Below are 240,680 nucleotides of genomic sequence, written 5' to 3' on the forward strand. Positions count from 1 at the left end.
AAATCCTTTAAATCGCTACTTGTCCTAGAGTTCTGCATGGATTGTAACCAAATTTGGCCACAAACATCCTTGGGGGAAGGGGAACAGAACTTGTATAAATTTTGGCTCTGGTCCCCCAGGGGCAGGAGGGGCGGGCCCAATAGGGGAAATAGAGGTAAATCCTTTAAATCGCTACTTGTCCTAGAGTTCTGCATGGATTGTAACCAAATTTGGCCACAAACATCCTTGGGGGAAGGGGAACAGAACTTGTATAAATTTTGGCTCTGACCCCCCGGGGGCAGGAGGGGCGGGGCCCAATAGGGGAAATAGAGGTAAATCCTTTAAATCGCTACTTGTCATAGAGTTCTGAATGGAATGTAACTAAATTTGGCCACAAACATCCTTGGGGGAAGGGGAACAGAACTTGTATAAATTTTGGCTCTGATCCCCCGGGGGCAGGAGGGGCGGGGCCCAATAGGGGAAATAGAGGTAAATCCTTTAAATCGCTACTAGTCATAGAGTTCTGCATGGAATGTAACCAAAATTTGGCCACAAACATCCTTGGGGGGAAGGGGAACAGACCTTGTATAAATTTTGGCTCTGACCCCCCCGGGGGCAGGCAGCGGCGCGGGCCCCAATATGGGAAATAGAGGTAAATCCTTTAAATCGCTACTAGTCATAGAGTTCTGCATGGATTGTAACCAAATTTGGCCACAAACATCCTTGGGGGAAGGGGAACAGAACTTGTATAAATTTGGCTCTGACCCCCCGGGGGCAGGAGGGGCGGGGCCCAATAGGGGAAATAGAGGTAAATCCTTTAAATCGCTACTAGTCATAGAGTTCTGAATGGAATGTAACCAAATTTGGCCACAAACATCCTTGGGGGAAGGGGAACAGAACTTGTATAAATTTTGGCTCTGGTCCCCCGGGGGCAGGAGGGGCGGGGCCCAATAGGGGAAATAGAGGTAAATCCTTTAAATCGCTACTTGTCATAGAGTTCTGCATGGATTGTAACCAAATTTGGCCACAAACATCCTTGGGGGAAGGGGAACAGAACTTGTATAAATTTTGGCTCTGACCCCCCGGGGGCAGGAGGGGCGGGGCCCAATAGGGGAAATAGAGGTAAATCCTTTAAATCGCTACTAGTCATAGAGTTCTGCATGGATTGTAACCAAATTTGGCCACAAACATCCTTGGGGGAAGGGGAACAGAACTTGTATAAATTTTGGCTCTGATCCCCCGGGGGCAGGAGGGGCGGGGCCCAATAGGGGAAATAGAGGTAAATCCTTTAAATCGCTACTAGTCATAGAGTTCTGAATGGAATGTAACCAAATTTGGCCACAAACATCCTTGGGGGAAGGGGAACAGAACTTGTATAAATTTTGGCTCTGACCCCCCGGGGGGCAGGAGGGGCGGGGCCCAATAGGGGAAATAGAGGTAAATCCTTTAAATCGCTACTAGTCATAGAGTTCTGAATGGAATGTAACCAAATTTGGCCACAAACATCCTTGGGGGAGGGGGAACAGAACTTGTATAAATTTTGGCTCTGGTCCCCCGGGGGCAGGAGGGGCGGGGCCCAATAGGGGAAATAGAGGTAAATCCTTTAAATCGCTACTTGTCATAGAGTTCTGCATGGAATGTAACCAAATTTGGCCACAAACATCCTTGGGGGAAGGGGAACAGAACTTGTATAAATTTTGGCTCTGACCCCCCGGGGCAGGAGGGGCGGGGCCCAATAGGGGAAATAGAGGTAAATCCTTTAAATCGCTACTTGTCATAGAGTTCTGAATGGAATGTAACCAAATTTGGCCACAAACATCCTTGGGGGAAGGGGAACAGAACTTGTATAAATTTTGGCTCTGGTCCCCCCGGGGGCAGGAGGGGCGGGGCCCAATAGGGGAAATAGAGGTAAATCCTTTAAATCGCTACTTGTCATAGAGTTCTGCATGGATTGTAACCAAATTTGGCCACAAACATCCTTGGGGGAAGGGGAACAGAACTTGTATAAATTTTGGCTCTGACCCCCCGGGGGCAGGAGGGGCGGGGCCCAATAGGGGAAATAGAGGTAAATCCTTTAAATCGCTACTAGTCATAGAGTTCTGCATGAATTGTAACCAAATTTGGCCACAAACATCCTTGGGGGAAGGGGAACAGAACTTGTATAAATTTTGGCTCTGACCCCCGGGGGGCAGGAGGGGCGGGGCCCAATAGGGGAAATAGAGGTAAATCCTTTAAATCGCTACTTGTCATAGAGTTCTGAATGGATTGTAACCAAATTTGGCCACAAACATCCTTGGGGGAAGGGGAACAGAACTTGTATAAATTTTGGCTCTGGTCCCCCGGGGGCAGGAGGGGCGGGGCCCAATAGGGGAAATAGAGGTAAATCCTTTAAATCGCTACTAGTCATAGAGTTCTACATGGATTGTAACCAAATTTGGCCACAAACATCCTTGGGGGAAGGGGAACAGAACTTGTATAAATTTTGGCTCTGACCCCCCCGGGGGCAGGAGGGGCGGGGCCCAATAGGGGAAATAGAGGTAAATCCTTTAAATCGCTACTTGTCATAGAGTTCTGAATGGAATGTAACCAAATTTGGCCACAAACATCCTTGGGGGAAGGGGAACAGAACTTGTATAAATTTTGGCTCTGACCCCCCGGGGGCAGGAGGGGCGGGCCCAATAGGGGAAATAGAGGTAAATCCTTTAAATCGCTACTTGTCATAGAGTTCTGAATGGAATGTAACCAAATTTGGCCACAAACATCCTTTGGGGAAGGGGAACAGAACTTGTATAAATTTTGGCTCTGGTCCCCCGGGGGCAGGAGGGGCGGGGCCCAATAGGGGAAATAGAGGTAAATCCTTTAAATCGCTACTAGTCATAGAGTTCTGAATGGAATGTAACCAAATTTGGCCACAAACATCCTTGGGGGAAGGGGAACAGAACTTGTATAAATTTTGGCTCTGACCCCCCCCGGGGGCAGGAGGGGCGGGGCCCAATAGGGGAAATAGAGGTAAATCCTTTAAATCGCTACTAGTCATAGAGTTCTGAATGGATTGTAACCAAATTTGGCCACAAACATCCTTGGGGGAAGGGGAACAGAACTTGTATAAATTTTGGCTCTGGTCCCCCGGGGGCAGGAGGGGCGGGGCCCAATAGGGGAAATAGAGGTAAATCCTTTAAATCGCTACTTGTCATAGAGTTCTGCATGGATTGTAACCAAATTTGGCCACAAACATCCTTGGGGGAAGGGGAACAGAACTTGTATAAATTTTGGCTCTGACCCCCCGGGGGCAGGAGGGGCGGGCCCAATAGGGGAAATAGAGGTAAATCCTTTAAATCGCTACTAGTCATAGAGTTCTGAATGGAATGTAACCAAATTTGGCCACAAACATCCTTGGGGGAAGGGGAACAGAACTTGTATAAATTTTGGCTCTGTCCCCCTGGGGGCAGGAGGGGCGGGGCCCAATAGGGGAAATAGAGGTAAATCCTTTAAATCGCTACTAGTCATAGAGTTCTGCATGGATTGTAACCAAATTTGGCCACAAACATCCTTGGGGGAAGGGGAACAGAACTTGTATAAATTTTGGCTCTGACCCCCCCGGGGCAGGAGGGGCGGGGCCCAATAGGGGAAATAGAGGTAAATCCTTTAAATCGCTACTTGTCATAGAGTTCTGAATGGATTGTAACCAAATTTGGCCACAAACATCCTTGGGGGAAGGGGAACAGAACTTGTATAAATTTTGGCTCTGTCCCCCCGGGGGCAGGAGGGGCGGGGCCCAATAGGGGAAATAGAGGTAAATCCTTTAAATCGCTACTTGTCATAGAGTTCTGCATGGATTGTAACCAAATTTGGCCACAAACATCCTTGGGGGAAGGGGAACAGAACTTGTATAAATTTTGGCTCTGACCCCCCGGGGGCAGGAGGGGCGGGGCCCAATAGGGGAAATAGAGGTAAATCCTTTAAATCGCTACTTGTCATAGAGTTCTGAATGGAATGTAACCAAAATTGGCCACAAACATCCTTGGGGGAAGGGGAACAGAACTTGTATAAATTTTGGCTCTGGTCCCCCGGGGGCAGGAGGGGCGGGGCCCAATAGGGGAAATAGAGGTAAATCCTTTAAATCGCTACTAGTCATAGAGTTCTGAATGGAATGTAACCAAATTTGGCCACAAACATCCTTGGGGGAAGGGGAACAGAACTTGTATAAATTTTGGCTCTGACCCCCCGGGGGCAGGAGGGGCGGGCCCAATAGGGGAAATAGAGGTAAATCCTTTAAATCGCTACTAGTCATAGAGTTCTGCATGGATTGTAACCAAATTTGGCCACAAACATCCTTGGGGGAGGGGGAACAGAACTTGTATAAATTTTGGCTCTGACCCCCCCGGGGGCAGGAGGGGCGGGGCCCAATAGGGGAAATAGAGGTAAATCCTTTAAAATCGCTACTAGTCATAGAGTTCTGAATGGAATGTAACCAAATTTGGCCACAAACATCCTTGGGGGAAGGGGAACAGAACTTGTATAAATTTTGGCTCTGTCCCCCCGGGGGCAGGAGGGGCGGGGCCCAATAGGGGAAATAGAGGTAAATCCTTTAAATCGCTACTTGTCATAGAGTTCTGCATGGATTGTAACCAAATTTGGCCACAAACATCCTTGGGGGAAGGGGAACAGAACTTGTATAAATTTTGGCTCTGATCCCCCGGGGGCAGGAGGGGCGGGGCCCAATAGGGGAATAGAGGTAAATCCTTTAAATCGCTACTTGTCATAGAGTTCTGAATGGAATGTAACCAAATTTGGCCACAAACATCCTTTGGGGAAGGGGAACAGAACTTGTATAAATTTTGGCTCTGGTCCCCTGGGGGCAGGAGGGGCGGGGCCCAATAGGGGAAATAGAGGTAAATCCTTTAAATCGCTACTAGTCATAGAGTTCTGCATGGATTGTAACCAAATTTGGCCACAAACATCCTTGGGGGAAGGGGAACAGAACTTGTATAAATTTTGGCTCTGACCCCCCCGGGGGCAGGAGGGGCGGGGCCCAATAGGGGAAATAGAGGTAAATCCTTTAAATCGCTACTAGTCATAGAGTTCTGCATGGAATGTAACCAAATTTGGCCACAAACATCCTTGGGGGAAGGGGAACAGAACTTGTATAAATTTTGGCTCTGTCCCCCCAGGGGCAGGAGGGGCGGGGCCCAATAGGGGAAATAGAGGTAAATCCTTTAAATCGCTACTTGTCATAGAGTTCTGAATGGAATGTAACCAAATTTGGCCACAAACATCCTTGGGGGAAGGGGAACAGAACTTGTATAAATTTTGGCTCTGACCCCCCGGGGGCAGGAGGGGCGGGGCCCAATAGGGGAAATAGAGGTAAATCCTTTAAATCGCTACTTGTCATAGAGTTCTGAATGGAATGTAACCAAATTTGGCCACAAACATCCTTGGGGGAAGGGGAACAGAACTTGTATAAATTTTGGCTCTGATCCCCCCGGGGGCAGGAGGGGCGGGGCCCAATAGGGGAAATAGAGGTAAATCCTTTAAATCGCTACTAGTCATAGAGTTCTGAATGGAATGTAACCAAATTTGGCCACAAACATCCTTGGGGGAAGGGGAACAGAACTTGTATAAATTTTGGCTCTGGTCCCCCGGGGGCAGGAGGGGCGGGGCCCAATAGGGGAAATAGAGGTAAATCCTTTAAATCGCTACTAGTCATAGAGTTCTGAATGGAATGTAACCAAATTTGGCCACAAACATCCTTGGGGGAAGGGGAACAGAACTTGTATAAATTTTGGCTCTGTCCCCCGGGGGCAGGAGGGGCGGGGCCCAATAGGGGAAATAGAGGTAAATCCTTTAAATCGCTACTAGTCATAGAGTTCTGAATGGAATGTAACCAAATTTGGCCACAAACATCCTTTGGGGAAGGGGAACAGAACTTGTATAAATTTTGGCTCTGACCCCCCGGGGGCAGGAGGGGCGGGGCCCAATAGGGGAAATAGAGGTAAATCCTTTAAATCGCTACTTGTCATAGAGTTCTGCATGGATTGTAACCAAATTTGGCCACAAACATCCTTGGGGGAAGGGGAACAGAACTTGTATAAATTTTGGCTCTGACCCCCCGGGGGCAGGAGGGGCGGGGCCCAATAGGGGAAATAGAGGTAAATCCTTTAAATCGCTACTAGTCATAGAGTTCTGAATGGAATGTAACCAAATTTGGCCACAAACATCCTTGGGGGAAGGGGAACAGAACTTGTATAAATTTTGGCTCTGTCCCCCCCGGGGGCAGGAGGGGCGGGGCCCAATAGGGGAAATAGAGGTAAATCCTTTAAATCGCTACTTGTCATAGAGTTCTGCATGGATTGTAACCAAATTTGGCCACAAACATCCTTGGGGGAGGGGAACAGAACTTGTATAAATTTTGGCTCTGACCCCCCGGGGGCAGGAGGGGCGGGGCCCAATAGGGGAAATAGAGGTAAATCCTTTAAATCGCTACTAGTCATAGAGTTCTGAATGGAATGTAACCAAATTTGGCCACAAACATCCTTGGGGGAAGGGGAACAGAACTTGTATAAATTTTGGCTCTGGTCCCCCGGGGGCAGGAGGGGCGGGGCCCAATAGGGGAAATAGAGGTAAATCCTTTAAATCGCTACTTGTCATAGAGTTCTGAATGGAATGTAACCAAATTTGGCCACAAACATCCTTGGGGGAAGGGGAACAGAACTTGTATAAATTTTGGCTCTGGTCCCCCGGGGGCAGGAGGGGCGGGGCCCAATAGGGGAAATAGAGGTAAATCCTTTAAATCGCTACTAGTCATAGAGTTCTGAATGAATGTAACCAAATTTGGCCACAAACATCCTTGGGGGAAGGGGAACAGAACTTGTATAAATTTTGGCTCTGACCCCCGGGGGCAGGAGGGGCGGGGCCCAATAGGGGAAATAGAGGTAAATCCTTTAAATCGCTACTTGTCATAGAGTTCTGCATGGATTGTAACCAAAATTAGCCACAAACATCCTTGGGGAAGGGGAACAGAACTTGTATCAATTTTGGCTTTGACCCCCGGGGGCAGGAGGGGCGGGGCCGAATAGGGGAAATAGAGGTAAATCCTATAAATCGCTACTTGTCATAGAGTTCTGAATGGAATGTAACCAAATTTGGCCACAAACATCCTTTGGGAAGGGGAACAGAACTTGTATAAATTTTGGCTCTGACCCCCGGGGGCAGGAGGGGCGGGGCCCAATAGGGGAAATAGAGGTAAATCCTTTAAATCGCTACTAGTCATAGAGTTCTGCATGGATTGTAACCAAATTTGGCCACAAACATCCTTGGGGGAAGGGGAACAGAACTTGTATAAATTTTGGCTCTGACCCCCCCGGGGGCAGGAGGGGCGGGGCCCAATAGGGGAAATAGAGGTAAATCCTTTAAATCGCTACTAGTCATAGAGTTCTGAATGGAATGTAACCAAATTTGGCCACAAACATCCTTGGGGGAAGGGGAACAGAACTTGTATAAATTTTGGCTCTGACCCCCCCGGGGGCAGGAGGGGCGGGGCCCAATAGGGGAAATAGAGGTAAATCCTTTAAATCGCTACTTGTCCTAGAGTTCTGAATGGAATGTAACCAAATTTGGCCACAAACATCCTTGGGGGAAGGGGAACAGAACTTGTATAAATTTTGGCTCTGACCCCCCCGGGGCAGGAGGGGCGGGGCCCAATAGGGGAAATAGAGGTAAATCCTTTAAATCGCTACTAGTCATAGAGTTCTGAATGGAATGTAACCAAATTTGGCCACAAACATCCTTTGGGGAAGGGGAACAGAACTTGTATAAATTTTGGCTCTGGTCCCCCGGGGGCAGGAGGGGCGGGGCCCAATAGGGGAAATAGAGGTAAATCCTTTAAATCGCTACTAGTCATAGAGTTCTGAATGGAATGTAACCAAATTTGGCCATTTGGCCACAAAAATCCTTGGGGGAGGGGGAACAGACCTTGTATAAATTTTGGCTCTGACCCCACCGGGGGCAGGAGGGGCGGGGCCCAATAGGGGAAATAGAGGTAAATCCTTTAAATCGCTACTAGTCATAGAGTTCTGAATGGAATGTAACCAAATTTGGCCACAAACATCCTTGGGGGAAGGGGAACAGAACTTGTATAAATTTTGGCTCTGGTCCCCTGGGGGCAGGAGGGGCGGGGCCCAATAGGGGAAATAGAGGTAAATCCTTTAAATCGCTACTAGTCATAGAGTTCTGAATGGAATGTAACCAAATTTGGCCACAAACATCCTTGGGGGAAGGGGAACAGAACTTGTATAAATTTTGGCTCTGGTCCCCCGGGGGCAGGAGGGGCGGGGCCCAATAGGGGAAATAGAGGTAAATCCTTTAAATCGCTACTAGTCATAGAGTTCTGAATGGAATGTAACTAAATTTGGCCACAAACATCCTTTGGGGAAGGGGAACAGAACTTGCATAAATTTTGGCTCTGATCCCCCGGGTCAGGATGGGCGGGGCCCAATAGGGGAAATAGAGGTAAATCCTTTAAATCGCTACTAGTCATAGAGTTCTGCATGGATTGTAACCAAATTTGGCCACAAACATCCTTGGGGGAAGGGGAACAGAACTTGTATAAATTTTGGCTCTGACCCCCCGGGGGCAGGAGGGGCGGGGCCCAATAGGGGAAATAGAGGTAAATCCTTTAAATCGCTACTAGTCATAGAGTTCTGCATGGATTGTAACCAAATTTGGCCACAAACATCCTTGGGGGAAGGGGAACAGAACTTGTATAAATTTTGGCTCTGGTCCCCCGGGGGCAGGAGGGGCGGGGCCCAATAGGGGAAATAGAGGTAAATCCTTTAAATCGCTACTAGTCATAGAGTTCTACATGAATTGTAACCAAATTTGGCCACAAACATCCTTGGGGGAAGGGGAACAGAACTTGTATAAATTTTGGCTCTGGTCCCCTGGGGGCAGGAGGGGCGGGGCCCAATAGGGGAAATAGAGGTAAATCCTTTAAATCGCTACTAGTCATAGAGTTCTACATGAATTGTAACCAAATTTGGCCACAAACATCCTTGGGGGAAGGGGAACAGAACTTGTATAAATTTTGACTCTGGTCCCCTGGGGGCAGGAGGGGCGGGGCCCAATAGGGGAAATAGAGGTAAATCCTTTAAATCGCTACTAGTCATAGAGTTCTGAATGGAATGTAACCAAATTTGGCCACAAACATCCTTGGGGTAAGGGGAACAGAACTTGTATAAATTTTGGCTCTGGTCCCCCGGGGGCAGGATGGGCGGGGCCCAATAGGGGAAATAGAGGTAAATCCTTTAAATCGCTACTAGTCATAGAGTTCTGAATGGAATGTAACTAAATTTGGCCACAAACATCCTTTGGGGAAGGGGAACAGAACTTGTATAAATTTTGGCTCTGGGCCCTTGAGGACAGGACGGGTGGGGCCCAATAGGGGAAATAGAGGTAAATACTATAAATCACTTCTTGTCCTAGAGTTTTGCTTGGATTGTGACCAAATTTTGCCATAAACATCCTTGGGGGAAGGGGAACAGAACTTGTATAAATTTGGCTCTGACCCCTGGGAGAGGGAGGGGTGGGGCCAAATAGGGGATTTAGAGGTTAATATTAAAATTCCTTCAGAAAAGAAACAATGAGCCTGTATTCAGAACATTACTTGGCATTACAAACCAGGTGAGCGATACAGGCCCTCTGGGCCTCTTGTATCGCTATGCTCTCGCGCAAATTTTTCTTTAGATTATAGTAGTTTTATCGCTGTGCTATCATGCTATTTTCTTTATATAATAGTAGTTTTATCGCTATGCTCTCACGCTACTGTATTTAGATAAAAGTAGTTTTATTGCTATGCTCTCACGCTAATTTTTCTTTATATAATAGCAGTTTTATCGCTATGCTATCATGCTATTTCCTTTATATAATAGTAGTTTTATCGCTATGCTCTCGTGCTACTTTTCTTTAGATAATAGTAGTTTTATCGCTATGCTCTCATGCTATTTTTCTTTACATAATAGCAGTTTTATCGCTATGCTCTCACGCAAATTTTTCTTTAGATTATAGTAGTTTTATCGCTGTGCTATCATGCTATTTTCTTTATATAATAGTAGTTTTATCGCTATGCTCTCACGCTACTGTATTTAGTAAAAGCAGTTTTATCGCTATGCTCTCATACTACTTTTCTTTAGATAATAGTTGTTTAATCGTTATGCTCTCACGCTACTTTTCTTCAATTCCTTTTAAATTATGTCTTACAAGAAAAAAAACCCACAATAGTTCTGGGTTTCATCATCTTGTATGAAGGACACGTGAACCATCATGATATTTTTTATAAAGGATCTTCCCATCACCCCATTTTTACATTTCATGTCAACATACTTTCAATACACCTACCTGACAGAATGAACACACGCTAATCACTGCATACCTCCATCACGATGCATAGCTCCAGGCGTGATGCATATGTCAGCATGGTATGTGAAAGTGACAGTTGACCGAGTTCTGACAACGCCGCGGAAAGAAAGTCTAAACAACTTGTCTCTAATAAATTTCACGAATTAGGATATTATGTAAATTACTTTTAATATTCAACATTATACTAATAATGACCTAGCTTTTTTATCAAGTGATGCACGAATAAACAATTGTCTCTAACAAATTTCAACAATTAATATATTATGTAAATAATTTTTAAAATCTAACAAACTAATAATGACCTAGCTTTTGTATGAAGTAATGCATGTAAAATCAACTTGTCTTTAGTAAATATCATAAATCATAACAGTATGTAAATAATTTTTAATATCTAACACACTAATTGCACGTAGCAGTAAAACACCCTTTGAGGTTAGACACATCATGTTGTGTATATTCCTCGTCATAAGTGACTTCCCATTCTACTTGTATGTGTATCATTATTGAAGTGTCAATGTCATACTAGTATACACTCAAATAGATGATACTTATCGTACAAGTTCTAATTCATTGGTAATAATACATGATCACAAATAACGAAAACTATCATGGTCAAAATAGGACAAACAAATGACAATTTGATATTTGTTATAAAAGCACGTCCCATCATTACCAATGTTTACTAATTTAGGAATATTTCTTACCTTTGTAAATTTTTCACAATTTTGCAAAAGACATTTTTTAATTTAAGGAATTGTTTTAAGAAATTTCCTAAGTTAAAGAACACTGCCGAAACCGGACTCGTGTCTCTTAAACAGCTTTTTCACTCAATATATATATGCATATTGCATTTTGATGATTTTAATTTATTTTGTTTCTGTCAATATACATTCATGTATATACTGTTTTAATGTGCGAAAAGAACCAATGTTGTAAAAGGCGGATCAAAGTCGATCATTGTGTTCTGAGCTTTATAAATAACCAAACATAGATACAATAATATACAATTAGTTACTAATCCATAAGAGGCAAACCAGCGCTATCGTTGAATACACTAACTGTAAAATTAAAAAAAAACAAAAAAACACACACACAAAATTGCCTCTTCATTATAACCTCATATCGCACACTCGAACAACTTGACAAAGATTTGTCAGACAAATTGACATAAACTAAAATGCATGAACTCAATTTTTAACAGAGTATAACATTAAACAGATATAGGCAAATTAACATCCAATAACTGATAGTATTCAACCGATAATAAGGGTTTATTGCTACCAACTTAATTATGAACTACTGATGCAAAGCTTAAACTCATACAAATCTAATATAATGGAATACTGATATATAGTACAAATTTGATACCTACACAAAACTAATATATAATGACATTACTACATATAAAAACTTTTAGTACCGATACACAACGGATAAGGGAATGCTGACATAAAGTACACACTTGATACTTATACAAAACTAATATGTAATGGCATGAAATACTTACATAAAAACAAATTATTTAGCACCGATACTGTAAATACTTATGATGGAACACTGACAAAAAAGTACATCTATGCAAAACTAATAATTTAGTACTGATGCAAAACTTATGAAATACTGATATAAAATACAAATCACTGTGGTACTGTTACAAAAACCCGAAGACGAAATGCCGATTTAAATTTAAAATCACATCGTAGTTCCACCTGACGACGGGATCACGATGTATCAACAATATCGAAATGTGAGGTACATTGAATAATGAAATTAAATTGCACAGTACTTTTATTAAATCACTCATTCTATAACCAAAGCCCCCAGTTAGTGCACGAATATGTGGAAGGGTCAACTTTTTCTTTTCACCCGACATCCCCGAAATTCCAAACGAGCGATAGGTGTTGAAAATGGAATTGCTAGACAAAAGATTGTACAGACATTCTGCCGAATCCTACATTCTCATGCAGTTGCAGATATCTGTTAGAGTAAAAGATTATATACTATAATGGAGAAAGCACTAGAATATTGGATCAATTTCGACATACCTGTACGTAGTTAATATATATATAGTTTCCCGTAGATTAGAAGAATACTAAACCATACCGAATATTTAATCATGTAAGCCAAACCACTCTTCTTCAAGGTATAAAAGTTGATATCATTTCAGGACATTATATTAAGGGAAGAAGACTAGTGAAATGTATCAAAAGCATCCATGTAAAGTATACAGGGTATATTGATCGTTATGATCAATAAATTGCTTGATAATTAAGAGCGAAACGTCGCCAATATTGAGTTATGATTGAAGGACTTTACCAGGTCTAACTTGTAAAGCTCTAGCACAACCAGGTTGGCCAATAGAGGGAAACGTTGTTCACACGGGAATTCAACTTCATAAGCATTCGAGTCAAGTTTTAATGGAAAAAATATAGTCTTTCTTGGGACAGATTTTTTCCTCAACGAATGAACGCCTTATTTGAGTATGGAATGGACACGCGGTGACTGTATCTAAAGGATGAAAAATATGATGTCTTGAAGGAAGCTTTTGAATTTCCTCCAAACCCATCGGCCATTTGTGGCCAAGTCAACAGTATCTTTGTTTTGATGTTGCAAATATTGTAACATATATTTTCCACTTTTTACATAGGCACCAACATCCCTTGTTCGTGCTGAAAGCAACAGCAAGATCTGTTCAACGCAACAAGGATATGGCAAAATGGGCGATAAGTTTTATTACTAATTATTATAATTCAATTCAAAGTTTCCAATGAAATAAGGTATTTTCAATAACTATGAGATTTGCGTAAAACTAATGAAGATAATATATGCAATATGAACAAAAATCTGAAAATTAAAACAGTGCCACATTAAATTGAATGATGTCCTTGGGGTGTTCTTCAAAGGTATGACATCTAACGTTCCAGAAATACGTTGCAGACGATTGCACATGTTCTGAAAGTCTAAATGAACAAAATCCAAAATGAATCGGAAACATCGATGCACACAAAGTTCAAACCGTTTTCCCATCACTTTCCTGCTAATACATTATTTCTGTTATAAGAGCCGGTACATAAACGTGTAAATACGCTGATTGATGTCAGTAGAAGTCCCTTACAATACTGACTTTCCCGCAGCGATATAAAACACAATGTTACGTTGACGCCAAGGGATTATCTGAATAACATTCTTCTTTACCGTCGGCCGCAGCACTGTTTTCATGTGTGGTAACAAACAAATGAAGAGCAGGAGGCTAGGGGGCGTTTTGGGAGAATCTTTAAAAAATTGAAACTCCACACACATTTGATTTCACATATGACGACAGATGGTCCCATGTCATCACTCATCTCTCTCCTCAGTATTGCGGTAGAAAATTACATCCCGCTATTTGTGCTATCCATTATGTTTGGTTATCGATTACCCCGTATGGGCCTCTCGTTGTCGGATTGAAGCGCGGCTATATGTCTAACGAGCATGCGTGTGTATGTGTGTGGGTGAGCTACATTGTGCCCGTTTCACCTTGACACAAGACTCTAGAGAAAAATACTCCGGACGCCGTACTGTTTTTATACTGAAACCATCCACGATGCAGAACATTCTTTTGACAACTGTGATTTTAGCCAGTTTGGCTGCTGTAGGTAGGTGAAATTTGCTGTATATGAACGTATTTATTTTTTCTGGGGACCCTCCCCATCATCATAAATACGAGTAAGATGTTGTGCACACATCTCTAAGAAACCTCGTGTTCGTAATTTTTTCTGATTGGTGTAAATCGTTTCATTTCGTTTCCATGGTTTTCGGAACAATATTCTAAACCGGCAAAAACTGCGAAATATTTTTATAAGCGTAATAAATGTTGATCAATCTTTAATTGTTAATTTTAGAGAGATGTCCTATCATTTGAATCATAGTACATAAAGGTGTACATGAATTACTCATGTTTAGCCAAATGGGGTTTTATATGCATTAAAATTAACTGAACAACATTTCCGATCGCATAAGAAATTAATCAATGATACCAGTGATGATACAACCATGGACATATATTATACGATTTGACCTCTAAAACTCCACTCCTACTATATGTATCGTATGTGTGTTTACCTGGAAGCACGGTTCATGTAAAACAAAGGTGTGTCGTTTGCTCTTGAAGGACATTCCAAGAGCAAAATTTTGGCAAGGGCTATTTCGAAACTGATGGGATATTTTCATCGTTAAACCGATCTCTGGATAAAGCATCCTCTTTCTCCAGTCCACAGCGTTGCGAGAGGTCAATATGCTATAGCTATCTATCACTGGAGTTAGTACAGAATGATCATGACTAATCGTTTCGTTCAGCGAATTTTCTTTCAAATTCAATAAGGCTATGAATGCTCTAGGATGGGTGTTGTCGTCCATGTTCCAACTACAGCATCCCTGTGTTCATCATTCCGTGCAACCAATCAATAATGATTTATTAATACCAGTCGGATTCTGTATGTACAACCAGTCGACCCTTCAGTTTACGAATGAACTGATCTTGCTTTTAACACGGACTGATCGATATGAAGAAAAAGGGACGACGTTGTGTTAAAGCTATCACGCACACATTGATTCAGATCGGATAGTGGTTATATAATTTCTTCATCCGATCACAGCTAGGTACGCGATATTTTAAGACGTTATCTGGCCTTGTCTCCTGAAACACTTTAAACGATAAAGACTGCCTGAAACCGCCATTACCGTATATTATAAGACTCTTTCATATGTGGATATGAAGGATAGGGATATTCTATCCGAGGGTCACAAAATGTAGTAAAACCCGAGGCTTGCCGAGGGTTTTGCAACATTTTGTGATCCCGAGGGTAGAATATCCCTATCCTTCATATCCACATATGAAAGAGTATTTTTCTTTCATACTTCGACGTTTTATTCCAATTTTACAACTAATATATCCCGCCATTTTGAAATAAATTCGAAGAAATCCACGACTGGAAATCAATTTTCCATACATGAAATTTTATGTGATATTTTCAACACAAATTTCATCGTGTGCATCTTTTATAGTAAAACCAGTCATATTTTTGAAAAAATGTTTAAATTTTACCGAAGAAATAGAGATTTTGTTGACGCCGTGACGTCACGAGGCTTTATTGCATGGGTAGACATGCAATACAGCCGCAGGCGACACGAGTGTATTGCCCTGGACCAGCCAGTATTACACCTGTAGGTATGAAAGAAATATATATAACTATTATGGTCCCGACTGTTACAGATCATCGGATTGTTAAATCCTGTCAGGTAGTAACAATTCAGAACATGTCCTATAAATCTAGGAAAGAGACGTTGTACTGTGTACGCTGAAATTATATAGAGTTTCTTTCGTCAACAGTTTGTTTGTGGCGAACAGCTTTCAACGCGGAAAAAAAACTGAGACGCCGTGTAGGCTCTCCCGTATTTATCAGTTAGGTTATTAATTTCCTATCCACTGAGACTTAAAAGTAGGTCATAGTTAGCCTGTTAGCCATGGCAAATGTTAATTGAAGACGGGAAGAAATACTTCGTAAGGGCCTTATACGATTAACATATATATTGCATAGGTTTAAAAATTGTCACAACCTGACATCTATACACAACAGGAAACAGGGAATTTTAGATACAGTTACATGCACTTGGACGTATACACGTGTCTACTGAATAATTATCAAGACATATCGATGTTATTTCGAGGGATTGTATTTTCGCGATTTCGCGGGACATTGATATGATTGCAAAAACTTGATCCGTGAAATATTGACAAATGATTTAAAATCATATATATCTTGAAAGCTAGATCGTTAAAATATGGGCTGTGACTGAAGAGGATACAAACGGGGACAAATTTGGAGTAAATGATTGAAAGATATACTAGTTTTGTATTCTTGACACTTTATTTTTTAAGTGAAAGTTGCAAAGCATTGTTCCGACCCTATGTCTATCTTTTAATTGAAATAGAATTAGCCGGTAAGTGTCAGTACTTGGTGACCCTGGCTGTTAATAGGATGTTGTAAACCAAACCAAACTTAAAGATTTAGCCCTGATGGTACCACTTGGGCTTTTTATGTCCAAACTCCATGTAAGTAGAATGGTCTAGAGTTCTACTTATTGCAAGAAGATACAACACGAAGATACCACAGCCTTCCAAAACACGCATACATCCATTCACACACGCAACGCATTGCATAAAGTGGAGCGCTATCCATGTATAACCTGTTTATTCATGGAACATGCTTTGTAGTCTTTTAGACTTGGCCGTCACGATGCCAATAAGAGATAGGAGCCATTTGCATAGGGATCTGAGAATTAGTTAGTGTACATCAATATGTACCCATCAGAGTGTCCATAGACATTATTAAACGTTTTAGGGGTCAAGGTCAAGTAAAAAATCGGTTAAGTATTCTACATACCTGTATAGTACTATGTAGAGTACAAAAGTTTTGATCAAGAGCCCTAAACGTCTACAAATTGTCTGTGGACACTCTGATGGGCTCATATTGATATAAACTGTAACTAATTCTCGGATCCCTGTGGCCATTTGGACCTTTTGCCAGTTGGTAAATGTGCTGTGCTTATGTCCACAATGCTATGTGGAGTATACATTATAGAGGTGGTGAGTTCTATATAAAATAAATCTTGCCTACATAAACATTAATTTACCTGGCTAGATGTATATCAATCTAATTAAGTGGTAAACAGCATTGTCTGTCGACTGATGATGAAGGATAGCCTGAGGCATCAACTTGTGGAGGTAAATGTCTTTTTCTCGTTCCGTTCGTGACACGTGGGAAGTGGATTTTGTATAACTTAAGCTTTATGTATATGTTTTTAATGGCTGACTTGACACTCCGAATAAATTAACATGGGAAATACTGGACCGATTCGTTAAAGATGAAGAACATATCTATTTAAAAAGTGTTGAATACGCAGAGTTTCCAATACTTGGTTTGGCATGTTTAGAAGGTAGATGGAAATCGAGAATACATGAAGAAGAACTACCTTTTAAAAGTCCCACGCAAGTTTCAAATTCGCAAACTGCAGGAGGAAGGCTAGCTAGTGTTAGAATATCGAAACGCCTCAATAACTCGGTCACAACCCCTTTCTATTATATAATCCTTAGGTTACTATACAAGGCATAAATAAAAAATTGTTCGATCTCCTGAAAAATGAATTAATACTTCATTACCTAAACCAAGAACAATTTGATTTGTCACTTCACCGGGGCCTATGTACATGTGATAGTTGCAATTCCTTCCTGGCGGGGTTAAACGTTGCCCTTACAAATGGCACGTTACCGAGGACCGAAGTATAAATTCCTCTTTCACAACTATGTATATCACGTCAGCTTTCTCGGTTTGCCTGATACAATTGCTGGATGAAAGGAATAGCGTTATTGCTAAACATCCAAGGTTGCATCTTACTACGAAGATTTGCTCAATATATATACTTACCCTTGTGCCGTTCAGCCAGTTCGAGTTGTCTTGCTGTTTTAATTAACTTTTCAATATTCAAACGGGATATAATTAAGAAAAGCTAAACTATACCATTGGCGTATTGGAGTGAAGCTATATAGGACCAAGCTTGAGAGATATTATGGAGTAAGAAGAAGCAACAGAGTATGGTAAACTGGTGATCATCAAATGTTTGGAATTAGTAGCTTTGTAAGCATGATGTATAGGTCCCTGAAGGCTTTAAGAGCAATGCATTAGTTGCTAGTGATAGTGTTTTTAATTTTTTTAAGAACAACAAATTGGTTATGTTTGATATCAATAAAGGAAATTGCGTTCTAGTAAGTTTGCAAGTGTCGCTATGGTAAATTGTTCCTATTTTGTTGAAAAAAGTTTGGCATGAGTTTGTCACAAAGATCCTATCTGTAACGAGAATAGGTTGTAACCAATCGTATCAAAATTAGACTTAATTCCACTCGACTACGATGCTTAACGTAGAGCATCGTACGTAGTGGAGCGGAATTACAACGTACAAGACTAATTTTATAAGACTGGGTCTGTGACCTTGTGTAGTCAGACTGTCACTTGTGTAAATATCTTGTCCTAATATTCATATATGTATCTGTTTATGTGTGTTTATCTGTCACACACAACACCAACGATACCATAAACCCAACAGTCTGATGGTATCACAGCCGAGTAGCAGGTGTAAACATACCTAAACGCTTTGACAATGACTCCAGGGCACCTCTGTACATCTGATAATATTTCTGACCGGTGGCCGGAGGTGAACCGATAGATGCTTACCTTTGTCGGTCAACTTGTATTATACTCGGTAGAAAGAATCTTACAAAATGTAGGTTATTATTTTCCACAGTTATCGAGTTGTTTGAGCTTTAAATCATTATCTTGTCAATGACAAAGTAAAGGACATGCTTCGCACTTCAATTATAGACTAAACCACAAAAGATTAAAGCAATGGCTGAATTGCAGATGCGGAAGCAACTGGAAATCGCTAAGACTATCACCACAACTATGAAGTCGAACTAGAACTTGGTTAAAGAATGGTCATGTAGGTTTCTGTTATTTCTGTTCTTTTAACTTTAAGTAAACTATCTAGCTTTGAAGATAATTCTAAAGAATGTAATCTTGTTTGTGGCAAGGATTTTCATTGGCTTAGAAATTATGTTATCAGCCCCGTTTATAACGTCGTATTTGATTGGTTGATACGACAGAGTAATGATTTCTAAGAAAAAAAGAGAGTCCATAATAATATCAGTTAAATATAGTCTTATCAAAATATGGCCATTTATCCCTATTAACACCAAGGCTTGCTTTATAAATAGGAATAACATAATATTTGCCTAGTTGACTTTTCAATAGGATAACAATAAGGAATAAAAACAGAAAAGATACGTCGACTACACTCTTTATTTATTTGACAGGTAATGCATTTTCCGCAGACATTTTGACTATTTGGGTCTCCTTTGTAAGGGCAAACCGCTCATTTGATGCAAAGTAAATAAGTTTACATAAACAAGGAAATGCGGGATATCTTACCTGTTCTAAACGTCGCTCGTTTTAGAATACCAAAGCAGACGACACTAATGTTTCAAGGTTTTATCTTAACAACCATCAATCAAAACGCACGTTGCACTTGCGTAACCACGTGACTTTTGTGGAGGCAGTCATTGGAACAAAAAGTGAGTTTTTATTTCTCATTACTACTAACCACGTATTATACTTGATTGAGACTAAAACTTTCAAAATGTTCGTTATAACCAGGCTTTTGAACATACGTTTTACTTATCAACTGGGTGTTTCGTATTGACCTAAATGTTTTGTCTCATGAAAGATAATTACAATATTAAATTTATTAATGAAGGCTTGTTAATATTTTTTTAAGTTTTATGTATATGACCTGACGCTTTACCAGTTTTGCTGTAGAGTAAGGCTATCACTCATATTAAAGAATATGTTTCCTAACTTCTTAATATGAATTTGATCAATGATCGGCGAGTGTTGTAACAATATTATTATTCATCCAAAAGTAGAATAATCTCACTTCAATGCATTAATTGTGATTGTTTCATATGAAAATAAATATAACTATTTAGTATATGTACGCTAGTCTAGCGCTTTGTGTGTGGTATCATTAATCTCGCCGAGTAACTGCATGTCATCCCCCCAAAAAATAGTGCGACCAATTTCATCAAAATAACTTGCGCATGTTTGCTGTATATCAATATGGTGGCAGTATATCCCTGTAATGTATTACTGCTGTGTATAGTGGTGGAATGATATCGTGTTTTGTTTCGTATTATGATAGCATACAAGTATCATAATATGTAACCATATACTACCGAGACATACATCCAAGTATATCAAACCCGTCTGAAAATCAATGTCTATAATAATATAAATATCCCTACCACTACTAACAATGACATTCATTAATCAAAATTTACTCTGACTTCAGAACACTTCCCTCAAACTATTTTTAAGATAACTAGCTTTTTATATGAGAAAATGGTTTGAATTTTATGAAGTATTCATGTGAACGAATCCCAAAATACTATGTACTAGTGTCTTCATAAATCCACCTAACAATCCTGTTAAAGTTGGCAGTTTGGCCAACACTACTTAATATCTAATGGGAGGTTTGTCATAATTTGCAACATACTCAACAATACCCATAAAATACTTACGAATACTATTACCAACATTGGCATTATGTTCAACGTACGTCATATTTCACGAACGTTCTTGTCAGCTTTTTCAATGTGTGCCGTATTTACTTATTTGACGAGCAATCTTCTCATCTTTGGAAAAAGTTGGCAATACTCAATAATTCATTGGCAATCTGGTCCACATTGAAAAGATGTTAAACCTCTTCAATAATATATATATTTGAAAATGCATGTACGATGCTTGTCAGCACTGGCAATTCTACCAAACGTAGTTTAATACGGACATATTCGTCAACATGGGAATATTTTCAACAATGAATTCGAGGAATATGATATTCCAAATGCATCTGTCGGCCAATCGAAAAATCATTGGCGTTTGTCGGAATACATAGGGATATATCCCAATGTTTCCGTCGTTCGGGGGTCTTTCATGGTGTGGGGTTATTCTCTCATGTCATAAAAGTAACAGTCTTCCATAATGTACTGACCATACGCAATACCTGCGATAGTAAAGATCACTTAATGGGCTTTATGTCTTTTTGTGCAATCACTAATATAACAAGCATGCAATATGACTGACCACTGAGTGACCAGTATATAACTACCTTTCCAGCGGAACTGGTACTTGATAAAAATATTTGTGCAATCACTAATATAACAAGCATGCAATATGACTGATCACTGAGTGACCAGTATATAACTACCTTTCCAGCGGAACTGGTACTTGATAAAAATATTGTTTGCTCCTGTTATTTTACTGCCAGGTTGTTTATTTGCATGTTGTTTGTGTTTTGTTCCTTGTTTTCTCTTGTTTCGTTTGCTTGTGCTTTTTCCATGTGAAATGCTTAACAGTGCAATAGCTTAATCAAAATACGTATATTGTTAAAATATCATATTTATATGAAACACTTACGATTATTTTCTGTTTCTGTTTTATCTAACTCTATTGACCGATTTCTATGGTCATTGTTATCTGAATTTTTAATTTTCGTTTCAATTTTAATCACGCTTTGGAAGTAAAAAATCAATATCACTTTTTAAGTTACGCGGATTCACACAGTTTGCAAACAAAATTTCTTTCATACCTCGTTGAAATTAAAAGTTAGTGACATCTATGCTTAAATGTGATGGTGATTGCTTCCAGGTGATTCGCTGTCATGCTACATTTGTCGGTCCGATCGGAAGCCGGAGTGTGCTAAAACGCTTGATGTGGAGGAGAGAAGCAAGGCGGACTACATATCGGAGTGTGATGAGTCACAAGCCCCGGTGGGATGTAAAAAGATAATCACCAACGAATATAACTATGGTAAAAATAAATTATTGTACGTTCAAGGTGTATTCATCCAAAACAATTATCGAAAACTGAATTCATATTACACGATACCCTTGACATTCAAGTGTTACATGAGACTAAAGCCATGCAATATTGTGTTCCAAGATTTTAACCTTGACCTTTTATGTTCCAAACATAAACTTGACATGAGAAAATGTATTAACTTCGCTTGTTATAAAGCTATTTCGAAAAGGCGAACTAACCTTGATATTGTCTATTGTCCAAGACAACAGCGTGGACCTTTCTTGTAGTACAGCAGATTGTACATACGAGACTAACGTATGGACCTTGTGTTTAAGTCCAAATATGTGACATATAAGTTACAGTATTGACCTTATCTGTTGTCCGATATAATTCTATTGATATTTCTAGCTATCAAGATGCTGCAACTGTAATCTTATCATATGTATAGTTCGTTATTTTAGACTCAACCGTGCCTGTTTGTTTTCCGAAAAATGACATTGACCGTGTTTGTTTTCTATGACCTTGACCTTTATCTTTTGCAGAACTTATTATCCGAGACTGCAGTTACAACCATTCCGCCGCTGAACATTTGCCAGTTGGATGTGAAGAATACATGCACACTAGCGTGTGTCGCTGTATAGGAGACGGATGTAATGGTCAAGCTGGACTGGTCAGCAACACCATGTTGATGCTGGTGACCGTGATTGCTGCCCGTCTTCTCTTGTGCTCATCAAACGGCCATTGACCACACGTCATCATGAACTCTAGTCTCACTGTTTCTTTCTTTATGTTTGCAAAAAATGTTGCGTTTTGTCTGGAGACGAGAAGGAAGGATGGTTTCAATGCGAAATACTCATGTCTCTGAATTTAGGATCTCAATCACAGCTCTGGGGTGTCCAACGTATTGTTACAACAGTGATGTCCAATTCACGACAGGGGTGTCCAACTTATTGCTACGGCAGGGATGTCCAACACACGACAGGGGTGTCTAACATTTTGTTACGACAGGGGTGTCTAACTTATTATTTCGATCAACATTAACCATGATTCGTTATCGCTGATGTCTCGGTATATCGAAGTATTATGAAACATGATAATTCTTCTCCTAAATTACACCCATGCAAATAGGCAATACGTTTTCGCAGGTAAGAGTGTTAAATTGACGCCATCAAAATATAAAATAAATCAGATCTGATGAATTTATAGTCTGTTGTAAAGAACGAATTGTCGGGTATATTTATTTACGGAATCGAAATCCTCTTTTACATCGAAGAAAATACATAAGTACATGCGCCATATTTATAACTCGACTTAAGACCTTTAACTCAACCTGAGCGGAAATGAGTGCTATTGGAACTGTACCCTGGGGACTGAAACCTTAATAGTTCTTCACCTGATTGCACTAGTATTGAACGCACATTTCTAAAGCCATCTAATATTGATGAAACGTTGAACCCACAAGTGCCAGTCACATTGATTAACCGATATTTAGGCAATTTGCCTAATTCCTACACAATGATATTCGGACCAGGGACTCGGACTCTGCTTTTTACCTCACTGTGTAACTTATTATACCAGGAAGATTGTTTGTGTTTCTTAATGATGCTTTGTTTTTAATTTCAATTGTTGTTGAAGTGGTTTTTGTTTAGACAAACAAACATAGGCCTACATGTACGGTTTCTGGTGGTGTTTTTCAATAGTCAATCACATATCTCCAGAATAAAGAGTTGTTTGAGTCAGGTTCAGGTGTGGATCTTAGTTTTATGAATTTGGTTTGGTTGTACCCAGATAAGAAGTAAAGATAGGGAAGGAATGATTGCATACTTTTAAGTCGGATATACAACTTATGTTTCAAATCACTGTATGGTCTTACATTGTTAGTAGTATCATAGGTTAGAAGAAGGTTCCTGTTGCAGGTATGAAAAGGCTATAAATAAGTCTCTTTTTACGAAAAAAGTTTACGTTTTTAGAGTGATGATCAGACCTTGGCTTTTGGTTTCTTAGGTGTTCTTATAAATTATCACATGTCATTTAAAATCTTGTGATCGTGAATCCGTGTGAGATCTTCGGAGTTAATTTCTTGGGCTTAGGTCAGGTTATTGCCTGAGATGAAGGTAATTTCGTAACTTGAGGACAGAGGATGGATCAGGCGTTATTTTAGAATTATTACCCAAAAATATGCGTGGTCTCTATAGTTGGTGTAGGTACTTTTTGTCTTCACAAAACCTGGTTGTTACAAAAGAATCTCGAGGAATGACGTTGTATTCTTCTAGATACTGGATAGATGATGCGAAACTCAATATTGTTATCTTGATTATCTTGAATTCGACATTTCGGGTAAGTGCGATTTTCACAAGTCTTGGAACCTTGTGAATATGTCTTCGATAATAGTCAACTGTAATTTAACTTAGCGACTGAGAAAATTGTGGAATGTATAGTATGTCTTTTAGAGGATTCTACTGAACCTGCAAACGAAACACAAAGGATGTGGGAGATATGTACACTTAACAGAGACAGGAAGGCCCATAGTGAAAGTAAAGTCAGATTTTTTTTTTGGGTGTCGTTAGTCCGTCAGACCAGCACCTCATCTACACCGTACTGAATTATTGCGTTACCGGATAAGATATATGTTGTGATTTATAAATTCGTTACATTAATTCATTAACCCATAAAGACACATTTGAATTCTTCTGATTCAAAAAGCTAGAACAGTTCATTATGACTTGTCAGGGGGAATGAGTTATTTTTTATAGAACCAACATGTTGTGTTGTCACTGAACTTTATGTGGTACGATGTAAACATGAACACAGTCTAAGGAGGATAACTCTATACAGTTTGAACAAGAATGCGGAAAATGTGCAATAATGCTATGCAACATCGATATTTAAAGATGCTCCACCGCTGACAAACGGTATTTTTTCACTATCAAAAACAGGAGGAGACGATTTAGATTTTTTCTTCAGTTATAAAAGATACTTACTTTACTCCAATACCACCATTGAAAAGTTTGAGTATCTTATTTTACTTCAAGTTAAAAATATGAAAAATAATTAATTGCATCCCGAAAAAAAAAATCCATGAAATGAAGTAATGATTGCGCATGCACCAAAGGCGAAATAAAGTAATTTTTGTTGCGCATGATTGTTTATATACACGATTTAACACCAATTATTGTTCAAATGATGAATATTATTTATGCTCTGTCGACGGTGGAGCATCTTTAACAGAATATTTATTATTTCTCACACGACAACGTATGTCTTAATGTTGTAATATATATACACGTGCGTTAGATTATTTATTTGTGTACATTGATTAATTGCAAGTTATTTCTTCGCTTTGTAAACATTTAAGAAAATTTATTAATTAATTTTGATGTTAAATTCGTTTTCCAAAATAAATTTTCTGGTGGATCCATGACATCTTTAAGACGTCTGTCTAAGATCAATACTATTCAAGAAATTTTGAGTCAAGAAATAAAATCGTCCTGATAATTTTAACAGGATATTTGGGGGAAAAATACGAAAGAAGAGGAAACAATACAAATGATATAATATGTGTTATTAATATTTTCATTATGGTCTAGTTTTATTACAATATTATGAATTGTTCCCCTTTTAATGATTGGTGTCTACCAATAACTTTATGGTTGTAAGTACTTTTATACGTCAGCGTCGAGTGAAGAAAGAATTTCAATGCCAACTTTTCTGGCGTAGGAAACGTTTACTGGTTGAGATGCTTTTTCTGTAGCTCTGTGCTTTGTGTGATCTCTCAAGAAATTTTGTTTGTTGTAAAATTTTGTTGTGCAAGAAATAAAAGGGATTTTCGACGTTTTCATTGTTTCTTTGTTTCTATACAGTACCTGTTCACTATGGCGAGACTTATTTGTCATTGTCCCTGAAAGACGTTGACACCGCAGAATGTTTATTAACACTTGCTAATTTGTAACATGTAAAACTTAATACGAAATCTTTCTCAGTCAGATCCTACATAACCTGTGAAGACATATTGAAGAGCTTTCTCAGTCAGATCTCAGTCAGATCCTACATAACCTGTGAAGACATATTGAAGAGCTTGTATAATATGGTTTATTATTACATTGATATTGCGAAAAAATAATACAAAAATGTTCTTGTTATACTGAACACATGATTAATCAACTGATGGAGAATCTATAGATGTAATAAAAAACAAAGATCATTTCCAGGCATAACTGTTTGATATGTTAGAGTAGTAGAGACAAAGAGTATTGCACGGTATAACATAACACACAGGTAATTGTCACAGTCTGAACTTTATCCTTTAATTTTTTTACTTTTCCTTTTCTTTTCCTTAACCATGCAAAAATAATTAGTTTTTCTTTGCTTGACCGGTTCTTTATTTCATATCTCTATGAAAAAAATCAGATATTGACGCAAAAACCCTCCGATACGTATTGAATTGGAAAAACAATACATTGCAAAACCAATGTAATCGCATGTTTAAATCTTTTTATCAAGTTGTCTGAAAAATTATTTATCAGCAATGATGTAACTATTTTAAAATTCCATCAGGGTAAGCGTAGCGTAGCGGATTCTCACAGTTTAGCAAACATCTTTGTACCCTTATGAACCAAAAGTGACATCAATGCACAAGTAAAAGATATTTACAAAAGTATACGTTTTCATATTCATTATAATACGCCCTGTCGTATCCATATCATATATAAATCCATATAATAATGAAGCTATTGGGAAGAAATGTTTTAACAAATCGTAGGTTGCTGGTTCTTATTATAACCCTGCCATGGAAATTGATCGTCATACAGTTACAAGTTTACAAGTTTTTATTTCATTCAAATGCATAAGAAGCATATAGAGAACAGAACAGTAATCTTCATTTTTGATATGACATGAACAAGCATAAGATGACTGTGGACAAAATACTAATGAGCTACATATGTATGTATTACAGACGTGTGATCACAGCTGAAGCCACATTATTACTGATGACAAATAACAATGTTGAAAAGAACTAAAACAATTTTATCATTTACTTACTACTAGTATTTCTCATGCAGGTACATATGTACATGCATGTTTTGCAGACAGTTCTTGCCCTTTGGATGCGATTACCCTCGCGTTCGTCCACTATCAAAACATATCACTCATAAGATGTCCATGACTGTATCATCCAAACTAACCACCACGATTGGTCAGCCAATCAATAAACGTTTTGACCACCAAGCTGCGTAGGACATCAAGGGGATCGAAACTATTTACCATTTCAAGTTTTGCTTATTAATATACGGTATTGCGGTAATAATTGATATTCCCCAATACACATTCACGTTGTCAAGGAAAGGTAGAATCTTACTTATTTCATAATGTAATTCACTGATGATCTCGTTAATTAGGGCAAAATTGAATACAGTTGAAGCTACACAGAGGATTAAGACACCCTTGAATACTACCTAAATTCACTGGAGCATGAATAATATTTCCACCCAGCATAGTATCATAGATCATATAATAAGTAGTCCATGATTAGCAATCCCTTTCGCTGGTATCACTTTGCGTTTTTTATTACTTGAATGACAAATGTTGACCGAAAGAAAGGACGTCAAATGGATTTTGTTTAAAAGAATATTTTCTTCTACTTCAGCCATGGCCGGAATGTGTGTAGTCTGCCGATCGGACAGGGTATCTGGTTGTGGGGAGACCATCGACCCTAAAATTATCAACGATTACGGACAGGAGTGCGCTAATACAACTGTGTGTGATAAAAGGATTAACATGGAGTTCGAAAGTAAGTTGCGTGTGATTTTTGAAAGATTATGGTTGGTTAACGCCCACCTAATAGAAATCTATTTCGTCCTTCACATTAAATAATTAATATTATACAATAAATCACTGTTAATTGTTATTGTCGAGAGACCAACAACCATAGTGATACTTTTGTTAAAACTTTGTTTTCTACGACCTAGATCCTTACATTCTCGACGTATGACGACTACATTTAGCTGGTTCGCCTGTGGTCGGTATGGATATTACTATGTATTTTGAAGTTTATTCAGGGAGCAGAATAGTAGTGTCAGCAGAGTAAACCGGTCGCACGTTTTTACGTTGTCTGTGTGATAAAGATGAACCACCATTTTGATATGACCGTATTTATGTTTTCAGCTCTTGTAATCCGACAGTGCGGATCAGAAGCTGCCAATGATGAGGAGTACTTCTCCAGCAAATGTAAAGAGGCAGTCAACCACAAGGTGTGTAAGTGTAGGGGTAATATGTGTAACAGCCAGTCCAACGTCGTGTCCAGCCTCAGCGTGCTGACCAGTGCCGTATTAGTCGTCTTGGCCCTTGTACGATAAACTCCTTAGAACCAATCCACACCACCAGTCTACATAATCTTCGACATGTGCTTCATAAATCAAGAACTGTACCTGTGTAGACTTACAAAACAGTATGTTTTTTCTCTTAAGAATACTGAACAACTTATTGTAACGACCGAAGAAAAAGTTGTGTTAACAAGAAATTCCTATAAAGCCAAAATGAATGTATGATATTAACAGCGAAGAGCCAAATACGAAAAAGGTGTAGTGGCAGACAATTAGAATAGTAGTTGATGTTCCTCGCTTCAGAGTGAACTGTTTTCGTCTAAGGTTTGAATTTTAAGCGAAATATGTAAATAGTTCTTTATAATTGGAGATAGATATAGATGTATGATATATATAACTGTACGTGCTATTTGGTTATTGGTGTGTCAGGAGAGTGTACATCACTACAAGTCGGAGAGGCGTGGTTTTAATTGTGACGTCATGTTTGTGTGTAAGTGCTTTCCTAAACGTTAAATATCTGATGGTTGTGTCCGAGACATCCTTATTTTTACACGTGTCCTCATCACTGTACAATCACCATGATGTCATCATTTAAACCCAAAATTAAAAGATGATTTAAGCTGTTGGTTCAACAAAGGACGAAGTCTTTACGTTTATGCCCATCATCCTCCAACCTCACTGAAAAACTGTTTTTAACAGAATTTTTTATGCTTTTTATTATTCTTAAAATATATTTTTATAGAAATCAGAATTCGTTCCTTTGTACAGCGTTTTGATTTGACAGTAGGACGATTGATTTTCTATGGTAGAAGTACGTGTAATGACTACGTACGGTGTATTAATTTTCCAATTAGAAAAAAAAATGTCATCTGACCCTTTGGGATATTTTACTCAGGTCATTTTCCGTTGATTTCGTGTTCAATTGTATGATATTTGCCAAGATTGAAAGTTTTGTTTTACTTTTGAATGCATGTTATCAGCCGTTTGTAAGTTTTAGTGAATGTTATACATGCACGATAATATATGTGTAAACGTGGAATAACTTGTACAAGCTTCTGTGTTTAATATCTATAGTGAAAAGCCAGGATATAGTCATTATTTGAAGAGTTGAAAACCGGAAACGTTGGAGCAAAATAACTATTGGCAATCTATTGCTACAATGAAATGAATTGCTGTCCATGCCAGCTGATGCCATATATAATATAGATCTTTGTGTATATTCAGGAATTTATTCGTACTGTATGCATTGTATAAAGTAGTGCTTTTTCTGTGGCATAAAAACATCGATTGATTTAGCTGTGTAGTACACCACCATTCCTTTTGATTATATTGGTGTTTAGTGAATTTTGTTTCCTAACATAAATAAAATTTATTCCACAAAAATTATTGAGTTTTGTTTCTTAATAAAAGAAACAGCACAGCTTGTTGACTTTTCTGACAATATTCTATTATCAATACAGTAAAACTTTATTTTAAGGCGAATCTGCTTGATGCGAATTTCTGCTTTCTACGAAGTTAATTCAAATTCTCGGTTTTGGTTCCTCTTTTTGTTTTGAAAGATTGGATGTAGCCTTGTTTAGAGGTGAAACTTGTGTACAAAAACAAGGAATTGATTGAAATCAAATCAAATACGATGAAACAAGTGTACACTTAATTGTTGATAAAGGAAAATCTTCCAAAGAAGACATTGTTGCCGACTTAAGAATTTGATAGTTAGCTTAGTAACTACGTTGATTCGGGGTACATTCAGTCTAAGTTTTTAATTTACTTACAGTTACATAAACCATAGCGAATTACTTCTTCTGGACCCATGGGATTCATTGTAGCAAAGTTTTATTGGATTATTGTTACCGACAATTTTAAAATTCTTTCAAAAGTTGTGTATATCTTATGATTTGATGTCAGATGAGTCCAATGCCATGTGCTGTAGAAGAAGCAGAGTTAAATGCAATAATCAAGAATTATTATCAGTTCTTGTCTCAAGCTTGGATCTATAAAGAGCTTTCAGATTGTTTATCCAAGTGTGAAATGAAATAAAGAACCACATAAAGTAGCACATGAATTGACTGAAATTAATGATACTGTGCATTAAAACTAAATATTACGATTTCTTCCCTAACCTAATGTACCAAGATAATACTAGGTATTATAACGGCACCAGCATTTAGTTCACTAGTAAAACCTTACATGTACTATACCCCCAGTAAGACTTCCACCACCCTCGGAAACCCATGGCTAGTGTCTAACGTAGTGTAGCTAGGCTGATTACATATGTACGTGGGTAAACGACGATAGTTTTCCCTATCCACAAACCCGTCATAATCTTGATATTTAAACTGGTTGATCAATCCATAAAATTATTAATCAGATGAATATCGAAATATCCCCATGCTTGATTTCAATCAAATTTCAGTTCACTAACATATATTATCATATTTGAATTCGAAACACATTTCCTTAGTATTGTATTTCACTTCTTCCTTTACTTTTACAAAGGACCTCTTTCACGAACAATGGAATTTTGCCCACAAACCAATTTTATTGAAATTAAATGTAATATGTAGCAATATAAATGCAAACCCTTGAAATACGTTAAAAAATTCAAAAGGTCCCAGGGGCCTGTGCTATGGCCAAATTAATGTTGCCCAGTAGAGGTGTATGACAGGGTTCCCTTTTTTATCCAAAATGGTATAAAAATAATGTTTTATGTCATAAAACTGTATTATTTTCTGAAGAGTATAAATAATTACATATAATGATCACAAATATGTAGGCAAAATGGGACAAATAAAATTTTGGCTACATTTTAAAGACAGAAAATATCGAAATTTTGGGTGTTATTTTCGGCCATGTCAATTATTAACAATGGTGATTCACCCACTTCCAGTTTGAGTGCACCAAAAATATTTTCTAAAAAGTTGGCTCATTACCTGAAGTAAATATTGTGAAAATTTCAGAAAAATTGTGGACCGGTAAATTTGTCGTTTAAAGGTTATAATATAGCATGGTCTATTTTTAGTAACGTTACATAATGTTAAGAATATGCTTATTTTGGATCATTTATCACGAATCTAACGGTGTCAACATTAATGTATAATCCAATACTCATCTGTAACGCTTGATATGATTTCAAATTGATTTATTTAGTGATACTTTGTAGAAAAATTAAGTTTTACATAATCAAAATTACAAAACATTTGGGTGTTTTATGACCACAATAAGCTGTTTTGCATTTGAAGTAGCTTCACTAATATGTCCTGTTCTAATGATTTATTTTGTAATTATAGAGCATATTTACAGTGAAGAGAGTGATTAAAATGGGATTCTGTAGCTGTGTCGTTTGTGAGGGAAGAGTTACCAGGTTACACGGGTCATGTTACAAACCTACAGTAGTTCAATTATTTGCAGGGCTAACACTTCTGATTAACATTTATGTTGATTCATGCTAAAAAATGTAAATCTCATCACTTTAGCATATCGTTTTAGATTTTAAGTTTATTTTTTCGGGAAACTCATTGATGTATCATTTCAGATTTAGATACATTAATGGCAAATACTTCTTTAATGTTGCAAAATAACTAACTGAATGTAGCAGTTTTAATAATGAAAATAGACATTACCTGTAAGTAGATCATCAAAACTTGATTTATCTTTATTGTCAATAATCATATTTGAATTCCATGTTAGTATTATTATATAATTAGAAAATTAAACAGCTTTACTGAGTAATAGACACAAAAGAAAGGCTTCGATCACAGTACATGAACATGGTGTATATCCCCGTGGTAAAGAGTGTGTGGCGATGAAACCGTTTTATTCAATACTATATAAACTGACTTTGAGTTTAGAATTATATGAGTTTTATAAGTAATTGTAAAGTAATCCGTATGGACAAAAACATCTCTAAACATCTTAATTGGCGGATATGGTATTAATCATACAGAGATAATGGAGAAACAGTCAAACAGGAATTGAGAGTGTCTGATCAAACTGGAAATCATTTAAATGCAGTGTATTGCATATACTTTATGTTACTTAGCTTTGTGTCACGTATAAATTTATTTATTTGGATCCCCCTGACATGTATAATTCATGTTGTGATAACCAAATTTCTTATAAAATCATTTTTTTTACCTGAAATGATAAACCTTATGCCATTTTGATTGATAGTATGATGTGTTTACGATACACAAAGCTAATTATGAAAAATAAAACTGTGGACCTCAAAAACTTTTGACTGTTTCATTAACCATAAAAGATGCTGTTATTTTTTTAACTGAAAAAAAAAAATTCTTAGTTAACTTTTATGGAATTCATGAAAATTAAAAAAAAAAAAAAACTCGAAATCAAACTTCAGTTGATTGAACACAAATGTTCTGAACAATCTAAATATTAAACTGCTAAGAAATACTTATATAGTAAAATTAATACATTTTTGAACGAAAAAAAAATCATATATCAATTTGTCTTTGTTTTTTTTAAACAAAAACTTGTAATGGTGTGATTTGATGCCATTGCCAACACTTTGAAAGCACAATATTTTGAAAAACAACAACATTATACATATATGCACTAATATACGGGATGTGTGAAAATTGGTAAAAACTTAATTCTCTTACATAATAATCTACTCCCACCCATCTTTTTCTAGATTTTGTTATTATTTTACTTTATATGCCTTTCAGCTGTAAATAAAAATAATATTTCTGAGAATGCAGTTGCAATCATCATCTAGCTTGAAAAGTGTATGATAATGCCCTAAATATTCCGAAATACTTTGTTATTGTGATTCAATATTTTGATTATTCTACAATATATAGGTTATAAAATCATATATTAATTTAAATTTAATGTAACTAATGTGTATTAAATAAGATTAAGAAATTAGTTTCTTTGTTTTCTCAATTTTATGATTGAAAAGGGCCGTGGTGCAACCACGGTGTAATACTGCTAAAAATAGACCTTGCCTCATTAAGACCTTTAAACGACAAATTTACCGGTCCACAATTTTTCTGAAATTTTCACAATATTTACTTCAGGTAATGAGCCAACTTTTTAGAAAATATTTTTGGTGCACTCAAACTGGAAGTTGGTGAATCACCATTGTTAATAATTGACATGGCCGAAAATAATACCCAAAATTTCGATATTTTCGATCTTTAAAATTTAGCCAAAATTTTATTTGTCCCATTTTGTCTACATATTTGTGATCATAATATGTAATTATTTATACTCTTCAGAAAATAATACAGTTTTATGACATAAAACATTATTTTGATAACTTTTTGGATCAAAAAGGGAACCCTGTTATACACCTATACTGGACAACATTAATTTGGCCACAGCACAGGCCCCTGGGACCTTTTGAATTTTTCAAGCGTATTTCAAGGGTTTGCTTCAATGTTGCTACATGTAACATTTAGTTTTAATAAAATTGGTTCGTGGGCAAATTTCCATTGTTCGTGAAAGAGGTCCTTTCATGTTGATTTCAGTTGGGTCCAAAACATTGACACTAAGATATTCCTCTGAAATGTTTATGATTTTGAATCATAGTTTACCTCTTAAAGCATGGTCAGGGTCTTGTTTTCATCCATTCAATCTACTCTGTAGTTAAAATATGAAAACATTGTTGTACATTCCTTGGTGCACTTTCCACGTCTTTCAGCTGATTACCACTCACGCGTTGAACTACCCCTCCGCAGGCGTTTCTCAAGTCTGGAGCTCCTTCCATGGCCAAGCACTCCATTCTCTGGTGATGACATGTATTCTGAATTTAGCAGCTAGATCCCCCCCCCCCCCCCCCAAGAAAAAACAACTCTGATAAAATCTATCTTATATCCCATTACCAGCCTTCAAAGACCAAAGCTTCTGTCGAGCAGGATGAATCCTTAAAGTAAAATACTGTAATTTTAAAGCTATCCTGACACAATACGGAGCACTATGAGAAATGCAATGAAGAGAACAAATGTCACAGATCTGGCCTGGCTATAACGTCCTTTTTACCGCAGCTACAAATCGCAACAACATTAATCTGTAGTATCAATATCAAGGCTTTCAAATGAGCTCCATTAATAGGCAGTGTCTTTTGAAGGCGTAGTTCTACCAATTCTAACGGAAAACAACATTGTGAAAGTCCCTATATTACTCAAATTAAACTCTCCGAAATTGGACATGTTTCTTCATTCTTGTCCGTCATCAAGTGCAAGTCTATGGCAAACACAATGACCTGCGCCTAATCTGGCTGCAGCTCCTTTTGTCTTTCCGGCTATTTTTCATTTATTCCATCACTGGTCATGTTGATGATCTTGAGGTGTACTTCGGTTGATTGATTACATTAACGTCCATTTAAAAGTCATTGTCATATAAGGACGGTTTACCCTGTATGTGGTTTGTTGCATGTGTAGAGTGCGTGTTTTGGAAAACTGCGGTATGTTCGTCTTGTGTCTCTTTGCTATAGTGCCCATTTCAGAGTGTTATATCACTGAATCACGACGCCAAAGACATCGAACAAGTACCGTCATACTGGTACACATACTGACAACGTGCAAACCAGTTGCCTCGTCCCCTATGTTGAACGACAAACAGGGACAGAATTTACAAGTTTGTTTAGACTAAGGTCGGGGTAGTATTCAAACCAATGTTTCCTAACCTAAAATTGTCCAGAACTTCATCGCACATCAATTTTTCAACAATTTTCAGTCCAAGATTTTTAGTTTAGGAATTGTATGTCTACGAAGCCAATTAATTATATTTCACTGCATTTTAGTTATACATTTACACTTTATCATTTAGTTGGCCAAAGTTAAATTTGATTTGCATATGAAGTTTACTAAATATGTAAGTTCACAAAATCAACCAAAAATGATATGTATTGTAAAATAGCAATGCCGTGAAATCCAAGTTAATTGATAAGGACACTGTTTTAATAAGATCGTATAAGACACCATTGCAAGTGGCATTTTCAAATCAGCTAGTGTTCTGTTTCAGAACCTTTTCCAACATCATCAAATTGACTACAACTTCAAAATCATGGTACGAAATCTCGAATCTTTCTATATGCACAAGACGTGTCAAGTGTCATCATCCTTAGGAACCGTCGGTCAACTATTTTATTTCTCATAATTCAATATTTGAAAAGCGTAGTAAGATTTAGACAATAGCCCCTAACATGGAAGACAGATAATAACCACATTGCTTTGTATTTTAGTATCAAATTAGCATCTGTCAAACAAACACAGTCAATTCAGGACTGTTTTCTTACTCATTTGGATTTGACCTCATATTAAGAAAAATGTGAATTTTGAAATGTACTTGCAAATTGCAACAGGTCTGCTGAGTAAAAACTAATTTCAAAAATAAGAATTTTAAAAGATGAAATCAATTGAGTGATGATTTATTGATAACAAGAGGCCCAAGAGGCCTTGACGGTCACTTGTGTGCTGCTACAGAAAAGCTTTGCAAAGTTGGTTCAAATCTGTAAAAAGTATTTACGAATTAGAATAAACTTTAAAAGTTGAACCTTTTAGATTTTTTTATTTTTTTGTTTTTCATTTTGATAGTGTATTATGTTACCAAACCTTATGATTTAAATTCCAATTTGCTTTGCCAATGTTAAACAACAAAACCAAATAAGAAGTCAGTCAATGTCAGTCATTTCATAAATTTCACTTTTTAATCTATGAAGATTATTTGGTTCCATCAAATCTGTGAATTCAGAATAAGATTTTTGAAGTTTTAGCCTATTTGACCCCTTTTGGCCCCGCCCCTCTGGCCCTTGGGGGTTGGCCTGAGGCCTGGACAAATATGGATATGGTGTTAAATTCTATTTCAGGCTAATAATTCTAACCCAGTTTGATTAATTTCCAATGAAAACAAAGCAAATAATGTTCATAAATGTGTTTTCCTATATAAACTATAGTAAATTTGACGCCCTACCCAGGGGAAAATCTTAGGATCCCAGGGCGATGAGATTCACAATTTTTGTAAAGGGCCTTAAGACCTTCCAATCTATGAAGAGTATCATGTTCCATCAAATCTGTAAATTCAGAAGATTTTTGAAGTTTTAGCCTATTTGACCTTTTTTTGGCCCCGACCCTAAGGCCCCTGGAGGTCAGCTAGGACCAATATGGTTATGATGATAAAATGCTATCTCAGGCTAAACATTCTAACCCAGTTTTACTAATTCCCTATGAAAAATAAGCAAAAAACATTCATATATGTGTTTTTTCCTATATAAACTATAGTTAACTTGACCCCCTCCCCAGGGGGAAACATGAGACCCCAGGGTCATATAATTCACAATTTTTGTAAATGACCTTAAGACCTTTCCATCTATGAAGAGTATTTGATTCTACCAGTTCCAGAATTTTAGAAGAAGATTTTTGAAGTTTTAGCCTATTTGACCCCTTTTGGCCCCGCCCCTAAGGCCCCTGGGAGTCAGTCATGGAAAATTTGTTAATAGAATCCAATGGCCATTTCATAGGGATAATTCTGACAACATTTGACTAATTTTCTATCATTAATGATCAAGAAATGCTCCAAAATGTGTTTTCACTATATAAACTATAGTAAACTTAACCCCCTCCCCAGGGGGAAACCTGAGACCCCAGGGTCATATAATTCACAATTTTTGTAGAGGGCCTTGAGACCTTTCTATCTATGAAGAGTATTTGATTCTACCACATCTGTGAGTGGAGGAGAAGATTTTTGAAATTTTAGTCAATTTTACCCCTTTTGGCCCCTCCCACAGCCCCCTGGGGGGTGGGGGTCATATAATTCACAATTTTGATTGGCCTTATGCCTTAGAAGGTTTGTGCAAAATTTCATTGAAATTGCTTCAGCGGTTTTTGAGAAGAAGTCGAAAATGTAAATTGTTTACGAACACACGACGCACGACGACGGACAAAAGGCGATTAGAAAAGGTCACTTGAGACTTCGTCTCAGGTGACCTAAAAAAACTCAACGAACGACATAGACTACATGTAGTTTATCAATTTTTATTGAAATATGCATTTTTCACAAGAATAAATTATGCAAGACATTTTGGTGTTTCTCTCAAACAACATTCATCACCGTAACTCGTGCACAAACACTCTCAAACAATGATTATCATGATTGTCAGAATAAAAAAAAATCCCACAATGTCAGATCAAGAGTTCATCAGGTGCAATGGTGGTCATACAAGATGTCACAAATAGGTATAATACTGTCCCACAAGGAGTCACATCAGGTGTCACAACCAGCTTGAATTGTCCCGCTATCAGTATTATTAAATCATAAGTTGATATTATATTGACAGTACCAAATATTGGCCCATCACATGTCGTCACCTATTTTTTTTATCACAGTTCCACTTCGTGTTGCTACTAGTTGATATCATAGTTACACTCAGGTGTCACCACTAGTTGATATATATATAGAGGTCAGCTCACCAACAAGTGGTCATCCTAGTTCATATTATGGTAATCCACTAGGTGTCACCAATACTCAAATTAATGGTCCACCATATGTTGCCATTGGTTGATATTTTTGGCCTACAAATGATGCCACTAATTTTTATTACACTAGTTCCACCAGGTGTCAACACTGACTAACATAAGTGTTATTCTGTTTTATTTAACTCGTCTAATTTACGTAATCTCTCTTTTTCCTCCTCTGCTTTTTCCTTTCTTAGTTTCCTCTGGAACTTCCTATTATCACGACATTTTTCCATTCTCTGCAAAGCAAGGACATTGAAAATTCAACATGAAACAAGTAAATGGAAATGTTAAATATCAAGTTTTGTAGAGTTAATTCATAACAGCATTATTCAATCAGATACGAATTTATTGATTGAAAGACATTGATTAACTCAAGAAAAACTCAAGAAAGGTCCGTTATAAAATTCCCAACAGTGTTATGTACTAAGGGGAATAACTCCAACATTCATACTGTATCAGTACTGATATCTACCAGCAGAATCAATTTTAGGATTGAAAATGTCCATATGGAAGCTAAGATAATCAGTTTTTACAATATATTCAGTGTGCTTAAATGCACTGATTAGTTAGCACTGTGAAGACAGTGGCTATATATATATGTCCTGAAATGAACTTCTACTAAGGCCAAACAAAATTAATTAGTTGGTTCTCAAGCCACTTTTTCTGAAAATAGATAAGGGAGGGAGGGCTTTTTTTTTTCTTTTTTTTTATTGTAGAAAAAAGAAATGAGGGATTTTTTTTTAATTTCCCAACACAATAGGAGGTAAAATTCACCAAAGTTTCAATTCAAAAGGATTTCGTAACAGCAATTTTTTTTTTGACTTTTACAATAAAATCGGCAATGCGGGGCTTAAAAATGATATGCGCGCGGGCCTTAGAACCAACTAATAATTTTTTTTGGCCTAAAGACAAGTTCACTCTCAGATAGATACAATATTGCTTCTGTATTGTGGTGACTGTAGGTGTGTGAACCCCTGAGAATACATTACCAATATATATCATGGTAAGTAATCCTCCAATATGTGTTCTCATGTGTGTATATTGGGTAAAATATGGACCTTCAAAATAAAAGGAAAAATGTTCTGACATGCCATAGCATCCATCAAACATATAATTTGTAAATGTATAGTATGAAAGACTCACCTCCTCATCAAAGCATCTCAGCATCTTTGCTTTTATAAAATCACATGGTCCATGAATAAGTCGTGTCATAAAGGAATTCTGAAAACCATATTTAATTATCGATGATAAACATAGTGAAAAAATAAAAAGTATTCAGTTTCCCAGAAAATGAAAGTCAATTTATCAATAAATGCAACATGGCAAGACCAGGGTATAATCAAGTTCATGAATATTTTACTCATACCTTGGACAAGTGCGTAAGCATGTATAATTCACTCGTCTGACATCTAAATCTACTGGTCAGGACAAGTGAACGAGTGTCATTTCCAAAGCCCTGTAACTTGTAATTTATTAATTCTACTTTCTATATCAATCATCATAACAATCTTATTTAATATAATATAGTGGTATGGGAATATTCAATACATTCTTGTATAGTAAAGTCAAAGTATTCTCTTTTTTTTTTGTTGTTGTTGCTTTTAATATTTCAATTAGGCTAACAAATAATTTTCTGTGAGAAAAAAAAGTTCTGTGAGCACTTTATCAACCAGTAACATGGATGTTAATGAAGGTATTTAATGTTTACCTCCGCTATACATTTCTCATAATGTTTGATGTAAATGTTACAGAGTCCTGTATGTAGATTTGGGTCAACAGCTCTGTCCGACATGGTCACAGTTAATCATCAAATATGTCAACAGTAAAGGTTCTCACAGAATCATCACCTGTTTTACAAATATAAAACATGAATAAATATTATAATATACAGTGTATTTAACAGTTATGTACAAGCCACACCGACCTGCTCCTTTTACACTGTACACGCATCCAGATGTTTCTGACATACAATAAGCTTAAAGTAATTTACAGTTAAACTTTGATTAACATCAGCAGCTATCACACTGTTTTGCTGTGAGGCGTATACATAATGATCATAGTCAATATTGTGTATTTTTATGTGTAAATATGTACAGTAAATCTAAATAACTGCAGCATGTTTAGATTAGATGAATTATTGAATTGTTGTAAATCTATATATCCTCTCTTTGACTAAGCACACATCTGCTCATACAGCAAACTGGTTATATACAATGTGCATACACATATATCTATAGGTATGTGTACTAACCAGCTACACTGTGCAGTATAGTTCAGCTGAGTGGACAGGTCAGCTGCGAGTTACTAACAGCTTTAACAACAGTTTACAGAAGTTGACCAATTAATTTGAATAAAACAATTGAGTTTTTTACCATTGTCACATAAACTTATGACACAAATTAATCCATAAAATACCTTCAATTCAGCAACAATAAGTCACAACAACAATTAACTTACGCAATCCTCGAGGTCGCAGACAGGCGAATGTGTGATACGTCATCAAAACTTGCGTACGTAAAAACTAATAATAAAAGACGCGAGCGCTTGGGATCCGGATTCAACTCCTCTTTAAAAAATATACAAAAAAATCTCTTCCGTTAATAATTATTTAAATTTGATATCAAAATATTATATTTATTGTATCTGTTGGCGACGACATATTGCCGTGAAAAATGAGTATTTTTACACGATTTTTTTTCTAGACCGCCGTTGCATCATGCAGAAACAAACCTATTAGATCTATCTAGTTCACCTAAATATCGATTTGGCCAATTTTTAAAATATTTTACATTAAAGAAACGTTTGAGAAAAGGCAGTTAATTTTTTGAAAGTGGTCACGAATAGTGTAAATTCTATATGAATGTGTATATAGAATCTACATGTAATATCGTGATAGTACATGCATGTATAATTTATTTGATACTGTTTGAATTAATTAAATCATATATTTATATTGTATACTATCTAAGTCTCTGATTAAGGTAGGTCCATACTTTTGAAAACCGCGTCATTTCATATGACGCTAAACAGGAAGCTGCAGAGGTTGTATTTTAGTTTTTTGTTTTTTTTTTGTAATTTGGGTGGAAAAATGCTTTTAGCAATATTAATATGCTGCGATGAATATGTTGCCTTGTCGCAAATAAGTAAACGATAATTCCACAGGCAATATGGACAAAGACACCCTAATGGAAGCTGTGCCCTTTATGGAGAATTTAAGAAAATCGATAATGATTTAAATATGCTATTTTTATGTATTAAAACAAGAACAGGTGAATAGGTATTTTTCTTCAGTAACTTTTGTTACTTCAAGATGAAAATATTAAAAATAACTAATTGCGTCCCGGAAAAAATTCCATGCTACTATGTCCTATATATGGAATGAAGTACCGATGGCGCAGCCAACAAAATCAAAATAAATCATTTTTATATAAGTATTTTTGTTTTAATTAGACATGCTGATACACGATTAAACATCAATTATTGCCCAAATGATAAATTGTTATTAAAGGGTCAATTCAGTGAGGCTAATTCTATTACATAACCAAGAAGCAAATATGACATAAATTTATTGTTCTACATTCCTTATGAAACATATAACAAGAAATTCCACGACATTGTTAATTATTTTGATTGATACCGTTGAAATTCCAAATACGATTAAGAATTCGAAGGTATACCATGTAGGCTGTACCCATACTCGAACCAAAGTCACTACGTTAAACAAATGCAATGCATAACCAGTGAGGAGTTGGTGAAATTATATTTAGACAGAAACATGAACCTAATAACGTAAACACACTACTTCAAGAGCGATTTGAGTAGTTATAGACAAAAATTTCTTTAATACACTGGCAAGGGCGAGGGTGCGGCATACAAGACGTTCGACCACAATGTGTAATGGCGGACAGCAAGCGAGATTGAACATTTCACATACATTTCACTACAGTGGGCTTTTCTGGCATATCACAGTAAAACCAACTAATCTAATTTCCATTAGAACTGGTTTGCTTCTTCTTAGATCAAAATGTCCCTTTAAGGAATACCTTAAAAATAAGGAATGTTCGTGACAATAGACCTTTTTTGCTCAGGTATAACTGACACGAGTTAAATTGCACCAACCAGGGCATAAGTAACAGTATAGAATGCTGTCCCCATGCTGTCCATCATCTGTCCGACAGTTTTGAAGTAATGGAGTTCATCAGAGATGCCTGCTGTCGCCATTTCTCGTCCTCTTGACCATTTACTATATAATGAAAGTTACCACTTCATGAAGAAACAACGGGATGGAAGAAATTATATTGACATAGCTGGATGGCCTTGCCTTTGCGGACGACATTGTACTCCAGTCACACATACACTATGGCCAGATATAGGTCAAAACAACTCTGACACTGGGGTTGGAAAGAATAAAATAAAACTGAACTGATCAAGATCAACACCACTGCCAACATAGCAGGCACAGTGAACGAGGTATAAAGGGTCAATCAAGGTCATAAGGTACACTGATTCATTTTGCTACTTGAGAAGTATGATTGACAGACAGAGAGGGACTGGAGGTGATGCTGCAGCTAGGTAAGACCAGGACAGCTTTCACTATGCTGAAGAGTATTTGTGTCTGGAGCATCATATAAAGCAGTCATATTCATGTACACATTGTATATTTTACAACATTTTAGAGTAAAATTTACATGAAATGTAACTTTAAAGAAGTGCTACACAAAAACCAAGATTTGAAACAACTTATAGGATCCAGCAGAATATCCAGGCATTCTTTAACATGCTCGAGGAGCCTCTACAACACCTGAAGGCCATAGAAGATTAGAAAATAAAGGATGAAGATCTGTGGAAGCGTGCGGGACAGGAACAAGTGGCCATGTAGATTATACGGAGGGAATGGGGCTTGGTTGGGCATACCATCAGAAAGCTGGCATCCATCACCACACGCCAAGCCCGCTATTGAAGAGGATAGGTCGGCCCGAAAACAGCTGAAGACGAGACATAGACAAGGGGATGAGGAGACAGGGAACAAACTGATTAGTAACAAGAAAAGTCCAAATCAGAGTGCATGGAGGCTTGTCGTCGATAGTTCATGCTATAACAGAGAGCAATTGGCTTAAGTACATGTATGTAGTCGGTGAAACAGAGAACGTATAATCTTTCAGAGTATATGCTTATATTGTTCATGTATGCTTATTCAAGAGTTTAATCTATACTTGCCATAGTTTAATCGATTATGGATTTGGTATGATGTCGATATTTTATATGATTTAATTAACATCTTCATTAGCTTCAATACAGCTGAAACTGTACAAAACATGTGACCGTAAGTCGTTCATGACACTGGTGGTAACTGTGCTATTGATGTAGTACATTAAATATCACTTACACTGTGTTCATTTCATTAAGGTCAATTAATATTTCCATTCTACATATACACGGGTGAATGCTAAATATGAATTGATATTTCAATATGTATGGCTCCGATGCTGGACGCGGTCACCTGAGGTGTAGGTTATGATGTTGGATCGTAAAGAGTATTATTAGTATGGCAAGCTTGGTGTTTATGTATACAGCTATACACATACTCAAAAGACGACACATTTATCATATTATTTTAATGAATTTTATTACATACCTATTGCGATTCTTAATCACAGACGATTACCTATATATACACCTTTCGAGTTGTGGGTTATATACAGTTATGGTTTTATATCTAATTCATACGCTGTCAACTTCGCATTTAGAAATACAACGCAAAACCTAACTTTCATTTGACACAGTCATTTAAAGCAATTAGTGCTTTGAAATCATGAATATCTACAGTAGAGTTCGTATTCCAGACTCGAATGTCTACACCACATAAAGTGTTGGACTTCGCTCTACTATAGTTACTCGCTGATACCCGCGAAAATGTTGCCTTGGTTTCGCAGGGACAATGCGGCGTTGACCACTGCGTCAAACGACCTGAGTGGTTTACTTATCTTCTTGGCTTTGCCGCTTGACTGTTTGTTAAGTTCCTCTACTAAAAGACTCAGCTTCTTAGCCCTTTCCTGCTGAGGAGTGAGCACCTTCACGGGAATTTTAAAGGCCGATGGTCGGTGTGTTTTGGGGGACGTCGGGTGATGTTCGGCATTGCTCTCCTTTCGGACTCTAGTCCTACTTTCACCAGCACTTTTCTTCAGGTTGCTGACACTCAGGTGGCTTTGCTTGACAGTACGTTTCGATATCTGTGATGTGCTATGCTTATCCAGACCAGTCTTGTGTCCCCGGGGCAGAGGATAGACGAGTTTCATACCATGGACCATGGAAAATGATATCTTGAAACGGTCATCGTCAGGTACTGGTAAATAAAAAAAAAGTTATGTTAACCCAGTAACATCGTCAGATAGATATCGCGTAGTACAAAAGGACGATATGTGCTTCAGTCAGATTAATAAATAGATGATATAGATAATTTACACCAACAATTGTCTGTGTTACTTACTATATACATTTTGCTGGGTTACATCCACAGTGGAGTACCGTATGTTAAAAAAGGTTGGCAGTTCCTTGTCCTTGTGCGGTGTCAATACACGTTTAGATCTCATCTGAGATTCGATCCTATGCAGTACATCTTCTGGGTTGGTGTTAGTCAGCCAGGACTCGTGGAATCTATAACAACACGGATACAACAAATATAACTCCGGAGCGCAAATGCACGGTGTTCTTAATTTTAGAACAAAATGGGTTGTTGATCGTTATTGATTAAATGCATATACATGTACAATGATATTATAATTTACCTTTTCCAGAAATAGTACAGAATCGGGAACAGAAGGATGGTTGCGTCATGAAAAAGTCCCCGAATCGGTCCAGAGGAATTCAGGCTGTTTCCAATACTATGTCCCAACTCATTAGGAATATTTATCTGAAAATTGAATAACATTGTTCTTAATATCAACAGTTTTTATACAGCATAAATGGAATGGCACGACTTGTTTTTGTTCTTGTTTGGTGCCTTCGGCGGCAATGCTTCATTGAGATAGCACTGTAAAAATGGGAGGCCATCCTTAAATGATTCTGACTTTAATAGGGCGTTAAACCAAATGAAGCATCCAACAAACCATTATACAAATCTACAGCAATGGAGTTTTAGGGAAAGTGAGACTTGTGGCATAGTCATATCGGACGTTATTTTGCGTCGAAAAATTGAAGTAACCAAGCACGTTATTTTGGGCTTTCACATTTGAATGACGTCATCGGTATAGGCAATAATTTAAGTTGATACATATGAAACGAGCCTGTATGTATGCTCGAAGATACTAGATATGTTACGCGTTTTGGGAATAGTGATTATGTTTATACTCGAATGTGTCACCTGTACTCGGGGTAAGATGTCTGACGTTAGATAACTCTCGATAATCGCCCTAGCCTTCACTACCAAAAGGTCGGAATCGCTCTTGGAGATGTTCTCTAGTGTCTTCAGCGTCTCAACCTGCTTCCGATACCTACACCACCACAACAACACTAGTATTTGTTGGAAATTAAAACTTTTTAATCATAAGATAATAGTCCTTATAATTATATTGTTACCTTTGTTGATAATACCTTTTTCACTTCCGACGAGAAATCTGAACTCTTCATACACTGAGATTAATTATCGCGAATGTCAAAGCCAACTAACCTAACTTCAACATTTTAATGATATATTCACACTTTTGAAGCAACGTGTTAGTAAATTAAATTTTAATCATTTATATCTTCATTAAAGATGAAAAGTTGAACGATATGAAGGATGACAATACAGTATTCAACCTACTTGTCGACTTCTATCCAGAATAAGAGATCGTTGCTCAGTTTGTTGATGATGACAAGACGGTTCCGCATTACAACCCTGGTCTGGACATCCATGGTGCTGGAGGTCATCAGGGACTTCTCAAGATTACCTACAATGATTCAGGGTATGAGATGAGTAATATCGTCAGGGAGAAAGGGGTAAAGAAGTGTCCATCTGAACCATTGTTAACATCATGGCATTTGTGAAGTCATCGTGGAATCATTGTTATAAGTATACACCGAGTAAATAGGAATATATGATACGAATGTACAATGTCAAAGAATAGGGATTAAGTATTGAGAACACAGAAAAAACCCGTGTAAATGTATCACTATTTCGTATCCTAGAACGACTAAACTAAGATTAGTTTGATAAAAGGAAGACGACTTCTCCAACTACTAAAATAAGCATATGGGTCTATTCTAATTTTCAGTTTCCTTATAATTACGGTTTTGATATTTTGTCTGTCTTTGTTACTTCTGTACTTACTAGAAGGAGCCTCTTGATCGCGATCTGTTTCATATTTCAGGTAGATCTCAAACAACCGAACCTCCTTTGGATCTTTCATCGCTCTCAGGAAATCCAGTATTGCGTTCGAAAAGCCATGCCATAAGTTCATCTGCGAAGAAAAAAAGGTATACATGAAATGTATCCGAATAAACGGGGACATGTAGTCATATTTAATTTACATAGCATGTGTGTCAATCTTGTCAGTTGTCACGCGGGAAATTAGCTGGAAACTTTAGTTGGCTTCACATTCTATCTTCCAAAAGATAAAAGTAAAGTTAAAAATTCCCCACATATGAATGATGCGCTATTCACATGATCTTTTGAAGCATTACCGTTTTCTTCCGTCGCATGCGCCTTGGCTTCCCAACTTTTGATTCAAGTTCCTTGAGTTGGTACATGTTGGGACGTGGTGGATAGCTCTCGTTCATAGACTCTCTGTATTCAGCATCTGTCGGATACGTCTCTAGGTAACGAGGATACCTACCGGTGAAACGAAAATAAATACAGTAAATCACGTTGATTTTGGAATGAACACAGATGAGATTTGTTTTCGTAAAGATAATCACACAGGAGCTGAAGTTGCGACGGATTCTCTTCGCATATATAATTGTCACACAAAAAGTGCTTTGCATTATGTAAAAAAAAAAAAAAAAAAAAAACAGTACGTCACAATAAGTATTAATTCTACGTATAGTTCAAAAAATTGAATGACTTAAGTCATGGGCTGCCAAAGTATACGAGGGATGTTCTGTGTCCATGGGAATTTTAATACCGGGACAGTAAAGAATAAAATAAACACAAACATGAATGTTGTCACAAACAAAAGACAGTTATCCTGGCACTGCCTCCCTTGTGTGCGAGCAGCGAACTGAATAATATGGTTTTGTGCAATATCCATGCGGAATAGTGGAAGTTATTTAAATTCAATGCCATTTTACTGAAGTTTAAGATTTGCTAAAGGCTTCACTTACTAAAATGGCTACAGTTTATCGCCAATGACATTCTATCGATTGCTCAGAATCAAATTTCTACACTATTTTTAATGGGATATGTGGCGTACCATTTTCGTTCCATTGACCTGAAGACACTTGCCTGGGCACACACCATCACACTAGCTGGCACCTTCTCCATCGTGGGGATTTGTCTGATAATATCATCACTGCAGTCCAGCAGGTAACCTGACATTAGATTCAGAAACATTATTTTGTCTTCGAATGTAATTATGGTTCATAATTTTCAACTCTTGATACTACTATTGCCTATGAAAACATTATATTACTGTTCGAAGTATGGTACATGCAGTAACTACAAACACATGTTGATATCTTAAGACACGCAACTACGAGATGTCTGTAAGCTAATGAATCATGGTCTTATCCTTCAAAGTTGGTAAAATATATATTCCGGTTAAATGGAACGGGTCATCATATTTTCCAAACAATGAGCTAAAGGTTGTCCAATTTCTATTTATGCCAGATTCTGATTTTATATTGAGATGAGGTACAGTCAAACTTTAATCTGATGGATCAACTACATCAGTGGATCAATTTTATTGAGCCTACCTTGTTTAGCGCCCCTGCTGAAGAAGCGTTTGAATATCTGTAGGACCATGTTTTGGCGTCCACGTGCAGTTTGTGTTTCCTTCAGCTCCTCTACGGCTGACCAGAACGCAAGAGGGGTTGGCATTTTGTTGGACACCATGTAACGTTTGAAGAAGTCGTAATGAACAGGATTGTTGAGTACTTCCATGAATGTCCTACAAACAATACAGCCGACCAAGGGTATACCATCGATAATTAGAGTATAGTCATAACTAAGTCGTATGCACATCTCCATGATGTACTGGCCCCACTGTCGAGTTGAGGAATGATATTCTAAATTACTTCCATCCTCGGTAACCCAGACGATATATACACTACATGTAAAGTTTTTGTAAATAGTTACTAGTTGTGCCAAGAATGAATCACTTCATCCAATATTTAGAATTTTAATGTTACGTTCCAAGCATGGAAATTCACAATAATTTGTTTTGTTTATTAATGTGTAACAATAACTGTATAAATTTTAATTCTGCTATGACAATGGCATAGTCATCTATCCTTATCAAGCAATGATTTACGTTACTTTCATCTCATACAAATGAATAAACGATTACAATTTCAATCAATACAATCAAAAACACAAATGAATTTTTTTCCACTACCGCCTATCAAACGTCGATGTTAAAGCAAAAGAAACAATTGCGGGAAACGTTGGCTCATGGCCTGTTCGCAGTACATACTTGGGCCGCACAGGTCTCTCTATGAGGATGCCGTTCCTTCTGAGGACAAGCCGATTGTACCGTGGATGGTCTTCTTTTTCTTTATTGTTATCAGAATTATCCAGTAACACCTTACGAGACACTCTGACGTTCTCGATGTCGATTTTTGGTGGGAAAACCAGTTCTCGTAAGGCTTCTGTAAACAAAACGATACCTAACAGTAAAATACAACTTACATTACATGTTTATAAGGTTGCAACCAATTGTGCGTGAAGACCAATTCCAACATCGTTTGACTTGTGTGTAACGACCGCTTGGATATAAAACATATTTTTTCTTCCCTACGGCGGTCTTTAGATCGAGAGGTTTGATTTACACGCACAACTTGCTAAAGACCATGTAAGGAGATACCGGGAGATTCTGAGATGTACAGTGTATACGTACCTTGCCTGACTGTGGCCTCCTGTCGAATGTTGAGACTTCCATAGTCACTGTAGAGAACGTCCACGAGATCGTGAATCCGAGGCTGTGTCTGCGGGACCATGCCACTCCTTCCTAAAGGACAGAAAACCTCTGCTGGTCACTAGTCATATATGCTGTTTTATCTCTATTATGAAAACTTATTGAATTATATATTAGCATACATGTCAACCGTTAAATAACTGATAATGGTATCGCCTTCATTCCGCGTTTTCGAAGTCCGGAAGACAAGGCAACATTTTGTTTTCGTCCATGCAGGAGGATCTCCAGCAAGATAATCAATGATAAGTCTAAAGAGAATACGATCAATGACTGTGATGTGTTAGGACGTACCGTACCCGTTACACAGGACTGTGATTTGTTGGGAAGTACCGTACTCGTTTCACTGGACTGTAATTTGTTAGGATGAGCCGTACTCGTTATACAGGACTGTGATGTGTTAGGAAGTACCGTACTCGTTACACAGGACAGTGATGTGTTAGGACGAACCGTGCTCTTTATACAGGACTGTGATGTGTTAGGAAGTACCGTACTCGTTACACAGGACTGTGGTGTGTTAGGACGTACCGTACTCGTTACACAGGACTGTGATTTCGAACGCTTTCCACACTTGTTCTTCCGTCAGACAGACATGATCCATGTTAGTAGTCGCACTCCAAGGCCGGGAATCCTGGCTATCTCCTGTAGCACCACTGCATGGCCGGGATCCAGTGTCGTCTGGGGACAAATGGCAAGAGTTGAAGAAAAACAGAGGATCACTCCCATCCTTACATGGCGGTCCCGTATAGCTGGAAGGAACCTCTACGACGTGGCTATCATACTTCTTTTTTCCACACTAAAACGTGAAGATACATTTCAAGAGAATTATTTACTATCTCAAGAGGGAGAGTTTAGCGTACATGCTATTATCTTTATATTTGATTTGATTTAAAGGCTGTAATAGCTGTGTTAAACTTACCACTCTTTTCCGGAAAGCCTTACGTTCTTCCTTCATGTATAATCCCCACGGCTCTTTTAGCATCTAAACAGAAAAAGTATTGACTTCATATTGGCAAACATGATACTCTAAGGAGAGTACTTCGATTTCATTTTATCAAGGTAATAATCTACATGTCCTAAGCGCTACATCGACAACTTATCAGAATCATACATAGAAGAGAAAAACTGAAGAAAGTTTTACGACTCGTGCCCGGGCAAGGCATAATACGTCTCATTTTGCATATCACATGGCTATGATTATAATCTTTTCTGAACAATTATATAATGCTAAGGAATAAAAACCCCTGTTACCTCTTTCGGATAAAATATATAATCGTTCACACATAGAATAACCACGGTTCTCACACGCATACCCCCGACACTATGTCTTGTGCGGAACAAAGTAGAGATACATCTTGTTGATGGGTAAGACTCGCAAACAATGTCATCTTCAACTCCTCTGAGAATATTTCTGTATCACTGGAAATGCTGGACAGATACCGCTCGGTAATGGTCTTGGCCAGACTTTGCTTTAATGGTATCCCAAAACAATCGGTGCTTCCGTCTTCTGTGTCTAGGTAGTGCCTCACGTCGGACCAGAAACTCAGGTATCGCATATCCAGTCCGAGGCCCTTTTTCTTCAAGAATGCTCGAAAGGGGGCACCAGACAGATGGTCGGATGCAAGGGCACATAGCATGCGGTTGTTGATATTTGGAGACCTTCCGGTAGCTATGCGCCTGCGCCCGCTGAGATAGGATGTGATGGATATCGGGACATTCACGACTTTGTTCGTCTGGGTGAACGAGTAGTTAGACTCTGCCGATGCCGATTTTTGCCAGTTATCCAGTTCTTTGAGGCCATGTGTATCGGAGGAGTCGCTTAACTTTTCCTCATGCGGTGACGCCGTCGAGACCGACTGTTTGTCGGAAAGGACTTTTTCAAGAGTGCCACATGTCTTGCCTGCAAAAGTAAAACATTCTTATATTGGAACTTAGACTTAAATCTTCTTCTATAAATGTGTACTTTATACTTTCCATTCAAACATTGTCACATTGTCTCATGTCGTATGCATTTATTTTATTTATCTATTTGTCCTTTTATACCCTACCTCCCCATAGCGCCAGCAAATCATCAGGTTGTATGTTGCTCTCTTCCTCGAAATCATCGTCAACTTCACCTTCATCTGACTCTTCATTTCCCTTCAAATCCACCTTGTCGTTGTTTTCTTCGTTCTCTTGTTTTTCTTGTTCTGATTCATTCGATTCTTGATCTCTGTATGATTCCAGAATTTCTGGAAACCTCACACGTGATTCTCGTCCTGTACCTAGCGTTGGTTCGGACACCGGTAACGATGCCTCCGATTCCGTAAAGACGACTGATTTCGGTCGAGGAGTCGCGGGGTTGCTGGAAGCGCGTGGCGTATAAGCACGTGGTGTAGGCGCTTCAGAAGATGTTCCTTCGGACGGCGCTGTCGACAACGCACGTGGGGTTGGCGCTGCAGAAGAGACATAACTGGTAGCTGCAGAATATATCTGATGAATAGTCATACGGTGACGCTGTCTTTTAGCCATCGTCAACAGCCCAACATCTCCCGGGGACTCCCGTTTTAAAAGCACAAGAATATCCTTCGATGTGTCTTTGATGACATGTATGAGGAAGCGAGGGACCCAGTATTGCCGTAGGGCTGTCAACAGTAATTTCTGCAGCTGGTGGAACGCTACGTCTGTGTCTACATTGTACACTTTCAAACCATGTAGGGTGTGCTGTACAACGTCATCGAACACGTCCTTGTCTGGCATGAGTGTAAAGTTGATTGCGCCTAAAACAAAGAAACCTTTGAATATAGAATGGTATCTAGTGGATTCGTTTTGATTTATCCGTCATTAATTTAATTTACTCGTTAATTTAACTCACTCGATTAAGAAGAAGAAGAAGAAGAAGAAGAAGAAGAAGAAGAAGAATGTAACTTTAAGGTCGCGTTTGGTTTAATATAAAAGGATAATATAATTAAGCGGACATTGGTGCTAAACACTGTTTGATTGTCTGCCTGCGGGCAGGTCACTTTGATACCAACTACTGCAACTTTCATTAGAACCGGTTATACCCGATATTAACCCTCAATTTCAATGCACTTTTAGCCCGGTTCAATCAAACAACAGAACTTATCACAACATTGCGTATCACCACGTACCCTGGTAAATGAGGTATTTCCCTTTAGACATCAGGTCGTCTTTTCCACCTTCCCCAATGTAGTTCCGCTTGATATAGTGCTTTAAGTGTTCTTTGCGAATATCCTCGTCCGGAAGCTGTCGCCATTTCTCTACGTCCATCCAACACCTGTATACATTCTCCCCCATGGTGTCACGTAAAAACTCGCGGAATATCTGCATACCCATACAACTGCCTATTATGTTCCGGCCGAAGATGTACCGCGACATCACTTCCTCGCCGACCGAGTCTGCAATTGAAGATGTACTTAGAACGATTCTAGCGGAAATGACATATTCAATTACTACAAAATGGTGGCGCTTAATCAATCAGTTTTACTAAGTATATTACATTGAGAAGTTTTAACCTCATTCAGAACTTGCTGTTAGAAGAAGAGACCTGTAAAACTCCAAAACCAGAACCCGACAAGGGCAGACTTACCCCTGAGTTTTGACGTTTCCGGGTTGAAATCTATGTCTCGTAGCTTGGTGTTTAGACGAAACTCCACATATAGACTCGTCTGCTCGAATAGGCGGTACCGTTCCTGAATCAGCCATTTTACTACCTCTCGTTTGTCTGTGAACTGAACACAGTCGGACATGAAGACATCTACATATGTATTTACGACGTATGGAGTCCTACGGACTATTATGATCTTACTTGAGATTATGAGTCCTGAACCCTAGGGTCGTCTAAACAATACGTCATGTTATATAGTTTTTTATTGACACATTGTTTCTGTATTAATTTAAATCTGCATTGGTGATTATTTTGCCACTTATGTTCATAAGTAACTACCATAAACGTTTGTTCCGGAAACAGTAATTATGGTTACTCTCATTTTAACTCACTCGTTTCCGCTTCCGGATAGGGGGTTCGAACTCAAAATCTTTCTCTATATAGTTATATAGAACATGTTGTCCGAAGATCTGAAAATAAACAATACATATTTATCATTTATACAGACCTTATTTTTTTCAGGTATATATAGGGATTGGATTTCGTTTTTATGTTAACCATGCTTGTATGGAGCAATTCCTCTAAGAATATATTCTATGGGGCGCGTTAGCGCCCCATATTGAATATATTCTTAGAGGAATTGCTCCATACAAGCATGGTTAACATAAAAACGAAATCCAATCCCTATATTTACACTCACACGACTTTATATTTATATTTTATGCAACAAAATCGTCATTTGAAAGTGACGTAATTATTCAATAAAAGTCGGTCAAAAGTGGGAGGAGCTTACTCAATTGAACAGCGAATGATGACGCTTCACGTAAGGTAGAATTATTCATCCGCGAAGACAAAAAAGTTCAATATTTTAGTGTAAAATAAACATGACAAACAAAGTAAATTTCAGAGATAATTTTATTTAATCAGATCAGAACTTTAAATATATATTCAATTTTGCTAAAAGTTAATATATAGCGTAATAACATAAAGAATTTGTACACGGCCACATGTGTGAACTCGGTGACCGTTATTGTGCAGCGAGGCGAAGCTGACGCACGCTTACACACTTGAGTTTGCCGAAGTTGGCAAAACACCGATTTTCAAGTAGCTCAATGTGTTTGAGATGTCGTCTGACTTGACGATATTACATCCTTGGGAGCCATGTGATTATATAATCTACGCTTAGATCCATATCGCCATCGATAGATGAAACAAATTCACTTGTGTTCAATGTATTTGTGGTGACGCGTAACTGTCAACACGTGGATTATTAGCGGTGCATGTTTTATAATACAAATGATTAAATTCTCAAAGAACAAAGACAAGAGGATATGTTTATAACTGACCTCTATCAGAGGGTCTCACGCCCGTCCATCCCAAAGACTCGATCGTAGGACGAACATAGGCACAGAGGTAATGTTTACATTTGACAACCATCATTTTTAACAAAAATGAAAGCACGTCGCCCCGGTCGGGATATTTTTCCGTTTCTTTATACAATTGTTAATTTAAAAATTGTTTGAATCATATATAAATATAAAACATGTATATATCGTTTACATTTTCCCAAAATTCTATGAAAAACAACAATATACACGTAATGTTGCGTCAAAATGTAAACAAAGCCATGTGTTTCTTTTAAAAAAAGTAGTCCTTTTACGTTGCACAGAACATTTTCATACGCAAGTTCAAAGTTCAATGTTACCATGCAGTTATGGTAAACAAAATCGGCTAGTATTAGCGTATAGTGACCAAGCCTAGCAAGTGTAAATATACATGTATGATGTGATACCGCCTTGTTAGAATTGAATTATTGCAGAGGACATATGCTGAGGTCATTATTTAAAATTTTACCAGCAAAGCGATATAACACCATATGAACCGAATCAAAGATTATTTTTATATTAGATATGTAGTTCTCTTGACAAAAATGTCAAAATAATTATCTGATATAAATATCAATCACAAGAAGAACGATGACCATAGGACTTCATCCCGTAGAACTCTTTTTTTCCTCAAAAATTTAAATATGGAAATTGGTGTGAGTACTTCTGTGAAAAAAAAACCTAGGCAGAACTCAGTGTTTGGGTAATACTCTCACAGAAGAATCATCAATTCGATGTTTCTAGAAATGAAACATATCTAATATGTTTACATAAGAGTCATAACGACCCCAATTTTACGCCGAATACAACTTTCAGTCAGTTTAGTCATGTGACTTTCTTCACCACGTGACTTTATTTGGCGGCATTTATAATAATTGTACGTCATGGGTGGAAAATTACATATTGTGACAGAACATTTAACATTAATTATCAAAATATATTGTATTAAAAATAATACAAATATGCACGAAAATTGAATTTAGACACTTCACAAGGAAATGACATGTTAGTTACGGCATCAAATGGAGCTGTCCCCTAACAGTAGGAAATTAACGGTATCTGACGTCTCACTCACAAATATTTCATAACCTACCTGGGTACTGTTTTCCAAAACTCAATAACAAATAAGAAACACAAAACACAACGGTTTGTCTTAGTTCCGTTATCGGGCAAGTATTAACGACAATGGCCTTTACTCGGACATTGATATTCTCTGCCTAAAAGTGTCACCACCAAGAAGGAAAATATGCCCTAAATTTTTCGCGGTCACATGACCAAATCAACGTTTTCTACCTTCTTCCCAGAAGAGTTCCTTGTATCCCGGATCCGATCGGCGTAAAACTATGTATGAACTAGTCTCATTATGGATACATCCACATCATAAGGAAGAGAAAATTAGTAGTTTAAAGAGACGATAAGTCGTCTGAAGTCTATAATTTGTTTAGTTAAAATGTTTTGCGTGAAAAGCCATTATGACATTACAGTATACAAACATGTCTTTGAAAACATGTTTTCTATTTGGGTAGTGCATAGGCTACGCGTATTGACGATCTGATTTAATTAAAAATACAATTGTAAACAGTATGTATGAAATACAACTTCATTTAATAATCTTAGATTATGGTCAACAGATAATGGCGTTATATCTACATGATCTTATCTAAAGGTCGTAAGACGATATAACGTACAGCTAAAGGATTTTTCGCTTCAGAAATTCCCGACTGTTGAATTTTCGTTATTCTGAGTGTTAATCCCTATGGCCAATGAGTTTAATCAAGATAAAAATGTATGGATCTGCAGCATTGCTAATACTAACCGGAAGACTGTTGAAGACATTGAAGTAATCCACAAATGTTCTATCCTCCAGTAGCAGCGCGAAGTCCAAATCACTCAGCGAGTCTGCCTCTGAAATTTAATAGAAATTAAGTCTTATTTACTCTAACAATGTAAGAGGTATATAACGACGAAACACATTTAAATCATTACTTCGTGTCTAACTTGCCTATGAGAAATGTCGAGATGTCGAGAATCTAGTATCATTGAATTGTTAAAAGTCACACTATACACAACTATCAACAAAATGTCAAGTTAGATCCTTCCCCGATATTGTAAGTATTTGTAGATGTAGTCGAAATTTAGTTATACCAACGAATATGTATATTGCTTTCTTAATAACTTGCATTTAGCAGTTGTTGAAAGTCGATACTTGTAAACATGCCTTCAGCTGAAACTGGTCGCCATAGAAGTTACGATTATTTGCGAACGGAAGTCGAAAAGTTCATGACTCGTTCTCGGAAATCTTCGGACAGATGTCACGTAGTTACGATGGACACATGACATTCTCGACAACGACGTAACAATGGCGGTTAACTTCGGCTTGTTTGATTATAGGGGACCCCCCACCTAGCGATGCTCAATACTTATTTGATTTTTATCAAAAGTTTCCGAATAATTTTCGCTCATCTTGACTTCGATTTAGTCCTGTCTCTGCATGATTCACAACAGGATTTTTTCTTCAAAATTCTTCTAAATCATGAAAAAAACACAGATACGGATCATATTTGGACTTTGAAATACAATGTATTTATTCAAATATACTTTGCATGAGGTCAACGTTTAGATCTTAAAGCTTATAAGAAATCATTTCTGTAAACCAATTCCCTTTTGTGGCTTTTAAAGTTCCATTTCAAAACAGGTTCGTGAGGATTAATGTAACCATTGAGTGATTATTCCAATCAATATAAATGACGTAGATATTCATTGGTTGTACAGTCGGTACCATTGGGTATACAGTCCGTACCATTGGTTATACAGTCGGTACCATTGGGTATACAGTCGGTACCATTGGTTATACAGTCCGTACGATTGGGTATACAGTCGGAACCATTGGTTATACACTCGGTACCATTGGGTATACAGTCGGTACCATTGGTTATACAGTCCGTACCATTGGGTATACATACAGTCGGTACCATTGGGTATACAGTCGGTACCATTGGGTATACAGTCGGTACCATTGGTTATACAGTCCGTTTCATTGGGTATACAGTCGGTACCATTGGTTATACAGTCCGTACCATTGGGTATACAGTCGGTACCATTGGGTATACAGTCGGTACCATTGGGTATACAGTCGGTACCATTGCGTATACAGTCTGTTCCATTGGTTATACATACATTCGGTACCATTAGGTATACAATTGGTACCATTGAATATACAGTCCGTACCATTGGGTATACAGTCCGTACCATTGGGTATACATACAGTCGGTACCATTAGGTATACAGTCGGTTCCATTGAGCATACAGTAGGTACCATTGAGTATACAGTCGGTACCATTGAATATTCAGTCGGTACCATTGGGCATACAGTCGGTACCATTAGCTATACAGTCGGCACCATTGGGTATACTGTCGGTACAATTTGGTATACAGTCGGTACTATTGAGTATACAGTCGGTACCATTGGATGTACAGTCGGAACCTTTTATATACAGTCGATACAATTGGATATACAATCAGTACCATTGGGTATACAGCTGGTGCCACTGGGTATACAGCCGGTATCATTAAGTATACAGTCGACACCATTGGGTATACAGTCGGAACCATTAATATGCAGTCGGTATACAGCTGGTACGATTTGGTATACAATCGATACCATTGAGATATAGTCGGTATCTAGGGTATACAGTCAGTATCATTTGTATACAGTCGGTATTATTGGTGTATAGTTAGCACCATTGGTAGCTGTCAGTACCATTGATATACAGTCGGTATCATATCTGTATATAGTCTGTATCATTGGTACACAGTCGGTATCATACTGGTATAGAGTCGGTATCTTATTGGTATACGGTGGTACCATATTGATATACTTTCGGTACCATATTGGTAAACAGTCGGTACCATTTTGATATACAGTCGGTACCATTGTTATACAGTACCATCAGTTAGGATATCCGGACTCGCTATCGATTCCTGATTGTTGTAATCGACAGTCTCATTGTATTGTACATTTTCCCTTTTCTTCTACAATATAGTATTAACACTTACATACTTATATGTTTCTTATAGTCCATAGGACTAGTTTACTAGTCCATAGTTTTATATAGTTATGCTATATGTTATTGACATAACATCAAACTGCTGGTATGCAATGTGACATAACCTGCTGGTATGCAATGTGACATAACATCAAACTACTGGTATATGTATGTAACCTCGTGTGAAAAGAGTCACGTCGGTCAAAACTTGGAACGAGTCTATATAACTCGAAGTTAAGGCAAACTTTTGCAATTCTAAACTTTGCTTATTCTTACACGCACTTACTCTTTGAGATCATATTTAGTTTCCATAATAAATCCTCCTCCAGTTAAATACAAACGGTTTGCTGCTTTTTCTCTTCCGTCCAAAAAATTGTTGACGGACCGACATATTTACAATCGTGACGTTTATGCGCAAAACGTCTAGTTGATTGTGACGTCATAATAAACGAAGGGATAACAAGGGACGTAATATTTAACGTAAAACTGGCGCCATTTTAGCTTTCTGTGAAAAAAAAAGTTCATCACTTCTTTTCGAGTACATGTATTTAGTTAGTTTTGCGAACTCACTGCCAGTAATGTAAAAAGCATGTAAACTGCGCAGAGTTGCATTTTCATAGTTTATATGAAGCCATACATACTGAATTAGCGAATTGAATCGATGTAATACCAGAATATATCAATGTAATCAGGTCATTCTCAAACTGCGTACACAGTCGCTCGTGCTCATTGACGTGACGAAAGTGAAAATAACTGGAAAAATCGGAAATAGCTCCCAGCATGGCGAACGACCAAAACAAATCCGGTGTGATAAAGTCACAATACATTTAAATGCAAATGTGTACTTCATAGCCTATGTGTCCTTGTTAGGAGAACGTTATACGACATTGAAATGCGCGCTACTTGATTTAAATATTTTGAAATAGATAAGTCGCTGATGATAAAATAACTACTGTTTTATAGTCTAGAGTTCCACAATTAAACTAATTTACAGTGTACATTTACTTTCATCGCCAAGTTAAGTAAGACATGCGCATACAACATTGATGTTATACGCAGCTAAAACATGTATTGTTTGGTATTTTATCTATTACGAATTGAAGGAACTGTCTGTAATCGATTATTGGTTATTCATCATGTGCAGCTTAAAACGTGCTTTTCCTGAGAAGCGTCTTTTGTCAAGATTCAATAAATTCTGAGAGCGGTTAACCGCAAGTGCAAATAAACGACAAGGCTTGTTTGTTTGCTTGTTTTTTTAAGCGTGTGTTTTTGGTATTTTTACGTACACTTGAAATTTAAAACCGCTAAAATTTCATATTTCTTATTACAGTCCAAATCGCGAAAATTTTGGCACGCAAAATTAATTCGCAATACGGCTTTTTCGAGATTTTGTTCCTTAAAGTTCCATGTCGGCTGACGTCGAAATATTGATGCTTCTGTTGGTTTTGATTGCGTTTTGATGTAGTGACAAAATTACTCTCTGTATACCATGGATACCCATTCAAAATCATGTATCTATTTTTCGGTTCGTTGAAGGGAGAAGAATCCCTATTCTAGTAACCCGTGACACCTCCCGGGAAATGACCGACAAAGGTTGTACGTTCGCACGCGCTACCTCAAAATCGATCTCTTCGTTTAATTTGATAATTTACTTGACTATTTAACGGAGCTGGCGCGCAACATATTAGCAGGGAAATACATGTTGAGCAGGGCGCTGGAATATCAATCATTGTTAAGAGTGAGAATTTGTAAACTTTTTATCTGGAAAGTGGACTTATGATTCTGGAAAATTGAAATACTTTCACTCTTGTGTAGTACCGGTAAGTATCCTATGCAGAAATTAGAGTTATATAATGTTTTCTAATGTTGCTTTAAACCATATCGAATTGTAATATAACGCGCTTATATATATACATGTAGATTTATTTAAACATATTATATTGCCAAATGTGCAATTGGGATTGGGTACAAGTTGTATGAAGCCCATTCCCACAAAAATAAATCATTTAATTTACATATACGAGATGGCATTTACAATATAAGCAGTACATGGCATATAAAATTGTGTTTCAGACACACAGATAGAGTGGAGAGAAAGGAGGGGGGATAAGAAGGAGAGGGAGAGCTGTTAAATAACCAGTATATGCTCATCAAAGTGTTAATATCATCTCCTGATAAGCTATAATTTTAAAATCTTTCCCTCCGATAAAAACCGCAGAAGTTCTTAACCCCTTTTCAGAACGTTTAACTTTTCAATGTTCATATTTCATCCTTTCCTCTTTGAATTTAAGAGATTTATTTATTTGGGTAAACTCTACACAGCGCGATGCCATATAACAACCTTCTAAATGTGAACATATTTTTCAGGACAATGAAAATATTTCATTTGGTGAACGCTATATAATTATATGGCGGTCGCCACTTTGATATATGACGGTCGCCACATACAATGTAATTTATCTAGCGGACATCAAATCAAACATTTTCTTTACCTTGAAACATATTTTCCTTTGTACACCTAATACGCTTCCGTAGACTCCAATTAATACTGATCAAACTACCATCACTTAACTTATTATGAAAGACCAATATAGAGTATGAAAAAAACGTACCTAAAAATATATTCATGTCTTTCATATACTGTATAGATTTATGCGAGATTTCAGATGATTTGTCGGGTATACTGCAATGAAATAGAATAATGAAATATATATAACCGTACAAAAGATGTAAATGTAATATCATAATGTATAATATCAGGATACCTTTCTTTGAATATTTCCTAGTTACTGTAAACGTCCAAACTTTAGAGGTAGTCATATTTTAGCGCTAGACAATTTTTAGCTAAAATACATGTATTGTTGCGCTTATCATATTTTCTACATAAGTTTAAAATAGATATTATTACGAATAATGTCCTGATCAATCACTGCGCTAACCTATTTAATAATCTGTTCTGAACTAAAGTTTGATTACGCCAAAAGGATTATGCTCATACAGTACTTCTTACAAATCGAATAATTTTAACTACATATGTATATCAAATCTTTTTTGTTTTGAAATGATGCGCACACCAAGACGATTTTTCACATATTGTGTATCTGCGTCACTCCCATATTAAACTAATGGACTTCATTTACCTTCCCACCAATGTGTTTTAATGCTTTTGTTGTTTTGTAAGTATCATGTTCTATTACCGTTGCGTGATAAAACTGATATCGTGGTTTTTTTCAATCATAGAAATGTGGTGGTTTTTTCTCGCGATGTCTGAACACAACGAATTTCCGGTTACAAATCGCGTGCTTTGGTCCAAATACAACACTGTTTATGGATATTTCCGTATCGTTTTGCAGGTATTCAGTTTATTTAGAGAGTCATTATACAGATATGCAAGACTGGATATTTGTTTATTATGCAGATTTTGTCATTTCAATTCACGCGTTGTATTTGTTTCAACATTACCAGAATCAGTTAGTGATGAGCTGACACCACATTGACTGTGCAAAACCCGGATAGATGTTGAAAATGTCACGAAATGAATTTATTCTGTAGTAAACAGGCATCCTAAAATCCCGGCATGGAATATCTGATATATAGTATACATGTAAACAATTGTTTTCTGTTTTTAGCTTTTACTATGTTAACTATTTGAATCAACGGCAGTTGTTCAGACCAGTTTCGGGGTTTCCCTTATCCGTCAACGTCTGTCACTCCTTGTCAATATTCAAGATGTCGTATGATCTATAAGATATCTGTGTCCAATGATAAAGTGTTGAATAACATGATACAAAAGTCAACGTGTCAAACATTGTCCATGTCACTTCAACCATTTTACGCCTTGTTTGACCTTCGCAGCCATACATCCTTCTTGTGAATTGTCAGCCATGCCCATACTTTTTGTGACATTTCAGCCATACCTACTTTTTTTGTGACCTTGCAGCCATGCATTCTTTTGACTTTTGCAACCATGCTCCATTCTGTTGCCATCCGCCGCTATGTCCAACGTTAATGTTAACGCCTTTCCTTTCATTTGCCGCTACTTCCAACCCTTCTATCGACGTACTCCCTTCCATCCAACCCTTCTATCGACGTACTCCCTTCCATCCAACCTTTCTATCGACGTACTCCCTTCCATCCAACCCTTCTATCGACGTACTCCCTTCCATCCAACCCTTCTATCGACGTACTCCCTTCCATCCAACCCTCCTATCGACGTACTCCCTTCCATCCAACCCTTCTATCGACGTACTCCCTTCCATCCAACCCTCCTATCGACGTACTCCCTTCCATCCAACCCTCCTATCGACGTACTCCCTTCCATCCAACCCTCCTATCGACGTACTCCCTTCCATCCAACCCTCCTATCGACGTACTCCCTTCCATCCAACCCTCCTATCGACGTATACTCCCTTCCATCCAACCCTCCTATCGACGTACTCCCTTCCATCCAACCCTCCTATCGACGTACTCCCTTCCATCCAACCCTCCTATCGACGTACTCCCTTCCATCCAACCCTCCTATCGACGTACTCCCTTCCATCCAACCCTTCTATCGACGTACTCCCTTCCATCCAACCTTTCTACTGACCCCCTTTTCCCACAATACCGTTCTTCTTCAACATGCCTCTTTACCGAAACACGGTCCATTTTATTCCATTGCGTGATCAAACTGTTAAAATTCTTCGGATTGTGTTTATGAGCAAAAATAAGTTTGGATTATATTGTTTCATTTCTGCTTTCACATCTAATGTACATGCGTTTTTTATTAACCATTTTTTGTACGACAAAAGAAAGATCTGGTAATTCTGAGGGTCTATATAAAACTGTATGATATTCTGGTTATTCTGACGGTCTATATAGAGTTGTATAATATTCTGGCAATTCTGACGGTCTATAGAGTTGTAAATTATTCTGGTAATTCTGACGGTCTATAGAGTTGTATAATATTCTGGTAACTCTGACGGTCTATATAAACTGTATAATATTCTGGTAATTCTGATGGTCAATAGAGCTGTATAATATTCTGGTAAATCTGACGGTCTATAAAGCTATATAATATTCTGTTAATTCTGACGGTCTATAGAGCTATATAATATTCTGGTAATTCTGACGGTCTATAGAGCTATATAATATTCTGGTAATTCTGACGGTCTACAGAGCTGGTATAATATTCTGGTAATTCTGACGGTCTATAGAGCTATATAATATTCTGGTAATTCTGACGGTCTATAGAGCTATATAATATTCTGGTAATTCTGACGGTCTATAGCGCTATACAAATGTATAATATTCTGGTAATTTTGACGATCTATAGAGCTGTATAATATTCTGGTAATTCTGACGGTCTACAGAGCTGGTATAATATTCTGGTAATTCTGACGGTCTATAGAGCTATATAATATTCTGGTAATTCTGACGGTCTATAGCGCTATACAAATGTATAATATTCTGGTAATTTTGACGATCTATAGAGCTGTATAATATTCTGGTAATTCTGACGGTCTATAGAGCTGTATAATATTCTGGTAATTCTGACGGTCTATAGAGCTGTATAATATTCTGGTAATTCTGACGGTCTATAGAGCTATATAATATTCTGGTAATTCCGACGGTCTATAAAGCTATATAATATTCTGGTAATTCCGACGGTCTATAAAGCTATATAATATTCTGGTAATTCTGACGGTCTATAAAGCTATATAATATTCTGGTAATTCTGACGGTCTATAGAGCTATATTATATTCTGGTAATTCTGACGGTCTATAGAGCTGTATAATATTCTGGTAATTCTGACGGTCTATATAAATTGTATAATATTCTGGTAATTCTGACGGTCTATAGAGCTGTATAAAATCTGGTAACTCTGACGGTCTATATAAACTGTATGATATTCTGGTAATTCTGACGGTCTATAGAGCTATATAATATTCTGGCAATTCTAATGGTCAATAGAGCTGTATGATATTCTGGTAATTCTGACAGTCTATAAAGCTATATAATATTCTGGTAATTCTGACGGTCTACAGAGCTGGTATAATATTCTGGTAATTCTGACGGTCTATAGAGCTGTATAATATTCTGGTAATTCTGACGGTCTATAGCGCTATATTATATTCTGGTAATTTTGACGATCTATAGAGCTGTATAATATTCTGGTAATTCTGACGGCCTATAATCAGAGATGTATAATATTCTGGTAATTCCGACGTTCTACAGAGCTGTGTAATATTCTGGTAATTCTGGCGGTCTATAGAGCTATATAATATTCTGTTAATTCTGACGGTCTATAGAGCTGTATAATATTCTGGTAATTCTGACGGTCTATAGATCTGTATAATATTCTGGTAATTCTGACGGCCTGTAATTATAAACTGTATAATATCCTGGTAACTCTGACGGTCTGTAGAGCTGTATAATATTCTGGTAATTCCGACGGTCTACAGAGCTGTGTAATATTCTGGTAATTTTGACGGTCTATAGATACTCTGGCAATGGACATGCCAGAAAGTTCATGAATTTAATGATAAATGTATGTTTCGACTCATGCATGTTTTGACATACAATTTGAGTAATGGAAAAATGTTTACGCGAAAATCATTCATTATACACAACTTTAAAAAAAAAAAAAAAAAACAGAGTTTGAATTTTTTTTTCCATACCGAATAAGCTAACTGTATGGCGTGCAGTGCTAATGGAACATTCATCATCAGTCTGCTAGCCTGTCAGCTATACCATCTATTTTATCTTGTTTACTTTTTGTTTGGTAAACAAGAGTGCTTATCGTCAATGGTTTGAGTGGTGATGATGTCGGTAATGAAATAAGTTAGCATCTGTAGGCATTAATATCCGGTGTAAAAGGGTCCACTAATTAATTTCTCAATCAATATTCAGTCACTTCAGTACCTAACTTTCCAGCTCATTAGCTGTGGTGTTGTAGCACGAGCGATTACATGTGTTGAGAGGCTATTTAACGAACGTGATTTTTTTTATCTATTTCACTAAGGATAAATTGATGGATTACAATAAAATTTCTTCTAATTATACTGCATGTATATATGTAGCTAAGGGGTAAACCTAAATTCAGTCATGGAGGGCGGGACCGCGATTGTGTTAATTGTGATTCAAGACTCCATTATCTCATCCTCGATTCTCCTATAAATCACAACGACAGTGATAGTAACCCTGGAATATCGAGGATGTCAATGTATTTACCATAACAAGATTTTTCATAGCCTCTCCCCCTTCCACCCCGACCCAACTCCCTGATTCCTAACTCTTACCTCTTCCCTGCCTCTGGGTATTATAATAAACGGTAAAGGGGCTGTGATATGCAAATACTCATTTTAAATCTACATGTAGTTCATTCAGGCGCTTTACGTCACTGACACGTGACTTGTATTCCGATGAATTTGCTTACATGTATGTATAAACACACACACAAATGAAGTTTTTTTATAAGTTTTTTCTGGATGATCATACTCACTAAAATCAATTTATCAATTTACTTTCAGAGCGAAGATACACGGGACAACCATGAAGGTTTACTTTGTCACCATGGTGATGTGGGCGTTTTTGGATCCAAGTGAATCGAAGGTAAACTGGGCTTAATCAGAGCTACTTTCTTTGTCCAAGGTCCGTCACTGACGGAGTAAATGTTACATAATGAAACGAAGGGAAGTAATTATGGTATATCAGAGCGATGGTTGTACATAAATAGGTAAACTAGACCATATCATTCACGCTTTATAATCAGTAATTTAAGGATAGAACGAATATACGTACCCGGCGGCGGCCTACAATACCTTTCGGCCGGGTACGAAATGGTGCCTATGTGTCGTAATGGAGCACTGCCTTTTTGTACTTATCTGTAGGTTTCCAATTATTTTATGCGTATACATACATTTATATATCATTTTTGTCCAAAACAAACATAACGACCCTTCTTTATATCAACTGTACCGTTCACAAGACATAAAGTTCATAATTTGTATACCCGATATGTCATTTTCCTTCGGAAAGACCTTCATATTTATATGTGAAAAAGTCTCGCTTTGAATTTGATATTGCATACGGTTCAGTTTTTTGCCTAGTATGTATGCGATATAAAACAAGTAAGATGCAATGCATACAAACGTTTTAATGGTGGTTTACATAATGTAAAAAGTCTTTTGAGCTACAATATTGCAACTAATTTAAGAAATGAATGAAGAAGCGATATACCAGCAAAAATAACATCACCAGTACATGACTACATGTACGTGTATCCAATTTTATTCTAAACTCAGTTACATTTGAATGTATAACAATAAACACTCGTGTATTCTGCGCATGCATTATCCCGTAACTGACAATAGAATCTCTTTTTTCTTCCACCTCCTGAACAGAACTTTAAGAAGTTCGTTGCATTTTTCACTCTCGTCAAGTGATTTGCATTTAAAAACTGGCAGTTTATTTACTATAGCTAATCTTACTAACGATTCAACGGGATCTGACATAGATCCTATTATGATATGGGAAAGGAAACTGGCTGATATCAATAAAGATATTGACAAAAAGATGATTTTTTTTTCAGATGTGCCATGACCACGCCGGTAAAGAATTCATCATAATTCCCTTTACAATCTCCACTGTGGACGAGATATTCCAGATCCATGTTGGTGCAAATCCAACGATGACTTCATCAACGTCTGCTACCATCACAACACCTCTACTTGGAACAGGGTCGGTTTATAACATTAACTCTGCTTTTTCAATACCTCCGTCAAATCGTGCGAGCATCAATATTCAAAATTTCGATGCGGTTCTTGAAAATGTTGTCACAAATACTGCTATTGTTATAAGCACAGATCATGACGTCATTGTTACTGTGTCTTATGGGAAAACCGGGAGTTTGGGTAGCCTTCTCGTATTCCCTTCAGAAACACTTGGAACAGAATACATTATAGTGACATACAGCCCATTGCCAGCGACAACAGACAAGGCAATTCTTGTTATAGTGGCGGCATACCCAGACACAACTATTAATTTACACCCTGGAAGTGAAAATGTCGAATTAACAATCAATGGCATTTACTACAATGGAACAGATATTGCAACCCTGAATTTAGCCAAATACGAAAGTATTTTAATAACTTCATCGGAGGATCTTACTGGAATCCGGGTAAATGCCACAAAGCCTGTGGCTGTGTATAGTGGGAATTTGGACCTGTCTATGAAAGACGACGGCGAAACAGATGCCGCTCTGGAACAAATACCACCCATATCGGAATTAGGACAGTCCTTCATAGTAGTTGACAACCCAGGAGTTACAAAAGACTTTATAAAAATCGTCGGCACCGTAGATAATACTGAAATCTATGTCAACAGTGTCAACCATAAGATTTCTCTGGCTGGAAGTTTTATAATCGTAGAACTGAATCCAAGTTTTATGGCCGCTAGCTCTGCCATTGTGACTTCGTCATATCCCGTTCTTGTTGCTTTGATCAGTGATAAAGACGTAGATTTAGATAATGAAGTGCATGATGTAACTCTGACGATAGTTCCACCGGTTACCAATTACGGAAACAGCTTTGTCATTGTTACACCAACTAAAACACTTCCATATGAACACTACCTAGTGCTGATTTCCCCACAAGGTCATTCAGGTGACCTCCGTTTGGACGGAAGTAGTACGAGTCAGTCCTGGACTGCTGTTACGGACTTATCGGAGGGTATAAACCATGAGTTTGTATCCTCCATGGTGATATCTGAAGGATTACATGTTCTTACGTCCGTAAACGAAACACACGAGTTTGGAGGGTATTTGTACGGAACAATGGATGGACAGTCTTACGGGACAGCTCTCGCCGCTTTCTCTGTGAGTTATTTGTCTCGGTAGCTTTCTACTCCGACTTTCCGAAAAGAAACGAAAGTGGAGGCCACATGTCTGTTAATACAATGTATGTACGATTTCGATCATTACACGACTGTCGTATTCCCAACCACAAATGTTTGCCATTTGCTATTGAACTTTTCGATTAATGCCTCACTTGTCTGATTTTTTTTTCTTTTTAGGAATACACATGGACTGTTCAAGGTAAGCAAAGAATTACACCACTGCACAAAATGATATTATGGATTTACGTAATAGTATCTGTATGATAAAGACCAAAGTTGATTCCTTTGATTATTGAAAAGTGTTTCCAGTTCTGTTCTTTTATTTTTGTAGCACGAGATACTCTGGTCCTTACACCAGACTTAGACATTATGACAGAAAGATGTCAGGTTTAGGACTAGACATCTATCTGTCATAATGTCTAACTCTGGTGTTAGGGCCAGAGTATCTCGGGCTACTCTTTTTAATGAAAAAAATGGGCCTAGCAAATGTGCAATGATTTTCAAGCTTCTGAAGTAGACATTTTTAAAATTGCATTGTATGATACAAGTAAAATGATTAATGAATGATTCTGGAATTTTGATCCGTCCTAAATTGATTGCTCTCTTTTCTTTCTTTCATAGATCCATGTTTCATCTCTAAATTTGCAAAGATAGTTCAAGACAAATTGCCTTTTCCCGCCGAGTTGAGCAAGCAGACGACACGCACCTTCTTCCGTTGTTATCAGCTGTGTTCTATGAGCACCACGTGCGGGGTAGTGGCAGTTTTCCGCCAATCAGCTACTGCTATTGAGTGTCGCTTTTATGAATTTGAAACGCAATGTGGACCATTTCAGGATGCTTATGGATTCAAACTATACGCGAGGCAAACGTAGCTAAGGATGGTAGATTTGAAACCTTCAAACGCGAACCTCCTATAAGCTTGCAATCATTAGGAATATACATGTAACATGCTAGCTAGAGCAATACGAGTCATAATAAGGTAGCAATTTCAGAGCAATGGGAACCTGTGAGTGTGACCATGACTTAGAGTATGGGCACCATTCGGATTATGGACTTCATATGCCAGGAAGGGAAGATTTAATGGTACAATCCAGTCTAAGCATGCACTAACATTTGTGTTTCCATCAGAAATAAGTTGGTTCCATTGGAAGTTGAAGTCGATCTCTGTTACCTTCATGCATATGTCCAATTTGATGCGGTCAGTTTGCACAATGCTAAAAATAGCTTGCTCTCAGTTAAGTCTAGTAGCCTAACCCCGAATTCGCATCAGTAAAGTAAAACAATTTTGTGTACAATTGCTGATTTACCTTTTGGATGGATGGACATTTCTAAAAGGTTACTAACTCTTATAAAAAGACAAAGATCAAACTCTACGTGGGCCGTCCATTTGTTGCATTTGTGTAATTTACTAGAATCCAACTTCGCTCTCCAAGGGTACGGTAGTCTATAGATGATATTGAATCATTGGTAGATGTCACGTCAAAAAAATGGCAGCGCCCTTTGAGATGCACATGTTGCTTGAGACAGATTCAAAATAACAAAGATAAACTCTTCCTTTGAAGAGCAATGGAAAACTATCAACGTCATCTTAAACCATCAAAGTTGGCCAAAAACGGAAACTCACCGATTTCGCCAGCATCCATCTTTGATGACCGTAATATATGGTCAACAGTGGTGCGCAGTGGTTCTTGTAATATTATATTGTTTAGTATTATAATTTATATCTACATTTCCTTGTCACTTCTCCTATATAAACTAACCAATGTAAAGTGAAGTATATGACGGTATAACTGACACCCAAAACGTGACCATTATGACGTCACTAATGTTGACGTGGTGACGTCAACTGATCACCGTCAAAATGGCTGTTCCATCTTGAGGATTAAGGCGTCGTTGATAAACGTTTTTCCTGGTCTAGCTTAAACATTGGTAATGCAGAGACCTTAAAATGAGTTGATCATGTAAATATAAGCATTAAACTATCTTCCTATGGCATCTATGGTCTATATAGATGCCAGAGCTTTGCAGACAATCATCTCATAATGCGCTAAAGCGCTATAAATAACGCACTAATGAGCATTTAAGAATAAAAATGTACATGAATTTAAAAATACTTATAGTTTTTAACATACATTTAGTGTGGTAAATGTGAACGGATCACGTTTCCTGGTTTCTTAATATCTACTGATGCACAACGTCTTTTAAAAGTTTAAGTATATATATATATATTTACAAAGACGAAGTCTCAAGTGACCTATTCCAATCGCCTTTTGTCCGTCGTCGTGCGTCGTATGTCGTCCGTCGTGCGTCGTATGTCCGTAAACAATTTACATTTTCGACTTCTTCTCTAAAATCACTGAAGCATTTTCAAAAAATTTGTACAGACCTTCTAAGGCATAAGGCCAATCAAAACTGTGAATTATATGCCCCTCTCTCCTGGGGCTGTAAATTATATGACCCTGGGGTCTCACGTTTTCCCTTGAGGAGGGGTTCAAGTTTACTAAAGTTTATATAGCCTAGGGAAAAACATATTTTTTGCATAATTTGGTAATCTGTAATAGGAAATGAGTCAAATGTTGTCAAAATTATAAGTATGAGTTGGCCATTGAGTCTTATTAACAAATTTTCCATGACTGACCACCAGGGGCCATAGGGGTGGGGCCCAAAGGGCTAAAATAGGCTAAAACTTCAAAAATCTTTTGAAATTCTGGAAATGGTAGATTAAGTTTCTTTATAAAAATTGTGAATTATACAACCCTGGGGTCTCGCGTGTCCCGCTGGGGAGGGGTAAATTAAAGTTTACTATAGTTTATATAGGGAAAACACATTTTTGAGCATAATATTGTCATTTGTAATAGGAAATGAGTCAAATGTTGTTAGAATTATCAGTATGAGATGGCCAATACCCATTAAATCCTATTAACAAATTTTCCATGACTGACCACCAGGGGCCTTAATTAGGGGCGAGGCAAAAAGGGGTCAAATAGGCTAAAATTTTCAAAAATCTTATTATGAAATTCAAATACTCTTCATAGATGGGAAGTTCTTAAAGTCCTTTACAAACATTGTAAATTATATGATCGGCTCAGTGGGGTCTCACATTTTCCCTGGGGAGGGGGTAAAGGTTTTGCACAGTTTTCGAAGGAAGTTAAATACAACTCAGTCATCGCAGGGACCATGGCAGAGGAGCGGGGCCAAACAGGGTCAAGATGACTAAAATACAAAAAAATCTTCTTCTGAATTCACAGGTTTTATAGAACCAAATACTCGTAATAAATTAAAAAGTCAAATTTACTATCAAATTAAAGATGCTCCACCGCCGACAGAGCATAAATGATATTCATAATTTGAATAATAGTTGGTGTTTAATCATGTATATATATGTCTTATTAACACACAACAAAAATATAAAATAATCAATTTTGCCTTTCGTGCATGGGCAATCAGTACTTCATTCCATATATGAGATATAGCTATAGTGCCTCGGAATATTTACGATATTTACATGTAGGTACTAAGATATACATGTACTAATAGAAGGCCCATATCTATATACCATCAAAATCTTCGATATCGTATAGTAATTACATCAGAAAATATTACATGTACAAAACTTTGAACAAATGAACCAAATTGTTAAAAAATGTAGGTTCATGCAACTGTGTACGGTGACTGATTTATGCCATTTCGTCTTTTCGCCCCGAAAAGACGAAAATTAAATATCTTAATTCTCGTCTTTTCGTCTTTTCGCCCCGAAAAGAAAACAAACCTAAAATTTCGTCTTAATTAACAAACCTTAATTTTCGTCTTTTCGTCTTTTCGCCTTGAAAAAATACAAATTACAGATATACTTTGTCATCTATCATATACGACGGAGATTATAATGTAATTTCTAATGTAAAATTATGATGAAGACCATTTCATGTATGTAGTCAAAATGTCTTTTCAAATAATACACAGTACCTTGTACCTACTGATTGACTGTTATAATTAACTGTATTTGAGCAATTTCTTGGTATAAGTCCTTCCTTTAAACTCAAAGTCTTCACGAGTTGTCTTTCATAAATTATTTTGTAAACAAGTTTATCCGTGGTTCAAACGCTTTCAAATAATACCCGCCGACAACTTTTTTTTTCCAAGTTGTGTAGGGGAGGCAACTCCTGTAAGTGCTATGTTTAGCATCTTAAGTTCAGTATGGTCCTTACATATACACGGCAATGTTTTGATAAGCGTAATTGCTAAAGAGGGCGATTAGAACACAAAAAATAAGATATTAATGAATTTAAAAAAAAATGTATCAATCACGCTAAAGGATTTGCGGAATGATGAATCTGTTAGTGGCACGTGGCATATGCCACGTGTGAGAAATCTACGTAACTGCTGTAAACAAACATGTTGACTTCTGTTTTAAAACTTCTAATCTTAGTTATTGATGAAGATACTTGTAATACTATCAATTTAATAAATCGATTGTTATCATAAACTACTTTGATGCTTCTATATTGAACAATTAAGTCAATATTAAGATAAAAAGATTTCAAAATGACTTCCACACCAGACCGGAAGGCGAAAAGACGAAAAGACGAAATTTAAGGTTTGTTAAGTTTCGTCTTTTCGGGGCGAAAAGACGAAAAGACGAAATTTAAGGTTTGTTAAATTTCGTCTTTTCGGGGCGAAAAGACGAAAAGACGAAAATTAAGGTTTGTTAATTTTCGTCTTTTCGGGGCGAAAAGACGAAAAGACGAAAAGACGAGAATTTTGAAGGCGAAAAGACGAGAATCAAAGTCGCTAATTAGCGTGTATCACTTTCGTCTTTTCGTGTTTGACTTTTCGTCTTTTCGCGGCGAAAAGACGAAATTTAAAGTTGTTAAATTTCGTCTTTTCGGGGCGAAAAGACGAAAAGACGAAAATTAAGGTTTCTTAATTCTCGTCTTTTCGGGGCGAAAAGACGAAAAGACGAAATGGCACAAATCAGCCACCGTAACTGTGGATCCCAAGTCGTCTTTAATTTATTTACAGTAATGTAAGCTAATAATAACTTTTGAAACTCTACCAAAGTATCGATCTAGTTTGCAAGATTATGTTACATTTAAAACCTGTAGGTGAAAAGCCGTTCGAACATTACATTATTTGAAAATTATATACAGTGAATTAAACAACTAGTTGTTTTTGATGATGCAACTAGCTGCCAAGATTGTCATCTTCGAAATGCAAAGAATATAATTGAACATATAACAGTTCATTTAATTGATACATGCACCTCACATCCGTAAAATGTAAATCATAAATTATTTTGTTTTGGTGCCGAGAGGTTTCCAATTATGAAAGATTGAGTGTTTATTAGGTTATATAACTTTGATTCGATCCCGGGAGATTAAGCTAACCAGTCATAATATTGCACACGATGTCAACAAATATTGCACTCATCGGAATTAGGCCTAGGATACGTTCGCGTTACGAAAATAAAGTCCGTGACAAAAATGGCATCAGTTTCAAATCTGTCAGAGTTAGCTAATAAGCTAAACCATGTCACGGGTCACTTATAAGAAATGTTTGTATCGGCTGAGGATATCCCGTAGCCGTATATCTTTGGAACATAACAATTACGATAGGCACTCTTCATCATCAAATTACTACGCGAGGTCAAGCATTCGAGCAGAAGCCATAACTATCAGTGTGTTGATCAACAAAAATTACGAAATCGACTACTTTTCCAAATTAGATTCTAAAGTCGTACACGACAAAAGAAGCTATGGAAAGCAACAGCGGTACTTACAACGATAAGTAAGTATACGATGAATGATTGTAAAAGAAAATACTTAAAACATGATGTTTATTTTCCACCGCCACCGGATGCTGAACATTGCAGTCTTCAGGTCAACCGAAGGAAGGCAAACGTGCTATGTATCGGCTACTGGTCTGTATGGATAACTTAGATGTAAATAATACATAGGTGTTATTTTGTTTAGATGAATAAACAAAATTATTGTCATACAATATTTGGATTTCATTCTAATTAGTGTAGACAGTACAGTAATCCATTTGATGAACAAATGTAAGGGAGGGGAGGTAACTCTTACCAAAATAACAAATATTTTTTGTACCTAACCTAGGCCAATTAGTTTTTGCAACAAAAGAGGACAGGCCTACATCATTATATCAAATGAATCATGCACGGCATGGAAGAGCGAAGCTCTACTTGTTTATTTTATTTTCTAGGCTATTTCATGTACTGGCTGGCGACCCATTATCGTGAAAAATGGAGGTTTTTCTCATTTTTTTTTTCTAAACGTTTTATTTAATGTATGATTTTTAGGCATTTAAATAATCTTGAATTACCTCTCAACAGTTCAGTTAATAACAGTTCCATCAACTTATAACCAATTTTATAACAAAAGCAGTCGTTTGGAAAAGGCCGTAACATATCGTGATCACTTCAAGTTACTTGTACCCATTATCGTGATTTTTTCATAAAAATATTAAAAATAGTTAGGTGTGATGAAATAAATAAAATTTAATATCAATATATTCACAAATATTTTGATGTGAAAACCTTCATGCAAAAGAGAGAAAACATGTCTTGTTTGTCACTACTCCAACAATGTTAGAGGTTAACACGACGAGACACTTTTTAACATTGCGTCGTGTGACCTCTAACGAGCACGACCATTGATTCACGTTGCTAGGCCACAGCTGATCAAAATGATGTAAAATGTATCAAAAGTCACATTTTATATGTTTTCACCTACCTTTTTGGATTTATATATCATTAATACACATAGTTGCAAGACATTTCCGACAAATTAGTCCAAGAAGCTATGAAAAATGCGTTTCTTATAACTTTCATAATATTTTCACTTGAATTGGCCGCCATTCTTAATTTGAAAAGGAATATTGAGGTTTTATGAAATTTAGGAGTTGTCTAAATGTGTACGCAAAACAAGCGGTGGTCAGTCTGAATCGGAGAGTACCTGGCCCGATACCAAACGGTGTCGGCTTATTCCAGGTTTTCGAGTACTACTGCGCTCTGGCCCTAAACCAGACATCTATCTGTCATAATGTCTAAGTCTGGTGTCAGGGCCAGAGTATCTCGGGCTAAGTTCTGCATAGATTGAAACCATGCCAGAAATATCTTTGGGGAAAGGAGAACAGAGATTGTATAAATTTTGGCTCTTGATCTGAGTCCTCTAAAGCTAGCAGGGGACAATAGGGTAAATAGAGGTAATTAATATATGAAATCCTTTAAAATCGCTACTCTAGTCAATATAGTCATAGAGTTTTGCATGGATTGTTTAAACTGTTAATAAATTGATCAGAAACATAATTTGTATAAATCTTGCAATATGACTTTTACCTTTTAGAATAGAAACAATGGGGGCTAATTATAATAGATAATTAGAAAATTTAGAGGTAAATCTTTAAATCTTCCAGAAAAGATATATTGATTTTGTATTCAGAACATAACTTGGCATAACAAACCTGATGAGTGTATACATACATATATATAAGGGTCAATTTGCAATTGGGATATTATATCTTTTGTATGACATAGAGGAATAATGCAAGTAATTCGGGTTAATTAAGTTATTTATATATATTTACAGTTGACCTAGATTAAAATCTGTGATAGTTGCTGGTGCATATCACATAAATGTGTTGCAGTTTTAATGTATAAGTTTTCTTATAAAATGAATTTGCACCATGGCCATGCATATGATGATTAAGCTTAGGAGATTAATTGCTTAAGTTTCTTCCTTGCTATATGGGCATCTACCTAGTATACAATATCTTCATGACATTGAATAAACATGTAGATACGTACGTGTGTAACAGCTGCAGTATTGCCAACCTCTAATGAGGTCAATTCGGGTGATTGCCCTTGAAAAAACGAGTGAAAGGGTCAAAACAAGGGTCGAGTGCGAAACAACATTTTAGTGTTATTTTTAACACTTTTTCAAAACCTAAAATAGTTATTATTTATTATTTTCATGTTGTTATTCAACAATATATGATATTTTTTGCAATAATATAATTAATACCTGATAATTGATAAAAAAAACTGCATTAAAAAATCTTTAAAATGATTATTACATAAAATCCGGATTTTTGATCTACATGTGTCTGGTTTCACTATTACCTCAAGCTTCGACTAAACAAAATGGCGGCCATTATGATTTGCTTGCCTGCCTACTGCAACATGATGCTGTTCACATTGACTATGTTTTATTCATGTGATTAAAATTTTTGTCTGAAATTACAAGTGTTTGTGCTTTTGAACAGTTTTGAAGATATTATTGCTGATTTTGAACAGTTTTAATTTGCCATGTTTGATTTTACTAAATGGCTTTGGCTAAAAAACGATCATGGACATTGTGATGCACGACTGAATACATATTGTAGATTAATTGCTACAATTTCACACTTTATTAAAATTTGTGTAAACACAATCATATAGCTACCTGCATTATACAAGGGCCTGGTATGAATCTTAAGCTCTGAGATGTAATTAAAATTGAGCTTATTGCTTGATCTGACATAATTTTAGTGAGCTTTTTGACACTTTGGTCCAAGTGCTGAAAATCGGATTATTTGATAACCAGACAGGTCAATCGCGTATTATAAAATATCTAAAAACCGGTCACCCCGGCAGAATCAGGTGAGTTGGCAATACTGGTGTGAACACTAAAAGTTTAGTGCAGCAATCAAGCTGTATAGAAACAATTTGGAATGTATTGTGATTAAATCATCCAGAAAGTTGGGTATGATGTTGATTTCAACTTTTAAATTCTCATCCTTACCTTGATTTGTAACTGGTGAAATTTGACATATGTATTCAGGTTAATAAATGAAGTGAAAGTGTACATAAATGCATTGGGATGATTTCATTCTTTTGATCGTCTTGTTGATGTAATTTGCCAGTAAAAACAGATGATCTAAGCTGTTCACATTGACAGATTGATGCATGATTGAATATCCAGACAACATCCGGTAATTATTTCACAACCATTTTTTTAACCTCGAGCTCCTTATGGTAACAACGACAAAGTGGGAAAGTCCGGATTTAAACAGAGGTAATTAGATTATTTCTTTTATCTGCATTTTGAGATGTTTTTGGGGACTAACGTTTGGTACGTGTGTTTCAGAATATATCGGCCCGAAATGATAAAAGAATGATTTTCAAGAAAATTGCAAAAACACTTGATCTTAATATACTTAATATATTCTTTGTTTGGGATTAACCGATCCATAATTTTGAAAGTAGGTCGGTAGGTAGGTAAAAAAATTGTTTTATTTGAAAAAATGCATGAAATCAAATGTCAAAAGATAGGTTCTAAAACCATTGACAGATATTAAACAATGTAATAGAAAAATGATACTAATTTAGTGACGTTTTGGCTGTTCATCTGGAGACTGAAAGCATTTTTCCCTGACGTTGTGTCATTGTTGTTTTCATCATCGCTTAACAATGCTTTTATATTGAATGTTTTGTACTTCAAGAAGGGGTCAAAGTTTGTGGTAACATCTATGGCCTCATCAATATGAGGATGGAATACCTCTTTCTCCGATACAGAGATCGTCACTGTATCGCTTTTCCTTGTGAATTCAGTATTATTTTCAATGATATATTGGACTATCATTGCCCACCTTTCCTTAGTTTTATATTCATATATTCTATTTGGTATTTGTTTTCTATTGTTGCAAATTTTAAAGTTCACGGACATGCAGAAAGATACTTGGTCAATTTTTCTTTTCACCATTGTGCTTTCAACCCCGGTGTCACAGTGGCGCTTGTAACTTATGCCTTGCCATCAAACATTTTGACCACTAAGAGAAGATGGTAATACTTAGAACAAAAACTGAAAATTCAAGATTTTTCAAACACTATTTTAATTTTGGCCTGAAAGGTGTAAATATGCCACTTGACCAAGGAAGGTACCGACATAAATTGGCATCACTTGTTGTTACGCTGGAAAAGCAATTTTCATCACCCATAAATACATAATTTAGTTCTGTATGACACTATTATGATATATAAGGGTGGATTTACAAGAAAAATCCTTATAAGTCCATCTATTTATGTTATATGGAAGCCATATAAAATCTCTGTGGTGTACGGCTCATAGCTGATATTTTGATATATTTGCTATGGGGCATACACTTCTATCGCTATGTGCTGTACACCATATGGAATTAAAGGTAAACCATTAATTGGATCCGAGAATTTTTTGCAAACTTGACCCAAAAGGTTGTCACAAATGGAGCCAGTTTGACAACAAAAAAAGTTAAGAGTGGAGTACCAGTGCAAGGAAGTGTCTTAGACCTATCTTGGTTTTTTTCATTCATGTGAACGATATCCAAGAAGTTGTAAACTGTGTAACTAAAATATTGGCTGATGACACAACAATATATTTCAAGATAATACAATACCTCAATGCAATATATCGGTGTCGCTCAGGTAAGGCCGGTTTTCAGAAGTGTATTTTAGTTACATTTGACTATTCCGATCTCAAAATCGGTCCGGTATTCGGAATTGGGAGGGATCAGTTTTGGGAAGTTTTATATATTATTAATAAAGAGGAATTCATTCCGTACATGACATCCATGTTCGGTTTCTAGAGGTGATCGGTTTTGAGAAGGTTCGGTTTCGGGAGGTTCCACTGTATCTCCAGAAGACTGTCAAGAGCTCCAAAATAAAATCGACAATATATCAGATTGGACAGATGTATGGTATGAAATTAAACAAGGACAAATGTCAACACATGTAAATTGGAAGCTTATTACCAGTAAACAGTTTAGTAAGTAAACAGCCAATACAACATCAAAGACGGAAACAACAGAATTCCATTCCATTGGAAAAGATTAAAAGTGAGAAAGACCTAGGAGTCACTGGGGACAACACCCTCAAGTTTACAGAACATATTCAAAAGACAGTGAGTCAGCAACAAAGGGGAACAATATTATAAATGGGCATCATCTTTCTAACATTTACTTAACTTGATACATTTACAACATTGCACAAGACCTTAGAGCACATCTTGAATACTGCTCGGTAGTTTAATATTTCGACGTACACCCTGGATTACTTATAAGAAAGATGTAAAGGCAATAGAAAACATCTTAAGAAGAGGAACAAAGGGATTAATCAGTCTTAGAAACTTTTTATATCCGGAACGACTCCAGTCTTAAGGCTTTCCTACTCTCGAATACAGAAGATTAAGGGCAGACATGGTTGAGACCTACAAAATCATTAGTAAGATAGACATTGTCTACAGTGATGCACTCCAATGGCTCATACAAGAACCAGAGGACATGGGAAAAAACTATCAAAAATCTGTTCTGTCTAGATATAGCCAAAAATGTATTCAGTAACAGGATTATAGAGGTTATAAAGAATGCCTTCCCGGACCATGTGGTCAACTCTGGAAATATGATCATTTTAAACATAGACGAAATTTTATAACGACTGGAAGAACCATGTATGGAAATTTCTACCATCAACCTAGACTAGGACAGCTACACACAGTGTATGTTTATACAATCAATACAATATATGCCACAGTCCTAGGAAGTACCATTAACTATTTTATATGCAATCACACATTGTATTTTTTCAACCATATATATATATTACTATACATCTTAACAAGCCAATAGGCTTTCTATTGAGGATGGACTGGTGAGATACCAAGAAATCAAGAACTATTGGAGATGCATGATCAAAATTAGGTAAGGTCTGATGAGATCAGCAGTAACAATAACAGTGTAAAGATCTACACTATCATAACAAAAAAAGCTACAACAATAGTTCAACATTTCTTCATTATACATGATCGGATTCTTTTTAAAAGTATGGCGTGACCGTCTGGATGTTTCATGGTAAATTAAATTTTTTCTGAATCTGAGGCATTTACTATATAGCTAGCAGTATTTACTACGAAAGTCTTGCTATACAGTATGAAAAGCTGCACATTGAACCTTGACGCTGCATTATCATATACTGAAAGGAAAGTATTTTTACACAAAGGACCAATATATATATAGGTCTCGCACAGATCATGTGTTTACATATCTAAGGAATATGCATATATGTATATATGAAAGTTTGTGACCTGACATAAAATGTTGTTCTACTAGTTTGTATTGCCACGAGTGAGTATAAAAGGTACCGTGAACAGGTACAGACCTTACAATATTGTGCTAGTCAGGTGAAGATCAACAGGTCCACCACCACTTGATTGCATCAGCCTATAGTGAATTTTAACCAAAAGTTTCTGAACTTTTCTACCATAGGACTTCACAATGAGCAGAAACTTTGGCCTGGGGTAGGTTCTTACTGTAGATATTTAGTAAAAAGTAAAAATATATATTATGTGATGTGTTGACTTGCATTTTCAGTGTGCTTAGTCAAGCACAGCAATGTCATATTTTTGCCTTAATTTATGTCAGGTCCATGAAAGGCAGAGACTACATTATATCATGGTAATTGAGTCAAGTTTTAAATTTTTCATTTTAATCAAAATGGCGTTTATAGATTTGACTTAATTTTGGATTTAAATGGTAAATGACAGTACTGCTTAAGTTGGGGACATTAGGCACTGGAGCTCTTATATACAGGTAGTATATATACCGATACATGTACAATGATAAAGTAAACATTGTTTAATTGAAAATTGCTTGTCTTAATCATAATTATATAGTATTTAAGCATTTACATTTGAAATTATTGGAACAGAAAATAAGATATTTTTATTTAAGGTGTCAGCAAATCAATAGTTTATGGACAGATAACCTTGTATAAATATCATTACATTTTTAGCTTTAAATATGACTCCTTGGAATGAATAGAAACATTTCCCATATTGTACTATGTATTTTTGCCTAGCCAATCACAGATGGCATTACTCTAATAATATTACAAAAGTTTCAACCATATGCATGCATGTTGGCTGAATTGGTTATTTTTTAAAAGGCAAAACTTAAATCATTGAAAGTTTTTTTCATAACTCCCAAAGTGAAACACTGAAGATTTTGTGAAACTTAATTATATACATTTGTACATGTATTGTTGCATGTAAATACTGGGTTTCTGGCTTGTTAAATGAATCCGGTACCTGTGATTGTACCATGCACTATATATATGATGTTTTTACTGTTTTTCCAGTGGAAATTTTTCATTCATTCAAAAGTATGAATTTAACTTAAGTTTGTATATATATACCTGCAGCTGAAGAGTGTGCAGTGTGTCATGCTTACTGATGTTCTATGTGTTCAGTATTATTGTTGCCTTGTATACTACTTCAGAGTAAAGTTATTAGTTCCACATCATAAAATTGTTATAGTAAAATTTATTCTCAAAAGCCATTCCTTTGGAAAATGATATAAATTATTTTCTCAGCCAATTATCAAGCCAGATTTTAATACATAAGACCTATCATGATCAATCAGTATTTATAACTCTGAGCTAGGAAAATATTCTCTAGCCACGACTGAGACAATTAATTGTGCCTAGAGTATGTATGTACCAAACAGTACATATATATTTTACCAAGGTTATACATTTACTGTAAAATAGACATACATATAGCTATAGCCCAACCTTCAGACTGCCGATCTTTCCACCCGCAGATCTAGATATTATGAAAAAACGAAACTGTACGTATGTATGCATATAAAAAATTATCACTGAAAAATGAAAATGTATACATGTACATATAAAAATTAAGTTATCGCCAACAACCTAGCTCTCCATTGAAAATGGACACTATAGTGCATGTATACCCCAACCAGGCCCTTATTTCTATTATCGCATATACATGTATATATATATATATATACCGTAATTACTACATGATCAAATGTATGTGTCATAGGGTGGGGTGGATGGGAACGAGTTTAGGGTCATTGGTTTATTGTTTATTTGTAAGAGTTTATAAAGATTTAATAATACAATTACAGTCCAAATTTTATTACCCAGTGAGATTTATCATGATGGAAGTTTAAAATGGATGAGTCGACATGTCATGAACACAATCTGAAAATCTCAATACAATTTATTATTTTATCTTAATTTCTCTTTATACAATGATTTATCAACATTAAAATTTTTATCAGTCTTACATTATGTTATTTAGGTATTGTACACTAGATATATATTTAAGATTTTGCTGTCAACCATTGCATATATATTAATTTTATAAACCTATTCAGTTTATTAATTGATCCAGCGTAAGATTGACTGGTAATTCCCAATCGTTCAACAGAATGTGTTCATTTTGAGCTGCATGTATTAATAGCTGAGGGTGTTTCTGTGGATCCATCTGATTGGTCGATACTGGAGGTGTGTTTGTATAGAAAAGTGAATATTTCTTGGCTGCATTCCAATACCTGGGACGTATAGGGGTCAATATCTACATAGTCCTGGACACAACATGCTGATCTAGAACATCAGTATGTTCTACTCAATTTTAATTCTTAAGTGGCAGCAGGTGGCCTGGACATTTCAAAGGGACATTAATTATTTTCAACCAATATGTACTAACAGTTTGGAAGACATTGGTATTCAAGATAAAAATACACGTTTCCTGTGAAATTCACTGCATATATTACAAGTGTCTGTGTACACTACTTATAGGAGTGACTTAAGTTTCTGGAAAGTGTAGATCAATATTGCATCAGCAGTTTTAGCAGTACAATGCTTTGTCACTTATCATAAATGTTAGTGATACAGATTACTGATCAGTGTTTGTAATTTTTAAGTCATCGATAAATATAAATCTGTACCACAACTGAAGCTAGTGACATGGACAACATTAATGGGTAAGGTCTTGATCTAATTTCATTTCTAATTTTTGCACATTAATGATTTATTTTAACAAGCTTTTAAAATAATATCAACTGATACATTATTTCAGTTTACTCGGTAATCATTGATGGAGAGTTATCTGCTTATTCAAAGTTTCCATGTACATATATGCCACATATTGTTGTATAGCGATATTAAGATGTCATAATCCATGTTGTAACAGATGTTTGTAATATTGTGCATTCAAATTTATATTTGAAATTGAAATATTATTTGATGAATTTGGAATCATTAGTGTAATACACATATGTATATGTACTTTATTATTAATCATTTAACAATTACTTTATAATCATTATTTATTATTTTCAAATTAATTGGATACAATGCTATGTAATACCAACATATTGGTTGGGTGACAGATGTGATGAGAGAAATGCATTAATTATATTCAGTAAAGTCAATGGTACCATGCACATGCATGGTAATTAATTAAAACTCTAAATATTGAGAGTATATATATTGAATTCAAAGTTTAAAATTGAATTTAAAAGTGTCAATGAACATGAATATACAGTGAAAAGTTTTGACTATACCGTAGATCTAGACCAATAAAAACAATTCAAATTAGAAATGGTCATTGATCAATAAGTTGAGGAACAAGTTTCCACTGTGTCCTAATTATATCGTATTATCATCATTTTAGTTTTTATGTTATTTCCATGCTGTGCCATTGTCCTTTATAGTGCTGCGGCTAGCTATGAGGAAGCTAAGAAACTGGCCGATGATATCATGGTAAAGATAAAGTGTCGACCAGTGGTAGGAGTTATCTGTGGATCAGGACTTGGGGAGCTAGCCAATATGGTCAAGGATACAGAGATCATGGGGTACGAGGAAATACCAGGATTCCCAGTCAGCACAGGTATGTTTCTAGGGTAATAAATGATATATGTCAGTAAACTGGGACAATACATGGAAATAGGTCAGCAAACTAGGGCAGTACAGATAACTAGGTCAGTTAGCTAGGAGATTACAAGTAGGTCAGGTAAGTAGGACAATGATGTAACATATGTCAGTAAATTAGGATAATACAATTAAATAGGTCAGTTAAATTAGTTAGCTATATAGGGCAATACAGGTAACTAGGTCAGTAAAGTAGAACAATGATGTAACATATGTCAGTAAATTAGGATAATACAGTTAGCTGGCTATATAGGGCAATACAGGTAACTAGGTCAGTAAAGTAGGACAATGATGTAACACATGTCAGTAAATTAGGATAATACAGTTAACTAGGTCAGTTAGCTAGCTATATAAGGCAATACAGGTAACTAGGTCAGTAAAGAAGGACAATAATGTAACACATGTCAGTAAATTAGGTTATTACAGGTAACTAGGTCAGTTAGCTATATGGTAATACAGGAAACTAGATAAGTAAAGTAGGACAATAATGTAACATATGTCAATAAATTAGGATAATACTGATAACTAGGTCAGTTAGCTATATGGTAATACAGGAAACTAGATAAGTAAAGTAGGACAATTATGTAACATATGTCAATAAATTGGGATAATACTGATAACTAGGTCAGTTAACTATATGGTAATACAGGAAACTAGATAAGTAAAGTAGGACAATTATGTAACATATGTCAATAAATTGGGATAATACTGATAACTAGGTCAGTTAGCTTTATGGTAATACAGGAAACTAGGACAGTAAAGTAGGACAATAATGTAACATATGTCAATAAATTAGGATAATACTGATAACTAGGTCAGTTAGCTTTATGGTAATACAGGAAACTAGGACAATAAAGTAGGACAATAATGTAACATATGTCAATAAATTAGGATAATACTGATAACTAGGTCAGTTAGCTTTATGGTAATACAGGAAACTTGGACAGTAAAGTAGGACAATTATGTAACATATGTCAATAAATTGGGATAATACTGATAACTAGGTCAGTTAACTATATGGTAATATAGGTAACTAGGACAGTAAAGTAGGACAATAACAAAACATATGTCAGTAAATTAGGATAATACAGATAACTAGGTAAAAGAAGTAGGACAATTAAATAAGGCAACTAATATATAAGGCAATAGGAAAAATAGATCAATTAGCTATGACCATATACAGGTACCAAACGTAGGTCAGTAGACAAGGTCAGTAACCTATATAGCTATATTAGCTAGGCCAATATTAGCAATTAGGGCAGTATATATGGACAATACACAGCTTACTAGCAATATATAGGTTGGTAAACAAGATCACTAACCTATAGTCAGATCAATATTGGTAATTAGGTCACTAAGGCATGTTATTACAGGTAACAGTTCAGTAAACTAGATCTTTTTATATCACTAAGGCAATACAGGTAACTTGTATGTCAGTAAAGTAGGTCATTACTGCTGATAACTAGGTCAATACAGATTACTAGGTCAGTACTCAACGCCAGTTCTAGCATAATTACAAAAATGTTTATATGCTTAAAGATGCTCCAGCGCCGATCGCAACAGAGCATAAATGTTAGTCCAGTGTTTTTCCTGGGTATTTTGGGAAATTGCCACCTGGTGAAAATTGGGAATTTTTGTGCGATAAAAGTAGGAAATTGGGAAAATTTTTAACTGTGTTTATGGAAATTTTGGAAAAGGTAGAAATAAACAATTATCCTTCTCTAAGAAACAAGTATAAGAATGTATGCTAAAATACAATGTTCAGACTTGGGATTTCCAGATTTTTTTGGTTTCGTCACACAAAATACGCTTCAACTCACTGATTTGGGAAATTTAGACATAGATTTGGGAAAAAATAACAAGAAATACAATTGGGAATGGGGCCGAATTCCGGCCCCAAATATATAGGCAGGAAAAACACTGTAGTCATCATTTGAACAATATTGGTGTTCAATCGTGTGTAGCTGTGTATATATATATTTTTAAAAAATCATATAAGATAATTCATTTTGCTTTTGGTGCATGTGCAATCAGTACTTCATTCAATATAGGACATAAAATAATAAGTGCCACAGAAATTTTTCGGGATTCAATAAATTATTTTTAATATTTCTATCTTGAAGTAAAATTAGAAGCTCAAACTTTTCAATAGTGGTAAGGCATATGGTGTAAAGTAAGTTTTGTAAGTGAAGAAAAATACTAATTCGTCTGCTCCTGTTTTTTACTGAGAAAAAATACTATTTGTCAGCGCTGGAGCATCTCTTGATCGTGAATTTAAGTATTCGCAAAATATGTATTTTAATGAAGACACAAAATATAATAGTACCAAGGTATATATTAAAATAAAATGGTTTTACAGTAAATAAGTTTGTAACTTATAGGTTCATACAGATACTGTAACTACGAGAGTCATTAAAATTGGTTAGAACAGTTTACATAATCAGTTAGATATAAATATGTACCCTATTCGACTCAAAAAGTGCCTAGGTTGGTTAGAAAATTGAAAAAAAATGAAAAGGTGCTTAATAAGACAAAATTATTGCAAACCTATACAGTCTTGGCAATTGAAATTGAAGCCTCATAAGGGGGAGGGGCGTTTATAGGGACAGTACGGTCGCTTTTTGGGTTGAATACAGTACCGGTTTGTATAGAAGTCAGTACAGATCATGAGTAATCTAAGTTGATACAGATAAGTTTATATTTGTAAGTAAACTAGGATATATATAGCAGTTAATCATTGCAGTTATCTATATATTCCTTAAAACAAAATTATGTCAAAAACTGACTTCAGTCAAAAATTTTCACAAAAGTTACTGTACATAAGAAGAAAATCTGAAGTTTTGACTTAAATCTGCACTCTTGTTTTGAAATATTAGGCCCTGTACTGGTAATTATATATCTAGGTTACAAGGTTAGCTCAGGTGAAAATTCTATAGCTTTCCTACAGCAGTAAGACTTGTTGTTTACTATGTATGTAGCATTTATGATTTTATACAACTATACTTCTTCATGTGGTAATATGTTAATGTTCTAGCCAGTTCTCATGAGCTAGTAAAATGGATGTCATTCATAAAGTTGTTTTTGTCAAGGTCATGAATCATTTCTACCATAAGAAGCACATGATGCCAGCATTGAGCACATGTATAATTATATCATTCTTTGTGAATGCATAACAGAGTTTAGAGATGTAGTGTCCAGACATGTGTATACATTGTATAATATCTTTTAAAAGCTTATACCTGTGATCCATTATAAAATATGTAATGGAAATTAGTTGTTTTTGTAATGTTTTAATACAGAGAATGCCTCGTTATATAGTGGAGATAATATATAGTAATTAACTTATTATGTATCCTCATTGAAAAAAAAAAGACATTTTGCATTAAAAGGGCTTCTTTAATATATACAATTCATCCTGTGGCAATATATACAGTAGTAAAAAAATCAATGCATCTTGCAAAGGTATAAATATAAAAAGAAAAAAACCTTCACACTTCCTTTCTTCCACAGGCATCTTCGATGACCAGGCGTCTCACAAATTCACCTATCTAAAGCCTTCAAATAATTGAGGATATTTCGAAGTAACCAATGAGTGAATGACCTTGACCTCCAGATTTAAGATGATATCACTGGTTACTTTCAAAACTATTTTTGTTCACATGGACAAATTGCTATTATAACCTTGCTACTAGATCCACTGTAATAGAATGTGTAGGATATGTATTAAGTTGAGTTTGTAATGCTTTGATTGTAGTACCAGGACATGCTGGAAAGTTGGTATTTGGACACTTAGGTGGCAAACCTGTGGTACTGATGAAGGGACGAGTGCATTTCTACGAAGGAATTACTATACAAAAGGTAAGTCTAATACAAAACCTGTCAATACCACATGATGAACTTACAACTACACCAAACTGCAAACTCCTACCAAGCAATATTAATGTACCGCACTGTAAATAATTGATGAATCTGCCGAACACTGTATATCCTTTAAAGCCATAAAGATCAAGCCTTTGATATCTTTTTAGCCATTCTATTTGTTGATATTTTCCGTTATATTTTATGAGATTTTTTTTAAGTGTTGATCCTAGCATGTTATGAATAAATCAGCCAAGTATATGTTATTGATTTTACACTTTGACAGACGGCCCTTCCCATCAGGATAATGAAACTGATGGGTGTGAAGATTCTGTTTGTAACTAACGCAGCTGGTGGGATTAATCAGACATACGAGATCGGCGACCTCATGATCATTAAAGATCACATCAACATGCCTGGATTTGCTGGAATGAACCCGCTACATGGGCAGAACGACGAAAGGTGAGAAATCAAAGTACAGAGGCTAGGTGGCCATAAGGGAGGAGAGGTTTTAATAATTTTTAATTCCTTAAATACTACAGCTCTATATATTCTGTATTTGCATATTACAGATTTATCTGTCCTTGTGAGTAAGTATTGATTATAACGCCATATGTTTGTAAGCGGTATATATTTCTTTTTAGAATAATGACATCATAGTGAATACCTACGTGCAAGGGAGGTAACTCTGTGATATGCAAAGACAAAATAAGACAGCCCTCTGATCCACCTTGTTTATTAGAGACACTGGGGAGACTGTAGTTTTCTTATTAATTTTCCTCTTCATCATTCCTCACATGACATTGTTTGGGTTCTATCTCATACAAAACTTGACAAGTTGTTGTGTGAACATCATGTGAGGATATGTGTCATGTACCAAAAGTAGGTGACTGTACATGTTATCTTCATTTATTTGACCTTTGACCTAGTTCAAACTTCAGGTTCAAATATATGAAGTTTACTAATTCTCAAAAGTATTGGTGGACTATCTGAAATTTTGTCGTCACTATATAGCACATGTAGTCACAAAATAGGCATTTTGTGAATGATCAGAAAATAACATAAGCAGCTATCTTGAATTTTGACACTTTCTCAAAAAGTACTGAGGAGGACTTCTGTAGAGTCTGCTTGTATTTTAGTTCCAAATAGTTCATATTCATTTTAGAACAAATCCAAGGACTACATGGCTGACAGTGTCCATATATATATATTGAATTTGACCATTGCAGTTTGTTGCTGCTAAGTAGAATAGAATTCATGTGAAGTGCCTCTATATGTTGTTGATATTTCAAAGAATTAGGAAAAAGCAGTGAAAAGATCCTTCTTTCTAATAACAGAGATTATTCTGTTGTGAGTGCCAACATCCGTCTTGGATCGCTTGTTTCATGTTGTTATTTTATTTGAAGGTTTGGACCCCGATTCCCTGCCATTTCTAAAGCCTACACCAAGCGCCTGCGAGATCATGCCAAGGTTACCGCCAAGAAGCTGGGATTTGAAGGCTTTACAATCCACGAGGGAGTTTACTGCATGCTTGCTGGTCCCTCGTTTGAGACTGTGACAGAATGCAAATTTCTGAACATGATTGGAGTAGATTGTACAGGTAAAGTATTTTGTAGGATTTACCTTCCGCAGAAAATCCACCTGCTTCTTTCATTAAGTAACAGATTATCACATTCACTCTTGATGACACATTTAGACTCCTCTAAATCAAAGACTAGACCAATCCACTATGAAATTTTAGGGATGAATGAGTTAAAGATGCTCCACCGCTGACAAATGGTGTAATTTCTCTATCAAAAACAGGAGCAGACGATTTCGTATTTTTCTCCAGTTACAAAAGTTACTTACCTACTTCTAAATACACCATTACCACCATTTAAAAGTTCGAGCTTCTCACTTTACTTCAAGTTAAAAATTTGAAAAATAATTAGCATCCCGAAAAAATTCCGTGGCACTAGATCCTATATATATGGAATGAACTACTGATTGCGCATGCATCAAAGGCAAAATAAATTATTTCATATTATATTTTGTGTAACTAGGCATATATATACACGATTAAACACAAATTATTGTTCAAATGATGAATATCATTTAAGCTCTGTCGGCGATGGAGCATCTTTAAAAAGCATCATTGAAATACATAACTATGGGCTTTATTAGCCCATCATCATCAGATGGTGGGTTATTCAAATTGCCTTTGTCCATGGTCCATCCAGCAGGCAGCCATTTTGGATTTTGATAGTTAAAGTTTGTTACCGCTGTTTTACAGAAAGTGCTGAAGGGGTCTTTATCAAATTTTATATGTAGGTTCCCCGAGAGCCCTAGTTGTGCATATTGCATTTTTGGACCGATCGGTCAACAAGATGGCGGCAGGCAGCCATCTTGGATTTTGATAGTTAAAGTTTATTACCACTATTTCTTAGAAAGCAATGAAGAGATCTTTCTCAAATTTCATAAGTAGGTTTTCTTTGGACCCTATTTGTGCATATTACATTTTGGGACTGATCAGTCAACAAGATGGCTAACCAGCCACCATCTTGGATTTGATAGTAAAAGTTTATTACGGCTATTTCCCAGAAAGTACTGAAGAGGTCTATGTAAGTTCCCCTAGATCCCTAGTTGTGCATATTGCATTTTTGGACTGATCAGTCAACAAGATGGCGGCCAGGCAGTCATATTGCATTTTGATAGTCGCAATTTCTCAAAAAGCAATGCAGAGGTCTTTCTCAAATTTTATATGTAGTTTCCCCTTAGACCCTAGTTGTGCATATTACATTTTGTGACTGATTGGTCAACAAGATGGCTGACCGGCTACCATCTTGGATTTTGATAGTTAAAAATTATTACGTTCGTTTTTCAGAAAGTACTTAAGGGATCAATCTCAAATTTTATATGTAGGTTCCCCTAGGGCTTGAGTTGTGCATATTGTATTTTGAGACTGATCGGTCATCAAGATGGCCGACAAGCAGCCATCTTAGATTTTGATACTTGAGGTTTGTTTTCGCTATTTATAAAAAAGTTCTGACCGATAGGTCAACAAGATGGCCGAGTGGCCACCATCTTGAATTTTGATAGTTAAATTTTGAAAAGCAGAGAATAGATCCCTCTGTCATATGTGGGATCTCTTGTTACATGAATCATCTGTTTTGAGAAGGAAATTTAAAGGCAGCATCTGCGAATTCATAGAAAAGTGTGTAAATCTCTTGTTCAATAGTTAACCATGATAGGGAAATTCAATGTTACTACAGCAATAGAGATATAAACACACGCTTCTGGTTTTCATTTACCGCGGTACAATGAAACCATTTGCATTAAGATAGTTGGTGAATGCATGATAGACTAAATGTGGTGTGTTCCGAGGTAAAAATATCAAAGAAAGTGTAATTATAGTCTGTTTCATACAAGTTTATTTTACTACATGTACTTGCATGTACCTGGAGTTTACCTATGCATACATGTAGAATTATAGTAATTTACTAGCAATTGTTCATTTAAATTATAGACAGTGAAACTCATTTGTGTCAAACACAGTTGAGTCAAATACATCGGATGAGTCGAATGTTTCTTTATATCAGTAAATAAACCACAGATGAATCGAACATGGTTGAATCGAATACTGTGGTTAAATCAAATACATTTTGCGGTCCCTTCCTTCTAAATTATACTGAAATTTCTTTCTTTTTTTTTGTGTCAAACATTCCGGCATCACACTGTCTCAGGTAAAAGTCAAGTCTCTGTCCAATCGACCAAACATGACTGATCCACCGTAACAGTGCTAACGAATGTTATTGTTTGATCAAAAAATGTTAATGTTATTTTTAATTGCCATCTTAAACCAATATGTCTGTAAAACGCCAACCTGGAAACAGTCTGTACAGTCAGTACAATGTCTTTGTGGACGGTAAAACATGGTTGAGTCGAACCATCGATTTAGTCAAATATTTTGCCAGATCTCGCTGACTTAGTGTCCATAAAGGACTATATGTATGGTTTGTGTCCTTTTTTGAAAAAAAAACATTTGTTCATGAAACACACAAATGAATGATAGATCAGTGGAGACAAGACTGTATATAAGTTTTCTTTTGTGTTAGGTATGAAAACATGTCCAGTAGTGTACATGTGGAGACTGTATATAAGTTTTCTTTTGTGTTAGGTATGAGTACATGTCCAGTAGTGTACATATGGAGACTGTGTATAAGTTTTCTTTTGTGTTAGGTATGAGTACATGTCCAGTAGTGTACATATGGAGACTGTATATAAGTTTTCTTTTGTGTTAGGTATGAGTACATGTCCAGTAGTGTACATGTGGAGACTGTATATAAGTTTTCTTTTGTGTTAGGTATGAGTACATGTCCAGTAGTGTACATGTGGAGACTGTATATAAGTTTTCTTTTGTGTTAGGTATGAGTACATGTCCAGTAGTGTACATGTGGAGACTGTATATAAGTTTTCTTTTGTGTTAGGTATGAGTACTTGTCCAGAAGTCATCGTGGCTGCCCACTGTGGAATGGAGGTGTTTGGCTTGTCCCTAGTCACAAACAAAGTAGTAATGGAATATGACTCGGATCAGATCGCTAACCATGAGGAGGTTTTAGAAACAGGAGCACTACGCAGCAAGGACTTACAGAAGCTTGTGGCAGCCATGCTAGAAACTCTTGATGTATAATCTACACATTACTCAACATATCCGGAAGTGTTCAGCGCACCTAACATCCAGCCAATGTTCAAGTTAGGATGTGTGAATGTTTATATGTATATGTCCTGAAACAGTGCTAGTTCTGTATTTATTTGATTCATTTTGATTTAAAAATCATTCATCAAATATCATTTGTTTAGATTATGGCCGAGTTTTATTACAGTTGTAATAGCATATAGCATTTAGTGCTAATGGATAGAAAAGTGCTGTATGTACAAGTAATAAGCATTACTACTTTATAAGAAGTTTTTCTTAACATTTGATTCTGGTTATAGACAGTATGTCCAGAATTCTACTTAATTCATACCCGTTACTGGCAGTGCTCTGTGTTAATATATTTTGGTCAATATAGTTTGTATTGATTATTAACTCATTCACCCCTTAGACAGATTGAGGTTCTTCTAAAACAAATACCAGACAAGTCCATTATGAAATTTCAGGGGTGAATAAGTGAACAGTATTTGGTGTATTTCCCTTCCCTACTTATAAATAATCAATTTACTCGTCCAAAAATGTTAAACCGGTTTGATATTTATTGTGCTCTCCTCGTTTATTGATGCAGATTGATGGTTTAAAGAAAAACATCATATATGTACTGGTACAGTTGGGCATGTTTTTGATATAATGATGTAATAATATGTTTTTGTTCTTTGGTTTGGTTAAATTATGATAATTACAATTGCAGTTTAAATATATTTTCTAAATTGGGTATTGTTGATAAACAAAATAAATTTTGTCAAGTCAATGTAAAAGATGGGTGGATAAGTACTTAAATATTATAGACAGAATGTTGCAAATTTACTGTTTCACAATGATCATTATGATAATGACTTCTGATATGTAAAAGTTTTGTTTATTTGTGTTGTTGTTTTTGTGTGACATTTTAGAGTATTTTTACATCATTTTATTTTTCTTTACTGAAGATACTGAGATAGTTGCTTTTGATTCCATTTTTAATTTATTTTTAAGTTCTTATTTACCCATACTCTCTCTCTTATGTTTTTAGATACTTTGATACTCATAGGCTGTGATTATTGGTACAGATAAAGCCAGGGAAGGTTTTCCGCCGTGCGCCGTGCGTTAACTTTTCACATTTTGAACTTCTTCTCAAGTTCTACCAGTGCGATTTGGCTGAAACTTGCATGAAATGATCCTGACATGGTCCCGACAAAGTGTTGTTATTTTTCGGGTCGATCCGAAATCCAAGATGGCCGCCAAAGCCGCCATCTTGAAAACACATTTTGAACTTCTTCTCAAGTTCTACCGGTGCGATAAGGCTGAAACTTGCATGAAATGATCTTGACATGGTCCCGACAAAGTGTTGTTATTTTTCGGGTCGATCCGAAATCCAAGATGGCCGCCACAGCCGCCATCTTGAAAATACATTTTGAACTTCTTCTCAAGTTCTACAGGTGCAATTAGGCTGAAACTGACATGAAATGATCCTGACATGGTCCCGACAAAGTGTTGTTACTTTTCGGGTCGATCCGAAATCCAAGATGGCCGCCACAGCCGCCATCTTGAAAACACATTTTGAACTTCTTCTCAAGTTCTACCAGTGCGATTTGGCTGAAACTTGCATGAAATGATCCTGACATGGTCCCGACAAAGTGTTGTTATTTTTTGGGTCGATTTGAAATCCAAGATGGCCGCCAAAGCCGCCATCTTGAAAACACATTTTGAACTTCTTCTCAAGTTCTACCGGTGCGATTAGGCTGAAACTTGCATGAAATGATCCTGACATGGTCCCGACAAAGTGTTGTTATTTTTCGGGTCGATCCGAAATCCAAGATGGCCGCCAAAGCCGCCATCTTGAAAACACATTTTGAACTTCTTCTCAAGTTCTACCAGTGCGATTAGGCTGAAACTTGCATGAAATGATCTTGACATGGTCCCGACAAAGTGTTGTTATTTTTCGGGTCGATCCGAAATCCAAGATGGCCGCCACAGCCGCCATCTTGAAAATACATTTTGAACTTCTTCTCAAGTTCTACAGGTGCAATTAGGCTGAAACTGGCATGAAATGATCCTGACATGGTCCCGACAATGTGTTGTTACTTTTTGGGTCGATCCGAAATCCAAGATGGCCGCCACAGCCGACATCTTGAAAACACATTTTGAACTTCTTCTCAAGTTCTACCAGTGCGATTTGGCTGAAACTTGCATGAAATGATACTGACATGGTCCCGACAAAGTGTTGTTATTTTTCGGGTCGATCCGTAATCCAAGATGGCCGCCAAAGCCGCCATCTTGAAAACACATTTTGAACTTCTTCTGAAGTTCTACCAGTGTGATTTGGCTGAAACTTGCATGAAATGATCCTGACATGGTCCCGGCAAAGTGTTGTTACATATCTGGTTGATCCCAAATCGAAGATGGCTACCATGACACTATATCTAATTAATTTCCTACATGTTAAGGCCCTTTGGCCTCTTGTTTGAAATAAAATTTGTTGAAAGAAATTGAAAATGATCCTGACATGGTCCTGACAAATGACACCATATGAAATTAGATTTACTATTGCCAAGGTAGTCAGATGACCGTTAAGGCCCTTTGGGCCTCTTGTTTCTTGGTGTATCTTCAATTTTACATCACAAGAAATTCTACGCCCATTTTTCACACTGCTTCAATCTTTTTCTCTACATTTTGACAATTTGATTTGTGAAATTTTGCAATGTTTTTTTCTCTTAATTTTGATCAATAACAAATCGTTAGTAAAAGTTGTACACTATGGCACTAATTGTTTAGAAATTTTGCTACTAATTGAAATGATTTAAAAAAAAAAATAACAAGAGTTGTATATAACTTTTACATTTTATCTACATCATACTGATAAAAATTATGATAAGCTTGTTATAATAGCATGTTTGCTGTATGAATATTTAACCTTTGACTAAGCCAGTGGTAACATTCTTTAATTTAAAAACAAAACAAGGTAACCTGATTTGGGTATTGTGTTGAAGTAAATTTTAACATTCCATGTATTAGTGAATATATGCTGTATGATAGAAAGATTTTATGATATTTGTAAAGTTTATTCTACTTTGTATACTATTAAAAGCAAACTTCAGATTGTAATCAATTTCATATCAGGTTTTAACTTTAAAGGCCTACTACCTTTATGGAACAAACATGAATGTTTCTTAAAAACATCAGAAAATGTGTATTGGTGGCCTATGATGAGGTTACAAAACCAAATGTAAGCAAGATCCTCTCCGTAATCTATGTTAACATTGAAGATTCATTACGCTGTTTTGCCGTCTGGCGCAGTGATTGTCAAGTAGCGCGTGGTAATTAGGACGACGGTGGGAAACATAAGAGGACCCATGTTATGAAAATTAACATTTAATTCATTTTGATTAAATATGAAAGGTTACGATGAGTGTACCAGTAGTATTAATGGTAAACAAAAAACTTTTTCGACCCTACAAAATTATCATTCTTGCTTTAAATTCCTGTTTTAAAAACCAAAAGCTGTTTTGGAAAGGAAGCGGGCCTTTAATGAGTACTATGTACTTAAGAAATACTTTAAGATTCAAGTAATTTTATTAAGAGATTTTGATAAGATTTGTGATATTATCTTACATTGTATACATAATACATACTTTAGATCCTAATTTTATGATATTTTGTTAGTTTATTATTCACTGAATACTTTACTTTTTTATTAGAATTTCATGCAGAGAGGAAGTTGTATAAATGTGTTTAGTCCTTTTGTCATATTGTATTACATATATAGGAAAAGCATAATCTCAACTCGTGTTTTGTTACTTTTTACATAGAATGTGTTATTATTTATCTTTTTTAAAACATATCAAGATTTAGGCCTACTTCTCTCTAAATGGTGTGCAAAGATATCAATATCTATATGATCATGCAAACTTGTTTTGAAATGATTTAAATTTTATATTCCCTTTTCCTAACTTTAAAGATTCATCTGTTTATTTATTAAACTTGGCAGCTAAGCCATTTATTGAATTTCTGAAGTATATGTACTTTGTAGATATTGACTTTGAATTTTTTCTGTTATCAGGTATACAGGTGCTTGCATACTAAAAGCTTAAAGATATTTTTCATATGATATGCAACTGTTTAAGTTAATGTTAACTGAAAACCCTTTTATCAAAGCAATCAATACATATGTACAGAAATACAAATATTTATTTGACTTGGTATCTTGGTTTAATACTAACATGATATTGTTATGAAAATGGAATCAAAATGAAGAAAAAAAGCAGGAAGCAATATTATTTTTAAAGGGGTTTGTCTGTTGAATTAATGCAATCGCAGTTAATAGGAGAGAATATAGCATGCTAAGCTGACTCCATATTTTTAAAAGGATGGTACTTATAAATCTGTAATATTATGCTAAATTTGTCGATTGTTACGTATAGAATTGTGAGATATACTTAAGTGTGGGACATTATGGTCCAGGAGACCTTTGCATGCTGCATTATCAGGTGTGTTTTGCTGTTCCCCCGACATTACGTGTAAATGTGTTAACTCAATTTGTGAAAGAGATTATATTAAAGCAGTCTGTTGTTAATATGTTATCTTTAATTTTTTTTAATTTTCAAAATTGACCATCGTTATCAAGAAACACTAGTACTCGTCCTTGTTGTGCAGAAGAAAATGGGAATAACTGTAATGCGCAAGACAAATTATGATGCTTTTTAAACAAAACCAGGGACCATTTTTTAAGAAGACATAATTTAATTACCAACAGATCGGAAAAGGTCGATCAAGACTTTATTTGGGAGTCCATCAGTTAAACAAATTACAGAATTCAATATACTCTAGAAAATTAAGTTGTCAATATCGATATCAAAGGATTGTACCTTCCTGTTGAAAATTAATGAGAAAGGGTGTTGATATGCATTAAAAATGTAATTTGAATCTGTTTTGCCTTTCCAGGACTCAATGGTGATCCTGAAAGTTAACCAATAGAAATGAATCCTGCATTGCTTAAATATTCTGATATTCATTGATATTAACCTAGTGAAATCACTGAAAGGATACAATTATTTTATGATAATCCAAGTGATTTCACCAATCGGACATCCACATATGCAATCTGACAGAGCAATAGGGGAAAGCAACAAAAAGAAGGGATGGTCATGATCTGTATCGACGTACATGGATCGACTATATGTAACTACCAATTAAGTCACAATGCCTAGAAAATAGTATAAGCAGCTCCAACCAAAAGACATGCTAATTATATAAGAAGTGGTAAATTCAAAACGAAACCTGAAAAGGGGTAAATAAGTCTAAAAATAAATATTTACCTTACATACATGTACGAGGGAAACAATGAAGTCTTATTTAAAACATTACAAAGAAAAAGATAACGTTTTACCTCACATTACAAAGAAAGAGAAGAAGTCTTCCCTGACATTAAAAAGAGAGAAGAAATCTTATCTTTCATTGAAAAGAAAGAGAACAATCTTACCTCACGTTACAAAGAAAGAGAAGAATTCTTTAAAATACCTCACATAACAAATGAAAAGATGAAGTCTTACCTCACATAACAAATGAAAAGATGAAGTCTTACCTCACATAACAAATGAAAACATGAAGTCTTACCTCGCATAACAAATGAAAACATGAAGTCTTACCTCACATAACAAATGAAAAGATGAAGTCTTACCTCACATTACAAATGAAAAGATGAAGTCTTACCTCACATAACAAATGAAAAGATGAAGTCTTACCTCGCATAACAAATGAAAAGATGAAGTCTTACCTCACATAACAAATGAAAAGATGAAGTCTTACCTCACATAACAAATGAAAAGATGAAGTCTTACCTCACATACAAATGAAAAGATGAATAACTCACATAACAAATGAAAAGATGAAGTCTTACCTCACATTACAAATGAAAAGATGAAGTCTTACCTCACATAACAAATGAAAAATGAAAAATGAAGTCTTACCTCACATAACAAATGAAAAATGAAGTTTACCTCAATAACAAATGAAAACATGAAGTTTACCTCAATAACAAATGAAAAATGAAGTCTTACCTCACATAACAAATGAAAAGATGAAGTCTTACCTCATATAACAAATGAAAAGATGAAGTTTACCTCAATAACAAATGAAAAGATGAAGTTTTACCTCATATAACAAATGAAAAGATGAAGTCTTACCTCATATAAACAAATGAAAAGATGAAGTTTTACCTCATATAACAAATGAAAAGATGAAGTTTTACCTCATATAACAAATGAAAAGATGAAGTCTTACCTCATATAACAAATGAAAAGATGAAGTTTTACCTCATATAACAAATGAAAAGATGAAGTTTTACCTCATATAACAAATGAAAAGATGAAGTTTTACCTCATATAACAATGAAAGATGAAGTTTACCTCAATAACAAATGAAAAATGAAGTTTTACCTCATATAACAAATGAAAAGAAGTTTACCTCAATAACAAATGAAAGAATCTTACCTCACAAACAAATGAAAAGATGAAATCTTACCTCACATAACAAATGAAAAGATGAAGTCTTACCTCACATAACAAATGAAAAGATGAAGTCTTACCTCACATAACAAATGAAAAGATGAAGTCTTACCTCACATAACAAATGAAAACATGAAGTCTTACCTCACATAACAAATGAAAAGATGAAGTCTTACCTCATATAACAAATGAAAAGATGAAGTCTTACCTCATATAACAAATGAAAAGATGAAGTCTTACCTCATATAACAAATGAAAAGATGAATCATCTTACCTCAATAACAATGAAAAATGAATACTAATAAAAATAAAAATGAAGTTTTACCTCATATAACAAATGAAAAGATGAAGTTTTACCTCATATAACAAATGAAAAAATGAAGTTTTACCTCATATAACAAATGAAAAGATGAAGTTTTACCCATATAACAAATGAAAAGATGAAGTCTTACCTCACATAACAAATGAAAAGATGAAGTTTTACCTCATATAACAAATGAAAAGATGAAGTTTTACCTCACATAACAAATGAAAAGATGAAGTTTTACCTCACATAACAAATGAAAAGATGAAATCTTACCTCATATAACAAATGAAAAGATGAAGTTTTACCTCATATAACAAATGAAAAGATGAAGTTTTACCTCACATAACAAATGAAAAGATGAAATCTTACCTCATATAACAAATGAAAAGATGAAGTCTTACCTCATATAACAAATGAAAAGATGAAGTCTTACCTCACATTACAAATGAAAAGATGAAGTTTTACCTCACATAACAAATGAAAAGATGAAGTCTGACATCACATTGCAAACGAAAAGATGAAGTCTGACCTCGCATTACAAAGTCTTACCTCACATTTCAAAGAAAAAGATGAACTCATATTGCAACGAAAATGAAAAAATACAAAGAATTATGTCATCCCACATTGCCAAGAAAAGAAGTCTTTTCCTAATTATCAATAGAAAAATATAATGAATAGTTCAACCATCTGTTATAATTAGGAACGGAAATCAATATTAACGAGCATGATGTCACCCTTGTATTTCGAGGCTTAGACTTGTTTTTTTTTTTTTGGGGGGGGGGAGCAGAGTTTTCTAAGTATAGAAATGAAAGAAATGTATTTCATAGAAATCACAGCGTGTTATCCGCCTAGATGTACAATGAACCTGAAGTTTTTAAATCTTAGGACGACAAGAAAACAAATGTTTCTGACAGAGAAATCCTGACAAATTCTAATCTGGTTAAGTTACACATTTGGGGATTTCCCATACTTCACTGATCAAAAGTGCTTAAACATCTGCATTTTGAACTAGATGTATTATATATAATGATCTGTCCAAGTGAGTGTGGAGATCACATTCTGGAGTACAGCGTGTGTATATTCCTAATGTTATTATTCTAGTCGTAAGTTTATTCAGATTTACAAGTTATAATCAAAGGGAAACAAATCTGTCAAGCTTACTGTAGTTTGAACATTTACTCCAGGCAGAGACTTAGATATAATATTATATCTAAGTCTCTGCTCCAGGTAGTGTAGCTAAAGGTGTTTTATAAAATAATTTCACAAAATTCAGATTTCATGCAGGTTACATACCTGTGAGTGTCTTTATACATGATTTGTACATGTGCCTCGATCAGCATTGTGTAAGGACAATAGGATTGCAACTTGATTTTTATTTTCCTAATTCCTTTAATTTTATTTATTGGAACATTCCAATTCTTTCAATTTTCCACCTTGATGACTTACAATTTTCATAAAATCAAAATGATGCAAAAAGGAAAAAAAAAACATATCTATGACCTTATAATGCAAGAAACTAAGAAAACTGACAGGAATGCATTGAAAATCTTACCGTTGTAGAATACCTTCTCAAAATTTAAATTAAATTCCCTATATCAAGATTATTATATAAATGTGGCAATTAAATGTCTACATGGTTTAGCACGTGGATATTTGTTCCCAGTTGAGTACATGTAGGCTCAGTCATGGTTGAATGAACAATAACAAGTTAATTTGAATTGTTGGAAAGATTTAATTCAATAACACCTAAGTGTAAAATTTTGCTGAGTAATAGTAATAGAATAGTGTATATTGTGCTGATAAAACATAGTAATCATACACTTTGGCTTCACAATAATAATACTGATCATGGACAAAGTCATTCACACGGATACACACAGAAAATAACAGCATACCACTACATTAAATACTGGTCTAACATAGCTATCCAGCCTGAATAACCGACTCATGTTTAGTTATGTTGTATGAAACAATATCAAATAAATATTTAACTTATTAAATCTTTCGTTGTGAATATTGTATGTCATTCCAAAATGATATGACTACTTCAAAAATACTTTGTTTAAATATTACATTTCTTCCTTTTAATTGCAGATTTTTTCATTTGATACAAAGGGTAGAACAGTAATACCTCTGAATACCTGTTAAAAGTACAATGTGCAATTCATATTTATATGTATACAAATGTACTTATATGTGTTTCCAACGTAACCAATAACAACCGTCTATATCAGCCCAACTCGGTCCCGCCTCAAAAGAGACTTTATACATATTTTTAAGGAATTTGCTAACTAAAACAAGCAAAAAGAAAACAAAAACATGTGAATGACATATATTAACAAAGAGTTTCTGCATATAAACGCTATGAAAAGTTTTGTTACAACAGGCATACATTAAGGTCAAGGTCATTGTTAATTATAGTTTCATTGAGCAAAAAAGGAATAAAATAATAAAACAATCTGGGATATCTTAGTAAGTCGGGATATAATCTCAAAATAATCTAAATACATAAAAGTTCCATTTGACCAGACCAAGTCCCCAATTCTCGAAACAAAGCTTCAGACCTATGTCAAAATTTATGCTTTTCTCCTTAAATAACTTATATAAAAATGTTTGACTTAAGTCAGTTTTTTTTACTTAAGTTTGTTTCGAGAAATTGAAGCCAGTGTGCCTTATGTAACCATGGTAACGTAAGTTATGTACAAAAGCACCAAAATGAACAAAAACAATGCTATTGTGAACTATGTGTAAATTTACTACGAGGAAACAAATCACAACAAAAAATCACAAATACAAACTTTAAACTCCTATGGTAATATATTACATAATATTTATTGGAATGTCTTGAAGTTTTACTAACGGGAATTTTAAACTCCCAGTCTAATCAGATGTAATAATTTTCATTCTGTTATGTCGTACGTGACTCTGAAGTTGATTTCTAAATCTTGTGCTAAATGATTTGTGACAATGTTGAGGTCATATTTGTTGTTTTGTACAATATTTTACCTAGTGCTAGTTAATAAATAAAGAGAGCCGTCACCGGTGTGTGAATCTAAGGCAGTGCTGAAATATCAATGGTTGAAATCCATATTAACATATTGTTTTAAATAAATGAATGACGGCAAGATTACTACCAACAGTTTACAATAATTATGACTATTATATATGGCGACAAATCTAATGATTTGCTTACATATTCAACACTTTGTGCCTTCTAATTTTTAAATTAGTGTATAGAAATAGGACCATCACATTTTACTAATAGTAACTACGCCGTCTATACTATCCATTGCCATAACAACACATGTGATATATTAATAGTGGCATCATGGATTTGCCACCAGTTAGTATGAAATGACATCAATAATGCCCAAACTGATCCTTCACATTCAATCGTAATTTAATATCTTAAGCAGAATATATCAGTTAATGTAGATATTTTGTATGTAGTAATTTGCGACTGAATGATGAAGATACTTTTGGACTTCTTGTTATTTTATAGTTTCGATGGAATTAAAAAACCAGATCGCTGTAATATTCATTGATAAATATCGACATTTCAAATGTTTAACTCTCACATACCGTTATATATCGCGGTAGACTAGATTCCGAATACACTAGTTTCGGGGTTTGAAAAGAAAACAACAACGTCATATTATCATCATATCCCGTTGCTACATAAACACGTTCCCTGGTAACAGTCTATAATATCGGTACCATTACGGATATAATCGATGAGAAATGCTTAAGATATTCCCTCAAACGTTTAGCTGGTCCATTTGCCACTGCCCTTCACAGATTGGCCTACACTAGTTGATGGCCTCTGTGGGCCAGTTGAGTTGTCGGATAAGTCCTCCTTTAGGCTTTGCGTACTTGCCATATTTCTCTAATTTGTTGGCGGGATTTGTAGACCGCCAGCCAATGTCACGCGCAGTGGTCTTGGGGAAGGGTTTCGGTGAAGCTTCAACATGAATGTATTCCTCAATAGGCGTAACTGGTTTCATCTGGAACGCTGGCTCGGTCTTCTTGTTTTTGTCCCAATCTGGGAAGTCGTCCTTTACGAGCTGCAATAGGAACAGGATGGATGTGACCATTAGCGCAATGTTGTTTACTGTGTAATGTATATACATGTACATCACATGTGTAAAAAGAAAATTATCAGAGTGCAACCAACAGTACAATAGTAATAAAATTTGTTTTACCAAAACAATGGATTCTGGCTAAAACATTAGATTCAAAACTTTCCACCACTCAATGCTTTCTATTAACAAATTCCAAAAGTACATGACCCCTGTCGCACATAGATTCAAGGTGTGCAGGTAACCAACTGAACATACCTATCAATCAACGTCCATGTAATATTAGAGCGTTTCTGCTTTTGGATTTAATTTCTTCTATAACTTACATACGTGTTCTGTAATTAATATCTATTTTATGGATATCCGATATGTTACTTTCTTCATTTTTCAACAGAGAAAATGCGTCGTGAGTCCAATACATGTATTTTTTAAGCATAGTATTCTTTGTATTGCAGTAAAATGTCATATTCATGTATAAAAACCAACACTTTTACAAAAATACAAGCTCAAACAATTTTTCTATGTCACATAACTTTCTTATGTCGACGTCTTCCACCAACAGCGTTAAACGTATGGTTATATATTAGTATGATGCTTGTTCATTTCCCTTTATGGTTAAACAAACCCGTCCCGTGCCGTTGAAAATGGTTAGAATAAAAAAATCACAGTTTCAAAAATACCACTGTTTTCTTCCTTTTTCAGTTCGCAAGGTCAGTAACTATTGAGTCTTTTCCTGATAGTAACATTGAATTTTCAATTAGTGAATAGCATATGGTATATGAAGTGAAATGTTATGAGATGACATGACTTGGCACGTAGTAACAAAACTTCAATTTAAGATTCAAAACTCACCTAAACATAAAAAAAACATTTCGTTTTTCTAGTATAATCTGGAACAACCTGCGCTACCTCCCTATCATTGAGTTTTGAGTCTTGTACTGATTCTACGTGTAAATTGACTACATAAAATGACAAAGCATGACAAACACTCCTTAGAAGACTATTCCAGACTCATCAAACCGTCTTAGGATACTCACCTCTACCGGACAAAAAAACCCAGAAACATTGATCACGGGTATTGAAAATCTTGATATCAAGAGTCATTAATTTATATTGTGCCCGTACATGTATTTTGCTTTTGTTTTTCTTAAATCGAACTTTTCATTACTTCATTTTAATTTTGAATTCATTTGTTGGCATTTGTCATTGTATTCTTTTTAGAGACGTTTTTTTGAGCTTGGAATACAGTATTCTAAAATAAACGAAACGTATGAGTATGAAATGACTGACTAGATGAGATGACGAGACATGACATGAGGTAAACAAAATCATTCTGTGGTTTTCTTTTACTTAGTTTTCTATGTTCTTGATATCTTCCATATAAATGAGCAGAGCTCTAGAAGGAAATAACAAAAACTTAAAAAACCTAAAAAAGAAACGTCACATTGACAATTTGCAAGTCACATGGAACTGAATGAATTGGTTTCTCTGACCAATTTTAAATATCGGCTTTGTCTTTGTTTCATAATCCAGGTCCAAACAAATGCGACTTGTAAGATAAATTTACCCTGTGCAAAAATAGAACTGGTGAAGTATTCAGCTAAAACAATATAACCATAAAGCTTTGATAATCTTTAACTTCTAGTTACAGGAGTATATTCACCAAATTTGATTTTCGCATATTTGACCATTGTCTGCATTAGGCTCATTAGAAATTAAGAGAATGTGTATGTTTACCGCTATTAGTAAATTATCATCCTTAATTTGTTAAATACTGGTATGTAATTTGATGGTTGTTAGTGGTTATAATTAAATCAGTCCCAAATGAATGTCAGTGATGATGAAAGGTATGTACATGTTTGATATGGTTTCCATGATTTTTGTATTTTTAGTAAAATGGTCAATAGACATACAAGTATATGATAGAATCAAATAATAGACTTAGAACACTAATATCGATCCTTTAACAAAGCGTTTATCCGATTACATTGTATACTGTTATATTTTTTGTCAATATGAATATTGCCATGATATTGATTTCATTATCATCAGAGTGGAATGAGAAAATGTTTTTCATGAGTTAAACTTAATGTTTGATAATTGTTATCGTTATTTTTTATGTTTATGTGAAGGCATGACCGTAAGTGTTCATGAATAATTACATATGGTGAAAAAGCATATGGCCGACAGGAAAGACATGAAGAAGTTGTGATGGTGACCGACACAACAAAATTTGGATGACATTAACCCTTCACCATGGGAAGTGAATGAATGATGGCATACGATGTCATGACACAATAGGACACGATGGCAGTCAGTAAGATATGACATTTTGTTGAGATGCACTAAATCCTGGACTGATGGAACTGCATGGAAGATGACATACGATGTTTTGAAAAAGATATTCAATAGTAGCAAATGCTTCAAATGGAGTATCGTACGAAAGACTGTGTGATCGCATGAAACCAGAGATGGTGATGAAATATGAAATACGATGTTATGCATCTTATCCAATGTACTATGGCTGGCACTGATAACTACTATCTACTCATTTTACTGTAATGCTCTTATATAAGTCCAGGACTGAGGAAATATTTTGATACATCCCATCCACCTCACATAAACATCCAAACCTCCCTTCCAGTTCAAACCTTTGATATTAACATACATTGTATATGTACTTTGACATGTTCCTTTGTTTGGTTTGAAGCGTAACTAACAACCTAATTGCCTAATTATTGTTCACACGATCATTCCCAGCTCATTTGATATACCAATAAAGGTAGATAAATTAACCTTCTGACAGGAACGCCTTTGGTAAATACATACGTAGTTTTTCCCTCAGTATGATTTTATTACCAGGGTTCCTATTCGTCTATGATTATACAAACCATTTCATATAATTTGTTTCAAGGTTGTTTCCCATGTCAATGTTTTGGCCAGAATGAATATGTAAAAAGATACATATACTTTTCTTTATACTTAATGAAAAAAATGTGTTAGTATCACTATACCTTTCATGTGTATATACCATGAGCTGGGGAAGTTTTTAATATAACATTTACGACCAGACGACATGTATACACTCGCCGTTACCCGTACTTACCTGCCAGTAAATATCACCATTCTGTCACATGGGTAGAAACTATTATGCACAAATCCATAAAACATCAACATATAAATATTAATGATTTTCAAAACATATTGTTTATTGAATTCTAATGTTGTCTGCAGTAGGTTTAAAATATCAGTATCAATGTTTCTTTAGTTTGTGCATACTTGACTATATTGCAGATTATGAGTAATTGCAATGAGGTGGTATAATGGAAGGTAACTCACATCCTCGTATTTCGTCTGGAGGAAACCCCAACTTCCCGGCCACGTCTTGGACGCCGTCTCCTCATGGTGAACATGGTCCTTCCTACAAAAATTCCAATAGGACACCAAATTAGACTTTTTTTTAATTTTCCTTTAAGATAAGATAAACTATCTCCTTTTAAGCGTTTATTGTATTTGGTATGTAACACTATTTATATTTCAAATAATCTTCAAAAAGTGTCATCTTAAATACCCCTTTCTTCGAATATGCAAGTTACGAAATAATAAATACGAACAATAATGTATGAAAAGTTTGAAAAACAAAATGAATTAACTTATGAATTTTAAGGAAATAAAATTGCATCAATCTAATAGTTCGTCATTCTAGGAAACGCCAATGTGGCCTCAAGTACTAATGATTGAAAAAGCGTAAATATAGCTGAGAGGACGAGAAATGAGTATGTCCATCAGAAGGAAGGCCAATGGTGAAAGCAAATGACATTCATTATGCTACATTTTTTTTTATAATTATGTACTTTTATTTGCAAGTGTATGCTTATGATAACCGTGGGAGATGATGATATTTTCTTTCCATGTTACAGGAAATCACCAATGGAAATCTAATCTTAAGCTATTGAACGGAGTGGATTGAAGGAAAGTTATAGAATGTGTGATCAGGTAAATTTTCGTAGACAAGTTTTGATTTGTTTTACATCCTAGTAGCATTCATGCTCACAATTCTACATAAAGATTTGTTTCCTTTTTCTGCATAGGGATGAAATATAGTATTATTGTAAGGCCAATGAATGACGTGGAGGGAGCTGGATTTTCCACACAAAAAAGCATCGATCTACTTTAATGTGCAACCCAGATATGAAGGAATGGTGATATAATGTCAGCACCTTAACCACTACGGACCATGATCAGGTAGGTATAGACTAGTGTACTAGTATTAGGAGGGTTGGATTAAGTATATTGTGAATCATGATTATTAAAATCGACATTCTTTTGATAATCTGCCATAAATATCGACCACCTTACACAGACTGTTTGCTCATCTCTACATGCAGTAGATCCCACTCCCGCCCGACACGTGAGAAAAACAATAATGTATTGTACATAATGTGCCATAAAGCCTAGTTTAGAGAGTCTAGCATTAAGCTGGGAAAGACCTGTTATGTACATTAATGCATTAATATTGATAATATGTGGTATGGCTGACATATTGATAAAAATTATGGGTACTCTATTTAACAAAGGCTTATTCTTTCGAATAATTTGATTTTTATTATTTTTTAATAAATTATTGACCTATGGGCTGACGCGTTTTTTTTTAAATACTAATATTTACAGCATATTAAGAGAAGAAATGTACCACACGTATGATATATGGGATGGGTAGGTTTTATAATAACTTTACTATGATATAATATATTTACAACGCATTAAAACTGAACAATTTATATTTTACTTACTTGTAAAGTACGTATATGTATAGCATTCCTAACCTATTGGTTGATGCATTTATTTTGATAGGGTATTAAATTTACATCATATTACGTTCTTGTGTGTGTTGGACGAAAAACACTAGGCTATATTTACATACTGGATCAAGAGAGACTGTCAAACATGTTCGATAGATCAATCATTAATTGACTTTATAGCCGACAAATGTTTTCAGAACAGATTAACCTTAAACACTTATGTTAAAGACATTATATATTCGTCCTGTATCTAAGATGTTCTATTTAGTGAGTGGAATTCGTTATTTCTGGTATTTGAATTTTGATATTCTAATGAAGGAATTGCGAATTTATGTATTTCTCTGTGAATCGTCTTTCTATCGTTGTGAGGAAAGTTGATTCAACATTGTGTCATTTATTATTTACAACATACATTTTGATACAAGCTAAATATCTTTAACTCTGTCTTTTGTTCATTATTTTTTCGTTTTATTTTGACGTTTTCGTTGTAAATATTTTGGCATTTCTACTGGGGTCTTTCCTGCTTTCGATGTGCGCTGTCTTTCATTATCATTTTCCCTATTATTCTGCATCTGAGATTTTTTATATTTGTTGATAATGCAAAAATCGTAATTTAAAAAAATGTAGCTTTGTTGCCGTCGTAAACCCTCCCAATGTCAGATTTTGTGATTTCTGCCAATAATTGAACATACGTGTAGCATCTGTTCGAGTGGTCAGTCCTAGTGACCAGTGACCCCTATGTATTTACCTTACACAGTATAGATATACTTTATTGGAGTGATAATAAACTTATCGTGTATACACTGCTCACTGTAATACTACTTATAAACACCCCACACAATGTTTGTCTACTGTCGAGGTGATATATCGATCTGAGTTGGGGCATGATTGAGTCCAGCAGGGACCTGATACAGACTACACTATCATATCACTGTTTGTCTAGACTGAAACAATAACTATTCAATCCAGATATAGATTATTGTTCATTCATATTTTATAATTCAGGATACGAAAAAAACATTTATAATCCTTATTTCTTTCATCCGAAGATAGCAGTATCAAGTATTGATTTTTAGGTATACTTGATATTTCAAAGGTTACGATCAAAGTCGTTCTAAATATCCACAGTGATAGTAACACCTGGGGTATATAGGATGATTTTCGGTAATCCATCTGATTTTCACTTTTAAAGACAATATGTTAGGCAGTTCAGATTAGTGTACATTTTAAAAGGAAGACAGGCACATGTTGGGTCTGAATGGAAATAAATCGTAGGAAATGATTATTTTATGAAAAAAATAATAATTACCACCCCAATGATTTTAATATCGTTTAAACATACATGTATGGTTGAAAACCACAGACTTGTATCCATTGATTTTATTTCGGGATAGTTTTTTCCTGAATAGACCTCCATCTATTTAATAGTATTTCATAAAAGGGCAGGCTCAGTGCATTAATATAAAAAATAACGTATTCATCTCCGCAGTCCTTTAATGAAAAGCTCTAGTGTCAGAACAAGAACGGTTAAAACGTGTTTTCAGAGGGCGAGAAATCTAAATAAACAGTGGTATATTACCGATAGTTGCCCGGCAGAGATCGAATAAATATTGATATCTTCTACCTTTATGTCTATCAAGCACAATATAGACAATTAAATTTCTAGATAACACTGCATACATACCTACATATGTTTAGAAAATCTTTTAACTGTGATTGGGTCGCTGGAGAATAATTCCCTCGGGATTTAGACTTTTGTTAAATACACCACATGATACCCAATGTACTAGTGCTTTAGCAATCAGAAAGTGTCAGCTATAATCTTGGATCAACTTTTTTACATTCATTTTCTTTGCGGGAGGGGACGGGTACTCATCATGACTACTGTATACGTAGTTCGGGTACAATACTTGGTGCTTGTATTGTTTGGTGGAATGCATCGTAACATAATACACTAAGCATTCCAGATCCAGTAAACCCCAGTACTTCACACGTAATAAAACTAACCTACTATTATTGTATACAATGTTACACAGTTAATATTTATAAGGATTGGTAAGAATATCAAATTATCTATCACAAAATCTGACAAAATATCACAAGTTCATCTCAAAAATGTAAATGTATTGCATGTAATTTCATTTGAAAATATGTTGCAACTGAACTAATTCATATAGAAGCCTTTAATTTAAATTTAGACACTAACAAAGAAAACATATTTCTACACACCAATATGCAGAATTATCTTTGATTAATCGGATAAATCTATGTAACTCTTATTAAAAGAATCTCCGTGTTTTAAAGTAGATCTAGTGATATCTTGTCTTTCGTGGTTTATTGTTGTGATCTCTTTTGCAAATCCTATATTTGGTAAATTACACTAATATATATTTCATTTACCCAATAAGCTATGGATTTTCAGAAGCATACTGTACAGTTGTAGATTACGGTATCTACTTTCTTCTTCAAACTTTCCATTGTATAAGGGCACCACTAAATAAGTCGAAAGATAATATAATTCCCCCTCAATAATATCTTATCTAAGTACACAATAGAGAGCTGTGACCACGAGCTTATACAAATCATTTAATCTACCCCATTAATTCTCGTCAAATCTGACAACTAGTTTTATTAAATATTATGAAGACACTTATTGTATCTGTATAAATTGAAACGTGACATTTGTAATTAAACATTGATGTTATCGTATGCCAGTGTAATACACGTGTGATATGTCGTTTTATAACGGTTAGGTGGAACTTAGAAAGAAGGCTAGGGCAAAGAAATATTGTGACCAAATGTTTATAATATAACAGAGACCCGTGGCCATGACACAAGTTTTACGGTATTTGTTATGTAATTGTTGAAGAGTGATATTTGTGTGTAGTTTTCCCTGAGAAATGTCTATGTCTAGAATTATATGTATATTTATAAATGTAAAATCCAAGATGGCTTTGCTAATGGTATATACATATTATACATGGACTTGTAATTTAATTATATTGAAATGGTACTCGGGATTTATTTAGACTTTAGACAAGTCTCGTTAATTAAAGTGTTATACCAAACCAACCATTTAAAGGTAAACTGTAACTTATTTGATCTGTTGTGAGATAACATTAGATTCATTATTTAAATTCTACATTATACATTCTTAAATGTTCTTTGAATGGCCAGATTAAAGGCTAATGTTAACATACGACTGGGTAGGAGTTGAGTTAGGTAGATTAATTGTGTATAGGTAAACATACTTGTGTACTAGCCTATATACCACAGCACACGATAATTACAGTACATAGTATAATTATATATATTTCTTCTATCTACATACCAGATTTGGTCCTGGGCCACAAAGTTACAGCCTGCCGCTACTTTCCCTGCCTTATCTGCTGGTGCCGCAGCCATTTTGATATTTCCTCACGTTTATGTCAGATCACTGTATCTGTTCGAACTCCGAAGAGATCCTCAGAAATACAAATCTGGTGTCGTTACTTCCGCTCGTACTTAAGATTCACGGTTGGTTGACTCGTTCCTTAGTTACCGGACGCTATCTTACTAACACAACCTCTCGTGTATTGTGTTTCCAATAAACCATGCATTTATTATAAGGGCGAGCCATTCACTCTCTCCGTCAGCCCTCTTTATTTGCTTAGGCAAATGACACTTGAGCGTTATAAATAAAGCCAATTTACATACTGCGAGCCTTCCAATCTAAAATCGATTTCCTGAACATATAACTCGATTATATGTACACACCTGATTGGCATAATGCGCTACCTTGCCCTGAAGATTATACATTTGAATATTTCCAGAGACAAATCACAGAAGAAAGAAAATCATTATTTTAATTATGCGTTTTACTGTCCATGAAGCGTAAGGTTGATGGAGAAAGTTTTTTTTTTCTTTTTAAATTGTTATATATATAATATATATACAAGAAATAAAAGTCTGAAGAGCTCCCTTGAATGTGGCGAAAGCGCCCACTAGTCAGTCGTTATAGTTTTTATTTCTTATAGATTTCGTCCGTAAGGATTTTTCTTTAAAATTTATCATATATAATATAAAAAAAGAACCAATGGCCGAAGTGAACACGAGTTTGAATGCAATTTTTGCATACACCCCAAAAAAAAAAAAAAAAAAAGAAAACAACACCCCGATTGGTCTTCTCCCAATGTAAAGTAAAATTATTAATTTTGGTTCGAGAAGTTAATATTTCAGCATATATTCAAATCATTTAGTCAATAATATTAGGTATTTGCATGGAAAAGATTGATTGTATTCAAAGTCACATTGATATTCACCGTTATTTAAGAAATTGTCTGGTTTCAGAGGCGGAAGGAAGTACGTGGAGAAAACCCGCCGACCTGCGATCAGTGCCTGGTCCTTGATCCAGAGGTTGAGGGCTTGTGGAAAATTGGAAAAGAATGCTTTGACCTTCTAAATCTATATACTAATAATTCTACATAAAAACAATTTCTATATTTGATGCTTAAAGATGCTCCACCGCTGACACATCATAATCAGTATTTATCAATTAAACATTAAGTGGTGTTTAATTGTGCATATGTATAAGTCTTACTTAAAACAAAAATACATGTAACATAATTTGTTTTGCTCTTGTTGTCTGAGCAATAAGTAAGTGCATCATTCCATATAAGCCATAGTGCCGTGGATTTTTTTTCGGGACGCAATTAGTTATTTTAAATATTTCTATTTTTAAGTAAACTTTATCTTTAAATAGTAATCGGGGATTTGTATTGTTCCACTTCCTAACCTGACACTTTACTAAATGATCATGGCTGGTCGTATACGAATAAAATAAAAACAAAAAACAAAAAACATTCATAACAGTCGTACATGAATCGTGTGCAGCACAAGGTAGATCACTCGTGTTTCGTACTAAAACTTTATAGTCACTATGACCTATAACACATATTTGTATCATACGGGTACACTGGCTATACCAGGATGGCATGCTTGACAAAACTAAAAATGAAAAAAGATAAAACTAAAACACAAAATCATATTTCTTCTTGTTTTATTAATAATAATAAAATTGTCATTTCACATTTAATAAATTAAATTAACAGGCTAACATAACCAAAATCACCATGCATTAGATGCATGTTTTATATCACATTAATAAATAACATTGAATTAATACAAATAATATCTTTTCGGTAATGTAAAATTAGTTCAGTTATTGTACAAGATATTTCAACGTAGATTACATCAGTTAAATATCATTATTTTCATAAACATAAATTTATCATAAAAAATGTTCATTTTTTTTCAGTATACTTCCTCCACTGTTGGGCCTGTACTGGTTCCATTTTGTGCCTCTTTGCCACAGTTCTCCTGGGGCGTCCCTCTAGAATCCTGTGACGAGCCCCCGTGAAGTTTGGTCATAATAGGAGAACACATGTTTTGAAATTCCTTAAGTTTATATTCGTATTCCTCAACGTCAGCCATTGTGTTACTGTCCAACCACTTCAGATTTTCCTCACATCCTTGGGTGACAGTTGATTTTTCCTCGGGCGAAAGTTTGTCTCCGACATTTTCCATAGCCTGTTTGACACTAAAAATATAGTTCTCTAGCTGGTTCCTGGCAGAAACTCTTTTTCTCTGTTTTGCGTCCTCGTCTTTGTACTTCTCTGCGTCAGCCACCATTTTGTCAATGTCCTCTTTACTCAGGCGTCCCTTGTCGTTAGTGATGGTGATTTTGTTAGACTTCCCTGTACTTTTGTCCTCGGCTGACACATTTAAGATTCCATTAGCATCAATGTCAAATTGAACCTCGATCTGTGGAACACCTCGAGGTGCGGGAGGGATGCCGTTAAGTTCGAACCTCCCGAGTTGGTTGTTGTCTTTGGTCATAACGCGTTCTCCCTCGAATACTTGGATACTGACTCCAGGCTGGTTATCAGAATACGTCGTAAAAGTCTGAGATGTTTTGGTTGGGATTCTCGTATTTCTTTCAATGAGCTTGCTTCATCACACCTCCAGCTGTTTCTATTCCGAGGGAAAGAGGGGCCACATCTACGAGAAGAACGTCCTTTATGACGTCACTACTGTCGCCATTGAGGACAGCAGCCTGAACTGCAGCACCGTATGCTACAGCTTCGTCAGGGTTGATGGACTTGTTCAGTTGTTTTTCCGTTCATGAAATCTTCCAACATCTTTTGGATCTTTGGTATACGTGTAGATCCGCCAACCAGCACGATCTCGTGAATTTTCGATTTGTCCATTTTAGCATCACGGAGAGCTTTTTCCACAGGTTCTAATGTAGAACGGAATAGGTCGGCACACAAATCTTCAAATCTGGCTCTGGTTAGCTTACTGTAAAAGTCTATTCCCTCAAACAGAGAATCAATTTCCACACTTGCTTCACTGCTGCTGGAAAGGGTCCTCTTTGCACGTTCACATGCAGTCCTCAGTCTTCTAAGTGCCCGATTATTCTGACTCAAGTCTTTACCATATTTACGTTTGAACTCCTGAACGAAATGATTGACAATTCTGTTATCAAAATCTTCACCACCTAAGTGAGTGTCACCGGCTGTAGATCTCACCTCGAAAATGGACCCCTCATCAATAGTCAGAATGGATACATCAAACGTTCCTCCGCCAAGATCGAAGATTAGGACATTTTTCTCACCTTTCATATTCTTGTCTAAACCGTACGCCAGGGCAGCAGCGGTGGGTTCGTTGACAATTCTGAGAACGTTCAGGCCAGCAATCATCCCGGCATCCTTTGTCGCCTGTCTCTGAGAGTCGTTGAAATAAGCTGGCACAGTGATCACAGCATCCTTGACCTTTTGACCCAGGAAGGATTCAGCGGTCTCCTTCATTTTAGTAAGTACCATTGAACTGATTTCCTCTGGAGTGAACTGTTTGGTGGTTCCATTGCAGTCTGCCTGAATCTTTGGTTTACCTGTGTTGTTGACGACCTTAAATGGCCAATGTTTCATGTCTGATTGTACATTCTGGTCGTCATATTTACGTCCGATCAGCCGCTTTGCATCAAAAATGGTATTTTGTGGGTTCATGGCCACCTGACCCTTAGCAGCGTCACCGATCAGTCTCTCTGTATCAGTAAAGGCCACATAACTAGGCGTGGTCCTGTTACCCTGGTCGTTGGCAATTATCTCCACTTTTCCGTGTTGGAATACTCCGACACAGGAATATGTCGTACCCAGATCGATTCCAATAGCTGGAGCTTTACGTGAGCTGGCCATGTCTGTCTTCAAGTGTCAAAACGAAAGTAGACTTGTAAAGTGTTTACAATGTTCCTCGCTGTTGAGCGCTGTGTATGTGTAGTACACACAGATGTAGAATATCCTTTCTCTGCTACTTCAGTACAAGACTGTTTACCTTTCTGGTTCTGGCCACCATTCGTACACTCCATGCTTATATACTGATCGTAGATGTTTTCCTGAATCGTCTATGGTGTCTAGAATGTACTCGTAAATCGGGAATGATCTAGTACATCTAGAACGTTCTGTTGAAGGTAGAGTCTAGAGAATTCCGAAAAAATATAGGTCAACAATTTGTGAGGTACCTATGGGGTTCTTCTATGAAAATCAATAATGTATCAGTTTAGTTTACTGTCCGCGTTATACATGTATAACTGATATAATTATATCCGTGATATAATAAATCAAAATAACACAACATTTAGTTTGAATCAAATTTCATTGAAAATCAAATACAGTCAAACCTCGATGTATCGAAGTTCAAGGGACCGTCAGAAAAACTTCGATACATCGAGACTTCGAATTATTCGTGGTTGAAATTAGACCGATGTTTTTTTTACCATGACCAACTGTGGTAGTTGTGTACATGTCCTCTCCGTTCCGTAAACTTTATAATCATTGCACCACAAGCAAAACAAAATAAAAACGAAGTATGCAATTAATCACGTGTATTGCTATCGTTAGCAATACATATGTATATTATAAACAAGACCTACGTGTACTAGGCCTAACCCATGTACAAGTGTTCGTTTGGTGACTATTTAAGCGATAGTTAATATTACGGAATGAATATAAAAACAAAACCACGTTGTAAAAACGAAACTAAAAAGGAGGAACCGAAAGCGCTACAACACCTACAAAATACTTCGATTTAGAATGATCGATTTCCTCAAGTATTTATGCCAAAGTTGTGCAATGTAACAGTTTTGAGTATGAGTTACTAATAATGTGGTTCGTTATTTACCGTTCCGTAAATTCTACAAACCGCTACCAATGGCGGCGGCGAACATCAAAAACGACTAACTGTACTGTATCTTTGCCGTACTAATGATTTAATAACGCAGCTTGTAAAAACAAAGCACCGGGTATCGGCCTGATTAGTGATATTAATTATCTTGATGATATCAAGCTAGCAACACAAGCTGTCATAATCCCTATTGTCCGGCGAAGGGCCGTCGCGAGACAGCTAGGTGTGACAGCATGCCGAGGGGTATCGGCGAATACCTGATCTGTACAGGTAAATTTTTATTCGATTCATCGAGTGTCAGTTACCTATGATTCTATAACAAATGGTCCATGAAAAAAGTTCGATACATCGAGAACTTCGATTCATAAAACTTCGATTCATACATGGGTTAGTTAGTAATGTTATATAGTGAAGAAATTCGGGACCAGACAAAAAGTTCGATACAGCGAGAAATTCGATTCATCGAAGTTCGAATCATCGAGGTTTGACTGTAGTATAACAGAATCTTTCAATAGATAAAATGAAATTTGGTTCTAAATGACGTACGTTGTAGAATCAAGTTAAAATTGTACATGTATTCTTGGTTACATTAATAAGGTTGATAATGTAATTATTATTTTTATTAAACAGTATATTTACAAAATGCGATGTTTTCACAATTCATTACATGTTAATTCCTTAATTAAAACAATACAAGATCATTATCAAGTTAAAAATATATTGCTACAAGTAAAGGTGTTTCAATGAAAGAAAAGTTTGTTTTAAAATGGGAGTAAATGGAAAAAACTCATTGAATTTTCTTAATTTCATTTATTTATATATTTATCTCTCTTGCTAACATTTCTATCCTACTTATGGTGAATCATACAAAGTAGACCTTGACAATGCCCCCCCCCCCCCAAAAAAAAAAAATAAAATAATAATAATAAAAAAATAATAACAATGGCTAGCCAACCATTCTCCCCCTTTTTTTTTATCTCTTTCTTGTTATCTCTTTTCTTCTTATCTCCTTTTTTTCCTTCTTTGGTTTCTTTTCGTTTCTATCAAAAAGTGTAATACACATGTATTTATTTTTATATCAATTTTTCAACCATAAGTTAGGTATAAGTAATATGAATTAAATCTCCGCAATAAAATAAAATAATAATAAAAATTGTTTGGAAATGAAAGATGTGTGTAAGGTAAATGGAAATGATGATTGAATGTGAAGATCATAGCTAGTGCAGTGTTAATAAATGGATAAAGCTATTAATTGAGTACTGAATGAATGAATGTGGTTTGAAGATGTGATAATGACTTGAGGATGTATGGAATAATGATGACTGAGATAGTATTTTGTATGTATGGTTGATAATCAAAAGGTAAGGATGGTAACAGTGAGAATTGATAATAAGGAAATAATTATTTAATTTGTATTTCATATGATAACCTGAATAAAAAATAAGTTATAAAAAAGGTTATTCTTGGCTACAATTCCATATTACGTGTACATTATGATAAACCTTTTTTTGTCTAATATTTATATGAAGATTCACTTGTCGGATTTACATGCAGTCTATAATTAAAATATGTTCCTCATGGTAAACTACTTTATTTTTGCCGGATACTAATTTTCGCGTCGAGATGGAACGCGAATCCAACCAAAGATAACGCGAATAAATTATAAATATGTGAATGCACGGTTGATAGTACGTTAGGTAGGCGTGTAGAGTATAATGAAGTAGTTGAGTATTGTATGGGAGAAAATGAAGTAGTAATATGAGCGTACACAACACACCAAAGGGTTAGATGATACTACATAGACATTCCTTACTATATCAAACCTATATCACTATATCCAAACACCCTCCTCACAATGTTATCATCAAAATACATATAAAAATATTAATAATTTTTTTTATTGAGAACAACAAAATTGATTAATTAAAGGGACAATTCATTCTACGAGAACATTAAAATTTGTATATATATAGGAAAACCCCCAGTTCCAATGGAAATTAGATCAGTCGGTTTTACTGTGATATGTCAGAAAATCCCATGGTGGTGAAATGCGTGTGAAATGTTCAAACTCACTCGCTGTCCGCCATTACACATTGTGGTCGAATATCTTGTATGCCGAACCCAGTCCCTTGCTCGTAGAGTAATGCTACTTTTGTCTAGAACTGCTCAAATCGCTCTGACAGAAGTGTGTTTACCTTATTAGGTGAATTGTTTTGCTTAAAAAATCATTATATCGCCTCCACAGTGGTTATGTAGTTCATTTGTTTAACGTGCGTGACTTTGGCTCGGGTATGGGTACAGCGTACATATTGTACCTGCTTAATCGTATTGATCAACGATTTGTAATTACAACGGTATCAATTAAAATACTAAATAATGACGTGGAATTTGTCAATATCTTATGTTATTTGTTTCATAAGAAATGTAGAACAATACATTTATGCCATATTTTGCTTCTTGGTTATGTAAAAGAATTAGCCTGAGTGAATTGTCCCTTTAAAGCCGCATAATCCGTATCTTTCAGGGTCCGTAAAACAAACAATGACAAGATATGGTGTAATAGCCCTAAAAAGTTACGAACTTTCCCCAAATTACAAGTCTAGAAAGTTAAGAGGTGCAAAGATATAAATATGCAAAATTTTATTTTAGACTTATGAGCGGTCCGACAGAAAGTCAAAAGTTACCGCCCCCAAAGCCTAGAAATGCTACTTTGCGCATGTCCGGAAATAAAAGTTGTTTACCGCGAGCTTTGGCAGTGAAGATTCGAAGTGAATAAGGAGTTTATTTAAACTAAAAAATGTCGTGAATTGCTGAGAATATTATATGGAAACGAATTCGAGCTATGACAACAACTATGATTTGTGAATGATCTACCAAAACCGCATAAACTGATTATAAAGTGAGTGGGGCCCCGAAGGGGTAACAGTTATAGGCATAATCTATAAGTGTTTGGTCGCTTTTTGGAATTGGTACCATAGTAAAATAGAGATTAGAAATCAGGAAAAGTGATTATAAATTGGGGAATATATAAAAGATTTAATCTTGGATTACAACAGAAGCATACATAGAGTCGTATTATACGCGTTTCCCTAAATGTACGATATACATGTTGGCTACTGTTACAGCGTCAGGAGTGTGATATCTTTTCCGATATCTATTTGTGTATTTATTTATATGCAGTGATATATATCTCTGTATATTATGGATACTCCTGTATTAAAGAAGCCACTTTCAAATTTACTTCATCATTGCCCGTGTGTGTAAGATTGTATTTTTTTATACTTACAGTCACTTAGTCACGTACTCGTTATCCTATCTGTTGGTCTTAATTATATAAAATTCACACCAATACATCACAAGTGGTGTAAGTAAGGAATAGTAATTGACTTTTAACAATATGTTATATATATTATGTCCAGTACATTTAGGCTACATAAATTCTGGCACTAGTACTTTTAGTACCATTATTCTTCACATGAAAATGCCTAGACCTCTGTAATATAAGAAATGACTCAGTAGTATCTAGTGAGGTTTGATTTTGATAAACCTGTGTTCAAAAGATGTGTAATTGTTATAAATTTGTGTTTGACAGAAAAAAAAATTGGAACTAGTTTTTGTTTTACATGTAGGCTTACACTGGAAGATTATTTTCATACATGATATACAGTATTTATCTCTGTACATTAACTGACATTTACTCCGTATTTTCTTTATAGAATGTATGGGACCTTCCACCAGATGACAGAAGTGCAATATGTGATGGCAGCTCGCCCAAAAATAAAAGGGAAAAACAACTACTGTACATGTATCTCCGAGATCAAAACTGACAGTAAAAGATAAAGTCTGTTTGTAATGTACCCATTATGAACCAGAAAGATTTATATATATGATTTTCAATAAGGAAGGACAGATTCAAACTTAAGTACAAACCTAGCATAATTCTTTACTATTATTTCAAGGATATTTTTTAATAAGTTATTTCTTCTTCACACAATAAGGATTATTGCATGTTTACATACCTTGTAAGTATAACTTTTGAATAATTTATGAACAATAAACCAATTAAAATAATATATGTCATTTGTCTGAGTTGTTTAATTATGTAGTGTTCATTTTAGAAATGTTCAAATACAGAAAATAAATAGCAAACAAGACTGTGGCTAGATCAAAGGCTATTTGGGTCAAAAGTCAATGTCAAATCTCAAGATTTTGGCTCTATAGATACAATGTATACAGATATCCCTATGTGTAATAAAAAGATTGTTGTGTAATACACAGATTGTACATATATAAGAATATCCATATATCTGTAGAGACAATAGCCTGTGGTGCCTGTTGTTTAATTGCATTATTCATTATTAACTATTTTTAAGTTGCAAAGTTTTGATTAACTTTAATTAGTCCAGGTCAATCAAGGTCTACAGGTAAAAGCTCTTGGCAACTCCACTTAGTGTTTGAAGCAATATCACATTAAAGGAATTATGATTGCTTGAATATATAAAAATAAACTAACAAAATAATCTAATAAAGTTAGATTTTCCGTCAGGTTAGACTATATACATACTAAAAAATTAATTTTACTGCAATTAATCTGAAGACATGAGAATCGCATGCTATGGTCAGCTTATTTACTACTATATGCTATTTTGAACTCCAGTCATTTTTATTGACTTCAAATTCAATGCATAATAAGTGTACGTGTACACTATACAATGTATATGAATGTGCTATTTGTGTATGAATATTATTGTATAAGAAACACTGCGGTCTTTCATCATATACATGTTTCTGATTCATTTGATTCAGAGGCAAATTCTGGACATCAGATAATATGATAGCTATATGGTTCATTGGCAAACTATATGTACATGTACATCACAAATTAAACCGATAGAGCTGTCTTCATTATCTACACAGAAATTGTATACATAATTGCATCAGGGGCGTAGGAAGCGGGGGGGGGGGGGGGGGCAACTGCAACTGCCCCCCCCCCGTTCCCCAGGACGGGGGGGCAAACATGTCTTTTTGCCCCCCCCCCCATTAAAGCTTATTTGAAAGAAAAAAGGGTCCTCCTGCACATTTTTCGTACTTCGTTCTAGAAAATTTTTCCGCTGCGCGGCGCATTTCCTAAAAGGTTCAAGCACATAATGTCAAACCTTAAATTGTAAAAATTCAATACACACAAACTAGACTAAAAATGTCCATCAAGGGATTCTATGTACTATTTAAAAAATGTCTCTTAAAAGATCAATTTGTTTATATGTCTTAGCGAGACAATTAATTCATTTTTTTTCTGTTACACAACAATGTACCGATGGTGTGAAGCCGGTATATTCAGATCGAGTAGGGTTCCATAATGTTATGACGACACAATTATCATTTCTAAATGCAGGTAGCTTTAAATCGAAAAAATACCATGTTAAGAACGCTTTATAATCATTAAACTTTATCGTAAAACTCATCTCAGCCATTCTAAATTGTAATTTTTTTCTCGGGGGAGACCCCCCCGACCCTCCAAACACCAAATTTCTCGTGCTTTCGGGCGATCGCAAAATCATCAAAATACATAAAACTCATCCCGGGGGTCACCCTCAGACCCCTAATAAAACACCCAAATCTTGCGCCTTCGACGCTCACACGCTAATTTGGCCAATTTGCGTATTCGTTAATTTCCTTTTAGCGACCCCACTGTCTATAAATGTGTACAAGGATTAAATTTAGTGATATATGAAAAATGTACATAAAGCATATATTATATGGTTTGGGAGTTGAATTAATCTCCTCCTTTAGGTGTGGCGGGGGGGGGGGGGGGGTTTACAAAATATTGAGGACCTTTGCCCCCCATGACGTTTCATCTTCCTACGCCACTGTGCATATTAGACATTCAGAACTTATAACACACACTAAACAGGTCTTATTTCAACCTCAACCCCTTTCTTTCTTTTTTGTTTTTGTTTTTCTTAATTTTCTGTAACCCTTGAAATCATATAACCAAATGTTTATAAATTCACCAGAAATTTATCATCATGTTTTCAACGAACATAGAGCTTTTTTTATCACACATTGATATGTATACATGTATACACATATGACTTTGAACAAAAATGCATATACACTGTAATGTCAAGTTTGCTCTCCGTGCTTATTTTACTTGATTTATTATTGTATTTCATTTGGTCCTTTATAAAATAAATGGTTATCCAAGGCAAGTTAAATATCGTCTGAGATATTTATTTAAAAAGTATCATCAGAGATTTACATGTAGATAACCATTTTTGTCTCTGTCTAGTACGATGTATCTTGTCTATTTCATTATTTATCGATACCATTATTTTTATATCTGGTACATTTTTGTACAATTTATTATCTAGTCTAGTACGATGTATTGTATCAATACCGTTCCAACAAAAATCCCTCCGGTGGCCCCCTGAAATTAGGCAAAGCATTGTCAACCGATCGCCGTATTGTAAACACTCAAAATGACCGAATGGAAGTATGTTTACACGACGATAATGTATATATATATTGTTCTGGGGGACTCTTAAATTCAGCGCACAACAAAACATTCACATATTCATGATAAGTAACAAGTTCTTCCGTAGAAGTTCCTGCTAACATGAACTACACACTTTTGACTGGGCACGCCATTTCGTTTGGTCTGGAAAGTCACGTGATCGTCTAAGCATTGAAAATGGCGCGGTATGCATATTCAAACACTCTGGATATCGAATTTTTAATCATTAATTTCTTTTGAACTCGGGACTTTTTAGGTGTGTAATTAGGGGAAAGTTGATAACTTTTTATAATATATGTACACTAATTTTCTTTTGTTGATTTACGGACCCTGAAAGATACGGATCATGCGGCTTTAAGAACTACAAGTGTTATACATAGAATACATGTGATTACAACTTGATATGAATCTGTGCGTCATCAGTTTTGTTACTAGAATTTGATGTGAAATCTTATTTTCTCTCTAATTTGATATTTTTTCTTGTGAAACTCTTTTAGGATCAAGGTATACTTTTTTCTGATGAGATAACGGTAACCTACTTAAAATCAATCAATCAATCAATCTTTTATTTTAGTATCACGTATCGTAAAAATATACAGCCATTGATGAAATATATATGTACAAGTAATTTTTGAAGATGCCCAGCCGATATCTGCTTATGAGACACTTAAGGTATCTGAAAAGGTATATAGATCTAGAGTTTAAAAAATTACGGTATATAAGTACGTTAAATGTTATTTTTGTGAAGCGCGAATGATAACTGACAACACATTCTTTCATATACTGTGTACTGGCTAAAATTTAACCAAATTAATATAATATATGATTCATCCTATCCGGTACCTCTAGATTGCACATTGATATATACATATTAAAGTGAATAGTCGGGCAAAGGAAACCAGTCTAAATGCGTTCTTTGGCCTTCCAAAAGTCATTGTATACCATAATGATGGTCAAGTTCTGCTTACGGTGTCCAGTTTTGACCATTGAAATTTTGGGGAAGCCCCGTGTAAATTTAGCACAGTTCTAAATATAAATTCTCCAAACTCTTTGAAAACGAGGCTGCGTGGAAATGTCAACATGGACATGTGTTTCTCAGTCGTGTCGGTTTCGTTTCGTGTGATAAACCACTAATGCGGTATGCAAATTGTTGTTTTGAGATGATAGATTTAATGCAAATGAAGTATTCTTACATTAATGACAATGCTTTGTAATCATTTTTCGATAAAAGCATCTTGTACATGGAAATCGACACAAATATTCGGCCGATGCAGAGATGGGGCCCGGCAAGGGGCAATTATTGCAGCATAGCATTCGTCGTATTTTACATCAACCGAATCATGAAGGTTAAATACAAATAATCGTAACATAATTTCCCATTTAAAACCACACGAAAACGTTCCATAGAACGTCCATGCATGTAGCTGTCAAAGATGTGAAAATAAATTAGCTCATACATAGATATTTTACAAGTACAATATATGTGTTCAATTATTCGTGTAGTTTTTTGCAGAGATTTAATTAAATTATCTATGTCTCTGGGTTGTTGTTTTTTTTGTAAACAATATTTGAGTTCTGGAGAGAGATGACATGAATGTCCAGCTGGAAGGAAAGAAACTTTTATGATGTATATGTATCGTACAATGTATATATGTAAACGTACATTCCATGTAGCTGCTATAGAATTACAACTAGGAAATTCTCTCAAACATTGATAATAATTTAATTCTTCACATTCATGTAGGCCTATGCTGTGAGAATTAACACATCATATATATATTTCCAGAAAACATATAGGCCTACATGTATGTTACTTTCCTTTTCTGTTGTTTCCTGTTCTTTTTTGTGCTCTGGAGAAAAAGATGATTGAGTTGAAGAAAAGTAATTAATTAAGAGAAATGTGTACCACAGTACTTTGTCTGTAGCCGAGGGGTTCTATACTGTTTTAATAGTCCAGTAATTAATAATTAAATTGAAAATTTCAAAATTAAGATGAAATTGTAAATTCCATTTTTGAATGAAGTGGTTCCCCTCCTTTGAGAGTACACTGTGTGTATACCCTTTTAGGTTTTTAGGAATAATACCTGAATAGGAACCTGAAATAACATGACAATCAATCAGGTATGTGTGTGTTGGGGGGTGGGGGTGGGGGGGCTAAAAGACAGAAGAATCATGAGGTTGGGAAGTTGTAACTTGAGTGGGGGGGGGGGGGGGTTGAAATATAGAAGAAATAGCTACAGATAACTGAGAGTGGAAGGGTGCTTTATCATTGATCTGGTCATTGCATATTTGGGGTTTACATGGCTTTTTTTTTGGTTATTTAGTCTCATTGATTTTGGAGCAACTTTGAATCCATATGGTACTGTATATCTTTCTTTTTTCCATGTGTAGCTATTTCTTCTGTATTTCACCCTCCGCCCAAGTCACAACTTCCCAATAGGTACCACTTTTTTGTTTAGAACTCAAATCAAAGACAGATGTACATAGTACTACATACTACATTTTAGTCTATGTGTTTGTCATCACTGTTACTACAGTATTAATACATAAATGGTCTATGTACAAGTTACACATAGACAATAAATGTGAAATTTGGTTCAGACAAAAAGATTTTTAACATTTCAGATAACTTGCTAGTTTTATGGTTTTATTTATATGTTGAGTCTACTCTCTTGTAAAGTAGAATTTAGAAATCCTAAGACAATGTTATCTATATTGCTATATGTAAAAAAAATCCTTATATTTTAAAAGTAATTGAAAAGCTATCTCACAAGCCCTGACAAACAAATGGGCAGGCATATGGATGCAAGAATTATAATCACTGGATCTAGAGGACTAATATAAACAAATATTTCTACAAAGTTAAACAATGAAAAAGTATTGCATCATAATTTTATTTAATGATTACAGTTGAAAGGAACATTCAATAAATTAATACTGTTTAAATGTTCTGTTCATGATCTTCTAGGTCCATATTGGAAAAGTTTACTTTCAAGAGCACTCAAATCAACATTCTTCAGTCTTCATATGATGCTAATTGTATGTATATGTATATATACATACACTTGTATACAGGTCCAAGGGATGAACTTTCTGTATTCATGTCACTATGCATGCATGGTGCCTGAAAAAAAGAACCAGCAATTTTTTATATCTGTTGAATATGACAAAAATTGAAATGATCAATTTCAAATATATATAAATGAATAAATGTAGGTTCATTCTACAGGTTTTTTTTTTATTTTAGAGAAAACATTTTATAAGTTGTGAATGTGTCACTGATGCATTTGATAGAATCAAATATTGTTTCAAAAAAGATACAAAATTCATTATCTATTGTTCCAACAAAAATTCAGAATAATTATAAATGATACATGGCTGCAGTACATTTCAACTCTGTAAAGTTTGTCATATACACATGAACCAGGTACAGTTGTAATAAATATACAAACACTATTTATTATTATGACCAGAAATAATATTGTATGTGTCCTCCAAATATATCTAAAGAACAAGCTAAAAACCTACATGTACATATGTATATGTGTATATCAGAACATATACAATACAATTTTACCAATTAACCTACAATGTAAATCCTATATACAATGTATGTGTATAACACTACCAGAACATGTACAGAACAAAAATTTACAAATTAAAAATCTATAAATATATACATCAGAACTGTATGAATTGACCGGTAGCATACAGGGCATTCATTACCCCTAAAGAGGCCCCACTAAAGAACCGCTATTTACCCCAGGGTTACGTTTTACGCGATTGGGGAACAGGTATGAAACATGTGACTATATGTGACCACTCATTTATGAAAAAATACTGCTAGGGACTATTTACATAATGATCAAAATACGAAGACTCACTCACAATCAGCTGAGCAGGGAGTACCGGGTACGTAGTAGGCCTAACGTAACTGTTACAGTAGCGGTCCGGAGCCGCGTGCTCGTTTGAACTGTTCTCTTCACTATAACAAGTTGTATTAACACTCTCCATGCGTCGTAATGTTTACCGAGTCAGTTGTTGGGATTGTCGCTGCTCCATTGCCTTTCCTTTCGCATTTTAGGTGAGTTAGTTGGTTGTTTTGGCGGAAACATTTTGGTTCAAAACTACGGTAGCCATGTTTTGTTTACTACGGAGAGTGGTGGGTGTTGCGCATGCGTTAAGATTGAACTGCACTCTTAGCCGTCCGGGAGGACTTTTAGGATTCCCATAGATATTATTATTTTCTTCGCATGTACAGCGATTTTGACGGAAAGTTTTTATTTTTCTAATTCATAAGAAATTATACCGGATATATTAATACCATTTTTACCGATTTTACAGTCACTTGCCCGACTAGTCCGCTAAACCTGCCTATATTATTAGGCTTTTTTAATTTTTTTTTTTTTTTTTTTTTTTTGCCTTAATAAATATAGCAGTCAGCTCGCGGTACCTCTTAAAAATGTGAAAAACCACGTGTAGTTGAAAGATAAACGAAAATTCAACTGTGTATATGCTACACATGTATATGCAACGTGAATATCGCGAAAGTGATGCGGTACCAGCAATAGTCGTGTTCAATTTGAATATTTGACAACATGTCGTGTATATCGACCATAATTTCACTATAAAAACTCTAACTGGCTAGCATTTTGTTTATCTTTCAACTACACGTGGTTTTTTAAAAATAAAACCGGAAGCGAAGTTGATTGGCTGCCGTTTGCTCTACTAAATGTGTATACGGCGGCCATTACAAATGTGTGAAATAGAAGGGTCTCGGAAGTATTTCATTGTGCAGAGTTGTTTAATTTCATAAATGGGATGTAACATGGGGGCAGTGGAGTACATAAGATCCCAATATATAGGTATGTGTATGTTTTCTCGGCATTGCATGGACGATATGTTAGAAATATACCGCTGACGTAGCGTAGGCCAAATCTGGCCTACGATTTCACATTTTTAAGAGGTACCGCGAGCTGACTATATATTAGGCAAAAAAAAAAAAAAAAAAAAAAAGCCTAATAATATAGGCAGGTTTAGCGGACTACCTCTAGATTGCACATTGATATATACATATTAATATCTTCTTATTTGTATTTATGTTATGTGAACGTTTTGTGATCGTCCAGATGAAATTTTGTTTATTCTTTTTATGTCTTGATAAAGGAGCAGATTATATTTGAAATATTATTTAAACATATCTTGTAAAAATTCACATTTCATATCCATGTATACAGATTAGTTAAAGTTACATAGAAGTTATAATTACTCTATTACATATTTATTTCGATGGCCATTTATCGAAAATACAAAACAATTCTTTGAACAACTACACTGCTGAAAATGAATGTAGTTTAAAATTACTCTATTAATTGATTCACAAACACCTTACAGCTGTTATCCTATATGCGCCTCATTGATGGACTGTTTACTGGCCTTCATTCGTTCGAGTTCTCTCTAGAATCATCATATCAACAGAACGTTCTAGATGTACTAGATCATTCTTGATTCACGAGTACATTCTAGACACCATAGACGATTCAGGAAAACATCTACGATCAGTATATAAGCATGGAGTGTACGAATGGTGGTCAGAACCAGAAAGGTAAACAGTCTTGTACTGAAGTAGCAGAGAAAGGATATTCTACATCTGTGTGTACTACACATACACAGCGCTCAACAGCGAGGAACATTGTAAACACTTTACAAGCCTACTTTCGTTTTGACACTTGAAGACAGACATGGCCAGCTCACGTAAAGCTCCAGCTATTGGAATCGATCTGGGTACGACATATTCCTGTGTCGGAGTATTCCAACACGGAAAAGTGGAGATAATTGCCAACGACCAGGGTAACAGGACCACGCCTAGTTATGTAGCCTTTACTGATACAGAGAGACTGATCGGTGACGCTGCTAAGGGTCAGGTGGCCATGAACCCACAAAATACCATTTTTGATGCAAAGCGGCTGATCGGACGTAAATATGACGACCAGAATGTACAATCAGACATGAAACATTGGCCATTTAAGGTCGTCAACAACACAGGTAAACCAAAGATTCAGGCAGACTGCAATGGAACCACCAAACAGTTCACTCCAGAGGAAATCAGTTCAATGGTACTTACTAAAATGAAGGAGACCGCTGAATCCTTCCTGGGTCAAAAGGTCAAGGATGCTGTGATCACTGTGCCAGCTTATTTCAACGACTCTCAGAGACAGGCGACAAAGGATGCCGGGATGATTGCTGGCCTGAACGTTCTCAGAATTGTCAACGAACCCACCGCTGCTGCCCTGGCGTACGGTTTAGACAAGAATATGAAAGGTGAGAAAAATGTCCTAATCTTCGATCTTGGCGGAGGAACGTTTGATGTATCCATTCTGACTATTGATGAAGGGTCCATTTTCGAGGTGAGATCTACAGCCGGTGACACTCACTTAGGTGGTGAAGATTTTGATAACAGAATTGTCAATCATTTCGTTCAGGAGTTCAAACGTAAATATGGTAAAGACTTGAGTCAGAATAATCGGGCACTTAGAAGACTGAGGACTGCATGTGAACGTGCAAAGAGGACCCTTTCCAGCAGCAGTGAAGCAAGTGTGGAAATTGATTCTCTGTTTGAGGGAATAGACTTTTACAGTAAGCTAACCAGAGCCAGATTTGAAGATTTGTGTGCCGACCTATTCCGTTCTACATTAGAACCTGTAGAAAAAGCTCTCCGTGATGCTAAAATGGACAAATCGAAAATTCACGAGATCGTGCTGGTTGGCGGATCTACACGTATACCAAAGATCCAAAAGATGTTGGAAGATTTCATGAACGGAAAACAACTGAACAAGTCCATCAACCCTGACGAAGCTGTAGCATACGGTGCTGCAGTTCAGGCTGCTGTCCTCAATGGCGACAGTAGTGACGTCATAAAGGACGTTCTTCTCGTAGATGTGGCCCCTCTTTCCCTCGGAATAGAAACAGCTGGAGGTGTGATGACCAAGCTCATTGAAAGAAATACGAGAATCCCAACCAAAACATCTCAGACTTTTACGACGTATTCTGATAACCAGCCTGGAGTCAGTATCCAAGTATTCGAGGGAGAACGCGTTATGACCAAAGACAACAACCAACTCGGGAGGTTCGAACTTAACGGCATCCCTCCCGCACCTCGAGGTGTTCCACAGATCGAGGTTCAATTTGACATTGATGCTAATGGAATCTTAAATGTGTCAGCCGAGGACAAAAGTACAGGGAAGTCTAACAAAATCACCATCACTAACGACAAGGGACGCCTGAGTAAAGAGGACATTGACAAAATGGTGGCTGACGCAGAGAAGTACAAAGACGAGGACGAAAAACAGAGAAAAAGAGTTTCTGCCAGGAACCAGCTAGAGAACTATATTTTTAGTGTCAAACAGGCTATGGAAAATGCCGGAGACAAACTTTCGCCCGAGGAAAAATCAACTGTCACCCAAGGATGTGAGGAAAATCTGAAATGGTTGGACAGTAACACAATGGCTGACGTGGAGGAATACGAATATAAACTAAAGGAATTTCAAACAATTTGTTCTCCTATAATGACCAAACTTCACGGGGGCGCATCACAGGGTTCTAGAGGGGCGCCCCAGGAGAACTGTGGTCAAGATGCACAAAATGGAACCAGTACAGGCCCAACAGTGGAGGAAGTATACTGAAAAAAATGAACATTTTTGTTGAATAGTTTATTAATGAAAACATGGACATTGATTATTTAAAGATATGAAATCCATTAATATATTTCGTATTATTATGTACATTGCATTATCATTTGAAAGATAAGTTTAAAAGTATAGTGCGTTTCAAGTGACAATCATTCTGTATAGTTAAATGTTTTATTCTAATCCCACAAACATTACATGATACTCATCGATCGAGTGGCATTTTCAAAAACAATTGAAATTGAACTATTTAGTATTTTAGATATATTGGTATCTAATGGTTGACTTTTTACATATCTTTATGATAAAGTTAGTGCGTTGTTTTATGAATAAATTGTTGCAATTTAACTAATTTGTTGTGTTTGATGTTGCATTTCTTTTCATACATTTCATACAATCATGAACAAAATCAAGTTTAATGTTTTTGTTATTTGGATTGGTGTAGTTCGTTTAACGTCCTATCAACACTTAGTGTCATTTAAGGACATGTCATGTTTAAAAGGCGGGGAATTAGCCCGAGTATCAGGAGAAAAACCACCTATCTGTTCCATATGGGACTCAACGTCCCGACACAATATACATTGTATGTCGGAACTTTTTATGAATTTGACCAAGGCGGACCTTTTAATTGTGGATTGACGTTTCGATAATTCCAGTTGTGTCATTGAGAATTGATAAGTTCACGGGGATTAAGTTTCGAAAAACAGAAACACTTCTGCATCTAGATGTGTCTGTGAAAAAGATCAATAATCGCGGAGAACCTTTAGAAAATTTTCCTTGATCTTGAAATTCGTAAGAAGGAAATCACAAGCGAAGGAAGTTGGTTTCGAGTACTATAATTCTGTTAAAGTACATGGTTGCTATATTATCGTCTTGTTCTTTTGATGAAACAAAAAAGGTAAACTGATAAAAAAACTGCTTTAAAACTAAAAAGGGATAACTTCATCGGGATATCGAAATGACACAGAAAAATATAAAGAAGGAAAAACCTACATTTCTATCATATTAATGTACGTAAAGACGGAAATCACAATGCACCACGTAAATATAACTTCGCGAGCCAAGGGCATTCAGTTTCTGGGAGAGAATCATGCTGAATAAACTTGGATAGGCGAAGTTGATTATTCACGTACAGGCTAAATGCACATGTTTGGCGTCAAAAACTTAAAATTTCACAATATTTTGTTATCAAGAATTACGTTTAACTGTACAGACATACATTACTAAGTAATGACAATGTGGATTGACAACCGGCCAAGTCAATACAAGTCATTTCTAGAACAAAAATAAAAATGTATCAATCGTGTTGAATAGAAAAATCGCAATTAGTTCTCTGCACCTGCTTGCCGTGTAATGAACTTTCATTGTTAGAACAAGTTAAGGGGGACTACTCCTGAGGACTACGAGAAATTTGAAAGTTTTAATCGATGTTTTTTTTTTATATATATATATATATAATAAGGGAACAATATTAATTGACACTCAATAAAGATAAACAAAACGGGCAGTTTTGTTGAAATATACTGATCGAATCTAATTCAAAATCAAAATGATTTTATTCGATTCAGCAATGGTTTTAGAATGCTTCAAAATGTGAAAATTTTACAAACCTGAAATCAGAACTGCAGCAATATACATATTACGCTAGCATTACATATATATATTCTAAAGAGAAATGATTTTCAAGATCAATATTCAATAACTACATTTGTAATTAATGCCGTACATCAAATCAATTGTAATCATCCTTCATGGAAACTGCGTTGTAAAAGTTATGAAAATAACTGGTTGAGTAATCATCTTCAAGTTTAGCTCAGAAAATAAAGCCGTACCGAAATGGAATTTAGTCTACTAAAAACATCTGATTTATTTGAATTATTTCGAATCGAAGCACGTGTCACCAATTAAAATATCAATTAGGCAGCACGCGCCAATACAATTAGCGGTGAGTGACCTAAAAGGTTTACGTCAATGCAATTAATGTAAATATTTATCATGAATGTTTACTCGTGACATAAAGTTAGTGTTGGATTAACAATGTAGCTAAAGCTGTGAATACTATCAACATTCTTTGTGCATATGTATAACGTGCTTTAATGTTTTCATGTCTATGTTAATCATCAATGCGGTTTCCGGCGAATCACGGACACCTGCAAAATATAGTTCTGCGTGTTTTTACTAACAACAATATTTTCTCAGCAATTTTGTCTGCATCAAATAAAATTGGATATAAACATATATATATACTGTTCAACTTAGTATGATATAAATCACAATATTATATATATTTGATGTGATGGAAATTAGAGAAATTATCTCTGATGCACTACTTTTTCATGTGTATTAGCGGAAAGAATAATACGCCAACCGCCATTGTACAGAGTGAGAAGTCGTGTTATGGTTGGGATTTAAGTTATGCAGTTCATTCGTGTTTCGATTGGATCTACATGAAAATTTACCAATGTTTGGATTTATGGTGAAATGGAGAACTTTTCTCACCAGCTTAAAAATGGTGTTACTGGATCCAATGCGGATTTAACATACTTGAGAGAGGTGATTGGAAACCGGGTTTCGTCTGCCGTCACCGACAATCAGAAAACTAAACAAAGTGTTTGTATGGATCGCAGGCAAGTTGTAAACAACCAGGGTCAACTTCACTTGTCAGAAAACAAGACCGTCATTCGATCTGGATTTCAGAGTCAGGGTTTTCAGGGATCAGACAACATACAAAAGTTACCCAGGTCATTAGAAAACCCATTAGGGGGGTTGATACATAACGGCGGAATGAAAGTAAATCCTCAAAGTCAGTTACCCACAACCGTTATAGGTAACGGGGTTATGGAAACGGAGCGGAGTATCGTGATCGGGGGGACCTCATACCCTGCTCCTTCCAAGGAACAGCTTCTCCATAATGCAATGCATCATATTTCAGGGTCAAGCCACTATGTGTTGAGACAACAAGGATCTAATTATTCCAGTCCCAGGTCTAGTATGGGTAGTGGTGGTGATTCCAAAAATTCAAGTCCAAGAACAAGTCTCATCAATCCCCCACCCCCTCCCCCCTATGAACAGAGGTTCATGGGAGGCAGTCCACGTTCGAGCCTAGCGAGTCCAAGATCGAGTTTAAGCACAACATCGTTGGAATCAAAACCTTCAAGTCCACGGACAAGCCTTGCAGGAATGTCAGGAGTGTTGTATGATAAATTTCCAAGTCCAAGAACTAGTTTAGCAATATCACAAGAGAGTCTTCAAAATTTTCAAATGGGCATGCATCACATGTCTATGCCTAGAAGCAATATACAGTTACTAAATGACAGTCGCTTTAATGAAGGGGCTCCCCCTGCTTATATTTATACTGACCCTCGTAGCAGAACACTGACTTCTCAAAACCATGCTAGTGTTAATATATCACATTCACAGACAAACAATATCAACAGCAATAATAATGTGAATAATACAAATCTACTTAATAATCAAATGAACCGGGTTGGGAGCTCGGATAAAGGCTCTCCGTCCCACTCAGTCCCTCCAGCTTTACCTGCCAGAAAACCTATAAACCAACAGACACAACCAAAGCATATAGACTTTGAGAAAACCTTAACAGCTCTCACTCAACAGTTAGAGGAAAATATCCGTGTTTCAGCTTCCAGGAAAAACTCTTTGGATTCTCAGTCTTCTATTCCCAAGGAGCCTCCTCCGCCATATCATGGTCCCCACAATACTGAACTACCTGTGCTACCCCCTAGAAATCCCCGTTATACTAGTCCCAAACCCTCGTCCCAGCCCCAGGTGTTTGGTCAACCCTCGTCCCTGGGGTCCCTACCTACATCCCCGGCCCACATGGTGCGGACACCGCCTTCAGCTGCTGTCAAGCCACAGGCCCAGCTGCAGTACCAGGTACCACAGTCACCAAGGGGACTGACGGAGGCCGAAAAAAAGGTGGCAGCATTGACACAACAGTTAGAAGATGAGATGGAGAAAACCCCACAAGGGGAATACTTTGGTAAGCTTTTATTCTGTCTTTATTTATATGGTTGGATCCCCGGGGCCATTTCATAACTCATGAATTAAACCTACATTTGCAATTTTGAATTTTGACTGTCATTATTTGTTTTAAATCTTGAACTTACTGGTAAGTATATAACTCTATGTAAGTGATGAGTGAAGTGAAGGTTACCAAGTCGAATACAGTATTATATCATTATAGTCTTGTATACTAGTAAATTATTTTTTCAGTTATAATTATACAAATAATTTACATTTACAGATGTTTCTCCTGTATAACCTACATAATTTATGTAAATCTCGCTTAGCTTCTAAATATAGTTCAACAGTTTTGTTCATATGTGTTTAAATCAGAATGTGGTTGTAAGTTTAAATTGCTATGACAGGATGTTTGGTAAATTATAAATGTTTGAAGATGTGATTGTATTTAAACTCCTGATATTGGTATTTTCGCTTTCCAAGTTTCATTGTATATGAACAGTTAACACCCCAAGGTGATATTTGTCACCCTAGGATTGTAATGACCTTTTGTTTACTGTACTCAGTCACCTTGTACTAAAACATTTTGGTGGCCTTTTTAGGTGCTGGTTCCTGTACTGGCCCTTTGTGTGACCATGAAGTGACATGTGGATTATATTGTTGTAAATCTAAAGCACAAAACATTGAACTTGTACACCCTTGGGTCATTTAATCGAGGTTACATGTTAAAAATAATTACTTTGTGTCACATCAGGACTCTATGGAATTTAGGTTATGTTTCACTAGGAAAATACCTTCACCTTTCAGTTTTGCCAATCAAAGTTGTGACATTTGATTTTCACAGCACAGGGCATTCATTGCAAAATTTTCAGTGAAATTACAGCATTCAACCAAATTGCTAGTGATCAACCCCCAAAAAAGCAAAAAATGAAAGTTTTTGATAATTGGTTTTGATATTGGAACTTTTATTTTCTCTGAAGTCTTAGTACAGTTGCTTGAATATTTGGCTCTTTTGTATGTAAATCATAAGTGTCTACCCCTTAGTGTGTAGCAAGCACAAACTTTTATTGCATGGAGGTATATATTAAAATGAAAAGGTTTCTTACATCTATCTGATAGCATTGTCATTTCTCTCATAATTGAGAGGGGGTTGTTGATTTTGGATTTAGGAATATATGGGCCATCACTTGTTGAAACCAATGGAACTACAGTATATATATACGGTAGACCATAAACAGGTGATTAATTAATGGTATTTACATATATCTTCCATTCTTGGAACTTTTGGTCTTAGTGGAGGTAAATAAAATCTTTATTGATTAAGGACATGGATGTTAAAATAAAAACCATCAGAATCAACTTTGTTAGTCCACTGCTTAGTTTATTTGTTTCTGAATATGATTCAAACATATCCAAAGTTTGCACTGGTTGTTCCATACACCTAATGTAATTGGAATAGAGTTCCAGAAAAATAATGGAGTCCTTTTGATTTTCTATGCTTGAATTTAGGATAAGGGGACAGTGTAATGCAAACCCTAAATCCCTGATATGGTATATTTTAACTATAAGTATGATAATGTAGAAGATTGTGAAATTGTGATATGTAAATATCTTGATTGATATGCACTAATTAATACAGAAGCATTGTGTGAGTGATATTCCAGGCACATGCTGCTCTGGTAGTACATCGGTATGCCAGGAATGCTAAAGATGTGGAATCTGACAGCTTGCTATTGATTTTATAGTAGCTGTAGTAAATTGGTACATGTACACAGGCCCTTCTCTAAACAAAACCAACTGTCTTCCATAGCTGACTTGTTTGTACCTTAAGTTATAAAGGAAAAATTGAAAGAACAACAAATTAATTTCATTTACTAGAGGTATAATCAATAACTGTGCTTTTGAATGATTGATTTCATTGAAAACCAAAGTTAAGGATGAGATTCCATGGTCATGCAGCGTAACTGTTTATAAATTCATATTGCTGAAGTCTTTCTGAGGGTGTCTGTCTGAAAAAAAGATCTCACAAGTAATAAACTGTAATACCTTCCATATAATATCACCTTTTATTTTGAAGACTTTGCAATAGTCTAATAATAACACTGTCAGAAAGATATAAAATCTAACAATAGTTTTGAAGTTTTATTGTAACAATTACAGCAACAACTGTCTCTTAAAAATAATTAAATCTCTTTCATAAATAGACATTTCAAAGGTAATATTTTTGGACCATGTACTGAACAGGTACATGTAGGTTTTAGAGTGCAATGTACGTTGAACAGTAAAAATGACCCCACTAGATGGTTAAAGTACATTTTAAAGTTAACATAGGAAACCTTTCCAAGATTTGATTCCACCAACAATATATTATGACATTCCAAGGCTTTTAATCATTGTTTGATTATAGGTATGGGGTATGTGTGTGCCTGTCTTTAATCCATTTCGTACTTGAGAAACAGATTATTGGCCAGGTGTATCGTGCCAGATCTAAGGAGTTCAAGAGTTTTATTTTTTATTAGTTTTTTATATAATAAGCATAACTAGGAAATGCACTTTTTAGCCATAACATTATTAATTGTATGAAAATTTGGCTTATTTTTATATTTCTCAACTATTGATTGAAAATCTCTTTGGGAATAATAATGAAAGCATATATTTCAGAAAACGTCAACGACACATAAACCAAAGTTCCACTTAGGTATTTGTATATGTTTTATAAAAATGTGGACACAACTGCTTAATCCCTAATATATATCTTAAATGATTTAGACAAACAGAGAAGGTAAGACCATTCATTAGTACGCTACAGCACATTGAATGTCAGTCCACAAAACCTTTCATCAACTTAAAGATAAACAGAGAAAATATGGACTGAGGACATGAATCACAGTGTTTTTATATCCCTGCTTTATTTCGGGGTGACTATTCAAGCAAACAAATTAAATGTACCAGAAGGAATAGCATACATTACATTTAAAAAGTTCTTGTGGAAAAAAGTCTTATGGTGGCATTTAATTTAGTTTCAAGAGACTTGATTTTATTATGCTTTTAATGACAAATTATGACGCTTTCTTGATGAATAGTCAAACCGATGTCAGGTGATCGGATGCGCCAAGCATGAGTCATCGTTCTTTGTGTCACTACGGGTAGACCAAGCAAATGTCGCCTAAATCGTGGATGTCGTCTAGAGATACATACTTTTTAAACAGACAGTTTTTCCCTCACATGAACCACACATAGAAAACTTTCTGTATTAAGAATGCCTTTAATTTGTTATTTATTATACTGATGTGGGGAATGTTCCTCCATGGCAATGACACACACATGAATGAAGCTTTTAAATGTTTTGAATCTTTTCAAAATATAGGAATTGTTTGCTCTATGAAATTGTTTCTGTAGATCAGTGTAGTTTTAAGAGTTTCACTTTTATCTAAAGCACTATCCTTTGTGTTTCCATGTTTGCTTGTATGTGAAGTATTTTGATACCCAAATGAACAGGTAATTTTGAGCAAGCTACAGTTACTTTTGAGAATTAAATCCAACACAGGTAAATGTTGAACATACCAGGTTTGCTGTGGAGGAGATGTCTCTGTTGACTGTTTCAGTCGGCAGGAATTATTACACCCTTTTACCTCTAAAGGTCTGTCCACCTTCAAGGGGCGCTTGTTTTCATTGGCCTCGACCACCTGTCCCCTTGGAATGTGGCTCCGGTTTGGGGTAGAAAGTTTGACTTTCCACTCTACTGTTTATCAGAGCTATACATACTAGTTCTTATAGAACAGCTGTCTTAAACTATAAGTCACATAAATTATATCTGATCCTGTTGTCAACAAACATTACCAGAAAATTTGATAAAACTTTTAATAACATACTTCAGAATTTGTAATTCAGCAATACAAAGATATATATGAAATTGTTCACCATAGCAACATAGCTGATGGCCATGGTGTGACATTCTAAGGTCAGAGGAATACCTTGGTGAAGAGGTACCAAGTTTGTTCACTGACCTTACCCTGCATGGATCCAACAGCAGCCTGCTGCAAATTTCTCATTTAATTGTTAGTCTTAGAAGAGCTTGTTAGCAATCAAGATGCATGCATTGGACCTAAGTTTTAAAGATGTTGTCTGACCTTGTATGATAATTATCATTAAGTTTCTATAACCTTGACATTAAGGTCAAAGGTAAAATATGTATGAATTGTTCTAATTGGATTCCATGATTGTCGAGATGATTATAACATGTTATGTTTTTCATTTTGGATAACTTTGGCTTCGGTCCATCATGTCTTTTTAGAGTTTTAAAACTATCATTGATTTATCACTTTTTAATCATTGTTTGTGGAGGTTTCTCTGATTTTTAACACAAAAAAACTAATCTCTTGTTAATCTATGTTGCAGGCCAGTGCTTTGCGTGTGGAGAGCGTGTGGCCGGATCCAGTGAAGCATGTCAGGCCATGGGCAACCTGTATCATACCAAGTGCTTTGTTTGCTGTTCATGTGGTAAGTAAAGGCGATGTGCCTTTTAGACTATCCCCAGCTTGTCCTGTGACTATCGTGGTGTACAATACTCGTGACCTATGGACAGATCCTTAATGGTCATCGCTGGTGTTGTACCGGTAGCCTGCTGGGTGGGTAGGCCTTGTATGCCAATCTACCAAGATATTTCTACCCGGTCACCATAGCTTAGTCTTTGAAGGGAAATGGGAGCGGAATTACCAGTGTGTACATTACATATACGTGATGGTCAACAGTCAACAATGTCCTACTGAGGTCCAGTCAAGTCCCTGTCAACTCATTCTTTACCTTGAATAGACTGGACACGAAAACCTATCCATACACTAACAGACACACAGCAAGACATCTCCACAACCATTTATCTAGCTAGGCCAGATAACATTTGGACACAACCAGATTTGTGCTGGCGTCCTATTTATGTAGATAACTGCTTTTTAATTTTCTATTTGTATAGATCTATCTTTTTCTTATATACATGAATCTTCATTCAATCTTGTAGTAGTCATTCAGTCCAAACTAGTCTAGTGAGTCTTCACAACTATAGTCAACAACATTTTACCTTAATTTCTCGAGCTCATTGACATTATCTACAAAAGTAGTCAGTCTGAGAAGAAATCGAACTGTATGTTGAACTGTATTTAAATTAAAGTTGTTGTAATTCATTGATTTTGGTCTTTTTGGCAAATTTTGGTTTAAGCGATAATTTTCAGGAGTGAATTGAAAAAAAAGTCTTTTAATTGCGTACTTGTAGAACACATCTTTTTTGGTCTCTATCCCCTTGACAATTCCCTGAACTGACTTTACAAGGTGGATTCTCTGCTGGTGATTAGACAATTATGGGTTTTGAAATAGCCTTGCTAGCCAGTTTAAAGATATTTTTGTCTATCTGTTCATGTTTGGTGTTTCAACAATACCTTTCTTTTTTAATATCAAGAGGTCAAATTTATTCTTAACAATATCTGGTAGTATTAATATTCGAAGTGAATGTTGAAGCTTATCTCACTGTAACAATAGTACTTCCTCTCATTATTGTACGATATGGGAATTCTTCAGCTTATACACAATTCAAATGTTTACCTGTCAGAGCCTGTCTGACCGACTTAAAGACTGAAAGAAATATTTACTCAGAATGTCCCGACAGACTTACATTGCCAAATCTGTTTAAGTTTTATCTGGTGTGTTTTGATCCCTTCTCTTTAAAGTTTAAACCAAAGTTTAAGGTCGGCATTCTGATATGGAGTTTTCTTTACAAGAAGACATATGTATGAGCACTTGATTTTTTCCCCTTTGTCTGAAATGTTTAGTTGGAAACAAAAAAATGTACCCTCAGGTAGTAACAAATCATACAATATATATGACTGCTGCTTTTCCTTCATATCTTGCAAAAGGTTGGTGAACTATGTAACAAAGTAGCTGAAAAGGACTACATGTTTATGGTTTTGGCACTTTTTAGCTCCTAAATCTGTCAAATTTTCACACCTATTATTTAGTGATTAGATTATTGAATATCAAACATGGAGTAGTCCTGATACAAATAAGCATAATAGTTGTAATTATTTATGTATTATTGTTGATGTACTTGCCATGGTGACCTAAATATCTATAAAGATCATTTTTGGCCTATTTTTGATGTGTTTTTCTAGAAATCATAGAGGACATCCTGGAACATACAGTTAGTAGATTGATTTTGATGTACAGTGGCTTTGACACTCAGACACCGATTTGTTTTCAGTATTCTGGACATGTCATACTTCTGTAACCAAGTGGTTGAAGATTCAGTGTTTTTGGTGAATAATCATCATTGGAAGGCTGTTGCCTGAGTGGTTAAGGTGTTGGATCTTCCACCGCTATCCCTTCGGCTTTTGTAATTGTGGCCCAGTTAACATTTTAACAGTTGTGTGGTACAGGTTGTAGGTGGATGATTTATCTCAGGGTACTCTTTCTTTTCCCACCACAACCAGGCACTTCCATTAAATGACATTGGCTGCAGTAAATTTTAATAAAACCAATAAACTTGTTGAACTGTACATGATCTGTATCAACTTCTGTGACATTATCTTAGGACATGTCAACCTTAGTCTTCTGTTCATATTTAACAGTACAAAAATTAGTTTGGTGTAACATTGTACCACTCCCCCGAAAACATGAGTGAATCTCCTTACAAGTTGTGGCAAATCCTGTAATCTGTGTTGAGTAAAACAAAGCGTTGATTACTGTAGGACCGGGTTGGGTAACAGTTAAAGGGATTACTAGTCCATTATAGTGGTTTGTTTTATCACGTGGTCACCAGACCATGGCTAGGATTTACAATGTGACAGCGCCGAAGCATTCATTGAAATTTTTTTATCGTAAGTCCAATCGACAGATCTGTCAAAATAGAGAATAAAACTGTTTAGTGACACTGCAAGCATTTAAACACACCTATATTATAGACTCATGCAGAAAAAACTTATCGTCTCTATCGAGGTTATGGCAGAAAATGACTGAAAAATAATTCACACAAAGAGGCTAGTTATTTTTCATCATGCCTACTACCTGATGAAAAATATCGTAAAATTTTGTAATAATAGAATTGTAGAAATCTAAATGTATTCCATTAATTCAAGCTTTTGATTTATTTTAATTGATTTACTGGCTGTTTAATTTGGACGATGGTTCATCTCTGGGTAGCTTTCTCCCACCACCAAAACCTAGCTTTTAAGAAAAAAAAATTATCTAGATTTATTCAACAAGGATTCCTTTATCCTAAAAAATATCTTCTTCTTTTTAGTATGATGACTTTTGATTGAAAATAGACTAGTAATGTATGAAAATTGAAAAATGTTTCATATGTAATGAGGTTCAAGTTGGAACCTTGTGTGTGTAAGGGATATATCTGTTTCAATAATATAATGGGGTACAGTATTCATCAGGAAATTACTCTGCATATTTGGTCAGGATAACAGGACAGGAAGGAAGGATTCACCGGTCAGTGGTGGATACAGGCTACAGTATAAAGGAAGTACGTACATGTGGTCGGGAAATACCAGTGTCATCATAGATTGTTCTTGATCCCGATCTGGCCGAGTGTCATATCCTCATGTCTGTTTTAATGTCGTCGCTGTCATTGCAGTGAGAAACTGTCTATCACACTTTTCCAAAATTGAGTCATTGATTACTAGGCACGGCTAAGTCAAAGGGAGAAAAAAATGTAATTAAAAAAGCTATGTATTTGTTTTAACGATCAAAGGCACATGTTCAAATTGTAGATTTATAAAATTTAATTGAATTTCATACAATTACAATTTGAAACACGACTGAGGTATTTGACAGGATCAGACGTGAAGGTTATGAATATTTTAAAACTTTGGGGAAACTAAACTGGTTTAAAATTGAGGTTTTGATTGTTCTGTTTCTTTGAATAACAATTGGAGGCAACACTCCAGATATTCTGAGTATAGATGAGTCTGCTCCAGATTATATCAACATTATCCATTGGGAGCTGAATCTGTCAGAGGGATAAAACTTGTGTGTCCTGTTAATAACAAAGCCAGTCTTTTACGAGATGGAAAATGTGCACCAGTAAATAAAAGGTTTGTGTGTTATTTTGTTGATCTGACAGATGAAAGGCTACAGGAGTCCCCCAGGTCAGACCAAGCTATGCACAGTCTATCAGTAGGAATTTTGTTACTGTGTATAATACACACTTTCTACAATAATATCAAGAATAAGTAGGTACCTAGGTCTAAGGAAACCCTTGATCTATAAATAACTAGCTGATTTCTGATTTGTGTACAGGTTTATGTGTGAGAATTGCCTCCTTTTGAACATGTCCTGTATTTTATATGTGGATATATATACATTCCTTTTTCTGAGTAAATCAGTGCAGTAGATCCCAAGCCGGGTATATATAATTCTAATGAAGCAAATAACATTACCAAAACCATTTGCAACTAATAAAAAAGTACCAAAGCGAACACAAGTTATTATGTTTCATAAGTCTACTTCATAAGAATGATAACGGAAGTTGCTGCTGTCTTTTGGCCAAATACATGTATACTTATCACTATGACTACTTGTAGCTTCATCCCCTCAGCCTCTGTAATCAGGATCTTATCACTGAGTACTTACCTACATATATACCTGTCTGTAGCACCATCTGTGGTGGAGCGAGGGTTATACCTCAGGTGATACAGTAGGCCTGTACTTAGTCCCTGGTGGGATGTGGGATGGGCCTTGTTGCCTAGTAAAGATTCTGATGCTGCGTGTAAACAAGAGTACATACTCCATGTGTTCTACCTGTAGATCTAAGGAAATCAACAGGGGTTACGGTGGCTCAGCGGTTAAGGTATCTCGTATTCTACCACTCAAGGTTGCCATGTGTAGGTTGCAGCTTTGAGGCCAATGCGGTACATAGATCAGTTTGTCATTTACTGACAAACGGTAGGTTGGTGGATTTTCTCTGGGTACTTTCACTAATGTAACCTAGAACATCCTTAGTAACGTTGGCTGTTGGTGATAGCGACCATCCAAAACAATGAAACTTTGCCAATTGGAATTCTATTTATAAAAAATTGTTTTATGTAGGTTGATAATCTGAATCTAAGTGAATCTTGTTGGCAAGGTGGTATGCCATGCATGAAAGATAATGCGGTGATGCTATTTTTGTCTTGAAGTCTTATCAGTCAGAATCCTTGATCATAACTCTATTGTTTGGTTTACTGATCACGATCTACTGATTATGATTGGGGTATGAATTATGCATCAAATATGTGTGATGTTGTCGACTGATTTTAGTGATGAAGTGGCTGATGACAATGCTGGTTTACCTTCAGTCGACCTTATTGATTGTCTACATCTGTCCTGTTTATCTCATCCTGAATAATTAAACATCACAAGCAACTGTACAGATACTATACACCTTTTTGGGAGCTGTGTATTATCCTTATGCATATTTAATACAAGTGATGAGTCGATGCTTTAGTCAGTCTGTCTGCCGATAATGTAACATAATTGTGGTGTGTTGTGAAAAATGTGTGATAGATTAGCACAGTAGTACTCGGTTAGCATGACTAACATCGTCTGCCCCGGGCATTCCACCATGATAAGGGCCAGGTGTAAATGTAATAGGTAAACACACTACACGTGGCCGCCAACCATATTGACTGTCACATTTTTCGCTGCACATTCCTCTGCTCTCACATTATTTACAAAGCAAACAGATTTAACATTTTTTTTATACAAAGTATTTTCTAAATATACTGTTAAATATTAAAATAATATCCAGGAAGTATTTGCAGTAATAGTTGAAATTGTCAACACTGTGGTTGAATTTTTAGCTATAAGGAAGTTAACAGCCAGGAAACGGTGGAATGCATGTTTATATGCAAACGGAATGTAATCGTGATTCATACGTGTATCATCTGCACCTTCGTTGCTTGTTATCGCCCTTGTTTTTATGTCACAATAGATCACAATGATCAAACTATATTTGACAGATTAATCATAACCGTGAAATGAGTTAATTGTCATAGTCATTAACAAAAAGTTTTAGGATGTTGATAGCATAAAGACACATTGCTTTCATATCAAGCATTATACATATATATCTATATGCACATAGCAATTTAATGTATTTCATACTTAAATGAAACTTAGCTAAACTTAAAAATCTGATTTTTTTCAACTTTATTTTCTTATGTCCATTTTCCTATGGTAAGATAAAGAAAGTTTCTATAAAAATTCTGATCATTGTTTCTACCACCACTCCACCAGCATTTGCTAGCACCTTTTGAGGTACATTTATAGCTGAGTCTAGGATTGTGTGACGAAGCATCATCTGTATACCTGTTGGAGGGGGATAATTATAGGGAATTCAGACAAACCTATATATCACTGTGACACACAAAGCGGGAGGGACCAACAGGGTCAAGCACCAGTGGGTTTGTAAGGGTGCTGCCTACATAATGAGTTAAGATTTCTCCTGTCGACTAGAAGTCAGTGTTGCAATTTCTCCTGTCGACACTAAAGCCAGCACATGTTGCTGGGTATCATTATCCCATAAAAATGTTGGGTATCTACCCAAGCTTCATTCCTCTAGAGAAGACATTATTGAATAGCTGCAATAGCCTTGTATTTTTGCTTGTATCGAAATTCGAAGATATCGAAATATCGGAATATTAAAGGCGTATCTTCCATGTAACACATAATGAAGATACTGCATACATTTATGATTTTACTATGTAACTGAATTTGGGATATTATCTTAATTTTCTGTTCTTCCTAAAAGACTTTTATATTTCAAAATGTCTCCCTTGATATATATTGCTTCATTGCTTATTTTGGCCTTGATTTGAGCATTTAGCCCTGTATGGAAGGTTCATTTATGTCATCTTGTCAAGACAAACCATAGTCTTTAAAAGTGTTCATTACTCTCCTGTATACATAGTGTTCTTTCATTTGGTAGGTGGAAAACTGGTTTCTAATACTTTACATGTTGTCAGCATGACAGGAATGTTGGATGTGCTGCTCTTTGTCTTTGATAATTAATGTATGCTTCAGAGAGATAGTACCACAAAGTAGATACAAGTTTCTCTATCACAAGATTATACCACAGTCTGCCAACAAACACTAGCCATCACTGCATGTATTCAAATTTAGCTGTTGACTAATGGCACAAATAATGGTACTGTACAAAACGTATGGACAATATATGGCAGCATCATGCCATGTGCAAACATCCTAATGCCAAAAATGAATATCACAAATACGTGTTAGCATTGAACAATTTAAAATTCTTTTTATATTATTGTTGAAGCTTACATATATCTTGATACCTGTGACTTAAAGGATTTCAATACTTATATCTAATAAATAGAATATATATGTTTCAGCCTTTACGGAATCACCCATGTAAACTTAAACCTGCACAATACAGCTATTCTTTGATAATTTGATGAAATACATGTAGTATCACAGAGGCATCTGTTCACTGTAAATACCATATTACTGTCTCCTGTTTTATTTATGTTCGTTTAAACTGGAGCAACACAGACATTTCTTTGTTGTATTCTACTCAGTGGTAGCTAACATGTAACATTCATTACACAACTAAAAGTGTAGACTTTCTCACTCGATGTTAACCCAGGTAATGGCCTAGGACAGGTGAAAACCAGAGTACCAGCTGACAACATTTATACCACGAGGCTGTGTGACAATTTCAGAAAATCTTTTGCTGAATGCATGCTTCATCGTGTCCTTTATTTGGCTGTCGTCTCTAATGCTAATTTCCAACAGAGCCCAATGCATACTCTCCAAGTTCTAACTGGTGTCATTTGGGGCCAATCTATACAAGGGATCAGTTCTCGATCAGTCTGGTCCGCTTCAGCATTGTGGGAAAATGAAAATTCTTATGTCGACTAGTGGACATTTTATTGTCATATATATAAATTTCTTTTAAATTTTCAGGTCATATATCTTGCATCTAGTTTTAGGTTGGTGGTTAAAACTTGATGAAACATATGTAAACTCTCAGTAAATATAAATCGTTCTTGGAATGTAAAGCTGACTCTTACTGTCCTTGGTGTATAGTCCAGACTGACTGTGGGCACACACTCCAGCTTTTGTATTCTCACAGAACATTCATCCTCAATTTTTCAAAATCAACAAAAAGCTGACTTCCTTTACATGAATAAAGACAGGTGAATTTCACAGCTGAGTAAAACTTTGTGTGGGGAACAGCCCCTACTTGTGTCTGTATAGTAACCCAGCTTCATTATTCCAAGTTCATTCCAGCTTTTTTAGCCAAGCCGTGGGCTTATTTTGACACTGGAGCAGGTGTTAGTGGGTGAGGGGTTCATGCATGTAATTGTTTACACATGGGGACATTCCACAAACGGATGCCACAGAGTCCCTGCTTCAGTCAGTTCATAAACACTATACAATATGTTTGTTGTTGAGAAGAATTTGTTGTTGGGAAGAATTCTATTCTTTCTATCAAACAAGTATAGACAAATATTTTCATTAATTCCTGAAACATACAAACATATAGCTTGTGTCATGAGCTTTGATACCATTCAAATTTTGTATGCTTCAATGGAGTCTTCGATAAAATTTGGTTAATGGGTTAACTTGTAAATAGTCTTGTTTCATTGCACTGCCTGTTGCTACAGGATTCCAACATGTTGCCTTTGAATTATTTTATTGGTTATTTATCAAAGTCCTCGTGACACATCACGGATCACTGAGAATTTTCATTACGGTCAATTAGTGAATTGATCAGATCATGCACATTCCATACACCACAGTACAGGAATGCCTTTCCCATGGGCACGCTGGAATTCTCGTTAGTTCATGATGAAAATGAATTTGCGTGTGCTATTGAAATATATACAATTTCAACTGAAACATTACCTATCACATTGAACAGCAGTTGAGATCATCTGGTCACATTAATGATATGAAAACTGCCATGCTAAAATCCATATGGCACGCATTGGCAGGCCACTGTATTCAACCAACCATTCTTTCTGTCACCATATTCAGATAATTTTATTTTGAAGCTAAATTGAATTCTTTGCACTATTCCATATTGATTCTCTCTCACTTGTCACATTCCACACATTCCGAGGCCCTTTCCATCCTCGATTATTGGAAATTGTTCAATAGAATAATGGATACCGTTACTAAATACATGCCAAGTACACCGTTATTGAGCACTTGATCTGTGTGCAGGCTCACACACATTCTCATAGCTTTATGTAAATACAATTCATTTTATTATTGGAAAAATGACCCCTGAACTTCCATGTATATCACAATGTCAGGTATTTAATGCTCTTATTTCATAACACAAGGTCATACACTGTTCAAATTCACTTGACACAACAAAAGGCAGGTATTTGATATTCAGTAACTAGACCTTTTCCTTGGCCTGTAGATGACAAGGATAACATTTTTGGTGAATTTGAATAATTCGAGCTCATTCACACTTGTAGATTTAATAGAGAAGATTTGAAAGAATTTAAAGCTTTGAAATACCATTTAATATCTGAAAGTATTGTTAATGTTGGACATTCACCAAACTTGTTCTTTTTGTTATAAAATCTAATTAGTTTTGTGTCATGCTATATCTCACTGTCAGTAGATCAACTGTCTGTGTTTAAAATAGACCAACAAAAAACTTATAAATTTTGAAATTTCATAAAAACTGAAGAATATTAATCCTTCATTATGTATGAGACTCCAGCATAAAGAGTTATATAATTGGCAATAATGGTACTGAAAATTAAATCACTACTTTTTATCTCCTTGATGATTATAGTCATTATAAACAGACAGTTAGTCTCACTCTCCTTGTGCATGGAAGTATTTATTACTCAAAGGGAATTAAATTAAATAGCCTGTAATGATAATCTTACAGCTGACAAAATAGTTTCTATTCTTCATAAATTTTAATTTAACCAATTTACGGTTTTGAAAGTATAAAATAATTTAGGTTTTAGTCATTATTTTATTTATTATATAGAAGCACAGTAATTTATCATGTTATGTTTAGTCAAAATTCAGATAATTACAAAATTGTCATTTTTAATTTCCAGGTCGGACTCTCCGGGGAAAAGCTTTCTACAATGTCCATGGAAAGGTTTACTGTGAAGAGGATTACTTGGTCAGTTAAACTTCCACATTGTATTTATGACTAGTTACAGTATACAACCTAATAAGTGCCCAGGGTGCGTACAAAAAACAAATAAGAGGGTGCTTAATAGAACCAAATTTTTACTACACTTTCATAAAATTATTGCCCAAAGTTAGCAAGCTATCAATCATTTTTTCAAAAGAAATCAATAAAGAAACCTACAAAGTCATATTTTCTGTCTGCATTTAATTCAAATTAAGTTGAGGTCTTAAAAGGGGAGTAGCGCTTATACTTAAGGGATGGAGGCGCTTATCGGGTTGAATACAGTAATTAGGGAAGGAAAGGATTGAATGACGATAATTTCAAAAAGTGATTGTGCTGTTTATTCTATATAAGAAAAGTATTGAACAGGTGTCCCTGTGTAATGATGTCTTCTTTTATGTTAACTACTTGATTGACGTTCATTAGCAACTGCAGCACTGGTTAATCCACATCTGGGTATTGCTAGCTTAACAGAAAATTATAACATTAAAAATACCAACACATGTAATTATTGCTTTGAAAACATTTCTTCTTGAAAGCATGTTCATATTAACACATTTCTTTATATATAGTTATTTAGTACTTGGTTTTAATACTTGTGCTATGCACATTTAGCCATTAGTGTGATTAATATTTCAGGTGTTAAACAGATGTAAATTATTAACAGAAACCAATTTTCACCTTTGTGTGAACAAATTACCATGTGCTTAGTCTCACAAAGTTACGTGTGAATGACATTTCTGTAGTTGTCGGTATTCTTCAGTTGTTTCTTAAAAAATTCTACTAGGTAATTAAATAAGTGTTCATAAAAATCCTGATTCTATAATTAGAAAGCAATTACCGGTATTATGTTTCGAACAAAATACCACAAAAAGATGGAGCTCAGAAATATTTACAAAGCATTTCACATTACAGAGACCCTTTTCAAATTCTTGAGAATTTAGTCTACTTTTATCATTGTTTGAATCTTTCCAGCTTGTTTACAATGAATATGGCAGTATTGTTTTCCTCTAAGGAAGAAATAGAAAACAATTAAAGTGTTAGTGAATAAAACATGTTATTAAATGGAGACAATAGATTTTGATGTTTCTGCTGGACTGTAGGACTCCTCCTCCCTGGCGTCCCCCTTCCTCCAATTTTACCTCAGCCATAACGTGTCTCCTACAAGTGTCAGAGGGATGAATGCCAGGCTACTATACTCAGTCACCAAGCCACAGACAAAACAATATTTGTCAAGTTCATTGAACACTAATAACTTAAATGTTCCACTTTCCACACCTGACTTACGGGCCAGAAGATTGTATTGTGATTCCCTGGGTGATTTGGTGTACACTATTCAAAGTTAACAAACCAGCAACATAATGGACTTTTTATCGCAAAAACTCTGGACTTTTGACATAATTTAGTAAAACTTGTTTAAAATGAAATAGATGAAATCAGTGTTGAGATAATTTCATGCATACCATGATGGGTTTTTATTTATTTTATTTTTTGGAAAAATCACAAAGTTATCAAATTGTTGTCTCTTTGATTATATGATGTAGTTTTATAAAGATGTGATACTGAAGTTGTTACCACATAAAATGCCCTGTAATTTTTTCTATGCAGCTTGAAATTGCCTTTTTGTTGAGAAGTAATAACATAGTATGATATACTTTTGATTATATGGTATTCCAGGATTACATAAAAAAAACTTGGATAACATGAATACTTGGCTCTTTTACAGATATATATATAGTTTTGGATGTAATTTTTCTGAAGTTTTTAGTCATAATGTTGTCTAAATTAGAATTATAATATACAAAAGAATACATTTCAAAGCTATAGATAGAATTGTGTAGGATATTGAGACTTCATGTATCTGGTGATTTTCATCTTGACAATTGACATATATATATGTAGAATGAAAAAGATGATGTCTAGGAGTTCACTTTAACATAAAATCATCATAACTTTAAGGATTTAAATGGTAAGAGATGGCATCAAGGGAGGTAATACATGAATCAAGGGAGGTAATACACTAGGAGTCAAAGAATTAGCACATAAGGAATCAAGGGAGGAAATATATAAAGAATCAATGGATGTAATAGATACAAGAATCGGGGAAATAACACATAATGAGTCAAGGGAGTCAATAGATAAGGAATCAAGGGAACTAATGGATCAGGAATCAAGGGAGGTAATACACTAGGAGTCAAAGAATTAACACATAAGGAATGAAGGGAGGAAATATATAAAGAATCAATGGATGTAATAGATACAAGAATGAGGGAGATAATACATAATGAGTGAAGAGAGGCAATGGATAAGGAATCAAGGGAGGTAATACATAAGGAGTCAAAATTAGGTAATAGATAAGGATTTTCATTAGGTGAGGAGATGGGAGGAATCTGAACTGGTAGTAGCACTGGGAGATCCTCTTCCTAAACAGCTGTAGTGTAATATGGTGCTGTTTGTATTTTTCAGTATTCTGGATTCCAACAGACGGCAGAGAAATGTTGTGTTTGTGGACACCTGATAATGGAGATGGTGAGTACACAATGTGAGGCATCCCTGGAACATCATCAAATCTACTGCCAGGAGGTTTTCTACGTTATAAACCATTGTAGGATTTACAGTTGGGGTCAAAACAGCTTATATCAATGATGTAATGAAACATTCTAGAACATTCTTTCATTACATATATCAAAAACAACCTGCCAGTAGATCTAGATCTATCCCTATGCTTCACTTAGACCAATATATCTTCTCCTACTATGAACATGACCTGACAAAGATCTTTCCTCACAAGACCAGTCAGACAAAATTATCACTCTCTATTTCATAATTTTGAGTAGTTCAACAAGTAGTGGTAGTCGTATGTGTGGAATCTTATGATATGTCTACACCCACACTGTGATGTGCCAGGTAATAAAGCTGTGTATGTGGAGGAGGTAGGGGTGAGGAGGCAGATGTACTGCCAGATATCAGTAGTACTACAGAGTTATACACTGTCCCACATGAATCATGGCCCTAGGAGTACACCACAGAATAAGTCCAGCCTGGTTGGGCAGGCTCCCCAGTGATACAGCACAGGAGAATCTCAAAATGTGCCAACACTGTTTTGTAGATTTGTTTATGTAAACTGGCCAGAATCACATATGGCAAGCTGCCATGGTTACCAGCATGATCCCAATTGTGTTTTATAAGATAGAAACAGAAACCAAAAAAGTTTTGTTTACAATTTCTGATTCTTGAATATTTGGAAGAAAAGAGATACATTTATGTTGGCTAAACTTAATTCTATGAGATTATAGCCTGTGTAGATTACACCAGACATTTGCATTCTTTATAATTGTGTAGAAACATTAGTTTCAGTAATGTTTTGTAATTTTGAGTAAATTGAGGAACAAAAGCATTTACCTATTCACTGGGGCTGTACAGTAGTCAAATCTTCTTTTGGTTAACCGGTTGAAAATAAAATCTATGGCCGGTTTTCTTCCAGTCAGATAAGAAAAGCATGAGATGGACTTTTTTAACCACTGCTGCAGTCTAGTGGTAATGTATTGTTGCTGGTCTAGATATACATGTAGGGTCAGTCATGCATGTGTGAACACACAGATAAGTTATATGTCTGTAGGTATAGAGGGGTTGGACATTAACCCTTACACTGTCATATAGTCACCATTTACTGGGCATTTCAATGATTAGTCACTCTAATTATAGATAATACAGACTGGTTTTGTTTTAGACTGAATTACATTCAGTAAAGATAGTAAATATAGGTGTGTAGATCTGTTTATTTTTACTGCTCTGAATTCCAATAAGCTGTTTCTATAGGTACTATGGACCTAAATTCATTATTGTCTTTTAATCAAGGTAATAATTACTTGGTCTTTAACATCTTTAAGAACTGATAAGGGACCACAGCAGCTTTATGGTCAAACTGCTTGGCATTCAATCACTAGCCCACGATCCACCCCTTCATCTATAGGCAACAAGTTCAAGCCCCTGATATGGCAATTGCAAGGTGTTGAGGAAAGGTTTTTGTCTATCTTGCCCACTTAAATGACACTTACTAAATAGAAAGGTGTAAAATAAGAATGATCAAATTGAACTCTTGTGATTTGCAGATCCTTCAAGCAATGGGTAAATCCTACCACCCTGGCTGTTTCCGATGCTGTGTTTGTAATGACTGTCTAGATGGTGTTCCTTTTACAATAGACGTAGACAACAAAATCTACTGTATTACAGACTATCACAGGTAAACATACTCTATTTTAACACTACAGCCCCATAACCATCTACTATGCTCAGTGATGCTATGCTCAGGTTTATGATCATAACTGCCAACATCTTGGTATTATGATATAAAATGATGGACATTGAAATTTATGTTCCATTTTTACCAATAATTGTGTGACTTTTAAAAGGAGCATGATTGCTTGATGTTATTTTTATAAAAAGTGCAAGCTGAACATAGGCGAATTTGAGATATATATGCATCATCAAGCTCACATTCATCAGCCAATAATTGCCAACTGAAAGCAGTTCAGAGTTTGACAACTATTTGCTTTCGATTTCCTCATAAAAATTATATTTTATACAGTTTCAATGTTTTCCTGCTGTTTTGTTCAACTCTATATCTGTTGCTGAAACGTCTCTACTGTGTTGTTGGTATGCGCCCGGCAGTCGTGATAAATATAGTTGGTTCATGACCTGTTAAAAAAGAAAGTGATTTAAGGGTGGCAGTATTGCTAATCTTTTGATTGTACGGTTGGATTTTAGGCGAATGACTCATTGTTTAACTTCCTCTTGTGTTTGATAAAAAGCATGCCGTTTTGTTGTGACCCTTTGTGGTTGTACTATATTGAATGAACAGTTTTATCAGCACAGTGATATCTTTGGTAATAGGATGGTGTTCTTAAATTAGAAATATATCATTTGATTCTCTATGGAATAATCTGGTTAGTCTACAAATGTAATGAGTAGTGATTTGTTTGCTGACTTGACTGTGTCGATTTTATCCAAGGTTTTTGTGAGACATGTTGAGAGATCGCTTTTGGAAAAGGCCCCTGGTGTCTGTATGCTAGTATCAAACTGTTGTGTACCTGGATACCGATCCTCGAGGGGTTGCACCACTGCTCGATTCATTTATACCCATATTCAAAATGATGACAGGTTTTATGTGTAAAGTTATTAAATGTATGCTAGGTATAGTTATATTGTATCATAGATCTAAAGAGAAACTCTTACATTTCTTTATACCATTGACTTTTAAAAAATAATGTTTACTCTTGTGATATTTTAAGCCTTAAAAAAAGTTAAAAAATTTAAAAAGTAAATTTTAAAGCTAACAACCCTGGGAATGGTGACAGTGTCGAGATGATGACAAAAAGGGACATTCCAGCGGTAGCTATTGATAGATGGTGTCACTTATCAGACTCGGGGATAATTATAGAGGTGTAGGCATTCTGTACCGGTCAGATAAAGGTGTACTGTGTTGGCCCCCGCCACTGTGTACAGACATTCCGCCATGATTTAATAGATCTGTGACGTTACTTCTCTACAATTAGTTAGATTAAAATGCTTTTTGCCTTTGAAACAAGTCACCTAGCATTGAATTCCGGAGTATAAAGCGGGTTGATAAGATCGTAGCTTTTCCAGATTAGACTTAATTCGGTATTTTCTTAATTTGATCACGGAATAATGAAGTGAAACTCAGTTTGCAAATAATTTAGTTACAGAAAAGAAAAAATGAAAAAAACCACCCCATAATTGTGTAAGCTAAAGTTTTGTTTCTAAGGACTGTTGAATGTGTGTATGAGTAGAGAGCAGTAGTGCCCGTTGTATCATGGGTCAGTGAAAATTGGGAATGTCACATGGGGTATAAAGACCATGGTAATATTGGTGATGCAGTCAGTGGGGGGCTGTCTGACAACTTCACACCTCCATATCTCCTGTGCACAGAGAGGTGATGCCATTTTCAGTTCCAGATCAAAGAAACCACTGGGATTGCCTAACTTGACTGAACAGTGAGTCTATCCCTGATGACAGGCTGAGTTTTCATGGCCACTGACTTATCACTTGACAGCCAATTTATAACTGAAGATTTTTCATGCCTGACTTTCCTCTGACACCAGTTGATGTAGGAGAGATTGGCTGTCTTAACAAGGAGTTACATGCTGAGTTGTATACATGTTATTTTTGTTGTTGTCTCTCCAGCTATAGCCAGTGCACCAGTCTAGTTCTGTTGTCTCTCCCTTTGTTGGGCACTGTATACTGCCATGATTCGGATTTCACACCAGATTAAACTGGTAAGCTGGTTATAAAACAAGAATAGTGATGTAGAGTGATGATCTATTGTTACTGCTTCACTTACCACATTCCCTTACCTGGGGACAGACCATAACTTTGGGTTATAACTTGTCTCCATCCCTTTGTCCCGATTCTTTTTAAATAACATACAATAGGTTAAAATACTTGATTTCTGGTTTAACTTTTACAAATTCAATAGATAATACACTCTTGAACAATAAATTCATATGTCCGTGAATTAAAGCGATGTTCAAAGTATCACTATAAAGGATTTCCGTTAACTCTTGTCCCACAAAAAAGTTTTACGGATAGAATAACAAAACAATCTTAACCAAATTATATGGTTTGGCGCATCACTTCAGAAGTGGATCTTGACAACTTCTTTTCCAAAATCAAGAGGGATAGATGTATCCAGATAATTCTAGTGGAAATCAAAGTTGTTTCCAGCAAATTTTGCGACTTTTTTCATTTGATTTCTAGTAGGTAGACACATAATTAATTGTGTTTGACTGTATACATTCCAGAAAGTTTTGTATAAAATATATTATGAAAATTTCTGTCATGGATCTCACAGTGTTCAAAGAAAGGCAAGCCATATTTTTCCTTGATTTTATGGATTTGATCACAGTGGAGCACAGGTAACATTTGATCAAAGAAGGAATCGATGTACTATTTATGGCAGATGAAAAATAAAAAAATAAATTAAGCAATGCAACCATGCATATTATGAGCAAAGGTAAACATATTGATGCTTGTATAGATACATAAAGTACTATGACTTAGAATATATATGTGAATGTCATTAAAGTGTGTTGACAATTAATGAATGGAATATTGAAAACGTTATCTTACCTTGACCTTGGGTGCTAGGAAGATCAGAAATAGATAATGCTTATTTGAGTTATAAGTACTTTTACAAGTTATTAACAGAAAACTAATGTGAAAATGTGTTATAACCAACAAAATTATGTTAAGACATCTATAAGACATCAATCTCAGCGACATTACAAATTGATAGTGTGTTTATCATTTAGTGAATGTAAATAGAACACTGGATCACTTCGATGATTATCAGGTGTATTGGAATTATTATGAATCAGCATTCCATTACTTTAGGAAAGGTAATTTTGATTACCCTGTTTCTACAAGGACTGGAGCTATATTCTTTGGTCTCTTTTAATTATGGAGTCGTTAATATGTAATTTTGGAGTGTAATAAACCCCTGGCACGCTTATCTGTATGGTATGTCCTTGTACCTCTGTCAGGTATTGAAATGTTCATATATGGAGACTCTTGTCATATACAATTATACTGATGACATAATGTTTTCAGCATACAGAAAGAAATATTAAGGGGTATAAAGCTTGCATTTTTTTAAGTTTCCATGTATTTTATTGATCAATGGTGAAAATGAAGGCACACATCATCATGAACATAGACATGGAAGCATTTACATTAAAACATGTTACCATACAAACCCTGCATACTTCTATTAAGGCCACCAGGTCCTTAATTGGTGATAAGATTTTCTCAGCAGAATTCTGATAACTAGATTATCTCCCCCTAGTTTGAAACTAGAATCTAGCATATTGCATAGACAAAGATTATCAAGACAAATTTTGGTAATGATTTTAATATTCTAGAGAGTGGTGTCGAGTCTAAACCCTATTGAACATTTACCATTTGAATTTAGATGTCTATCTATGTGAATATTTTCTTGTCATCATGTCCCCATATATGTGGGATATTAATCACACAGAATGCATCTATTAGTCTTCGGAACCAGTGAAAATGTGCCACACAAAATGTGTCTCTCTAAGGGACATTTATTACAGTACCGGATCCGTGATAATCCGAACACGTGCATCCCCTTACTCATTGCAAGTTTTCTGGACTGCTGGATTCCGGTTGATGACAGTCAATAATCAATTTTGTTCTCATATACATCTGTTCTCGTTGTTAGTTTTCCAGACAATCATCATTGTGGGTCTACTGTACATGAAATGTGTCTCCCTGTGGGACATTACCTTTCAAACCAAGTTTAGCTGGGTTGGTTTGTACAGATTATAATTATTATACTATTAATCGGGACACACTCAAAGATACTCCCTGAAATTAGTTCATGTGATTAAATGCAATTAGAATTACTGTAATTGTGGAGCTATCATTGATTGTGTGTATAGAATTTCTTTAAAATATACACTAGATAATGTATACATTAATTACTAGGTCGGTTCTGGCGATTATAATTTGTCAGGTTGATTATAATGATACAGGTCGACCCATTGATAGTGTGTACAGGAATACAATTACGTGAGATAGCAAGTGCACTGACTTAAACTGGACCTATTAAAAGGGCCCTAATTAATGAAGATATATATCTACTGAACAATGTGTGATGTTATAGAATTAATAATGTGTAGGTATAAATGTCATATTACAGATTGAATCATTGACAAAGTTTCCAGATAGCTGTATTTATATATATACATGGATAAGTAAGAAACCATACAAAATGATGATGCAATAAATAAATAAAAAATACCAATAAAAAGTCTGCATGTAGCCTTAAGAGATACTTACGGGGTACCGTTAGTTTCGTTGCGGAAGTTTTATAGTTATTCTGAATTATGAAATTATTAACTGGATTTATACAGTTTTATCCTCCTTTACAGCCTGTTGAAATTTATGAATGACTTCCTACATTATTTTTTGCTCATTATACATTTACTTAGAAAAATGTATAATTTATGGAAATCATTAGTGAGAAGCAGTGACATTGAGCTGGCTCTATCTTGTTTAGTAGGTGTTGTGACAGAACATCACATGCCCTAGGACAAGCCAAGCTTTGGATAGTCTCTGATCCATTTAAATGAACTTATTTACACACAACTGAAGATCTTAACCTTCTGAGGAAATATTATCAGAATGTTGAAACTTAATCACATCATCAGGCTGTGATGTCTTTGTCCATTCCTCTACCTGTATATTTGCTCGGCTATCTTTCATCGTTCATCCAGAAACTAAATAGCCACCTTGGAATAATGCACTGCGTATCACATATCTGTAAAATAGTGTTAAAAGATGACTTAATGACAGGGAACACAATGACATTCCATTTTCAACGGGTTACGTGGTACATCTCATGTTTTATGATCCCAGCGATTTTTATTTACAAGGTAAAGATTTAATTAGATTTGTCGTGAATAAAGGTTATACCCACAGCTGGGCATGTTGAACATGGCGGCCTTATATATACAAGTGATGCAATGTACAAAATGTAGAAAACAAAAGAAATATTTCCCTAATGACTTCAGCTTTTATTTAAAACAATCCCATTTCATAATGTGATTGTTTGCACCTGTCCAAAAGACATTCCAGTGGTTTTGTGTCAATGTTACTTATTATAAACTCTTGGTAATATTATTTAGGAATTTTTTGGTGACTCAGATCGTTTTGGGGAATATGACATTTAAGACTTGAGAGATATTTGTGTAGGTTTTGTATGTAAAACTACAAATAAATGGTATTTTTTTTTGTCTGATGAAATACCTGCAGAAATAAATCACATGTATATACATGTATTTATAATTTTTATTGATATTTGTAAAGGAAAATTGACAAATGATCTAATGTGTCTTTATGTCAAGCTTATAAATACCTTTATATATACATCTAAGGCGGATGAGTCATGTTTTAAATGGAAGTATATGAGTTTGATGTACTTTAAACTTTAAAATAATCAGTGAACCATAGGAGGAAAGGGATAGTAAAAGGAATTCAGATTTAATAATTTGGAATCCGGGCATCCTGTTTTTTGTCCTTTGTTTAGAGTTGCTGTTCTGGTTAATCGTGTTATTTGTGACATGTTGTGGTTGTGAATTGTTGAGATATTTCTGAGGCCTCTGGGACACATGTTAGGTCAGGCTAATGAATTAGCATGAGTCAGGTTGGATTTAATGTGATAATTATATGTGGTTCAGACTAGGAGGTATTTTGTATAGGGGCTTGTTCTTCAGAGCTGACCTCTCCCGACCTTTGAGTCGGATGTTCTGATTCCATCTGTCAAGTCATATACTAACAACATTTGGATTTGTCAACAAATGAAAACAAAAATTTATATCTACTAATACATATATGTCTACATAATGAATACATATTGTTTCTCTTTAAGTACATATATCATTGAATACAATTTTCCCTATGAATATTTGTAAGTTTGTATGGCTTTGAATACAGTACTTGTATTTCTATGAACTTATTTGTGGGTTAAATACAGGAAACTTTTGTATCTCTTTTTAAATATGTGTATTTCTAGACATACACTTATCCCTGAAAATACTTTTATCAACGAATACCCAAATAAAATGAATATATATGTATCATCAATATAACCAGTATGACAAATAAAACATTATTTACCAGGTACTTGTAACTTCTACGGATGCAAATCACCAGTATTTATTGTATTGTTTCATAATATTTGATATCTTATTTCTAAAATGATGAATACCAGCTGTTCACCTAATTCCATATATCCTATGCTATTATATAATTACAGTATCCTAAGCTGATACCTTTACAGTAATTCTTACCCGTGTCAATAGTAACAAATTCATTCTATGATACTTGTACTTCTTTTCATCTTTGTATATCATATATTGTTGAGTCTACTGCTGTAGTAATGATATTTATTGTATATTTACAGGGTGTATGCACCTAAATGTGCAGCATGTGGCCAGGCTATCACACCTGTGGAGGTAAGTCTCTCATTGTCACACCTGATACATATGTTGTTAAAGTGACGCTATTTGTGGAGAGAGAGGGGGGGAGCATATGTTTTTTTTAATTGTTGAAGAAGCTGTGATCTGAATTCCTAGGGACATTGATATTCTTCTGAATTCTTTATTAGACAACAATGGTGGGTGAAGTTGAAGGATGTGTGTATAGTATACAAATATTATGGTTAAGATATAACACACTGAAATTGGCTTTTTTAGCCCACCATCATCAGATGGTGGGCTATTCAAATCGCCTTTCGTCCGTGGTCCGTCGTCCGTCCGTCCTTCCGTCCGTCCGTCCGTCCGTCCTTCCGTCCGTCCGTCCGTCCGTTAACAATTCTTGTTACCGCTATTTCTCAGAAAGTACAGAAGGGAGCTTTCTCAAATTTCACATGTAGGTTCCCCTAGGGCCCTAGTTGTGCATATTGCATTTTGGGACCAATCGGTCAACAAGATGGCCGACTGGCGGCCATCTTGGATTTTGATAGTTAAAGTTTGTTACCGCTATTTCTCAGAAAGTTTTGAAGGGATCTTTCTCAAATTTCACATGTAGGTTCCCCTAGGGCCCTAGTTGTGCATATTGCATTTTGGGACCAATCGGTCAACAAGATGGCCGACTGGCGGCCATCTTGGATTTTGATAGTTAAAGTTTGTTACCGCTATTTCTCAGAAAGTACTTAAGGGATCTGTCTCAAATTTCACATGTAGGTTCCCCTAGGGCCCTAGTTGTGCATATTGCATTTTGGGACCAATCGGTCAACAAGATGGCCGACTGGCGGCCATCTTGGATTTTGATAGTTAAAGTTTGTTACCGCTATTTCTCAGAAAGTTTTGAAGGGATCTTTCTCAAATTTCATATGTTGGTTCTCCTAGGGCCCTAGTTGTGCATATTGCATTTTGGGACCAATCGGTCAACAAGATGGCCGACTGGCGGCCATCTTGGATTTTGATAGTTAAAGTTTGTTACCGCTATTTCTCAGAAAGTTTTGAAGGGATCTTTCTCAAATTTCATATGTTGGTTCTCCTAGGGCCCTAGTTGTGCATATTGCATTTTGGGACCAATCGGTCAACAAGATGGCCGACTGGCGGCCATCTTGGATTTTGATAGTTAAAGTTTGTTACCGCTATTTCTCAGAAAGTTTTGAAGGGATCTTTCTCAAATTTCATATGTTGGTTCTCCTAGGGCCCTAGTTGTGCATATTGCATTTTGGGACAGATCGGTCAACAAGATGGCCGACTGGCGGCCATCTTGGATTTTGATAGTTAAAGTTTGTTACCGCTATTTCTCAGAAAGTACTTAAGGGATCTTTCTCAAATATCATATGTTGGTTCTCCTAGGGCCCTAGTTGTGCATATTGCATTTTGGGACCAATCGGTCAACAATGATGGCCGACCGGCGGCCATCTTGGATTTTGATAGTTAAAGTTTGTTACCGCTATTTCCCAGAAAGTACTGAAGGGATCTTTCTCAAATTTCATATATAGGTTCCCCTAGGGCCCTAGTTGTGCATATTGCATTTTGGGACCAATCAGTCAACAAGATGGCCGACCGACTGACGGCCATCTTGGATTTTGATAGTTAAAGTTTGTTACCGCTATTTCTCAGAAAGTACTGAAGGGATCTCTCTCAAATTTCATATGCATGTTCCCCTTGAACCCTTGTTGTGCATATTTGCATTTTGGGAGTGATCGGTCAACAAGATAGCCGACTGGCGGCCATCTTGGATTTTGATAGTTAAAGTTTGTTAACACTATTTCCCAGAAAGTACTGAAGGAATCTTTCTCAAATTTTATATGTAGGTTCCCCTACGACCCTAGTTGTGCATATTGCATTTTGGGACAGATCGGTCAGCAAGATGATCGACAGGTAGCCATCTTGAATTTTGATAATTGAAGTTTGTTACTGCTACATATCTCAGAAAGTACTGAAAAGATCTTTCTCAAGGTTCATATATAGTATGTAGTAAAAGTTTGAAAAGCAGGGAAAAGATCCCTCTTTCTGTTGTCAGACATAGATCATTCTTTGGTGGGCGCCAAGATCCCTCTGGGATCTCTTGTTTAGTAAAAACCTTTCATTCGTGGAATTTCACTGAAGTAATAATGCATTTAGTGTATATATAGCAATATTGCCATTAGCATGCATATATGCATTGAAGCATAGAACATAAATCTTAAAAAGTCAAGATGCTTAAAAATGGAATTAAAAAATATGACATGTAATTAACGTTTCGTGTTGCAAAAGAAATAAAAATTGAGCTGAGTATAATAGGAGACATAAAAGAAATATAATGGGGCCATAATCTTAATAAGAGTAACTTCTAAGGATATATTTTACCTTTTAAAGGCAAAGTGAAGTTTCAATGATGAAATCTTTATGGTGTAACTTATAAATACATTTGAGACTTAACAACATAATTCAGGATGAAGTGCTCTGCCTTGCTAATGTACAGACTGTATGATTGAGTATATAATTGATGTATGTGAACGACAGGCATTAAACCTTAGTCTGTGTACCAGCTTCCACAGTGTACCATTGTAATGGACAGAATTTAGATTTATCACAGTTCTCATAAAATCTTATAAACAAGTTTCAATATAATGAAAAGTTGTTAAATACATAAGACATAATAATGGTCCTCAAGTGTTTTTTATTTGAAAATACATGATGCATAGCAATTTTTTAAAGAAAGATATCAAAACTTTCTCCTAAGGAAAGAATTCAATATCTAGTATGAGGCTGTATGTCTTTGTCATTTTTCACAATTTTCATTAATGTATTAGTCATCATCAATCCCAGTGGTTTCAAACATAAAAATGTTCAAAGCCTTATTTAATTCAATAAGTTATATTTAAATAGTTATGAAGAAAATATAATGTCTATAGTAGTTTCATGCATTAGTTATACTTTTTTTGAAAGACATTTAATTAAAGGGAGATAACTAACATTATACTTCATACATTGCTATATAGAATGTTTCTAGACAAGTAATGATCAAACAACGGAAATATTTCACTTAAAATAAGATTTGATGTATTAAAGAAAATTTTCTTGAACAAGGGGAGATAATTTGTATCTAACAAAGAAATATAACCTTTTGTATTACAGGGTACGGAGGAGACTGTACGTGTTGTATCTATGGACAAAGATTTCCACGTCGACTGTTATCATTGTGAGGTAAGTAGTACATTTGTATCGCCAAACATTTATTGACATTACATTTATTGACAGGTTCAGTCTCCGACAAACTCAGTCTGGTGGGCGTCGGAAGAAATGGTGGAAGAAAGTTTCTGCACCAATCTTTGGTTAAACAATTTAGTTAGCTTCCCTTTATTCAGATTTATATATTTGTACCATAATCAGATATTACACTTAATTGTACACAGCTGAATTGACCTACCATGTATCACCATTGATTTGAAGTAATGTACGTACATTTCAGTGTTCTCATTAAAAAAATGTTAATCAAAGTAATTTCTTTTCATCAATTTGAATGGCCGTTTTTTGATAACAGCTTAAACAGATTGAACACCTCCAAAATATCAAAAAGTTATCTTAAAACTTAGTGAGAACACTGATATGATATTGTCTCAAATTTGACGTGTAGTATAATTGTTACTTTGATATTGCCTTCCCTCAATCCCACATTGCACTACCAGTCAGCCATATATCCTGCAGTTACCTGTTTCCTTAAGGAGCTTATTTTGGATTTGTGTACCTGTAATGAGTACCCTATACACACCTTATGCATGTGCTGGGAGGCACCGGTACATCCCCTTCTCACGTTGATTTGGTTTTGTTTTGCTTCCACAGACAAAGTAATGGAGGCCTGGTAGATGTTTTGACAGTAAGCTCGTTTTGTGATATATGTAGCCTTTTGTTTGTGCTTCAGTTACAATTATATTCATTTTTGCAATTTTTGTTACTCCATTCAATTCCTTATAATTCACCAGGCATGGGAGTATCATTGTAGATTCATAGTATAAATTATGAAGAAAACTTGTTTTCATAAGATTATTAAAGAACATCTCTTAATGTAATTCATAGCTTGAAAATATGTGAAATACATGTATATTACATTGCTATAAATATCAAGAATGTTACAAGCTGTTCATTATTAGAAAAATTAAGAACTGAAAATCAAAGTATGGTTTATGAAAGAGTAAGAACTTTTAAAAAAAGTATAGTTTATAAGAAAGGTATTTTCAGCATCAAAAAGCTTTAATTCCAAGTGCTGCTGTAATGGCCTGACTGCACTATTAATATAATTAATCTATTGTTATCCACTGTTAACTGTATTTACTGTATATAAATGGGTCTGATGACTTAGCTGGGGTTATTTGGTGTTGTGTTGCGGGGTATGTTGGTGATTTGGGTGTTTTATACATTGGTGAACCTGCTGGACATGTATATCCTATATATTACATATATAACTTGTCACTGTAGTTCATTTTCTCTTTAATATTTCTTGATTTACCTGTTTTCCCTTCCCTCTGTCCCCGTATCATATTTAATACCCTATTGTTGTGTTATTTTCAGTCCCCTTCTGTTGTAAATCCTCGTAGAGAATAGTCCTTGCCGATCCTCATGTACATGTGTAGATTTGGTGTATGACAATGAGTTTCCCATCATTTGTGTATTTTATTTTAGTTCCTCTCACTCAACATATAGAATTTTCCTAAGTTAATTAAGATAACACTGATATGGATAAGTACACATTGATAATTACTATTCTTTTAAATTATGCATTGCTGTCGTTTATTATGGAGGACCTTTGTCATACTTTTAAAACAATTTAGATTATTTCTTTGATAAGTCACCAATCTGTATAGTAAAAGGTATCTACATTCCTTCATTGTCTATACAATTAACTGGTATTCTCATCCCATATATTGGTTAGATCTTGACACGCAACCTTAAAAACCTGTCTGAAGGTCATATCGTACATTTGTAGAACCCAGGCCATTCTCATCCTATTGCTTTGCGCCTTGTCCTATTCTGACTTCTTTTGGAAGAGGGGTAGCCATGTCTTGCAGACATTTCATTCATTCAGTACTAAATTAAGTATCACTGCTTTAGCTTGTATACAGGTATCGTCTTACAAAACTAAAGCTTTTGACACAGTATTTAGATTCTCTTCGAACATTAGAACTAGAGCTGCACTTGGGGTTCCTCTTTTATATTTGAAACTTTAGGTTTGCCTTAATTTCTGCATGGAAGTAAACGGTTTTATCTCAGAAGGAGCGAAGGACATTCAAAGGCTTGAGTGCACTTAACAAATGGACACATAGATATATACTGTAGGCAACTACATGTATGTGTAAAATATCAGTCAATGCATGGAGGGGGTTAGATGGTCCGTACACACATATATAACACTGCCATCGTACATAACCCGTTTGCTGTGCACCTCATCAATGCATGAGTACTGATGCAGTCAACCAAGCTTTCAACATATTTAACAACGAAAATGACATATTGATCTATATCTCGGAAGGAGAAGGATTTGGACAAAAAGAAAAATGAAAAAGAGAAATATAATAGAATGAGTTCTGCAACACATTTAGGACCAGATGAAAACCATTTGAAAAGTGCCAAAGTTAAAGACAGAATTCTAATATCATTGACTAATTAGGATATTACCACTATCATTTAATTAATCATGAACTGTTTATAGAAGCTTGTATGATTGTCTATAACCGTATAATGTTGTCTCTTTGACAGGACTGTGGTATCCAGTTGACGGATGAACCAGACAAACGGTGCTACCCTCTAGAGGACCACCTGTTCTGTCACATGTGTCACATACAGCGACTTTCCCAGCAGTATCCGGACGAGACTTTCTACATAGATCCGTACACACACAACATTCAGAATAAACTCTATCGTGACGCTAGTGGGAAACAGCGTGACAGCATTGCCATTATGCCTGCGTCGCTGGAATCCTACCCCCACCCCACTGGGTCACAGTCAGATCCTGCTTTTCCACAGGAGAAAGAACCACAAATAGTTCCAAGGGATTTATATGGACCTGCTAGTCAGTCTCCAAGTGTGTCTGGGTGTAATAGTGGTCCCTCGACCCCCACCCACAAGCCTACACAGAACGGTGTAGGCTATGTTGACTATGGTGGCAATCAGTACCGTGGATCTAGCCCTTACCCACAACAACCGGCTCCACAAGTTCCTCCCGCCAAGCATGCCGCTACACGCTACCAGATCACCGACTTGTAGCTCGTCATCATTATAATCTCATCGTCAATGTTCATATCATTTTTTTAAGAGTAGAAATATTGCTCATCCACAGGTTTTCATCAATAATACAAAGCAATATTTTTCTTCAACCTAGTTGCCAATCTTTTAAAATACCTGGTATGTTTGTCAGATATTTAAATATGAATCAGTCATTTTTTTTTAATTTGTAGCATTCTTGCTTATAATCTCAAATGCATTTCTAGATAATTCCTTTCTGTTGCAGATTTTGTACCAATTCGATAGTGCTAACTTACCTTTATCTTTGAATGCTTAAGAATTAAATTTGTGCTGTTTTGTTGTAATCATGACTGTAAAGGCAGCTTTGATGAATGTTTATTAATTTATTGGAATCACTAATTAGACATTTTAAACCATGAGCAGACTGCTTCATAACAACATGATGATGCTGTATCTTCGTCTCCTCAAAATTACAATTATCACCATATCAGATGGGTATGTGCTAAGGTTTTAATTGGGGTCATTTACAAAAATGTCTCATTGTTTATTATTCCATTTCTGATTCATGATTGAAGCTTAATATTATTCAAAGTTCTGAAATATCTTATAAACTTTTACACTGTTTTTGATTTTATTGATATATTTATTGATGCACAATTAGAAAATTTTTGGACATATGTAACTCGTATATTTGATCAATACAGTATTCGCTTATTAACGTTGTTTTTTGATGAGCTGTCAGGGTATATCGACTGTCTATTCCGACAGTCTGGTGTTTTATAATTGCAATACTTTTCTATTTAGATATTCCGGGGCTGTATGTACCATACTATCCACATAGATCAGGATTAGTAGATACAGCTAGTAATGATTGTCACTATATGTGTACCAGGTAGATAGAAAATCAGCTAACAAATATAGCTAGTTATTTTCATGTGGGGGACATTTTGTCCTATTTCAAGAAACACTAGACATGTTAAGGATATTTGGAGGTGTTAAAAATATCAAGGTTATATATGCTATGACCAGTCATATTGTTAGATTGCATAAATATTTTGATAAGAATCAATTTTTTCCTTTTAGTTAAATTGCAATAATTATTATCTTGGAAGATAACCACATTAAACTGCCTTAGAAATGTTCATTTTCTGTTAAAAGTCTGTTTAAATCTTTTTAGTTTTGAAATACTTTTCTATGAGACAGATACAAATGGGCTTACTTTCACTTATAATATTAAAATGACACTTGCTGAAAATCTTAAACACCCTTTTATGTTACATGTATATGTAATTAAAAATGATTTCTTAAAGTGAATAGTCGGGCAAAGAAAACCAGTCTAAATGCGTTCATTGGCCTTCCAAAAGTTCTCACATATTAATACGACGGTCAAGTTCTGCTTAGTTTCCCAGTTCTGACCATAAAAGTAAAGAAACGTTGAAAGCATTGAAAGCGAGGCTGCGTGGAAATGTAACCACGGACATAGTGAGCCGGGAGGACGTTTTAAAAATTTCCATACTTTAAATTAATTTCTTCGTACGCAGACGGATTTTGACGAGAGATTTTATTTTTCCATTTCATCAGAAATTATACTGGATACATGCACACCATTTTTACCGACTTTAGCCATCCTTGCCCGACCGTTCACTTTAAGATTTTGCATAATAGTTTTTCAGTTTGATTTATTTCAAAAACATCAAAACAGCTGCATGTATTTATACTTTATATTGATATATTTAGGATTTTCATTGAATTGATTACTCTTTACAATAACTGTGTATTATTTAGAATGAAAACAATTGATCTGAGAAACAATGTAACTACGGTAGAGTGCTTGTGTAATGGTAATCTGTAAGATGGGGTGCCAGTGGAATGATTGTTTCATTGTGTACTTACGGTAATCATATTTGGTCTTAAAATCTTTTGAGTAAAATAGATGTTAAAAATGAAATACCTTTATAAAATCCAATTGAATGATAGATGATGAGTATATTTTGGTTAAAATTGTTTGTAGCTACTTAACAGGCGTTAAACTGTATCGGCTAGATTGATGAAACTTAAACATATCCCGATTCAGTGGCACAGTGCAAACTTATGTACCGTATATAGACATTTTAGATTGCTTGTATCAATGCCTGTGAAATATTTTGTTAAATTGTGATGATCTATATATGTGTCAGCAGTATCAATTTATGTTTTGCAGTAGAAGATTTTCTGTTCTATGTTGTAAGTTTGTTTTTGTTATTCAGTTTGAATCTGTCTCTACTTTGTTGTTTACAAGTTGATTTTGTTTTATTTTGTTCTACAGTTAGCTTCACCCCCTACAGCCCTTGTTGTTCTATCATTGATATACCTATGTGTCCCCATTAGCCTGTGTAAATCCCTCTTCTCACACAACACCCACGCTTCCCTTCCACTTGCTTCTAGTCCTTGCTGATTATCTACAAGTCCTACTAGAACCACTGTTGCACTACATTTTAGTGAGATATATATAAAAGAAAGATTATTTGCCAGGAAACATTAAAATGATTCAATATAAAAAGTTTGTCAAACTGAATCCACGTGCATTAAAGATTAATTATGTTACTTCATATAACACACATAAATAAAAAATATTCTCGTTCTTTAGAATTTGAAAATGTCTAGTCACTTCTAATGTGAAATGTCTCTCGCCATTCAGTTTCATTATATCAATTTTATGGACAGTCCCTTGAACTTGATTCATACACTGCCAATAATATTTACAAACCCATGAACATACATATTAGTACAAATGATCAACATGTAAATTCATAAGCATTGATCCTTTTACTTGATGACACAGAATCGTGAACCAATATTCAAAAAAGCATCCATTAGCACTTTACGGCTGTCATTTACAGGATATGTTTGAATTAGACTCTAGAATCATTGACGACTTGTTAGTAGCATTGTGAATGTGAATTCGCACACTGTCATAATGTAATAATGAACATATCTCCTGATTGTGCAGTTGATGAGATATACCGGCGAATCATCATATACATTTCATATCTGCATGTTCCATTTCATATAGCAGCATACACAGTTTTCGCATTATACACAACTGCAAAAAAATCCACATTATTTCACATTAAACTGCTGTTGCATACCAGTAACAGTTTACACAATTAGGTGTATTTATAGACACTTATCCAGATTTACCTGGCAGAACTTGTGTAATGTACCTCTGTAAAGTTTTACTTACTAAAAGCAATCAACGTTGATGAATTATTCATTTTGAATTTTTTTCATCAAAGGCAATATATAGGGGATGACGTCATCACAATATAATATATACCTGTAGCTTTTGTTGTTGATATCTGTTCAGTTATTTCACACTTCTGTACTTAGTCGCCTGATCACTGGTATGTTGGAGGTCTGACCATTCTTTATACGATATTATATTATAGAGATGCCCCTCGTCGTTCAGTACCATTTAGTGTTCTGTCTGTATATGTACAGGCTGCTCACACTATACAGTCAGTATTAGTAATCATTCATCCGAGCTGTCGAGATCTGACAATGTTTGTTAATATTTTAATGTTTGATAATGTGTTCTTATGAACAATGTTTAAATATTGGTTATTTGTTTGCTTTGTTAATATAAGTGCTTGTTGTAAAATTTCCTATATCTGTAAATGTGTGATTGATATGTCATGCAATTTGTAAACTGTTACACTGTTCCTGTAGAGATATTATGTGTGTAGAATGTGGCAAGTCTTATTTATATACCCAACTAATTAGGAGGAGGATGGAGATGGAAAGTAAGGAGGTGTAGTTCAACATGTCTTTCTCATCCGTGTACATTTCAGTTTAAATGAGATGAAATTGAAAAATTAAAAATTTTGAAATATTCTTTTGGTGTATTTAATGTCACATGCTCTTTATATGTAGACTTAATATTTCATCTCTCATCTTTTGACAAGAAATAGCAGTATTATTAGCTAAATTAAACTGCACCAATCTGGTTAAACTAATATCATAGAAGTAATCTCGTGAAATTTCTTACTACCAGAGCTGAAATCTTGTTTGGGAAGTGATAATCTGAAGTTGATCAAACTACAAAAGAGATTCCAAATAATTTTGGACCTTTCAGTTTTGCTGTCTTGGCACAGTAAAGTTTTCTGTACACTATGGGTTGTTTTATAGGTAAAGTTTGGGTGGAAGAGAGCTGGACTTAGTAGGTCCATTTACTGGTTATGTGTGGTGTAGGTCTCCACAAGTGGTGCTATCTATAGAGATCCACACCACAGCTTTGAACTGTGATTACCATGGAAACCAATTGCTGTTATATCATATCTCCCATGAATGGTGAGAAATTAAACTATGGTTGTGTTAGTTCTGTTGCCTGTTAGATTCTTGCTACATGTTTTATTTCTGAGACTAAATTTGACTGCCTCTGAAACATTCCTGTAATTTTTTCCCTTTTCCACTTCTGAAATTCATCTAGTAACTTGATCCTCAGAATTAATTGTTTTGTCGGACTTAATATTTTTGTCCTCCTTATGTGTTCAGAAAAAGATGTGATTCAAACTTCTTCATATTGTTATGTGTAGATCACATTCAACAATTAAAATCACCTTGAACTTGAAAATAGTATTTTTGTCTCGGTTTTGTAGAAAATAAAAGTTAAAACAAAACATTTGTACACTTATATCTTTATTCTAAAGATTGCAAAACTGGATAATTTAAATCTTTGATAACATTAAAAACTAAACAAAGAGCGAGACCAAAACATATACCTAGTTACAGCTGTTGTATGTGAATATGCCTGTAATTCACTGATTTTCCTTCTTTGTGTGTTTATGTGCCTAGTGTGTTTGTAAAAAAAACATGTTTTGTTACAGCAAGTCTCCTATGTTGACTGACTGGTGTTACAGCAAGTCCAATATGGTGGCTGCTTGATGTTACAGCAAGTCGGTTATGTTGACTGACTGGTGTTACAGCAAGTCCAATATGGTGGCTGCTTGATGTTACAGCAAGTCCAATATGGTGGCTGCTTGATGTTACAGCAAGTCCAATATGGTGGCTGCTTGATGTTACAGCAAGTCCAATATGGTGGCTGCTTGATGTTACAGCAAGTCCAATATGGTGGCTGCTTGATGTTACAGCAAGTCGGTTATGTTGGCTGACTGGTGTTACAGCAAGTCCAATATGGTGGCTGCTTGATGTTACAGCAAGTCCAATATGGTGGCTGCTTGATGTTACAGCAAGTCCAATATGGTGGCTGCTTGATGTTACAGCAAGTCCAATATGGTGGCTGCTTGATGTTACAGCAAGTCCAATATGGTGGCTGCTTGATGTTACAGCAAGTCCAATATGGTGGCTGCTTGATGTTACAGCAAGTCCAATATGGTGGCTGCTTGATGTTACAGCAAGTCCAATATGGTGGCTGCTTGATGTTACAGCAAGTCCAATATGGTGGCTGCTTGATGTTACAGCAAGTCCAATATGGTGGCTGCTTGATGTTACAGCAAGTCCAATATGGTGGCTGCTTGATGTTACAGCAAGTCGGTTATGTTGGCTGCTTCGTTTAGCTTTATTTATGAAATATTGATTCACCAATATGAAGGGTAGATATTTTGCTGAAGATGAATAAAAACAGAAAATAATCTTGGTATTTTATTGTTATTAGCTCATCTGTCTGAAGAGCAGATGGGTTTATGCCATACAGTGCAGTGTTGGTTGTCTGGTGTCAACTTACCCCAATGTTTTTCCCCAAAAAAAATCTTTATTGATTCAGAGACAGTAGGCATGTTGAATGCAAGGATGAAGGGCTACCAATTCTATTGAAATGAATGATGTTTACCTTCATTCAAGCTCACAGGGTCAAATAGGGGTAAATCTTTTTACGGGTAACAGTGCCAATAACGAAGAGGCTTACATATCTGATTTTAGGCCTATAGAATGCTGGGATGAAGATCTACCAAGTTTATTTAAGGTCACAGGGGTCAAGTCGACTTTTAATCTTTAAATTTTCTATAGTCAATAGTTAAAAGGCCTACAAAATGGGGATATGTATTCTACTTCTGGTTTTCGTTATAATCTAAGAACTACATATATTTTAGTGTATATTTGTTTTTCTTACATCTGTAGATCTGTCCGTGTCTAGCTGTAAAAACTAGTGAATATTTGAATATATGCATACATGAATATTTTGTTGTCTTGTTTGTGGTCACTCACTTGTATTAGGGCATGGATCCCTGGACAACAATTAGCATTAATTAATTTATTTACATTCCATCAACATGTTATACCGAGGAGTCATTTGAAATAAAAATACAACCTGTATTAAGGGTCAAACCATTGACCTGTTTCTAACCTTGTGAGGTCAAAGGTCAGTCTGGTAATCCCTTTATGACTTGACATTGTTTGTAAGTTTAGGATATACAGGTGTAAACCTTCTATAACAACCTTTTTTGTGTGAGAAACAACATTATCAAATTTTAAGATAAATCAGTACACGTGTATTGGATAACTTATAATTATCACCCCAAGGTAAGAATGATATTATAGATATTTAGGGAAATCCAGAAAGATAAATGGTAAAGGGACAGATCACTTAATCAAGTCCTAAATTTCTGAATTTCTAAAAGTTTTGTGTGACAACCGTATCACACCTATTTGACGAGCCAGCCAGGTAAATTTTATTACATCATTCTTTTCCAAGGTTTCATTCAACCGATTAGCAAATCTTTTTAGTAGAAAGATGACTCGTGTTTAATCAATGATATGTAAATACTATACCTATTCAGATCAGATGTATTAACATCATCACATTTGCTGACATGGATGAGCAATCAAACAATTTAAAAATATAGCACATCAATTGAAAGTAAGTAAACAAATATCCTTTATGTTTCTGGATCAAGTTTGAGTCGCTATGAATTCGATATATACATGTATTACCGTATATTAATGTCAATCAAACACGCAGTCCATACTGGAACAGACCAATGGTCTTGATAAGTTTATTTTCATTTTCTGGTCTTTTTAATACATTTTATTTAAGATTTTATGGTAAGCATGAAGCAAATCCAAAGTTACCAAAGAAAAACCACCAACCAACTGAATATACCCCCAAGCTCTGGAAAATTAAAATAGGTAATAGGTGAGTGGATGGGGAGGAGAGGTTTTATATGCGGGAGGAGTTTTTTAAAATAAGTTATTGTAACAACCTTGATCTGATATGTCACCTTATAGCTCTGTAATGTTTGCTGTGCCATTCATATAAAACAAACGATTGTTTGAAAATTTAAGCTACCGGAAATCTTGTTTACATTTTATTCTATCATTACATTTATGCTTTAGGGCTATGGTAGAGTCTATGTTGAAATAACAAACAAAACACAGTTGAAATAAACATGCATTTTTTACTACACAACTGAGCAAAAAATATGACAAATTCATTATTAAAATGTAAATATAAATATATGAAAAATATTTGCCCTTTGCTCAATATAAAATAGTCATGATCTTTAAATAAAGTAACAATGCAATTGTCATTTATGTTAGACCTGGTACACAGTACCTTATACAGCAGTATTGCGACAGATTCTTAAAATGGCAAACATATAAATGGGTGAAGAGTCGAGACATGGCCAACAGGCCAGAGACACATTGTAAAATTGTTATTGTCTCCAAAATACAACTGAAGGCAAAGGAGACATTAACGACCTCTCTCATATAACTAAAAGTGTGAAACACATACTGAAAATAAAATTTCACAAGGCAAAAGACGTTTGTCTCTAATATAAAAAGTCAGACATAAATATATACTGTTTCTCCTATGAAAGTCGGATAACAGTGATTAATGAAGCAGATGATGCATTCTAGTCATTACAAATATGGATCTACTACTCCAAAATTGGTTTCTGACACACATACATCTTTTATGAAATACTAGAAAATACCGGTCTACTAGTACTCATTATCATAACTGTTTTCTCTCCATAAAATATATCACATAACCAAGTGATATACAATGTACCAGTGTCATCAAGTTTAATATTCTCTTTCTTGCATAGACAAATACTGCTGTTCTGAAATTAAAAAAAAGAAACAATTGAGAATAAAATAAAACTAAACATTACCACTATCACTTTCTCACTAAGGCAATATTCTAACAATTGTCAGTTTCATGTGACAAAGGACATGGGTTGATTGATAAATAATACAAATTAAAAAAATAATTTTGAATGCACATAATCACATGAAACTATATTAAAGGCATTAACTTGTATGTAAATACCAGGATGAGTATGCCTTTTAAATCAATAAAACTCATAATAAAAAAATTCTTTTGAATAACATTAACACATGTTGTGTATTTAAACACCTTCATTTTAAAATATACACAACGTGCAGTACTTCTATAGATGTGGGCTAATAGTGTCAACAGTATCAGTTTGAACTATATTTTCGGCATTTTCAGAGGACCTACAATAATAAAACTAATTTTGATTTTTTTTTCTCCCACATTTCGTAACTGTCTAGACAACAGCTGAACAATAGGATTGATCATTAATAATACACCGTTTTATTCGGTAGGTAATGAATCGATTGTACATTTCATAAATAACTGCCCCAAAGAGGAATTCGATAATTAAATATTTAGCATACATAGCTGGATGCACATGATAGGTTTCACTCAGATAATGTAGACACTGTATATTTTTACCTGTAAGGAATGACAAACGAGCCTAACGAGTTACGATTTACCTGGTCGGCATCAGGCATACTAAGGCATACATTAGCAGCAGTTTAAAACAAGATTACGACATTTGGTTTTTTATTTCCTGTTTTTTCACCTCATAAAAAAATGATGTAATGATTTTAGATGATGAGTATATCTAAGGTGACAAACAATCCCTTCAGGTTAAGATTTAACACGACGATCGTGTACACTAGATCATCCAGCTCTAATAAAAACAAAATGTTGCACGTCCTGTTTCTAAAAATTCCCCCTGCCCCCAGCACAAATGAAACATTATACTGATGCACATCCTGTGTGTACTAGCAGATGTAGAAATTACTAGATTTTACCTTTGTTAGAGTATTCTCTCAAATATATTAGATATTGGATACCTCCGCCACCCCTTCATTTACATATTAGGTGAGTTATACAAAAACTTATATTCAGATCTACTGCAACAGTATGACGTTCTGTGAATAATATATAGTATAAATATATATATAAATACCCCCTATACTATTTAGTATAAATATATTAAATAACCCCTATATACTATATAAAACTCCTGTGATTGTACGTTCACAACTGGATCATACATTTGGCCTCAATAAAATTTTATAAAAAACAGCATATTGATAATTTATATAATATTAAGATGTAAAATGCTGTTAATTATCGCCTTTCTAAAAGTACGGTTATATTAATGCACATAGCGTACAGTCACAATAATGTAGTAAATGCCCAATAGTTCAAGGGAGATAATTCCATATATAAATCTTTGTTTATATGGAATAAATATACTGTGTAGATGCTAATATTTACGGGTGTTTTAATTTTGCTAAATTCCCGGATTACATCAAAGTCGCAAAATTTAATACTTCGCAGAATTTTTCAAAGGTTATGAATTTGTACAGCACAAGCTGTCACATACATGACACTTATAAATACTACAAAGATAATTAGCCAAAATAAAGCCCAACAAATAAGTTCCAAAAATTAAATCACGAAAATTTACACCTGCCAAATTTAACAATTATACAGTACAAACATAACTTCTTTATCATTTTCCATGTTAAGCATCTCTTCTTTTCTATAGATTTGTGAAATTCATATATTTCAAAGCAGATCAAGGCTTATAGTTTGGTGCTCTCTCAAGGCCAGCTCCTCTCTAGGTTAGACTGATGTTACTGCTCAATAACAAATACTGTAAAAAGTAAATTGAATAATTTTCAATTTCTTCTTCACTTCACACTTCATTCTGGAATAAAACTCAACAACCAACAGAAAGAAATAACAATAATGGTGTCAAACAATATAGACTTTGTAACATATCCTTGTGTAATAAAGTGTATCAACAATATAGACTTTGTAACATATCCTTGTGTAATAAAGTGTATCAAGAAACTATAGGTATACAAAGTTATAATAAAACTGTGTAACAGATACGTTTGTGAAACGTTTTCGTGATAGGAAGAAACTTAATAGAAAAGCATCAAATAATCAATGTACCTGAAAATAATGACAAGAATGTACCGAAAATTAAAAAAAAAAAAAAAAAAATTAACAATGAAAAAGAACATGAACAGCTCAGCAAACTCATTAAATGTTAAGTTGCCATGTGTTTCTAAGATACCTAATAGTCTTCAAGTAACTAATTAATGCATTCCCAAACAATAAATGATCAACAGTAACATTGCAGAGTATTGCAAGCATTAATATAACTGCTAATTCAACTCCAGAATCAAGATACAACATACATAACAAAGGTCTATAACTCTAATATTTTTCAATCAAAGGAAATCATAACTTTCAGTAGGCATACAATCTTTGGCAGTTTCAGGTGCAACAGTAGATGACATATGCTTTAGAAACATTGTATAATGCTGTAAGAAAATGTTAACAACATACTTAATTAACCTAAAAATATATCCTCTTATAAATGAAGACATCCATTGCTTTTAGTTTAAACAACCGTGAATAAACATGTTGGATGTATTAATGTCCGTTATGTATTTGAACAATACTGATATAATTTGACATTATTTGGCATAATAAAGTTTGCACATATCAATATCACCACTTATATATATATATGCCAGCAATAGTTCAGAAAACCTCCACAGAAATCCTGAATATTCAAGGACGGCAAGGACGTATATGAGAAGGATAAGTCACACTGGGTTTTGGGGGAGTACAAAGCAGGAGCTTTTGTGTTTGTGCAGTGACCGTGACGTTGGTCGACGGCTGATTTCCTTTGATATCCGCCGGCGCAGCCTTTGATGTAGCTTGCGGGTGCGAGGGTTACCGTCTTACTTTCTGAAGATGGCCGTCATTTCATGAGCTGTCGTATTTTTTAACGAAAATTTAAGACATATCCTCTAAATCTTCTGTCCTTAAATCAAGTTATAAACGTTGTGATATTTAATAAACTTTACATTGGTGTTTCGTTTGACTCGATAAGACAAGTATTTGTTGAGAAAAACGGTTTTTATTCCCGATTCATAGGCGTCTCGCGTGGTGTTCAGTAATGTAAAGAGACAGTCACGAATCCTTCTCACTTATAAATCCTTGAGGATGGCAACAGATAAATAGTCCAAGGGAGATAACTGATAAATTTGTCCAAGGGAGATGACTATGGTGTATACAGTCATTAATGTGTGAGTGATGGTGTTCCAAGACTTGTAATAGATTCGGATCTCTGCATGGCGGCCGCAATATGGCGAGAGGTGTCCCACCTGGAAAGGAAGCGGAAGGCTATCAATGACTTATCTATGCATTGGAAAATATATTCCTAAGCTGAAAATGAAAATATTGGACCATGATAGGCAGTTAAGATGACTCAAATTCATTATACAGAGTTATCTACCCTGTGAGCAGGTATTATAGTATTAACGGTAGTAGGTCATAACTATTTGTGATAAATATATATTGTGTTTAATTATCTGAAAGTTACTTTAGCTGATGTAACAATCAATCTCATCTCATCTTTAACATATATGAAATTCAGGTAATTAATATTTTAAAAATAGTTAATATACTGATAGATAAAGATATATATAACATTATGATGAAAAATATATAACATTATGATGAAAAAAGTTATCACAATTAAGTATGATAAATTATCTGGAACCTGTCAATGAACAGACAGATATAACAGAAGAGTAAATCTGTCAATTTATCTAGTGTATGGAATTGAAGACAAATACTGGGGAAAATGAGGAAAATCATTTGACGTGTAGATATCTAACAATATGAGAGACAGACAGATTAAAAAAAACATATCAATTTAACATCTAGACAAATTACACCTACTGTGAATACACTATTTGAGAAAATTCCTAATTATTTCTAGGCATTACGTACATTTCATATAAGAAATTTTTGTATATTAATATGCAGGGATCTTTAAATAAGAAATGAACAATTCTTTCAATAATGTAACAAGAAAACCTAGACGTTTTCTTTGTTAAGATTTTTTTTATGAATTAAAAGCAAATGCAAAAACAAATCATTTCTGCAAAGGTACAAAAATAAGCAGAATACCAAGCGAGCAATCAAATCAATAGCAACACGTCAGATCTAATCTACAATGGAACCTGAAATTCGATCAACATGCTTGGGGTAATCATCATAACATAGGTTTGTATATCTTACCACAAACTAATAATTAATTTCCTCATTTAAATTAGCCAAACAGATTATGATCAACAAAAAGCTTGCATGCTGTGAATATGCAAGGTCGCTAACTTTATAACAGTTATTAAATAAAATCTCAATATCATAAAGAATTTTGCTTGTTTTTTTTTTCATAAGTGACACACGAAACATGCAAGAGTTATTTCCCTTGAATTGAGTATGCACAATAAAGAAAGGATTGTCAGAAGATAAAACATCAGATTTTTTTTTCCATTTGATCCAAAGAAATATCAAAGGTTTAGATTTTAGAACCCAAATTAACCTTTAATTTTTCACAAAATTTCTTTTTGAATAAAGCAAGAAGCAAGAAATAGTTGCTCTACAAAATTTAAGAAAGATCAAGTCAAATGCAAGATATTTTCTTCTGAAGATTTCAAACAGTACAATTAAGAGCTGGTCAGCATTTACACTACCTATATGTGACATTTCACCGTGAATGGCTGGGTTTTGCATACAGATAAATCTAAAGCCTATTGCAGTACGGCATGCTAAGCATGTACTAGTTACTATAACTATCATCCGTTACCTCCAGGGTCATCACACGTGACTGTAACCTTTTCTGGTGACAGAAAGTCATCAACAACAAATCATAACAAAAGCAATTTATTACAAGGCCTTTTACTACCACAAAACGCTTTTATAGTAATAAATTAAAAGTTTGGCTAAATTCCATATTTTTTGTCACGTTGATGGTTTAGCTACATTCCATATTTTTTGTCAGATTGACAGTTTGGCTAAGTTTGGTTAAATTTCATATTTTTTGTCAGATTGATAATTTGGCTAAATTCCATTTCTTTTTTGTTATATTGAAAGTTTCGTTAAATTCCATACCATTTTCGATTTTTGTAATTTTGTATTTTTGTTTGCATGGTTAAAATCTGACACATGCATCTGATCTAGAACTGTTTTGTGATGCAAGACCATGACATACAAAATGCAAAACAAGACAAAATCTGAATGGTGTTCAAAAGCAATCTAAGTTGTAAAATTCTTCTACTGGTATTTATTTTCTACCAGAGGAACTAATTGTCACGCTTAATTATTCTGCCAACCATAATTAAGGTGTTCTATCTTAATCTCCAAATTGATGATAAGAATTTATCTAGTGTATTTTCGATTTTTACAAAGTTCAATAAAAAAAAATATAAAAAAAAATAAAAAAAATTATGTGTGTAAATATTTGTAGCCTATAGATATAAAGGTGACTAAAATTCATGCTTAGGAACATATTTCCTTATGTATAATTTATAACAAACATATTATTAAATATTGATTTATGTATTTTCATAAAGAATTAATATTTTCATAGAAATATTAAATATCAATTTGTAAATCTTTATTCTTCCTAGAGCAAGATTTGATATAACAATAGAACTATTGGATATTTGTATAAAGATTTATATCTATCAACTGTTGAAAATAGCTTAATTAAAAATTGATCATGAATCAATTTTTTTTTTACATTTAAAGCAAACACATATGCTTCTCCACAAAACCAAAGCATAAAACTTTACACACTTTCCAATCACATCTATATAATTATAAGCTTAAACATCAGCAAAAAATCAAAACGTAGCAATCAATAAACTGAATGACATTTCAATCTAGAATATAGAATAAATCATGTATAGACATCAATGTAAAAGTATAAAATTTTGTTTGGCATAAATATTGGGAAAACAAATAATGCCTATATACATTTTGAATGATTATTACAGTTCTATATTTCAATATTTCAGAGTTATCTGCCCTTGCAGATATCATGTGTGGACATGCAAACACGCCAACATATTTTTCAGAGAAAAATGTGAGATTTTTTGCTCACTACATAATCACGTTACAATCGATACCTACCTGCAAGGGCAGATAATCTATTATTTGCAAAGATGGTATAATTTAAACAAATTATTGATAATGAATAGGTAATTCATATATCCACCACCAAAATTTTGACTAAACAGAAATTATATACCCACAACCAATCTTGTAAATATCTACAAACTGTACATGAATTTTGATACAAAAAATGTATACTATATCCACAACCAACATTGTAAATGCCTATAAAGAGCCAGATATTAAGGTATACATACTTTGGTCCTTTCTCCTTTTTGACTGGTTCCCGTTTGGGACGTTTGAGTTTGAGCATGTGAAATGCTGGTTCTAGTACTCGGTCCATTGCTGGTGGCTGTGTTACATCGTGTACCATTAGTACGTACTCTCCTACAATAAAACAAATTCTCACAATTAAAAGCTCAAATAAGATTGTTGTCAAGAAAATGGGGGTAAAATGAAATTAAAGTTTTTTTCTTTTCTAACATCTATCACTGCATACTCGATACTCTAGAGGTTACTATCACTGTCATTATATCCACCCTTGGAATATTTCAGTAAAAAAAAATCTCACAATTACAAGCTCAAATCAGATTGTTGTAGAAAAACAAGAGTAAACTAAAATTAAAGTTTTTCTTTTCAAACATCTATCACTGCATCCTCGATACTCTACAGGTTACTATCACTGTCATTATAACATTATGGTACAGCAAAACTGAAGGCCCTGTGTGCAACAGCAGGCAAAACATGTTGTTTGGTCCTTTGATGTACATCAAAAGAATCAGTAATAGTAAACTGTGGTTGACTGTGCTTTTTTCCTCCTGAACTGTTTTGCTATGAAATATTCCAAGTATGGATATCACGACAGTGATAGTAACCTCCAGAATATTAAGGATGCAATCAGTGAGGTGATTTGATTTCTGCTTATAGAGCCTATCTACCTCAAAATAAAGAATGTAATAAAGAATCTTGAAATGATGATCCGGATCTCTTGGATGTAAAATATATCTCCTCTATTTATAGAGGTTGAATTGTTTGCTTATGAATAATTTGTTGAACCAATGTACATGTCATTGGGACCAACATATATAGCTGGTATTGGCAAGTTTTTGGATTTTACAGGTTTTTATTATCATAATTTTTAATAAGAAGGGAAATGCCTGATAGTTACTCCGGAATAGACAGGGATCCTGATTAGACAAGGCCGGTTTTGACAGGTTATACTGTACATAGGTTTATTTACATCGCCTCTTTTTGAGTACAATGATATTTTTCGTTGACATACGAAAAAAAGTTACAAAAAGTAATCATCATGACAATGTTTCAAACACAGAAACAGCAAAACTATGTAGGTCTTAAATTGAAAATTAATTGTTGTGAAAAGTCATTAGGCAAGAAAAGGCTAAATTAAGTTGCCGCTAAAGTATGTATGTATACAATAAGTAACAAATTACCTGTTTTGGCATATTTTTCAAGTCTTTCCTTCTCTTTCTGCTTCCTGTATCTGTCAACTGAAAGTAAAAGGTTGACATGTGACTTACTTATGTATATTTGTTAAGTGTCAGTGTGAATCATAGTGGTTATGTTAATTATAACTATACCGTTAAAAGTATAAACTACAATTAATCTATATCTACATTAATTATCTACTGAATAATATAGGATTGTTATGTCTATAGAATTTTTGGTGCGTTATATATATATTTTATATACTACAATGTGTGACATCTGACTGCAATGTATTAGAATGTCTACAATATATTAATTCTACGACATTTGGGATTGACCATTCTAAATTCTTCATTCCTTATTAATTTTCTATAGTATTTATTTCTAATATGTAAGTATCACCAAACCAGAATTAAATAAGCTCATTCACCCCTGAAAATTCATAATGGACTGGTCAAGTTTAGAAGTTCCTAAATGTGTGTTCAGGGGTGAATTAGGTTAATTATTAGGATTAAGGCCAGCATCCTCACATTGATTAGTAAAATCACTCGCATTAATTTGCCAGACACCCAAAACAATATATATCAGAATTAAACATTCAAATGATTAACCTCATTAATCAAAATTAGTAGAACCATTTATAATTAAACATATGGCATGCACCTTATTAGTATGGAAACACAATTATTATTGTTTATTAATTAATGGTGTATGAGTGTGTTCATTTCAACATCAGCTAAACATTCATTTCTATTGAACAAAGAATAGATAAACAATAAATTCAATATTACAGTCAAATTGTCAAACCTGTCTATAACGACCACTCAAGGGGAGACAGGAAAATGGTCACTAATATAGTGCAAATCATCAATAATTTAGCTTGTGTTACAAGGCAGAAATTATGTGCATATCTTGAGGGATATGTGTTAATTAAGGACAAAAATTATCCAAAACAATAGGTTTGTGTTACACAATCATAGGAAGTACAGAGGGAGGCGTCAGTTGTCATCTCTGGTGCTGGGAATACCAGAGGATGTACATAGGGAGGGTTTAGTTATTGCAAAATTGATAGACTTTCCCCCCTGAGGACTGTAAAGACAGAATCTTACAAGTTGTCATTCTTGTTGAATTGTACGAAGGTCTGCGAGTCAAAGGTTCTGTTCCACAAACAAAAACAAAGATGCGACATGTATATATATACAATGTACATACTAAACGCTGGTGCATTAGCGGTGAGTATACAGAATTCCACAGAGTATAACATGAATAAAAAAACATGCAGCCACATTCTAACAAATGACAGAAAGAAACATAATGTTTCTAAACATAAAACAATACTGTACACAGTACACAAAAGTGACCAGTGTAACAGTTTGAGAGCAAGACTGTCAAAGTGTCATTTTCATGTGACAAAATTCCTCAATTTTTACTAAAAACAGGAATATCAAATTTGAGTAATTTTGAAATTTTTTTTATCTGGCTCTGAAGGTTATATAAAATTTACATGTTTTTGGAGTTTTGAGTATTACATTTTTTTAAACATTAAGCAAATGTGCTGCTCCTGAAATTTGTTAAAGTACATGAATTATTCTAAATATAAAGGTTTCCTGTTGTTTGAAGTTAATTAATCTAAAATTAAGGATGATGCTAATCATGCTCTGCTTTAAAGATATGAGGTCTGAATGCCATCCAGAATGAATGTTTTACCCCGATGCTTCAGATCAAAATAAAGGGAAGTAACTCTGATAGCTCAAAAATGGGATAGAGATATCAATATGACCGACTTTGTTTCATATCAAAATGTTGTAATCCCATTGACTGTTTAATTTTCTTTCTGATTTTAAACAGAAATTCCTGCAATGACTTTTCTTTGACAGCTAGATTATCCCAAGATAATTAAGAATAATAACGGAAATCTAGAAGAATCATGATGCTCTCAGGGAATGGCTCAAATATGGTGCAATAATAAATTGTGAAAGTGCTACAACAACATTAAAATATTATGAACGGACAAAGGTTATGTCATTAAAACATTAAAGGGCTTGTCACAACACCCTGACAATAGATCACATGACTACATTCAGCGCCACCTACGTAAGGTTGAAGTTTGAGCAACTTGGGGCGCTGTGATCGAACCAGCCACTGTACTGAATTTTCTAACTGAAATGTCAGATCAGATCGAAAATTTGAATTATGGTATAGATTTACTGTTAACAATTGAGTATCAAATAAAAATTCAAATATATTTGTTCTGAGAAAAAAATGGACCATGCCATCACTCCATAAATTTCCACCATCGCTGAAGAAAAACAGGGAAAATACACATTCTTGTTGATTGCCGACCAGGAATTAAACCCAAGTCTACAACGTGATAAACCAACATACATCTCTACCAACTGAGCTAAAGAAACATGCTCCATAAGCTGAGAGACAGTATTTAGCACTATGTTTAAGCCACACAGATCTGCTGCATTAATTCAAAACAAATATCAATTGTTTATTAAATCATGCACACAAAACAACAAATTTACATATCTTATTATGATACACATTTAAACATTGCCAAACTTTTTCCTGGAAATAAAGCATTTCAGCATTAATGAATTTGCTGCAAACTCCAAAATCCAACTGTTAACGACAGAATATATCAATCATCATCCATTTTATAATCTTATATCTTACCTATTTTGGCTTTTGATTTTGCTCTTGAAAACTTTCCATGGGCTGCTTCCTCCATGGCGACGAAGGGTCTATACATAGGTGGTGCTGGTGCTAGTTGTAGATTATCCCATTCACTGACGCCATACTCACATCGGTGGTTTGGGACTGGTGGAGGGAGTGTTACTGTTTCTTTCTCCTCTGTTACCTCCGTTTTCTCCTCGACAACACCCTCTGTAAACATGAAAAAGCTTGTGATTAGAACCCGAGAAAAATGTGAGCATTTGTATGACATAAAATATGCATCTTATACTGTAAATGTACATATTTTAGTGATAGGCTTATTCCGGCTCTCTCAACCATTGTTGTGCTGAAATATGATTGAACTACTTGTATTTTTCAAATTTTGTGTATATTGTTTAAACATGTACAGCCATTATAGTGACATCCTCACTATTTCAGGGATTACTATCAGTTTCGCTATGACAATGGCAGTGACAGTGACCCCTTGAGTATCAAGGATGTTATGGTGGTTGTGCAAATTCATCATTATGTGGACCTGTTCAAAATTAATTTTGCGCTAAAATTTGATTTGCCCAAAAAGAAGTACATTTACAGTAGTTACATTATCAAAATATCTTAAATATTCTGAAAATTTGTAAGATTTTTATTAATCCCCTGTAGTTTTGAATATACATTTTCTAAGTGAGGGTAGAATCACCAGGTTCTACACTATAAACACCATGCGAGTGAATACAAACAGAAATCTATAATATATTGCGTGTATTGGTTCTTTACGACATGCAGCTAAATCTACAGAAACATGTAATCTACCCACTCACCTCGGTCACATTAATTTGAAAAAACATCTGAAAAATATCTAATTCTACTGATAAAACATGCAGTCAGCTTCATACCCATATACCTTGGTCAGTTTAAACATAGCATAGAGTCTAGATAATTCTACTACATAGTGGATAATCATATACAGAATTTATCAACTTGATTTTGAAGAAAAAAATACATTGTACAGACCAAGCAATATCTTTTCATCTGTATTACAGATTCAGATTATTATTACAGAAATGATAATTGCAAAAAAATCTTCTCATGAATTTATGTATAAGTAATTGTCATTACCAATAGTGATTACATGTAAGTAGATAACTTTATCCATAATGTTAGTGCAAAGTGGTCCTGTTTTCATAAAGGGAGACAACTAATAAAACAATTTAAAAAACTCAACAGATTTCTAACTGTAAACATGCATATTTAGCATGTATCTACCCCAACGATGTTAGCGGTGTAGCACAACATGTTACTTCTGAAACATTACGTCTAACAATGATACCAATCAGAATTTCTCAATAGTCATAATGAGGTAGATTATTGGATTAATTAGCATGTATCATGTTTGAATGCTTAAACATAAGTTACTACATTGTGGTGCTCTAATGTTTTTATATATAAGGACAATTATCTTAATGAGCAATTCCATGCAAAATAAATTTGAATTATATTTCTAAAAGATGTATGCTTATTTTATATAGGAATATATATACCTAATGTCAGTGCACGTGCACCACAATCCTTAAAAAAGTTGTAAAAGTTAGGGTAATTATTAAAATGATAGATAAATTGGTGTGGATTATAACTAATGCTAATTGTGAAAACCTTTGATTCCTATGATCAATAAAGAATTATAGTAAGAAAAGAAATTTTTCACTGACATTTGTATCATTATCATTTTTGTATACTGTACATGTATTAATTTTTAAAATAACAATAATTACCTTTAACACCCAACTAAATAATTTTACATTATACAAGTTTTTTTCAAAAGTCTTAACCAATAAAATCTTATGTGAAATGAACACTTGACTCATTTCTTTCATACATAACTAAGTCATAAAAAACTTGATTCAATGATTTTTTCTTCTTCAAAATACAGTACTACTAAATGAGCCAATATAACCACACTGGATACAAGGTCTGATGTCAGTGAAGAATTGTTGCGATAGAGGCTATGTAAAGCATGCACACAGCGAAGCGAGTGTTACAAAGACCTGGCACACTATCTCCTCCTGCTGCTACACCCTCATCATCAACGCCTGTCTTAGCCTCATCCTCCTCTACCTTCCTCTCCAACCCCTCATCACCTTTTTCCTTTTCCTCTTCCTCGTGTTCCTCCTCTCCTTGGTCCTCTGGCACATCTATAAAACAAATTCAGATCCCGAAAATTAGGTTGAAATTCAAGTTCAGGTCACCAATGTTTATTTTCAGCTTAAAATGATAGACATTAGTATTGAGTTGAATTATGAGCTAAAAAAATGAGCTTAAAATTGTTTGAATATTTCCAGGCAACTGTTTCTGACTTTTAATAATAGCTTTGTTCTATGTACCAGGGGTATTGATCCAAAGAATACAATTTATTCAGTAATATCTTGAAAATACACTGAAATGCTTACTTCATTAAATGACAGAAAATTAAGAACAGAAATCAGGAGCCAGACTTGATCTTGTTTGAGAACATATTAAACAATTTACATGTACAGTACTAAATCAAAATGTTGCTACATTTAAAACATCCTTCACCATATTGAATTATCTCCCCTTGTATGAAAAAACACAATTTTCAGGCGCTCTGAAATTTCCAAAACTTTTAATAAATTAAAGGTAACGACAATAACAATAGTACCCTCAATAATGTCTGTTTGTGTATGTGACTTTGATAATTCATCCTCCTTATCGTCTTCGTCTGTGGGTCCATCACCAGCATCAGATATGTTGATTTGGTCAGAGACCGGGTAAGGTACCACCTGATAACCACTGAAACAAGCCATTTCATTGGTCAAAATCTATTGCAACCAATTAAACAAGATATTCCATTGGTCAAATCTATGACCACTCATTCATTAAAGCATTAATTTTACTGGTCAAATCTAAATTCATTGAAGTGATATGGCAATTCACTGGTCAAAATTAAAGTATAAGTATGGGTCAACAATGTTCACAATAAATTGGTCAAATTCACATTTCTGAAAACAGATGATCTGAAAATAGTTTTTACAAAGGAAGAATATTTTTTTTCAGGCATGCAGTTTTATTAAGGAGGCTTAAACATCTACGGTGGCCTTGCTATTTAAAATCAATTGATGAAAATTATACTTAAAAATGAAAAGCATTTTTGAAAAAAAGTATTAAGTTTATTTGGCAAGTCAATGTTGAGATTTGAAGTTACTTACAATGGTGTATCTATTGGTTGGTCCTCCACATCCTCAATCATATCAAACAGGACAGAACCCTCCTTTGGTGGATAATACTTGAATCCTACTTGTAGGCGTAGCTCACGGCCGTGTTCTAGAGAAAACAAATTATAATGTTATCAACAACTTATATAATATCCACAATAAAGAAATCTGCTCTAGGTTACATTAAAATGTGTCTGTAACATGTCTACAGATTGAGCAATTACTTACATAACTAGAACACTGACACGTCAGAAAGGGCCCCGCTATGTGTCTGACGTGCTTAAGTGAAAAAGTAGTATTTTGACAACGAATTCTTCCGTGTTAGCTATATGTTGCTAATAAATAATTAATGTCAACATTAATTGGGAAACCGATGATGGTACATTATTATAATTCTTTGGAAAAAGTCTTCCAAGTATTTAACTTGAATCCTGATTCCAAGCTAACATTACATTAAGAGCATACAATTAACTCAAATACCCCTTTTAAACAAGGTAAACCTCATAGTTTGCTGAAGAAACACATAACAAATGTGAAAGGAAGGGAATAAAGGTCTTGCTCAAATATTTTAATCATGTAAAAGTTTTTTTTCCATAAGAGTTGTATCTGCAAATAAACTCTGTGGAATGGTATATCTAATCATATCATGTAGCCATTTTGATTCAAATCATATTGACTTTAATTAATATATTAAGCAATGAATAATTTTATTTATTATGTCATAACAAATTGTTAATAAGTCCAAAAATGGAAAATGTCAACCTTTGATGCAGTGACCCCATGATCTTACCTTTGGTCAGTCAAACCTTTGGTGAGTTGACTTCTTGTTTAATTCTGAACAACTCTGCTTCATTATAAATGTTGTAGCAAAATGTTCATGAGAAAATAATTTTTTTTAAATTTGACCTTGACCTTTGACTTAGTAACCTTGGCCCATGACCTTACCTTTGGACAGTCAACTCCTTGTTTAATTCTGAACAACTTTGCATCATAATGTTATAACAAAATGTTTATCAGTTAAGAGCAACAACATTGTGATTTTTTTAAATGTTAAAATCCAAGATGGCCGATTTTTTAATTTAATTTCAGCCTGAAAAATTACCAAGCAGATCTAGGATGGATGGGGAATCATCATGTAAAATATGGGGAAAATACTCCACTCCCTTCCATCATTAATGTGCAAAAGAAAAAAAACGGACAGACGGACGGACGGACAGACAGACAGACAGACAGACAGACAGACAGACGGACGGACGGACGGACGGACGGACGGACGGACAACCTGATTACTATAGGGCACCCGCATCTCGATGCGGGGCCCTAATTATACTTATTTTTCTGGCTGTCCTTGGTTTGTGAATGACTGCCTATTTATAATATATTTGAACAGTGAGCTACTACAAAAGTTCCTTACCTCAAAATGGCATTCATGGAAGATAATCTCAATCATCAAATTAACCCAAAATGACATTCATGAGGGGAGATAATCCCACCCATCGAACAAACTAATTTCAATAGTCATCATTGAATAGGATACTTATTCTCAATGACCTTCATCCTCCATGGCTTGACCTCTTTAACCTTGAAATGAATATCCACCCTAGATATATTGGTTGTACATTAAATTGAATACCTACCCTCCAAAACATTGCTGTTTATTTATTTGAATACTTACCCTCCACAACCTGGCTGTTCTATGAACTGGATACCTACTCTCCAATTGGCTGTTGAATGATTTAGACACCTACCCTCTATAACCTCGCCGTCCTCACTTTGACACTCCACCCTGACAGAGAATGGGACCCCTTGTCTGATGATACAAGGACTTTCCTCCAGCTTGATGACTAGTTTAGTGGCAAACTTGACCGGTTGACCGAACTCCCACTCGCCATTATAGTAATACCCTGATATATGTTTGAGGAGTCCTGTACCATGGAATAGGTTATCGATAAATTGGCCCTGCACAGAAAGAATATGTCTCAATGTCATGGTTAAAATATTTATACAGCTTGAAGCACTGTCTTCTCATTAGATTACTTGAACACAAACTTACACAAGGACTTGTTTACTATTTAGTATTTCAATATTTGAGCATTGTAGGGGGCAAATACAAGATACTTACTGGTTTCTATTAAATTCAAAAGGAATCATCACAGTATTTATATAATATTTTGGTCATTGAAACAATTTTTTATTATTTTTGTTGTTGTTGAGATTTCTTTAACCTACAGAAGACTGTGTTAAGGTATATCTTACAGTGTAAACAGTTCCATTAACACTTGTAAGTTCTCCCTCTCCGTACCGTCGGTCATTTTCCCATTGACCAGCATACTTATCACCATTACTGTAAAACCACATGGTTAGAAAACATTGATCAAAACAGATGTTAAAATGGAATATCATGGTCCTGCTGCATAAAAATGATATTGAAACAAGAGGCCCAATTGGCCTGGTAAACTGACCTATAAATGTATAGTAAAACCTGCTCTAACGACTGCCTGTATATAAAGACAGTCTGTCTATAATGACAGGTTTTTAGATTCCCTGTGCGTTTTTACTATGTAATGTATATCTTGCAGGATATCGAGTAACATTAATTGTTTTAAAATATCCTCATACTCTATGGCCTTGAAGCTTGTTCTCAAGATAATTCAAAAGGAAAATGTGATAGCAATTTATGCCAGATTTGTAGCTATACAGGACTAATATCAATTCTCCGTATAAATTTTAACATAATTGACTCTTATGACCTTGAATTTCACTCAAGGTCATTCATTTGATACCAGCATGCCAATATTGCTCAAAATATTTGACCTAATTTAAGTGTCTTGTTCTTGAGCAAAAGTTGATTTTCATGATTTTATTCAACCTTTATTATGCAAACTGAATTGAAATAAAATGTATATAAATCAAGATTTTCTCCTGGAAAAACTTTAATAAACTTTTTTGAATAGGCCGAGTTCTTGAGTAGTCATTTTGAGGAAAGGCTAAAACATCATCAAGATGATTGAACGGTAGTCAGTTTGTTAACCTAGCTGTTGATGATAAATGTAATTTTCGGGATAAAAGGATATATATATATACAATAAAGTTACACAGATAAATAAATGGCAACATCCAAGCATAGGCATTGAAAACCAAATATGTTGACAAACAAACTGACTTGGATATAAATGACAAAAGACAATCAGATAGGAATGGGGATAAACTCGGGGTATGGGAAAAGTGGCAAGGATAAATGTTAGAGGGAAAATAAGTGGGGATTTTAAAAACAAGTTTAGGGAGGAATTTAAAAGTGGTTTCACAGAGAAATATTAAAACATCAGAATGATTATGTCTGCATATGGATAATGTAGAGAAAATGCTGTATTTTATCACCATGCAGTTTTCTTGAAAGTGTCCCTTTCTCTTTCAATGTAGAGTTCCATTTTATCATAGTTTAAGACAGATAATTAAGATTATATTTTAATTAAGTTACCCCCTCCCTCTATATGGATTGATCCACTTACAACCACTGCCTCAGCTACCATAGGTGTTACTTTATTAAGTCATTCATCCCTGAAATTTCATAATGGACTGGTCTAGTCTTTGATTTAGAGGAGTCTAAATGTGTATTCAGGGGTTAATGAGTTAAATATGGTATAATTTATATATATCATTGTTGATCACAAATTATATATACTGAATTATTATTAATGAATAAAGAAAAAAACTCTTGACAGAATTTTTCTTTTCTTATAACTCTTAATAGGCCTTAATACTTTAAGATGGAATTAAGTTAATAGTAAACCTCAGAGATTATGTTAATTCATTCAAAAGTACATATATATATATACTCATTTCATATTCATGACACTCTCTATGTCATAGACATTTTTAGCTTCATATTTTTTGTTTGTTCCTATTTATATATAGCACAAAAAACAATGGAAATTTTACTGCAAACATTGATTTTTACGATTTTGGTGATTTACGATCTTTACCAAGAAAACTTTATTACTATCGCATTAAACACAAAATGATATACATGTACTACATATACACTGTGGATTTTCAAAAATGAATATATCTTTTGCCTGTTTAGCCCTCATTTGAATTTCCTTGGTAAAGTTTCTTGTTTAGAAACAATATAAAATGTAGTTATACAAATCATAATCATTGCTATACGTACACTGTGCATCATAATAATAAAGAAATGAAAATGATTTCATATTTGAAATAATATTTATAAACAATATTTGAGGAAAGAGCTGGCCAATATTTAAAGCCATCCATTATCAATTATTTAGATTATTTTTTGGTGTAAGTATCATGAAAGTAAGATATGTAATTACCTGGTAAAGTAAATATATTATAAATGTTTTAATGTACAGTATTACTGTTAATTTTGTTGAGTTAATTATTAATATCCTATTGAATTTAACAGTTATACTTAAATGTTTATACATATGTTAATTGTTACTGAATTTTTAATCAAAAGATATCAATACAGCACAGTGTTAGGTAATTATTTTCATGCCTGTGGAGCGATCTGTGATTTTTCCTTCAGAAAATCATGCAGTCAAGTTAAAATTTTATAATTTTCACAAATAAATATTTTGCAATAGTTATCTTTTTCTTAATCTTTTGATGTTACAAAACAATTTTTGTGACATATAAATATTCCAACAAATTGAAAAAGATATCATCCCAACGAAAAATTACTGCCTGTACAGTATCATATTTAATAGCAATTGTGTATCACGAACATTATTGTTAATCATAATTAAATCACCATTTTTACCCATTTAGTACAGAATATGTGTTCATATCATGGCATTAAAGTTATACAGTTTATATATAAACATACATGTACATACCTATGTCATCCTTTTTCCAGTAAAACCTTATGTATTAATCACCTTGCATTAATGATGCTTATTATTATAATGGTTAATTGTTGTTCCATTTTAATTCCAGCAAGTACTAGATATCATATATATTTATTTCATAAAAGCATTATAAGCAAACAATAATAATTTAAATACTTTACATCAAATTGCCTGAAACATGAAAAAGTCATATCATATTCTATTTACCAAACTCCCTATCGTTAATATCCATGGTAGCCATTATGAGTAAGCTAATTCATATATTTTCTTTTTTTGAAAATGATTACGGTACATCAATCTCAAGTTGAGGGTACCAGTATATGATTAACTAAAAACATAGATTAAAGTAAATTTTATGGAATTTTGTGTGAATATCAATCATATATTGACCATCGAAATTCCATAATTGAAATCAGAGGATTCTCTTTATTTCTCTTTAATTTTTATGAAAAGAAATTTAAATTTTCATAAAGGAAATACGTTTATCAGACAAAGACTTGACAATTGCAAGGTGTTTCTGATTTTGGTCAGAAAACAAATGGGGATAATCAATCAAGGGAGGTAACTCACTTCCAACATTAAGAGGTTGTTGGTACAATGTACAAAGGGCACAGACACGTAATCTATCAATAAATTCCTTATTAAATCTTGTCTAAATGTTTTACTTATGATACTTCTAAGAAAAAATTAAGGTTTTTATTAACTTAATTTGTACACTACCGAAAAACAAAGAAAACAAAAGTCTCAGTGATTAAAAAAAATATAGGTGTACACATTAGAACATATCAATTATTTGAATAAAAGTTTCAAAAAAATTATAACATATTAATTGAACATTTGTTACAAATAAACATTAAAAATAAAGACTTCCAAATTCTAAAACATTAACAAAAATATAAGTTGTGCTAGTTTGAATGCAAAACAATTAGAAGTCTGTGCTTTGTTTCGTGTTATTAATAAGTATATAAGCTGTACATGATCTATATCTGTGCTTGATATCAGTAAAGTGTGTGAATATTAAACAGCTAAATATTGTTTTAAATCAAAAGAAAAGAAAATACATGTCATTAATTGTATACAAAATACATTGTGACGCTAAATATGGCACCATCATGAAGAGAAATATCTGTGATCTTTAAGCTCACCATCTCAAAAAACAAGCCATGATCTGCTAGCAAAAGCTACATCAAACAAGGCATCATAAGCAAAACAATCCTTCTTACTCCTGTGTACTCATTTAAATTAAAATCTAATTATTTTGGCCTATATATTTCTAAAAGTATACTGAAATAAAATCAGCTAGCAGATTCATAAACCCTACAGAAGTGAAGTTCCGTGTCAAATATGTGTAGCAATAAATTAGAATTTGCAACAGCTGAAATTTTGGGAAGTCAAGTGGATTTTGATTTCCATAAATGTTACAGGGCTCAGTTTCATGAATATTTTCTAAATCTTCACAGAAAAGAAAGACAAATTTTATGGAAGTCTCCATAACTTAAGATTTTCTAGTAACTTTTGTAATGCTTTAATTCCTATGGGGAATTTTTAAGTTAATTAAGGCATTTCTTTAAATTAGGGAAAATTGTGAAATAGCGCCCAAAATTAAGAAATCAAATAACTGGTAATATAATGGATAACATGCTCAAAAATTGTCAATTTCTCAAAGAGTATCTGGTATAGCACGGAGCTTAAATGTAAAATCACAAAAATGGAAATTTTCATCTGATAAGTATATGGCAAAAATGAAATTCTTAATTATCTCAAATTAAGAAGTAACTTTATCATTTTATGTTTTTTTGCTAAAATCTTTAAATACCTTCATCAAATCATCTTTCTATGACTTGGTTTGTTTTTTTAAATTGACAATTTTTTTATTCAAATTTCAAATAAGGGAGATATTCACAATGAGCATGCATAAAACACATCACAAGATTTCATTCCATCATTCCATAAAGGAAACAGAGAAAGTGACCTTAACTGAATTTTTAGTTTGGGTTTGGTAGATTACAGAAGTAAAATAGAGCTCCTAGACGATGCAAATTGATCACTCAGTATCATAGTTGGCCTGGAGTTATCTCCCTTCTAACTTATTTTTTTCATTATATTAAAAAAAACATTTCAGATCAGATTCCATATTTACCAAAATATTGCTTATATTTCCGAGATTGACAGTTTTGACAACTACAATGTCAATTTTTTTAAGCTTAATTTTCAAAAACTATGTGAGTTTGCATAACACACCAAGATATATATATATATTTTAACATTAGCAGAGCCAATTATGAGCTGCAGAGTGGTCAACTTGTTAACAAACCAACACAGAAACTTGTAGCATATTTTGTATACCTGACGCCGTCAACACGCACAGATCTACAAACAGGTAGGGTGAATCAGTTAAGGAAACAACACTGTGCTAATTAATCCACACCAACGACTCAAATTACATCCACAACATTGTCAAAGCTTCTCAGGAAAAAAAATTATCGTTTACATTTATAAATTAAGTCAAATAAGAAGATAATATTTCAAAGATTAAAATTGTGACACAATGTAAAGAATAATAATATACTGATAAAAATCTTTTAACAAATTCAGAAATTAAGTCAATTTTTATGCAAATAATAAACTCTTCAATATTTTTTGTTTTTAAATCATACCTAATAGTCTACACGTCTGAGTGGCATTTATAGGGATACCAGTAAAGACTATAGTACCACTGTACAAAATATAATGATAAAAGAAACATGAGGATCTAAAGAGCTGACACTAAATCACCTCATAAAGGTATACATAATGGCTTGTTTTTTTCCACCATTTGATAAAATTGCAGGGGTGTGCATAGTGATGGGATAAACATGTGAACGAAGAGGTGAGAGAGGGGAAAGAGAAAGTCTCCTTTAACCAAGTGATAGGGAATGTAACAAGGGAGGTATCTAGCATCTAGGGGGTCTGTATCTAAGTAACAAGGGGAGGGGGTCACTGATCTAGGGAGTCTGAATCTAAGTAACAAGGAGAGGGAGTCACTGATCTAGGGGGTCTGTATCTAGGTAACAAGGGGAGGGGATCTCTGATCTAGGGAATCTGTATCTAAGTAACAAGGAGAGGGAGTCACTGATCTAGGGGGTCTGTATCTAGGTAACAAGGAGAGGGAGTCACTGATCTAGGGGGTCTGTATCTAGGTAACAAGGGGAGGGGATCACTGATCTAGGGGGTCTGTATCTAGGTAACAAGGAGAGAGGGTCACTGATCTAAGGGGTCTGTATCTAGGTAACAAGGAGAGGGGGTCAATGATCTAGGGGGTCTGTATCTAGGTAACAAGGGGAGGGGATCACTGATCTAGGGGGTCTGTATCTAGGTAACAAGGAGAGGGAGTCACTGATCTAGAAGGTCTGTATCTAGGTAACAAGGAGAGGGAGTCACTGATCTAGGGGGTCTGTATCTAGGTAACAAGGGGAGGGGATCACTGATCTAGGGGGTCTGTATCTAGGTAACAAGGGAGGGGATCACTGATCTAGGGGGTCTGTATCTAGGTAACAAGGGGAGGAGGTCACTGATCTAGGGGGTCTGCATCTAGGTAACAAAAGGAGGGGATCACTGATCTAGGGGGTCTGTATCTAGGTAACAAGGGGAGGGGATCACTGATCTAGGGGGTCTGTATCTAGGTAACAAGGGGAGGGGATCACTGATCTAGGGAGTCTGTATCTAAGTAACAAGGAGAGGGAGTCACTGATCTAGGGGGTCTGTATCTAGGTAACAAGGGGAGGGGGTCACTGATCTAGGGAGTCTGTATCTAGGTAACAAGGGGAGGGAGTCACTGATCTAGGGGGTCTGTATCTAGGTAACAAGGGGAGGGGATCACTGATCTAGGGGGTCTGTATCTAAGTAACAAGGAGAGGGAGTCACTGATCTAGGGGGTCTGTATCTAGGTAACAAGGAGAGGGAGTCACTGATCTAGGGGGTCTGTATCTAGGTAACAAGGGGAGGGGATCACTGATCTAGGGAGTCTGTATCTAAGTAACAAGGAGAGGGGATCACTGATCTAGGGGGTCTGTATCTAGGTAACAAGGAGAGGGGATCACTGATCTAGGGGTCTGTATCTAGTAACAAGGGAGGGGTCACTGATCTAGGGGTCTGTATCTAGTAACAAGGAGAGGGGATCACTGATCTAGGGGGTCTGTATCTAGGTAACAAGGGAGGGGGTCCTGATCTAGGGGGTCTGTATCTAGTAACAAGGGAGGGGATCACTGATCTAGGGGGTCTGTATCTAAGTAACAAGGGAGGGGTCACTGATCTAGGGGGTCTGTATCTAAGTAACAAGGGAGGGGTCACTGATCTAGGGGGTCTGTATCTAAGTAACAAGGAGAGGGGTCACTGATCTAGGGAGTCTGTATCTAAGTAACAAGGAGAGGGAGTCACTGATCTAGGGGGTCTGTATCTAGGTAACAAGGGGAGGGGATCTCTGATCTAGGGAGTCTGTATCTAAGTAACAAGGGGAGGGGGTCACTGATCTAGGGAGTCTGTATCTAAGTAACAAGGGGAGGGGATCACTGATCTAGGGAGTCTGTATCTAAGTAACAAGGAGAGGGGATCACTGATCTAGGGAGTCTGTATCTAAGTAACAAGGGGAGGGGATCACTGATCTAGGGAGTCTGTATCTAAGTAACAAGGGGAGGGGGTCACTGATCTAGGGAGTCTGTATCTAAGTAACAAGGAGAGGGGATCACTGATCTAGGGAGTCTGTATCTAAGTAACAAGGGGAGGGGGTCACTGATCTAGGGAGTCTGTATCTAAGTAACAAGGGGAGGGGGATCTCTGATCTAGGGAGTCTGTATCTAAGTAACAAGGGGAGGGGATCACTGATCCAGGGAGTCTGTATCTAAGTAACAAGGAGAGGGGGTCACTGATCTAGGGGGTCTGTATCTAGGTAACAAAGGGAGGGGGTCACTGATCTAGGGGGTCTGTATCTAAGTAACAAGGGGAGGGGGTCTCTGATCTAGGGAGTCTGTATCTAAGTAACAAGGGGAGGGGATCTCTGATCTAGGGAGTCTGTATCTTGGTAACAAAGGGAGGGGGTCAATGATCTAGGGAGTCTGTATCTAAGTAACAAGGAGATGGGGTCTCTGATCTAAGATGTCTGTATCTAAGTAACAAGGGGAGGGGGTCACTGATCTAGGGGGTCTATATCTAGGTAACAAGAGGAGGGGGTCTCTGATCTAAGGTGTATGTATCTTAGTAACAAGGGGAGGGGGTCACTGATCTAGGATGTCTGTATCTAAGTAACAAGGGGAGGGGGTCACTGATCTAGGATGTCTGTATCTAAGTAACATGGGGAGGGGGTCACTGATCTAGGATGTCTGTATCTAAGTAACAAGGGGAGGGGGTCACTGATCTAGGATGTCTGTATCTAAGTAACATGGGGAGGGGGTCACTGATCTAGGATGTCTGTATCTAAGTAACATGGGGAGGGGGTCACTGATCTAGGATGTCTGTATCTAAGTAACATGGGGAAGGGTTCTGATCTAGAATGTTGTATCAGTACAGGGAGGGGGTCCTGATCTAGGGGTCTGGTGGTATCAGAACAGGGGGTTGATCTAGGGGGAGGGGAGGGGCTCTGATTTAGGATGTCTGTATCCAGTGACAGGGGAGGGGGTTTCTGACCTAGGGGGTCTGTATTTAAGTAACAAGGGGAGGGGGTCTCTGATTTAGGATGTCTGTATCCAGTTGACAGGGGAGGGGGTCTCTGATCTAGGATGTCTGTATCTAAGAAACAAGGGGAGGGGATCACTGATCTAGGGAGTCTGTATCTAAGAAACAAGGGGAGGGGATCAATGATCTAGGGAGTCTGTATCTAGGTAACACGGAGAGGGGGTCACTGATCTAGGGGGTCTGTATCTAAGTAACAAGGGGAGGGGGTCTCTGATCTAGGATGTCTGTATTATAAATATACCCTTGGTGCATATCATGGAATTACAACAAAACTACATTACTTACTAACATATATAGAACTTATTGTCTATTATATCTCTACTAAATGGATTATATGTTGTGTATATTCATATCTATAAATAACTATGAATGTCATTTCTAAGCTAAATTGTATCGATTATAAAAATGTTATGAAGTGTATCCTTAGTGATGATTTATGTAGGACTTTCCTTGTAAACTTGTTTTCAAGTCACCTGTTTTCCTCTTCAAAGGAAATTTTACCATAATGATAATATTTTAATGTAGATTTAAATTTATTCCAGTTCAATTCAAGATATTTCACTTAATCAAAGTCAAGTTGCTCACAGGATAGTTCTTATATTTGTAAGATAAACACTTTTAAAGTTAGTTAAAAAAAAATAAAACAAATACATTACTTAATGTTAATTACACACTTAAAAACTTTGCAGTGTTTTATTGAAATGTATAAAATTCATTTCTACATGAGAAAAGATGAACTTACGAGTATAACATGAGGCCTTCGCCGTGTCTTAAATTTGACTGATAGGCTCCTTCATAAACAGCACTATCCGAGGATCGCATCACTCCATAACCTATAAACAAACAACAATAACTGTAAACAAACAATAGTAAACAAACAACAATAACTGTAAACAAACAATAGTAAACAAGCAACAATAACTGTAAATAAATAATAGTAAACAAACAACAATAACTGTAAACAAACAATTGTAAACAAGCAACAATAACTGTAAACAAACAATAGTAAACAAACAACAATAACTGTAAACAAACAATAGTAAACAAACAACAATAACTGTAAATAAACAAGTAATAACTGTAACAAACAAAGACATAAGTAAAAACAAAACTGTAAACAATGAACAATAACTGTAAACAAACAATGTAAACAAATAACAAAACTGTAAAAAACAATAGTAAACAAACAACAATAACTGTAAACAATACATATAAACAAACAACAATAACTAAACAACAATGTAAACAAACAAATAGTAACAAACAACAATAACTGTAAACAAACAATAGTAAACAAACAACAATAACTGTAAACAAACAATAGTAAACAAACAACAATAACTGTAAACAAACAATTGTAAACCAACAACAATAACTGTAAATAAGTAATAGTAAACAAACAACATTAACTGCAAGCATAAAATGGTTAACAAACAATAACTGTAAACAAACAGTGGTAAAGAAATATTGGGTTATTAGGAAATCCATGTGTTGCATGATTTGGAGAGATAAAATAGCAGAAAGCATGGGCTTCTGGAATTGTTTTTTTTTTTTTGGAAATATTGGCTGATATAGAAGCAATTTCATGGACCTGTCATCACCACTACAGTCAAACATTACGAACATGCTTACAACAACATAATGGATATAACACAGACATTGTATAGGAACTTTGATTGGGAATAAAAACACTACGTTATAACCATGAATTTATTGTAAGCATGTTCGTTATAAGAATGTAACTGTAACAAATTTATTTTGTTGATTCCCAGAGGTTAATTATAACTGTGTTTTTCATTAAGGCCTATAAGAAAGGGTTGGGGTAATTATTGGGTCAATGTCACCTATTGGGTCAAATACAATATAAAAAAAGCATATGGATATGTTATTATATGGAAACAAACGTTTTTAGAAAATATATCTCTAAGAATCAAAGAAAACATATAACTAAGTAATCAAAGACATATATAAAAGAATGGAATGTTCTACAAACAATCATTGGGAAATCTCTGTAAATGTGAAAAGTTCATTTGTTATAACATTGATATTTGATAAATGGTGAAAGCTAGGTCAAAGATTATAGATTGCTTAAGATAAGACGAGTTTAGGGCTCCATATGTAATATTACAAATAATCTCTGGCTTAATATGGTGACTGAGGTGGAATGCTACACAGTGGGGCTTTGTTATAGGTTGTATATAGGCAACGACCTGTGTAGGAAAACTTACAGGTAAAATATTGAAATATAGCATATATATAATACTATATCAAATGCCCTGTCCACACTCACAGAGAAGGGAAAATATTGATACAACTTTTGAAGTACTTTTCTTTCCCTCCCACGACATGACACATTTACTATTTGAGAATGATTGTTGACTTGGGATTAACACACACCTGAAAATTAACCTTAAAGTTAAATAAAGCCCTGAAGGTTATACTTGTAATCTTTACTATTTTACTATCTTATAGTTACGATTCACGATCAGATAAATTGTTGTAACAGTTTGAGTTATTTAATTTTGATTCAATTTTAATGAATATAAATATAGAAATATTCAGTCGAGATGAAATAAGCCACTTCTACTTAAACAGTGTTTGAGTTTTATAAAATTGAGTTTGTGTGATTCAGCTGTACAATTCAGCTGTACAGTGTATTTGCTAACTACATTTATTTTATCATTTTTGTACCGAATTCTTGGTGTTGATACTTCATCTCATTTCCATTTGTCATTTATTTTATCAGTTGACCAACTATTTCAACTACATGACTATACCAGTATTTGACTCATTTCAATAAATATTGCACTTCTGTTTTATTCTTTTTTTGGTTAAAAAATCTAGAGAATTTAACAGTGTCCTTAAGAATATATTTAGACTCCTTTTGTATAAGATTATCTATTGCATGCACTTGTATTTGTTAAAATAGTCATGACCTGTATATACCATACAATATATTGTATAGGCTAGCAATGCTCACAACATTCAAACAAACAACATTCAAAAGCTTTCAAGTAGGAAATGTTAAAACGCCAAATTGATCAATTCTTAGATTTTATTGGAGAAAGTACAGTCACACACGTTAATGTAAACACACTTGAGAAAATCCACTGATCTCTGATTCACCAAAATAAGACCAGGGTACCCTTGTACAAAGCTTCTTGAGGACTGAGATTTCCTCAATCTTTATATTGATCATGACACTTGAGATTCTACTGATATATCTGAGAATATTTTATACAAGTGGATTGCTTCAGTCCGCCAGTACTCTTCATACTGTCATCTTTTGTTCTGGGCCCAGTTTCATGAACATTCCTTAACTTTAAGGAATTCCTTAACTTAAAATTCCCCATAAGAAAGCATTACAGAAGTTAAGGAAAAAAACTTAACTTAAGGATCCTCCTCAAAATCTGTAATGCTTTCCTATGGTGAATTTTAAGTTAAGGGATTCCTTAAAGTTAAGGAATGTTCATGAAACTGGACCCGTGTTATACATTTGAGAGTGGCAATGATGTTGAATTTGTAAAAATAAATGATAATAGCATCATGTTATTTGGAAAAATAGTATAATTAAATTTTTAAATTGTTAATTTGAACTGCCGGATAGTGTGAACAAATTGAACGCAGATATTTTCTGGAACCATTTTCTACTTACCATGTTTACGATTGCGATACCATTGTCCATCATATATAGATCCGTCTGTATATATCATTTTACCGGTACCGTGAAGTTCTCCTTTATGAAATTGTCCTGTGTATTTACATCCTGATGTAGAAAAGTAGCGAAAACCATGACCATTAATTTCACCATCACAAAATGTTCCTTCATAGTAACTTCCATCTTGCATTTGTAGTTTTCCTTGACCTGTAAAACATTAAAAAATGTAATTTGGTTTAATTGATCTTATATATCTATAGATTGTTTGATTAAATTCAATCATCTGCATAAAGTTAAATTGACTTCATATATTCATATCAGTGTTATGGAAGAGTTTACCATATATATATAAACAATGTTAAAAGCTTTGGGGATGTACTGATAGGGACAATGACACTTTTTAGAGTGATGTACACTGTATATGGTACCGACATTCTTAATCTAAACTAGAACTGTCGCCTGAGTGGATGACAGTACAAATTTATCAATAACTCCATCGATAGGGGATATTAAAGAACCCTATATTATAGTTTACTCAACTCCCCTTTATGTCAGGCTGGGTTCTGTGTATCAAATTTCATCAAGTACAGTAGTTTAGGAGGAGTTCACTTGACAAAATTTTGACTACAGACAGACAGACAACCTGATTCCAGTGCCCACATCTCCTTAACTTCGTTGCGGGGGCTATATTACTGAATTCCACCTAACACAGGGATTTTGAGATAGTAAGATGATTTGGTGTAAGTTAAGTATCCAACCTTTTGGTAAATGTGACATCACATTATTGATGGAAAGGGTTTTATACTATGAAATATATCACAAAGTTTTAACATAAAACGGCCGTGGAACTAAATTCTACTCAAACCATGTCTTCTTGCCATATTGATCAACATAGTAAGTACATTTATTACTGTAGTATACAGTAATTCACCCCTGTAGACCTGTGAGAGCTCTTCTAATTCAACGTTACATTTCATCATAAGTTTCCAGGGAAGAAAATGAAACATCTGTAGGATTTGTAATTTGTCATTTCAATTCAACTCTGTAAAAATGCTTGACCACTATAACAAAAAAAACCTGTCTATAAAGACCAACAAAAAAAAACCAAAATGGTTTTAAGAGGCGTTTATACGCAGGTCAAACTGTGCTGAAATTGGCCATTAATGGGATCATAAGACAATGGTCTTATAAAGCAGGTGGCCTTTATAAGGGGATGGTGGGTATTGAGGGTTTTATACTACAAATATTTTAGGTGTTACTGGATTAGATATAATTACTTATCTACTGCCATTCAACATTTTGACTTGATTAACTCATTAACACAATACTTTAATGGCTCATGGAAGATAATACATACTGTACAAGCATTAATTATGACAATATATTCATAAAAAATCCAATACACTCTGGCAAAAGAGCATTAACACAAAAGATTTTTGTGTAGGAATTGTCGTTGTTTTGGCTGGATTTCAATACAAAGGATAAGTACACTGGATCACAGGATATGTGCTGAATACAATATATACATTTACCTAAAACATGATGACTGATCAAATATTCACAATCCATAGACGTGGTCTATGATCTGATGTTTAAGACAATAGGACTAGATGTAACGATGACATCTGTATATATATAGACGACATTACTGAAGGCACTCAGTATTAACGAATTACACCTTACAACATGATACATCATGATAAATGTACCTTTAACCGTAGGTGACAATTTTTTATAAACTTTTTAAGTTTCCATACCTTTCAAAGGGCATATTTACATGAATCCTCAACGTCACAATTTTACACACAACAGATACTTAAACATTGTCTTTGTTTTATGTTCTTTAAATAGTAAAGGGCTTCTAAGGAAGAAAGCCAGAGTATCAGGAGAAAAACCACTGATCTGCAATCTGCACCTAGCAACTTCCAAATGTGATCTTCAAATCATTAACCATCTATAGAAGCCGAAAGGATTTTATCATATATGCAAAGTCATTGTTCATAATTTGTGACTTTACATTTTTGCATCCTATTTGTTTTAACTGTACATTAAAAGGGGGAAAAAAACACTGAATTATAAAATGTCACTATGAATTTACCGGTAATCCATAAACGAACTGAAAAAAAAAAAAAAAAAATTCATAAGCTAAAGTTTACCCAATGCAAATTAACCATTAATTATAATGAAACATTGAGTTTCGTATTTCATCCGATCCCTTGGGAGGTGGTTTATTATAACTATCTATAACATAGCAAAGGCACTTTTTTGTGAATATTTAATTGTCATTTACCTGGTTATTATTTTCAATATGAGTATTTACTTCTTATCTTTGATAATCAAAACAATTAAGTTTATAAATAGACTGAGTATAAATGAGATACATACATGTACCTTTAATTTTTAATCACAAAGTATATGTACCCTAAAATAGTTTCCATAACAGTATCTGCTTACCGATTTTACGATTATTCTACCCAAGGGTTAAATCTTAGCTGTTGAAAAGAAATTCTAGTCATGTCTTACATAGCATGCACAACCACCACAAGTGTTGAAAACTTTTATATTCCCTACATAATTATATCTAAAAGTTAGCGGACACCCCAGTTTCTATATCAGAACATTTCAATACCAGACAATTAAATCATTGCCTTTAAACTAGAAACAGATTTTATCTCATTAAATTGTGTTGAAAACTTCTTACTCAATAATTAAACAATTTAGTAGTCTTTGAAAAGGTGTAAAAACTTCTTAATCAACAATTAGATATAGAGGTCCATAAAAAGGTGCACCTATATCACGATTCTTGTTTATAACGGTATATTATTTCTAACGGTGGATCGCAGAAACAATAACTGTGACTTGAGCTTTAATCTCAAATTAGTATAAACGAAATGGTATATCTGGTATTTATGGAAATCATTATCATCTGAATCTGTAACTGTATACATATAGTACACAAACTATCTACAATAAAGCTGTGTAATTAAGATTTAATTACTACGCCAATTAGTGCTCTCATCACCTTGTCACAAATACACATTATAGCTACAGGTCACTTGTTTAGAATTACATTTCTCCAATATCAGTAATCATCCTTCTTTGTCCTGTTGTCAAGTTAAACACCATTTCAATTTTCAGATATTTTCAAACACAAAAAAATATCTCTTAATACCAATAATTTTTTAAAAATTTTCTTTATAAGTTTGAAATTGAAACCAGGTTTAATATGCACAGTGTATAAATAGTTAGCTAATGAAGCTTTATTATTTGCATATAAGCGTTAAGATTAATCGACATTAAGCTGATTGACGCCTTGGTCGTACGCTGTGCCATTATATTAAATTACAAACCCTTACCAGGACCCTTTGATAAAAACAGTTCAACTGTAATGACCATTGTATTGGTACTAAACATTCTATTTTGAGTTCATCACTTCTAACTTTAATAATGTCCCAAATACATGTTAGAAGGCCGGAGTCGTTTGTTCATGGTCTGAATGTCAACTAGATTGCTTGATATAGGTATCAAAATAGTTCATCAACATATATATCTCAGGACTGTATTAAATTAGTTCTGGAACCTGAATTACAATTTACAGATTATGAATATGTATATATATACACATTCTAAGTAATCTGAGTATTACATTAGTACAGTTAGTGTCAGTTAACTTATAAAATAAAGTTTAAAGTTTTAGAAGATTTTAATATACCCAGAAAGTGGATAATTTAATTGTCAGCCACATAAAGTTTACTTATACATGTAATAAATTAACATGCCAGTTACTATCTAGTTGAATTGTTTACTGCCTTGCCTATATAATGCATTTGATAATTGATTAACTTTTTACCATTTAACCAGGCAATGACTATCAAAATACCCAGCTCATTTTAATAATGCACCACAGATTCCCTTGTTAAGCTATCAGACTGGTACATATTTATATGTATACTTCATTCAAACGTCTAATGTGTCAAATAAACGTTTCAGTTACAGTGAATGAATTCTATTACATATATCTCCATTATTGACACGCTAAAAGGTCTTTTAAAGAAAAACAGACAGGCATTAATACTAATTTAAAAGTAAATTAAAATTTAAAGTTAATGGATATGTGCAGGGCATATTCTCTTTTTCTGAACAACATTAAAGAGATGATCTCGAGCTACCTTGTTAAAAAAAATTAATCAATATAATTATATATTTCCTCCATGCTTATATTTCTTTATCGAGGAAAGAAAATCTAAAGGAAATGTCCTGCAAAATCCTAATTCTTTTTCCATGTCTTGTATTTAATTGGGATAAAACTTTGAAGTATGCTTTAAAGATATCATTTTAGAAACTACATAAGTCACAATAAAGTTATATGACAGTCAATTGATGTCAAGAACAAACCATATATGCCTTGAAATATATAACTTATCAAAATAACAAGAAAAGAGGAACTTACCATGTTTTTTACCATTTTTCCACTGTCCTTCATATCTAAAGTATTTGTTTTCATATGTGTACACTCCTAAACCTGTAAAAGAAACAATCAATATTTGATAGAAAGGATAAAACCATCAGGAAATGGGAAATAATATACCTTTGAATTAAAAAGCCACAGCAATTTTTATGTATCCAAAGGCTTCGTACATGATTACCACGGCATGTCTGCTAAATATAAACTGAAATGAAAGTTCATTTCATATGAGACATGATAAAACAAGTTTTAGAATTTTTTATTCTTTATTTTTGAGAGCGTTTAGCAAGTTTCATAAAATCTAATATAAAATTAACACAAAAACCAGAAGCTATAACTGTGTTGTGAAAATTCCAGCATAGGCAGAAATTTTGTAGCTTGCAATCATCAAATTGTGCCATTATGTTCATATTATGATGTCATAATGAATTTCCTGCCTGGTGTACAGCCAATCAAATACATATCAGGTTGTTATACACAGTTGAAAAGATATAAAGATGGACCACTATACATAAGGGGCAGATTTTATGTGATGAAATGGTAAACAAAATATAGCTTGATTGCTTAACTGCTTAAAGGCTATACATGTCATCTAAGCTTGGTTAAAATCTGCAAAAACTGCAATATTATTGATCGGAACATGTCACTTCGGTAAAGAACAGTGAAATTAGCATTGATTTGGTACAATCTATACAAACATGAAGGTGAGATACACAGGTCGTCAGGTGGAAGTTCTGTAATCCTAGACAGAATCGATAACTTAAACATGTCTAAACACAAAACTGGACTTATACTAAAAGCGAGGCAACAATGTTTTTTAAATCTCACTAATGGTCAATTGCTGTGTTTATTGAATCAAAGCAACGTTTACTACAATTGGGCTGTCAGATCTGAGATTCGTCTGGAACTTTTTTTACATAGTATTGGAATCTCCACTTCTGCACAGGGGCATGAACATTTGAGAATGTAGCAACATCAATCTACACAGAGATTAGATACAACACAATACTGGACTTTATATGCCATCCTGGAGCATAGAGACTCCCCAATACCTGACTTAATGCCATCCTTGAACATAGAGACACCCCAATACCTGACTTTATGCCATCCTTGAGCTTAAAGACGCCCAATACCTGACTGAATGCCATCCTCGATCTGTGCCACCCATGGGCACTAAGACACCACCAGAAACATAGTGTCAATCTTCAGTAACGAGACAACATTATGTGCCACATATGGAAACTGAGACACCATTACATATCCTTACCTGTGCCACCTTTTGGAATAGAGTTGTAGGTACATGCATTCCTTTCTGACAACGGTTTCTTGTCCTTTTTAATTGACTTTGGTAAGAATGGCAGTTTATATTCCAAGTCCTCATTTTTCTCAAACTTTATGGCTTTATGTTTATTTTCAGGAGAATGTCCAGTGCGTGCATGCTTGTTTTCAGGTGATACCCCACCACGACCATGTTTATGGTTTAGCGATTTGCCACCAGTTTGATGTGGCATTGGTGGCATCTTGCCCAGTGTTTGATATTTTAGTGGCATCAACTGATCAGTGGCTACACCTGAATCAAAAGTGAGTGGCTCACCTTTAAGCTCAACATGTATTATCCATTAGAATGTCATTGGGAATTTTCCTAAGAATTGATTAAAAAAAATCCAAACAAATTTCAAAATAAACACAAAATATCCTGGGTAACAAAATTCACTTCTTCAAATTCCGTTCAATGCGAACAAAAATCACTTTTTCCTGTCCGAAAAGAACACTTTGAATTGCCACCGACTTACATGTTAAATATCCCTGTTTAATGATCTGAACTGAGAAATCGACTTAAGCTTCAATAACTAACAATAGGTGTATATAAGTTTAATAAATAGCTCCAAGCTTCAGTGTTGTTCAGATGAAAGGTAGAGTTAAAACCGGTGGTCGTTTAGCGACATATTAACATAATCCACAGAACTAGCGACCACCACCAGTAATATAGTTACGCCTCAGATGGCTGGCTCCCGTTTATATATTAGTGATATATTTATATATCTGCCTTGTTTCCATTAAACAAGCACTTGTCGACAACTGACACATACATTTAAAGGTTCTAGAACAACACATACCAATCAACACGGGCTGTCCTAACCTATCACCAGGATAGTGACAACTATTGAACCACGATACATCTAGTACAGCTCCCCCCGAGTACACTCGTAGGTAACATAACATTTACATAAGAAAGCCCCAATTGACAGGATAATTCTGGATCAATTACACAATTAATTTGTCTGAGATGTGGTATGTTCTTTCTGAGGATTACTTTAATCTCCAACCAAATTACTAAAGATCACAGATTGATTTAAATAACTAGGCTTACAGCTACTATAGACATTTCACAAGTTGGAATGTTTTCTTTAATAAAAAATCATAAGCTTGATCTGAAAAGATCACAGAATCTATTCATGACTTTGTATCTAATCATTAGCATAAGTTTTAGAATGATTCTCAATGAATGTTTTTAAATGTATAATCAAATGACATGTATGATTTATAACATCTGTAGTGATTTAATTTATTTAAGGATTGAATCTTGGTTTGGTCGAATTCATGGGGTGATGAATTGAGTTGCTCTTGAAACAATTCAATCATATCAGTCTTTAGATTTTTTTTAAATTGCGAGTTTCTTGGCTTGTGCAAGTCTATGTGTACAACGAGAGTCGTACGAAAATAGTGCGTCATTAGAATACAGCTAATTATGAATAAATAGCGCAAATATTACAATTTGTCATACATTTAATTAGAAACAACTTTATTATCAATGTAATCCAGATGAAACATAAAACATTTCCAATAGATTTAGAAGTGATTGCAAAAAAGGTCCGCCGAAGATGCGGAAGAATAATGCCTAGACTCGTGATATGGTTGTCTCCCGCTTCAATTCAAAATGAAGTCACCGTAACGTGATGGCAACGGAAAGGTTTTAGTGGTTTATGTAGACTTTAGCCTTGATACAAGTTAAACAACTGATTAAAGGTAAATCAAAACTCATTGGCTTTTATATAGTATTTCTTATCGCCGTTTAGGCTTCATCATTTGTTTGTAACTGAGACGCTCTAGTCCTAACGTAGTTTCGACACAAGTCACACAGGGACATGGCACATTTTATTTTTCTTCGGTAGGCAATGTTGCTGACTCGAACGATACAGAAGAGACAGTAAAACGAGAGTTCATAAATATACTTTTTTGTAGAAATCTGTCCTTAATATTTGCACTTAAAAAAAATCCCGCTTTTTAGATAAATGCCTAGGCCTAGTAGGAAGCTAGATGTATGCCTTCTTAGGCAAACGTAGGTCTAGATAAAATATTTTCTTGCGGAAAAACCGATGTTAAGATACCCAAGTTCATACCCAAGTTCATGAGCAAATGAAACCGGGTTTTTTAAGTAGTTTCATTGAGTCCAACTTCAGTGAAAATTGAAATATTTGATAATGAAAACAAGCACTATTTCACCTAAAATATATTTAAAGATAAAATATATCATATCAGTGTAAATAAAGTGGTTTGGTGTGGTTTGTTGATGGTGTTGATATATAGTCTCCATCATTCAGCTTATGGAGCAGTGTTTCTGTCAACTTAAGGCTCAGTCGATAGAGCTGTTGATATATCTCATAAGCAGCCCAGATTTGATCCTGGTTGAAGTACTTGACAAGAATGTCCTATTATACTACATATACATTAGAGTTTGAGTGTAGTTTACTGATTTGTATAAAGATTACATATAAATATTGCCATACAATCAATGGTTGTGCCTCTGATATTTTTTTTAATTACCACAAAATTTGAAGAAAAAAAAAGTAATCTTCAGTATTTTCTCAAAGATAGATCTAAGTGAAAACAAAACTTCTTCTGCTTACTTTTTCAAGGGTAATGGTTTTTTTTAGATGCCCAAGGCATAATTAAAGGATTTAGGGTTTTAGGATTTACATGTACCAAAACAAGTATATTGTTTGGACAGCCAAGACCATTTAAAGATTTACCTGGTTAAGATTTAGGAGGATTATCCTGAGAAAAACATTGACCAATGGTCAGTACATGGAAACTGCTCCACAGTTAACCTCGTGACCCAGAGATGGGAAGACAGCATTAATGTACCCGGATATCTTATCAACTCTGCCACAGTACACCCCCATAATTAAAGACCTTGATAACAAGTAACATGTAATTATCTAAATTGGTATGGGTACGGAGGTGAGAGAGGCTTTGAATTAAGGTTACTCTTTTATGTGATATCAATCAAAAAAATATTAAAGAGCCATGCTAAGTGTGAATATATTGGTTTCTTATCGTATATGGGGGAGCAAGTCATTTAAATAGGGTGGACACTTTGAATTTAAATAACTCCACAACAAATTTAAGGGCAGTAATGCTCCTACATCACAAATATTACAGCTAGTATATAATTAAAAGGTTACACTCTTCTCATTAAAAATAAGTATAATTAAAAAGATCAAATAGTTTGATAATTATCATTCAAAGTTCATGCCAGTTGATACTCTATAGAAAAAAAAACTTTACAATTTCTCAACTAAAATGTATTTCAGGTAATCTTGACCTCTTTCTAGTATTGACCGATACACAATACTGCAACAAAATGGGCTTGTCCGTGTGTTAATCCTGATATTGACCCTGATAAGTGATTACTTTCCAGCAATTTACAGAGGACAGGCCCAGCTCATATTTGTTTAATTTTCATTAAAAGGAAAAAATTAAATGACTACAATTAGTGGTGTTATTGAGAGTTGAGTGACTGGTGCGCGTCACAGACACATTATTTACACTGAGATAGGTATACATAAAACTACAAAACGTACCGGGTCCTCCTACAGAGGAATTAACCAGACAGACAATCAATACATACTTTAATTCATGAAGTGTCTAATTAATATAAGACAGCTAGGAGATATATATTATTTTGACACTAATTGGCTCATAGTTTTTTGTTTTTTTTGTTTTTTTTTTTTTAATTTTACAATTATCTATCTACTATACGGGACCTAATTTGATCTGTATTTCAAACAAAAGTAAAACACTTAAAAAATGAAATTAAAACTTATGCATCAACAAAATAAGAAATGTCTGTATAAATTAATACCTTCAATGCCATCATTTGATATCAAGACACTGGGATAAGGTGGGGATATAGGAGACAGAACTGACATGGGTACCACGTCATGGTAGGTAGACTGTGGCATAATAACATTATATTATTGTGTATGAGTTAGTATAGTCATCAATCAATTAAGTTTAATTTTCCACTTGCTCTCCACATTTGAGTGTATACATGATCTATAAATTATATGCATTGAATTGATGTGTTAACCAAACAAATCAAACTTATTAATTGATTTTATAATGTATGCATAGATGGTAAGCAATGTGTCCAGCCTAATATATTTACAGGCCAAAAAATCACTAAAGACAATATTCTGATGACATTTTAAGACAATTTTTTTTCATTTATATTTTCAATTTGTGTTGGCTTACATTACATTCAAATAGTGAAGTTGTATAGTATGCCAAAAGGGAGCAAGGGAGATAATCTAGTGTTATAATTTCTTTTTCTGTCAACCGTATGACCAGATTTGAATTATACAATTGTTTAACCATTACTATAAGCATTTATGACTTGTAATCATTAACAGGGATTTCCTTATTTGGTGAATCATAAATTAGTTCTCGTATCAATAAATGCACAATAGCATTTTGTAGAAATGTTAAAATTGTTCCACTCTAAATCAAATTCAGGTTTGGTTTGATCTTTCTTTATTTTACATTCAATGAACAGCCAGAGTGAGGGTCATTAATGTTGTACTACATGTATATGTACTGAAGGGAAGCCAAAGTACCGGGAGAAAACCTCAAACCTTCAATCAGGTTTCTGACAACCAGAGGAGATGGGAGCGTGGTATAACATTGGCTCACCTTAACTAATCAATCACCTTGGCAGGCCCCTTGTAAACCATGAAAGCTAGCTGAAAATTTATCTCCGGGAATACCGTTAATACCTGACTAGCTAAAAGCTTTTATTGACCATTTACACAGATTTATATTATATATTCCATGATATACCCAGATATCGGTGTAAATAAGGCATGCATTATTAATAAGATAAGATATATCAGATATATATACATACCTGTCACATATACCAGATAACAGTTAAGTCAGATCCATATCTTACTCTTATATCCATTTATTGAACTCATATTGAAACAATGTATTGGATATATATGTCTCATCACTGCGTGCAATTTTTTAAATACATTTTCAGTATTATGTTATCAATTCAAATTAATGATCAATTACAGTCAATTTCTTAAATGAATTATTAGGTTAATTCCCAGCCCTTTCACTGTAGATCATGCATGCACATATTTATTTGTACATGTGTATGTGCAATACTAAAAACTATCACAATTTGTTATGTTATTTCTTTTATCTAGGATGTCATATGAGGAATTTAAAGTATTCACGAAGATTTCATGATAATTCAACAGACTTTTGGTATTCACACTGACATTAATTTCAATTCAATTAACTAATAATGCATTCATTTTCTGCAATACTAAATTGGAACTTTGGTTGAGTTTTATCTATAAATGACCAGTATCTTAGGTATAAAAAACATAAATGACTAAAAGTCTTTCTAAAAACCTGCAGCTCTGTAAATCCAGAAGTTTGTATTTTCTTTTACTATATTTACTTCTATTCTAATACAACTTCAGCTAGTATAGTATTTCTTCTTAGATGTTAATTTCTGTCATTTACTGAGTGTTAATTCTCCCACATATCAAGGTATCAATTGATATACTGTGTATATATATATATAAAAAAAAAACCATAATTAAATAAGTAACACTTGCTAATTGTTTACATCATCATAATGGCCTTAATAAATTATTAAGTGTTTTGTTTTATCTATTAAAACAATTGTCTATTTCTTAGTTTGTTACACAGGACATATTTATTAAAAATCAACAAGCAAATAAAAAATCAAAACATCAAAATCTACATTGTGAATGGACATGAAGCACATTTGATTCATTTTTGTTATGCAAATGCCAATGCTATATATATCTGCCTTGCGATCAACCTTAAATTTGTGCAGCTTAGATTTTCAATATAATTTTGTAACTCGTCATCTGGAGGAAATTCCTGATTGGGAAATCTTGTACACAAACTCAAGAAACAATGAATACAAGATTACTCCATTGACTTTGCAGTAACTAATTCCAATCCATTCAATTAACTAATAGTGTCTATAACCTCTTCATGCTCTTTTTATAATTTATACTTTAGAGAGACTAATTGTTAAATAAACAGATCACAGTATAAACCATCCTGATGGATGTTATTTAAACATCAATAAATTTAGCACTGATAGACTATTGTAAGATACATATTTGTACATTGTTTTAAGTGGTATCATATCTGAATAAAAAAATACATTGATTATATTGTAACACCTGGGATTGAGAAAGAATGCTGAGTGGTCAAATCATAATTTGACCTCTATCTGTGTCAGCTCTTTCTTTAAAAAAAACTTACAGTTTAGATCTCCAATTTGTTGATATTCTTTATAGATTTCAACAGAAAAACCAGGTTCTCAAAAAGGTCTTGAATATAAATGTATATATGACAGTAGATGTAGTAAGCTAATCTGGACCAAAAATATATGTGTACAGAAAATGTAAAATCAACTTATGGCAGTATATTACCACAGGAATTTGAAGTTCTGTAAATAATATACAGTATACAGTAAAGTATGTATTTTTTATATATGTATACTATATATTTTTGACAGAACGTCACACTCCTGTGATATTACAGTGTACGTACATTTGTACTTGTACATAAAATTTTCACATCATTCAACATCTACAGTACATTGTAGAACAGTTTTCCCTTTATTAGTTCTTTCATTGAAATGTACCAGTGCACCTTATCTGGGTCTGGTTATAATAATAAATAATGTTAATAAATCTATCTATAAGATGTTGTTGTTTTTTAATTGTTAAATATCAAAGAAACACAATTTCGGTTAACAAAGCATGACAATTTATTGACTCGTGCCCTATGCGGACCTCAAACTCACCATATACGGCACCAAATTGCCCAGCCAAACATAGCTGCGCCTTCTACCACTGCGTCACATCCACGTCCATTGTTATTAATACTTTTTTTTAATTCAATCATGACAATTTGATTTATAAATGGTTACTTTTTCTGTATTTCCCTGCTTTATAGCAATTTACATCAATTTATTCCTGTAATTATTCTGTTTTAACATGAATCGTGTACATGAAAGTCATACAAATGTATTTGTGCACGATTCATTTGTGTTATGTTGTCTTAATTATTATATATAGCAGTAAAGTAAACACGGTTTTATTGTTACCATTTTAAACAAACGTGAACTTTCATGTAGTCCAAACCATAAAGTCTTAGGCAATTTGTCCTGTTTTTGTTATTCTAGTTACGGTTGGGTGGATATGCCACCCACCAGTGATTAGGCCTACAATGTAAAACTGTTATGACAATGTGATTATGCATCATTATCTTCTTAAAAATGCAATACACGCTATTATTTCTACTTCAAAGGAACCAGAAAATATAAATATGAATTTTCTTATTCACTTTTAAATCATTTTGAGGGTTATAAACTTACCGTTTCGCATTTCATTCTTTTTTTCTCCTATGTAGGATGCACTTCGCACCAATCCGGTCGCCATATTGTTTTCACTGACAACGTACTCGGAACACTTCTAGACATATGCTCAGAAAGTAATAATAAGTTCAGAGACACCAGAAGGTAAGTTAAAATCTCGTTTTCTACGGGTACCTGCGAGACTTGGGAAAAAATAGCAGTAGCCGACAGCAAAAGTTATCATTGAAGTTCAAGATGGATCAAGAAAAGGGAATGTCAATTTTCAAGGATGTATGTGTGTTTCTAGTTTTAAACGTTAATTATAGAAACAATGCAGAGTGCGATTTATTTTGAAATTGCATTGAATATTATTTACATGATGCTAAATCTGTTTTGGAGAGGAAAAGATATGCCTATCACAAATGGGGACACTCCCGTATATGCAGGATAGTCCTGCATTTAGTAATAGTCCTGTATTTGGCGGATAATGTTGTTACGCAAATCAAATGCAGGATTCTGTGAAATGAAAATGGATAGTTGTTTTAAAGATTTGCATATAAAAGGGCGTCATGATAGTACATTGTATCTGTAAAAGGAGCGGGTCGGTGTGACTTGTATATAGTGTTAAATACGGTCTCTGTCACTCAGCTGACGGAGCATGCTTCTTTGGCTCAGTCGGTAGAGCCGTAGATTTCCACGCCGGAGACCCGGGTTCGATTCCTGGTCGGGGCACTCGACAGGAATGTGTATTTTCCCTGTTCTTCTACATTGGCGCCCAACTAAATAACCCATGGAAGGTGGTTAAAGAGTCTCGGGTTGAGATTTAGGAAATCTCAAGAAAAACAGAGGGAGTAGTGTAAAAGGAGCGGGTCGGTGTGACTTGTATATAGTGTTAAATACAGTCTCTGTCACTCAGCTGACGGAGCATGCTTCTTTGGCTCAGTCGGTAGAGCCGTAGATTTCCACGCCGGAGACCCGGGTTCGATTCCTGGTCGGGGCACTCGACAGGAATGTGTATTTTCCCTGTTCTTCTACATATCTATGTCTCTGATACAAGTTATTGTTATTGTGTTAGATCTATATCTAACGTTTTGTTTCATAAAATATGATTTGTGAAAATATTTTGGAAAAGTTCATTTTAAAGCAATTTTATCTATTTTAAAATAGTTAAACTATAAGGACTGTATACATAGTTACGTGGCTCACCACGTGCAAGGTCGTGTCGAATGCCAGCTACATGATACGATTAGGAATCCGACAAAACCCGAAGTCGCTGAACATGGCGGTGATTGAATGCGCTTTACTCAAAACCAGGAATATATGATACCTAGATTTTGGCTCTCTTATAGGCCGACATATGCTTTTGGGGAGCTAAATAATCAAGTTACATGCGTCAATGTTTAAATATCAAATGTTTAAGTTACATATCCAAACAGTGAAAATAACAGCAATATAACTTTAAACTGAAGAAGTATATGATGTAATAATTGTCTAGCATAAACTCAAAGAAATGAACTCAAAGATTCAGAGTTTTCAGTGTCCATTCAAGGCCTAGAGTGCTGCGTATGCGAATCCTATGATTTCGCGCCATTTGTTGACGTTATGTGACGTCATAATTCCTTGTGCTCATCTTCGCTTTGGTGGATATTTTGACTGCATTCTATAGCTTTTAATTTTCAAAGTTTTATTATTAATATTTAAAAAATAATAAAAAAATGTTTAATTACCCGTGTTATGCATTTGCATTGGGTGCAGCTTATATTACGGTGCGTCTTATACGTGTACAAAACCTGAAAAAATCGTAAAAAAGGCCTCTGCGGCTTATACACAGGTGCGGTTTATTGTCCGGAAAATACGGTAACGGTAGTTAAATATATATTTACTGGGGAGAGCCGTACTGGAGCAACACACAACCTCCCCATATGTATGAAAAAATGGCGGCCGCAAACTGAAGCTGTCAGTATGTAGGATTGAATTTTGAAGATTGTGTTTTTCTTATATTTTCGTGTATCTGTTACCTTAGGAGTGCTTCGCACTTTGTGCCTTTGGGCACGAAGGGCTGCGCCCTTATAATACTGTGTCAAGGTCAATAACTCAGCCGGCGATATAACACTACCTAATTTTAGAAAAAGTATGATTATTAACAAACCGTATAGGATGTGACAATGGGATAACTTTCAATCACCCAGACAATTTATCTTTAATTTGGTATATGATACAATATATTTCATACCATATAAATATCACAAGGTATCCAGAAACATCGGAAAACTGACAGATTTCAACTGGTCAGACACTGTGGTGTCCTCCGATAAACACGCCAGGGCTCTAATGGGTAGCTCAAAAACCACTGCATGTCAACACTTCAGCTTCATAAGAATAAAAGTTTGGTAGAAAATAAACTTACCGGTTAGTTAGTTCATGTCTATGTATATACCATCCATTTGCCCAATGTAGCTCTTTTAAATTTCCGATTGAAAAATTTGTGTCTCTAGCCCAATATGTATATTAGTATTATTACAATTGAGAGTCACATCTTATATGGTTTGTTAATAATCATACTTTTTCTGATATTGGGTAGTGTTATATGGCCGGCGGAGTTATAGACCTTGACACAGTATTACATATATATAGAGATAAAAATGTCTATATTACTATAGAGCCAAATGCCTGTGGTCTGACTGTATTACCCGGTAGTTTAAACTGGCAGTGTCCAAAATAGTCTTTACCACTCTTGCATTTCCTTAAGCTTATTACTAGTAAATACATTGTATAACTTTATGTGTAACATAAGAAAAAAAAATGAAAAAAACCCAGCACATACACACTAATTTCTGGCATATATTAACGAAATAGTTCTCAGACGAAATTGCTTTGGGCATTTAGTTTTTGAATTGAAGCCACAGACACCTGAAATATGATAGAAATAAAGGCTTAATGTTAAGTTTTGCCCTACTTCTGAAATTTCTGAACAGGATTTGGGGCAAAATAGCCCGTCATCAAGTAAACCAATAAATGACGACATCATGTGATTAAAGATAAACTATCTCTTAAACTGACTTACACCATTATTTTTGTTAGTGAAGAAGTATATTGATAATCATAAATGAGGGATTGTAGTCCTTCTTCTTACCAGGTAATCTTAAAATGTTACTTTGATTGAATTGTTTAATACTGTATTAAAACGTGTATATGCTTCAATTCTTTTGTAATTCTCTCATTTCAGGTGTTCAGAAGAGCTGATAAAAATGGTAATTTCTTATTTCTATTAGAATATTCAGAGGAGCATGCATATGCAGGTACACAAAAGTCAAATTTGAAATTAAATTCAAACTAATATAGAATAAGATTATGCTACCAAACTCAAACTAAACGTATCTTGAATTATATCTCATTCACTCCTGGAGACACATTACTATTTGACCTCTTCAATTCTAATTCAAAGGCTCAAAATTAATATAATGAAAGTGACAACAGTGTTTTTGGCAAAGAAAATACTGGATGTATTTGGTGAAATTTCACATTGGTGAACAATTTGGCAACATATTTTCAACAGCTGGCCTGGTGTGAATTAACTCTGCGTTTATTTTCTATAAAAAAATCTGTTTGTTTCATCATTGTTAACTTCTTAAAAGGAATAATATAACCATGCATGTTTTGATATTGTTATATAGGAATTATGAAATTCTATTGAGATAATGTCAGTGCAAAGTGTAAATATATTTCCATGAAATAAACATGCATATATATTTTAATTTCTTTTACCTTTACTTTATTCATTGAGTAAAATTCAACAAATATTTTACAGATGATGGAGCTATATCCTGGGAGGAATTTGTTGGATTTTTCTCGGATGGCATCATGGGTAAAGAGGAATTGGAATCTCTCTTTAAAGAAATTGACACACATAATACTAAGTAAGCATTTTGGAATTATCATGATCAGTTTCCAAAGACTTCTGTCTTCAGGGATGTGATTCTTTCTCTTTTCAGAGGATAGCCTCTCATTAAACAATATCTATGAAAAACAAATTATGTCAGATGTCAATCTAATTAAAATTATACTGTTTGTTATTTCAGCTCTACTATGATGCTGTATCAATCGCTCCAAGAAAAGATCTAAAAACTTGCAGTTCCTGGTCACCTCAGCTGCATGACCTAGAATCAGAACATTTTGGGACATTCTATTAGCCGTTTATACTTTCAAAAGAATCAACTACACCAAAGGTTTCAGCAGTGACTTACTCAATGGCTAATCAAAGGGGTCATGCTGAGGTGACCTCGAACAGAAAGTTGTTACGTATACATCTTGTATTGGAGCGTATCATAGAGCATCATAGTGGAGTGGAATTACAAGTAAATTTGTAATTAGATTGGTCAGTTATGACCTGAAACATCATAAAATGACCTTTTTAAATATTAAGGGGAGGGTGTCCTGGCAACAGTCAGAAATTTCCTCCAGTTATTCATGAGATTAAAAAAGAAAATGTACACATATTGATGCAATTTAGTAATTAATACTAATTATGTACGATTGACTCCTATTAATTAATTATGTGTCTGTTTTCAGTAATATTGATACAGGTGAGCTCCATGACTACTTCTGCAAACATCTGGGTCAGTTCAAGGAACTTTATGGTCTGGTTGAGGAATTCAACACCAAATTGTCTAATGTCCTGGTATCCACCTCACAGGTACTCTAAACTCCATATTCACTTAATACAACACACAGTACAATAATTTCAGTAAAGATTAATGTATTGTGAATTTCAAAATGGATAATATTCCCACAGCCAGATAAGTATAAACTACTATAATGTATTTTATCCTCATTTTAAACTTACAAAACATTTTGTTATTTACATTATGTTTTCAGTTGGAAGTCATTATGAACATTTAAATGTGAAAAATTTAAATTGGCTGTATACGTTTGACTGTAATTGACTATATATTCAGTAATACTAAGCTTATTTAGCTGTGATTGGCTGTGAATTTAACAATATTAACCTTAGTTTTGATTTCTCATGCATAATTCTGGCTAAAATTTTAAATATCCTTGTGATTGATGTTTGATGAGATGTTTTTAGTAACAACTTTTAATGATTACATTTATTTTTTTTCAAGACTTATCCAAGTGCTGGAAGGACAGATAAGTTCATCACACGATTTTTGGTACGAGAAATGTGGAACCAGATAACTGCTGTACAAGTACCATTAGAATCGGCTGCAGAATCTCTAGATGAACAGGCTAAGCAGGAACGGTGAGAGCAGCTTTTTTGATGCTATTTACACTGTCAGCTGACATCTTCTGCAAACAGCAAATATAATTGATTTGATTTCTCGGTTTTAAATGTGACTACACTCAAAATCGTGCCTTTTCAGATTTTTATGTAACAATGATAGGGTTTCCCAGTCATTACTTTTCTGAATCTTTCACACACTGTCAGTTGAAGATATTTTGCCAAACCTTTTTTTACACTTGATAAGAAAGCACCTTATAATATTACAGAGAAGACATTAAGCCAGTACATTTATCGGACCTTAAAAAGAAGGATGGTACTGAAGTTGTCCCCGGTCGTGTTGGCCGCAGAGCAAAGCGCCAAACAAGTAACCAGTCACAGAGTAGTATGAATATGGAGGGTAGGTATATCTACATGTCTGAGATAGAGCTGGATCATGTCACAGAGTCGTATGAATATGGAGGGTAGGTATATCTACATGTCTGAGATATAGCTGGATCATGTCACAGAGTAGTATGAATATGGAGGGTAAGAATATCTACATGTCTGAGATATAGCTGGATCATGTCACAGAGTAGTATGAATATGGAGGGTAGGTATATCTACATGTCTGAGATATAGCTGGATCGTGTTTGTTGTATTGAATATGGAGGGTAGGTATATCTACATGTCTGAGATATAGCTGGATCGTGTTTGTTGTATTGAAAATATGGATGACTTCTACCTCAAATAGACAGAGACCTTTGTAGTCTTTAACAAACCAAAAGCCAGTTTGGTTTTCTTAGGATTTAGAATAACAAATTTCTTGAATAGGCAGATCAAACGAGTACTATTGATGTTTGAACAATGATATTTCTGATATAAAGAATACCATTTGAAGATGGAAGGGGCATTGTCTTGCATTTTTTAATTTGTCAGGAGTAAGTTATGCATGGTAATCTATCCGATATAAAACAGTTTAAGTCCACATGAATGTTTCACAGATTGCATGGCAGCTAGATTAACCAGTTTGACTTTAAGCATTTAACAAATATCTTCTTTATTGGACAATGACACAGTTACCAAGACAACTAATATGTGATTTTATTTGTTACAGTACCAATGACCCCTGTGAACCCTCTGGCCTTGACCTCTCAAGTGGACAGACTGAGCCAACTACTCAATAGACTAGAGCACAGTGTAGGTACAATACTGTATAATTACCGGAAAGGATAAAGGATGTATTCAAGGGAATAACACTTAGGATGATCTAGTGACAGGAAACCACTACAATAAATACATGTACAATATTATCTTGTTTTGGGAAAAAATGTATAAAAACTATATTATCTGGTATGGGTAGAAAATCTGTATAAATACAATATTATCTTAATTATGTATGGGAAAATGTATAAATACAATATTGTATTGTGAGGAAGAAAATCTGTATAAATACAATATTATCTTGTTTTTGATTTCAGGTAGATTTAGGAAATTTTGTTGATGAGGATCTCAATGCAGTAGAAAGTGACAAGGTAACATAAAGACTTTTGTGGACAGGAACATATTGTCTTGGGTATCTGTAAAAAGATAGGCCATGTTTTCTGATGGAATTTTTGGGGGTAAATGAAGATCTGATTTGCATGGTTCATAGTTTGAATGTTTTTGTTTGCAATAATCATAATATGTGACTCAAATGTTTGTTGAATATTTTTGAACCATGTAGAATCACAAAGACAGATCAGTTTTGGTAATGGGAAAAATGTTGGTTTAGAATGTCATGCCATGTTTAAAACAAGTTTTGATAACCATAATTTCCAGATTATAAGCTGCAACATTCCCCCAGGAAATCAGAAGTGTGGCTTATAATCCAGTGCAATTTAATTATTTTGGGAAAACTGTTCAAAAAATAATATGTATTAGAATTATAAAAAAGTGAATATGATTACATACCAGATACATGCTCTATCATAAAATGGTTTATTTCATCTTTTGACACATATTATTACCTTGTGATTTACAGCTGCTGCTATTACAGCGAGACCTGAAGGTGAAAGAGGACTCTAAAGATGTATTTAGGACCAGTCTACGTGACTATATAGAAGACACACAGAAGTTACTGCCATGTCTGAGGTAAGTCTAGGCTCTGTCAAAAACTTTTTTGTTTATCAAGATACAAGAATTTGACTGGTTCGCCCATGTAGAGATGTTTTAAATTGAATGACAGATCTGATATCTGTTTCTGTAAATATTAATTTCCAACTTGCCGTTAAAACTGAATCATCACCTAAAATACATAGTTTAAATATCCTTATAGAGAATGTCTGAAGCCAGATCAAATTATTGTTAAAATGTTTAAGAGAAATTCGCCATTTAAATTGATTTTTAGCTCACCTCGTAAAGAGAGGGGGACTTACGGAATCACCCTGGCATCAACAATGGTTAAAGTTTTGGTGCAAGTTGTGAATTACTGTTAATTGTAGTTGACATTAATTTCTACATTCATTTAAGACTATAAGTGTCTTTGTGGATATGAACCATCATAAAGGAAAACAAATGCGGGATTTTGAGAATTTCAACAGACCATATGGTCTGAAAGTACCAGGCTAAGGTTTTCGTGCAAGTTGTGAAATGCTATTATAGGAAACAAATGTCATTAAAGACATTAATTTCTACATTAATATGTAAGTGTTGTTTTGTGTATGGACATTGATTTTGAATCTTACAAGCAATAGTTGGGATTCATGTACCAGTGATTTGTTTTGTGTCTATTTGCAGTATCAGCGTACAGTTCTGTACTGATTCTGAAGTATTCTCTGTATATGAAGTTTGGCAGTCTGAAGAAGACCATGACAGGTTTGTTCATAATACATTTCCAGCATATAATCATTTAACTTCAGTTTATATATTAAAACCTTATCAAAATATTTTCTTGCTACAGCTTACAGAGTTACTTCCCTTTGTTTACCGAACCGTTCTTTCTACATAAAATTTTGCATTATGCTTCATAAAGCTGAATTTGTGATATCTCTGAGAAACCATTTAGAATTAAAAAAATACTGTTGGTTGTCTTTATTTTAGTTTTATGGAAAATCCGGATAATTCCTTCAGCAGCCGTTTCCAAGATTTTCTGGATGTTGAGGAGCCTATGAAAAAAGTGAATTTTCCTAGTAAGTAAATCGGTAACAAAAATCCCTAATATGAGAAATCAGATATTTTCATTCAACTTTAAATATTGTGTTTACAGTTAAGAATTCTATGTTCCTTTGAATCAAAGGAAGCCTATAACAAACTCTGGTTTCTGTCCTGGCCAAGACTTTCAATTTGTATAAAAAACACATCGCTGCAATTTATATGATATTCTTTATAAGCCTATATCTCTATATAAAATCACCCTACAAAGTCGCCCACATACAACCATATTAAGGAATTAAAAAAATCAAAATGAACAATCAAAGCATTGACGAAAAGATGGCATTGAGGTTGACCTATGTCAATATAAAGAACACCCTGCATACTTAAAAATAAAAACCTTGGAATATTTTCTGTGATTTCTGACAATAACTAGTTAAGGTGTTATCGCTTCTGTCAACAAAGTCCATTACATATCCACAACTTGTTTTAATCCCATTGCTTATAAATATCAGCACTTCTGATTGGTTATACATAGAGGTCCTCCTACTAGTATGAGACTAGTGTAATTCATGGAGTAGCCTGTTAGGGTTGTAAAAAACATTGACCTATCAATTTAAATGATTATTATCATGTACATTGTGATTGTATACCTCTCTCTTTTATTCATTTGAATTAGTACAGCCATTATCAATGATTGTCAATGATTTTCACTCAATCGCTCCTGGCATGACATTGCAATCTATTTAAGATTCAGATTCTGACATTGACAATTATTTAGGAAGACTTTTGTGCTACTAGAATGTTCAAATGTTAACAGGTAGATGGTGGAAAAGAGACTGACTGACTGACCTACAATCTGGACAAAGATTTCAATACAAGATCTGAGAATTAATGAAGAGGAATTATGATGCAATAGTGAGACGGAAAATGGTTACCATATTCAGCCTAATAAGCGCTCAGAACATGGAGGGACATTGGAGGGGCAGTAATCTGGACATCGTTTCTCCTGCAACGCAAGGGTGACACTTAGGTATCGCTATGTTGGCTTCCGGAAAACGGAAGAGTTAAATATACATTGTCCAATTTCAACCAAATTTTAAATATTCTTTTATATCAATGAGATCTCAAATGAGTTTGATAATGGTCAAAATCTGTCAATATTTGCAAAAGTTATGGGACTTTAAAACCGTCAAAACAGATAAATCTATGGTTTCCTCTTGATAACTTTAGTATTTATTGTCCATTTTCAACCAAATTTGATATTACTTGTCAAAATCCATCAATATTTGCAAGAGTTACGGGACTTGATAACTTCACCTAATTATTAGCAATATTTTCAACTGTAAATAACTATTTCTTGTGATGCTGTGCAGGCGACACATTCACATCCATGGAATTCTTGTTGTAGAATACTCATTCAAATTTCACAGCTACTACTACATGTATACCAATCCACCTTATTTGTCCACATGGACACAGTTGATTTCACATTAATTTGACTGCCATAAGTAATTAACACTTTAGATAGCAGGTATGCAAGGCAGTATCTATAAAACTTTCCTTATTTCTCAGGTTTATAGTTTGTCATATCTAAGATTAGAACACAACATCAGTGAGTGGTTTGAGATTTGAATTTGTGTCTTTGAACAACATTTGGATATGTCAGACATGAAGAGAAAAAGGATGGAAATGCTAACAGGAGAATGGGTACTTATTTGGATGGATACTGCACACCGATAGGCTATTAATCATTATAATGTATGTTAAAAATTGTTTTATTTTAATATAAGATAATTGTTATGATTATATCACTCTCTTTTAATCTTAATATTTGTAAGTAAATGTTCTAGATATCGGCAATACAATTTTTATGCAAGTTTGGTATCTACAATATGTATGGTGATGTAGATTTTCTGTGTGTTATTATTAATAACTTTTAATTCCTGTGTAGATAAATAGTCATGATATTACAACCAAATGTATTAAATATTACCATGGTGATGTTAATCTTCCAAAGTGTGGTGTATGCTTTCTATAAACCCATTCACCCCTTAAGACACAAATAGATTCTTCTAGTTGAAAGGCTGGAATAGTCCATTTTGGAATTTCATGGGTGAATGAGTTAAAAAATGTCAAAGTACAGTGTTTATAGAAGAAGTCAAATATCAACTTGTTTGTATGAAGAATTATTGTCCAGTATATTTAATTATTTGTACATTGTTTAATTCTTTGTGAATTCTATATACCAAATAGCCAAAAAAAAGTCAGAGGTTTGATGTAACATTATAACAGCCATTTCATTCTGTTGGTAAAAAAATAAGATCAAGAGATCTTGAAAAGTTTGCTAGATGAACACAATTTCTGCTGGAAAAGTTTATATTTCTTAATGACCAATTCTGTGACCATGACAAATTCATGCATTTTTGACCAAGTTTTCAGATACATTGGATTTTTTTTATTTCATCTTAACCTGGGTATCTACTGTTCTACACGTATGCACATTACATGTTTTAACTTCCAGGTATACATTACACAATGTTTGTATCATAATGTTATTATAGAACTTAGAGTACCTCAGATTTTATACTTTGTAAACACCCACCTGTGTTATATAATATTCCATGTTTATAAAGATATTTTCTTTTTGTTTCCATGTAAAATCTTATTTTATTTATTACTTTTGTAGTTTGATAATAACAGTCTTTTATGAATACTGAACAGCATGAATTGCTTGTGTGTGCAACTTGTTGGTTTGGAATTTTTATATTATTTTTTTGTGGATACAAGTTCTGTTGTCTCCTTTTGGGAGTCAGCTTACACTAATAGGTACCAGTATTATGTAAATCATTACATTCATGTACATAGCTATTCATGGGAGATAACTCTATATACCCAGCGTAAAGTACATTAAGTATGAATGGTTACCTCAAAATCAACATAAACATTGTTACATTTCAAATTATCTGAGTAATTAATATAGAAGTTTTCTTGAATATGTAATTTAAAATTTTGTCAGGACATACAAAATACTCCAAATTAACAGGGTCTTCGAGATAAATGAGGTCATGTTTGTAGACCACGAAATAGACAGTTTATACTCCCAAAATCGATTCATGTATATTTAAACTCCAAAAACGATTCATGTATTGCAATATCTGTTTGTACTTGTTTCATGATGTCCCACCTAATTTTATACGTCTTTACAGCATCTTTTTCATATTCATAGTCTGAGTTTGTTCTAAATAGTGTGGTAAGGATTTATCATATCTATAAACATGATCATATCGAAACTGTTGCTGTACAAATATCCTTGAGATCAAGGCTTACATATGTAATAATGCAAAAGTAACGAACATGCCTACAGCACAATTCTCCTAAAACACATTAAATGAATTTTTATTTTAATATCTGAATAATGTTTTTACTATTCATTTAAAATTCATAATAGGTTAGAACATATATGAAAGATAATCACCCACTTTTGATTCATTACTATTGATGACAAAGTTGACAAAGTACTATGAAACTTTATATAAATTTGTCATAAAAATGTGGTATAAAGCTGATACAGCATTTATTGACAGTGTATTTACACTTTTACATTTTGATCAAACTTATACTATAATTTGTGATTTTAAACAATTTGATGTTACTGTCAGTTATGGTAATCTCACAAATTCTCATAGGTCCTTTTTTTACAGTTGGTTATCATGTAAATACGAAAATGTGTATAGAACAAAGTATTATCTATTTAGTAGGTATCTGAAGGCCAGTAATAGAGCTTTCTGAAGTTAAGGTCACATGACAAATGTTAACACCTATATTGTATGTTATATTTTAGCAGTGTTTGATTTTGCATGCTTACTCAACTAGTATTCCTGTTGTTGTTATTTACTGTACTGAGCCTAGTCTAAAATTATAAATCGTAAGGATGTGATCATTCATCATACAGCTTTTATATATTTTGAGAAAAAAAATGTGCCAAAGGAGTTCTAAAAGCACAAATGAATCACTAAAAAACTCAATATAGAGACTGAAGTATGTAATTAGTACAGGACTCTTATAAGAATAATAGTTTGAAATTCATAAATTGACTCTAAAAACGCTTTCATATCTATCAGATTTAAGATACAATATGCATAAGGCATAAAAAAATCAATCTCACTTGTTGTAATCATAATAGGCTGCTACCAAAACTGTTTAATGTAGAGCCAGGTGAACATATATTGTTTTACATTTTAGGATATCAGCTAAAACATTGGACTAAAGTATATGGTACTGTTTACATGTACATACACAATTTTGCACTTTTTTGACCAGAAATGCTGCGTAACAAATATGATTGCCTTAGAAGTATTTTTATTAGGTCTCCAATTAGAATGGAGGGAATTACATCTAGAAGAAAAAGTATGGTGATTTGATTTGTGAATGTCAATGTGCTAACCTAATTGAGGTCACATTTAAGCTAAAATTTTATAATCATAAAATACTACATCATATATTACATGTTCTAAATCGACTGGGCTTCAATCTTAATGCATGGAACATACATTATAACAATTTGTTTTGTAAAGTCATATCTGTTGTATTTTGTTTACATTTTACTGCCTATATAATACTGTTAGATCTTATATTATGTGTGTTAACACAAAATTCAATAAATTATCAATAGAATATACTGGTGTCTCTTGTACATGTCAAAAAATGATAATGTAACAAAATTCATGAAAATGAGGGAGAAATTCTTTGGCATATAATGGTTTTACAGGTAAATTTGTTTAACTCACCTGGTTCAAAGTACTAAGGTGAGCTTATGTCATATACCTGGTGTCCTGTGGGTTGTCCGTCTGTCAATCAACAATCGACTTCATAATTTCTGGGCTATTTCTACATAAACAACTTCTTTTCTGAAACTAAGTATGGGATAGCTTTTATATCGTATAGGTAGCATTCAGGGGTCAGTTTGGCTTTTTCCATATAAACAATATTTTCTCTGAAACTAAGCATTTGGTATTCATATGCCCACTGCCGACAGAGCATAAACAATACTCATCATCTGAACAATAACTTGTGTTTACTACTCATGTAAATGTATGTCAAACAAAATAAATTGTTTTGCTTTTGGTGTATGCGCAGTCAGAACTTTATTCCATAAAAGTTCAATTTTTGAAACAATCATTAAAAACCTTACCAAGTTCAAGAAGCCCCAGACACCTTATATTAGGTCTGTAGCATGCTGACATAAATGCCTACAAAGTTTAATATTCATAAACTTGGCCTTTGTTCAAGGCCACATGGCCAAAATCCTTCAAATGGCTTTTTACGCTTAAGGCTATATAGCCTTACAGCGTATTGTCATTGCCTGGGATACCGGAAATACTGGAAATGCCTTTTCGACTACGACACCACCTAGCGTGAAAAAGTACTACACCTCAGGTCCAAAAAATCCGCTTTCTAAAGCAAATATGCTGTCATGGTGTAATTATGATTGCACGAAAAAAAATCTGTAGTATTTCCTTAAGTGTTATGGTTTCAAAAATGTGTCCAAAGCTATAATATCATTGTCTATTAATGGAAAATAGTGAGAATAATTTGCATGAATGATAGCGATCGATGACCTAAATTCTCGCCAATCATTTGCATATAGGATAAACTTCTAGTTTAGATAACACTAAATAAAGGAATTGACAGGATTTAAGTATGTATAAGTAGGGTTGGTATGGGTACTAAATTTTGTCCTCGTGTACCCGAATTGAAGTATCCGATCCGTACCTAGGTAGTCGACATGTATTCCTATGTGAACGTATTCCTATGTCAGTATGTGAACGTATCAACTTCGTGAGTTAGCTTAGTGGTACAATTTACCGATGTTGTTTGGGGCGATCTGCAGATGGAGCAAATTTCAATGTAATCATAATGAAATGTGAGATATTTATTCTCCAATACTGCAAATGGCATTGGTATATCAATTTAATATCAATCGGTAACATCATACAATCGTAATGTAACAAGCTGACAGAGCCCAGAATGTCCGTGACAGATGTTGTTTACCGCACATGCGCAACAGGAAGTACAAAAGAGTGACGTAGTCTTCATTCGGATAGCCTCTGGTGTTGTCATATACAGCATATCGATAGTGAAAGTAAACATGTGCGCCATTCATGATCACTTCTCCGATCATGGGAAATAAGAATTGCCAACAATGTTTCTTGTGAACATGTCGTTAGCAGATGAAGTGTCATCCTTTGTGAGTAAAATAGAACAAAAGAGTGCTATTTTGTACTTCTTGTTACTGAATTTTACGTTTACACAGACATCTAACACTCAGTATCAGTATGTTTCGTCAGTATTTTGACGGATGCCCGGCCGGGAAGCCTACACATGGTTCCTACGTGTATTTTGACGGGTACCTGGGTACTTCCCCAACACGACCCGTGTGGCAATAATCAAGGCCTACAACATTCCATTCGTATTTGGACACAGAAACAGAAAAAAAATCGTAAGTGTTCATTTCGTTTTGCTTATACCTGTCTACAGTAAATAAATTACACATGAAGTGAACTTAGTGTCTCTGTGTATTTCTGCTAACGTATGTGATATAGATGTTTTATTTTATTACAAGAACAAGAACATTACTTTATATTTTGGAGCAGTTTCCTTTTCAAATTCGAAGTTGACAAAAATTAACTGCTAGCATTATTTTCTAATTTTATGACATACAATTTAATGCATTTAATTCAGTAGGTGTAACAGATTTAATTTGCCAAATTGTCCATATTGATACCGTGTTAATGGAGTGTCACATCACAAAACATAACAGTATGTAGGATTTTGTATAGTGTGTAACATACATGACAATGAATTAGCATATTGATGTAATCAATTAATATATAGCTACTGTTGTAGAGGAAAAGATATCACCTTCTGACTGACTCTGCTACAACAGTAGCTAATCAATATAGAGATACAATTGTAGCGGGATTGGACTGGGTCGATCATCGGTGACCAGGTAGCTCATTCGGTAGAGCACTCGGCTAGTGTTCTGAGGGTCCCGGATTTGAATCCCGGTACGGCCGCTACATTTTCTCCTCTCCTGTTACAAAATTGGCGCCCAACTAAATAATCCACGTTGTTGGTATTTGGAAGATTCTCGTATGTCTTCGAGGGTGAAGACTTCGAGAAAGGAGGGAGGAGTGTAGCAGGATTGGACTGGGTCAATCATCGGAGACCAGGTAGCTCAGTCGGTAGAGCACTCGGCTAGTGTTCTGAGGGTCCCGGGTTTGAATCCTGGTCTGGCCGCTACATTTTCTCCTCTCCTGTTACACAATCATGCATACACAATACATTTGTACATAATATACATGTGTGTATATGAAGTTTAAGAGACAAGTGTAATCACTAATAAGGCTAGATTTTATTAAGACAATTATTATCTCTGATTTAAAAACTGGAAACATGAGCTTAAAATATTGATAAAAATTAAAAATAAAAAGATTAAAAATGATGCTAATATATTAACTCAAATTACTTGTAAACAAGACTCCACAACTGACTTGAACTTAACAAAAATCTTTAAGTTTATGTTAGAGGACTCTATAACTTTTTATTGAAATTATTGCATATTTTGTTAAATTCTAAAATAACAGGACCCAATATTTGCTAGTCATCCACAGCAGACTCAAAATGTTGAAGAATTGAGATTATCAAGAAGCAGTGAAATAATACCGGGCATATATTAACTAGCTGCAATGGCAGATATATAAAGCTCTAGACAACTTTGTCGTCAGATCTAGGGTTACAATTCTGTCTAATTGACCGTAGTGTTGCAAAACATCTAATGATGAACATGACATAATTAGCGGACTGCAGGTTTCAAGTAAATTTGCAATTGAACAGATTTACGGTATGTAAAAACATATCAAAAAGCATACGTTCAGATAGACATGTATCACTAAAGAGTAAAATAAAAATAATGTTTTGTTATGTTATGCTATGTTATTTTATTCAAGTATTTTTGAATAAACATAATTAAACACAGTTCACTTCAGTGATAGGGAAGGAGATTTGTTACTATGCGACTATGTCCCCTTGAAATAAAATTTCGATGGGACATTTGATCAGACAATGCGCCAAAACAACATTTTCTAGGGACATTGAGGCGAAAACAAAAATTAACATCAGCATGTATCATCAATGTTTTATTAGTCACTCATTAGTCAGTGTACTGTTGATTCAGCAAATAAGTAAATAATGCTAGCAGATGAATTTGTTAACTGATAATTTAACCAGAAACTGCTTCAAAATTTGAAGTAATATTAAACTTTTTTTTTCTTGTTGTAAAACAAAACATTGATTATATGTATGTTAGCAGAAATACACAGACATGTTACCTAGTTCACTTCATGCGTCATTGTTTGTCAAATACAAAATCAGAAACATAAGTGGTATGTAGTTCATATACCGACCCAAAGACCAATTTATTTAATGTAGAAACAAAACGAAATGAACGCTTACAAATTTTACTGTTTCTGTCTCCAAATATGGAAGGGATGTTGAAGATTACTAGCGTAATGCACGTGGTTGCGTTGTTCAGGTGTTCTTCAGATAAAGTTACGTGAATGTGATCGACCACATCGGGGGGATGCTAAAGAAATTGTCTCTGTCGCTTTCAAGCTGTTGAGTGAAAAGAATGGAAATTATCTCTCATAGATGATTTCGACCAGCAAGTACAGTATCAGATTTACATCTAGGTTCTAACGCAGGGAACTCCCTGAACAGTATCAGATTTTGCGTTATGACATCTTTGTTTACATCGGACCGCTTATACCATTGCTGAGTGTCACGTGACAAGTTGCTTATTTAGATGAAAAACGCTTACACTCGAAGGCAGAACACGATAAATACATTTTCTTAAAAAACGATAAACAAAACTCGATATTTCAATGCATTAGTGGTTTGTAATACATGTCATATAACCTCTGTATACATTTGACAAATCAGCGGGTGGGGAACCAATAAAAAAAGACCTTACGTCATCGTGTTTAGAAACCGGGGTCCGTCTCAAAAACCATAATATCTTACCGATGATCAATCAAAATGTCTAAGTATGTTTTTTGATGCGTCATTTATCCAACAAATGCGCGTATGGCGCAGGGCGCGTGGCCTTCCCTATCACTGCACTTTGATTGGCTTTCCCAAATGATTTACGTGTGTTGTTTGTTTGATTAATTAACGTCCTATTAACAGCTATGGCCTCCTATGTATGCAGTGTGTTGCGTGAATGTTGTGCGAGGTGCGTGTTTTGGGAGACTGCAGTAAATTCATGTTCTGTCTTCTTGTATAGTGGAACTGTTGCCCTTTTTATAGTGCTATATCACTGAACATGCAACTGAAGACACCAAACAACACTCCCCACCCGGTCACATTATACTGACAACGGGCAAACCAGTCGTCCCACTCCCCTTATGCTGAACGCTAAGCAGGAGCGGAAACTACAACTTTAATAGACTTTGGTCTATCTCGGCCAGGGGACAGAACCCAGAGCCTTCCTTACAGGGGCGAACGCTCATCTCAAGGCCAAAAGTGAGGCGGTGCCAATGGAGGCATTTGGAAAGATAAAGTAAGTTAGGAAGAATAGAAAAGATAAGATCCTAAATTTAGTCACCTTTTACGATCATGCAATAAGGGCAGCAGGTACAATTCTAACGCCCTACCTGCAGGGCCAACAAAAAATTGGTTACTTGTTGTTGAAGATTTCATGTGTGTAAGGGGTACCAGTGGGGAAATCATTGCAAACAAATTATCATTAGATAAACCCAGAGAAGTCTGAATGTTTTTTCTGGTTGTTGGACATTATTCTCAGAAATCACATAAGGCGTCGCTACACGTACTGAATAGAAACATTGCCGGGAGCATGTGGAGCATCTAGATATAGCCTAACTGGTACTGTACGCTAGATGGCCATGACCTACTTGTAAAAACTGTCGGTACATGGGAGATGCTGAAACAAAGTTAGGCTTTACTTAGGGGATATTTGTGGATCTGTATGCGCTAAAGTAAAGTACAGTTTTAACCGAAAAGTTATGCTTGTATACTATGTATTTCACCAACTTGTCCAAGTACATGTAAATGTATATCAGTATAGTGTATATTTGACGGAAAACTTTTTAGCATAAGGAAAAGGCCCTCTTCACATTATGAACAACTTTATTGAAATAAATAAAAGGTTAAGTTTCATATCGCAGGTTGTATTATGTTCCTGGCGTCGTCATAATTACAATGGGTTAGTTGACCATTTCTGCGCCACAAGGCAAAACTTCAATTTATTATATTATAATTGTTATAAAAAGATTTTTAATTTTTTGTTTCGGAAAGGTAGCCTAGTGGCCCTTTCATGAATATCATGAAGTTGATAATCTTTTACATTGAATGTGAAAGCATTTGAATTATCATTATTCAAAAACGAGAATAAGAACTATGGCAGCTACCCTAGGTAACTGTGAAAAGAACAATTTGTCAAGCTTTCCTATCATTGCTTCCTAATAAACAATACTGTATGGTAGCCTTCTTAGCTTTTTGGGTAGCTAACACTTGTTTTTTATGGCTACTCATCTGAATACCTGCAAATTAAATTTCTTCACTTGCCTTAAGCTCTCAGTACTTTCAGTACTTTGATTAGGTCATCTGACCCGACCTATAGTCGTCATGTTTTCTCCCAGTGCGATTTGGCTGAAACTTGCATGAAATGATCCTGACATGGTCCCGACAAAGTGTTGTTATTTTTCGGGTCGATCCGAAATCCAAGATGGCCGCCAATTTGAAAACACATTTTGAACTTCTTCTCAAGTTCTACCGGTGCGATTTGGCTGAAACTTGCAAGAAATGATCCTGATATGGTCCCGACAAAGTGTTGCTACATCTTCCATATGGAAGATGGCTACCATGACACTACATGTCTAATTAATGTCCTATATGATTATTGCCAAAGGTAGTCAGATGACCGTTAAGGCCATTTGGCCTCTTGTTGTGAAGTGATGGAAGGCTTGTAGGCCTAGTATTAGGCTTGTATCATGCTGACATCAATGCCTACAAAGTCTGATAAGGATGGCTCATAGGACAAAAATACTACAATCTGAAATGACTTCTTGTTAAGTTCTAGAAGGTGTAGAAGCCTAATATTAGGATTTTAGCAACTGACACAAATGCCTACTAAGTTTATCAATATGATTGACCAATATTCAAGGTCACAGGGCAAATACAAAACATCTTCAAATGACTTTCTGAAGTTCTAGAATGATTAGAGACCTAATATTAGGTATGTAGCATCTTAGCAAGTTGACATACTTGGCTACCACTTTTGTTATTATGATTGACTGAGCTATATTCAAGGTCAATGGAGCAAAAAAAAACCCACTAAAATCTTCAAATGACCTCTTATGAAGTTTTAGAAGGGCTAGAGACCTAATATCAGGCCTGTAGCATGCTGACAACTGGCTATAAAGTTTGTTAATATGAATGACCTTGATCTTCATTCAAGATCACATGGGCCAAAAGTCCTAAAACCACTTCTTGTCAAGTTCTAAAAGGCCTAGAAACCTGAAATTGAATCTGTAGCATGTTGAGATAAAGGGCTACAAAGTTTGTTAATATGTTAATATGAATGACGTAGACAGAAATTTCTTGTTGGTGAAAAGCCCATCAAACTGTCCAATGACATTTTCTAGTTTTATTTTATTTTTATCTTTAAGTAAAATACGAAGCTCTATGAAACTTCCATTAGTGGTAATGGTGTAAAGTAAGTAACTTTTTTAACTGAAGAAAAATACTAATTTATTTTCTCTTGTTTTGATAAAGAAAAATACTATTCGTCAGTGATTTGGCACCTCTGTGAGCGATACAGACCTTCTGGGCTTCTTGTTTAACTTAATGAGTCTCAATAAGTAATCCATGCTTCTTTTAGTGTTCAATTTTGTGTTGTAATAATATTTTAAGTGTATTAATTTGTATGAACGATCGTTACTTTTTTAGTACGATGGACTTACCACTCCATTTACTTTGTCAGATAACCTGACACTAGAAACCGTGAAGTGTTTACTTTGCGTTGTCCAAAAATTGTCATTCATCATCACATTATAGGCTGAAAAGGGTTTGCTTTCTCTTACCGGGGTACATGTGTATATAATACCAATAGTAGGTGGCACCTAGTGTTTGAGTTGGCATCATTGGTATTAACATTCTTGGTACCATCTTCACATTACTTTCCCTACAAATACTCTTCAAATACCCTTGATTAAATTAAAAAAAAAAAAAACACCTTGGTAAAAATGTTGGACGGGATTGCTTTTCGTGACTTAAGTTTCTAAAATCCTTGGAGAAGAGTAGGGCTTTTTTATAATTCTTGTATCTCTAGGTACCCACTCTTAAAGTAATGTTTTATTGCGAATCGGACAATAAGTTTCTGAAGAAATGTGTAGATGATTAAAAAGAAACACCCAATTACGTAGTTGAATATTTCCTATTATAGTGATTAAAAAGTTAGAGACTAATTACGTCTCCTTGTTGTACTACTTTTAACGGTTGAAATATGTGAACTCTGGACCTTCTTGGATGCCCAAAAGAATATGTGTATAATTAATAAACTCAAATTTTAAAATGTATTTTTCAATCAATTAAGAAAATATCAACTTTGTAAATGGTGTTATGGTCGTTGCTATGGGAGATACGGACATTGTTTTCTCCTAAGTGGAAACTGTGTACTGTATGCTAGGGGAAGACCCACTATTTAGCTATACCTGAGATAAACTGACAAAACAAGAGGTTGGTAAGCATTATCATGCTGTCGGTAGAAGACGAAGGTAGATGGTTTTCAGTGAAAGAATACTTGACTTCCAGGGAGACAGTGAGAGCGACAAGTACGACGCTACGGTAACTCCGCCGAGATTTGAAAGATTAAAACTAAAAGTGCTTAGACAAGACAACATCATTAATGGCTCGACAAGAACTGTTACTGACAATGAACTGGTTCAAAGGTCTAAGTTTCCATAGAAAATGGGTAACAAGGCCGTATTTGTGGGTTTTTTTTTCTGTTTTGCGTCCGCGTGCTGGTATGTTTTATATAGGTCTCTTGAGCGAAAAAACCAAACACAAACGTTTTTTTCCAAATTGGGCAATAAAAGAGGTGTGTAATAGGGTAAGTAGTGTTTCCTACAATTTCCATAGATATACAATCTATAAAAAGAAAACCCTTTTCTAAATTTTATCATTTAAAATGAAATAGCTTATTTTTATAGAAAAATGTACAAAATCAGTATCAATTTGAACCCCCAGAAATCTTTAATTCCTTAGTAAAACATTGTGTTTATTTTCTTGTGTGTTTTTTCGCCTTGCTGGCTGGTAGGTTTAAGAAAATCAAAATGACGCAAAACAGAAGGGGAAAAAACCCCACAACTATGGCCTAATCTACTGGCGTCCAGGCAATCTTCGCACTGGAGCAAACGACACCCGTGTTGTACATATTATGCTTGTGATGTTGGACTGGTCATCAACATTTTCGGTAAGGTATTAACCTACCATAATCTGACAACAAGGATGCAATACTATTATAAATGCATTTTACATGTAGAATGTGAACCTAATGTCATTGTGAATCTGATGAGATATATTATTTCGTCTTCTAAACGTACTCGTTCTTGCCAAAAAAGAGGATTGTTTAATAGAATTATATAAAACATGTACAATCATCTTTTATAATAATAAAAAATGAGATATCTTGTATATAAATCGGGTGTATTTTTATTCAACATTTCCACAAGTGAAATATACAAAATTTTTGCATGTCATACCCATACTAACATTAATAAAGAATTAATTGCTATTTTGTTATGCTTCTAAATTACCCGGAATACAATTAATTGATTTTATTTGTTAATTGGTAGATAGTTTGTTGGTTAAAAAAGAATATTATTTCAAAAGCAGGTTGTCACTCAGATTATCAATCAAATCGATGTCAATGACTACATACATGTGCGCAAGTGAAAGATGAAACTGATAGCGGGAACACCACACCATATTTCTAACTTTATATAATATATAACTAATTGAAAAAGAATGTTCATATACTTACCCAGAGGCTATTTTCAGTAATGAAGATAAATGTATACATTTTGTATTTTCTAACTGTTGTACTTATATGTCTGTAGGCTTTTCTATTATGAAGGAGGATTTCATTTAGGCGCAGCTAGTCACCAACAAAAGCCATGCAGCTGGGTTTACTGGATTGTCAAGGTATGTATAGGATTCAACCGATTTTGTTATTGAAGAACATTAAAGCCTTGGTAAGTAACTTTCACAGTCATCCTTTTAAAGTAATGTTTCAATTAATTGTTATTTTTTTCTGGAATAACATGAATTCTCTGGGATAACGTGAAACTGTTTTCTCTGAGATATTGGAAGTTGGTAGCATTATAAGCTTGCACTCCGGATTGAGTTAAGAAAACTTCCACCTTTTGCGCGAGGAGCAGCTTCACAAGAGCAATGAATTGTGTAAAAATAAAAGTTTAGTGGTACATATAGGACCATTTGTTGTTTCAAGTATACTACATGTCTTTGTCCGGCTTTCGCGGTGATCCTTTATACGTTTTCACATAATTTTAAAATCACAGAAAGAAAACTCTTACCTTGAAATTGTTCTGATAGACACTAGAGACCGTTTCTTTGCTGCCCCTATTGCATGATCGAAAAAAATGCGACTAAATTAACGATTTTTTCTTTTCTTTTTTGCCCTACTAACTGTCTTTTTCCAAACGTGTCCCTTGACATCGCTTCACTTTTGGCTTTCAGTTGAGCGTTCGCCCCTGCAAGAAGGCTTTGAGTTCTGCCCCCCCCCCCCCCTCTGATCAGGAGTGGGACGACTGGTTTGCCCGTTAGCAGTATCGGATGGGGGTACTTGCTCGGTGTAGGACTATATAATTACAAGAGTTACATTACTTACGAGGAGAAACAACATAAACATACCACACATACCATTGTACACTTAGAAGCCCGTTCTTAAATGACCCTGATTGTTAATAGGACATTAATAAACCTAATAAACTAAACTAAATCCATTGCATTTTAAAGTATTTGCACTGGACTTCAAGACCATTCCTTTAATAACTTTTTAATGGCTTAACCAATAACACAAATGCCAAAAGACATTATAATGATAAGTACATAAGGTTATTACAGTACTAACTTGCGTCTGACCTTGATCATTATATTTATAAACTTGCCCATTTGTTCTTAAATGAAGAATAGGTTTTACTAATTAAAACGTTTTTAATGCCTTATTACATTACATTCTTACATTTTATATCAAATAATGTTTCTAATCTTGACCATTTTGTTCCAGTATTTCTGAAGATATTAGTTCTATCCTAAATGACCTTAACTGCCGATGGACTGTAGCATTGAAACAAACACACAAATTAATTATGATATAATTTACATTTATGTTACTGTAGTAAAACGTCTGTTAAAATATTTCGTTTTTGGTTAGAACCGATGTTTTTATTAAAAGAAAATGAAATTTACACTCTATATTCCTGTATGTTGTTTATTGATACGTTGTCCAGACAGCATCTTTCTGAATGTAGTGCCATTAATTAATTCAAGAAGAATAATTATCTTATTGATAATCACCCAAACCTATCCATAGTACTGTAAGTTATCGATATCGTGACCACAATACCTTTGACAGTAATCTTATGGTTGGCCTCTTTTTCCAATATATATAACATCATATCAATTTTCTTATAGATCATTCATAGAGTGTAAAAATAGTTAATGTCAGAAGAAAATGACAACATGTTATTTTTACAATTTTATTTCGGAGCCAAAAGTAAATCACCATAGAACTTTTGGTTAGTTCAAACCCCATTAGCTCACATATCTACTACAAATTGCAATTGATATATATATATATATATATATATATATTTTTTTTTTTTTTTTTACCTATATTGCTATTTTTTCTTCTGTCATTAAGATCCATTGTAGAAAATACGTGTGATACATTAACAAACATTAGTTTGAGTTTTTAACGTTTATTCATAAATAGTGTTTTTTAGAATTCTTTTGAAAATAGACATACCCGGTAATGATTAAATTTGAATCCTTCTGAATTAGGTTTTGTAGCTATATTGAAGAGTTTCATACCGATATTGTTAGAAGTCATCGCTCGATAAATATTGTGACAATAATGTTAGAGTTTGTATGCATGTACCTATGCATGCATGCACGTATGTATGTATGTATGTCTGCATGCATGTATGTGTATATATTGTGTTATGTTAGTACACATACATGCATATTATGCAGGTTAACACCATGGCATGCCATGTAATTTTATATATGATTTATCATAACGTACAACATGATGTTTTAAGTATTGTGAATGAGTGCGTATGCAAGTCTTTGTGTGTTGGGGTCCATTTTTATATACTGTGTAAAATGTTTGAAAATTAAAAATTAAAAAAAAAAGATATTGTGACAATAAAGTGAAAATCTACGTATAGTATAGATAATGATTAAAATTGTGTTTAACTATTCGGATACCAGTACATTTCTATACTTGTTTTATTTCATAGAAGGGATACTTTTTGAGTTTCAATAACAGATGTGATATACCATTTTATCTAGTAGTTTATTCTTAATCCCGATATACAATGACAGACAGATTAAAGTGACACGTGGTTATCTCAATAGACGTATCTATTGTCAATATTTGAATATACAGTAAGCTTCTTTATGATGATATGTGATTTTAATTCTAACAAAAATATACAATTACATCAGGATTTATTTGATTTAGTAAGTTTCCTTAATCCCTGTCTCGCATTTTAATCATACTAACAACTTAAGACACGGATCAGGAAAAAATGTGTTCAGGGTAAACAAATCGGTGGTATTGCCCAGTGTTCAGTAATGTTCTTTCTTTATTGATAAAGAAAAGGTCACGTACTAGGGCGATTTATCAGCCTGGAACTTTGTCTTATCTCTGTTTACTGCCTATGGGGACTGGCCTGGTGATGAAATCCGGGTAAATACAGCAAGGTGTTTCTGTTTGCTAGGCCTTCGGACTATTTTATAGGAAAATATGTTGATAAACAATAGGATCTTTGTCAAAACCTTTGAACTAATAGCAAGGCATATCTCTGGCACAATCAATTTAGGTAGACATGTCTCAAAATGTAGCATTTGCATTTAGTATGTCAATATGTCAATCAGATAACCCTATTTACCGAAATAAAAATTAAAAAACAACAACTAGAAACGTTAATTAGCCATGTCCCACTAGAACACTGTAACATTTTTAGACGTGCATTCTTAAATGGTAAATTTGAGTAGATATGTTTTGGGACAATATAGGCCTCGATACAGGTTGATGAATACTGGGGAAGGATATATGGTCGACGTTACCGTATCGTCAGTAATATTCTCTTTCCGGATATCAATACTGCCAACCACTGACGATGAACTATCGAGTGAATCAATCTTGAAAACAAGTGTGAGAAAGTCAAAACTATATTTATGTGAGTAACAATATGTTTCGCGTAATTTTTACAATTTCAAAGCAAAAACAAACCCAACTTTGGTTCATTGTTTCTGTTATTACTTTGCTTGTTAGTTCGTTGTCGCCATCTAATTTTCTTTTGAAACTGTGACCTATATTTGACCTAGTTTATTATGTCGGTTGTCATTGATGAATTAAAAAATGCCTACTTGTACCCTTTCAACGCGTCTCTACAAATCTATATCTTTTTTATATTTTATCTT

The 240,680-nt window shown here is 34.9% G+C and overlaps 10 protein-coding genes, 2 long non-coding RNA genes and 1 pseudogene across 24 annotated transcripts; 7 read left to right on the plus strand and 6 right to left on the minus strand.

The window, feature by feature from the left end:
• The first annotated feature begins 13,737 nt into the window (after nt 1-13,737).
• On the plus strand, nt 13,738-29,542 carry LOC138315194 (UPAR/Ly6 domain-containing protein CG9338-like). Of its 2 annotated transcripts, none has more exons than XM_069256012.1 (3): nt 13,738-14,027; nt 21,687-21,848; nt 22,382-24,968. In XM_069256012.1, the coding sequence occupies exons 1-3, from the start codon at nt 13,874-13,876 to the stop codon at nt 22,582-22,584; spliced, it is 519 nt and encodes a 172-aa protein (XP_069112113.1). In that variant the 5' UTR covers nt 13,738-13,873; the 3' UTR covers nt 22,585-24,968. The 2 variants fall into 2 exon arrangements, with proteins under 2 accessions (XP_069112113.1, XP_069112114.1); XM_069256013.1 differs by lacking the exons at nt 21,687-21,848; nt 22,382-24,968 and adding exons at nt 27,484-27,627; nt 28,002-29,542 and having other exon boundaries at nt 13,861-14,027.
• Nucleotides 29,543-37,134: 7,592 nt separating this feature from the next.
• Nucleotides 37,135-58,209, minus strand: LOC138315195 (regulator of G-protein signaling protein-like). The gene is made up of 23 exons (XM_069256014.1): nt 58,071-58,209; nt 55,555-55,643; nt 52,746-52,823; nt 52,336-52,477; nt 51,878-52,144; nt 50,795-51,505; nt 50,060-50,646; nt 49,666-49,728; nt 49,275-49,542; nt 48,672-48,782; nt 48,249-48,423; nt 47,530-47,723; nt 47,028-47,145; nt 46,300-46,447; nt 45,947-46,076; nt 45,440-45,566; nt 44,999-45,128; nt 44,424-44,548; nt 44,126-44,292; nt 40,096-43,981; nt 39,347-39,485; nt 38,782-38,859; nt 37,135-37,874 (listed from the first exon to the last, which is right to left on the minus strand). The coding sequence occupies exons 1-20, from the start codon at nt 58,081-58,083 to the stop codon at nt 43,530-43,532; spliced, it is 4,095 nt and encodes a 1,364-aa protein (XP_069112115.1). The 5' UTR covers nt 58,084-58,209; the 3' UTR covers nt 37,135-37,874; nt 38,782-38,859; nt 39,347-39,485; nt 40,096-43,529.
• Nucleotides 58,210-61,779: 3,570 nt separating this feature from the next.
• On the plus strand, nt 61,780-62,448 carry LOC138316602 (proline-rich protein 36-like). Its single transcript, XM_069258279.1, has one exon. The coding sequence runs from the start codon at nt 61,780-61,782 to the stop codon at nt 62,446-62,448; it is 669 nt and encodes a 222-aa protein (XP_069114380.1).
• Nucleotides 62,449-66,970: 4,522 nt separating this feature from the next.
• Nucleotides 66,971-68,729, plus strand: LOC138316970 (uncharacterized). The gene is made up of 3 exons (XM_069258602.1): nt 66,971-67,641; nt 67,839-67,860; nt 68,283-68,729. Exons 1-3 carry the CDS (start codon nt 66,997-66,999, stop codon nt 68,531-68,533), a joined length of 918 nt encoding a protein of 305 aa, XP_069114703.1. The 5' UTR covers nt 66,971-66,996; the 3' UTR covers nt 68,534-68,729.
• Nucleotides 68,730-73,208: 4,479 nt separating this feature from the next.
• Nucleotides 73,209-96,530, plus strand: LOC138315196 (purine nucleoside phosphorylase-like). 3 transcript variants are annotated; one of them, XM_069256016.1, is made up of 6 exons: nt 73,209-73,445; nt 83,211-83,386; nt 87,182-87,285; nt 87,572-87,747; nt 88,692-88,885; nt 91,752-96,530. In XM_069256016.1, the coding sequence occupies exons 1-6, from the start codon at nt 73,414-73,416 to the stop codon at nt 91,952-91,954; spliced, it is 885 nt and encodes a 294-aa protein (XP_069112117.1). In that variant the 5' UTR covers nt 73,209-73,413; the 3' UTR covers nt 91,955-96,530. The 3 variants fall into 3 exon arrangements, with proteins under 3 accessions (XP_069112117.1, XP_069112118.1, XP_069112119.1); XM_069256017.1 differs by lacking the exon at nt 73,209-73,445 and adding an exon at nt 79,773-79,984; XM_069256018.1 differs by lacking the exon at nt 73,209-73,445 and adding an exon at nt 82,033-82,478.
• Nucleotides 96,531-100,479: 3,949 nt separating this feature from the next.
• Nucleotides 100,480-112,303, minus strand: LOC138315198 (ciliary microtubule inner protein 1-like). 2 transcript variants are annotated; one of them, XM_069256019.1, is made up of 4 exons: nt 110,980-112,303; nt 106,186-106,267; nt 105,953-105,973; nt 100,480-102,831 (listed from the first exon to the last, which is right to left on the minus strand). In XM_069256019.1, the coding sequence occupies exons 1-4, from the start codon at nt 111,051-111,053 to the stop codon at nt 102,577-102,579; spliced, it is 432 nt and encodes a 143-aa protein (XP_069112120.1). In that variant the 5' UTR covers nt 111,054-112,303; the 3' UTR covers nt 100,480-102,576. The 2 variants fall into 2 exon arrangements, with proteins under 2 accessions (XP_069112120.1, XP_069112121.1); XM_069256020.1 differs by lacking the exon at nt 105,953-105,973 and having other exon boundaries at nt 110,980-111,426.
• A 366-nt stretch (nt 112,304-112,669) lies between these two features.
• LOC138315197 (heat shock protein 68-like) lies at nt 112,670-115,066 on the minus strand (annotated as a pseudogene).
• A 10,191-nt stretch (nt 115,067-125,257) lies between these two features.
• LOC138315199 (uncharacterized) lies at nt 125,258-126,791 on the minus strand. Of its 2 annotated transcripts, none has more exons than XR_011207470.1 (2): nt 126,271-126,791; nt 125,258-125,506 (listed from the first exon to the last, which is right to left on the minus strand). It is a non-coding gene; the product is annotated as an uncharacterized lncRNA (long non-coding RNA). The 2 variants fall into 2 exon arrangements; XR_011207469.1 differs by having other exon boundaries at nt 126,267-126,791.
• Nucleotides 126,792-127,931: 1,140 nt separating this feature from the next.
• On the plus strand, nt 127,932-130,419 carry LOC138315201 (heat shock protein 68-like). The gene has a single exon (XM_069256024.1). The coding sequence runs from the start codon at nt 128,124-128,126 to the stop codon at nt 130,062-130,064; it is 1,941 nt and encodes a 646-aa protein (XP_069112125.1). The 5' UTR covers nt 127,932-128,123; the 3' UTR covers nt 130,065-130,419.
• A 1,986-nt stretch (nt 130,420-132,405) lies between these two features.
• Nucleotides 132,406-171,139, plus strand: LOC138315200 (Wilms tumor protein 1-interacting protein homolog). Of its 2 annotated transcripts, XM_069256023.1 has the most exons (9): nt 132,406-134,070; nt 138,450-138,551; nt 148,145-148,212; nt 150,691-150,753; nt 152,337-152,467; nt 159,230-159,281; nt 162,408-162,476; nt 163,113-163,146; nt 165,024-165,125. In XM_069256023.1, the coding sequence occupies exons 1-8, from the start codon at nt 132,549-132,551 to the stop codon at nt 163,119-163,121; spliced, it is 2,016 nt and encodes a 671-aa protein (XP_069112124.1). In that variant the 5' UTR covers nt 132,406-132,548; the 3' UTR covers nt 163,122-163,146; nt 165,024-165,125. The 2 variants fall into 2 exon arrangements, with proteins under 2 accessions (XP_069112124.1, XP_069112122.1); XM_069256021.1 differs by lacking the exon at nt 163,113-163,146 and having other exon boundaries at nt 132,407-134,070; nt 165,024-171,139.
• Nucleotides 138,558-143,187, minus strand: LOC138315202 (uncharacterized). Its single transcript, XR_011207471.1, has 3 exons — nt 142,677-143,187; nt 141,576-141,733; nt 138,558-140,933 (listed from the first exon to the last, which is right to left on the minus strand). It is a non-coding gene; the product is annotated as an uncharacterized lncRNA (long non-coding RNA).
• A 1,747-nt stretch (nt 171,140-172,886) lies between the features above and the next one.
• Nucleotides 172,887-214,625, minus strand: LOC138315203 (MORN repeat-containing protein 1-like). Of its 7 annotated transcripts, XM_069256028.1 has the most exons (16): nt 207,080-207,928; nt 205,798-205,869; nt 201,345-201,554; nt 198,432-198,522; nt 194,330-194,353; nt 189,369-189,456; nt 188,861-189,071; nt 187,107-187,221; nt 186,560-186,690; nt 185,928-186,074; nt 183,886-184,095; nt 183,298-183,363; nt 181,209-181,265; nt 180,015-180,144; nt 178,448-178,480; nt 172,887-176,957 (listed from the first exon to the last, which is right to left on the minus strand). In XM_069256028.1, the coding sequence occupies exons 1-15, from the start codon at nt 207,360-207,362 to the stop codon at nt 178,459-178,461; spliced, it is 1,857 nt and encodes a 618-aa protein (XP_069112129.1). In that variant the 5' UTR covers nt 207,363-207,928; the 3' UTR covers nt 172,887-176,957; nt 178,448-178,458. The 7 variants fall into 7 exon arrangements, with proteins under 7 accessions (XP_069112129.1, XP_069112133.1, XP_069112131.1 ...); XM_069256032.1 differs by lacking the exons at nt 178,448-178,480; nt 207,080-207,928 and adding an exon at nt 214,535-214,625; XM_069256030.1 differs by lacking the exon at nt 178,448-178,480 and having other exon boundaries at nt 186,021-186,074; nt 207,080-207,926.
• A 45-nt stretch (nt 214,626-214,670) lies between these two features.
• Nucleotides 214,671-227,540, plus strand: LOC138315204 (N-terminal EF-hand calcium-binding protein 1-like). The gene is made up of 12 exons (XM_069256033.1): nt 214,671-214,804; nt 217,740-217,764; nt 218,322-218,430; nt 219,083-219,206; nt 219,637-219,773; nt 220,022-220,152; nt 220,849-220,931; nt 221,213-221,266; nt 221,755-221,864; nt 222,510-222,587; nt 222,813-222,901; nt 223,684-227,540. The coding sequence occupies exons 1-12, from the start codon at nt 214,769-214,771 to the stop codon at nt 223,704-223,706; spliced, it is 999 nt and encodes a 332-aa protein (XP_069112134.1). The 5' UTR covers nt 214,671-214,768; the 3' UTR covers nt 223,707-227,540.
• Nucleotides 227,541-240,680: the final 13,140 nt, after the last annotated feature.

Source organism: Argopecten irradians, chromosome 2 (assembly GCF_041381155.1).
Source record: "Argopecten irradians isolate NY chromosome 2, Ai_NY, whole genome shotgun sequence".
NCBI lineage: Eukaryota > Metazoa > Mollusca > Bivalvia > Pectinida > Pectinidae > Argopecten > Argopecten irradians.

Coding starts and splice junctions, on each gene's coding strand:
- LOC138315194 (XM_069256012.1), top strand. CDS start 13,874: ATGTGTGTGGGTGAGCTACATTGTGCCCGTTTCACCTTGACACAAGAC. Junction 14,028..21,686: donor AGCCAGTTTGGCTGCTGTAG/GTAGGTGAAATT, acceptor GATTGCTTCCAG/GTGATTCGCTGTCATGCTAC. Junction 21,849..22,381: donor CACCAACGAATATAACTATG/GTAAAAATAAAT, acceptor TATCTTTTGCAG/AACTTATTATCCGAGACTGC.
- LOC138315195 (XM_069256014.1), bottom strand. Junction 48,424..48,671: donor GGAGGCCACAGTCAGGCAAG/GTACGTATACAC, acceptor TTTTGTTTACAG/AAGCCTTACGAGAACTGGTT. Junction 47,724..48,248: donor GAGAGACCTGTGCGGCCCAA/GTATGTACTGCG, acceptor TATTGTTTGTAG/GACATTCATGGAAGTACTCA.
- LOC138316602 (XM_069258279.1), top strand. CDS start 61,780: ATGTCCAACGTTAATGTTAACGCCTTTCCTTTCATTTGCCGCTACTTC.
- LOC138316970 (XM_069258602.1), top strand. CDS start 66,997: ATGAAAGACGACGGCGAAACAGATGCCGCTCTGGAACAAATACCACCC. Junction 67,642..67,838: donor CAGCTCTCGCCGCTTTCTCT/GTGAGTTATTTG, acceptor TTTTCTTTTTAG/GAATACACATGGACTGTTCA. Junction 67,861..68,282: donor ATACACATGGACTGTTCAAG/GTAAGCAAAGAA, acceptor TTTCTTTCATAG/ATCCATGTTTCATCTCTAAA.
- LOC138315196 (XM_069256016.1), top strand. CDS start 73,414: ATGGAAAGCAACAGCGGTACTTACAACGATAA. Junction 87,748..88,691: donor CATGGGCAGAACGACGAAAG/GTGAGAAATCAA, acceptor TTTTATTTGAAG/GTTTGGACCCCGATTCCCTG. Junction 88,886..91,751: donor GATTGGAGTAGATTGTACAG/GTAAAGTATTTT, acceptor CTTTTGTGTTAG/GTATGAGTACTTGTCCAGAA.
- LOC138315198 (XM_069256019.1), bottom strand. CDS start 111,053: ATGGCTGCGGCACCAGCAGATAAGGCAGGGAAAGTAGCGGCAGGCTGT. Junction 106,268..110,979: donor GTGGCCCAGGACCAAATCTG/GTATGTAGATAG, acceptor GAATTTTTGTAG/GAAGGACCATGTTCACCATG. Junction 105,974..106,185: donor TCCAGACGAAATACGAGGAT/GTGAGTTACCTT, acceptor CCCATGTGACAG/AATGGTGATATTTACTGGCA.
- LOC138315201 (XM_069256024.1), top strand. CDS start 128,124: ATGGCCAGCTCACGTAAAGCTCCAGCTATTGGAATCGATCTGGGTACG.
- LOC138315200 (XM_069256021.1), top strand. CDS start 132,549: ATGGAGAACTTTTCTCACCAGCTTAAAAATGGTGTTACTGGATCCAAT. Junction 150,754..152,336: donor GACACCTGATAATGGAGATG/GTGAGTACACAA, acceptor TGTGATTTGCAG/ATCCTTCAAGCAATGGGTAA. Junction 162,477..165,023: donor TCGACTGTTATCATTGTGAG/GTAAGTAGTACA, acceptor TCTCTTTGACAG/GACTGTGGTATCCAGTTGAC.
- LOC138315203 (XM_069256025.1), bottom strand. CDS start 207,362: ATGCCACTAAAATATCAAACACTGGGCAAGATGCCACCAATGCCACAT. Junction 186,075..186,559: donor ACAAACAGACATTATTGAGG/GTACTATTGTTA, acceptor TTTGTTTTATAG/ATGTGCCAGAGGACCAAGGA. Junction 176,958..180,014: donor AAAAAGGAGAAAGGACCAAA/GTATGTATACCT, acceptor CTTCCTTTCCAG/GTGGGACACCTCTCGCCATA.
- LOC138315204 (XM_069256033.1), top strand. CDS start 214,769: ATGGATCAAGAAAAGGGAATGTCAATTTTCAAGGAT. Junction 218,431..219,082: donor ATTGACACACATAATACTAA/GTAAGCATTTTG, acceptor GTCTGTTTTCAG/TAATATTGATACAGGTGAGC. Junction 220,932..221,212: donor TCAATAGACTAGAGCACAGT/GTAGGTACAATA, acceptor TTTTGATTTCAG/GTAGATTTAGGAAATTTTGT.